Consider the following 288,358-nt stretch of genomic DNA (forward strand, 5'->3'; position numbering starts at 1 on the left):
GCGTTCACCAGCATTTTGTGTGTGTTGCTTGAATTTCCAGCATCTGCAGATTTCCTCGTGTTTGCAGTACTGTACTTCTAATCAGTGTTGTAAAGCTGCAACATAATAATACAACTTTTATGTTCTACACCCCAATCTCTGATGGAAATCATGCACTGTGACTTCTGCACCACCATCTCTATCTGTGCTGCTATCTTCAGGAAACTAGAGATTGAATCCTAAGGTCCCTTTGTTCATCAACATTCCTTAGCACCCTACCATTTACTGCAAAAGATGACATTTTGTGAGTGGAGTGGAGGTAGACATAAGTGTTGTCTTCATTGAAGGATAGGAAACAGTTCAGCGCCTGCTGTACGGGTCGGAGGACTGCAAAGATACAGTTGAAGTAATTGTATTTGGAGGGTGAAAGGCACTTAGGAGGGTGTCCATGATAGAATAACTGAGATGGGGTGGAGTGCAGCAATTACCGAGGTGGTTTTTTTTGTGAAATTGGTGAACTTTTAAGCAACACACAAAGTGCTGGAGGAACTCAGTTGGCCAGGCAGCATCTATGGAGAGGAGTAACCAGTTGAGGATTCAGGCTGATACCCTTCATCAAGACTGGAAAGAAAGAGGTGGGTGAGGGATGGGAGGTGATAGGTGGAAGTGGTAAGTGGATGAAAAATAAGGAATCTAATAGGAAAGGATAGTGGGCCATGGGGGGGGGAAAAGGAGGAGAGGAACCAGATGGGCAGGAGAAGAGAAGGGGTGAGAGGGGAACCAGAATGGGGAATAGAAAAAGAAGGGAGAGGGGAAGAAATTACCAGAAGTTAGAGCAGATTTTCACACACATGCATGAAACTCTTGCGTTGGTGATATTTTAAGTTGTTCCTTTCACTGGACCCTTCTGTTAACAGACCTAGGACTAACAAAAACCTTTAGCAAATGCCCCAGTGTTCCAAAGAAAAATGTCAGCCTGTCTGCATTCCCTTCTTTGCTTCTGTCAAAACTAGGTCCAGAGTGTCACTTCCTATTAAATACAGGATTTTTAAAAGGCAATATGATGGCAGAAAAGTGGCTACTTTCCCTAGAGCAAAAAATGATGCACTCCAGATGAATCCTTGTCTGTCAACCTTTCAGGAATCTGATGCAAATCACTCTGTTTAACAACCAAGTGAAACACAGTGAGACAGGCTGTGTAATGAGGCTCCAGCTGTATAGTCTGTGTTCCCTCTAATTCCACCTGTCAACAGTTCTGACTGCCACTTCCTCCTGCATGGAGTCCCTGTGTCAACATCTCGCTATCTGGGATGTAACTGTGATACCAGTTAATGGGTTGCAGCTCTTAACAGCAGCTGTTTAATACACAATTGAAATTCATTTGTTATTTTAAATGTTAGAAGCTACTGAGAGGCTTTCATTTAAACATTATACTTTGATTTTTATATTCCCATGATAACTGCAGTTTCCAAACCAGTTGATTTAATCCAGAACATTTTATTTTTATAAAAAATGATGCAACTCACTACTTTCAAGTCTCAGAACACCATTGTTTTGCTACTTTCTGATACCTACAATTCTCCAGTCCAGGCATCATCCTAGTGAAGCTCTTCTGTATTCTCTCCAGCATAACCATGTCCTTCCTATTGTGTTGTGATCAGCACTGCACACAATATTCATATTTTGTAAAGCTGCAGTGTAATGATCCAACTTTCACATTCTCTTTGTCTTCTGATGTCTTGTTTCAGTATTGTATGCTCTTCATAAAAAGAATACTCCTATGTAAGTCTGGGGTGAATGTTACTTATTCTTGGAGAAAGGACTTGCATCCCAGCCTGAATTTCTTTTCATTCAATGCCCACATCTTTTCACTGGCTTTCCAAAGCAATCTATTGACAGATTTCAACTTATTCAGAACATTGCTGCTAGACTTTTAACTAAAACTAGAACAAGGGAACATATCACTCTCATCCTAGCTACTCTGCATTGGCTTCCTCTGTATTTCAGAATTGATTTTAAAGTGCTCTTGCCTGTTTTTAAAGTTCAATGGTCTGGGACCGGAGTCCATCATAGAATCGCTTGCTTGATAATCAGAATCAGGTTTATTATCACTGGCATGTGACGTGAAATTTGTTAACTTAGCAGCAGCAGTTCAATGCAATACATAATATGGACAAAAACACAAAATATAATAAAACTAAATAAGTAAATGAATTATAAGATACATATATTGAATAGCTTAAAATAGTGCAAAAACAGAAATACTATATATTTTTCAAAAAGTGAGGTAGTGTCCAAGGGTTCAATGTCCATTTAGGAATTGGAGGGCAGAGGGGAAGAAGCTGTTCCTGAATCACTGAGTGTGTGCCTTCAGGCTTCTGTACCTCCTACCTGATGGTAACAGTGAGAAAAAGCCATGTCCTGGGTGCTGGAAGTCCTTAATAATGGTCACTGCCTTTCTGAGACACCACTCCTTGAAAATGTCCCGGGTACTTTGTAGGCTAGTGCCCAAGATCGAGCTGACTAGATCTACAACCCTCTGCAGCTCCTTTTGATCCTGTGCAGTAACCCCCCCCCCATACCAGACAGTGATGCAGCCTGTCAGAATGCTCTCTATGGTACATCTATAGAAGTTTTTGAGTGTATTTGTTGACATACAAAATCCCTTCAAACTCCTAATGAAGTATAGCCGCTGTCTTTATAACTGCATCGATATGTTGGGACCAGGTTAGGTCCTCAGAGATTTTGACACCCAAGAACTTGAAACTGCTCACTCTCTCCACTTCTGATCCCTCTATGAGGATTAGTGTTCCTCCTTCTTACCCTTCCTGAAGTCCACAATCAGATCTTTCGTCTTATTGACGTTGAGTGCCAGGTTGTTGCTGCGGCACCATTCCACTAGTAGGCATATCTCACTCCTGTACGCCTTCTCGTCACCACCTGAGATTCCACCAACAATGGTTGTATCATCAGCAAAGCGTGGGTTTCGATTTGTAGGAAGTAATGTCTTGCAAACACTGCCAGCGTTGTGCATCCGATGTCGCCTCCAACCTCGTTTGAAATTGTCTCTTCGCCTTTGAAATAGCCCTCTGCAAATCATACCTGGTTTTCTGGTACAGGCCTGGGTCACCAGACTTGAGTACCACAGACCAAGCCTTGAGATGACATACCTCCTGGTTCATCCACAGTTTTTGGTTTGAGAATGTACAGTAAGTCTTTGTAGGCACACACTCATCCACACAGGTTTTAATGACGTTGGTAACAACTGCAGCATTCTCGTTCAGGTTCGAAGATGAATCCCTGAATACAGTCCAGTCCACCGATTAAAGCAGTCCTGTACGCGCTCCCGTGCTTCCCTTGTCCATACCTTCTTGGTCCTCACTACTGGTGCAGCAGTCTTCAGTCTCTGCGTATACTCAGGGAGTAGAAGTACAGCCAGGTGATCAGACTTCCTGAAGTGAGGGTGTGGAATAGCACGGTAGGCATTCTTGATGGTAGTGTAGCAATAGTCCAGTGTGCATCCTCTAGTATTGCAAGTGATTTGTTGATGGTATAACAACATGAGAGATTTCTGCCTTGCCGCCAGATTTGATTTAGAATTACAGAATCTGTCAACAGTTCTTTACATCCTTTCGTACCCTTATGGCATATTTTCTGCTCTTCTGTAAGTATATTGTGGTTATCTGAGTGATTAGTTGGAAGATGCATGTTATAATTTTATAGTTTATTAACAAGCAGTAGGATGATATTTTGATGGGTCATTTGTGATTTCTGCTTTTGGTAAGAGATGTTTTACATTCTGTCAAAAATCCAGGCACATTTTCAGGATTTTAAGGAAATTGTTGATATATTACTAGGTACTGTCATTTGCACTTCCCTGTATTAGAAACAACACAAGAATTGGCCATCTGACCCTTTGAGTCTGCTCTGGTCTTCATCAAGATCATGGCTGATCATCTGCTTGTAAGGTCAGAATAATTGTGATGAGAGGAGCTAGGTTGCTCTCCTCCCCCCCCCCCCCCCCTTTCTGGTTCAGTGATACATCGGCAAATTTGTTGGCAGCTCAATACCTTGTGGTTGGATCCCAGGCAGCAGTGACAAATAGAATTGGTCCGGACCATTTCACCCGATCGCTGACTCAGAATCAAGAAATTCTGCTGTTAGTGGTCAGGCAGCACTCTGTGCTTAATTCATGAAATCATGAACAACCATTTGGGCAAAGGTGTGAAAGAAACTTTGAGGTTGTAAATAAGGAAACATCATGGAGAGGAGAAGAAACAGCAAAGGAAAACATTGAACCCCTAGAGAAGAGATTGATAAAGTGCTGGTGTAACAAGCTGCTCAGTGTGTTGTGTTATTAGTTTTTTGTAAGTGTGAGTTCTTGCTTGAATAACATCCTTGATGTATTTCATGCAACATTCTCCTATGCGTATGAGGCTGGTGAGAATACTGAAACCTGTTTTGCTAAACTGCTGAAGTTTAATTCAGCATTCATTAAAGGGCTTCAACAAAATAACAAAAATAAATTCAGGAGTAGGCCATTTGGTCTAACTAGCCTATTTGGCCATTCAATATGATCACTGCTGATCAGCCGCAAGCCGCTTCAATGTCTTGAATTGCAAAAAGTTATCTACAGTACTTCCTCTTAAATACCACCCAATGATCCAGCCTCTGCAATCCCCTAGGATGGAGAACTCCATAAATTTGCCACTCTTTGCAAGAAAAGCTTCATATCTATCTCAGTTTAAATGATTGCCCCCCCCCCCGCCCTCCAAATGACCTGTTCCGGGTTCTCCTAAATGTGGAATGTTCTAGGTATCCATTCTGTCATATCCATGAGGATCTAATGTATATTTCTATTACATCATCTCTCATTCCTGAAGTCCAATCTGCGTGGGTTGCTTCTAAAACAGTCTAAAGTGTCTCCAGGTGATTGTTACCTTTAAATTTCCATAGTTACTAATACAGACCACCAACACTGTTCTTAACTACTCCCTCTAAGTCACTTCCTCTGTAATTTCCAATCTCTGCAACATTAGAAGGCAGAGAAAAGGCCTTGAGCCTTGTGTGCAACAGGAACTCAGAGCTGCTGTTTAATAGGACAAGCAAGTGTTGCCATGGGTCATGCGTTGGGAATCTTTGGCCTTGAATGTCAAACAGCAGTTGTTGTAGGATGAAATGCTTGAATAACTTTACAATACCCTATAGAAACTTGAAATCTTACCTGAGTGTATTGAGTTTTCTTTATGAAAAGGCAGTCCCTCGGTATAACAGAGCAGTATTGTTCTTTCACTAACTACCTGAATCAGAGCAACAGCTGGATGATGATCTTTGGACCTAGTTAGCCGTGTGGATTGTGTTTTAATGATGTTTGAAAGGCTTTAGCTGAGTTCACAATTATGTTAGCAGCTGGTAAGGAAGACTGTACTGTGAAGTGTTTGAATGCAATGAAGTTGATGCCTTCCACTGTCTCAGAAGGTTGTGTGGAATCTGACAGAATGTTGAGTGAAACCACATGCCTGTGACTTGTTTTGAGAACAGCTTTAACTGGTATGGTGACAAGTGTTCTGCTGCAGTCTGAGTAACCATAAGTGGTAAATTGCAGGGCTGGAATGAGGTGCAGTGTATAAAACCTAACATTTCACCATCAGGTCTGAGATCCCAGGATCCAATTTAACATGAAGAATTTGAACTCCATAGAAAATACAGGAATAGAACTGTTCTAATAATTCTGTACTGTTTACAACCTCCCCTTGATTTGTATCCTAATTCTATGTTCCTGCCCTGTTCCTAAAATACTATATCCATCTTTCCTTCCATCACCTGTTCTGAAACCCTCATGTGGCTCTGGTTATCACTAACCTTGACACATTTGACATTCTCACATTCCTTGGTGTAAACTAACTTCTTTCATGAAGGTTCCGGCTAATGTGAAGGTCACTTGTTCTAGTAAGTTATTTTCCAAATATTCAATGGCTTCCTTTTGCCATAATATCTTGCCACAATTCAAAGGAAGTTGTCCAATCCAACAATTTTTCAAAATTGTTTCCTGCCAGAGTTTCTCCTTCAGCTGCAAGTCCTGGACTGTTGGTTTGGCTATTGGTCCAATCCTTGTCCGACTCTAAACTGAGCCGCAGCTACTGAACTTATTACAGCCGCATGTTCTCCTTGTGTCTTTGTCTCTGGGTGCATCCATTTTGCTCTTCCCTCATTCTCAGAAGTCATGGACCATACTGTATAGAAACAGTCCTTTGGTCCACTTTGTCCACAATGACAATCAATTGCCCACTTACACTCATCCCATTGTATTCTCCCCAATTCACCTCAACTTGTTTCCCTCTCCAACTGCAACCTCCCCACTGCCCCCACAAGGCTTTACCACTCATCTATACACTAGTAGCAATTTACCAAACGGTAGGTAGGTAGGTAACTGACTTACCAACCCTCTTTTTTTTTTTAGAATGTTGGAGGAAACTCACAGATCATAGGGAGAGCCTGCAAACTCCACATGGTGCAGAAGGCATGGATGATCCCAGGTTGCTGGAGCTGTGAGTCAACAGCTCTATTAGCTGTGCCCCTGTGTTGTCTGTTTTTGCTGATATTCTCTTGATCTTGCTGTTCTGCTTTCTGTGTATGCTGCAGAGTTCCCTCGCCTTGTCAGTTTGCCAGTTCTTTGTTTAAGTGTTCCACAGTTCAGTGCTGTTGCCCGAAAGGCTTGTTGCCTCCATTCCTTGGAGCCTTGTTTCTGAAACCCTTGTGATTTTCCAGCAACTGTGTTAATACACTTTCAATGTTTAATCGGATGCCCTGAAGTACAAGTGAGAAGAAATAAACAAGGCAGTATTTAAAATCTCCCCTTTAAAGTTTTCATCCAAAATAAAACAGGAATTTGCTCCTTGCCTTAATGTGCGTCTCTCAACTATAACAACAGCACTGTGAGATGAGGGAGAGTGCTAGATACAAATGTGGCCAAGATCAAGTTTCCTGAGCTCCAGGAGGGAACTTATTATTGTTGAAATTTTAGAGTAGGTTACTGCTTTTGAGCAGTGAATTAAATAACTTGTCTTTTGTTAGTGAATTCAATGCCAATCATACAGCACTGAAATAGGTCCTTTAGCCCATTTGAGTCCACGTTGACCATCAAACATTAAATGCAATACTAATTCCTATTTCATCCTCCCCGTATTCCTGTCGACCAGCACGAGGGTCTTTTTAAAGTAACCAATTATCCTACCAACCTGCATATATTTGGTATGTGGGAGTAACCAGAGTACCCGGGAAAGCCCTAGAGATCACAGTGAGAACATGCTGACTCCATATGGGTATGGAGATTGAACCCAGGTCATTGGAGCCAAGAAGCAGCAGCTGTGGCATGTCTTCTGAATCTAGATCCATTTTGTATGGGATGATACTGGATTTACATCAGTGACTGTGAATACCAACAGTGCTGGGCAAGAAGTTATTGACTTTGAAGGAGCCGATGGAAAAGGTTATAATCCTCACTGACCAGGCCATTGTTTAGGCCCAAGGACAATGAAATGCAACATCCTGCAACTTAAAATGGAAAATTAGGAAGTTATACACAAATAGCAAATCAAACTTGATAAATATCACCTCAGTGATTTGGAACTTTCATAAGCACAAGAGATTCCACAGATGCTGGAAATTTTCAGCAATATACACAAAATGTTTGAGGAACTTGGCAAGCCAGACAGCATCTATGGAGGGGAAGAAATAGTTGGTATTTCTGGCTGAGACCTTTCATCAAGACTGGAAAGGAAGGGAGCGGAAGACAGAATAAGAAGGTGCAGGGGTGGGAAAGGAGTACAAATTGGTAGCTCCAGGTGAGTGGGGAGGTGGGGGTAGTAGGAATGGAGTAAGAAGCTGCGGGGGAATAGTTGGAGAAGCTAAAGGGCTGAAGTAGGTATCCAATAAGAGGACAGTGGACCATGGAAGAAAGGGAAGGAGGAGGGAAACCAAAGGAAGGTGATGGGCAGGTGAGAAGAGAAAGGGGTGAGAGGGCAGCTAGAATGGGAAATGAAAACAGAAAAGGTGGGAGGGGGAGAAATTACCACCCACTCACCATCCCCCTCACCTGGTCTCGTCAATCAGTTGCCAATTTGTACTCCATACCCTCCCCCCGACCACCTTATTCTGGCTTCCACCCCTTCCTTCCCTATCCTGATGAAGTCTCAGCCTGAATTGTTGACTGTTTGCTCCTCTATACAGATGCTGCCTGACCTGCTGAGCTCCTGCAGCATTCTGTGTGTTTTGTCACTTCTGGCTGTGAAAGAAGCCCAGATACCTGTTTATCACTCGGTAAACCCTAAATAATATAATAAATGAAGTAATCTCTAAATAAAATAAACACATTCAAGGATTAGTTCCCTGGTATTCATCCTCTAGATTACACCTCTGGCAGAAATATTCCTTTGGCCTATGCTTTTGGAATGAAATCTTCTGTGCTGGATAAAATCCCCGAGATTCGCCCCACAACTGATTCTGAATCTCTGGTACTGCAGGGATGAAGTTTGCAAGGAATGTTCAAGAATATTTCTCTTGCATTGGCAGCATCTGATGCCACAGCAAATCGTGAAATATCTTCAGCATTTACAGCTGCATTAACTTACATCATTATGCAATTCCCTGACTTACTGGGTTCCTTCCACCAATGCTTTCAGTAAAACAGGACTTTTAAAATACAGGGATTGACTTACTCCGGAGGAGATTAAAGGTAGAGATTGGATTCCAAGCCACTGTCTTCCCTCCTGATGATTATACATTTTTCTGAGCTGTGGTAGTTTCACAGGGACCACAGATGTGATACTCAACCAATATTCTTACAACTAAACAATTAAAGGTCAAGAAACACAAGATGGAATCCCAGTGTGAGCCACTGGGGAATTTAAAGTTATTTTAAAACTTGTCACCATGTTGTGTTTAATTAAGAGTAATAGTGTCTGTGCAGTTACCAGCTTGTCCTAAAAACCTGTCTAGTTCACTAATGTTTGTGAAAGTAAGCCTGCTACCTTTAAACCTGTTTAGTCAAACAACAGGAATACTGTCTAGTCAATGTGGGACTTCAGACCCATCACAATTGGTTAACACATCTGCTTTCTGATTTGGCCAGTTTCAGAGCCGTTTAGGGCAGGATGATAAATAGTGGAATATAACAATAAAATGCTGGAAATACTCAACAGATCAGGTAGTATTTGTAGGGAAGGTTTTGGTTAGTGCAATGCTTTGCAGCATCAACGATTGGGGTTCAATTCCTGCCACTGTTTCTAAGAAATTTGTATGTTCTCCCTGTGAACACACGAGTTTCCTCTGGGTTCTCTGGATTCTTCTCACATTCTAAAGATGTATCGATTAGCGTTAGTGTGTGTGCAGCGTGCTATGCTGACATTCGAAGGCTGGTGACACGTGTGTGCTTCCCCTAGCACGTCCTCGAATTGTATTGGTTGTTGATGCAAACGATGTATTTCACTGTATTTTTTGATGTTTCAATGTACACGTGACAAATAAAGCTAATCTCTGCGGCTGATAAACTTTTTCTCACTCCAAAGTGTTAACTGTTTCTCCCCACAAATGCTGCCAGAGCTACTGCGTATTTCTATTGTTTTCTGTGTGTATTTCATATTTTCAGCATCTACAATATTTTGTTTCTTTTTAATAATGTGGAGCCTTTCCTGTGATGCCCTTGTCCCAAGGCTGAATTTTTTTTTTAAAAAGTGGAGCTGCTGGAAAAGACAGTCAAATTTGTCTTCTCTGTGTAACACTGAATTGAAAACAGTTAAAAGTTTTGTCTATGATGGAATTCCTTTCGTCTTTTCCTGTGTAATACACTTTCACACGAACAATAGGATAGCTTAAATAAATGTGCTAAACAAGTTGTGGTAGTAACAACAGCCCCTATGGAAGGTTTTTCAAACAGATCTGATGTTAGCCAAATTTGGTTGGTAATAATCACATTGTTTAGAATGAAAATAAATCAAGATTGAATATGGAAGGAAAAAGCTACAAGCTCCTGGGAATAGATGGGGATGTTTTGTTGAATTTCATTGTTCACCAGTCTAATTCCTGAGGGGATTGTCCTACCACAAGCAGCTACAGTGACTGGATCCTTATTCTTCAGAGTTTAGAAGAAAGAGGAGTTATATGTTTGAACATAAACTTTGTGGCCAATTTATTAGGCACCGTGTGTGTGTGTGTGTTTAGTCTGTGGGCTTCTACTTCTGAAGCCCATCCACTTCAAGATTCAATGTGTTGTGTGTTCAGAGATGCTCTTCTGCACACCACTGTTGTAACATGTGGTTATCTGAGTTACAGTTCCTCTCCTATCAGCTTGTTCATCTAGCCATTCTCCTCTGATCTGTCATTAACAAGACACTTTCTTCTACAGAACTGCCTGCCTTCACTAGACTCTGGATGTTCTTTGTTTCTCGCATCATTCTCTGTAAACTTTAGAGACTGTTGTCTGTGAAAATCCCAGGAGATCAGCTGTTTCTGAGATTCTCAAATCTGGCACCAAGAATCATTCCACGGTCAGTCACTGAGATCGCATTTCTTCCCCATTCTGATGTTTGGTCTGAACAGCAACTGAACCTCTTGGTCATGCCTGCGTGCTTTTTTTTAATGCATTGAGTTGCTGCCACATGATTGGATGATTAGATATTTGCATTAATGAGCAAGTGTACTCAGTGAAGAATAGTTGAGGCCTGGGGCAAATTAACTGTGATCATATTGAATGGTGGGACAGGTGGCCAACTTGTTCCATTTTCTTTTGTTTGACTTTCTGAAATTGGTAGATTGTATCCTAAATTGTACATTACAAGTGAAACTGCCATTGAGACAGTAGATAGGATAATCAATAAGATATGGCAATAAGTATAAAAATTTAGCTCTCCTTCAACTTGATGCAAAAAAGCTTCATAACTCAATTTTAAGAAATTAATAATGACTATTCAATAGAAGTAACCTTTGGTTAGACCTGGTTTGGAATTAAAACATATTTTAATTTTTGCCTATTTAATTCTTGCTCCTCCATCCCTTGAAACCAAGAGACTCTATCTTTGGAAAAATTATTCTGCTGCCAAAAGGCAGGGGTTTCTACGACTTGAGTGGCTGCTGAACATTTCAGGAAGAAAGAATCCCATTCAGCTCTGGGACTGTAAGTTCAGGCTAAATTCCTTTGGAACCAACTCAGATGACTCCACAGATGAACGAGTGCTTTGTAAGAAAATTAAGGCAAGATTTCTCTCCCTCATAAGCAAAGATGCAGTTAATTAGAACACACAACTTTTTAAAAGGAGATAATAAGCTGATTATATTGAATTTCAATTACAAAAATGTATATTTTTGGTTTTCTTCACAACCATTACTTCTTGCCAGTTATCATTTTGCAAGTTTTACCATCTCCTGTGTAAAAAGTCCTTCCTCTGATTGGGGGATTACAGGAGGCGAGGCTGTGAGTGTGGTGGGCCGGTTGTATTTAAATCCAAGCCCATTTTCTAGATTCATCTGGCACCACGTGTTTTGTGGTAAAGGTCATTTGATTGATGTGAGAAGAGTAAATCCTGGATGATTACCCCTTCCCTAATAGGGTTGCTATGGTCAATTTCATTATCACTATTGCAATTACATGTTAGTTGCACACAAAGAAAACTTGTGTTTTGACAGAAGAGGCCGTAGTTTCCTTCAAAGTACAGATTTAAAAAGGTTTTGCTAATAGTGAATGCACTATAACCAAAATACCCCATGTAATGTTCATGTTATAACCAATTTGCCTTGGGGAAATGTTATAGAATATTGAACAGTACAGTGCAGGCCCTGCAGCTCATGATGTTGTGTTGATCTTTTAACCACCTCCTAGACCAATCTAATGCTTCCGTCCCACATAGTCCTCCATTTCCTTTTCATCCATGTGCCATTATAGCAGAGCTACTCGTGTTTGATGTTAATCCCTTCAAATTAGGCAAAATGCTTTTACTTTTGTCCTGTCAACTTTTTTTAACCCACCCCATGCCTCCCTTCCCATACACCTCCCAGGTCTGCTTTGTGCCTTCAATTTGGGACACTCCTGCCAAAGCCAGGTTTCATTCTGCTGATAATGCACTGGAGTCGAGCAACTTGCCTCTCGCAGTAGTTTGGAAAAGTAGGCAAGTAGTCAAAACTAATATGATAGAAAGGTAGAAATGCAGTCATTCAATTCTCTTCCCAACCCCCTGCGTTGATTTACAATTTGTTATATGCATGTATGACAAGGGAATGACATGTGTTCAAGCAAAGGATCTCTTGGGTTGTTTTATTCAAAGGAATGTTCTAATAGACTGCAGAATGCTACAAACCGTTGGGAATTTGCAACAATATTTATTTGGCATTATTTTTCATCACAAAACAAATTTTTTTACAGTTACAGTGGATTTAAATCTCAGTTGTGTGTTTGATCCCAAATGCAAGTTCCACACTTGCAGAGAAACCTTAAACTATACAGGGCAGAGGAACTCATTGATAAAAGGTGACATCGCCTGTGCAGCGCAGAGCCTACTCCAGCCCCAATCATAGACGTGCCTTGGTTGTGTCCAGTACTAACCAATCTATAAACAATTCTATGTAGAGTCGTGGAGAGATACAGCACAGAAACGAGGCCTTTGGCTCACCCAAGCTATGCCGACCCTGAAGACCCCATTTTTACACTAATCTTACCCTAACTTATTCTCCCCAGATTCTACCACTCATCTATACATCAGAGACAATATACAGCGGCCAATAAACTACCAATCTGCAGAGTTTTGGGATGCGAGAGGAAACGGGCAGAACATACATAGAGCCCTGGACATCAGGCTTAAACCCAGCTGCCTGGAGCTGTGAGAGAGCAGCTCTGCTTGCTCCACCACCACGGTGTCCAGTGCTTTAACCTTGCTCTTCTGCCTCAGTCATGGAATGAGATTTTCTCCACACACAGCTGTATAAACATTTGAGTCTATAATAACTGTGTGGTTTGTGCAGAGTGTGTTGTATGGTTGGGTGATTTAATTCCTATAGTTACCTGAGTTTCGGTTCTACCATCCTCCACTGAAAGCTGTCAGGAAGTGATGATAAAAGCCACTTCAGGTACAATGACTGACTGTGGGGGATGTGGTTTGCAGCACCTTAAACATACCGAGGATGCCTCATTCATTGTGACAGCCAGCTGCCCAAGAACAGAAACTGAGTTGCTTCATCGACTCCAAGATTGAACACATGCCCAGAACAGACACAAAAATTAATCATTCATATAGTTTCTAACAATCAGGAGTAATCCTTTTACTTCTAATGAACCTCTTAATCTATTATTTCTTTGCAGCAGTTTAAACCAATACAATATAATTTTAGCTACTTATACATAAAAGCTTCTTCAGTGTTTTTGCAATATTATGTAAGTTTCAACACAACTAACAAACCAGAGCAAGTTTTTAAAAAAGAGCAAGGCATAGAATGTGTTAACTTTTTTTTTACAGATTCCTTTGTGAATGAGTCAGATGGAGGGGAGCTGCACTATGGCTGTGTAACAATGAGACAGTGCTCATAAGAGTATTTTTCTATATTGTTCCTATATTTATCCTTAACTTTTCAAATCCAGGATGGAATTCCTAACAGTCTGACTGGAAGCACAGAGGGACAGATTATATAGATGTAATCTTCATTTGAGCGTTTTGCAGAAGTTTCTCCATTGATTGTGTGTGACCATGAAGAACCTGTGCAGCAATATCATTATTCAGTGTTATTGTTGCATGACATTTTGCAGGTACTGGGCAGGAAGTGATGCAGTCCAGTGGGGGGGGGGGGGGGGGTTGCAGATCAGGTCATTAGGAGCTGTGGTCAGTGTCAAAATTTACACAACAAATAACTTTTCTCCAAGATTGTCATCTAATCAAAGCCAACATTGGGAAAGTTGAGACATATACAGTGTTCAAGAGAAAAAGACCTTTCAATGAAACTCTTAGGCTCTTCCTTCCTCTAACATGCCCCTGATCATCTATCTTCATCAACTAAAGTAGTTCTGGCACTTAACTATTTGGGCAGAATTCCCCTGTGCACCAGCTGATAATACTTGATTTCCTCTTCGGGCCACTCAGAGTGAGGCTGTGATCACTTATAGATTTGTTATATTGCCTCTCTCGTCAAAGGGAGCCACAAGGTAGAGTCATGTATCTGGAGAATGTGATGCACTCCCAACTATTATTTAAGCGGTTAAGATCAAATGACTACTTTCAGTGTTGCTGACTAGCAAAGGCTTGGCCTGCAAAAGGCAACAAGAGGATTCACTAAAGTTTATTCTTGTTAATCTATATACGACAAACTCTTCACAAGCTAAGACAGGAACACGATGCACATGAAGTGTAGGGCCTCCAAGCAAATGGCCAGAAACTGCTACTTGTCCTCATCTGAACTAATGAGCTGCAGGAATGTGTCCTGCAAGTAATTAATAAAGAGAGCCCTACACTCTACTGCATGTCTTCTGCTCGTTTATAGTGAAGACAAACACTTTCCAGCAATTCTTGTACTGCCGCATCAGACAGCTGTATTCTGCCCATTGGACTTACTGTAACATATACAAAAATAACATTCAGAGTCCTATCCAAGAGTAAAAGATCACTTGTTAAAAATTAAATGTTACAATTAATAAACAGGTTATGTTTGAAGGAAGTATGTGAAGTGGCAAAGGAATACAGACCCTGGACATATAGAAACACAGAACCTCTTAATTCACACAAGACCTGCCACTCAACAGAAATATGGACCCTGTGCTGGTGACGACATTAGTAAAGATTTGTGTTTGGGACTGAATGAAGTTGGTGATGCGATTATTCTCATTTCAATTTTGTACTTCAGTCAAGTCTCAAATCATGATATGCAGAATTTTAATTTGGAGATAATGCCAAAAATCACCCACCAAAGTGGATTTAATTCGAAGTCTTTGGGCAGTAGACTTCATACTCAATGAGTGATTGATGTTTCAATAGAGAGCTCTTCCCTGTGAAACACAATCACATCCAATAAATATGCAAAAGGATTCCTGCTCAAATGTCAAAGTTACTTTCTACAAAGCAATGTGGGACTAGTTAGTTAACTAGAAATCCTTTTCCATCAATAAATCTGTCCCTATTGCTCTGTATCACCAACTGGAACCATTGTAACTTAGCTTGGCAGTAATATGCAAGGGACTAGTTAAAAAAACCTACTGATGCACATTCTTAATCATGATTTGTTGGTGGAGGTTGGGAATATTGATTTGAAAAGAAGAAATAGAATAAAATGCACTGACATCACCTCTGAACATTAATCCCTTAAAGAGTGACTAGGTTATATGGTAATTCAGCCCAACTCATGAGTTATGTGGAAAATAAAAATATTTGTCTGTTACAGATTGGAAATTCCAGGAAGAGGGTGGGCAGGGTTCTAAATGGCAAATATTAGAATCTAGATATTTCTTTATAATTCCAATTCTTCATCCTTAATTTCTGATTGATTTAATTTGAAGGGATTTGAATGAATTATGTAAAGAGGTAAGCACATTTTCTTTTTAAACATCTTGGAGAACTGTTGAGATCAGGTGTTTTTACGCATCCAAAGGTAGATTCTATTGATGGAAATTCAACAAAATGTCAGGATCCCGGTTTGATAGGCCATGTGTTTCTTTCAGTAAGGTGTTCTGCTGTTTCCAGTGAAGGAAAGTCTCCAGTATTGGTTGGAATTGCTTCAGTGTAGGAGCGTATGCAGCATTCGTAAAGGCAAGATTTCAAGATATCCGTGCGGTCAGGCACAAGCTGGAAGCACTGATTACTTCTCTTCACTCCGAAAGTCTGCATCTTCCTTCTTCTCCCTTCACTCCAGTAAAATAAGGGAAAACAATATCAATGTATTAATTGAGTGTGGCTCCTAGATTACTATAAGTGAAATATGGACATAGAAACAAGAGAAGCAGCTCCTTAAATTTGCTCTACATTTAATTAGATCACTGTGACTGATCTGCACTTTCATTCCATTTTAATATTTTTAATCTATGCTTTCTTAGCCAACAAAAAAAAACTTGTGGTGAGTACTCATAATTCCCTGGAGAGCTGTGACGTTGAGTTCATTTTCTCTCTATCGTATCCACGCCAGTCTCTGAGCTAACCTCCCCACCTACCAGCTCTGCTGTTCTGAGTTCTTTACATATACAGCCAAGTATATTTTATATATATCAGGGTTTCCCAACTGCTGTCTGTAGTCCCCTCAGTCAATGGTAGGGGTCCATGGCATTAACAAAAAAAGGTTGGAAACCCCTGATATATAGTGACTGTTTCTGTCTCTGCCACTCTTGACTGAAAGAAATACCCTTGTGTTCCTTTTCCTCCAATTTTTACCAATGACTTTCACTCCATCCCTTGTGGGTTCTGGCTCCTCTGCCGGGGGAAGTCGTCTAAACAGGGGAAATATCCTCTCATAATCAAGTCACCCCTCAGCTTTCACTGTTCCAAAGAAAACAAACCCAGTTTATTCAAGCTTTCCCCAGAATGAAGTTTTCCACTTCCAGCATCCTGGAAAATCTCCTCTGCACCCTCTCCAGTACAATCCCATATTTCCTGCAATGTGGTGACCAGAACTGTAGGCAAGATATGGTCTAACCTGTGCTGTATACATCACTTCCAATGTTACACATTCCATATTATACAGCCACTTTACTAAACTGTCTTCCTACTTTTGAAGGACCCTTGGACACAAACTCCAAGATCTCTTTGTTGCTCCATGCCACTCAATATCTTCCATTTCTTCAGAACCATACAGCATGGAAGCAGGTCCTTCAGCCCATCAAGTCTGTGTTGACCCGCAGATATGCATATACACTAAACTCGTTATTTTGTTTCCCGAGTTTACAGGGGCAAGTTAACCTAGCCGTCTACCTGTCTTTGGAATGGGGGAGGAAACCCATTCAGTCACAGGGCATATGTGCAAACTCTGCACAGACAGTATAAGAGCTCAGGATTAAACCCTGGTCCCTCCTTGCTGTGAGGCTGCAGCTGTGCCAATTACATTGCCCCTTGGTGGATGTGTCCTTGCCCGCTGCACTTTCCTCAATGGCACTTTGCTTCACGATTCTCTGGAATAAGTCCCATTCATCACTTCTCTGCTGAAATGAGCAGACCATTTCAATCTCCCTGCAGTGGAAGGCTTTTCTACAGTCAATTTTTGTACCTAGAAACCTCTTCACCATGCCCCTACATTGGCACTTGGATACCAAGGGCAGTAAATGCTGTTTTGCAGCACAGTGTGCGTCCCCTTCTACTAACTCGCACCGTGGAATCAAAACTGGCACAAATTCTGAGGAAAAAACCTAGGGGTAATCAGTTCTTCAGACCAAGCCACGAGGTTGCTAGTCCTACTTTCTAGACACTATATAAACAACAAGATGCCTAAGTATTCCTCTTATTGTCCAGCTACTTCCATCCTTATTGAATAGTCTCCTGATATTCATCTCCATAATTACTTACAGCACAAACATAGGCACTGATACAGTGCAAGTGCGTGCCCCAGTACACCAAAGGAGCAATAATTCAACACACTGGCAGACTGGGCACTTGCATCTGTAAGGTTATGGATCTGAGAAGAGTACACACACCCGTCCACAGCTCTAGATCTAGAGTGGGTTCATATATCTCCTCATTGTTACTGAGCTTGAGCACATAAGCAAGTACATACATCTGCCCAACATTGGAACTAATGTGCATTTAAGTGCCATTGAAGAGTGAAAATACATGTGTGTGTATTGATGCAGAGTGATCATGGTTATCTCCTAGATTGTGAACTCCCACACACTTTTACCAGCGCAGTTCAAAACAATGTTTCACAGGAAGTTGACCAACCTGATAGTTGGGTGGCTTCTTCTCTCCATTGACTCCTTGCAGAAGCACCGTTTCCTCTGGAACCTTCTGGTCATTCTTCGCTTCCACCACAATGTTCTCATGAGCTTCAGGTTGTGTGCTAAGCAAGCCAAACAGTACTTAGTTACTTTACCAGTGGCTGACCAACATCACCAAAGCCAAACTAAGATAACAGCATTGGCCAGAGTCGCAGACATAAAACATTCTGCATGTTTAAGGGCATATACAACCAGAATCAAACCAGGTTTATTATTGCTGACATATGTTGTGAAATCTGTTGTTTTGTGGCAGCAGTACAGAGCAATATATAAAAAATTATAAAAAGTAAATGAATAAATAATGTGGAAAGAGAACAAAATAATGAGGTAGTCTTCACGGACCATTCAGAAATCTGATGGCAGAGGGGAAGGAGCTCAACTATCTGGCCAAATTTGGCTGTGTGCATGGAAAACACATCACTCTAGATTAGCCAGCAATGGTTTATTCAGGATACCTATCAATCCTGCTACACCAAACCCCATATGTACTGCCCTGGGTTTGAGTTTCCATTCATCCCCACAGATATCCTCCTGGGGTAGTCAGCCCGCCTCGAGACCAGAGGCCAGGGACAAGTGGCCCTTTCTCAGATTGAAACCTGGAGCAGATGGCCAATGTCCCAAGGACAGATGGTAACTTTTCTGACTGGAACACATTAGTCACTTGATTCTTCTGAGAAATTGCCTTGAGTCACACGGCATAAGCCATAAACACATTCTGTGCTGTGATTTATGGATTTTGCAGTACCTGGTGCTTCCTGGGTAATTGGGAATTGACTAAATGCAGAATTATACATACAGAGTGAGAGTTGGACATATCCAAACATTCACAAACGTGTATTGTCTTTCATACATCACACACACACACACACACACACACACACACACACACACACACACACACACACACACACACACACACACACACACACACACACACACACACTCTTATTTTCTCCTGGTATGCAGATACACTTATGCATGCACACTAATGATAACAGGAAAGCTCACATGCTTTGTTTGCCTGAGCGGCCACAGGGTATCTTTCCTTTTTTATAGAGAAAATAGAGGACAGCACCCAGGATGGCAATAAGTAGAATGCACACAATGATGACGACGATCACCACTCCGCCACTGCTCTTTGCGTGAGATATATCTAGATCAATAGAAAGAATGGTTAAGGCAATAGAAACAGCTTGAATGGCCTATTTTTCACGTTCCTATCTGTGAATCACATGTACTGCCCAAGGACTGGAGTAGTTACAGTGCGATCCCTGGTCTTTTTTCTGTACTGCCCAGTGTCAGAGATGGAACTCACCAGTTCATCCCTTGCACAGGTAACCCTGTGCCACTGCAGGTTGCTCTGTTGCAAATTAAAACGTACCCACTTCAACAACTAAAGTCTGAAGGCACCCAAAGATGAATATGAAGCTTTTGGGTAGGAATTCATCCCACTGGATTTCTAAGACTGTGAATAATATTCAGAGACTTAGAAAGTCTATCATACACCACAATGTTTCTATGAACTGTGCAGTAAAGAATTTAACCAGGAATTATGAAGTTCAGGATTTTGCTGTTCGGTCTTCTGTGGAGGTGCTTGACATGCAGTAAACATAATAATAAATAAATAAATAAAGGCATCTGTTAGTCTTGCAAGACCATGGATCTGGGCCTGGAAAGTCTTCACTCTCCAGGGCGCAGGCCTGGGCAAGTTTTGTATGGAAGACCAGCAGTTGCCCATGTTGCAAGTCTCCCCTCTCCATGAGGCCAATGTTGTCCAAGGAAAGGGCATTAGGACCCATACAGCTTGGCCAGTGTCGTCACAGAGCACTGTGTGATTAAGTGCCTTGCTCAAGGACACAACACGTTGCCTCGGCTGGGGCTCGAACTCACGCCCTTCAGGTCGCTAATCCAATGCCTTAACCACTTGGCCACGTGCCCACATAGACATGGAGGAAGGCAAAAGAAAGGAAATTATAGGCCAGTTAGCCTAAACTCAGTGGTTGGGAAAGTGTTGAAGTCCATTATTAAGGTTGAGGTTTTGGGGTTCTTGGAAACTAATGATAAAATAAGTCAAAGTCAGCATAGTTTCTGTAAAGGGAAATATTGTCTGACAATTCTGTTCTTCGAGGAAGTAACAAGCAGGGTGGACAAAGGAGAGGCAGTGGATGTCATTTACTTATAGAAGGCCTTTGCTAAGATGCCACACATGAGGCTGGTTAACAAGATAAAATCCTATGGTATTACAGGAAAGAGACTGGCATGGATAGAGGAATGGCTGACAGGCAGGAGGCGGTGAGTGGGAATAAAGGGGTCTTTTCTGGTTGACTGCCGGTGACTAATGGTGTTCTTCAGGGGTCAGTATTGGGACCACTACTTTTCACATTGTTTGTCAGTGATTTAGACAATGGAATTAATGGTTTTGTGGCAACGTTTGTAGATGATACAAAGATAGGTGGAGGGGTGGGTAGTGCTGAGGAAGCAATATGATTGCAGCAGGACTTAGACAAGTTGGAAGAATGGGCAAAAAAGTGGCAGATGGAAAACAGTGCTGGGAGATGCATTTTGGTAAAAAGAACAATAGTGCAAATTATTATCTAAATAGGGAGAAAATTCAAACATCAGAGGTGCAGAGGGACTTAGGATTCCTCGTGCAAGACTTCCAGAAGTTTAATTTACAGGTCGAGTCTGTGGTAAAGAAGGCAAATGCAATGTTGGCACTTACTTCGAGGGAAACAAAATATAAAAACAAGGAGATAATGCTGAGGCTTTATAAGACACTAGTCAGGCTGCACTTGGAGTATTATCAACAGTTTTGGCCCCCATATCTCAGAAAGGATGTGTTGGCATTGGAGAGAGTCCAGAGGAGGTTCACGAGGATGATTCTGGGAATGAAGGGGTTAACATATGAGGAGTGTTTGGCAGCTTCGGGCCTGTACTCACTGGAATTTAGAAGAATGCGAGGGGATCTCATTGAAACCTATTGAATGTAGAAAGCACTAGATAGGGTGGATGTGGAGAGGATGTTTCCTGTGGTGGCGGTATCCAGGACTAGAGGGCACAGCTTCAAAATTGCCGAGTGACCTTTTAGAACAGAGATAAGGAGGATTTTTTTTTAGCTAGAGAGTAGTGAATCTGTGGAGTGCTCTGCCATGGACTGCAGTGGAAGTCAAGTCAATGGGTATAGAGCAGAAGCTGATAGTTTCCTGATTGGTCAAGGCAGCAAGGGATATGGTGAGAAGGCAGGTGTATGGGGTTGAGTGGGATCTGGGATCAGCTATGATGGAATGGCAGAGCAACTCGAGGGGCTGAATGGCCTAATTCTGCTCCTACACCTTTTGGTCTATAAGGGAATGATTTCAGGAAAAAAAAATCTGAAGAATTTAGAAGAATAGCAAGAGAATGCTTTTTGAATTCCTTGGTAGTCTGGGTCATGAGTTTCCTAATTAAAAATAAGCACAGAGCAAAATGCCAACGTTCCATGCATAATCAGATTCCTCCAGCTGAGAATGTCAGCTCTTCTTCCTTTACAGTACTGCTGCACTGAGGTAATCAATTGCTGCACTATTTCTGGCTGAATGAGGCTGTGTCTTCCAACAGCGTGCAATCTGCGACAGCAGTGAATGACGATATCATGAGGAGGAAACGACAAAGGTGTTGATCAATACATTTTTCAAATGAACCAGGAAACACAACATGAGCTGTAGAAAACACGAGTGTAGAGTGAATGTGATCGGTAACACGCACCAGATACAGAAACAGGGTGGCAATCAAGCAACCCTTTCATTATTAGTGTGGCAGCTGATCTGATATACCTGCTGGACCTGCAGGTCAATAAGATTTTGGCCTGAAGCTAAATGACACTGCATTTTTACTGATGCCAAGTGCATTTTACTAGCAGTACGTGTAGATACTATTCAAACATGTCAATGGACATAGCACTGAACTCAAACACGAGAATTAAGAGACTCTGAGGTAGACAAATGGATGAAAGGCAAAAAGAATGAAGTGTTATGGGCTGCATAGGAGGATTGATCTTGGAGTAGGCTGAAAAGGTCAGTACAACATAATGGGTCGAAGGGTCTGCACCATGCTCCCCCTTGCACCATAATTAATATTCATTAGCTTTTCATTGTCATCACAACGGATCCTTAATAAGTTTGTAAACTAGTTTAAAAGGTAGGCATTCACCATAATACAAAGCAAAGTGAGGTATAGTTACTTTTCAAATCATGTCATTTAGCCACAGAGACATTCTGCAAGATATGAAGCCAATCCAATGATCCGGCATTCTCCCTAACTCTCCTGGTCTGTGCATATAATATTAATTGTACTTAGCAAATCACAGATCTTCACCTTCAGTCCCCTGCCCTCCACCTCCAACCTCCCTGGCATCATGCTCCTCATCAGTATGCTGGTGCATAGCTGAGAGTCTTTTTTAGGGAGATTGTCTAAACTTGAAATAAGTTTTTTTTGGCAAAGAGACTGTCACCAAATATGGACATGACCCAAAGATTTCCAGCTGTATATAAATAACTGGATCATTGGAAATGTAGATGTTGCTCATGTGGCCCCATTTCTGAATTACTAAATTATAAGACAATCACACAAAAGAAGGTTCTGGAAATAAACCAGAAAACATTGGAAATACTCAGGTTGTGTACTTTCTTTTTCTTTCTCTGCAGATGCTTCCTGATGTGATTATTTCCAATGCCTTGTTTCTATTTCAAGAAAATCACATTTGCAGGAAATGTGGAATCACAGAATAATACATCATGGAATAAAGCAATTTGGCTCATTGTGCCGCACTGCATCTTTGGAAATGATGGACAATTAAATCCACTCCTTTGGTATCTATCCAAATCTTTTGAATTTTATTAATATATCTGCCGTCACCACCATCCTCTCATAGAAAATAAAACAATACAGCAGAGAAACAGGCCCTTTGGCCCATTATTCCAAATTAAGCATATCCCCGTTTGCCCGTGGTCTTCCATTCCCTGTCTGTGCATGTGCCTCTTAAATATTATTATCGTATCTGCTTCCACCACCTCTCCTGGCACTGCCTTCCCAGCACCTACCACCCTCTGTATAAAAAAACTTGCCCCCTAGATTTCCTTTGAACTTCCCCCTCTTACCCTGCCTTCTGGTGTTTGACGTCTTCCCTCAGAGAACAAGTCTTTGACTATCTACCCTTTCTACAGCTCTCATAATTTCACATTTATTTTATTTAAAGATACAACACAGGACAGGCCCTTCCAGCCCAACAAACTGCACGGCCCAGCTACCCACATGTTTCACCCTAGCCTAACCACAGGACAACTTACAATGACCAATTAATCTCCTAACTGGGACATCTTTGGACTGTGCTCACGGGATGGTGGAATTGAACTTCAAACTCCAAGATCCTGAGCTGTGATAGCATTGGGCTAACCACTACGCTACCATGGCACCCATATGGTTTTCAGGCAATATGTTCCAACTAGTAACTTCTGGTTAGGTAGGAGAAATATTCAATTGATTCAATATGGAAATAAAAATAACTGCAGCACTGGTATCTCAAATAAATATTATTAAAAAACTCAGCAGGTCAGGTAATCAGAATTAGAATCAGGGTTATTATCATTGATATAAGTCATGAAATTTGTTATTTTGCAGTAGCAGTGCATTGCATACATAAATACTGTAAATTGCAATAAGAAATAAGAAATCTGTGGAAAGAGATTTCCACAGATGCTGTTTGACCTGCTGACATTTTCCAACTTTTTCTGCCTTTACTTCCTCGTGTCATCTCTGGTCCTTTTGACAATTGCTTAATTCTGCATTATTCACCATCTATCAGTTCTTTGGCCACTGCAGTTTCTACTACTTTCACTGTCAAAATCATTCACGTATTTGAATCTCTGTTAGCCTGCTTTGTTTCATAAAGAACCTACACTTATCAGAGTCAAGACTGTATGAACTGATCTCACGTAACTAATTCTTACCAATAGTCGAAGGTCCAGTCGTGGAAACTGCCACTGAGGCTGCAAAGTAAGAGAGAGTCATCAGGAGAAAGCATTGTGAATAGAAACAGTTCCCGCTCTACATTGTCATTCGTGTGCTACCTGCTTTAAAATGTGAGTGTGGCTTTTGGCAGGAACAGAATAGGATGTGTTGCAATGCTTCTATGATTGCACAGTGTCCCTACAAAAGTTGCCTAGGCTTATACACAAAGTACAGCCATAAGGCTATGGTGAGTGGCAATTCCTGGAACTGTATCCTATCATGGCTAGAACATTAAGGAGAGGAAGGCAAAAAAACTGCACAGGGTACTTTTGGGAGGAGGGCTTCGCTTAGTGTTAGCTCTTCAATCTACTTTCGGACAGCGAGTTATCATATCCTCACCTCCTTGCACGGTGAAGTTGTGAGCCTTGCTGCCATGTACATTGACACCACTGCACGTCAATGTCAGCTGCTCCACTGTGAGTGGAAGAATCAGTTCACTAACAACGTAGTTCTTTTGACGATGATTCTTTAATGTCTATGCAAAGAGAAACAAAAACACAAACTTATAATACAAACCAAAATGAGAAACAGTGATAGCAAAGAAAACAAATTGGTGTCCAATATTTAAGTTTCCTTTTCAAAGTTGTTAATGAATCTATATTGTCAGAAGCCACTGTTTGAAATATGTTTGACAATGACAAATGAAAAGTAACATCATTTCTACATAGTACTGTTGTTGTAACGGTTTACGATCTAAATACTGATGTGTACACCAGGTCTGTGAGGATTTTCAAAATATAGCATCCAGTGGCATGTGTTCTCACAACTGTCTAGCTGGTGTCAAGCCAGTGTGAGAAGTTTCTTGTAAAAACATCTCACTGCTCTCAGGTTGTAAAAAAAAATCATTTGCTCCTTCATTTGGTAGTGAAGATAATCATGTTTTTTTTATTACGGTGGGGTTTAAGGGATCGATAGGCAGCACTACATATGGTGTGCCGGTGAGTCTTTTGGCGTGTGCCATAGGTTCGCCACTCCTAGATAAACCTTAGTAGTCAGACATAAATCCCTTCCCCACTGCACCAGAGGTATACTTGTTCAAGGCTTGTTCATTCTTCGACAAGCTTTGATTTATATTAATTCACTGTCTTTTCCAGGTAATTGTATGAAGTGGACTTGTTCACTATTTACATACCGGCTTCTTTTCTGCATTACATGTAACCCTTGGCAATGGATAACCTTTGAACACACATGTCAGGTTCACATGGGGTCCATTTCTCTGGAACACCTTCTTGGTGCAGTTCACTCGAGGTGGCCCTGCAAAAAGAAATATTCAGGGTTCACTCCTTGGGCTGCTGAACCAACACGCCAAATGTTATACAACCTTGTATTTACTCCCCACGTCCTTCATGTTGAAAGACATTTTCTTAGCACCAGCATCTTACAGCACCTAAGCCATTCTATACGTGCAAGGGTAAATAGAAGCAGTCTAGTAGGATCTGAACCGGAGTTATCCGGCCAAGTTTGGGTTGTCTGGGCTGTATTCGATCTCATTCCTTTCCAGCAGGAAAAGGGACCATAATAAGAAGAGCTCTAGGATGTGTTGGGTATTAAATTGAGAGTGAAGAATATCAGAATTTTAAAGGAAGGGGTATGGATCCTATCAGAGTCAAGCAGAATGTATTAGAATGTGTTCATAGGGTCCTACAGCACAGAAACAGGCCCTTCACCCCTCCATCTCCATGCTGTCCATTGTACTCCATTTACCAGCATTTGCTTTGCAGCCTTCTAAGCCTTGGCAATTTAAGTCTGGGCCTAGTTACTTCCCTCATGTGGTGACGGCATATGCCTCCACCACCTCCAGACTGCAGCCACTCTCTGCGTGAAAAAAAACTCCCCCTCAGATTCCCTCCAAACTTCCCACCTCTCAACTTAACTCTGTAGAATGATTTTGCAGGCAGGATGTTCATACCTTTCACCACAATGCTGATGGTTTTTTGCCGGTTTAGGCTCGGAACGCCTGGGATAGTGGCTTTGCAGCTGTAGTTTCCAGCATCGTCAAATGTAACCACCGGCAGGCTGAGCAGATTTCCAGAGCTAACTGTTGTCTTCTGAAACAGTACGATAATGTAACAGAATAATTCAGAAATTCTGCAAAGTTAGGAACTTTAAATATTTAAGGATTGTAATGTCCAGATGTGACAAGTATCATGGCAATAATAAATGGGATTAAAATTTCATACATTTACCGGGATTTAACAGCCTATATTCTGGGATTTATAGAACCTTCTTCAGTGGGTGTAGTTCACTGGATTGTAGAATAGTTGCCCTGGTTTATAAAGTGAGAAATGTATGCCGACACTTGGGGTCGTAGAGAGCGATGGAAAAGGAATCGTGCATGATATCAGAGCAAGGGAATTTGCTGAACTCTTATTGTGGACAGATAGAAAATCAAGTTGTGATTCTGAGGAATCAGAATGGATTTAATTTAAGCAAATTACATTTGACAAGTCTGTCAAGCTTGCAGCTTCAGTATGCTGGGTGGATAACAGTAGATAAAATAAATTCCTGTTCAGAATGTGGGCTCCTGGAATAGCCTGATATTTTAGCATGTACTGAGGGGTGAATATTAGAAAGTAATCAAGGTGTAGCAGGGTATAAATAAATGGGCCATTTTCAGAATGGCAATGCCTAATCACTGTGAATTAACTGTTTGTGTATGTTTGCAAGGGAGAGAGAAGAGGGAGAGTATGAAACTCCCACAACATGTGACACCACCCCTCTGCATCTTCGATTCTCTCCCTCTTCCGTCATTCACATTTTCTGACCTCCTCCTCCCACCTCTTCCCACAGACTCACTTTAGCCTTGCCCACCTCTGTTCACATCTCTACCTCCTAACTCTGTCCATTCTCCAGCTTTGCCACATTGATCTACACCATCCCAAAACACATTTCCAGAATCAGTAGCTTATGAGTGTATTTAACTACTCCCTAAATTGTTACATCAAACACTAAAAGAGACAAGAATTAGTATAGACATATAAATGGTATAAATGGCTCTAAATTCTTGGCAACATTGGAATTAACAATGAGTATGGTTCCCCACATCATTTTTGAGGCTTCATTCATACCTTATGTTTTGTCCAGACCACAGATGCCTGTTGGGATGCCTCCATTTCACAAGATATATTTATATTTCTGTCACCGTCTGTGAAAATGTATGGAGCTTTTGGTTTCAATACCATGGGATCCAGATCTGTTTGAAAGCAGCACAAGAAGGAGAGAAGGTCTCTGTCTATTTTTTTGTGATTAAACTGTAGGCATCTCTTAATTGACAGGTGAAGCAGGAATCTCATATTTCATTATACAACCAGCGTGTTTGACTCTAATTCACCAAACAGAATAGGTATCCTTGGTACATTCTCGATGCTGGGGTGGCTAGTGCCCACGATGGAGATGGCTGAGTTTGTAATCCTCTGCAGCTTTATCCAATCCTATGCAGTGCCCGCCACCCCCCCAGACAGTAATGCAAACAAGTTAGAAGGCTCTCCACAGTACACCTGTAGACATTTGCTTGTATCTTTGGTGATACACCAAATCTCCTCAAACTGTAAATGCATCAATATGCTGGGCCCAGGTTAGATCCTCAGAGATGTTGACACCTGGGAACTTAAAACTGCTCACCCTTTCCACTGCTAATCCCTCGATGAGGACTGGTGTGTGTTCACTCAACTTCCCCTTTCCTGAAGCCCACAATCCATTCTTTGGTCTTACTGGTGTTGAGTACAAGGTTGTTGCTGTGACACCACTCAACCAGCTGATCTATCTGTCTCCTCCTCATCACCATCTGAAATTCTGCCAACAACAGTTGTGTTGTCAGCAAATTTTTAGATGGTGTTTGAGAGAAAGGGAGAATACATTGGCTTTAGGAGGTTGGGTATGAGTGTATCACTTGATTAGGAATGCTCTTGGGGAGGGGGGGAATAGGGAGGGCAAAGGGAGGCTATGAGATAGACCTAGCAGGTAAGGTTAAGGAAAATCCCAAGAGGTTCTATAGCTAAAGGATGTTTAGGGAGATAGAAGCTCTCCTTATTATCAGCAGGGTTGCTTGTATCTCAAGCCACAGGAGACAATTCATATTACCAGGGAGGAGATATTTGCAGCATTACAGCACAATCAGGTGACTTAATCCTCAGGGCTTGACTGAGTGTATACTTGGACTTTGTGGCAGGGGAGAGTCTTGTGGAGACATTTGCTTCATCATTAGCCACTGGTGAACTTACCAAGGAATGGAAAGTGCTAATGCTGGTCCATTGTTTATGAAGTGTAGCAAGGACAAACCAGGGAACTGTAGACCAGTCAACCCGACATCTGTAGTAGGGAAGTTACTGGAGAGAATTCTATGAGGCAGGATCTACCAGCATTTGGATAGATAGTCTTATTATAAGGAGTCAGCATAGTTTTGTGGATGGGGCGGCATGTTAGTGTAGTGATTAGTGCAATCGCTTTACAGCAGCAGCAGTCACTGAATGGGGATCAATTCCCACCACTGTCTGTAAGGAGTTTGTACATTCTCACCGTGACTGCATAGGTTTCTTTCAGGTGCTCTGGTTTCCTCCCACATTCCAAAAACATAGGAAGTAGAGGGTGGTGATTGATGGTTGTCTCTCAGAATGGAGGCTGGTGACCAGTAGTCTGCTACACAGGTCGGTGCTGGAACCCTTGTTATTCATTATTTATATAAACGTACAAGCCTTGATCAGCAAGTTTGTGGATGATCAAAATTAGGAGCTGTTGTTGATCGTGAAGAAGGTTATGGTAGATTTCAGGGGGATCTTAATCAGTTAGGGAAGTAACTGAGGAGTGGCAATACAGGTAAGTGTGAGCTGATGCATTTTGGAAAGTCAAAGCAGTAATTGACTTATGCTATGAAAGGTAGGGTACTGGGAGTGAATGGAACAGAGGAACATACGAGTTCAGTTGCTTAGTTTATTGAAAGCAGCATCACAGGTAGACAGGGTGATGAAAAATGCTGGTATTCATCAATCAGGGTGTTGTGTGTAGGAGATGGGACAAGTCATTGGTGAAACCACACTTGGAGTACTGTGTACAGTTTTGGTCACCCTGTTAAAGGAAGGATGTGGCTAAACTGCAAAAGAGTGTAGGAAAGATTTACAAGGATGTTGCCAGGACAAGAGGGCCTGATTTATAGGGAGAGTTTGGACAGGCTACATTTTACTTCTTGATACACAAGAAGATGAAGGGCGACCTTATGGGAATGTCAAAAAATTATGAGAGCATGGAGAAGATGAATGATAACAGTCTTTTCCATGGGTTAGGGGAATCCAAAGCTGGGGGAATAGATTTAGTGTGAGAGGGGAAAGATTTATAAGGGTCCTAAGAGGCAACTTTTTTCATGCAGAGGGTGGTGAGTATATGGAATGAACTGCTTGAGAAAGTGGTTGAGGCAGGTACAACAGTATCACTTAAGAAGCACTTGGACAGGTTATGGGCCAAATGCAGGAAATTGAAGCACCGTGATCAGCACGGGCTTGGGCCATAGAGCCTATATTCCAGTTGTATTGCTCTCTGATTCAATGATTCTAATTGCATCAGCAAGGTAGATTTTCACTGTCCCAGCACACGCTACACCCTCCACTGCTCCCATCCACTCCAAAGGCTCAAAAAGATTCAAAGGTTAATTTATTATTTAAGTACGTATGCAGTATACAACTCTGAGAGTTGTCTTCTCCAGATAGCCACAAACAAAGAAAACCATAGGAGCCATTCAAAGGAAAACATCAGACCCCAACCCCTTCCTGCACAAATGGCAACATGATCATCAGAACTCCCTACACAAAAAAAAATGCACAATGGCAACAAGAGCAGCAAGCCCTTTCCCCATGCTGAAAAACAAATTGTGCAAACTACAAGAACATCAAACCCCAAACCCTCTTCCCCCCCCCCCCCACACTTCGAATCCATTTGGAAAGACTTGTTACTATAACACAGACACACCAATGGAACTGGATTACAGTTCAGAGTTTTTGGGTGAGAATGTGGTGGAAAAGAGGAGTGAAAGTATATACCTACAATTCACTATTAGCGTCCTGTTGCTAGTGATTTCTTCTGTTGTCTCAAGGTCCAGGACCCTGCAGCCATAAACACCACTGTCATTCCGGGTCAGTCCTGTAAACATTATTGTGCTGTGCATGATGGTTATCCAAGGAGGTTGATTTTGAATGTCCTCAATCTTTCCATCCTGTTTATCAGAAAGGAAGTCAAGTTCATGTTAATAAAATTCATTCCATCTAATTAGCCTGAGAATGCTTAAATGTTTAAAGGCATTGCAGTGTCAGGAACACAGGCCTGACCATTCATTTGGGATGTTGTCCATTGAAATCATTTCTATAGGATCTGCCTCTTACCCTGTGAGGAACTCGTGTGTCAGACTGTGGGCTGCTGGCAATGGGTCGAACATAAGAGGAAGTGAACACTAATGCATGACGATTATTAAATTTTATTTAACCTCAGCCTCAATAGGTACTATTGATGCAAGGCTTCGAACAGCCTGGGCAGTTCAGCATTAGGGTAGCAGCTAATTAGCCAGTCGTGTAACCCAGAGCGTGAGGGTAATAGCCGTCTCCTTGAGCTCTAAACTCGATACATCCATAAGTGTTGCACTAGTGATTCTTTAGTCTCTTTGAAGAGAGGCCGAGAAAGCGCCAGGTTAAACTAGACTGGATACAAATCATTAGAATAATTTATTTTTAGTGTGAGTATGATTGCAATCATTTAGGCCAATCAGCATCACTTGTACAAAATAATGAATATACCCTAGTTATCTACACCAGTGATTTATCTTGCTAGACAAGCTATACTAATTTCAGTCTTGTAACAGTCTCCCAGCCTTTGCTGATTATGTTTATTTGCATTGTTTATGTTATTTCTCTGTCCTAAAGGATTAGTGATACACAGTATGTGAGCAGCACGGTAGTGTAATGCTATTACAGTGCTAGCGACCCGGGTTCAACTCCCACCGCTGTCTTAAGGAGTTTCATAAACACCAGAAAATCTGCAGATGCTGCAAATCCAAAGCGACACACACAAAAAGCTGAGGAACTCAGCATTTTCTTTACGGAGCTTGTACGTTCTCCCTGTGACAGCGTGGGTTTCCCCCGGGTGCTCCAGTTTCTCCCACAGTTCAAAGACGCACCAGTTAGCGGGTTAATTGGTCACATGGGTATAATTGGGTGGTGCGGATTCATTGGGCCGGAATAAGTCTCTGTTACCCTGCTGTATCTCTAAATGTGTGGAATTTATTAACTGTTGCAGTCTTGAGAGGGAAATCACCTCCATTTTAATTGGCCACTGTCTGAATACCTTTTGAGCCCTGAGTGGTCACAATGACTCATTTGAAATTAATGTTTAATTCAATTTTTTACATCAAAGAAATGCTCAAAAGGCCGTGAAAGTGGAACCTGTGGAACAGTGGTTGGTGCTGCTGCCACCCAGCTCCAGGGTCGCAGGTTCAGTCCTGACCTTGGGTACTGTCTGTGAGGAACCTGTCCATTCTCCTTGTGCCTGCATATGTTTCTGCTGGATGCTCCAGCCAATCCCACATCTAAAAGATGAATTGACTTCTGTAAATTCAAAAAGTGGCAAAAGCAGGAGGGAAAATAAGCAAAAGATGGAATAGGAATGATGGGATTGTTCTATTGGGGGCTGAGTGGCTACCTTCTACATTGTAATAGATACTACGTAAATGTAGCAGGAGTTACAGCTAGCCTGTATACAGATTGTAGGAATATTGAAATTTATTTATTGATTTCAAGGTACAGGTCCTTTGTGCCCAATGAGCCACGCCACCCAGCAACCCACACATTTAACCCTCGCCTGATCACAGGACGATTTACAATGACCACTTAACCTAACTGGTACATCTTTGGACTGTGGGAGGAAACCCATGTGCTCACGGGAAAAATGTACTAACTCCTTACAGAGGACGGCAGAATTGAACTCTGAACTCCAATGCCCCGAGCTGTAATAGTGTTGTGCTAATCGCTACGTCACCATGATATTCTGACGAATGAATAGACAATGACTTTAGCTGATTAATAGACAGCAATGTAAAAGGACTTTCCTGTGATCTTTGGCTGCTGAAATTCTCTACCTGGGGTCTGACATGAGGAAACATGACATTATTAGCAACCATACAGACTCGATCATGTCTTCAAGGAAGGAAGTAGGGACGTGAATATGTATTCTCTAGAAACAAACCATTCTGTTGAGCTCCTGAGCTGTTCTATTTGCAGATTAAGAGTAACAGACACATTTCTGCTCTCATGATGCTCCTCACCTGCTCTCTGAAAAAGGTATAGTCAACGCTAGTTGAGCCATCGGCTTGGCACTCCACGGTCACGTTGTCCATCTCTCTCACCACACTGGGGCGAATCAGTAATTTCACATTCTCTGTTGGATCTAGTGAGGAACAAAAGGAAATAGGGACTAGAATACTGTAATAAAATTACTGATACTGAGCATTATGACGTAACAAATAAATTTGACTTGTAAGGAAGGCATTCATTTCACTGGAATATGTTTCATTTATCCTCTGGAACGTCTGCCATCTCCAAAGAGATCCTATCATTAAACATATATTTACCTCCCCCCTCCCCCTACTTTCTGCAGGAATCACTCCCTCGGCAATTTCCTTGTCCGCTCATCCCTCCCCACTAACCTCCCTCTAGATACTTACCCCTGCAGTACTACACCTGCCCTTACACCTCCTCCCTCACCTCCATTCAGGGCCCCAGACAGTCCTTCCAGGTGAGGCGACATTTCACCTGTGAGTCTGCTGGGGTTGTCTGTTGCGTCCGGTGCTCCCGATGTGGCCTCTTACGCTGGTGAGTCCCATCATAAATTGGGGGATTGCTCCATTGAGCACCTCCGCTCCATCCACCAAAAGCGGAACTTCCCAAACATTTTAATTCCCATTCCTATTCTCATTCCGACATTTCGGTCCACAGCCATCTCTTGTGCCAAGATGAGGCCACCCTCAGGATGGAGGAGCAACATCTTATATTTCATCTGGGTACCCCACAACCTTGATGGCATGAATATCGATTTCTCCTTCCAGTGAAAAAAATTCTCCCCCCCCCGATTCCCCCACCCTGACCTCTCACCTCTTCTCACCTGCCTATCACTCACCCCCTTTCCCTTTCTCCTATGGTCCACTCTCGTCTCCTATCAGATTCCTTCCTCTCCAGCCCTTAACCTTTCCCACCCACCTGGCTTCACCTGTCACCTTCCAGCCAGACTCCTCCCCCTCCCCCCACCTTTTTATTCTGATATCAGTCCTGAAGAAGGGTCTTGGTCCAAAATGCCGACGGTTTATTCATTTCCACAGATGCTGCCTGACCTGCTGAGTTCCTCCAGCATTTTGTGTGTGTTGCTGTCTCATTTATTCAGTTGTTCCAGTTGCATCAGAAATGATTACTAACAACTCATTAGTGACCAGCTGACATAAAGCACCTCACACGTTATATCAACCTGTCAAGCTTCAGGGAATGGCACTCAGGGAATTGTGCTAATATTATTTTGTGACTGTATGTACTGCGTGTGACTATATGGACTGTGTTTTGCACCTTGGCCCCAGAGGAACAATGTTTCACTTAGCCGTATACATGTGTATGGTTGAATGACAATAAACTGAACTTGAATTTGAAAAATAATGCATTACTTAGTACTTCCTCCTCTGGGCTGTATTTAGGACACTTTGGAACATAGTTTCAAGTATTATCTGTGGAACGTTCTGATTTATCATTGGGAAACTTAAAATCAGGATTCACAGAGGCACATAATTCTTCTCTGATGATTCAGTAGCTCCTCCAATGGCCATAAAATTCAGCCTATTTTTGCACATTAACTTCTTTATATGACATTGAATTTAGTGTACAGTCACGTAGAAAGAAATTTAGATGTGAAGTGATTTGAATTAAGTACCTAGAATGTAGACCAAACAGAAACAGCACAATACTGCTTTCTGCCACAAGATGGAGGCCACTTAAGAAAATTCATCAATGACCTGAGACTTAACCTGTGCCATGTCACTACATTGTGCTTCAGCCCTAACGATACTCACTGACGCTGAGTTTCTGGACAGCAGAGAGACCTCATAAGCTGTGGCAGATGAAGCCATATGAAGTGCAATCAGTCACTAAACAGAAACCTTGATCAAAATAACAGAAACCTTGATTGCAAAATAATTCATGTCCTCTGCCTTGGAAACAGAAAAGAAACTTGCCAGACGTGACGGCAATTAGAGACCTTGGCCACGGGCTCTACTGGGAGGCAGATAAACCTCTGAACCTCTGAGCCAGGCTTGCCCGTGTAGGAACCAAGCAGCACAGACCATCGAATGAGAGGGTCCCAGTGCCATATTGCTTACCATTCAGCCAGGCCATGCCGACCACTCGAAGGTGTGAACAGAAAATTAGTCGGCCAACAGGAAATGGAGAGAGGTGTAAATGTATCTTGGCAAGTTGTTATGAAGTGTAACGTGCTGAGCTGCTACTTTTCATGGCATGTCTACCCTGTGTTTGTATACCAATGACAACAAACTTGAACTTGAGAGTGTGAGTGGTTTCCACAGAAATCAGTGGCAAGGCCTCAGCACTCTTCAGTTTCTCTGAAGCTGTAAAGCTCAGTTCAAAGTTGAAAATAAATCCACTATCACAGTCCATACGTATACGTCACGATATACTGCACTGCCTTCTACATGACGTTTCCATTTTACCTGTGTAAATATATGGGACGTGATCTGTCTGGATGGCATGCCGAACAAAATCTTTTCACTGTATGTGGCAAGTATCAATTTATGTATATGATTTGGATGAAAGTACTGAAAGAACACAAAGGTAGTTAGGAAAATAAATTCTGAAAGGACAGAAAGAGGCTTCAAAAGGTATGGGAATAATGAATGCACTAAGATCCGGCAAATAGAATATATTGTTGAAAATTATGGAATTGTCCATTTAGACAGGAAAGATTAAGAAGCATTTAATCTAAATGGTGAGAGATTGCAGAGTTCAGCTATCTGGAGGGATCTGAACCTACTAGTGCATGGGTTCGTCATTATGTGCCATGGACATGGGCAGTCATGGTCTTTCCTTGACCATGATTGTTCTTCACAAGCTTTTCTACAGAATTGATTTGTTATTGTCTTCTTCTGGGCAGTGTCGTTACAAGATGGGTGACCCCAGCCATTATCAATATACTTCAGAGATTGTCTGCCTGGCATCAGTGGTCACATAACCAGGGCTTGTGATATACACCAGCTGCTCATACGACCATCCACTGCCTGCTACCATGGCTTCATGTGACCCTGATCAGTAAGTGCTACACCTTGCCCAAGGGTGACCTGCAGGCGAGCAGAGGGAATGAGCGCCTTACACCTCCTTTGGTAGAGACATCTCCCCACCCCACCACCCAGATGGGGGTATATGGATACAGCAAATAAATTTCAGAAAGCTAACAGAATATTATTGTTTATTGCTTGGGAAAATGAATATGCAAGTAGTGAGGTTACACTTCAGTTCTATAATGAAATAAAATCTGGTATATGGTCTCTTTATTTAATAAAGGATGAAAATATGATGCAAGTAGTTTACCAGACTAATAAACGAGTTGTATTTGTATCTCCTTAGATAAGATACAAATACTTAAAAAACAAGATCCTCAGGAGCTGATATGGAGAAGATGTTTTCTCTTGACGTAGAATTTAGAAGTTGGAATCCCAATTTTAAAATTGACGTCACCTCCAGATCCGCTTGATACTTTTTCTCTTAAAGGGTTATGAGTCTCTGGAAACCCTCTTCCTCAAAAGGCAGTCTTCCAATTTATAAGGGAAAGGTAGATAGCTATCTGATTGATTCCTATGTATCTCTAGTAATTTTCAACTCTTTGTTGAAAGAATCTATGACATCACAAAGAAAGTGCACCAGTGTCTTTACAAAATTTGTGAGAGTATTTGGTGACATACCAAATCTCCTCAACTTCCTAACAAAGTACAGGGGCTACTTTTCATGGCAAAGTACAAAGTATGCCTTCTTCATAAATGCATCAATATGTTGGACCCAGGTTAGATCCCTGTGGTGTTGAAGCTGCTCACCCTTTCCACTGCTGACTCCGTGATGAGGTCCAGTGTGTGCTTTGCTGACCTCTGACCTCCCCATTGTGACGTTCTTTGGTCTTGCTGACATTGAGTGTGGGTCCCTGCGACACTGTGCTGTTTTGTACTTGTCATTGTGCTGTTAGTATTTATTACGACTGTGTGCACTAATCTTTCGTAAGAGTGCAGGTTGAGGTATGCAGGGATCTCACATAGAGTAGGAGTGAAGGTCGAGGGTACAATGACCATTAGATGGTGGAGCATGCTTGAGGGGCTGAGTAGCCTACTCTTGCTCCTATTGCGTTCCGATCTATTCTTACTTTCTTCTTCTTACTTTTTAATTTATGTTATTTTTTGTATTTTTTTTTCTCACGGTAACACATCGAAGCTGCACCCTCTCTAACATGCTGGTAGAGAGAGTTTTATTTGGTTTTTTTTTTAGCGTTGGAAATGGTTACATCCCGACACGCAGGACAGAAGCAAGGTTGCATTGTGTATTTCACGGACCAGCTAATGCTGGCCGGTTTAGCGAGCAGAGCGGCGGACACCCCTGCTGAAATCCGGAGGAAAACACACAGAGGATGCAGAGGGGGATCACAAAGCCGAGGAAAGAGGACCGGGTCGAGACAACAGAGACTTTTGGAGAAGAGGAGTTCGGTACCGGAAGTGCACTGAGAGCGGTAAGCGTAAAGGAGTTGGGTGCTTACTGATCTGGTTAACAACAGATGGTGCAATCTGGGGCATATTACGATCGAGGAACGTGTTTGCAGACTGGATATTGAACTTTTTACTGTTGGACTTCGGCCACATTCCACCGTGATACAACACTTGGCGGCACGGGAGGTCGTTCCTGCCTGTGGCCATCGAACCTGCAGCTCCTCCCGTGGAGGGTCAGACACCCTGAGCCAATAGACTGGTCCTGGATTTATTTTCCGTCTGGCATAGTTTGCATTTTGTTGTTTGATTGTTGGGGGTTTTTGTATTGCTGTATTTACGCTCTATTCTTGGTTGGTGCGGCTGTAATGAAACCAAATTTCCCTCGGGATTAATAAAGTATATCTATCTAACTATCTATTTGTGTACTCTTAGTGCTTACAGCTATGGCTTTGTGAGACAGGTAAAGGCAATATCACACTAACTCCAGGTTTAGATCTTCCCTGTGATGCTCATCAATACTCACATAAGATTGAGAATTTGATCTTTTTGGACTCCATCATCTTGTCCACTCCGTATGGCATCCTGTAGCTCACCTCACAGTAAAACATAGAATCTTTGTCCTCTTTTTTAGGCAGGTAATGAAGTTTGCTACTGATCGTGTTAAGGCCGTTGGCTTCTTGTGTTGACTGAACTATCGCGAACATCTCTGAAGAAAAAGATACATTGAGAGAGAGATCAGGTTAAACTCACCATAATCAGAATCAGGTTTAATATCACCGGCATATGTCGTGAAATTCGTTAGTGAAATACAAATACAGAGAAAAAAACTGAATTACAGTAAGTATATATACAGTGCCTATAAAAAGTATTCAACCTCCCCCCCAAGAAGTTTTCATGTTTTATTGTTTTGATTTTCCTAATTGCAACCATGACCGAGTGTCAACAAGTGGTTTAGACTGGAAGTGCTAAAAGACACCAGAAAATCCCTGTTTTCTAACGGTGAGCACTGAAATTTGTAATGTGCTTGAAAAAGAAACCTCATAAACGTGGGTCAATTAACTACTTTTCAAATATTCATTTATCTTAAGTAAGTGGAAACTCTGCTGCTACCAAGACAGGATAGGATTTGCTTGAGACTCATTCATCTATTCTGGCCACATATTTGACAGTATCCAAAATAAGAAGACCAACCAGCTGATACTTTGTTTAAATAAATGATCTGTTTCTTCAGTTGCTTCTCACCTGTGAACTAGTTATCTCCAGACATGCATGCGCCTTGTTCAAACCTTTGCAGTAGCATGGAACCCCCACGTGCACAACTGCACACACCTGGTTCTGTTTCAAACCCCCAAAGGTGATTGTAGATTTAGCAAGTCAATGCAGCTTATATGGAGAATAGATACAGTTCTCCACTATTTGCAGGTCGCATGTCCCAGAGATGGTTGTGGAAGGAAAGGGGATGAGAAGAGACATAAACTGTTACGTACTTTCCTTTGTTTCAGCTGTGAGATGCAGAGGAGTGCGGTCTTTGTACCAGGTGATATTAGGAGCAGGGTAACCATTCCTTGTGACACAACTGGCGACCTAATAGAGAAACAGATATTCCATAATAAATAGAAAAAAAGATTAGACTGTTTAGAAAATTACCAATATGCACAAAATGCCCTTAAATTTCCAGATGCTTTGAAATGAGCATAATTGCATGCTCTCTCTAGCTTTCTACCACAAACTTTACGTAGATAAAAGAACAATCTTCTGGGTTTGCATATAGGCACAAAGGATTGAACTTCAGTCGGCAAGTAGCCGAAACAACAATCAAACCAAGTTAATAGACAGCAGCTTCAATTTTATTACACTTTAATGCACATTGCAGACTTCTGCATTGGACCAGAAGTCACTACAAAGTACTGTGAGAGCAGCTGAGAGGATCATAGGTGTCTCCCTACCATTCATCGGGGACATTTATCAGGAGCGCTGTGTACGCAGGGCCTTTAGTATTATTGGGGATCCCACCCATCCACCAGCACCCTCCTTGACTTTCTACCATCAGGCAGGAGACTCCGATGCATAAAAAATGCACAGTCAGGATGGGAAAACAGTTTCTTCCCTCAGGCCATTAGGCTTCTGAACTTCCTGCCGCATCGCGTTCAAAGTGTCACTGGTTAATCTGTTGTCTCATTTGACAGTATACATGTACTATATATAGTTAAATGACAATAAACTTGACTTAAGTATTTCACCCATTTTGTTTTCAATAATATGACGGCCTGCTACCTACTTGTGACACATAACTTGACTAAACTATATTCTTTAAAACAGATACTCAAAATTTGTGGGATTAGGATTATAGGAACAGGTACTCAGCTACTTAGCTCCTTACAGTATTGACATTCAATGATACCATTGCTGATTTGTGATAAATATATGTCAGTTAATGACAAAACTCAAGACTCTGTGGAAAGAAAGGTCTCTCTTTATAATGGTACTGAAAGAGAACCCGTACTGAAGTTTGCTTTTAAGCTCAAAGGGATGTGAATATCTCTGAAATTACTTTGCACAATAAAAATGTCTAAATATAAACACAACTAAATGCCAGCTGTTAGCCTTCCATACCTCCTCTGGTCTTGAGGCCGATACTGATATGGTTTTTTCAATTTTTTTTATCTCAGGCACGTCTGGTGCACCTGCCAAAAGAATCAGTAAATGTTGGTTACACAGAAGCAAACATTACAGCTAAATACAGCTGTATCAACCTTAATGCAGCTATAAAAAATGAGGCTTTGCTCTTGAAAACCAAAGCAAAAATTGCAGCAGCTGAAAATCTGAAGGAAAAAACAGAAAATGCTGCAATCAGTAAGCAGGTCGGGCAGCATCTACACGAAGAGGAGAACAGTTAACGTTTCAGGGCATTGGACCTGAAATGTTAACTTTGCTCTCCTTTTCACAGATGCTGCCCGACCTGCTAAGTATTTCCAACAATCTTTGTTTTCATGAAAGCTTATATATGAACTGCTTACAACCAACCAGCCACAAGAAAGCAGTTGTAAAGTCTGTAGAGGTTTCCCCCAGGTTGCAGCAGGCTCCTGATCCTGAGATGGGCAATCAACGTCAGGGGGTGCGCAAAAAGAACCACCTTTCAGTCAGGGCCACGGTCAAAATTTAAAAGGCAGAGCTTTGCGGCAGTTTCCTTGAGTTGAGGAGCAACCAATCAGCAAGAGGCAGTGTGTAAAAAGAGTTACCTTTCAGTTAGGGCCGCAATCAAGATTTAAAAGGCAGAGCTTTGCGGCAGTTTCCTTGAGTTGAGGAGCAACCAATCAGCAAGAGGCAGTGTGTAAAAAGAGTTACCTTTCAGTTAGGGCCACAATCAAGATTTAAAAGGCAGAGCTTTGCGGCAGTTTTCTCTGAGTTGGACAATCAACGTCGGGGTGCGTTAAGAGAGCTACATTTCAGTCAGGGCGGCGATCAAGATTTAAAAGGCAGAGCTTTGCGGCAGTTTTCTCTGAGTTGAGGAGCGACCGATCAGCAAGAGGCAGTACGTTAAAAGAGCTACCTTCCAGTCAGGAATGCAAACAAAATTTAAAAGGCAGAGCTCGCAGCAGTTTTCTCTGAGTTGGACAATCAACGTCAGGGGGTGCGTTAAAAGAGCTACCTTTCAATCAGGGCTGTGATCAAGATTTAAAAGGCAGAGTTTTGCGGAAGTCGCTCTGAGTTGAGGAGGAACCAATCAGGAAGAGGAAATCATTAGAAAGGCAAATAAAAATGACATAAGTGCAAGCAGAGCAGCCATTGTGGTGAGTGTTGGTGGCTTGGCCCATCAGGCTTAGGTGAGATCAGGCTTTGCTGAGGTAAAAATATCTGGCAACACACACTAAATGCTGAATGCAGCAGGCCAGGCAGCATCTATAGGAAGAGGTACAGTCGATGTTTGGGCTGAGACCCTTCGTCAGGACTAACTGAAAGAAGAGATAGAAAGAGATTTAAAAGTGGGAGGGGGAGGGGGAGGGGGAGGGGGAGGGGGAGATCCGAAAAGATAGGAAAAGACAGGAGGGGGAGGGATGGAGCTAAGAGCTGGAAAGTTGATGGGCAAAAGGGATATGAGGCTGGAGAAGGGAGAGGATCATGGGACGGGAAGCCTAGGGAGAAAGAAAGGGGGAGGGGGGATCCCAGAGGATGGGTAAGGAGTTTTAGTGAGAGGGATAGAGGCGAGATTCTCTGGGTGCAATGGAGACATCCAGATGGTATGTTGCCTCCCTGGTGCCAGGATCAGGGATATCACAGATCGGGTCCATGGCATTCTCAAGGAGCAGCCAGAAGTCCTGGTACATATTGGTACCAATGCCATAGGTAGACAAGGTGAGGAGGTCCTGAAGAGAGATTTTAGGGAACGAGATAGAAAGCTAAGAAGCAAGTCCTCCAGGGTAGTAACCTCTGGATTGCTGCCTGTGCTATGTCCCACTGAGCATGGCTGAGGAACTGGTGCTGGGGGCAGGGGTTCAGATTTATGGATCACTGGGATCTCCTCCGGAGAAGGTAAGACCTATACAAAAAGGACGAGTTACACTTGAACCCGAGGGGGTTCAATATGCATGTGGGCAGGTAGTTGGTTTACAAACAAAGGTAATATGCAGTGAGACTGCTAGCAAGAGAGGCCGATGACAGGACAAAATTGCAGTCAACACCCGTCCTGGAGTTCAAGGCTGGAATCTTGAGAGCTGGGATCAGAGGGGGGAGGGGGGAGGCTGGGGGTGTCAATGGAGAGGGGAGGGTTGGGGTTAGAGGAAGATGGAGCCTCTGAGTACCCAGGAGCTGACGGTGGGATCTGAAGGAGACGGGACTGCAGAGTGGTGGTGGGGGAAGGGGAAACGGGAGTCACAACAGCAGCACATAAAGACCCGGCCTGGAGTTCAAGGCTGGCGTAGCAGTTGGTGGTTGTGCAATCGCTGTGAAGGTGTCCATGGTCGTTGCTGGAGTCCGGGTTTTGAATATGCCCTGAGGTGTTGGAGCCGGTGAGATCAGTGGCAGGGACCGCAATCTGAAGTTCATGCCTGCTAGCGTCGGGGCCGGCAGGCTCTGGAGTCCGTAGATGTAGGATCTTGTGATCTTTGCCTAACATGACAAAGTCAAAAAAACGGCGATTGCAGGCGTGGATCCAACGGAAGATGAAATAACGGGTAGGACCATTACAGACGGCGAAGAAAGTGTCCCGAAGGTGTGGAAGGGTCTGGGATAGGGCACCAAGTACCTCCTCATGGCAGAGAGAGTCGCCTTCAGAGCTTGACGGGAGAAGCGGCGAGAGGCAGAGTCAATAAAATGTGAGTACCTGGGATCCTCAGAAGGTCCAAATTGAGAGGCTTGGAAACGAATCCTAAAGCCAACTGGAGTAAGTTGGCGACGGAGGCACGTTCCAAGAAAGGATATATGGCTGTGATAGCGAGTCTGAGTCAAAATGTGGTCGAAAAGTTGAAGAGCCGAAGAAATCATAGATGGGGAGCAGTGAGAAATGGTTTCACTGAACTCCCGTCGAAGAGAAGATTTAAACTTCTTCAGTGTAGGCATCACTGGAAGGGGCTTCGCAGTAGTGAATTTTAAAACACAAACCTGAGGAAATCTGCAGATGCTGGAAATTCAAGCAACACACACAAAATGCTGGTGGAACGCAGCAGGCCAGACAGCATCTATAGGAAGAGGTACAGTCGATGTTTTGGGCCGAGACCCTTCATCAGGACAAACTGAAAGAAGAGATAGTAAGAAATTTGAAAATGGGAGGGGGAGGAGGAGATCCGAAATGATAGGCAAAGACAGGAGGGGGAGGGATGGAGCCAAGAGCTGGACAGTTGATTGGTAAAAGGGATACAAGCCACCCCACTAGTAATAGGGTTCCCCTTGTCCTCACCTATCACCCCACCAGCCTCTGAGTCCAACATATAGTTCTCCATAACTTCCACCACCTCCAATGGGATCCCACCACTAAGCACATCTTTCCCTCCCCCTCTCTCTGCTTTCCACAGGGATCGCTCCCTACACGACTCCCTTGTCCATTCGTTCCATTCGTCCCCCCCATCCCTTCCCACCAATCTCCCTCCTGGCACTTATCCTTGTAAGTGGAACAAGTGCTACACGTGCCCTTACACTTCCTCCCTCACTACCATTCAGGGCCCCAGACAGTCCTTCCAGGTGAGGCGACACTTCACCTGTGAGTCGGCTGGGATGATATACTGCGTCCGGTGCTCCTGATGTGGCCTTCTATATATTGGCGAGACCCAACGCTGACTGGGAGACCGCTTTGCTGAACACCTACGCTCTGTCCGCCAGAGAAAGCAGGATCTCCCAGTGGCCACACATTTTAATTCCACATCCCATTCCCATTCTGACATGTCTATCCACGGCCTCCTCTACTGTCAAGATGAAGCCACACTCAGGTTGGAGGAACAACACCTTATATTCCGTCTGGGTAGCCTCCAACCTGATGACATGAACACTGACTTCTCTAACTTCTATTAATGCCCCTTTAATCCTTCCTTTCTTACCCCACCCCTTATTTATTTATTTATTTTCTCCCTCTGTCCCTCTCACTATAACTCTTTGCCTACTCTCCATCTTCCTCTGGGCTCCCTTTCTTTCTTTCTCCCAAGGTCTCCTGTCCCATGATCCTCTCATATCCCTTTTGCCAATCACCTGTCCAGCACTTAGCTCCATCCCTCCCCATCCTGTCTTCTCCTATCTTCTCCTATCATTTTGGATCTCCCCCTCCCCCTCCCACTTTCAAATCTCTTACTAACTCTTCCTTCAGTTAGTCCTGACGAAGGGTCTCAGCCCGAAACGTCGACTGTACCTCTTCCTGGAGATGCTGCCTGGCCTGCTGCGTTCACCAGCAACTTTTATGTGTGTTGCTTGAATTTCCAGCACCTGCAGAATTCCTGTTGTTTGTGTTTTTAAAAATGTCTGGTAAGTTTCTGTCTTCCTGTTCTAATTTCTTCATCCTTATCTGTTAGGGCATTGTAGTTTAGTGAGAATGGGCTGCTGAGCCAGTGTTCTCTACTCTGTGTGGCATGAGGGAACTTTGGGAGACCTCCATTCTCCCAGATAAACACATCTGTACCAGGTGCACTGAGCTGTAGCTCCTGAGAGACCATATTAAGGAACTGGAGCTGCAGCTCAATGACTTTTGACTCGTACAGCAGAATGAGGAGGTGATAGACAGGAGCTACAGGGAGGTAGTTATCCCCAGGTTGCAGGAGACAGGTAACAGGGAGACTGTCAGGAGAAGGAGGGGAAGTACACAGCCAGTGCAGAGTATACCTGTGGCAGTTCCCCTCAATAATAAGTATACAACTTCAGATACTGTTGAGGGGGCGACCTACTGGGGGGAGCCACAGTGACCGGGTCTCTGGCACTGAGTCAGGAGCTGTGGCGCAGGAGAGAAGAGAGGTGAAGAGGAATGCAGTGTTGACAGGAGATTCCATAGTCAGAGGAACAGAGGCGAGATTCTCTGGGCGCGATAGAGACATCCAGATGGTATGTTGCCTCCCTGGTGCCAGGATCAGGGATATCACAGATCGGGTCCATGGCATTCTCAAGGAGCAGCCAGAAGTCCTGGTACATATTGGTACCAATGCCATAGGTAGACAAGGTGAGGAGGTCCTGAAGAGAGATTTTAGGGAGCGAGGTAGAAAGCTGAGAAGCAAGTCCTCCAGGGTAGCAACCTCTGGATTGCTGCCTGTGCTATGTCCCACTGAGCATGGCTGAGGAACTGGTGCTGGGGGCAGGGGTTCAGATTTATGGATCACTGGGATCTCCTCCGGAGAAGGTAAGACCTATACAAAAAGGACGAGTTACACTTGAACCCGAGGGGGTTCAATATGCATGTGGGCAGGTAGTTGGTTTACAAACAAAGGTAATATGCAGTGAGACTGCTAGCAAGAGAGGCCGATGACAGGACAAAATTGCAGTCAACAGGATGAGTTGCAACGTAAAAGGCAGACAAAATCAAAAGGTGAATACGGGACTGAAGGTGTTATATTTGAATGCGTACAGTACACAGAAGAAGGTAGATGAACTTGCAGCACAGTTACAGATCGGCAGGTATGATGTTGTAGGCATCACTGAATCGTGGCTGAAAGAAGATTATAGTTGGGAGCTTAAAGTCCAAGGATACACACTATATCGAAAGGATAGGCAGTAAGACAGAGGAAGTGGTGCAGCTCTGTTGGTAAGAAATGAAATTTAAGTCATTAGAAAGAGGTGACATAGGGTCAGAAGGTGTTGAATTATTGTGGATAGAGCTGCAAAGGTAAAATGACCCTCCAACCTGATGGCATGAACATTGACTTCTCTAACTTCTGTTAATGCCCCTCCTCCCCCTCGTACCCCATCCCTTATTTATTTTATTTTCTCCCTCTATAACTGCCGTATACAGACCCCAAAACAGTAGTAAGCATGCCCAAAAGACAACATTACAATTAGTCATGGGGAATTTCAGTATACAGGTAGATTGGGAAAATCAGGCTGGTGCTGGATCCCAAGAGGGGGATTTTCTAGAATATCTACAAGATGGCTTTTTAGAGCAGCTCATGGTTGAGACCACTAGGGAATCTGCTCTTCTGGACTGGGTGATGTGCAATGAACCAGAATTCATAAAAGACTTTAAGGTAAAAGAACCCTTAGGGGAAAGTGACCATAATAAGACTGAATTCATCCTAAAATTTGAGAAGGAGTAGCTAAAGTCAGATGTATCAGTATTACAGTGGAGTAAAGGGAATTCCAGAGGCATGAGAGAGGAGTTTGCCAGAACTGATTGGAAAAGAATACTGGCGGGGAAGATGGCAGACCAGCAATGGCTGGAATTTCTGGAAGCAAGTCAGAAGGCACAGTATATACACATCCCAAAAAGGAAGAAGTACTCTAAAGGCAAGATGACACAACTGTGGCTAACAAGAGAAACCAAAAGAGAGGGCATATAATATAGCAAAAATTACTGGGAACAGAGGATTGGAAAGCTCTTAAAAATCAACAGAAGGCAACTAAAAAGGTCATTAAGAAGGTAAACATTGAAAACGAAAGTAAGCTAGCCAATAATATTAAACAGGATACCAAAAGTTTCTTCAGGTACATAAAGGGTAAAAGTGAGTCAAAAATGGATATTGAACCGTTGGAAAACGATGCCGGGGAACAAGGAAATGGCGGATGAACTGAATAAGTATTTTACATCAGTCTTCACTGTGGAAGACACTAGCAGTGTGGTGGAAGTTCCAGGTGTCAGGGGTCATGAAGTAAGTTAAGCTATCATTACTGGGGAGAAGGTTCTTGGGACACTGAAAGGTCTGAAGGTAGATAAGTCACCTGGACCAGATGGTGTACACCCAGGGTTCTGAAAGAGGTGGCTGAATAGATTGTGGAGGCATTAGTAATGATCTTTCGAGAGTCACTAGATTCTGGAATGGTTCTGGAAGATTGGAAAATTGCAAACGTCACTCCACTCTTCAAGAAAGGAGAGAAGCAGAAGAAAAGAAATTATAGACCAGTTAGTCTGACTACACTGGTTGGGAAGATGTTGAAGTCGTTTGTTAAGGATGTGGTTTCAGAGAACTTGGAGGTACAGGATATACATAATAGGCCATAGTCAACATGAAAGCACAGAAAATCTTGCCTGACAAATCTGTTGGAATTCTTTGAAGAAATAACAAGCAGGATAGACAAAGGAGAATTGGTTGATGTTATGTACTTGGATTTTCAGAAGGCCTTTGACAAGCTGCCACACATGAGGCTGTTTAACAGGCTCCAAGCCCATCGTATTACAGGAAAGATTCTAGCATGGATAAAGCAGTGGCTGGTTGGCAGGAGGCAGACTGGGAATAAAGGGAGCTTTTTCTGACTGGTTGCCAGAGACTAGTGGTGTTCCACAGGGATCTGTGTTGGGACTGATTCCTTTTACGTTGTATGTCAATGATTTGGATGATGGAATTGATGGATTTGTAGATGATATGAAGATAGGTGGAGGGGCAGGTTACTTTGAGGAAATAGAGAGGCTAAGAAGAACTTAGGCAGATTAGGAGACTGGGCAAAGAAGTGGCAAACAGAATACATTGTTGGGAAGTGTATGGTCATGCACTTTGGTAGAAGAAATGAAAGGGTTGACTATTTTCTAAGTGGAGAGAAAATTCAAATCACTGATGTGCAAAGGGGCTTGGGAGTCCTTGTGCAGGATTCCTTAAAGGTTAATTTGCAGGTTGAGTCTGTGAGGAAGGCAAGTGAGATGTTAGCAATCATTTCAAGAGGATTAGAATATAAAAACAAGGATGTAATGTTGAGATTTTATAAGGCACCGGTGAGGCCTCACTTGGAGTATTGTAAGCAGTTTTGGGCCCCTTATCTTAGAAAGGATTTGCTGAAACAGGAGAGGGTTCAAAGGGGGTTCACAAAAATGATTCCAGGATTGAATGGCTTGGACGAATGAGGGGTGACCTCACTAAAACTTATCGAGTGGTGAAAGGCCCTGATAGAGTGGATGTGGAGAGGATGTTCCCTATGGTGGGAGAGTCCAAGACCAGAGGACACAGCCTCAGAATTGAGTGGTGTCCTTTTAGAATGGAAATGAGGAGGAATTTCTTTAGCCAGAGAGTGGTGAAGCTGTGGAATTTGTTGCTACAAGCAGCTGTGGAGGCTTTATGTATATTTAAGGCAGAAGTTGATAGATTCGTGATTAGTCAGGGCATGGAGGGACACTGGAAGAAGGCAGGAGATCAGGGCTGAGAGGAGCAGCCATGATGAAATGGCAGAGCAGACTTGATAGGCCAAATGATCTAATTCTGCTCCTATGTTTTATGGTCTTATGATCTAAAACCATTCATAACCTGAGCAGCTCACAAGTTGAAAATGTAGCTATGAACCAAATTCCCACATAGCAGTTGGTATCTGCACAGACCGATTGTCCCATAGGGAATAGATCATCTGGGGAAAGCATTTTAAATCTCGGTTTGCAGTTTCTTTTATAAAGTTTATAACAACAAAATTTGCCTGAGCCAATCTTGGGTTAATAATGATATTTATTTAAAAGATTTTACTGTACACAAGGTGTTTGTAAAAGGACCCTGCCGCTGTCCTACAGGCTGTGTCTCAAGTGAGGATCTGTAAAATGGATATCAGTGTGTCAAATAGAATATATTCTTGTTAGGTTTAATGGGACAAAATTCCAGTTAGTGTCAAGAACAGTTGCCTGCAGCCCCACAGAAGATGGTAAATCCATAAGACCTGAAGAAATGGAAGCAGAATTAGGCCACTCAGCCCATTGACCTGCTCCACCACTCCATCATAGCTGATTTATTATCCCTCTCAACCCCATTCTTCTGCCTTCTCCCCGTAAACTTTAACATACTTACGAATTAAAGAACCAGTCAACCTCTGTTTTAAATATACCCAATGACTTGGCCTCCACAGCCAACTATGGCAATTAATTTCATAGATTGATTCACCCCCTCATCTCCGTTCTAAAGGGACTTCATGTATTCTGAGGCTGTGCACTCTGCACCGATACTCACCCGCTATAGGAAACATCCTCTCCATATCCACTCTATCTAGGCCCTTCAATATTTGATAAGTTTCAGTGAGATTCCCACTCATTCTTCTAAACTCCAGCGAGTACAGGCCCAAAGCCATCAAACCTTCCTTGTATGTTAACACTTTCATCCCAGGATTATTCTTGTGAACCTCCTCTGGACCCTCTCCAATGCCAACGCATCCTTTCTTAGATAAGGAGCTGAAAACTGCTCGTAATACTCTAACCACAGTCTGACCAGCGCCTTCTAAAGCCTTGGCATTACATCCTTGCTTTCATATTCTAGTCCTCTCAAAATGAATGCTAACATTGCATTTGACTGTGTTACCACTGACTCAACTACCAAGTTAACCTTTAGGGAATCCTGCACAAGGACTCCCAAGTCCCTTTGCACTTCCAATTTCTGAACCCGCTTCTCATTTCCTTCCAAATGCTGGTTCGTATGTAAGGACTATACATAGAAACATAAAAACATAGAAAACCTACAGCACAATACAGGCCCATCGGCCCACAAAGCTGTGCCGAACATGTCCTTACCTTAGAAATTACCTAGGGTTACCCATAGCCCTCTATTTTTCTGAGCTCCATGTACCTGTCGAGGAGACTCTTAAAAGATCGTTTTGTATCCGCCTCCACCACCGTCACCGGCAGCCCATTCCATGCACTCACCACTCTCTGAGTAAAAAAACTTACCCCTGACATCTCCTCTGTACCTACTTCCAAGCACCTTAAAACTGTGCCCTCTCGTGCTAGCCATTTCAGCCCTGGGAAAAAGCCTCTGACTCTCCACACGAACAATACCTCTTATCATCTTATACATCTGTATGTAAGTGTTCATGACATTGGGAGGATTTGTACTTAAAAAAGAACTGGAAAAAACACCAAGGATAAAAACGTTAAGCATGCAATTGTTAATGTCTCAAAGAATAGCGGTATCTTCACATTGTGTTCAGTACAAAACTGCTTTGTATTAAAAAGGTGCATGTCTTCATAGACAAAGCCTGGTAAGGATTTTGTAAGCAAGAATAGTGGAAGCAGTGTCAACACAAGAGAAGTTAGATGAATATCTGAAAGGACAAAAATTCAGGTCAATCATAAAATAGTAAGAACATGAGTGGTTCAAAGCCTGTACAAGTATGATGGGCCAAACGATCTCTTATGTGATGTATTATCCTATGCGGATGCTTTATAAGGCTTTGGTTAGACTGTACTTGGAGTATTGTGAACAATTTTGTACCCCATATTTAAGAAACAATGTGCTGGCACATGAGAATGATTCTGGGGATAAAAGGATTAACATATGAGGAGCGTTTGATGGCTCTGGGCCTGTACTAGCTGGAGTTTAAAAGAATGAGGCCGGATCTTTATGATACCTACCAAACATTGAAAGGCCTTGATAGAGTGGGCGTGGAGAGAATATTTCCAATAGTGGGAGAGTCTAAGACCAGAGGGCACAAACTCAGAAGAGAGGGGCGTGCATTTAGTACAGAGATGAGAAGGAATGTCTTTAGCCAGAGTGTGGTAAATCTGTGGAATTCTTTACCACAGACAGCTGTGGCGGTCAAGTCATTGGGTATATTGAAAGCAGAGGTTGATAGGTTCTTGATTAGTAAGGGTATCAGAGGTTATGGGAGAAGACAGAAGAATTGGGATAATAAATCAGCCATGATTGAATATCAGATAAGACTTGACGGGCCGTATGGCCAATGCTGCTCCCATGTCTTATGGTGTTATGGTGCTAACAAACTCACCATAGACGTTGAGCTTTGTTACATTTTCTCCACTGCCTGCAGGACCTGCACTAACTTGGCAGAGGAACTCCCGTTCATCCTCAACCCTGACAGGATTAATGGTCAGGGTGTAGTTCTCGTCTACTCTGATTCGATCAGTGTAGTCGGTCTGAGGGTCAGTAACCTTGTTATCCATGTCTTGAAAATAGATTCGTTTGCGCTGATTCTTCACCACCTGAAAGTACACAGAAGGTTGGGATTTTGAAAGAAGTTGGTTGCAATTATTTTCCCCAAGCTGTCAACAACTCCACCCATTAACTCGCCCCACATCAGCCACTCTCTCCACAGCCCCTCTGCACCCTTCATCCCACACTGCACTGCCACGTTATGCTTACACTTCACACTTCATACCAGTACTGACACACTGTTTTCATATGCCTGGCTGCTGACTAGAGCAGTTCCTTTTGCCAGGGGTCACTTTATCAGTTTTGAGCAGTGGCCAATTAGCGATCTGAAGTGCGACAATACATAGCTCACTTGGATTCACAGATTGAGTGCATAAGGCATCGATTTGTGGTAGCTCGGTGTTTTGAGAAGTGGCCAGTCAGAGATCCAAAGTGTCAGAAGGTGCAGCTCACTCATGTTTGCTGATCAAGTACATAAGGCATTGATTTGCGGCAGGTTCATCTTTTGAGCAGTGGCCCAATCAGCGACCCGAAGTGCGAGAAGACGTAGCTCACTGGCGTTTGCCGACTGAGTACGTAAGGCATCGATTCGCGGCAGTTTGGTGTTTCGAGCAGTGGCTGGTCAGGGATGCGATGCATGAGAAGCCATAGCTCACTCAGAGCCACCGAATGAGTACATAAGGCATCGATTCGCGGCAGTTCGGTGTTTTGAGCAGCAGCAAATTAGCGACCTGAAGCATGAGACGATGTGACGTAACTCACTCAGGCTTGCTGAATGATTACATAAGGTATCAACTCATGGCAGTTCAGTATTTTGAGCAACGGACAACCAGCGATTGGAAGCGTAAGAAGACGCAGCTTACACATGTACACCAATTGAGTACAGAAGGCATGGATTTGCGACATTTCGGTGTTTTGAGCAGTGACCAAACAGAAATCTGAAGCATGAGATGACTCATCTCACTCATGTTTGCCAATTGAGTACACAAGACATCAATTTGCGGCAGTTTAGAGTTTTCAGCAGTGGTCAGAGATGCAATGTGCAAGATGCAGCTCACTCAGGTTCACCAACTGAGTACATAAGGCATCGATTTGCGGCACTTTGGTGTCTTGAGCAGTGGCCAATCACAGATCGGAAGCATGAGAAGACACAGCTCACTCACGTGCGCCGATTGACTACGCAAGGCATTGATTTGCATTGTTTTGAGCAACGGAAAATCAGCGATCCAGACTGATTGGCAAAAGCAAATTAATACATAGCAGGGGCAAGCATACGGCTATTTTCAGAGCACCCATTGTTAAAAAGGAGGGTGTGAGAATGGGGGTGTTTAAGGCTTTAGCTCTTCAAGGCTTGAGTGAGAGAAGGCAAAAAAAAAGCTGTAGGTAGATCTCTTTCCCGGTTTATTTACTGTTTCCTTCTTTATATTTACTCAGTTAGAACAGTAGGGACACCAGACAGGATAATTGAATACTCCACTTGCGGGAAGTGGGAAGGCAGAGACACCGCCGTGTGTCCGTGACGACCACACCTTCAAGAAGTGCATCCAGCTGCAGCTTCTAACACTCCACGTGAAGGAGCTGGAGCTGGAACTGGATGAACTCTGGATCACTCGGGAAGCTGAGGAGGTGATACATTGGACACAGGGAGAGGCAGATACACTTCAGGTGCAGGACACAGGAGACTGGGTGACAGTCAGAAGGGCGAAAGAAGTTAACAGCCAGTGCAGAGTACCCCTGTATCATCCCCCTCAACAACAGGTATATCGCTTTGGATACCGTTGGAGGGAATGACCTAGCAGAGGAAAGTCACAGCAGTCGGGTCTCTGGCACTGAGACTAGCTCTGTGGCTCAGAAGGGAAGAATTCAAAGATTCAAAATGCATTTATTATCAAGGTACATTACATCCCTGAGGTTTGTTTTCCCAAAACATCAAACCCCCAACGCACAAAATAAAAAATCATATCATGCAAATGGCAAGAAAAACAAAAGGAGTGAAATACACAATACAAAACACCAAATCACAAAGACATGAGAGTCCAGGCATGTTCAGCTCCGCTCACTTCAATCCAATGCCGTGTCTCTCACTATCTGCAGGCTAGTCCCTCCCCATCAAAAACACACATAAAACAGCAACAAAAAAAAAAGCAGCAAATCAGAAACACATCATAATGCGAAGTACAGAGCCCAATCCACAAACTGCGACGATTACACCTTGCCCAAGATTCATGGACTCTGGCACCACCCTCCGGCAGCATCGAGCGAGAGGGAGAGAGAAACCATTCGTACAGTACTTAGGCAAATTTCTCCAGGAGCAGTGAACAAGGGGGAGTGACAGTCCGTTCATACACAGGTAAACGGCGCTAAACACTCCCGCCCCCACCAGCACCACCAGCTTCTGCTCTCGTCCTCGTTGATTTCAATCTTCCTTAAAAAGGGAAGGGGTGGGGGGGAGAGGGGGGAAGAAGAAGAGGTGAGCTCTAGTGATCGGAGATTCATTGATTAGGGGAACAGGAGGTTCTGTGGACAAGAACGAGATTCCTGGATGATATGTTGTCTCCCGGATGCCAGGGACCAGGATATCTCGGGTTGAGTCCTCAGCATTCCTAAATGGGAGGGTGAGCATGTCATGGTCCAATGACATAGGTAGGAAGTGTGAAAAAAGTTCTGCAAAGTGAGTTCATGTAGCTAGATGCTAAGTTAAGGGCAGGACCTCCAAGGTTGTGATCTCAGGGTTGCTACCCATGCCACATGCTAGTGAGGCCAGAACTAGGAAGATTATACAGTTTAACATGTGGCTATGGAGATGGCACAGGAGGAAGGGTGTCAGATTTTTGGATCCAGAAAAGATGGGGCCTGTACTGAAGAGACAGTTTGCCCTGAACTAGAAGGGGACTAATATCCTAGCGGGAAGGTTTGCTAGTGCTACAGCAGGGGGAGGGGGGTTTAAAACTAGAATTGCAGGGGGATGGGAACCAGAATGCCAGAACAGATAGTGGAGAGGTTGTGGAGTGACTAATGTTCTGAACCGCGTATATTTCAATGCAAGAAGTATTGTAGGAAAGGCAGATGAGCTCAGGTCATGGATCAACAACTGGAATTATGATATCGTAGCCATTCGTGAGACCTGCTTGCAGGACTGGCAATTCAATATTCTGAGGTTCCTCTGTTTTAGACGTGACAGAGCAGGAAGGATTAAAGGGGAGGGGTGACGTTACCGGTTAGGAAAAATTTCAAGGCAGTGCTCAGTCAAGACAGACACGAGAATCCGTTTAGTAAGAGTTTATGGGTAGAAATGAGGAATAAGAAAGGTATGACCCTGTCAATGGGGGTATATTATAGACCACCCAATAATCAGTGAGGTTTAGTGGAACAAATTTATAGAGAGATCACAGACTGTTTAAAAAAACATACAATTGTTATAGTAGGTGATTTTAACTTTCCACATATTGACTGGGACTCCCGCACTGTAAAGGGACTAGATGGGATAGAGTTTGTCAAAGGTGTTCAAAAAAGTTTCCTGAATCAGTGTATAGAATTCCCAAAGACAGAATTTGTGATACTTGATCTGCTATTAAGGAATTAGACAGGGCAGGTGATAGAGGTTTGTGTAGGGGAACACTTTGCATCAAGTAATCATAATGCCATTAGTTTCAAAGTAAATATGGAAAATGATAGGTCTGGTCTATGGATTGAGATTCTAAATTGGAGAAAGAACAATTTTGATGGTATCAGAAAGGATCTGGCAAGTGTGGATTGGCAAAGGTGACTTGGTAAGTGGGAGGCCTTCAAAAATGAATTTTTGAGAGGATAAAGCTTGTATGTACCTGTCAGAATAAAAGGTAAAGATAACAGGTTTAGGGAACCTTGGTTTTCAAGAGATATTGAGATACTGGTTCAGAAAAAAAAAATGTTAGTGCATGGCAGTTAGAGACAAATGAGGTACTTAAGGGAGTAGGCAGTCTAAATGGTTCAGCGCTGGTTAGATGGGCCAAAGGGCCTGTTTCTGTACTGTAATTTTCTATGACTCTGTATTTTTCCTGTCAGAGTCACCTTGTGTACAGACACTCCTGTACCTAGCATCACTCTAGGTACATATAAGCTAATCCTATGGATATACAGTCACATTCAACAATTACTCATACATTGGGTTTTATAGGATTGCTTTTATATTTATACTTATTGTGTTTTAGGCTTATTTTTTAAAAATCTGAATGGTATTTGGAGTGACAATCATTTTATCTCCTTTACACTCGTATACTGAAGAAAGACAGACTTGAGTTTTGGTTTTGAATCTCGACTTCCTATTCCAAAACCATGGGTACTGTCAGCATAGCTATGGCCACCTGCAGGATCCAATGAACACTCCACCCCACGCTTACCTCTAGTGCCACAGGGCAGAGGTGCAGAAGACAGCTAGCGACTTTTTCACAAAGTGGAAATGGCTAATACAAGGGGGCATAATTTTAAGGTGATTGGAGGAAAGTATAAGGGGGGATATCTGTGGCATGCATTTTCACACAGATTGGTGGGTGCATGGAATACACTGTCAGGGGTAGTACTAGAGGCAAATACATTAGGGACATCTAGATCTTCTTAGATAGGCATGTGGATGATTGGGGAAAATGGACGGCTATGTGGAGGAAAGGGTTAGATTGATTTTGGAGTAGGTTAAAAGGTCAGCACAAGATCATGGGCTGAAGTACCTGTACTGGTCAATGTTCCACTCCAATGATATACTCCAGGAGTGTATTATTGGATATTTTCAGTCGCTTGCCATTCAAGATGAGGTAGTAAATTGGATTAGACATTGGCTTTGTGGGAGAAACCAGAGAGTGATAGTAAATGGAGGCCTGTGACTACATCTATTTCAACGATCTGGATAATAATGTGGTTAACTGGATCAACAAATCTGTGGATGTCACCATGATTGGGGCTGTAGTGGACATCTACAAGAAGCTTTCAAAGCCTTCAGTTGCAGCATAATAAATAAGCGATTTTTAAAACATTCCTGTAAAATATACCTTTAACACTTTTCCCGTTTACCAATTGATGGATTGAAGTAAATTTTGCAATGTCTCTGAACGTTAAGGAGCTCTCCAGCACAATCAGAAACAAGAACCCAGTCTGTAACAGAGCGGTGGGCCCCACTCTACCATAACCACAGGAACAAGGAGGCCAATCTGCTACAAAGCAGCTGAATGCATTATCTAGGGTCACTCAGTCACACAGGAACAAAGCTACACTATCAGATAATCACTCAGTCACGGATCCTTGAGGCACGGTGCCCATTGCTGTGGGGTCAGTCACTGACAGTGATAAGGAATTAGTAATTCACATGGCAGCAGGACCGTACCATTGTGTAGGCAGTGACACAAGGATGTATGCATCAGCCAGTAATGCCTCCATGATCAAGGCATGTAACCATAGGTCCCATTACTATTAGTGTGGGTAATATTGTGGGACAGTCGGGCACATAATGACAGAATGCTTTCTGATAGGATCAGCTGTCATTGAGCAAGATGGTTCTACTCACAACAAACCACTGAACATATCGTATTGTGTCTGGGGTGGAAATCTCTGGAACACATGGAATGCTGATGGCTTTCTTGATCTCTGCCTCCTCTACAGATGGTGTGACAACGCGAACAGTGGCAATTATCCCTGTGAACAAAAAGCAAAGACGTTAGCTACAACTCTCAACTTGTCTCCCGCTCTGTAAGTGAAGTGTGTCTGTGCTGGGAACGAGTTTCAATACAGGGCATGTACTTCAGAAAGTTTTAAATTTGGAGTTTAAAGTATAATTATTATCAAAATACATATATGGCACCATATGCTACCCTGAGGTTCATTTTCTTGTGGGCATTCATATTAAATAAAAAGAAAATGACAGAATCAATGAAAAGCCGCACATGACAGAAATTGGCAAATGACCAATGTGAAAAGACAAAAAAACTGTGCAAATACAAAAATAAAATAAAATAATAAATAAATAAATAAACAAACAAGCAAGCAAGCAATGGATACTGAGAATGTCAGTTGTAGAGTCCTTAAAATTGAGTCCATAGGTTGTGGAATCAGTTTAGTGATGGGGTGAGTGAAGTTATCCCCTCTGGTTCAAAGGCCTGATGGTTGAAGGGTAATAACCAATTCTTGTTTTTGAATAGCTCGCAGACAGGAAGGGTTGATTCACAGAAAAGGAATATCAAAAAGACTGCAGATGCTGGAATCTGAAATAAAACCAGAAAGTACTGGAAACACTCATCTGGTCGGGCAGTATCTGTGGAAAGAGAAGCGGAGCTGACAATGATTCATATCAGAGATCCTTCATCAGAATAATAGGAATGTGTTGGATAGAAACTGGTCACCTGGTATGGGATAACCAAAAAAATCACAGACACCTCCTGGGCTATTGATACAGGAGTGAATTATTCAGTTCTGTTCAGTTCTTTAATACAAACTGTAGCACACTTGTGCACTGTAAGTCATTGAGTAAATATACTGGGTTTTGTATGGTAGCAATTTTCTTATTAAATAGCAGGAACAGAAACCAACTGCTGTTAGAATGAAGTGATTTAATAGAGCAGCCAGCTCATGTTGGTTTAATAAGGCATCAGTGCCAAACTACTGAGTACACACCACCAGCTACCATTTGATAATCAGGTGTTACAACTCACACTAATTATAAACCACCCCTAATCTCAGCCTCTTCCTCTTCTCACTAAAAACTCAAACTCACTCGAAAGCTGTTCTCCATTCCTTGTGTCACATCGTGTTACTTTGTAACTCCTTCACTCCTCTCATCAATCTCCACACAGGTGGCATGTTACAACTGTGTTATATTTGGTAACTGCACCATACCTTAACAGATAAGCCTGACAAAGCTTCCTCTATCTGTAAACAAACATCGTAATGATGTTAATCACACTAAAACCCATGTAGTTCATTATAATATTTACAATTACACTTTATTTATTTTATTTAGAGATACTACACAGAACAGGCACCTTGGCCCAACGAGCCACAACACCCAGCAACCCACTGATTAACCCTAGCCTAATCACAGGTCAATTTACAATAACCTATTAACCTGTATGCCTTTGGACTGAGGGAGGACCCTCACGTTCCATCCATGGCAATTAAACTCCGAACTCCAACAGTGTTGGTTCGTGCAACGCTATTACAGCTTGGGGCTGTAATCATGAAATGAACATTTCATGATTTTTTAAAATAAATTAATGATCCCTCACGAGGAGGACGTACAGACTCCTTACAGATGGCACCAGAATTAAACTCTGAACTCCAGAAGGCCCCAGGCTGTAATTGCACTGCACCAAATATCATGCTGTCGCAATGATGACATTAATGGACCGCTCCTTACACTCGCTCTGATGTCCTTAGGCATAATTTGAAAAATCACAAAAAGGCAGATGCTGGAAATCTGAAATATATCAGAAATAAATGGCATTTTCTGTTTTTAATTAACAATTTATCCATTTGTTTACTGCTGAGTTCAGCCACTAATTGACACCTCATCTAACCTGGTATCCTACTCAGAGCTGTGGAAGAAAACACAGCCTAAAGGAATGATGTGTGTAGTTCCTGTGTCTCAATCTCCAACAAAGGCTGTTGGCAGCTAGGAGCACAAATCCATCTCTGTAGATTATCTGTGTTTCTCGTTCATAGCTCTAATGGGCCAAATATCTTGTTTTTAATAAGTATGCTGAATTGCTGTGAAGTGCATGTTGGGCAAAAATGGAAGCAGCATTCCCAATACTCAGTGCTGATTTCAGTCCACGAAGAATTATCATTTGGGTACAGAATTTTAAACTCCAATTGCCTTTAATAAAAAAGATGGAGAAAGATAAATAAATTGTAAAATCTCAGACAATGTGGAGAGGAAAATAACATGACAACAACTTTTCCCTCAATGTCAGCAAAAAAAAAGAGCGGACCATTGACTTCAGGAAGGGGTTGGTCCACATGCTCCTGTTTACGTCAATGGTGTTGAGGTCAAAAAGGATGAGAGCTCTGTACATCACCAGTAGCTGCCCTAGTCCAACCACACAGACACCTCACCAAGAAAGCTCACTAATGCCTCTGCTTCCTCAGGAGGCTAAAGAAATTTGACATCACAAGCAGGAGAAAATCTGCAGAAGCCTGAAATCCAAGCAACACACACAAAATGCTGGAGGAACTCCGCAGGCCAGGCAGCATCTGTGGAAAAGAGTACAGTTGACGTTTCGGGCGAGACCTTTCATCCTGACGGCCTGGCCCGCTGAGTTCCTCCAGCATTTGGTGTGTCATACAGAATTTGGCATGTCCCCTTTGACCTTCACCAATTTTTATTGTTGCACCAAGACAACATCCTACAGGGAGAGATAACAACCTGGTATGGCAAATGTTCTGTACATGACTGAAAGAAATGACAAGAACGTTATGAACACAGCTCAGCACATCACGGAAACCCGCCTCCCTTCCATGGACTCAATGTAAACTTCTTGCTGCATCAGTAAACAGCATAATCAAAGACCCCACCCACTCCAGGCACTCTCTCTTCTCCCTTCTTCCATCGGGCAGAAGATGCAAAATGCCTGAAAGCACCAGGCTCAAGGACAGCCTCTACCCCACTGTCATCAGACTCTTAAATGGATCTCTTGTATGATAGGATAGACTCTTGACCTCACAATCTACCTCTCACACCTTATTGTCTATCAGCATTTCACTTTCTTTGTAGCTGTCACACTTTATTCTGCATTCTGTTATTGTTTTACCTTGTACTACCTCAATGCACTGTGTAATGATTTGATCTGTATGAACAGACAAGCTTTTCACTGTATCTTGGTACATGTGGTAATAATAAAGCAGTTCCAATTCCAGATAACAACACCTGCAGACAGAAGCAGACTGATCACTCCATGCTGACGTATGCCACAAGGTCAGGCTGACAACAACATTAGCAGACAACTGGCATTAGTACTGACAGGCTCTCATGCGGGAGCAGATGACATAGGCTGCAGCAGGAGAACGTAGCACTTAATTTTGAAATAAAAGAAAGAAATTATGTGCATTTATATCTCCATTTAAAGCCTTGGAAATCCCAAAGCAGCTCCAGCTCCTTAAGGAGCTTTGAAGCAACAAAAATCGAGCTGCTGGAGGAATTCAGCAGATCAGGTAGCAGGGAAACGGACAGTCAGTGTTTCAGATCGAGACACTTCATCTGGACCAGACTCCAGCGTCTACAGTCTCTTGTGTCTACAAGGAAATTGATCATTGCTTTTTCGTGAGTCATTTGTGAGGAAACAACTTGTTTCACTGTATGTGATAAATAAATCTGAATCGGAATTACTTTGTTTTCAGCAAGCTCCCAACCACAGGGATACTGGTCCAGTAATCTGTTTTAGTGATGGTAAAGATCTCCACTGTTCTTTTTCAGAATAAGGAAATGGCAGGCTTTAGGTCTGGCTGGGAGCAGCCAGGCATTGGTGTAACACTTCTAATAGTGCAAGTGACCCTCAGTACTGAACACCAGAGAGTGAAATCAACTTGTTTTATTTCTCAAGCAGATAAAGAAGCACGTTAGTCACTCAGTGCTCTCCAATCTTTTAGTTTGTAAATTATTTTAAGTCACTAAACAGATTTAAAGAAAGGAAGGGTTGGACAGAAATGAAAATTTAGAGAAGATTAAATCAATTATCTAGATGGAGTTGGAGTTGGGTTGCTAAGCTAATCACAGATGCACATACGTACATAGATGGACACACACACACACACAACCAATCTGTACTGCTGAATCCAGATGTTAGCAATTAAGGACATTTGGTACCAGTTGTAGGAATGCATGCCTGACTCCCCCTCTCCCAAAGCTGTTCTCCATTTGGGGCTTGACAGGAGTTTCTAAGTGAGTTTCACAGTCTGTCTAGAAAAAAAATTAGTCTTCACATATTTGGCAGTAAGCTCTCAATAGCTGCATTCATGCTGTTTGTCCTCACTGGCTGGCAATCATCTGACCCACTTGCAGCATCAAACTTGTGTAAGTCGGTGTTCAGGTTAAAATTAGGCATTGGCAAAGGGATCTGTTAACCTCTTCACTATCCAAAACCTACAGGATAAAGTTAATGTGTAACCAGTAATGAAACATTCCCCATACAATGAGAAGTCTTTATAATACTGAAACACAAACACGAGAAAATCTGCTAATGCTGGAAGTCCAAAGCAACACACACAAAATGCTGGAGGAACTTAGTAGACCGGGCAGTATCTGTAGAAAAGAGTAAACTGTCAATATTTTGGACCGAGATCCGTAATCAGGACTGGAAAGGAGGGGGAGAAGTCAGAGTAAGAAGGTGGGGGAGGGAAGGAAAAAGTACAAGGTAGTAGGTGATAGGTGGAACCGGGGGAGGGCGAGAGATGAAGTAAAGAGCTGGGAAGTTGATTGGTGAAAGAGATAAAGGGCTGGAGAAGGGGGAATCTGATAGGAGAGGACAGAAGGCCATGGAAGAAAGGGAAGGTGGAGGAGCACCAGAGGGAGGTGATGAGTAGGTAAGGAGATAAGGTGAGAGAGGAAACAGGAATGGGGAATGGTGAAGGGGGAGCGGGGGCAACTACTTAAAGTCCAAGAAATCGCTGCCCCTGCCATCAGGTTGGAGGCTACCCAGACGGAATATAAGATGTTGTTCCTCCAGCCTGAGGGTGGTAGTATTATAAGTAGGCTGTGGGAACATTTTAGTGATGGGGAAAGTGAAGTTGAAAGGTTACCACAATCTATCGATTCACTTTCAAGGACTCTTTATCTCATGTTCTCAATATTTATTATTTATTTATTACTATTATTTCTTTCTTGCAATATATAATATCAAAAACTGTAAATTATAATAAGATATATTATCTAAAAGGAAGAAAATAAACTAATTAAGTAGTGAAAAAAGGGCAAAATTAGTGATGTAGTGTTCATCGTTTGGTTCATTGTTTGTTCAGAAATCTGATGGCAAAGGGGAAGAAGCTGTTCCTGAAACATTGAGTGGGTGCCTTCAGGCTCCTGTACCTCCTTCTTGATGGTAGCAATGAGAAAACAGCATGCCATGGGTGATGGGGATCTTAAAGATGGATGCCACCTTTTTGAGGCATCACCTTTTGAAGGTGTCCTCGGCGCTGGGGAGACTGGTGCCCATGATGGAGCTGAGTATACAACTTTCTGCGGCCTTTTCCGATCTGCATCATTGTTTCAGAACAGACCCATTCACTGAGGTTTTTTTTCCACTGAGGCTGGGTGAGACTAGAACTAGAGGTTATGGGATCAGGGGGAAAGGGGAATATGAGAGGGAACTTCTTCACTCATAGTGTGGCGAGAATATGGAAGAGCTTCCAGCGGAAGTGCGTGTTTGATTTCAACATCTAAGAGAAGTTTAGATAGGTTCCTGGATGGGAGGCGTATGGAGGGTTATGGTCCAGGTGCAAGTCGATGGGACTTGGCAGAATAATAGTTCAACATGGACTAGATGGGCCAAAGGGCCTGTTTCTGTGCTGTAGTACTCTATGACTCTATGACATCCAATTGATAAAAATCAGGAGCAGAACCCAGGCTGGTCAGAAATGTGGAAAGTGGGTCAACAGCTGCGCAAGTTGAATGCAGCTAACTCGCAGACCATACCTTCACTAACTCTCCTGATGGCTCAACACTGTTTCAATGTCAGGCTGGAAGACGAACACCCAGGCTTCACACTCCATGCACATTAGAGTGCACTGTATAATGAAAGCGTTGGAAGGCAGACTCAGCCCCTGAACAATTGGTTCAAGATGCATTCGATGTGGAAGTCTAAGAAATAAGGTGGATGATCTGTTGCACTATTACAGATTGCCAGTATGATATTGTGGCCATCACTGAATCGTGGCTGAAGGGAAGTCAGTGGAAAGATGTGACATAGGATCAGAGGATGTTGAATCCTTGTGGGTTGAGTTAAGAAACTACAAGGGTAAACGGACCCTGATGGCACTTATATGCAGGCTGGGATGTGGACCACAGATTACAATGGGAAATAGAAAAGGCGAGTCAAACGGCAATATTATGGTAGTCAGGGGAGATTTTAACATGCAGGTTAATTGGAAAAATCAGGTTGGTAAAGGATCTCAAGAGAGTGAGTTTGTTGAATGCCTAAGAGATGGCTTTTTAGAGCAGTTTGTCGCTGAGCCTACTAGGGGATCAGCTATACTGGATTGGGTGTTATGTAATGAACCAGAGGCGATTAGGGAGCTTAAGTAAAGGAACCCTTAGGAGCCAGTGATCACAATATGATTGAGTTCAACTTGAAATTTGATAGGGAGAAAGTAAAATCTGACATAACAGTATTTCAGTGGAAATTACTGTGGTATGAAAGGGGAGTAAATTGGAAGGAGCTGCCGGCAGGGATGTCAGCAGAGCAGCATGTGATTCTGGAAAAATATGGAAAGTGCAGGACATGTGTATTCCAAAAGTGAAGAAATACTCAAATAGCAAAATAGTACCACCGTGGCTGACAAGGGAAATCAAAGCTAAAGTAAAAACAAAAGAGAGGGCACATGACAAAACAAGATTAATGGGAAGATAGAGGATTGGGAAGTTTTTAAAAACCTACAGAGAGCAACTAAAAGAATCATGAAATATGAACGCAAACTAGCAAATAATATCAAAGTGGAGCGTAAAAGCTTTTTCAAGTTTGTAAAACAAAAGAGAGATGAAAGTGGATAGAGGACCACTAGAAAATGAGGCAGGAGAAATAATAATGGGGGACAAGGAGATGGCAGATGAATTAAATGAGTATTTTGCATCAGTCTTCACTGTGGAAGACACTAGCAGTGTGCCAGATGTTGTAGTGTGTGAAGGAAGAGAAGTAGGTGCAGTTACTATGACAAGGGAGAAGGTGCTCTAAAAGCTGAAGGACCTAAAAGTACATAAGTCACACGGACCAGATGAACTGCACCCTAGGGTTCTGAAAGAGGTAGTGTTGGAGATTGTGGCAGCATTAGAAATGATCTTTCTAAAATCATTGGACTCTGGCATGGTGCCAGAGGACTAGAAAATTGCAAATGTCACTCCACTCTTTAAGAAAGGAGGAAGACAGCAGGAAGGAAATTATAGACCAGTTAGCCTGACCTCAGTGGTCCGGAAGATGTTAGAGTCAATTCTTAAGGATGAGGTTATGGAGTACTTGGTGACACAGGACAAGATAGGACAATGCCAGCATGGTTTCCTTCAGAGAAAATCCTGCCTGATGAACCTGTTGGAATTCTTTGAGAAGATTACAAGATAGATAAAGGGGATGCTGTATATTTAAACTTTCAGAAGGCCTTTAACAAGGTTCCACACATGAGGCTGTTTACCAAGTTAAGAGCCCATGGTATTACAGGAAAGTTACTAAGATGGTTAGAGCATTGACTGATTGGAAAAAGGCAGTGAGTGGGAATAAAAGGATCCTTGTCTAGTTGGCTGCCAGTGAGTAGTGGTGTTCTGCAGGGGTCAGTGTTGGGACCACTTCTTTTTATGCTGTATATAAATGATTTAGATGATGGAATAGGTGGCTTTGTTGCCCAGTTTGCAGATGATACAAAGATCAGTGGAGATGCAGGTAGTGTTGAGGAAACAGGTAGGATGTAGAAGAATGGGCAAGAAAGCGGCAAATGAAATATAATGTTGGAAAATGCATGGTCATGCACTTTGGTAGTAGAAATAAATGGACTATTTTCTGAACGGGGAGAAAATCCAAAAATCTGAGATGCAAAGGGACTTGAGAGTCCTTGTGCAGAACACCCTAAAGGTTACCTTACAGGTTGAGTCAGTGGTGAGGAAGGCAAATGCAATGTTAGCATTCATTTCAAGAGGTCTAGAATACAAGAGCAGGGATGTGATGCTGAGGCTTTATAAGGCACTGGTGAGGCCTCACCTTGAGTATTGTGAACAGTTTTTGGGCCCCTCATCTTAGAAAAGATGTGCTGACATGGAGAGGGTCCAGAGGAGGTTCACAAGGATGATTCTGGGAATGAAAGGGTTATCATACAAGGAACATTTGATGGTTCTGGGTCTGTACTCACTGGAATTCAGAAGGATGAAGGGGGATCTCATTGAAACCTTTCAAATGTTGAAAGGACTAGACAGAGTAGCTGTGGAAAGGATGTTTCCCATGGTGGGAGAGTCTAGGACAAGAGGGCACAGCCTCAGGACAGAGGGGCATCCATTTAAAACAGAGATGGGAGAAATTTCTTTAGCCAGAATTTGTGGAATTTGTTGCCATGTGCAGTTGTGGAGGCCAGGTTGCTGGGTGTATTTAAGGCAGAGATTGATAGGTTCTTGATTGGACATGGCATCAAAGGTTATGGGGAGAAGGCCGGGAAATGGGGTTAAGGAGGAGGAAAAAGGGATCAGCCATGATTGAACGGCGAAGCAGACTCGATGGGCCAGATGGCCTAATTCTACTCCTATGTCTTATGGTCTTATGGAAGCAAGCTTCATCCAGTACTTCCAATTGGCTGATATGGCAGGTGCTGTAGTCTGTAGTGGGCCTTAATATCTGACCCAGGATCCCAGGCTTTCAGAAGAAACAATCCATCTGGGTATATTTGTTATAAGAGCAGGTTTATTCTCCCATTGCCACCACCTACTCTCTCTTCAAGTTGAAAGGTAGCTGGACCTGCCAAGTCACTCACCAATTGCAAAGGTGGTGACCTTCTGTCTGTCTGTTCTCTCACTGGGCCACTGGCTGAGGAATACCCGGCCCTTTCAACCAGTGGGTGACCTTCACCACTCTGCTATTTCAACAAACTCATGAGAGGGAAATGAGTCAGCAAGGACCTTCTGGCATTAAGATAGTTAGTCCAAATTTCTGTCTGTTTTAGTGGAGATAAAACTGGATAGAATGCTTAAATGTGTTCACTGAGATCATCCAGTATTAGAAGCACAGAAATATTTTTAAAAGATGCTGTGCGTCAGTCTGCATGTAATGTAGGAAAATGTTTCATTTACTGTAGGGGATAATAAAGGCACATAGACATGACTAGGGAGGGGTAGTTTCCAGGGAGTTAATTGGGCATGGGCAAAGAGAGGTGTAGGGGTCTAGCAGAAAACCAGGTCAGCATGGACTAGATGGGCTGAAGGGCCTGTTTCTGTACTGTAGTGCTCTATGACTCTTGACTCAACTCTCACACAAAGTAGAGGCACAGTGCATAAAATGTCCATTTCACCACTAACAGCAAGGCTGAAAATATCCAGCGTGGGTTTATGGGACGAAGGGTTGCGTATACTCCCAGCTTAATGTCACCACTGAGCTGGCATTGTGTTCACTTGTTTGATTAATTGCACCCTGTTGGGACTTAAATCTGCAGATCCAGCAGAAGTGTACACAGAAATATATACTTGACATGTTGTATAATCTGTGTGTTTCTAGCATTGGGCTAACACCACACCAGGGTTCCCAAATACAGTCCTTGTTCATGCTCTTACTGACACGAATCCCATTCAAGGGAGTATTTATAGCCTGTATAGAATTCTAAGAACTATCCTCAAACTTGTGAGAAATAATTCAAAAAAATTTAATATTTCATACCATCAGCTATCAACATCCAGAATCAATTCTGGTAAAGTTAAGCCTGGCAGTCTTCTCTCACCATACTACAGACAAACCCAGCAAAGCAGGGCAGAGCAGAGTAAGCAAGGCTCAAGTGGTCACTGACAGACTGGATTTAGTGATCAGATGCCCGTGTTATTGCTCTGTGACTCAACAGTGATCACAGCAATATACACCGCCTTAAGCTCTGGTGTTTCAATAGTCTCTGTCTCACAGCTTCCATCCTGACCTCTAATGCTGTCTGTGTGGAGTTTGCAGGATCTCCCTGTGACTGTGCGAGATTCCTCCAGGTGCTCTGATCTCCTCCCACATCCCAAAGACATCCTGGTTGGTTAATCAACCAGAACTAGAATCAGGATCAGATTTAATATCACTGGTACATGTTGTGAAATTTGCTGTTTTGCAGCAGCAGTATATTGCAATACAAAGTAATTAAAACATTACAATAAGTAAGCTAGTGTTGAAATTGCGGGGGCCCTGGCAGAAATATTTAAAATGTCGCTGTCTACGGGTGAAGTGCTGGAGGATTGGAGAGTGGCTCATGTTGTTCCGTTGTTTAAAAAAGGATTGAAAAGTAATCCGGGAAATTATAGACCAGTAAGTTTAACATCAGTAGTAGGTAAGTTATTGGAGGGAGTACTAAGAGACAGAATCTACAAGCATTTGGATAGACAGGGGCTTATTAGGGAGAGTCAACATGACTTTGTGCGTGGTAGGTCATGACCAATCTGTTGGAGTTTTTCGAGGAGGTTACCAGGAAAATGGATGAAGGGAAGGCAGTGGATATTGTCTACATGGACTTCAGTAAGGCCTTTGACAAGGTCCCGCATGGGAGGTTAGTTAGGAAAATTCAGTCGCTAGGTATACATGGAGAGGTGGTAAATTGGATTAGACATTGGCTCGATGGAAGAAGCCAGAGAGTGGTGGTAGAGAATTGCTTCTCTGAGTGGAGGCCTGTGACTAGTGGTGTGCCACAGGGATCAGTGCTGGGTCCATTGTTATTTGTCATCTATATCAATGATCTGGATGATAATGTGGTAAATTGGATCAGCAAGTTTGCTGATGATACAAAGATTGGAGGTGTAGTGGACAGTGAGGATAACTGCTGGAGTCAGTTATCAAGGATGTGATAACAGCACATTTGGAAAGCGGTGAAATGATCGGACAAAGTCAGCATGGATTTGTGAAAGGAAAATCATGTCTAACGAATCTCATAGAATTTTTTGAGGATGTAACTAGTAGAGTGGATAGGGGAGAACCAGTGGATGTGGTATATTTGGATTTTCAGAAGGCTTTTGACAAGGTCCCACACAGGAGATTAGTGTGCAAACTTAAAGCACACGGTATTGGGGATAAGGTATTGGTGTGGGTGGAGAGTTGGTTAGCAGACAGGAAGCAAAGAGTGGGAATAAACGGGACCTTTTCAGAATGGCAGGCGGTGACTAGTGGGGTACTGCAAGGCTCAGTGCTGGGACCCCAGTTGTTTACAATATATATTAATGACTTGGATGAGGGAATTAAATGCAGCATCTCCAAGTTTGCGGATGACACGAAGCTGGGTGGCAGTGTTAGCTGTGAGGAGGATGCTAAGAGGATGCAGGGTGACTTGGATAGGTTGGGTGAGTGGGCAAATTCATGGCAGATGCAATTTAATGTGGATAAATGTGAAGTTATCCACTTTGGTGGCAAAAATAGGAAAACAGATTATTATCTGAATGGTGGCCGATTAGGAAAAGGGGAGGTGCAACGAGACCTGGGTGTCATTATACACCAGTCATTGAAAGTGGGCATGCAGGTACAGCAGGCGGTGAAAAAGGCGAATGGTATGCTGGCATTTATAGCGAGAGGATTTGAGTACAGGAGCAGGGAGGTACTACTGCAGTTGTACAAGGCCTTGGTGAGACCACACCTGGAGTATTGTGTGCAGTTTTGGTCCCCTAATCTGAGGAAAGACATCCTTGCCATAGAGGGAGTACAGAGAAGGTTCACCAGATTGATTCCTGGGATGGCAGGGCTTTCATATGAAGAAAGACTGGATGAACTGGGCTTGTACTCGTTGGAATTTAGAAGATTGAGGGGGGATCTGATTGAAACGTATAAGATCCTAAAGGGATTGGACAGGCTAGATGCAGGAAGATTGTTCCCGATGTTGGGGAAGTCCAGAACGAGGGGTCACAGTTTGAGGATAGAGGGGAAGCCTTTTAGGACCGAGATTAGGAAAAACTTCTTCACACAGAGAGTGGTGAATCTGTGGAATTCTCTGCCACAGGAAACAGTTGAGGCCAGTTCATTGGCTATATTTAAGAGGGAGTTAGATATGGCCCTTGTGGCTACGGGGGTCAGGGGGTATGGAGGGAAGGCTGGGGCGGTGTTCTGAGTTGGATGATCAGCCATGATCATAATAAATGGCGGTGCAGGCTCGAAGGGTCGAAGGGCCGAATGGCCTACTCCTGCACCTATTTTCTATGTTTCTATGTTTCTATGTTTTCGGAGCCTGCAGAGGGACTTGGACCAGCTGGAAAAATGGGCTGAAAAATGGCAGATGGAGTTTAATACTGACAAGTGTGAGGTATTGCACGTTGGAAGGACAAACCAACGTAGAACATACAGGGTTAATGGTAAGGCACTGAGGAGTGCAGTGGAACAGAGGGATCTGGGAATACGGATACAAAATTCCCTGAAGGTGTCGTCACAGGTAGATAGGGTCGTAAAGAGAGCTTTTGGTACATTGGCCTTTATTAATCAAAGTATTGAGTATAAGAGCTGGAATGTTATGATGAGGTTGTATAAGGCATTGGTGAGGCCGAATCTGGAGTATTGTGTTCAGTTTTGGTCACCAAATTACAGGAAGGATATAAATAAGGTTGAAAGAGTGCAGAGAAGGTTTACAAGGATGTTGCCGGGACTTGAGAAACTCAGTTACAGAGAAAGGTTGAATAGGTTAGGACTTTATTCCCTGGAGCGTAGAAGAATGAGGGGAGATTTGATAGAGGTATATAAAATTATGATGGGTATAGATAGAGTGAATGCAAGCAGGCTTTTTCCACTGAGGCAAGGGGAGAAAAAAACCAGGGGACATGGGTTAAGGGTGAGGGGGGAAAAGTTTAAGGGGAACATTAGGGGGGGCTTCTTCACACAGAGAGTGGTGGGAGTATGGAATGAGCTGCCAGACGAGGTGGTAAATGTGGGTTCTTTTTTAACATTTAAGAATAAATTGGACAGATACATGGATGGGAGGTGTATGGAGGGATATGGTCCGTGTGCAGGTCAGTGGGACTAGGCAGAAAATGGTTCGGCACAGCCAAGAAGGGCCAAAGGGCCTGTTTCTGTGCTGTAGTTTCTATGGTTCTATGGTTCTATATATGTATTAAAAAATTAAATTAAATAAGTAGTGCAAAAAGAGAGGGAAAATTGAGGTAGTATTCATGGGCTCATTGTCCATTCAGAAATCTGATGGCGGAGGGGAGGAAGCTGTTCCTAAAACATTGAGTGTGTTTTCGGGCTCCTGTATCTCCTCCCTGATGGTAGCAAAGAGAAGAGGACAGGTCCTGGGTGATGAGGTTCCTTAATGATAGATGCTGCCTTCTTGAGGTATCACCTTTTGAGATGTCCTGGATACTGAGGAGGCTAGTGCCCATGATGAGGCTGGCTGAGTTTACAACTCTCTGCAGCTATTTCCGATCCTGTGCAGCGGTCCCTCCATAGCAGACGGTGACGCAAAGTAAATTGCCCCTAGTGTTTAGGTGACCGGTAGAATCTGGAGGAGATGGGGAAGAGTACGTGAGTTCAAATGGGTGTTTGATGGTCAGTAAAGACACAGTGGACAAAGGGCCTATTTCCGTGCAAAATAATTCTATAGAAAAATATTCCAAAACAGAAAGGCAAAAATGCCCAGCACAATCAGAAAATCAGAAGCAGATACTTTGTTCCTCGCAGTGACCCTGAAACTGCGGATCAACAGAAGGGGTCATTGCGAACTTAGTTTAATGATCCCAAACCAGAATCAAACAGGAAATTGGGGTGCCTTGGGAGTGATATTGCTGGCTATTATACATAAGATTAGAACTGTGACTTGTTTTACTAACATAGAAAGTTAGTAAAAATAAGATGTACATTAATTACACTGTAAAGCTGCCTCCCAGATCAGCTGTTGATGCTTTCATTAGGTGTTTGAACCACAGGAGGCCAAGAGAGATCAAGGTTTATGAAAGCACAAACCCTAAGCTGTTCCTAGCAAAATCAGAGGCCCACTGTACCAGTAGCCAGAAGAAGAGGCTGCAGATGCTGGAATCTGAAGCAACAAAAACTAGAGGAACTCAGCATCTGTGGGAGGAAAGGAATTATTGGCGTTTTGTGTCAAAATGATCAGAAATGGTTTGACCTGAAACACTGACAATCCCTTTCCTTCCACTGACACTGCTGTCGGCTGAGTTTCTCCAGCAGAAAGTCTGACACACTACTTGCATACTGACAGCAGGGCCATAGTGAAAATCACGGCAAGGCAGGTGAGCCCCGGGTAACTTTGGGAATGTCACTTATTTGTGGAATCCTATGGGCCTAAAGTAGAAAGAAAAAGTGCTTCTTCCCCCACCCTGCCCCAACAGGGCCAGGAAATTGCTGGAAACATATCCCCTCCCCTTCGAAGATTCAGCTTTATCCATCTAGTTCAAGAGTTGGTGCCCATCTCAGACAAAAGAAAATTTTAGAAGGCAGGGGTGGACAGGATAAAAACTCTTTAAACTAACTCTTTGAAACTGCAGTTAGTGTCAGGGAGAGACCTGTCTAGGATGGTCAGTGGTACTCACTCCGAGGTCTTGGACCTGATTTGGGAGAGATCCAAGCAGCAGGACCCAACGCCAGGGAATTTTGTGCTTCCATTTTGGCCGCAGCCTCCAGTTGCCATGTTGTGCCATTTTCTAGGGTACTGAGCGATGACATCAAAAATCATGGCTAGCCTGGGGATTCTGGGCACGGACACAACAAACTTGGTTGTCTCCATGGAAAAATAGGCATTCTGTATCAATTGTATGGAACAAACAACATTCCTATCAAATATGGAATGTCCTGCATAATACAGGACTGTTGTTAACCTGAAAAGGGCCCTTGATTCCTAAAATTCTCCATGATGTGTCCCCGTATCACCTCAGGGTTTGTTATCCTAACTGCTGCAATGAAATGGTGGAAAGCAATGGTTCTTTTCCTGTTTAGAGCTTGTTATTCAAGAAAACACTAGATATTGGAAAGTATATCTGTGATTTACTCTTTGCCCCCAGTTGGGATTTGTTTCCCTCTGCCCTCTGAAGCAATTTGCCCTCATCACATTCTTAGTTAAAATTCACCCCAGAACATCAGTGCACACTCATCACCGTGAAACATCTCGTCCATGGCAGAAAACTTAAATCACACCCTTCATGACTTGGGGTGGCTAAAAGCCTTTGACAGCGAGTGAAGTGATGTCACTACCATGATGCAGAAAATTATTGTAATAAAACAACTATTTTATTAAAAGTGTTAATGATGTGGGAGAAGGGACCAGATATGGGCATGTGCCTGGTGGTCAGTTGGCAATACTGAGATACAAATATTCATAAAATAATGAAATTATTGCAACTAATTTAATCATTCTCTCAATGAACAGTTTAGGACAGGAGTTAGTACAATATATTCTGAACCTTTCTTCATCATGCTCACCCCTCCTTCTCTGGAAGGGAAATTGTTTTCGGCTGCACATAAACAAGGGCGGATTGTAGTCATGGAGTGTGGACAGCTATTGATATGAATGCATTATTCAGTTAATTAGCACATGAAGTGAACAGTCTGTCAAGCAAGATCTGATCTGCTACTTCCCAGATTTTTTAAAAATCATTTGCCCAAGTGCAAGTTTATTTCCGCAGCTCTTCCTGAGTTCTGTAAGTGTGGTCACAAGCATGCCTGCATCTCGCTCAATGGCTGTTCGTTCTTCTCCCCAGGCAGTGGCCTTCCCTTCCCATCCACCACTGGCTTCCTGCCCCTTCGCGAGCAGGTCCACTGTCTGCTCCAGTGTGACGACGTGAAAGCCACAAGAAAGCAGCATCCCCCATCATCCAGGCTGTGCTCTCTTCTCTCTACTACCATCGGGCAAGCGGTGCAGAAGCCTTAGGTCCCACAACACCAGGCTCAAGAACAGTTATTGCCTTACAATCATCATGCTCCAGAACCAGTGTGGATAACTTCACACACCTCAACACTGAACTGATTCCACAACCTATGGACTCATTTTCAAGGACTCTCCAACTCGTATTCCCAGTATTATTTATTTACATTTTAAAATTTATTATTGGCATGATTTGTCCTCTTTGGCACATTGAATGTTTGTCAGTCTTTGTTATGTGTAGTTTTCCATAAATTCTATTGTATTTCTTTATTTTCCTGTAAAAGCCTGCAAGAAAATAATCTCAAGGTAGTATATGGTAACATATAGTAGATGTACTTTGTTAATAAATTTACTTTGAACTTTGAATTCTTTTTCCTAACCCTGTAAGCCACCTGCATCTACCCCCACAATGCCCTCTCCATCTCCTGTAGCCAGCCTGTCTTCCCCAGTCCTCATCTGTAGGCACTTTTTCTGCCCCCTCCCTCTCCTCTCCTCACCTCTCCTCTCCTCTCCTCTCCTCTGCAGTGTCCACACTCAGACTGTGAGACCAGCTCATTTCTGTGCCGTGACATCACTCAACAGGCTCAAACTCTTCTTTGTCTTGAGCAGGAAGTGGAATATTAGCACTAATCACAAGGCCGTGGTATCCAATCAATCTCTGCTTTGTAAATGCAGCTGCATCTGTTTGATCCTCCTTGAAATCTATTCAGAGTCCCCCTTTCACAATGTTTTAACAGGATGCAGTCGTGCTCATTTCAACACCAGTCTAATGTAGTATTGCTTGCACTGCAGTGTCTTAAGTGTAAGTGGCACCCAATAGCACACTCCCCGAGGATAAGTACACAGAAAAGCAACCCATGTTGACAAGTGTCACATAATATTTTTGCAAGTTACACGACGCTTGTATCCAGCAGCCTTGATATCTCACTTTGGGAGTGAGGCCATCATACTAATCAGGAAGGATAATAACTTTCCAACATTAGTGGGCATGTGCTTTAATGAGAGTTTGCACAAACCTGGGTTGTTTTCTCTGGAACAGCGTGGGTGACGTGGGGAGACCTGTTAGAGGTTTATAAGATTATGAGAGGCATAGAGTAGACAGACAGTATCTTTTTGCTGGGGCTGGCATGCCTGCTACTAGAGGGCATGCACCTGAGGTGAGAGCGGGCAAGTTCAAAGGAAATGTTCAGGGCAAGATTTTTTACGTGAAGAGTGGTGGACTTAAAGATGATACAGGTGTTCAAGAAGTTTTTAAATAGGCACATGAATGTGCAGGAAATGGAAGGATAGGTTGAGGGGATTAGTTGGGCACTTGATTCCTATTTTAATAAACTTGTGACAACCTTGTTGGCTATTCCTGTGCTGTACTCCTCTATCTTCTATGGTCTATGACAGTTTCTGGCTTCTACCTCTTGAAATGACCCACAGGTGTTTCATTACATTTTCCTTTAAATTTACAATTATAAAACAGCAGATTTGAAAATGAAAATAATTAAGGTGCAAAGGATAGAGGCAAAGTGAGGGGAAATATTATTTCCTCTTGAGTTGTTGATCCTCACTGGGGCAGCTTTAGCTCCATTGCAGTTGTGTTATCAAGGAGCTTAATATCCACGTGTTTTTCCCGAGGCCATAATCGTACAAGATGCTCCTTCGCTAAGGTGAAGCTTCACTCAGCTTAACAAAGAGGGCAATGTAAGTTCCTTTATTGCAATCCAGTTAAGTGAGAGAGAGAGATGTGCTACTGATTCCAGGTAGAATGTTAGGAGTTCACCTACAGTGAATGCATTGTAAAACCAAGGTTACGCAAATCACAGTAGACAAGACAGCATATGTTTAGAGACCAACCTTCAAGCCACCATCAATGGTTTCATTGAAGCATAGGAGAGAGGGTTAGCCTTACACTTAATGCCCACAGGACAAAGGTCCTCTACAAACCCATCCCTGTAACATCACATTGCCATCTGGCAAAAATGATTCATGGTGAGATCCTGGAAAACATGAAAAGTTTCCCATGTTTCAGGACCCGTTTCTAAGTGAAGGTGGACATTAGTGATAAGATTCACCATTGCCTCCAATGCATCAATACAGCCTTTAATTGTTTGCGAAAAAGGGTATTTGAACGTCAAGGCTTTGGACCTGGCACAAAACACCTGGCTCGGTATCCTGCAGTAGAAGTCTTACGGCATGGGAAATGGCCAATGCTGTCTCTGCAAGATGTTCTACATTTACTGTTAGGGCAAGTGAACTTCTCCGTACTGGTAAAGACAAGCTGGCCCTTATACTGGGCAGACACTCAGTTCTGACAACAGGTTACCAGACAGAGGGAAAGACTCAAGAGAAATGCAATTCTTCACTAATTCCCAGAACCTCTGGCCCATGATGGCTCAAAGTGAAAAAGCAGCATTTGGTGTAGTATTGAGAACTGGATTGGATGCATTGGGAGCACACAGAGAACCCTCAGAAACAGTGGGCCTCACAGACTGCCAACCCACTTGCCCTTTCTGCAGGCAAGATGGCAGTTTCCATTTTGACCTCATCAGTCACCTCAAGATTCACCAAAGTTGGCTGGAAGTCAACCTCAATTCAGATGGACTGCCTAAGGAATGCAATGAGTGTTTATCCTCTGAACCGTGTAGTAATAACTGTTTTGCATGCAACACCTTCAACATTGACATCTGTATCTTCAGAGACATTATCAAGGCTAATGTTGACTTTCCCAATGATTATGCCTGTTCAAGTCCCTGGATAACTGCTTGTTTTCCTTTTGCAAATTGCAGTTACAAACTTTGAACCACTGCCCTCATTGGAATCAGAACAATGAGAACAATACAGAGATCAAACCTAGGAAACATAGAACACGGAAACATGGAAAACCTACAGTACAATACAGGCCCTTCAGGCCACAATGCTGTGCCGAACATGTCCTTACCTTAGAAATTACCTAGGCTTAACCATAGCCCTCTATTTTTCTAAGCTCCATGTACCTATCATATCCGCCTCCACCATCGTCACTGGCTGCCCATTCCACGCACTCACCACTCTCTGTGTAAAAAACTTACCCCGACATCTCCTCTGTACCTACTCCCAAGCACTTTAAAACTGTGTCCTCTCGTGCTAGCAATTTCAGCCCTGAGAAAAAGCCTCTGATTATCCACACGATCAATGCCTGTCATCATCTTGTACACCTCTATCAGATCATCTCTCATCCTCCGTCGCTCCAAGGAGAAAAGGCCGAGTTCACTCAACCTATTCTCATAAGGCATGCTCCCCAATCCAGGCAATATGCTTGTGAATCTCCTCTGCACCCTTTCTATGGTTTCCATATCCTTCCTGTAGTGAGGCGACCAGAACTGAGCACAGTATTCCAAGTGGGGTCTGACCAGGGTCCTATATAGCTGTTACATTACCTCTCGGCTCTTAAACTCAATCCCACAATTGATGAAGGCCAATACACTGTATGCCTTCTTAACCACAGAGTCAACCTGCACAGCAGCTTTGAGTGTCCTATAGATTTGGACCCTAAGATCCCTCTGATCCTCCACACTGTCAAGAGTCTCACCATTAATACTATATTCTGCCATCATATTTGACCTACCAAAATGAACCACTTCACACTTATCTGGGTTGAACTCCATCTGCCACTTCTCAGCCCAGTTTTGCATCCTATCGATGTCCCGCTGTAACCTGTGACAGCCCTCCACTCTATCCACAACACCCCCAACCTTTGCGTCATCAGCAAATTTACTAACCCATCCCTCCACTTCCTCATCCAGGTCAGTTATAAAAATCACGAAGAGAAGGGGTTCCAGAACAGATCCCTGAGGCACACCACTGGTGACCAACCGCCACGCAGAATATGACCCGTCTACAACCACTCTTTGCCTTCTGTGGGCAAACCTGTTCTGGATCCTCCCTACTTCCTCAATAAGCCTTGCATGGAGTACTTTATCAAATGCCTTACTGAAACCCATATACATTACACCTACTGCTCTACCTTCAGCAATGTGTTTAGTCACATCCTCAAAAAATTCAATCAGGCTCGTAAGGCACAACCTGCCTTTGACAAAGCTATGCTGACTATTCCTAATCATCTTATGCCTCTGCAAATGTTCATAAATCCTGCCTCTCTTCTCCATCAACTTACCAACCACTGAAGTAACACTCCATTGTTTCTCACAACTTTATAATAAGCACTTGGTCAGGTCCCAGGGATTTCTGCAACTTTATACACTTCAAGACCACCACCACTTCTTCTATGTTGACATGTTTCAGGACAACATCGTTCTCTTCCCTGTACCCACTTGCTTCTGTGACCTTCTCCACAGTAAATAGAGACAAGAGATATTCATTTAGGATCTTGACCATTGCCCATGGTTCCATGCATATTCAGCCATACCGATCAGTCATTGATGTGGAGAAAGGTAATGTTTTTGAGTGTGATTGGCTGTCTTATAACAAAGAGACACTTAAAGACTCTTAATTACTAAAAGTCAGCTACTGATTAGCTGGAAGTCACCTTTGAATCATGACTTGTGGGTTCAAGTCCCACACTAAACCATAAGACATTGGAGCAGAATTAGGCCATTTGGCTTATCGAGGAGATGCTGGAGACAGTGTGACACAGCGGGTGTCTGTACTGGAATGGGGGCTGGCCGCTCTCCTCAGTGCAGCCCCAGTGTTTGCTCATTAGAGGGCAAGTTGGATAATATCCCATGCACCATCAGTCTACAGAACATGACACTCAGGGACTTGCGGCTGTATTGTTTTGTGACCGTATGTTCAAAGCTATCATAACTATATGTGCTATACATGCTGTGTGCTGTGTGTGACTGTTGGTACTAAGTTTTGCAACTTGGCCACGGAGTAACAGTGTTTCATTTGGCTGTATTCATGTGTGTGGTTGAATGACAATTGAACTTGAGTCTGCTCTGCTCAAGAGTTGATTTTGAACCACAATGCCTGGTCAGAGGTGGGTGGTGCAGGGTGAGTGGACCAGGAATTAGAGGCCCGCTAGGACCTGGTAGTGGTGTAAACATTAGAGTTGCAGTGCTCTAATAGAAGTGTTACTGTTTGATCAAAGGTTTTGTCACAATGATTTGAATGGAATGAAGAAGTGACCTACATTGGTATCGGTTTATTATTGGCACATGTACCAATACAGTAAAAAGCTTGTCCTGAATACTGTTTATACAGATCAGATCATTTCACAGTGCATTGAGCTAGAGTAAGGTAAAACACGAACAATGCAGAATAATGTGTAAAAGCTACTGAAAGAGTGCAGTGCAGGTCTGTCACCAAAGACACTCGCAAATTTCTACAGATGTACCGTGGAGAGCATTCTAACTGGCTGCATCGCCGTCTGGTATGGGGTGGGGGACGGCTACTGCACAGTTGTAAACTCTGCCAGCTCCATCATGGGCACTAGCCTCTGTAGCTTATCCAGGACATCCTCAAGGAGCGATGCCTGAAAAAGGCAATGTCCATCATTAAGGACTCCCACCACCCAGGACATGCCCCGTTCTCATTGCTACCATCAGGAAGGAGGTACAGGAGCCTGAAGACACACACTCAGCAATTCGGGAACAGCTTCTTCCCCTCTGGCATCAGATCTCTAAATGGACATTGAACCCATGGACACTACCTCACTACTTCTTTATTATTATGTGTCACATTGTACTGCTACTGCTAAAAGACAACAAATTTCACGACATATGCTGGTGATATTAAACCTGATTCTGATTCCGAACAATCAAATACAAGATCATAGCGAGGTAGATTGCGAGACCAAGAGTCCACCTTATCGTACAAGAGGTCCATTCGAGAGTGTGATAACAGTGAGATAGAACCAATCTTCACACTCTCCTCAGTGAATGGAAGCGATGACAAAACGCGAAATATGGAGAAGTGTCAGACACAATTTATATCTGAGAGAAGTTTTACTGAGAAGCAGATTATCTGGCCATGTTTTCAGAAATTTGCAGAGCACAAGTTTGGCCACTTCATTTGCTACAGTTCAACAGGAACAACACTTCAGAAGTACTTCAGTCTGTAAAGTATTTTGGGATATCCTGAAAACAGTGAAAAAAAGCTATACTGCTTCTGACATTTTAGCAGAATACAATGTAAATGGATAAGAATACAATTCCACTGCGGTGTGTTTTGAAGTCATGCAGAGAAATCTGGGGTCTATTCTGCAGGACTGCGTAATGACCAGTATACAAACATTGTTCTGGAGCCTGTTACCTGCTTTTGGCATCACATGACCCATTCATTCCTGAACGGAGAGGAGACTCAAGAGCAGAGGAAGGAATATAAGTAGGGAAAAGCCTGGTCTACTAATCTCTTGACTAAAAACAGCTCAGGAAGGAATCAATGAAACACTAAACTGGCCTGACCTCACCAGTTTAAAATATCAGCAGGAAACGGGGCCTCTGACTCTTGCCCTCTGCTTGTAAAATAATGAGAGCACTAATGAAAGGCTTATTATTTACTCTCAATCTGTTATAAGTATCTCAGCCAATTGGCAAAGACATAAAGATGTTAAAACCCTCACATTTAATGTGAAGAAGAATGATCATTTACAATTCACTTGGATCTGTAAACTCTTACGACCCCTTTTTCTACCCCATCTGAAGTTAAACAATAAGAATTTAGACAAAAATAATTCAGGTGCGCTTAATATAGCCAGAGATTACTGCAGTCTAAATGATACAATTGAAGTCAGAAGTTTATATACACCTTAGCCAAATACATTTAAACTCAGTTTTTCACAATTCCTGACATTTAATCCTAGAAAACATTCCCTGTCTTAGGTCAGTTAAGATCACTACTTTATTTTAAGAATGTGAAATGTCAGAATAATAGTAGAGAGAATGATTTATTTCAGCTTTTATTTCTTTCATCACTTTCCCAGTGGGTCAGAAGTTTACATACACTTTGTTAGTATTTGGTAGCATTGCCTTTAAATTGTTTAACTTGGGTCAAACGTTTTGGGTAGCCTTCCACGAGCTTCTCACAGTAAGTTGCTGGAATTTTGTTCCATTCCTCCAGACAGAACTGGTGTAACTGAGTCAGGTTTGTAGGCCTCCTTGCTCGCACACGCTTTTTCAGTTCTGCCCACAAATTTTCTATCGGATTGAGGTCAGAAAATGATGTCAAGTCTGGTTCATCCTTGGGAGCAATTTCCAAACGCCCGAAGGTACATCTGTGCAAACAACAGTACGCAAGTATAAACACCATGAGACCACGCAGCTGTCATACTGCTCAGGAAGGAGATGCGTTCGGTCTCCTAGAGATGAACGTACTTTGGCGCGAAAAGTGCAAATCAACCCCAGAACAACAGCAAAGGACCTTGTGAAGATGCTGGAGGAAACAGGTAGACAAGTATCTATATCCACAGTAAAACGAGTCCTATATCAATAGACAATAGACAATAAGTGCAGGAGTAGGCCATTCAGCCCTTCAAGCCAACATCGCCATTCACTGTGATCATGGCTGATCATCCACTATCAGTATCCAGTTCCTGCCTTATCCCCATAACCTTTGATTCCGCTATCTTTAAGAGCTCTATCCATCTCTTTTTTGAAAGCATCCAGAGACTTGGCCTCCACAGCCTTCTGGGGCAGAGCATTCCATACATCCACCACTCGCTGGGTGAAAAAGTTTTTCCTCAACTCCGTTCTAAATGGCCTACCCCTAATTCTTAAACTGTGGCCTCTGGTTCTGGACTCACCCATCAGCAGGAACATGCTTCCTGCCTGCAGTGTGTCCAATCCCTTAATAATCTTATATGTTTCAATAAGATCCCCTCTCAGCCTTCTAAATTCCAGAGTATACAAGCCCAGTCGCTCCAATCTTTCGACATATGACAGTCCCGTCATCCCGGGAATTAACCTTATGAACCTACACTGCACTCCCTCAATAGCAAGAATGTCCTTCCTCAAATTTGGAGACCAAAACTACACACAGTACTCCAGGTATGGTCTCACCAGGGCCCTGTACAGCTGCAGAAGGACCTCTTTGCTCTTATACTCAATTCTCCTTGTTATGAAGGCCAGCATGCCATTAGTTGCCATATCGGCATAACCTGAAAGGCTGTTCAGCAAGGAAGAAGCCACTGCTCCAAAACCACCTTAAAAAAGCCAGACTACAGTTTGCAAGTGCACATAGGGACAAAGATCTTACTTTTTGGAGAAATGTCCTCTGGTCTGATGAAACAAAAATTGAACTGTTTGACCATAATGACCATCATTATGTTTGGCGGGAAAAGGGTTAGGCTTGCAAGCTGAAGAACACCATCCCAACCGTGAAGCATGGGGGTGCCAGCATCATGTTGTAGGGGTGCTTTGCTGCAGGAGGGACTGGTGCACTTCACAAAATAGATGGCATCATAAGAAAGGAAAATTATGCGGATATATTGATGCACCATCTCAAAACAACAGCCAGGAAGTTAAAGCTCGGTCGCAAATGGGTCTTCCAAATGGACAATGACCCCAAGCGTAACTCCAAAGTTGCGGCAAAATTGCTTAAGGGCAACAAAGTCAAGGTACTGGAGTGGCCATCACAAAGCCCTGACCTCAATCCAATAGAAAATTTGTGGGCAGAACTGAAAAAGCGTGTGCAAGCAAGGAGGCCTAAGTTATACCAGTTCTGTCTGGAGGAATGGAACAAAATTCCAGCAACTTATTGTGAGAAGCTTGTGGAAGGCTACCCAAAACGTTTGACCCAAGTTAAACAACTTATAGGCAATGCTACCAAATACTAGCAAAGTGTATGTAAACTTCTGACCCACTGGGAAAGTGATGAAAGAAATAAAAGCTGAAATAAATCATTCCCTCTACTATTATTCTGATATTTCACATTCTTAAAATAAAGTAGTGATCCTAACTGACCAAAGAAAGGGAATGTTTTCTAGGATTAAGTGTCAGGGATTGTGAAAAACTGAGTTTAAATGTATTTGGCTAAGCTGTATGTAACCTTCTGACTTCAACTGCACATCAACCGATGGAGTTTGAACTTATTCGGAAGCTGGGAATGTTTATCATCTATGTTTATTTCTAGTGCCCTTTACAAAGACAGGAATCAATTTACGTGCAGTTTTAGAAGTTGCACTTTGCCTACAGGGAATGACCTTGGAGAGATTGGGACTGGGAATTGTGAGGTACTTACATTAGTGTTTTTAAACTCTATAATGTATTGTTATCAATGATTCGGTGTTAAATACATTGCTTAACCATTTATACTGACTAAATTCAACAATTCAAGATCACCACTACAGCAACCCTTCTTTCTCTCACAGCAGCCATCAGTTATTCCCATTTACATCTTCTCTAGGCCCATCTGTTGTTTTGTGATCCCATTTCTATCCTCCAACTCCTTTTGTCATTTAACTTCTTCAGGCCCTCTTTTGTTCTTTCCACCTCCACCACCCCCCACCCATCCTGCCTTTGTTCTTGTTTAAAACTGACCATGTCTCCTGCATTTTCCAGACTCGTGAAACGTTAAAACCTTTTCCCCTTGTTCTTCAAATTCAACACTGGTTGAGCCCCCAAGTTGGAGCATTCTTTCATTAATTCTATTATGGTTATTATTCTCTTATGAATTTATTGAGTATGCCCGCAAGAAAATGAATCTCAGGGTAGTATTTGGTGACATATATGTACTTTGATAATAAAGTTTACTTTAAACACGACTTCCAATATGACTTGCTTAGTATTTTCAGTATTTTCATTTCAATGGTTTTGAAAGATCTACAAGAGGCACTTTCAAAATGGAAATCCCTTTAATATTCTAACTGCATGTTATTGCGGTGACTGAGAGGAGAAGACAGCACCCAGTTACCGTCCACAATAAAAACTTTTAAACTTGTTTTAAGTGATTGTTCGTTTCCCTCTATTCATGCTGGCTGACCTGCTGAGATCCCCCAGCTTTTAGTATGTTGCTTTAAATGGCTTTTAGTCACACTGACCGTATTTCAACAGTGTTCTAGGAAAGTGTTACCTTATCAAGCTATTTTCTCACAATATATTTATTTCCAGTTCATTAATCGCCCCTTGGGTTTGGGCCAGGGCTCATCTATAATAATTAGCCGTACTGTGGTCAGAAGGAAAAGTGAAGGATAACTGTAAATTCATCCTCCTCTGACAATCATCACTTAACAAAGTAGTGTTGCAGGTCAAACTCTTCTCTTGCCTAGAGCAGAGACGCAAATCAGCAACAATTCAGAATCAGAATCAGGTTTACTATCACTGACCTATGTCATGAAACTTGCTCTGCAGCAGCAGTACAGGGCAATACATAATTTCTATGAATTACAATAAGGAAATATGGGCATAAATAAATAGTGCATAGTAGTGAGGTAGTGTTCATGGGTTCAGAAATCTGATGGCGCAGGGAAAGGAACTGTTCCAGTTACCCCAGCAGCATGCACTGTGACGAGACAGCAACAGAGGATAATGAGAGACCGACAAAGGTTCAAGTTGGAAGCCCTCGTAAAGATCACTGAACCTGTTACACTGGGACATTTCTGATTCTCCTGCTTCAAAAGCCATGGAGACAAGAGAATGGTAAAATGCAGAAGAGTATGCTGTAGCGAAAGGTAGCCATGGGGATCTCCTGTACAGATACAGGTTGAGCGACTCTTATCTGAAATGTTTGGGGCTGGAAGTGTTTGGATTTTGGAATATATAATGAGATCGCTTGAGAATGCCATCATTTCACATTCTGAATTTATGAGCTACCGGAAAGCAGTCTGTGTCTTACACTCGTTCATCACACATGTGTACTTAACAGTAAAAATTATTACAAACCATTAATATAATGAAAATAGAATATGTGCAGGGTAACAACAGCAGCATTGGAGGAATACCTGAATCAGCTGTTCAACAGTAACAAGCAACAGCAGCCTCTCGGTCTCCACCTATGATGCCATGTTTTCAATAAAAGGTTACGGTACACTGTATTTGTATTTTACTTTTTTAGTTTTATGTAAGGAATAAAACAATCAGCATTGTAGATTTATTCTGGTGTTAAGATTTTCATCAGTGACGATCTTGGCAAACTCATCAATGATTTCTCTGTAGCTTCGTGATCAGCAGACACTTCATCTTTAAACTTTTTAAAATCTTTAAAAATTTAATGCCATGCCTGTTCTTAAATTTCTGCAACCAGCCTTCACAATTACAGTACCTTCAATCTTCAGTTCGTTGTGATAGACCCTTTGCTTGTTTCATGATCAGCATATATTCACTCTGATGCTGACAAATCCACTCTTTCAATACACTATTGAGATCTTCATTTTTCATGTTATGCAGTGTTTTTCTATTTTTCATTAACTTCTGTTCATTCCATATGCGGGGTCACATTTCAGAACTGCCTGGGAACCTTTGCAGCACCTTGTGGAATTTTCCAGTTGACATCATGTCAGCACTCAAAAATTTGTATTTCAGAGGTTTTCAGATTTTGAAATTTCAGAAAAGGGGTACTCAACCAGTGGTAATTAATTAGTACAGAGACTCTCCTCCTAAGGCAAGCTCTCAGGCTCAAGGATGACTTACTTCAACTCCAGAGCCCAGACTCTGCACAGGTTTAGAAGATATCGAGCCCCTTCCACTGTTGATGCTGAGCTTCTGTGCAAAGCAGAGGCATGGATTTGAGATGCTCAATGCCATTCCAAATGGACCTTCTCTATTTTGTGTAGACACAAGCCTGGGATTCCCAGTAGTTTGTTGGGATGTTACAAACAGGCTTCCTGAAGATGCCTGAAGTCTCCTCTGCCTGTTGGGGAATGAGGCCTAGGGCAGGGTTGGGTTTGTGGAGCCAGGAGATCTACTTCTCTTCCTTTTTTCTATGTTCATCTGTCTGTCCCTGAATCCATAGCATACTAAACAGTAGAAACTACACTTGCCCAGGAGACCATGAGCTCTGTGGTCTCGACTTCCAAATATTCTGTTCGTCAGACAGTCAAAGCTAAGAATGTCCCTGATTCCACCCCACAGCACACCATTCAGTCCAGTCTCACTGCCAGCCCATACCAATGGGTCTAGAGAACACTATTCTTGAGTGTGCCTGGATTTACTCAGTGACGTAAGAGATTTTGCAGATGCCGGAAATCTTGAGCAACAGACACAAAATGCGAGAGGAACTCGGCAAGCCGGACATCATCTAAGGAGGGAAATATTGAAGGGTCTTGCTCCGGAACGTTAACTGGCTGACCTGCTGAGTTCCTACAGCATTTTGTATGGGTTTATGTGGTTGCTTGATTCATTCAGAGAAAACCTTCTCTAAGCTTGAGTCAGACAAGTCTGGTCTCATGTTGCTGAGAAGTGCCCAGATAGTGTTCGTGTAAAGCAAGTGTTGGATTGCATCAGGGACACGTGCCATATTGATATAGAGACTCAGATGACCGTATAATGGCTTCATGTAAATACAGTAATGCTGTGACCAGCACCAAGATTAGGCTAAGTACATGAGAAGTTCCTGTGTTAGCACCATGAGAAGCACAGGACACACACACACACACACACACACACACACACACACACACACACACAGCGCTAGTACCACTACAGGAAACAATATCTTGGCCCCACTATAGGAAGGATGTTGAGACTTTGGAGAGGGTGCACAAGAGGTTCACCAGGATGATGCCTACTTTAGAGGGTATATGCTATTGCGAAAGGCTGGACAAACTTGGGTTGTTTTGTCTGGAGCATTGGAGGCTGAGGGGAGACCTGACAGAGGTTTACAAGGTTATGAGAGGCATAGATAGAGTGGACAGAGAGTATCTGTTTTCCAGGGTTGATAATGTCTAATACCAGAGGGCATGCATTGAAGGTGAGAGGGGGGATGTGAGGGGTAAGTTTTTTACTCAGAGAGTGGTGGATGTCTGGAATGCACTGCCTGGTGTGGTGGTAGAGGCAAATACATTGGAGGCTTTTAAGAGACATTTGGATAGGCACATAGATGTGAGGAAGATGGAGGGATATGGACATTGTGTAGGCAAAAGGGATTAGTGTTTGGGTGTTTTGCTTTTTAGCTGGTTCAGCACAAAATTGTTGGATGAATGGCCTGTTTCTGTGCTGTCAGTAAAAGACTGGGGCAGAGATTCACAGCAAGTTATAGCGAAAGTCACAGTTCAATCTTCATCACTACAATTGGATGTGGACTGACTTTCAAAACCGTTAGTGAGTCTAGAGCAGGAATCTTAAATTTAATTTTAAAAAGCTTTCTGTCTGATAATACCCTGAACATTAAACAATGCTCCAGAGACAAATCCTTTAACAAAAGGGCTTAGTTCTGCTGTTCGGGGATCCAAGAGACAATCCCAACATCTGCTACTTAGCAGCTGTGATACCCAAAGAATGTTAAACCATGCCTTGGAAATTTAAAACTGCACTTTGTGCTTTCACCTTCTGAACCTCCCCCACCTACATTCATTAAATGAACTTTGTTTAGTTTTATCAGGGACTTTACAACAATAAGTGTCTTTTGCCAGGTCATATCATGAAGGACACTAATTTATCAGCAGTGAGGGTGGTCTTGGTTTTGAGTTGACAATAGATGTAGGTCTTGTTGATGTCACCATTTACACTCTGTGAATAAAAATAAAGATTCCCTTGAAGTGAACATTTGAGGGTATGTGAACAGTCTGAGATAGGACTGATCTGAGAATGTGGGGACCAAGAGATGGCTGCAAACTTGATGAAATATCATCCTCCCTGAGAGGAGAATTCAGTAATCTGGAGCTTTCTGGAGAGAGAATCGCAAGGACGAGGAGTTAGGGTTCAAGAATCAGATTTAGTTCGAAGCCTCCCAGTGCTTTTCCTTTGAGAGATCCTTTGGCGTTAATGTGGAGAGGATTCCGTAGTAGTCAGCCCTGCAGTCAATGAGGAGGTAACGTACACAAAATTCTGGAGGAACTCAGCAAGTCTGCATCTATGGAGAGGAATAAACAGTTAACATCTGGGTTGAGGACTGGAAAGAAGGGGGCTGAACGTCTGACTGCACGTGCTTACAACCCAGTCTGTTAAAATTGAGCATACGCTGCAGAACAGAATTGGAGTTGTGCAGGGACATCTGAGCACAGGAACAGGAGAAACTAGGGAAGGTCAATGTCATGGAGTCTTTGAAAATAAAGATTACATTCTTAAAGCTGATGCTTTACTGGGCTGAGAGCAGATGGTAAATAAGGAAGCACTGGTAAATTAGGTGTGAATTGGGATCCAGACAACAGAGATTTGTACCAGTTTATCTAAAATAACAGGACAGATGCATTGGAATATATTTGAATCTGTTCTGATACATTGTGAGAGGTGTTTAAGTGAACTTGGCCTTATCAACTAAGTTAACAAATTGGGCTGTATGTCAAATATATTTTTCAGTACATAATTACCAGTAGAATATTAGAGCCATTGCCCACTGCAAGACACTTTCCATACATATTAATTGTTCAATTTACCCACTGCCTCAAGCAGCTAATATGATAGATTTCCTTGTCAGCTGGTGCTGTCCGGTATAACTTACACTCAAATTCCTGGGGCTGTTCAACACCAAACCTCTTTCAAATCCCAAACACCAGGGGGTTTAAGGCCTGCCTCTGCACACACCTGCCTCCAATAAATACTCCACTTGACGGACATACTGTCTGCTTCCATAGCAACCACTATCTAAAATCTGTGCAAAATCAAAGCTCTTACTCGATTGCTGAGCAATCCAGAGACACAGGTGGCAGGTGTGATCTGGAGGACAGGGAGAACAGAAACAAGTGTGCCAGCTACAAATGTAAATGTCAATTGATCCAGCTTCTGTTCCTCATTTGTAACTTGTCATTTGGAATCTATTTGGACAATTTGATTTTCCTGTTCCTCTTTTTAGCTGCAGGTCTGGAATCCTTGAGATTTCCAGTGGGTAGAGTCGGCATTCTGGGCCCAGGCTGCCTCCCGTGTCCTGATGTCAAGTCTCGGCCTGAAACATCAACTGTTTGTTCCCATGTTACCAACCATTTCCCATAGACAGTGGTAAAGACCGCTGAGCATTACACCCCATGCTTCTATCTCTCCTTTCACTCCCAGATCTTTCTTTGCTCCTGCAAGGAGATGGTACCATTTCCGCTTGATGTGGCAAGGAGTAAGAGCCTGGGGACTCGCTTAGCCACGAGGATCGGTTAAATTCCAGAAGTGTGGTACTGCCAGTAAAAATAGCGGCTTGACCCAAAATGGCTTCTCCAGTGCTAAACCAGCACATTCCTGGCCAGGTGCCAAGGAGCGCATTCCCTTTAGGATTCCAAACATCCAAATTTACAGCAGAGAAGCTGATTGACTGGAGCAGATTTGGATATCCTTTGAGAACAGAGGGAATTCAGAGAACCTCCTTCACCAAATGTCGAGTCCAACTGTGTCACGCAGAAGTAGGGCTGCAGAGAGTTTTAAGGGATCTGCGCAGTCACGTTAGGACATGCAGCAACCCAAAAAAAGAAACCTCTGAAAAACATCAAAGGCAACAGTTCAGGACACGACGGTAGCGTAGCAGTTAGTGCGACGCTATTACAGCTCGGGGCATTCCAGAGTTCAGAGTTCAATTGTGTCGCCGTTCTGTAAGGAGTCTCAAAATGTCCTCCCCATGGTATGCGTGGGTTTTCTGTGGGTCCTCCAGTTTCTTCCCACAGTCCAAAGACGTACTGGGTAGGTTAGTTGGTCTTTGTAAATTGCCCCGTGATTAGGTTAATGGGGTATGTTGGGAGTTGCAGGGGCCAGCTCTGCACTGTGCACCAAGTAAATAAATAAATTGACTTAAAATAAACATATCTACTTCTGCTTATCTCACAGGGTCCATACCAGTGCTGGTGAAGCTTCGGAGGGGGTGTAGATGAGATTTACCGGAATGTTGCCCTGGGTTAGAGAGCATGATTTGTGAGGAAAGGCTGAACGAGCTAGGGCTTTTCTCTCTGGAATGAAGGAGAATTAGAGGTGATTTGTTAAGATGATAAGAGGCACCGATAGAGTGGAGAGCCAGTAACTTTTTCCCAGGGCAGAAATAGCTAATATGAGAGGGCATAATCTGAAGGTGACTGAAGGAAAGAATGGGGGAGATGTAAGAGGTACGTTTATTTTTTTTTACATATTGAGTGGTGGATGCAAGGAATGCTCTTTCGGGGTGGTGGTAGAGGCAGATACATGAGGGAGATTTAAGAGACTCTTAAATAGGCACATAGATGAAAGAAAATGGAGGACTATGTGGGAGGAAAGTGTTAATCATGGAGTAAGTTAAAAGGTCGGCACAACATTGTGGGATGAAGGGCCTGTACTGTTCTATGAATAATCTAGATAAAAGGACAAAGTGTGTCAACATGCAAGTTTACTGATGCATAAAACTAGGTGGGATATTGAGTTGACCAAGGGACATAATAGGTTAAGCGAGCAGGCAAGGAGGTGGTAACTGGAATACAACATGAAAAATAATGTAAGCCCAAACACGAGGAATTCTGCAGATGCTGGAAATTCAAGCAACACACATCAAAGTTGCTGGTGAACGCAGCAGGTCAGGCAGCATCTCTAGGAAGAGGTACAGTCGACGTTTCGGGCTGAGACCCTTCGTCAGGACTAACTGAAGGAAGAGTTAGTAAGAGATTTGCGAGGGAGAGGGGGAGGGGGAGATCCAAAATGATAGGAGAAGACAGGAGGGGGAGGGATGGAGCCAAGAGCTGGGCAGTTGATTGTCAAAAGGGATATGAGAGGATCATGGGACAGGAGGCCCAGGGAGAAGGAAGAGGAGGAGTGGGGGAAACCCAGAGGATGGGCAAGGGGTATAGTGAGAGGGACAGAAGGAGAAAAAGGAAAGAGAGAGAGAAAGAATGTGTGTATATAAATAAATAACGGATGGGGTACAAGGGGGAGGTGGGGCATTAGCGGAAGTTTGAGAAGTCAATGTTCATGCCATCAGGTTGGAGGCTACCCAGACGGAATATAAGGTGTTGTTCCTCCAACCTGAGTGTGGCTTCATCTTTACAGTAGAGGAGGCCGTGGATAGACATATCAGAATGGGAATGGGATGTGGAATTACAATGTGTGGCCACTGGGAGATCCTGCTTTCTCTGGCAGACAGAGCGTACGTGTTCAGCAAAATGATCTCCCAGTCTGCGTCGGGTCTCGCCAATATATAGAAGGCCACATCGGGAGCACCGGACGCAGTAAATCACCCCAGCCGACTCGCAGGTGAAGTGTCGCCTCACCTAACGTAAGCCCATTCATTTCAAAAAGAAAACTAAGACAGGTTGGTAAGAAAATGGTAAATGTTGGTTCAGAGAAGGATCTGTGTCTGCAGGTTCATAAAACACAAAGTTAACATACAATCAGTAAAGGCAGTTACTTGAGTCTTTATTGCAGACTTACAGGACCAGAGATGCCCTGATATAATTGTATGAGGTTCTAGTCAAAGTCAAAGTAAAATCTAATGTTATCATAAACTACCTGGAGATTCATTTCCTTGCAGACATTTACAGGAAAGTAAAGAAATAGAACAGGACTTACAGTCAGACCACACCTAAAGCACAGTGAGAAATTTTGGGCTCCATATCCAAGGAACCCTCAGAAGGAGTTCAGTTTGAGTTCACTAGGTTGATCCCTGGAATGAGTGGGTTGTCTTATTGAGAAGGATCGGGCAGGATCTGGGGCTGTCCTGAGGCTGTTGGCAAGCCTGCAGCTGGGTCAATGAGACTGAACGAGTGGCAAGACATACCACCCTGTGAGCCAGATGAAATGCATCATGGATTGACCTCACCAGTTTTTTTCCCTGAAATAAATATCCTTTCCTCGAACTCTGAACCGTGACTGACAAGCACATTATACGCACAGCTGGCTCTGCTTTTCACATTAATGCTACATTTAACAGTTTTCATGAAACATTTCTCATGCGTAGGCAGAGAGGCAGCCTGCAGTTGGTACTGGGAGAGAACAGGAGTCAATTTCTTCGCTGGATGATAATATGCGGGCAGCACAGTTAGCACAATTCTGCTGCTGTCTGTAAGGAGTTTGTACATTCTCCTAATAACTGTGTGGGTTTCCTCCGGGTGCTCCAATCCAAAGATGTACAGGGTAGTGGGGTAATTGGTCACATGGGTGTAATTGGGCAGCAGGGTCTGTTACCAGGGTCTCCTCTCTAAATATCTCCACATAAAGAAAGAAAGATGCACAAAAGAGTTAAAGTTTAAGATGACACCTATCTACTATCAGGTTGGTTGTTTTCTCAACTCAACACTGCACACTTCAGTCCTGATGAAGGGTCTCGGCCCGAAACGTCGACTGTTTACTCTTTTCCATGGATGTTGCCTGACCTGCTGAGTTCCTCCAGCATTTTGTGCATGTTGCTTTGGATTTCCAGCATCTGCAGATTCTCTCATGTGCTCTTTCAAGTAAATGAGCACATCTCAATGTCCACAAGCTGACCTTTTTTTTTAACAAGATCTTGTTCCATGAAGAGGCGGTTCTTCAGGTGAGCAGACTAAACAATGCTGCACGATCTGCCTCCTGCAACAGCTGCAGCTCTTGTGTTTTCTGGAGTATCCCCATTTCATCACATCGCTTTACAGGCAGCGTAGATGATTCGTTCCTCTTGCCGAATTTCAGAATTTCCACACCAATGTCAATTTTGTCATCAAGAACATAGCCCAATTTTAGCAGATTAATTTATTCAGACAAATCTAACTATCTAATAATAAGCAACCAATTTGCAGACACATACAGAATAATTGGAACATATTAGTCCATCTTAGAAAGTCTAAACGCAACATCAGAATCCATTTATATTTCAACATTAACTGGCATTTTCAGAATGTATTCCTATAACTGTAAAGATGTACAATTCTATACCTTGTAAAAATTCTCCTAGTGATCGGGCTCTACAAGGGGAATTCAAGCTAGATTTCTGAAATGTACACATGCACGTACTTCTTTTACATACTCTAGAAACTTAATGTAGCGAAGACGTTTAAGGGTTGGCAAGGTTGCGGGAAAGGAATCTTTTTGAATTGGGCTGCCAAAATAGCCAAGATCCGATAGAAATAGAGAACTTCCTACATGGCACCACTCCTCTCAGTGCAGACATTACAGAGAGCTAATGTGCTTCTTTTGAAGCCACAAGTTTATATTAGAGGTCGATCACACTGTTGCAAAATCAGTACAGGCACTAAGCCACAGGTACCCAACCTGACTCCTCGGTTAGTGGTATAGGACCACGACATAAAAAAGATTGGGAACCCTTGTACCAGGTGAAGGCTGATGGTACGACCACTTGTATTAGTTTCCAAGAAAATATTAACGTATCAGGTTCAAAGTAAAAATTCTAAATGCAGGCAGCATCAATGAAGAGAAATGCCCTTTCATCATAATTATCTTGATGAAACGTCCGCACACTGGAGAAACTTCGGAAAATTATTCATTTTCACTCTCTAAAGGAGCCTCAGGACTCGCAGCACCAGGTTCAAGAAGTTACTACCCCCCAAACATCAGGCTCTTGAACAAAGGGGATAACTACACTCATTTAAGGACTCTTTCTTCTCTCGTTATTTCATGCTTGTTATTTATTGCTATTTTTTAAATATGTATTGGCATAGATTGTTGACCATTGATCCTGTTTACAGTTACTGTTCTATAGATTTGCTAAGTATGCCTGCAGAAAAAGAATCTCAGGGTTGAATGTGGTGACACGCATGTACTCCGATAATAAATTTTACTTTGAACTTTGACTAAGAATGTCTCCATTCTGCCATCCCCACCCCACTACCAAAACCCAGAATGAGCCTGAGATCTTGTTTCTTCCTGGGAACTCACACAGTCTGAGATCACAAATAACACAAGTTGTCCGGGGGAACCAAAACTTCTCAATGCAATGTGTTCACGAACAGAAAAGATTCATCATTTCTGGAATTCATAGAGTTAAACAGGTCCTTCAGCACAACTTGTCCCAATGAGCTAATTCCATTTCTCTGCGTTTGGCCCATCTAAACATATCCTATTTATGTACCTGTCCAAATGTTTTTGTAAATGTTTTAATGGGACCTGCCTCTACCACTTCCTCTAGCAGCTTATAACAGATACCCAGCATCTACTGTGAAGAACCTGTCCCTCAGATCTCTTGAAATCTTACCCCCTCACATTAAATCTATGCCTCCAGTTTTAGCCTCCCCTACTCTAAGAAAAAGGCTGGCACTCTCTAACCTATCAATATCTCTCATAATTCTATAAGCCCTCTGTATCCCTCAGCTTCCCTCACTCCAGAGAGAAGAGTCCCAGTCTATCCAGTCTTTTAACACAAGCCCTCCAATGCCAGCAGCATACTGGTGAATCTCTGTAAATCTTGAAGGCTGGAAGTTTCAGGGCCAAGCCTTGTAGTAAGATACCTGCTCAGCAGCCTGTCAGAGCGTTGCCTGTATGGTGATCAGCGAGAAACTCATTTAATCCACCCACTTTTTGGCATGAATTTAACTATGGGGAGCTGCTGATCATAAACACAAGAGATTCTGCAGATGTTGGAAATTCAGAACAACACACACAAAATGCTGGAGAAACTCAGCAGATTCGGCAGCATCTGTGGAAATGAATAAACATTTGAGGTTTTGGGCCAAGAACCTTCTTCAGGACTGGATAGGAAGGGGAAAGACACCAGAATAAAAAGGTGGGTGGGGGATCGGAAGCAGGCAAGCTGGAAGGTGACAGGTGAAGCCAGGTGGGTGGGAAGGACAAAGTGCTGGAGAAAAAGGAATCTGATAGGAGAGGAGAGTGGACCATAGGAGAAAGGGAAGGGAAGGTGGAGGAGCACCAGGGGGAGGTGATAGGCAGGCGAGGTGAAAAAAAAACACCAGAAGGAGAGATCGATGTTCATGCCATCAGGTTGGTGGCTACCCAGACAGAATATGAGTGGCCTCATCATGGTGAAGGAGGAGGCCATGGACCGACATGTTGGAACGGGAAAGGGGAAGGGAATTAAAGTGTTTGGCCACTGGGAAGTTCTGCTTTTGGCAGATGGAGCAGAGGTGCTCGACAAAGTGGTCCCCCAAGTAGCTGTCTGTACAATGATGTGAACTTAAGATAAAACTGGATGACATAAATATTGAAGGGATTAGTTCAGAAATGACATCCTGGGCAGAAGACAGCCAAAATCAAGTTTATTGTCATATGCACAAGTACACATAAAAACATAGATTATTCAGATTTTTTTGCAAGAAAGAATACAAGTGGAATGGAAAGAAAAAACATGTTTTGCAGTGCAAAGTGGTTAAAGTTGTTAAAGCTAGGCTGAAGTAGCGATTAGTGTAAAGCAGGCTGGTTCCAGAACTGAATAGTTGAAGGAAAGTAGTTTTCACAATCATTACAGATCATCAGGATTTCTGAACAGTTGGACTTCAATGACTGTGTTGCGGAGCTTTTCCAGAAGTCGTATTGCAAAATATTATAACAAAATCCGAAAATGATTGAAAAGCAAACATTTATATCCATATCCTCTAGTCCACAGTGCAAAACCAGATTAATAAACAAGAGATAAGTTGTAGGAATTTATCTTCAAAGTAACTCAGCATATTTTCAACTAAGAACTGTGGTCACTGAATACAATATAGTAAACAATCTGAGAATGCAGATAAATTACACATCTTGGATGCCAAGGAACTAACTATTCTGGAGCTCTTACTGTGTGAAACCCGTCTCCTGGTGCTTTGTAACCCAATTCCTTTCCCACCTCCCACCAATTTCTTCATTCTTATTAGTAGCATCTCGGGGGGGGGGGGGGTGGTGGCGGGGGTGAACGGGCATCAACAGGCTCATTCCCAGGAGCTCATGCAAAGCTAACTTGGAGCCACAAGTAACAGAAGTCATCTTCCACTCTTGCAATGCAGCTCTTCAAAGGGGTTTGGATAGCAATGAATAATGCAGCACTGTCCTTGTTGCATTGTCTTTGTGGTGCTACATGAAAAACAATAGCAAAACCTTGTGAGACTAGACAGACCTGAACAGAAATGAAAGACGGAGAAAAATACATCAGAAAGGACATTAAAAGAATGTAACCGTGGCTCAGTTGGCAGCATTGATGCTTCCAATTTAGAGGGTAACGTATACTAATTTCCATTCTAAAAACATTAGGGCAGAAATCTGGTGGGAGTGGTGCAAATGAACACAAATTGGAGATCTTATCTATCAAAAGAAATGTTAAACCGAGTTAAATTCAGGCTTTTAAAAATAAGCCCTGGAGAATCCTGTGGTACTATTTCAAGGAAGAACATATGAATTGTCAACATTTATCCCTCAATGGTATCCCTGAAACAGATTATCTGGTCATTCTCACAATGCTCAGAAAGGACCATGATACATAAACTTGTTGTCCTGTCTCCTACATTAAAACAATCACTTCACTTCAAAAGTACTTTAAAAGCTGAAAGATGTTCTGGGATTTCCCAAATAATTGTAAAAGGTGCTACTTTAATGCAAGTCTTTGCTGTCAAACAGAAAGTATGCAAGTGTTCTAGTCCCAGATGAAAACAGACAGTGCTGAAAAGGTCAAACAGCATCTATTTCTTTTGTTTATTTAAAGATAAAAGATTGACCTTTGTCATCACATGTAGATCAAAACTTCAACACATACAGTCAACTACATCATTTGCGTGAATGACCAGCACAGCCTACAAGTGTTGCCATGCTTCAGGCACCAACTCACTCACCCTAATCTGCACATCTTTGAGATATGAGAGGAAACCAGGGCACCCAGAGGAAACACGTGCAGGCATGAGGAGAACATGCAAACTCCTTACAGACAGTGGCGGAATTGAATCTGGGTTGCTGGCGTTGATATAACGTTATGCTAACCGCAACAGTGAGAATAGCAGGGTTAACGATTCAGGTCTAATGGATGATCATTGACTGAATAGACAATAGGCAATAGCTGCAGGAGTAGGCCATTCGGCCCTTTGAGCCAGCACCGCCATTCACTGTGATCATGGCTGATCATCCACAATCAGTATCCAGTTCCTGCCCTATCCCCATAACCTTTGATTCCGCTATCTTTAAGAGCTCTATCCATCTCTTTTTTGAAAACATCCAGAGACTTGGCCTCCACTGCCTTCTGGGGCAGAGCATTCCACATATCCACCACTCTCTGGGTGAAAAAGTTTTTCCTCAACTCCGTTCTAAATGGCCTACCCCTTATTCTTAAACTGTGGCCTCTGGTTCTGGCCTCACCCATCAGCGGGAACATGCTTCCTGCCTCCAGCATGTCCAATCCCTTAATAATTTTATATGTTTCAATCAGATCCCCTCTCATCCTTCTAAATTCCAGTGTATACTGGACCATGAATTCTGTATCTATCTCCACAGACGGTCTCAACAAACTAATTAGACTGAAGGCAAGGAACGTGGTTGTTTTTGATCATAATCTCACTGAGAAGAAACAATCTGGACAACTGCATCCACATGTCCCTCCCTCCTACTGAGTGCAATTGAAAAGCAAAGTTCTGGATGATCTCGGGAATAAAAAGATTAGTGTATGAGGAGTGTTTAATGGTGCTGGGTCTGTACTTGCTGAACTTTAGAAGAATGAAGGGAGTATCTCACTGAAACCTATTGAACATTGAAAGACCTAGATAGACAGGACGTGGAGAGGATGGTTCTTTCGTGGGTCAGTCTAGGACAAAATGCACAGCCTCAGCATGGAAGGATGTCCCTTTAGAACAGAGATGAGGAGGAACTTCTTCAGTCAGAGGGTGGAGAATCTGTGGAATTCATTGCCATGTATGGCTATGGAGGCCAATTTATTTGGTATATTTAAAGCAGAGGTTGACAGGTTCTTGATTAGTAAGGGCATCAAAAGTTACAGGGAGAAGACAAGAGAACGGGGTTGAGAGGGATAATAAATCAGCCATGATGGAATAGCAGTGCAGACACGATGGGTCAAAAGGCCTAATTCTGCTCCTATGTTTTATGGGCTTATGCTGAATATATTTCTTCAACTTGCATCTCGATATATTAAAATCATGTCAACATCTTTCCCTCATCTCTTTCCAGACACCTCAAAGCCATTGAACTCATCACTTACCTCAATTTTGACGTCCATATCTATACACATAGAGTCAACAAGACAGCTCATCCAAAAGAAAACAAAATTTACAATAAAAGTGCCAAACCTAGGTGCACAGATAGCTAAACCTGAATCAAAGAAAAATATCAACATATGGTTCCAATTAGACATGAAAATGTTATTGATTACTTCTCTTGCTCCTTGCCAAAACTCTGTAAACTTCACAGACGGTCAGAGTTTAATCCAGACAAATTTTCCATTCAGGTAGTAGCTTGGTTTTATGGTACAAGTTAAAAAGTAAACATTGATTCTCAATGTAGGATTTGAGCACATGATGTAAGCTGAAATAAATAACATTGAGGTAATGAAATATTATCAGGTAAGTAGTTTTTCCTTCATGATCTTGGATCCAAGAGGCTAAGTAGAACAATATCAGCTAATGTTTCAGGTCAAGTCCCTTCATCAGGACTGATGTAGGGTCTCAACCCAGAATGTCAACTGTCCATTTCCCTCCATAAACGCTGACTGACCAGCTGAGTTGATCCACCTTCTTTGTTGCTCAATAAAAACATTTCCTTTCTCTTCAGTCCCATGGAATAGAAATTGAGCAGATCAAGATTCATCATTTTGTTCCCAAAGACCTGAATTCCAAAGGTCATTCCACGAGGAATCTATAATGCATGATCTCACTAATATTTATTTATTATTGGTTCCTTTTTGTACTTGCAAAGTTGCCTTTTGCAGATTGGTTGTTTGTCAGTCTTTGTGTGTAGTTTTTCATTGATGCTTTTGTGTTTCTTTGTACCTACCATGAACGCCCACACGAAAATGAATTACATGATGATATATACGTACTTTGATAATAAATTTACTTTGACCTTTTTCAAATCCCTCATGAAAACTAGGAGAAGCAAATCTCTTCAAAAGACTGAAGTCTTCATCCATCCAGAACTCAGGAGCTAAATGAAACAAAGTCTCTAACTGTTCCACTGTCCTGAGAATGAATGCATTTACAGTCATTATTGCAGACCTAAGTAACTCAAATGTGTAAATCAAGGTGGGAGCTATATGGCTTAATGAAACAACGATAAAACACTGTTTGAAAAATTCAAGAATGCTTCTTCCTAATGTCATCGGAAAATTTATATCTGAATTGCTGATCCTGGGCAATAAATATAAAGCAGATGGCCCAAAGGCACCAGTGATTCATTTCATGAAAGAATGCACAATAGGCTTCACACCAGGAATACCTTGAGCAGCTGTGACATCCTCAACACAATACACAGGATGTCTGCTTGTTCTGCAACTCTTTCCTTAATGGGAGTGATATCAGGTCTTGGGTTATTTTAGTAACACAGTGCATTTAATTTTCAACTGATCTCACTTCATGCACCATCATTATCAATTTAAAATTTTCGTAACAGAACCAGATGGTCCCCAGTTCCTGCACTGTTGAGACAGCTGACTTGAGCTGAGTCACCAACTGGGCCACCACAAATGATTTTAACACCCTTAAGTGCATTAAGGAGAAACAACAGCTATTGTTCCCATAGCTAATTTCTTTTAAGTCTGGGCATCAGGTGACAACTGGAACAAACTCAATGATGCCTCCACCAAATATCCTTGAAAAGGTCAGTTTCACAAAGATTGAAATAGCCTTGTATGACAATTTAACTGTGTTCTAAAATGTTATGCGAAAAGCCTGAATAACAAGCTTTCATATAAAGTTATAATCTAAATTAACTTTGAAAAAGTGTCTAAAACTTAAATAACAATAGCAACACAGCCATAATTTATTGCCGAGTGATCAAAGAGCTGGCAACACAGAAGGACAATGACTTGCTGTTACAAATCATCCTCCCAGATCTGTCTTAAGAGCAATAAGAATAGAGTTCAGAAGTAACAGCTTCAAAAAAAATCTTTTTCAACCCCTCTACAAATAACCGGGAAGAGGATTTACTAAAGTTATTGTCACATGTGGGGAAGAGTCTGAATTTACAATAACAAACATAATTTATATCGCAGATTAAATTTTGCAGATTCCTGAGAGCACTTTCCAGGACATTATCAAACACACTGGGCACTGAGCCACAGTAGATAGTTGGACAAATATCCAAAAGCTTGTTCAAATGGGCTGGTTTTCAAAAAGTACCCCAAAGAAGGGAAATAATTAGTATGATGCTCATAGATGAAGTGCAAGAGTTATGATTTTATGTTGCTCTTACTACAATTTTGCATCCATCCATTACAATCACAGTTTTCCACGCAATGGTAGGAATACTGTAATAGATAATGTCTGTACAAGAAGCTGATGAGACCGAATTTGGAACACTGTTTGCAGTTCTGGTCTACCTACAGGAAAGATATCAATAAGATTGAAAGGGTGCAGAGGAAGTTTACAAGGATGTTGCTGGGTCTTGAAGACTGGAGTTCTAGGGAAAGATTGAATAGGTTAGTTTATTCCCTAGAGTGTAGGAGAACGATAGGAGATCTTTCAGACATACATAAAATTATGAGGGGTATGGATAGGGAAAATAATACAAGCTGGCTTTTTACCCCTGGGGTTGGGTAAGACTACAATTAGAGGTCATAGATTAAGGGTGAAAGGTGAAATATTTAAGGGGAAGCCGAGGGGGATTGTCTTTGCTCAAAGAGTCATGCGAGTGTGGAGCAAGCTGCTAGCAGAAGTGGTGAATGTGGGTTCAATTGTAAAATTTAAGTTTGGACAGATACATGGATGAGAGCAGAATGAAGAGCTGAGGTCCGGGTACAGGTAGATGGGATTAGACAGAAAAACAAGTTGGCACAGAGTGGATGGGCCACTGGGCCTGGTTCTGTGCTGTGGTACTCTATGACATTTGGACTTTTAAATTCATAGATTTCAGCTGAAGCAGTATTAAAAGTAAACAACCGAAGTACCAAGCACAAATTACTTAGAACATGCCAATATTATTTGGTTATATTTACTCATTAGTCTAAAGCAAACCAAGATCAAACAGGTTAAATAACCATATCTGATCATTCATTCTTTGACTCAACTTGGTCCAATCTCAGCTCCTCTCAGTAACACACTATTCTTTATTACCAGGTGACATATGATCCCACGTATAGAGGAGTTTTGGATTGGAACTCGAGATTTTGGTCACTGAGGACGTGGCCAGCAGTGGCAGAGTGAATAAACGCAGAGTGCCAGAGTGGAAAAGTGCAGATATCTCAGAAGGTTGCTCAGGTTAAGGAAATTACTCAAACAGGAAGGGGAGAGGCCCTGAAGGAATTTGAAAACAAGGATGAGAATTTATGAATTATGGAATTGCTTAACTGGAATATGTTGAGGTGGGTGAATGTGGAGATGAATAAGACACTGTAATTCTGGACACTTAACCTGTGGAATATTCGAATGAGCACATTTACTACAGCAATATTTAGAGTGGGCCTCAGTGACACCTATACAACCAGGACAGAATGGGGCAGATTAGATGTGGGAAAGACGTTCCTGATGGTGAGGAAGTCCAGAATTAGGGGTCACAGCTTAAGGATACAAGGTGAGCCAGTGAGGGCCGAGGTATAGTCCTCACTGGGTCTTCACCCACAGAGCCATGAACCCGTGGAATTCTCCATCTCAAAATGCAGTTCAAGAAATCATTAAATTCATCCAAAAAGGAATTAGATATTGAACAGGTAACTAAGGAAATCAAGCAACATGGGTAGAGAGTATGAACAGGGATTCATGCTGAATTTGCATGCATTATCGTCTTGGGTGATGCAGCAGAACTGATGGGGTGAATGGCCTACTCCTGCTCCTGTTTAAGCTTTAATTTAATCAAAAACCAGATTTACAATTCAATGTTCACTATCAGGCTTTACATCTTGCAGCAAGACTCACTGGTTTCCAATCAGAATTAACAATCACCACAGTTGTGATCCCAGACTAAGCCTTAATGCTCTGACTGAAGTCAATTCAGGATAAACCAAGGGCTGAAGTTGCCACCTTTTTAGTCTGTGAGGCTCAAAGTTGCCAGGTCATTAACAGTGTGACCAAAGTGTTCTTTAGGTCAGAACTGAAGCTCACATAAGGGTTGTCTCAACCCTTGTGATCATGATTAATCTTGCAGGTACCAAGCAGTCTGTGCCAGGGCTGTTAACACTGTTAAAACCACGTATGGGAGTCTGCAGGCTGAGCACATTCCCGTAAGAGGTACAGGGCAAAATCTGTCCACATCTGCTGGAGGCTTAGAATTGTTAACAGGCACAAGCCCTGGCAACTTCAACTCCTTGAAAATAATATGGATTTGTTCAGGAAGGAGCACTGTCTCATCATTTGTGTTATTTGGGAGATTTACTCAAAAGCCAAGCAATGAAAAAGTGAACGAGTAGCCAAACACTCCAATGGCCCATTAGCTGGGCAACACTTAGTGCTGCTGGCAGCTCTCAGCTACAGGACAATCGTAATACAACAGTGTACCGCAGTCAAAACCCGGATGTTTGCTTCTGATATTCTGAAAAAACAGATTCTAACTAGGTTGCCTGAACAGAAATGACTAAGATCTAATAGGTGTGCTAAAAATGCAATTAAGAAGCTAATGGAACTTTGGTGATTGGAATACTGAAAATGTGGAAGATTCACTCCAGCTTTTCAGAGACCTAGTTAAATGAGAGCATTCAGTTCTGGGCAATGCACATTAGGAAGATGCATCACTGGCTTTAGACAAATGGATACGAAAGATTTAGACTAAAGGGATAGGTTCTTGATTGGTCAGAGCATGAAGGGATATGGGGAGAAGGCAGGAGATTGGGGCTGAGAGAGAAAATAGATCAGCCATGATGAAATGGTGGAGCAGACTCAATGGGACAAATGGCCTAATTCTGCTCCTATATCTTATGGTCTCATGGGCTACGGCCCAAGCATGGGAAAATGGGACCAGCTTAGATGGGCATCTTGATCAGCAGGAACAAATTGGGCTGAAGGGCCTCCTTCTGTGCTGTGTGACTTTGTGCGTCTATGTGCAGATTCCCAGGTATGATGCCAGGGCTAAAAGGGTTCAGGGAGTGAGTCCACCTGCAGTCTGTGTTTGATGCAACTCTACATGTCCAACAGCCCTTGTGAATTTGCTCAGCATAAGGATGGAGAAACTGGCTTGAATTTCCTAAGGTGCTCTTCCCTCGAACAAAGGACCCAGACATTGAGTCTCAAATGAACTTCATTTGGAGGTGCACACAAGTGCTGCCTGTGGTAGAATAGACCTTCACGTTTCTTAAACACAAAATAATCTGCAGATGCTGGGGTCGAAGCAACACTCACAACACGCTGGAGGAACTCAGCAGGTCGGGCAGCATCCGTGGAAAAGATCGGTCGACGTTTCGGGCCGGCCGAAGGGTGCTGTCCAACCTGCTGAGTTCCTCCAGCGTGTTGTGAGTGTTGCCTTCACATCTCTTCCTCTGGTTGCACATTGTGAAGTGACTGTCACAGCACTGGGGCAGAGAGATGCCTGGGTGTGTCGGGTGGGCTGGAGTAAGTATAGGGATCCGGGACAAATCCGGGAAAAGAGCATTGGAGTATCCTGAAGAGAACTACCTTCAGGGGAATAAGGTAGTAGCAGCAGGTGAAGGGTTGGAAGTACATCAGGTGTAGCTGTGGTGGGGGTGTCAATATCACAAATGGAAAGCAAAGTACTTCGACATCCCAACCTAATAAAATCAGTGCTTTGGGCTGCCTATCTCAGGTCAAGTTGGTTCGGTTTCCATTTATCAGTGCCCGAAGAAGTCCTCCAATTGAGGTTCACATACATGAAGGAGACTGCACCATACACAGTCCTCAAAAATACAGGAAAGAATTTTGTATACAAAGAATCAGAATCGGAACATATGTCGTGAAGTGTGTTGTTTTGTGGCAGCAGTACTGTGCAGACACTGAAAAAAATCACTTCAAGTTACAATAAAATATAAAATAAATAAATAATGCAAAAGAGGAATAGTGAGGTAATGTTCATGAATTTGTGGACCGTTCACACATCTGATGGCGCAAGGGACTAAGTTGATCCTAAAACATTGAGTGCTTGTCTTCAGGCTCCTGTACCTCCTCCCTGATGGTAGTATTGCGAAGAAGGCATGTCCCAGATGGTGAGGGTCTTTAGTGATGGACGCCACCTTCTTGAGGCACCGCTGTTCGAAAATCTCCTCGATGGTGGAGAGGGTGTGCCCATGATGGAACTGGCTGAGTTGACAACACTCTGCAGCCTCTTTTGATCCTGTGCAATGCAGCCTTCATACCAGGCTAGGATGCAACCAAACAGAATGCTCCGCATACTGCAATTGTAGAAATTTATTAGAGTCTTTGGTGGCATATCAAACCTCCTCAAACCCTTAATGATATATAGCTGCTGAGGTGTCTTCAAGATGTGCAAATGCTTGGCGTCACTGGAGACCTGTTGTATGTCTGAGCATCATATGGATGTGGGACCGAAGTCAAATCTCTGGGAATGCTCTCTTGTGCATATCCTTTAAGGACCCGTTACACAAGGTGATCACATTCTGTGTAAAAGTTCACAAAAACCTTGTACCATGCAGGAAACTTTTGAGCCCAATGTTCATGTTGACTTCAGTTTAAGGAGTGAACTAAGTGAGGAATTAAGGTGACTAAAGGATTTGGTAGGGGAAAAGAGAGTAGGGTAAGGAGGTATTAGTCTTAGCCAATGCAAAAAACTATTTCCTCAGGCAAAGGAATTTGCAAATCTGTAATTATTTTCCCATAAAACTGAAAGGTTCAATGTCAACTGATCTCAATTTGAAAACTTCAATTGATTTTGCTTAGGTTGAGAGGTTATTATTCAGATGTAGATTAGATTAAATGACAAAACAGGCCAGAGAGCTTGAACAAACAAGGCCTGTTCCTGCACTCCTCAGTAAGGAACATAGTTTGATTTTGGTTCTGAGTCACACTATGACAAAATATCACTGCAATCTGGCCTGACACATAATTACGGTTATTTGAGGGTTTACTACACACCACGCTATCAACTAACAGCTCTTGCCTTTAAAGAAGGAGCGTGCAGATTATGGGGAAAGTTAAAGATGCTTTACTAGACAATGAGTCCATACAAATAAGGCTCTTAGTGACATATTTCTCATCAGCAACAAAATCCCACAAAAAGGAACTAAAACAAAAGCCTTTCAAAAAAGCAGTAATCTAGGCTGATCAGATGTTGCAGCCCCAGTAGCTCTGTTATTTACATAATAATGTCATCATGATACAGTAGATAATTATCAGGCAGTAGCCCCACTGTACCTTGCTGCCTTGCAGGGATCTCATTCACTTATGGAGTTTAACCCCACTGTGACTAAGATGCAATGGAGCTTTACAGCCTGTCTTCAAACCATCTGCTCTGAAGCCAAAATACTGTCAGCTGCAGAACAGACAAATCTCCCAACTGCGCCAGCAGCCCTGCCAGAAAGCTGTTACATAAGGCAGTGTTTACTTGAGGGAAGTGAGTGGGGTGGAGGGGGGGGGGTTGGTGTGTGGTGGCTATGGTGAGGGAGTTCATTTGAACCTTACCCAACCTTCTGCAATATAATGATCACGTCGGTTGTCAGAATCAACTTCCTATGTGACTACAGAATTAATCTAGATGTATCCCTCTTCCAGAAACATGTGGAAAGTCAAGAGAATAACAGCAGGCAAACAGAACAATGGTCTAATTTTTAACAGGAAGAACCCTTTAAGCTCCAATGTGGAACTAGACAAGGAGCCCTCTGCTTTTTGATTTGGTATTAGAACCCTCAGCAATTGCTTTTCAAGAGTCTAAAGAGATTACTGGTATTTTAAGGAGAGGTATTATCCATAAAGTGTCACTCTATGCTGATGACTTGTTGCTTTTTATATCTAACGTTACAACCTCTCTACCATTTGTGTTCTGTTTACTGACTAATTTTAGTCAGTTCTCAGGATGTAAATTAAATTTACATAACAGTGAACTGTTTCCTTTAAACAATTTAATACCAACTGATATTAAACTTCCTTTTAAAATTTTAAGAAAACAATTTACATATTTAGGAGTAACAATTACTAAGAATTATAAAGATTTATTTAAGGAAAATTATTTTACTTTAATGAATTATGTTAAAAAAACTTTCTAATTGGTTGCCTCTCTCTTTATCACTGATTGGCCGAATTAACTCTATTAAAATGAATATCTTACCTAAATTTATATACTTTTTTCAAGCTGTGCCTGCTTTTATTCCTAAATCTTTTTTTGACTCTTTGGATTCAATTCTTTCTTCCTGTATATGGAAGAATAAAAAACCTCGAATAAATAAAGCTCACCTTCAAAAAACCAAACAGAACGGAGGAATTGCCTTACCCAGTTTTAGGTTATATTAATGGGCAGTTAATATACGAAATATTACATTCTGGATATATTACATTAACCATGAGAATTGCCTTATATGGGTTTCTTTGGAAGTCAACTCTGTTATGAAATTTTCCGTTATCTCTTTACTTGGATCCTCGCTTCCTTTATCTTTAAATAAACTGACAACGTGGTGGTCAAACATACTTAGAGGATTTGGTTACAGTTTAGAAAACATTTTGGTTTATTGAGATTCTCCCTCTCAAGTCCCATCTTTTCTAATTGTTTTTTTTAAACCATCTTTAATTGACTTATCTTTTAAAGAATGGGATAGATTGGGTATTAAACGATTTCAGGATTTGTTTGATGGAGGGAATCTCTCTTCTTCCGTGCAACTTTCAATGAAATTTAACCTTTCCAATACCTACTTTTTTCGATACTTACAGATTAGAGATTTCCTACAAGTCCAGATAAGAATATAATAGATACAATTTTTAATCTGAAACCCTTTGACAACTGTTCAATACCTTACATTTATGGTCTGCTGTTGGGACTGAAAAAGGCCTCTTTAGATAAAATTAAAGGAGATTGGGGAAAAAGGATTTACAGATTTTCATATCTGAAGAGAGCTGGAAGATTATTTTAAAATTGATTAATTCTTCATCATTATGTGCTCGTCATTCTTTATTACAATTCAAAGTGGTACAGAGAGTTCATATGTCTAAAGACAAGCTCTCTCGTTTCTACGCAGATATTTCCCCTCACTGTGATAGATGTACTAATGGAGTGACCACACTAATTCATATGTTTTGGACGTGTCCAAGCCTTGAAAAATTTTGGAAAGATGTATTTCAAACATTTTCTGTACTTTTCAATGTTAGTTTTAAGCCCAATCCTTTGACTGCTATGTTTGGTATTGTCGAGGATAGTGCAACAAAATTGAAGCCATCTAATTTCTGGGTATTGGCCTTTATGTCTCTTATGGCCAGGAGGGCGATCTTGCTCAAGTGGAAGGAGGCTGCCCCGTCCACTCATGTTCAATGGCTATCTGGTGTTACGTTATGGCTTGATCTAGAGAAGATTCGTTGTTCAATTTCTGATTCTAAGCACGATTTTCTAATGTTATGGGGACCCTTTCTGAGTTATTTTCATAATCTTTGAACTGTAGTATGGATCTGAGCCATTATTATTATTATATTATTATATGGTAAGGAATTTCTTTTTTTTCTTCTCTTTTCTTTTACCAACCAGCTCATTTTGGTAGTGAGGGTAGATTCTTTTTAATAAAATACAGTTATTTTATTTTATTTCATTTCATAATTCAACTTTTTTTCTACATGATTGATTTGGAATATGGGATACTGTGATCATATTACTGTGATTTAAATGTAATGTAATTCATATTACTTGTATCATTATGAATTTTGTATTTGTATTTATGCAATTTATATAATATTAATAAAAATATTGAAAGGAAGAACAGCTCCCTTGGCAGATCCTGTGAAAATAACCTTGAGTTTTTGCAATAAATATAACCTTGTAATTGACTGAAAGAATTGCTTTTCCTTACACCGTCCCCTAATTTCTCTGTGACAGCACTCTTGCCGAGACTCACATTCACACTATTATTCTAAGCTCAGGCCATTCTCCAGGCAATTCTCTAAGTTTCACTCCATTTGATTTTCATCCTTCCAAATCGGAGATCTTTGCTCCCTTAAAACACAGAACTCGGATCAGAAACTCAGGAAAGAAGAAGTGCATCCCGCCAATCCATGATCTGGACTCCAAAAGGTCATTGGATAAAATACCAAAAGAAAGCCGTGCTCAGGATTTTAACAAAACACTGACAAACTGTACATGTCCCACCTTCCCCCTTGTTTCCTTGTCTCCTATGTATGGTGATGCAGCTTGGTGATTTCTATATGAAAAGTAACAGTGTTCATTAAGTCACAACCTTGTGTTGCTCACCCCAGTCATGGGTTGTAATCATTCTTTCCAAACAGCACAACTTTGCAGAGAGCAAGTGAGTTGCTTCACTTACTAAATTACGACAGTGACTCTTTCAAAACATTCTCCACTACCTGAAATTGTGAAAAGCGCAGGGTAAATCCAAGCTTTTCCTGCGAGTTGGGGAATGGATCATTTGGTTTATACCACTAACTTTATTCCCAAACTGCAAGATGCTGCTTGTTTCTGTGAAAACTGTAGAACTTGGATTATAGAGGAGATAAATTATTTCTGCTTTTCTTCAGGAGTTACATTTCCAAGTAAAATTTGTGATGGAGGACAACTGGCATAAGAAGTCTGGAGTCACCAATGCAGGCACCCTCCCAGCCATAAAACCATAAGACATTAGGCCATTGGGCCCATCGAGTCTGCTCTACCATTTCATCATGGCTGATCCATTTTCCTCTCAGCCCTGATCTCCTGCCTTCTCCCTGTAACCCTTAATGCCCTGACCATTCAAGAATCTATCAACCTCTGCCTTAAGTATACCCAATGACCTGGCCTCCACAGCCGCCTGTGACAACGAATTCCACGGATTCACCACTCTCTGGCTAAAGAAATTCCTCCTGAACTCTGTTCTAAAAGGACGTCCCTCTATTTGAGGCTGTGTCCTCTGGTCTTAGTCTCCCCTACTATGGGAAACATCCTCTCCACATCCATTCTATCAAGGCCATTCAGCATTCAATGGGTTTCAATGAGATCACCCCCTCTTTCTTCTGAATTCCAGTGAGACCTGTACAAATATCACTTAAATCAGAATGTTACCATTACAGAAAACATGTACAGTGGCATTTAAACAAGGACAGGGATACCTGGGAAAATGTTCCATCCTGGTGATCTAAACAAGTAAGGGCAGCACAGTAGTGTAACACTTAGTACAGCACTTTAGAGCGTCAGTGATCACTGACTGGGGTTCTATTCCCGCTGCTGTAAGTAATGGGTAAGGGGTTTATACATTCACCCTGTGACCGTGTCGGGTTCTTCCAGGTGCTCTGGTTTCCTCCCACATTCAGAATTAGGACTAGTGAGTCCTGGGTGTGCTATGCCGGCGAGTCGTGGGTGTGCTATGCCAGCGGGTTGTGGGTGTGCTATGCCAGGGAGTCGTGGGTGTGCTATGCCGGCGGGTCATGGGTGTGCTATGCCGGCGGGTCGTGGGTGTGCTATGCCAGTGAGTCGTGGGTGTGCTATGCCAGTGAGTCGTGGGTGTGCTATGCCAGTGAGTCGTGGGTGTGCTATTCTGGTGCTTGAATTGTTGCAACACTTGCGGGCTGCCCCCAGCACAATCCTCGAAAAGTGTTGGTTGCTGCACAAACGGCGCATTTCACTGCATGTTTCAATGTACATGTGACAAATAAAGCTCTCCCTCTTTATCTCTGCCAGCAGGACGATGAAATGGAAGCCAAAATGGCAGGATTGCACCCTGATAAGTGTGTTGCTGGGCTTACAACTGATCTAATTCTGTGATTGTGGTAAACCATGTATACCTGTCTGGACACGTCTGGACGCGCCCCTCTGCTGTCTGCTCCTGTGGCTCCTCCCACAGACCCCTGAATAAAGGCGATTGTGTCACTGCTCCTCCCTCAGTCCAGGACAGATACTCAGCATGGACGTTGGTCCATTTACTGTTAATAAAAGCCTTTCAGTATTTACTCTACTTCCAGTCTTTTGGAGTAATTGATGGTGCATCAGTGATAAGCCATACCCCGTAGGACTTAATTAATTAAAAGAACTAACTACCTCCCAGGGTAATGAAACAGCCACCCTACACACTTCGATTGTTACCCTCTCTGCTAATCATTGCAAGATTTCATTCATTTATGTGCCAGATAAGATGCTGTGCTCCCTTCCTCGCTCTGGGTTTGGTTACAAACAACGTTCCAGCAATACTGAATTAAATCCTTACATCATTGAACAGATAAGTGAGGCAGCTAAGTCCGAGTAACTCCTGAGGCAAAGCCCTGTGGAGTGCTACCCCAGACATTGAGTCTGTTGAGCTTTCCTGGGACAAAGCCCCTTCTCTGTCCTGGTGTGGAGCAGCAGACGTACAACAGCCGCCGTTTTTTACCATCTGAGTGGATGATATTACACCTCAACCCCAGGCAGCTAGAAGCTAACCACTGGACCAACAGCGGGATCTGAAACATGATATTTTGTTTTTAACCCTGACATGTCTCTGAAGTGAAGTGGTATTTCTCTAACTATTTATTTTGCCATTTTCTGTTTTTCCCCTTCTGCTCTCTCTTTAAACTAAAAAAAATGACTCAAACTGAAAGTGGGGACTGTCACCTAGGCAGGCTTTTAAGGGGTGTCGAGCAAACAATTGAGTGACTGAATTATCTATGGATAGTATCTCACAATATAACCATTCCCTAACAAAAATCACCTTCTGGGTTGCAACTGAAACGGGAACTCTGCTCATTTTCACATGAGACATAGGAGCAGTATCAGGCCATTTGGCCCTTTGAGTCCTTCTCAAGTCCCAATCTCCTTCCTTCACCCCGTAACCTTTGATGACCCAAATAATCAAGAACCTATCAGCTTCCACTTAAAATACACCCAATGACCTGGCCTCCACAGCTGCCTGTGGCAATAATTCCACAGATTCACAACCCTCTGGCTAAAGAAATTCCTCCATGTTTTCCTTGTTTTCGCCTTGACTGCCTGACTGTAACTAATATTTTGACCTTAAATTAACAAGAAAGCACTTAAATATTACATTTATCAAGACTTCCTGCAAAGGGGAAAGGTCTTGGAGATGATTTTTTTTTCCACTCAAAGGTGGTGGCAATCTGCAAAGCCCTGGCTGAGGGTGTGATTGAGGCTCAGAATCTCACAACATGAAAGCAGCATTTAGACAAGCATCCGAATTGCCGTGTATACCAGATTGCAGATGAAATGCTAATAAATGGGATTAGTATAGGTGGTGCTCAATGATCTGTGTGGACATGGTGGGCCATGGTGGGCAGTAAGGGCCATAAGGCCATAACTGCTACGTGACTCTAAAGTTCAAAGTTCAAAGTAAATTTTTATTATCGAAGTACATAAATGTCACCATACACGATCATTGTGCGAAAGATACCTTTGGGTTTTTGGTACCTCACAATAAAGAATTACAGCTAATAAAGGAATAATTGAAAGCAATAGTACAGAGAGCATTTAAAGAATAGTTTGATCTGGGAAGCAGTGGGAGTGAACAGATTCGTTCAAAATAATGCTTTCTTGATAAAACAAAGCAAAGGTCTGATTGGGTGATTTTCCAAATACTTCATTACATGACCTTTCTAATCCAAGTGACTAAACTCGAATAGCTTTTATTCTGAAGATAATTTTTTTAAAAGAGAAAACAAGAGCAATCAAATAAATTTTAAATGTACAGGTTTTTTCCAGATTCTTTTAGTAATATTGTATCTTGGAAATTGATCAATAATTCTTGAAGTCTCCAGAATTGCCCTGGAAAGATAGTTGAGAGGCAGCAGGCATAGATGGGCAAAGAACATTGAGGGAAGGAATGAATATAACGGCAGGTCATATATTGGTAAAGTATTTTGTAGGAAAGCAAAAACACAATCTTACTACCACTAATTCAAGTGAATAACAGATGAGATGTATAGTCCTGCCTTCTCTCTTCAATCCTTCTCACACACACTGAGGTCAATGCGTGTACTGTGATCGGAAATCCTAAACCATCATGCTTCATCCACCAAGAAACAAGATCAACAACTTGTACCAAGATAGCTATTTCAACACATTACAATAGGGTTGGAAAATGCTCCTGAACAATGTAAGGAAATACTTGTGTAGATAACCAAAACGTCTTTAAACGAGCAGAGTTTAAAAGGAGAATAGATAGTTGGAACTGGTTTTATCAAAACATTCTAATATTGAGGTTTTGAGAAGTGGAAAGATCATTAATTAACTGAAGAGCACTGATATCTTCTCACAAACAAGAGAAAATCTGCAGATGCTGGAAATCCAAGCAACGCACACAATATACTGGAAGAGCATTTTGTGTGTGCAGCACAGATGTCTTGGAAGGTTGTATAGCTGAAGGAAATTATAGTCAGATAGGATTTAATCTTGGAGGAATCTGAAAACAGGAATGAGAATTTTTAGACTCTGATGCTGGGAATGTAGATTCGAAAATTCTCATCCTTTGTTCAAATTCCCTCATGGCTTCATTGGCCTCTTGGGCATTCTCAGTTATGATCATTGACAACCGTGCCCTCACTTAACCAAGCTCCCTAGATCTTTCCTCACACCAACCAGCCTTTATTCCTTGTCTTAGCGCTTTGAGGCCTTTTATTAGGTTAATGGAATTATATAAATAGGAGTTAATATTGCTGACTTGTATTTTACTGTTTCACAAACTGAAGAGTCACAACCTGAAACATCGACTGTTTACTCCCATCCACAGATGCTGCCTGACTTGCTGAGTTCTTCCAGCACTTTATGTGTGTTGCTTTGAAATGCATTGGTTATTTTCAACTTCACCCTTTAACATCATTCAAGTAAATTGTATGTGAACCATTTATCCTTCGAATGAGCAGCACCTCACGCATGCCTACTTCACATTTCATCTACCGTGACTGCCACATTTCAGACCTCATACTTCAGCAGAAGCTCACAAGCTGAGCAATGCCAAATTATGCTGGTTCTTTCATGATTGCGCCTGTTCAAAGATTCTTTCAAAAAAAATGACTACTTCAAGATCAGCCGAATATTTGGAGGTCCCTTATGCATTGTTTGCATCTGACAAGGTAGCTGAACACTTTGTTCTTCAGCTTCTGATTCTACTTGCGTTCTTGCCGTTAAAATGATTGATTCCTCTCACTAAGTTCCCCTTTTTGGAAAAAGGCCAAGAATACATCAGCTGTGGAATCACAAGGTCCAAGAGTCCTTCAATCGTGGCACAATACTGAAAAACAACCAAGTGCTGTGGCTTCACTAAATTGTTGATGAGCTCAAATGTAGTTCACCACACTTTCCTTTTAAGTATAAGCCATCAGAGCCATGACATAAATTTATGGTCGATAGATTCTTGATAAGCAAGGGTGAATGATTACAAGGAACAGACTAGAATGCAGATTTGAGAACTCATTGAATGCTAGAACGGGCTTGAGGGACTGATTCGCCTTTTCCTGTCCTTAATTGGTACATTGGCAACCCCAGTGAAACCAGTTGTTAAAGGTCAGATCCCTTCAAATGGGTGGAACTCACATGCATCTTGATGGGTCATTGCTTTGGATGGCAGGAAGTCAAAGCCTGGTCAAAGGCAAGCTTCACTTCCTTAAAGTGAGGAGACTATTATGTTTTTTAAAAAATGAGACAGCTATTGAGACGTTAGTGCTAAACAGTCACTCCAATGGTTAGGGATATAGGGGATGATCCTTCTTGAAAAAGCAGGCAAATAAAGTCGTTTAATGTATCTTGATACACATGGCAATAATGAGCCAGAGGACAAGTATGCTTTACTATGCGCAGGGAGATTCTGGAGCAAAGCTGGAAGAAGGTAGCTGAGAATGTCAAAGCAGAAAATTCATCCTCAAACAGATTCAGCAACCACTCCATGTCCAAAAGGAAATGCTCATATGTGGACCAGGAGCTGAAGTAAGTGGTACTTCTTATGCACTAATTTTCACAGCAATATTACCTGAGTTTATAAAGGTGGAACAAATATGGGACATTTTTTTTACTTTTTAAATTAGTAAGATTTATGAAGTACTTTTAAAGATTCAGAATACAATGTATATTCCTGATGTAGGACATCTTGGGTAAAGTTTTATTTTATTGGTCTTCTCCCATCCTAAACCACAGTTATGATTTTTCTGGTTCTATAGCAGAGTAACAAATCCCACAAGGTACCCCACCTATTTACTTGTTTTCATCCCTGGAAAACCCTCATGCCAGAAAACAGGAATAATTCCCAATTCCATTAATGTTCTCATGACACATCATCTCCTGTGTTGAAACCCATCCTGCTGACAGGCAGCTCAATGAATTATTAAAAGACGGTTTTGCAAGAACAATGTTCATAGCCCGAAGAAAGGCATGTCTTCAACCACTCAGACTTAACCTTTAAGAAGTTGATTTATTTTCGCTCATTGTCTTTGTTGCCAGCAATATTTGCATGCCACTGTTTTTCCACAAGTTATGCTTACCTTGGGATCACAGTCTGTGATTTTCTGGTATGTATAGCTGCTGGGTGAAGTATCATGAAATGGAAATAACTCCTTTCTGTCAGAGTGGTGACAGATTGCAGGTAGGTTGTCCAAGTACACACAGTCTTTCTATTCCTTTTAGTTTCCCTCAGAGCTACTATGATAACATGAGATGGTGCAGTTTCTACCCCTGGAACTAAGGGACAAATCTTCATTGTTGGAACACTGCTCTCTCTCAGAAACATCGGCCTTCACGCACTGCTGAAATTTCCTCAGCTGATCCTCACTGCGCAGGTGGGAATTCTGAAAGTCAGTATTCCAAAGCCCTGTACATTAATTTCATCTATGTTATGGCTTGTAGAAGGTTGTTCAGCATACAGTTTGACAGTCTTGAGTAAATGTGACCTCCATCCAGTGATTCATGGTGGCAGCCCACAAAAGCCATGTGGGGAAGGTGCAATCTAAAGGTTATCAATTGCCATGTTTGTGGGGGGGGGGGTGCAGGGGCAAGTGCAAAGGTAGACGAGTAGCCCCGCTGAAAAGGAAGGAAATATTTCCACTCTTTTGGTAATGAAAACATTCTCAGTTCCATTTAGTGAGCAACCTGAGCAGTGAGGGGACAAATCCGAAGCATCATGTCCCATTAAAGACTACTGGGAATGGAGAATTAGCAAAACACGGCTAGCCTTTTTGAAAACCAAATATGGGGTTCTAGTTCTGGATTGTGTTCAGATGTAAAATCTTTAAAATTTTCACAGCCCATGAGCAAAATGCACCCAGTTTTAGGAATTAAAATTCGCCTCTCAGTTTGCTGTTCATTTTCAATTTCATCACTTCGTACATCAAACAGCTGATGTTGGAAGATGTGTATAATCAAAGAGTCAGCTTCACAGCATTAATTGTGGGTGTTTGGGAATCTCTGTACCCAGAAGCTTTTAAGTGACGTGTGAAAAGGTATCTGAAATATTATCACGCGTGTGAATGACAGAAAGACAGGATGAACTAGAATTCTTCTGCCTTCGACTTCTGAGGTGGACAATTTGTTCATCTGCAATTCATTGGTATGTCTTTTTAGCCAATAGGAATTGTACCTGTGTTTTTAAAAATTCTTAGTCTTTTAGAAATCATTTGCAATTTTTGAAAAACTTTTATAAGATAGAAATCCTATGAGTTTTAGATATGTTTTAAGGATTTGGTCTGGATTTAAACATGTATCACTAAAAATAAATGAAATGTGTTTAACCTATTTTGTCAGCTGGAAGTAACTCCTCCTTGGTAGGGAGGTGGGGGGGGGACCCACTGCTTAAATAGTGGGCTTTGGCAGCTAAAACACGCCATGGAGAATAAACAGGGAAGTAAACTCATCTTTGAAAAGTAGGTGGCTACAGTATAAACTCCCCTTAGTGAGGGTACTCGTAGTTATCTATATCCAATAGGGCTTAACATCTTTGCTTGAGTTTAGACCTTTGCAGTTAGCAAATCCAATACCATCACAAAGTCATTCGGTATATTTAAAGCAGAGATTGATAGGTCCTTGATTAGTAAGGGTGTCAAAGGTTACTGAGAGAAGGCCGGAAAACAGGACTGAGAGGGAAAATAAATCAACCATGATGGAATATCAGAGCAGACTCAATGGGCCAACTGGCCTAATTCTGCTCTTATGTCTTATGGTCTAATTACCAATTAATCTTCCTTGCAGGCTTGAGTGGTTCAGCTTGCATGGAGATTTCCAAACACGTTTTAGTTTAATTATAATCTGACTTATAATCGGACATTGATATAGCAGCAAGGAGAAAGAGGTCGTGTGTGTGTGTGTGTGTGTGTGTGTGTGTGTGTGTGTGTGTGTGTGTGTGTGTGTGTGAGAGAGAGAGGGGGGGAGAGAGAGAGAGATATGTCATGACGTCCATGGGCACTTCCATTCTTATGATAAATCCTCAGCTGTGCCTCTGTTCTTGCTGTAGCAAGAGCACTAGGACAATGGCACTTCATATGCAAAAGGAAGTCACCAGGTTAGCCATGGCAATTGATTTCACATTTCTAAAGAAAACCCTCAAACAACTATTAGAAGCAATAACTCGTTTGCTGTCTAACATAGAAATGAGAGATAATCAGAAGAAATTTAAAATGAGAAATTGTATTCATTGGATTCAAAATGGTCACAATATAGAGGCCAGAAAATGATTGAATAAAAAGACCAGAGTAAAAAACTGATTTTGCTGCTTACTGTCAGCACCTTTTAAGTGTTCACTTGCTTGGATGAGTGCAGCTTCTACAACACTCGAGAAGCTTTAGGACATAGCAGCCTGCTTGTTGGGTATCCCGTCCACAACATTCCCTCACTCCCCCTCTGATGCACAGTTTGTGCCATTTACATGATGCACTGCAGCAACTCACCAAGTCTCCTTGGACAACACCTTCCAAACCTATGACTCTACCAGTTAGAAGGACAAGGGCAGAAAAAGCATGGGGATGTTGTCTTCCAACCACACACTATCCTGATTTGGAAGTATATCGTTCTTTCACCATCCCTGCGTCAAAATCTTGGTACCCTTGTGGGGGTACTTACATCTCAAGGACTGCAGCAGTTCAGGAAGGCAGCTCGCCACCACCTCTTTCTCAAGGGCAATTATGAATTGGCAACTAAATGCTGGCTCAATGAACAATAAAAAAGTTACAATTTATAAACTAAAATAAAACAACTTTTGGGGCAACTTGCCATTTGCTTTTTAATGCCCAGCCAACCAAAATGTGTGAAAACACACAAGACGACTCAGCAAGAACCAAACTCAGCTGACTTGGACAAAATGTTTGATTGCATGAGTAAGGAGGAATCAATCTGTGTCTCAGTCTTACCCCTGAGACAGAAAGGTGTAAGTGCACAGTCATGCTCCAGACACTTGAACCTAAAACTTAAGCTGACAATCCAGATGGAGGGATTCATTGCTGGAAATTCCAACTTTAATGAAGCAGGGTACTGTTTCAAATGAGTGCAGGTGAGTTTCCTGGTGTCCCAGCCAATATTTATTCCTCAATCAAGATCAGTAAAAAAACAGATCTGGTCATTTTCACATCAATATTTATGGGAATGTCCTGTTACAAATTAACTACTACACTTTCTATACTGCAAGGCAAATGACATTTTAAAGGTAATTTACTGACCTAAACTGTGATCATGAAAGCTACTAAATGAATGCAAATCTCTTTATCATACATCAATACACGATAAACCGATATTTGAGGATCATCTGATCTTGAAGAAATTAGGCAGTACTCACGATGGAAATAATAATGAGAAAGCACTAATTACATTTAGCAATTATAGATATGAACTTATACAACTCCTAGGAAATGCCAGGATTCCTCAAATGGTTATTTTCCAAATCAGTCCAATCACAAGATGGATTCAGATGAGAGATACTGTCCAGCTTCAATAGCCATTAAGAATGAAACAAGTCTCCAGTTGCCCCATAAGTTTTTCAAGAATTTTTTCTCCTTTTTGCTTAAAGATCTACTCTCTACACTGATCATTCTTTTAAGCGAAGAATTTTCCCAACAGCAGTCCTTAATTTTATCATTTACATATTGTATCAAGGCTTAGTAATCTCACTGTTATGCTTTAAGTTGTGTTTTGTTGGTATTTTTATATCACATCTCCACCAGCTCTCATCGAAGCTAAAAGATGCTCATCCTTCTCCAACCTCACAACCTGTAGAGCTTACATCCACCTGATGCGCAGTGAAATCTTACTAGAAATGATATTGATCACACCTCTTCCAGCAGCAAGGCTGATGAACTGCCACTGTAAGTCTTGGGGGAAGCATTAATAATTCAAGTAATAGTTCTGGTAAATTAATAAGCACATGAACAAGATGATCAAAATCTGCAAGTATTCCTCGAAGGAGCAGCTGCTTTCTTAATGGAGTTATATATCTAGTGCTAAGCTGGGTGGTCAGTTGGAGCAGAACTAAAAAAATAAGTATTACTTACACAAGAGGTTCTGTAGATGCTGGAAATCCAGAGCAACATACACAAAACGCTGAAGGAACTCAGCAGGTCAGGCAGCATCCATGGAAGGAAATAAACAGTTGACGTTTTGGGCCGAGAAGGGTCTCAGCCTGAAATGTCAATTGTCTATTACTCTCCAGTATTTTGAATATGTATTACCAACTTAGTAGATTCCAGGTTGGTTTTCATCCCTATTCCTTTCTAAATCAAATCATTAATATGTTGTAAAATAATATACATTCCAATCCCATTCCCTTTTTTGACTTTCACTCTTTACCTGCTTCTAATAAAGACAAAATTATTAACTTGTCTGGGCACGATAGCTTCATGAATATCAACCAAGGCACAATTCTTCATGTAAAATTCTGAACGTTGAATGTTGTCAGCGATTTTACAAGTTATCATGATCTGTCCACATCTGAGGACCATATCTGAGCATTTCCTATCCTTCAATTGCAAGAAACCTTGTAAGCTTCCACCTTTTCTTATGGCTGCCATTGCCTATTTCCTCTTCCTCCCTACTGTACAATACTTTAACATGTCTTCCTGCAGATGAGTAATGCTATAAATCAAACACCATGAATACAGAGAAAACAAAAAGGAGGAGTAAAACAATATTGCTCAGATGTGAGACGGGTTGGATATAGGATATCCTGGGGATAATACTTATCCAAAAACAGTGGCCAAGACAATACTACATTGTCGGGTGCTCTGGCATTCTCATCTTAGGGCAGCACCAGTTTGCTGAAAGATCAGATACACTGGTACCAACCATGTACTGTAGTTTCTTGGTAAAAAAGGCAGAGACAGTAAAAGATTTCAGAAAGACAAGTCTGAGCCAAAGAGCAGCAGATGCAACTCATTGTGTAAAAGTGCAAGGTAATGCAACTAATTGGCAATGATTTATTAATTTACAAAAGAAATGAATTCCAATAAAACATTTCATCATGAAAAAGTTAAATGGAGAAGGATAGATGCATCATGGAATTTGGTCCAATAAAGAGAGACTTAATGATTATCTTTGCCATATGTGCATCAAAACATTTGAAATATACAGTGAAATGCATCGTTTGTGTCAAATCAAATCAGCAAGACATAACAGAGCCAACAGAGCATGCTCACAACTCACTGACTCTAACCATGTCTTTTTGGAATGTGGGAGGAAACAGGAACACTGAGAGGAGCCTACGCAGTCACGGCGAGAATTATAAACTCCTTACAGACAGCAGCTGGAATTGAACACCCGCTAGTGATCGCTGGCACTGTAAACCGATGCGCTAACCACTATGCCACTCTGCCAGTGTATTCCTATGCATTGTAGTATAAACTTGTATGTCAAGGAGTGGGGAGACCATGAAGGGTGTCGATGCACAGGATAACCTGCACCATTCTATAAAATTGCAAGGGCAATAGACTAGCCAGAGAAAAAACACAACTGCTTACAGGGATAAGAATACTGTGTGCACTTCCAGCAGACCAACAAAGTAAGGACATCATCATCATCATCAGATGCCATGCCCAGTTTGAGCTTTGACTGCCATGGCCCACACACTCCTGTTTTGGGTCAAGTGGATCAATTCATTGGTATTCATTTCCAGTTCTCTGGCTGCTGTCTCCATCATCATTTGTCTTTGTCTTCCTCTTGCTTTCTCCCCTTCAATCTTTCCCATAATTACTGCGCATTCTAACTCCTCTTTCCTAATCACATGTCCAATGAAGTTACGTTGCCTTTTCATGATCTCATACATTATTTCTCTTTTTGTGTTTGCTCTGTTCATGACATCCTCGTTAGATATTCGTTTCGTCCATGATATTCTTTGCATCTTCCTCAAAAACCACATCTCTGCTGCTTCAATTTGTTTCCTCATGTTACTAGATATTGTCCAACAATCTGAGCCATATAACATAACTGGATAAACGTAACATTTCAGTACTCTGAGGTGGGTTGTCATGCCTAGTTTAGTATTGGTCAGTATACTCTTCATTCTCGTAAAGGTGTCTTTTGCCATCCCTATTCTTCTTTTGATGTCCATATCGCACCTGCCATCTGATGTCACCCAGCTTCCTAAGTAGCAAAAGTTCCGTACTTGTTTTATGTCTTCCCCGTTTATTCTCAGCCTGCAGATAGGATTCTCCTTCTTTTTGGATATCACCATACATTGTCTTTTTGCAATTGATAGATAGACCCATTTTTGCACTTTCTTCAACAACTATATCAATTAAGTTTTGTAGTTCTTCCTCCGTACTTGCAATTAACACAGTGTCAGTGTATCTAGATTCGAAAGACCTCCGCCTACTGGGAACAAACTGCTGCTGTAAGAATAGATTGGGAAGTGAGTCAGTTTACGAAAACCAAGAGAGGTGTTGGACAAGGGTGTGTTTTCTCCCCTGATTTATTTAATGTGTACAGTGAAACAATATTACAAAGGACATTTGAACAATAAAAATCACACTGTGTATGTACACCAGAATGGTACCAGAGATGGAAAACTAAAGGTACAAGCAGTAATGAGTAATGGAATAAGTTGAAAGGAGGAAGGCAGGCAAAGAAGAAATTGAGTAGAGGATTTTAACATTACAAGGGATTTCTGTAACTATTACTGCAGATTTTTTTTTAAAACCATAAATTGGTTTTAATCAGAGGAATATTGAAAGTGCAGTTTCATTGAAGTGTGAAGGTGAGGTGGATAGAAAGTACTGGTAGAGTTTTCCTCTTCAATCCTCCAGTGATGAGCTCAACAGAAGTAAGCTAAAAAGCCAGCAGATAACTGACAGATTAAGGATGGTGGAAAGAGCCTCACCTGAAGCATTATTCCATAAATATACCTTATCATAATAATCTACTGATTTGATTACAAAGTACTCCACGCAAATGAGAAGTAACTGATTATATAAGAGGCACATTTGTATTAAGAGTCAAACATTCATGTTACAAGGTATATTTTTATGTTTCATATATAACAGGGGTCCCCAACCTTTTTTGCACTGCGGACCGGTTTAGTATTGACAATATTCTTGCGGACCGGCCGACCGGGAGGGGTGGGGGGGGTGTTCAAGTAGGGTTAAACTCACCTCCACATGTCTTTTACAGTTAGGGTTGCCAACTTTCTCACTCCCAAATAAGGGACAAAAGTAGCAGTCAAATCCTGGGACACTTGTGTTTACCCCAGGAAAGACTACAATGACCATGAAGCCTTGCGCGGGCACCTGTGTGCGCATGCGTGACGTGCGCATGCGCGTACATGCCGATTCCCCCCCCACAAATCGGTTTTGCTTTCATCTTTCCGACTATACTATATATACATTATTTCTACTTTATATAGGCTGTGTATTTATCATAACATTCCTGCTTGTACTATATGTTAGTGTTATTTATTTTCCATTTTATATGATCTTGGTATAATTTGTTAGGTTATTTTTTGGGTCTGGGAACGCTCAAAAATTTTTCCCATATAAATTAATGGTAATTGCTTCTTCGCTTCACACCATTTCGGCACGAAAGGTTTCATAGGAACACTCTACCTTAGCGGGGGAAATACGGGACAAGGGTGGTACCGTATGGGACAAACCAATTTAGCTCGATATACGGGATGTCCCGGCAAATACGGGACAGTTGGCAACCCTATGTTCAAGCTTAACAGTGCGTGACAGGGAATGAGGAAAGGTACAGCTGACTCATATCGTTTCCTCGCGGCCCGGTAGCACATGCTTTGCGGCCCGGTACCGGTCCGCGGCCAGGTGGTCGGGGATTGCTGATATATAACAATGCATATCACTCTGTATTGGCTCATTAAAATAAAATAACTTGGCTCCTAAAGCTGTTAAACCTAAACTGGGTCATAATTTACAATCGACAGTCTTTCCAACAAATGGTCTTCAACTTGAGACCTTAGTAACACACACAAAAGGCTGGAGGATATCAGCAGGTCAGGCAGCATCCATGAAGAAGAAAACACAGTTGACGTTTCGGGCCGAGACTCCTCACCAGGACCTGAAACCTCAAATTGTTTCTCTTCCATCAGATGTGGCCAGACCTGCTGAGTATTTCCACCATTTTATTTTAGATTTCCAGCATTTGCAGTTTTGTTTGGGTTTTCAGATTCTCTGACTTGTCTTTACATGAAAAGGGTGAAAATGTTTCTATTTAGTCCTGTAGATGTCTGATGGTACTGTACAAATTTAAGCAGCAACTGCTTTTGAACTGTCAAAAATTAAAATGGAAGGATTTCTGGGCTGTTAACAGAACACAAACGCTTCACTTACGGTTGAAGGAAAAACATCATAACTTTTATGATACTAAATACTCCTAGTTCTATGGATCATATCAAGAAGCAGGTATAGAGGAAGACAGAGGGGGCCAATGTTCAAATTATCCAACACTAGTCAGACCACACTTATGATCTCTTAAGGTAAAAAGTGACAACTATGATTCAGAAGAACCTCAGATATGACCTACCAATCAAGTTGTTGGCTTCAGAAGAAACTTGGGCACAATCTCCAAAGTATCAGTGTGGAACAGTGTGACACAGAAAGTGCAGGTGCCCCACGGTTTGATCCTGACTTCAGGTGTTGTTTCTGGAGTTTGTATGTGCTCACTGTGACCTCTGGGATTCCTGCAGTTTCCACCCACATTTCAAAGACATGCTGGTTAGAGGATAATCGGTTACTCGAAATTACCCCTGGTGTAACTGTGTGGGGGAAAATCAAGATGGACTGAATGGGCACGAGAGAGAATGAGTTACAAGACTTGAAATACAAAGATTAGATTGCCCCAAGAATCGATGACCCAAATGGCGATCTTCTATGTAAGAAGGTATTGGAGTATTTTCTGGCATCAGGTACTGGATGAACAAAGATTCACTCAACCGTAAGGGGTTTCTTCTTTTATGTTACTGCTAAGGCTAATAAAATGGCTTCTTTGTTATGTTATAATAAAATGGCTTCTCTGTACTGTTAACTACTGAGACAGTGGTTCTCTATAGCAGCATGTTTGTGTTATAATTATTGATAACGCGAATTGTATTCATTTGCTAACCAATTGGGATAGATGTTATTCTTTCTTGTGTGTCTGTAAGATATTGTTTTCGCGGGCTTTGGGCAGAAGGCGCGATGGAGACAGAGAGAGGAGACACGATGCTGTAAGCTGGGCGAGGATCGGATCCAACGGGGAGCCCGAGGCCCAGGGCTTTACGGGAGGAGAACTGAAGAGGAAGGACGTGCTGGACATGCTCTGGTTGACCACCATGGTTGGTCCCAGGCAGCGGGTCGAGGGGGACAGAGGGGATCGAATGGTGGAAAGAAGACTCTGTTAATTGAGCTCCAACTGTTGTGCACGAAGTGGTTGAACTTTGATAAGTTTGGCGCCTTTTACTTTCCCTTTTATATTTTATCTCTGATTACATAGTTTCAGCAAGATCTATAAAGTCTAATCATTTAATCACATTTGGTATACTGTGTGTTATTTGGCGTGGTGGGGTACATCACACAGCATCCACCCAAACTTGATTACCCAGGTTGGTGGGGCCAGAGGCTACTCCCTCTAGCTGAAAGCGAGCTGAGCGGGTCTGAGACTTAACAGGGGGCTACACAACTTTTGTGATGATGAAAACTATTGTTTTCAATCCCTGCCATAAGCTCCAGTCACTAGTCCCTGCACTTCTGTCCATTGACTATCTGAGGCGAAAATAGGTGCTACATTTTCATGAAGACTTCACCGACGTACAAGGTTTTATAGCCTTTCCTACCAACACTGCGTGGATAGTAGAGGGATTGGTAGAAAAAGACCATAAAACCTTGTGCGCTTGTGATATCCTGCAGCTCCTGTGATAAGAATCCGCTCCGAAACTCCCGAACTCTGCTGTGGAACTGGCAACAAATGAAAGGCAACAGAAGGCAAAAAAGGTAAACAGAATCATGTCTGGAACGTGCTGGGTTACAGATGGACATATGTGCACATTTAGCAAGATACTAGTTGGCAAAGCAACAACATCCCCAATGAGAAACTATAAACGATAACAGGCGTATTTCAAACTCAGCTCTGCAATGAAACACTATAAAAGGGAAATTTTTGATTCCTTTTTAAAATTAGTTGAGAATTTGAAAATCACTTCAAACCAAATGAATGAAGTCATACTAAACTCTTGAACTGGGCATTATACAAAAATCCTTTTAGTTGTAACTACAAGCCTTATTCAGCTTACAGCATAAGGTTTTCCTTCTGTGAACTCTTCATAACGTGGACAGCTCGCAAGTTGGAAATGCAGCCTCAAACTGGCTTTGCAGGCAATAGAAGACACCTGCAGCCCCAGTCCCGCAGCAGCCGGCAAATCCATCCCATCAGTCTCCCAAATTCTCATTCATATGTACAGCCCGTACTTAAGTCAGGTGCTCATAACCTGGAGAGGATGTTTATGAATGTCAGTGGAAAGAAAATGTAAGATTTCAGAAGGAAAGTAGCCTTTTATTAGAAGTTAAGGTACTGATACGTATTATTACATGAGATAACTTGAGGGTGCATATGCCAGTGATATGTGTATAGCATCCAATTGGAAGCTCTATATTTAACTTTGCCTTTACAATACTGCAGCAGGGGTATTATACTTTTAATGCACTTCAGAACTGCATGCCCATTCACCCTTCTCAAGCTCCACAGGATTAACTGAGAAGTTTTTTAAAAACTATTTTGGCCTCAGTTTCCTCTCATCTGATATGAATGGTAATTCCTCTCCAATGAAGCTGGTGACTTAAACTGATTACATGAAGCAATCAATTACAGGCACGTTTAAGTTATTGAAGAGTAATTCTGATGCAATGACTTCCCACTCAGTACACTCATCAGCTATATCCCAAGGCCAAATCCTCAAGTACAGCTGACCCAGCAAATGGGATCTCTGCAGATTAAAACAGTTGCCAATACCAAAATTATGGATGTTCTAATTTCATAACAGAGCAACTGTCAGATAAAATTATACTACAATGGAATTGTTTTTATCTCACCCTATAGTATTAAATTTAAAGTGGAACAGTACCCAGCTCAGACGTGAAGGACTGATTGGCTCAGTCTTTGCCAAATGGGGTCAGTGTGAGGCATGCTAAGTCAGCCTGCCTCAAGGATATGGCTAATACACAATACTGTGAATTATGTGAGTACAAGAGAGGGCAAGTGGTAAATGGAACTGAGTTCAGCTGCATTCCATAACGAGCACAATGAATCCCTTTTCTCAATAACAAGCTCAAAGCAGAAGCTGCTGTTTGAAAGTTGCTGCTTTGCTCTCCCCTCTGTTTCGAAATCAGAAAAATATCTGGAAAACACTCAATGGTTTATGAAGAAACTCTCTGACATGCGTTAAACATATTAAGCCATGGCATCAAAAACAGATCACAATTGTCAGCCCAACATTTTAATGGTAATTTAAAGCTTTATTTATTCCATTTTGTTTCATTGCTGAATCAGCCTTTGATAATGAAACCAGGCCGTTGCATCAATATTTCGGTTTACTGGCACTTTAGTAGAATCCATGGCTAAAATGTGTACCAATGCAACGATGAAGGCAAGAAATACTCTCGTGCCATCTTAGAAAACAAGCAGAACTTCTTTGTCAAGCATCCTAAAGGCAGCGCAAGCAGTTTATTTTGAAACAACACACCTGTCCCTTTCTTGGTAACGTTGCAGATGCGGGAAATCTGAAATTTGTTTCTAATTTCAAATTTCTAACAACTGTTTTCTGCACACTGTGAATTGGTTCTCTCTAAATGCTCTCATTCGTTACCTGTTTACAAATCGGCTATAGTTAATTAGCAAGCTTAGGCATGATCAAAAGTTGAGGTTCCCTACCAGCCGTCCCACAATCTCTTTGACCCACTACTGTCAGGAAGGAGATACTGAAGAAACAGGACTAGGACTGGCAAACTGGGTAGCAGCTTCTTCCCTCAGGCTGTGAGACTAATGAATACTCCGCCAACACTGAGGTCTCATTATTAGGACAGTGAGCTGTTTACTGCTTACCTGCGCTGCGCACTACATGCATTTTGAATTATATTTGATAAATTTACTAATGGTAATTTTTTGGTTTATATGCTGTGTTTGATATATGTTTTGTGGGTGCCCTGTGGCCCAGAGGAAAGTTGTTTCATTTGGTCGTATATATGTACAGTCAAGTTGACTATAAACTTTAAGTTGAACAATTGTGACACTGGGACAATCGTAGGTTTCACTCTATCCTGGACATTCCACTCCGCCCTTGTCTGCAACTTTTAACAGGCTTGCATTCAGGATTTTCCAATTAAATCAGATTCTCTCTCCGTAGATGCTACCTTTCCTTCTGAGTAACTCCAGCATTTTCTAGTTTTATATAAATCGATGTTCTAGAGTCATGTTCTTTCTATTGCTAATAGGAATATTAGCAGTAGAATAATTGATCAACACAAATTAATCTGTGTGAGGTGCTTTATCCTGGATCTGCCCAAACTCTCTGGTTTGTGTTGCCGATTCGCCCACACTAACCTTTCCTGGAACAAACACCTGTCCTAGCTGACCGTCAAAGGTGTCCAGTGAGGCAGAGCAGACGCCAGAATTAGAACATATATTAGTACAACACAGAAACAGGCCCTTTAGCTCACAATACTTTCACATGGTTTATATCACTGTATTCCCTGCATGTTGACACTCACAACACGCTGGAGGAACTCAGCAGGTTGCCCGACCTGCCGAGTTCCTCCAGCGTGTTGTGAGTGTTGCTTTGACCCCAGCACCTGCAGATTATTTTGTGTTTACGATTCCCTGCATGTTCACGTGCCTTACATTTTGCTATGTATCTGCTTCAACCACCCTCTCTGCTTGTGTTGCCTCTTTCAGGGAGGCATTGATTTGAACCTCAAGATGCCAAAAGTGTCAGATTATGAGTAGTTGCTTCTAATCTCTGATAGAATTTATTATCTAACCCAGGGGTTCCCAACCTGGGGTCCACGGACTCCTCAGTTAATTAACGGTAACAGTCCACGGCATATAAAAAAGTTTGGAACCCCTGATCTAACCATTGTCTGATTGTTTTGGAAAAGGTTATGATTTATTCGAGAAGATTTAATCTGTGCAAAGAGATTTCAATAATTTGAAAAAAGAATGTAAGCAAGGAGAAAAACATTCAATTGAAATACCGTAAATTGCCAGCAAACAATAAAACAAAATAATTGAAGTAATCCACTTCAATTTCCTCACAGAATCAGTGACTCACTCAGATGAATAAATTGGTGCTCTTACACCTGCCAGCCCTGGCTTCAAGCTGAGGGGCCAGATGTGAAGTGCACCTCCCACTCCGCATCACACTCCTACCTTGTACTGATAGCTAATGTCAACTTGCAGTCTCAGATTTTTGTCCATGTTCAACCAAACACAAAGATCTGAGGCTGGATGTTCTTTTGCATTTGGTGTGAGAGTAGGCACCAAACAGCAATGTCAACAGTGTGTGAAGGTGCATTCCTATGCTTGAGCTCGACAAATTGATGTTCATGACATTCTGACTCACTAATTCTTTAATACCATTTTATTTTACACTTTGTAAAGTCTAGCATGCTTTAAATTCAGTGACAACATTTTGCTAAATTCGCTTCACTGAATGAAAGGAAGTACAAAGCACTGAATCCTCTTTAACACTGAAAAGCTGGAACAATCAGCGGCTCTCTGTGTGGTCTAAAAACACATTTAAAACATCCTGTCAAAAAGCATTTCATCAAATTAAACTGGAATCTTAATTAACTGCTTCTAAAATCAACAAACTGCTGCTAAACCCAGGACAAAGGAGGAGAGTAGCGAGCTAGTTTGCAGTTTCCTGGTTTTAAAACCGCATTGCCTTCCTGCCTGTTATTAGCAATGTCCAACAGGACATCGCATAGCTTTTCACTTAAAATTAAAATAAAAACAAGACAGCTTTTAATAGTCTGTGGATATCCAAACGTTGGCTTTCATTCATCTTCTCAGACCCACCCCATCCATCAACTCTCAATTTTGCAGCTTCATTCCTAGCTGAAACTTAAAACCACTTCCAAGTGTTCCTCTCCCTGCCACTCTCTACCCTCTCTCCCTCCTTACCACTCTTTACACTCTCTCCCTCCCTACCACTCTCTACACTCCCTCTCTCCAACTCTCTACACTCCCTCTCTCCAACTCTCTACCCTCTCTCCCTCCTTACCACTTGTTACACTCCCTCTCTCCAACTCTCTACCCTCTCTCCCTCCTTACCACTTGTTACACTCCCTCTCTCCAACTCTCTACACTCCTCCCTACCACTCTCTACCCTCTCTCCCTCCTTACCACTCTTTACACTCCCTCTCTCCAACTCTCTACCCTCTCTCCCTCCTTACCACTCTCTACACTCTCTCCCTCCCTACCACTCTCTACACTCCCTCTCTCCAACTGTCTACCCTCTCTCCCTCCCTACCACTCTCTACACTCCCTCTCTCCAACTCTCTACACTCCCTCTCTCCAACTCTCTACCCTCTCTCCCTCCTTACCACTCTTTACACTCTCTCCCTCCCTACCACTCTCTACACTCCTTCTCTCCAACTCTCTACACTCCCTCTCCAACTCTCTACCCTCTCTCCCTCCTTACCACTCTTTACACTCTCTCCCTCCCTACCACTCTCTACACTCTCTCTCTCCAACTCTCTACACTCCCTCTCTCCAACTCTCTACACCCTCTCTCCAACTCTCTACCCTCTCTCCCTCCTTACCACTCCTTACACTCTCTCCCTCCCTACCACTCTCTACACTCCCTCTCTCCAACTCTCTACACTCTCTCCCTCCTTACCACTCGTTACACTCTCTCCCTCCCTACCACTCTCTACACTCCCTCTCTCCAACTCTCTACACTCTCTTCTTTACACACCGATCTCCATCTCTCTCACATTTATTTACAATATCTGACACTGTAGAGCCTTGAACAGCGAAGAAAGTTAAGAGTAACGCATTCAAAATGCTGGAGCAACTCCGCAGGTCAGACACACCTACGGAAATGAGTAAAATTAAGTATGCGTCCACTTGAGGGACAATAAACGGATCTCTAACAAGAGCACTAAAAGCCTACCATTTCCATTCATAACTGTCAAATCAAATCTTTCATCAATTCCCTGATTACTAGAACCCTAAAAAAGTCTGTGAAATATGAAATGGATGGAAAGATACACAGTTCACACTGCATCACTGTTTAAAACCATGCAGTTTTGATTATTACTGCCTAATGCTTTCAACAGAGATTACAGAGGCAAATCGACTCAATGACTAAGTATCATATGGGATGGGGTCAGCAATTCACCCATTGGGTCCACGAATTTAAACCGAACTGAGTATCTACTTTAATGCATGATCTCAACTGATTTGCAAAATGTCAGATTTTGTAACCATGATCAGTCAGTTTAGACACTGGCGGTGTAATGAGTAATCAGAGTGGTCAGCTGAGCCCATTCCAGAATAGAAGCTTGAATTTAAATATCACTGGAAACAAGACAGTTTATTCTCTGGTCACTGACTGTTGTTCTGTACTCCCAGAATGAGTGGAATGAGTGGCAGGGATGGAGAGAAGCAACCACAAATCAGAAGCCATATATACAGTGCCTGTGAAAAGTATTCACACCCCTGTTGGAAGTTTTCATGTTTTATTGTGTTACAACATTGAATCACAGTGGATTTAATTTGGCTTTTGTTTTTGATGCTGATCAACAGAAAAAGACTTTTGTGTCAAAGTGAAAACAGGTCTCTGCAAAGTGATCTAAGTTAATTACAAATATAAAAGAAAATAATTGATTGCATAAGTATTCACCCCCTTTAATATAACACACTAAATTATCACTGGTGCAGCCAATTGGTTTTAGAAGTCACACAATTAGTTAAATGGGTATCTGTTTTTGAAGACTTGTATGCAGTCAAGGTGTTTCAATTGCCTGTAGTAAAACTACACCAGTATCTGGAAGGTTCAACTGCTGGTGAATCAGTATCCTGGCAAAAACTGCACCATGAAGACAAAAGAACACTCCAAGCAACCCCAGGAAAAGGTTATTGAAAAGCACAAGTCAGGAGATGGATACAAGAAAATTTCCAAGTCACTGAATATCCCTTGGACAGTTAAGTCAATCATCAAGAAATGGAAAGAATATGGCACAGCTGTGAATCTGCCTAGAGCAGGCTGTCCTCAAAAACTGAGTGACCGTGCAAGGGAACTAGTGATGGAGGCCACCAAGAGACCTATAACAACTCTGGAGGAGTTACACGTTTCAGTGGCTGAGATGGGAGAGGCTGCACAGACAACAACCGCTGCCCGGGTGCTTCACGGTTTTATGAAAGAGTGGCAAAGAGAAAGCCACTGTTGGGGGAGAAAAACACATGAAATATCGGCTAGAGTTTGCTAGAAGGTATGTGGGAGACTCTGAAGTCAGCTGGAAGAAGTTTCTATGGTTTGATGAAACCAAAATTGAACTTTTTAGCCATCAGACTAAATGCTATGTTTGGTGTAAGCCAAACACCACACATCTTGCCTTGAAACATGGTGGTGGCTGGATCATGCTGTGGGGATGCTTCACTGTAGCAGGCCCTGGAAGGCTTGTGAAGGCAGAGGATAAAATGAATGCATGAAAATGCAGGGAAATCCTGGAGGAAAACCTGATACAGTCTGCAAGAGAACTGTGACTTGGGAGAAGATTATCCTTGACCCCAAGCATAAAGCCAAAGCTACACAAGAATGGCTTAAAAACAACAAAGTTAATGTCCTGGAGTGGCCAAGTCAGAGTCCAGACCTCAATCCAATTGAGAATTTGTGGCTGGACTTGAAAAAGGCTGTTCACTCATGATCCCCATGCAATCTGACATTTTGTGTTTAATAATTGTAATAAATTTAGACCAATTGGTAGAAATTTGTTTTCACTTTGACATGTAAGAGTCTTTTCTGTTGATCGGTGTCAAAAAAGCTAAATTAAATCCGCTGTGATTCAATGCTGTAAAGCAATAAAACATGAAAACTTCCAAGGGATGGGTGAATACTTTTTATAGGCACTGTGCATTAAAAACAGCAAAGCACCATACTCAACCTTGCAATACAAAAAAAATTACAGCACATCCATCGCATGGCACCATCTCTTGTGTATTTTTTCATTTGAAATGTGCTTTAAATTATTCTTTGTGTAAATAAATCCCTTCTGATACCAGCTCTAAATAAAAGCATTAAAAAATAGGACCAGAGATCGGCATTTGATCTTTCTAACCTGCTCTACACTAGATCATGGCTGATCCAGCATGGCCACAACATCGCCTGCCTATTCTCTTGCCATTGGCTCCTATTCCCTCCTAGCTTAAATACTCATCCACCACGGTCTTAAATATATCCCATAACTCACCTGCCACAGGTCTCTAGGGTAAAGGGTTCCAGAGAATTCCTACTCATTACCTTTTTAAATGTGCAGCTCCGTATTTTGAAACTCTGCCCCACTGGGTCCAGATAACCCCACTAAGTTTATTCTTTATATTCTATCTACTCCCTGAATAATTATTAACCAGAGGCTATTCTTTCAGCAGCCACCCAATCAACCAGAAGAATGCCATCCCATCCTTCTATATTCCAATGAGCATTGACATAACCTGTTCAACCTTCCTTCATATGTCAAGCCCTTAATCCCAGGAATCGCTCTAATGAAGCTTCACTGCCTTCCTAGTATATTCTTCCTTTAACATGGAAACCAAATCTGTATGTAGTCCATGTGCTGTCTCTCTCCCCGTAGCACATTTCAAATCTCTGTCAACATGAACTCCTGAACACGATCTGATTTTGTTCTCTAGGATACAAAGGATATTTCAATACATCAAAATATTTGGGCAAGGACTTTTTCACCTAAACAATAACAAAAGATGCTGTCCTACATTTGAAAAACTAGCCTTTTTCCTTATAGAAGTGTAACTAACTAGAAAGCTACAATTGGGGTCTCAGAGTTCATCTCTTGCTTTCTATGGTAAATACTAACAATTTAATCTTAAATAATGTAGGGCACAATAAAAGAGCTTACAGAGGATATAAACATTAAAAAATAGGACCTATGTAGTTGATGCTGATAAAGGAACTGAAAAATTGGAAACGGAATTTAATCCAGAGAGTTGAGAAGCACAACAAGACAAAGGCACAAACAATAACTGAGTGGACACTGAGTGTTCTGCTCTGAAGGAACAAAGAACTTTGGAGAGTGTGACGCTGATCCTTGGATCACAAAATGGTGACATCAGGCAGCTCCATTTATAAGGCCCAGGTTCCCTTAAGTAATTTTTAAACTACTTTTGAAACCTGCCACTTTCAACAAATATGCACTGATCTCTTTTTTTCTTTTACACTTTTCAGAATTGTGTCTATAGTGCTACTTCTTCCTCTTCCAACCAGAATACAACATTCTGTATTTTCCAGAAATATATTTCATCTGCCACAACCATCAAATTCTACTGGATCATCTGTACAGTATGTGAACTACAAAGGATTTATGTAATATAGGGAGAGTGCAGAACATTGAGGGCAAATTTGGTTCTGCCATAAACTCACTGAATGGTCTATTCCTATTTCTGTTTCCCTTGCCAAATCATGTCACTTCCTCAATGTACCCAGTCCAACTTATAACCCATTTTCAAACTTTATCCTTCTAAGAAACAGAGACCCAGATGACACAATGTTGTTGTGAAGTGTGACACATGCTCTTTGAACTAGGACTCCCTCAAACTCACAACACGACAAGTTAGATGTGATTTTTAAAATAATTTGTAACATTGCTACTGGTAATTCATTTCTGTGTTTTTAAAAATAAATCTTAGGCCTAATTATAGCTTGAACATTGACGGATCCTCCGTTGAGATCGTTAAGAGCACCAAATTTCTTGGTGTTCACCTGGTGGAGAATCTCACCTGGTCCCTCAACACCAGCTCAATAGCAAAGAAAGCCCAGCAGCGTCTCTACTTCCTGCGAAGGCTGAGAAAAGTCCACCTCCCACCCCCCATCCTCACCACATTCTACAGAGGTTGTATTGAGAGCATCCTGAGCAGCTGCATCACTGCCTGGTTCAGAAATCGCACCATCTCGGATCACACAACCCTGCAGCGGATAGTGAGGTCAGTTGAGAAGATCATCGGGGTCTCTCTTCCCGCCATCACAGACATTTACACCACACACTGCATCCGCAAAGCTATCAGTATTGTGAAGGACCCCACGCACCCCTCACACAAACTCTTCTCCCTCCTGCCATCTGGCAAAAGGTACCGAAGCATTTGGGCTCTCACGACCAGACTATGTAACAGTTTCTTCCCTCAAGCCATCAGACTCCTCAATACTCAGAGTCTAGACTGACATCTGCATCATTTATTATTATATTGTAGTTTGTCCTCTACTGTGCCTATTGTCTTGTTTATTAATTATTGTACTGCCCTGCACTGTTTTGTGCACTTTATGTAGTCCTGTGCAGGTCTGTAGTCTAGTGCAGTTTTTATGTTGTTTTACATAGTCTAGTGTAGCCTTGTGCTGTCTCACACAGTCTGGTGTAGTTTTGTGTTGTTTCATGTAGCACCATGGTCCTGGAGGAACATTGTTTCATTTTTACTGTGTACTGTACCAGCAGTTATGGTCAAAACTTGACTTGACTTGACTTGATTGTCACCATGTGTATTTTGGTAGGAAGAAGAAAGAGGTCACATGTAGCTTGGATTGTAAGAATAATGTTGTATTAGAGATGCATAGGATCTTGGTTATGGATACACAAATTACAAAATGGTAAATCAAAACTGTGGTTTATATCTGGATGAAAAGCATGTTGTAAGGACCTGGTTTGAAGTAACAGTAGCTTGAAATCATAAGTGTGTTTTTGGTTCTTTGTGCAGAAAATGAGGGAGAAAATAAATAATTGGAACTCAGCATAGATCTACGCTCCAAACAAGTAGAGCAAACAATTACAGATTATTGCTACAACTCGGGTAAAAATTAATCATATGATTTAATTCTTCACCAAGGAACTGAGCTTAAAGTCAGACTCATCCTTTAACAGCCAATGCCAAATATGTTAGTTCCTCAATTTTGGTTTCTATACTATAACAAAAGATAATAGCAGCATTTTAAAAATGATAAACTATGAGAGAGGGACTGAACAATCAAAACACATTGTGATTTATGTTAGTCTCCATCATAGCCAAATCATAACACAAAAGCAGCAACCATTCTGGCAGGGCGATAGACATTTTTGGTATGCCTTTGTTGTCAAAGAGAATGGCCAAAAGCCAATACTTTACTCAGTCCCTGAAGCATCTTTACAATCTTGTTGGATACTGTCAGATCCAAAACCCAACAACTTCTCCATAGCAGGTCAAGAAACGTTTGTGCTTTGACATAATGAGTTTTTAAGAAGAGTTTCAGCAACACTGTGACTTCAATAATATTTACACCAGCCTAACCAAAGGTACAATATCCACAAGGACACAGGATGCCAAACTTCACCTGATTTTGATATGGTTCATGACGATTTTCATTGGAGCTTGGCACTGCCCGTAATAATTATTACATGAAACATTACAGCACAGTACAGGCCCTTCAGTCCACAATGTTGTGCTGAACTTTTAACCTACTCTAAGATCAATCTAACCCTTCCCTCCTACATGGCCCTCCATTTTCCTATCATTCATGTGCCTAAACATGGCTAATGTGTCTGCCTCTACCACCACTCCTGGCAGAGCATTTCATACAGCCACCACTCAATGCAAAAATTTACTTCTGCTATGCTCCCATACTTTCCTCCAAACATATTAAAATGATACCCCTCTTATTAGCCTACAAAGAAGTCTCTGGCTATTCACTCGATCTCTCTTATCATCTTGTACACCTCTATCAAGACATCTCTCATCTTCCTTCCGCTCCAAAGAGAAAGGCACTAGCTCGCTCAACCTGTCCCCATAAGACATGCTCACTATAACGTAACATGTGCCTTGCAGTGACGCAAAGGAAAGGAGAAAGGTGTGGCAAAGAATGCGAAAGTAGGCATGAATGGCCACCAAATTTAGTTTCCACTGGCATTTGCCTTGTGTTACAATATTTCTGTTCATGGTCAATTTCTATTTATATTGGGATTAAATGAAAATGCAAGAATAGAACAAATGGGTATCAACATTCAAAAAAACTTATTCTGTACTGAGAGTATTTCTCAGAACTGGCTCCCAGACAGTTTCTTTTTTTATTATGGAAAGCAACTCAGGGACATGTCATGGCAATGATGGGAATACAGCAGATAAGAGTTTGCTCAAAACTACAAATTACTTTTAATAAAATGGATTAAAAATAATGGAAATATAATTTGAGTTTGTTTGTCAGCCAGTTTGATGGCTTGAAATGTCAGAATCAGAATCAAAATTACATTTAATATCACAGGCATATGTCGTGAAATTTGTTGTTGCTGTGACAGCAGTACATAATAGAGAAAAAAACGTGAATTACCGTATGCGTATATATTTCTAAAATAGTTAAATTACATAAGTAGTGTAAAGAAGTAGTGAGGTAATGATCATGGGTTCAATGTCCATTTAGAAATCAGATGGCAGAGGGTTTGTGCAGGAGGCTTCTGTACCTCCTTCCTGATGGTAACAATGAGGAGAGGGCTCGTCCTGAGTGATGGGGGTCCTTAATGATGGATGCCACCTTTTTGAGGCATCGGTCCTTGAAGATGTCCCGGATACTCTAGAGGCTAGTGTCCATGATGGAGCTGAGTTTACAAGTCACTTTAATGCGAGAAGTATTAAGAACAAGGGTGATGAACTTAAGAACATGGATCAGTACATGGAACTGCAATGTTGTGGCCATTATAGAGATTTAGCTGTCACAAGGGCAGGAATGGCTGCTGGATGCTCTGGGGATTAGGTGTTTCAAGGGGACAGGGAGGGAGGTAAAAGTGGTGGGGGATTGACGTTGCTAATCAGGGATACTGTCACATCTGCAGAAAGGGAGGATGTCATGGAGGGCTTGTCAACTGAGTCAGCATGGGTGGAAGTCAGAAACGAGAAAGGAGCAACCACTCCATTGGTAGTGTTCTATAGTCCCACAATAGTAACAGAGACACTGAAAAGTAAATTGGGAGACAGATTTTGCAAGGTGCAAAAAAAAAAAAAAAATAGCAGGGTTGTTGTCATGGGGGAACTTCAACTTCCCTAATGTTGAGTGCATCTCCTTGGTGCAAAGTTTGGATGGGGCAAAAGTTGTTGGGTGCATCCAGGAAGGATTCGACAATAAGAGAGGCCATACTGTATCTGGCGCTTGGCAATGGACCAGGTCAAGTGACAGATCTTTCAGTGGGATAGCATTTTAGAGACAGTGATCACAACTTCCTGACCTTTACTGTAGCCTGGGATAGGGATAGAAGCAGACAGTATGGGAAAGTACTTCATTGGGGGAGGGCATATTATGATTTGATTAGGCAAGAACTTGGAAGAGTATACTGGGAACAGATGTACTCAGGGATATGTGCAACAGAAATAAGGAGGTAGTTCAGGGAGCACTTGCATGAAGTTCTGGATAGGCTTTTCCTGTTGAGGCAGGGAAAGGATGGTAGGGTGAAGTGACAATGGGGAGAAGGAAGCATACTTAAGATTTAGGAAGCAAGGATTAAACAGGGCTCTTGACAGTTATAAGGTAGCCAGGAAGGGGCTTAAAAAGGGGCCTATGAGAGCAAGAAGGTGACATGAGAAGACATTGGCAAGTAGATTTAATGAAAACTCCAAGGCATTTTGCACGTTTGTGAAGAACAGAAGGATGACTAGAGTGAGGGTAGGACACACGTACCTGGAGTCAGAGGAAGTATGGCATGTCCTTAATGAGCGCTTTGCTACGGTAGTCACCAGTGAGAGTGATTTAATGAATGTGAGGACTGCATAGAACGGACTAATATGCCGAGACATGTCGGCGTTAAGAGTGAGGATGTACTGAAACATTAGGATAGATAAGTCCCCAGGGCCGAATGGAATAATTATTTATTTAGAGATACAGTGTGGAAAAGGCCCTTCCAGCCCTTTGAACTGCATCACCCAGTGACAACTCTGATTAAACCCAAACCTAATCGTGGGACAATTTACAATGAATAATCAGCCTACCTGCTAAGTCTTTGGACCGTCGAAGGAAACCGGAGCACCCGGAGAAAGCCTATGCATTCCACTGTGCAGAGACTCCTTACAGAGGACGCTAGGATTCAACTTTGAATTCTGACACCCTGAGCTAACCGCTACGCTACCATGGCATTTGGTATCCATCCGATTGTTCGGCTGGAGGGCGGTCACATAATTTGTCCCAGGTTACTATGGGAACCAAAGGAACAGATTGCTGTACTGATTTTTCATCCTTACTGGCCACAGGAGTATCTGAAGATCAGAGGTGGCAAATGCTATTCCTTTGCTGAAGAAAGGTAATGGTGATAATCTTGGGAATTATAGGCTAGTGAGTCTTAAATTGGTAGTGCACAAACTATTGAAGAGGATTCTTAGAGACAGGATATGCAAATATTTGGAGAAGCATAGTCTGATTAGGGATAATCAGCATGGCTTGACCTTTGGGACAGGTCATGCCACATGAACCTGATTGAAATCTTCAAGGAAATGACAAAACAAATTGATGAAGGTAGAGCAGCAGATGTGGTGTCCATGGATTTAGTAAGGCATTCAAAAAGTCAGGAGGCATGGGATCCAGGGAAAGCTCACTGTATGGATTCAGAGTTGGCTTATCCACGGAAGGCAGAAGGTGATAGTAAATGGAGAGTATTCTGCCTGGAGATCAGTGACTAGTGGTGTTCCTCAGGGATCAGTTCTGGGACCTCTGCTCTTTGTGATTTGTATAAATGAGGAAGAGGAAGGGTGGGTTAGTAAGTTTTCAGATGACACAAAGGTTGGTGGTGTTGTGGATCGTGTAGAGGGTTGTTGTAGGTTACAACGGGACATTGATAGGATGCAGAGCTGGGCTAAGAAGTGGTAGTTGGTGTTTACTCCAGAAAAGTGTGAAATGATACATTTTGGAAGGTCGAATTTGAAGGCAGAGTACAAGTTAATGACAGGATTCTTAGCAGTGCGGAGGAACATAGGGATCTTGAGATCCACATCCATAGATTCCTCAAAGTTGGAAGTTGAGAGCGTAGTTAAGAAAGTTTATGTGTATTGGCTGTAATTAGTTGGAGGATTGAGTTCAAGAGCCAGGAGGTAATGTTGCTGCTCTTTAAAACTCTGGTTAGATCACGCTTGGAGTGTTGTGTTCAGTTCTGATCTCCTCATTATAGGAAGGATCTGGAAGCTTTAGAGAGTGTGCACAGCAGATTTACCAGGATGCTGCGTGGATTAGAGGGCATGTTTTATGAGGACAGGTTGAACAAGTTAGGGCTTTTCTCTTTGGAACAAAGGAGGATGAGAAGTGACTTGATAGACGTGTATAAGAGACGAGGCACGGATAGAGTGAACAGCCAGTGCCTGTACTGCACTGCATTGTTCTATGTAACTGACATCAAAGGTTTGCTTGAAAACTTTCTATGACTCCAGAAATGACTCATGTTACATTTTGCATGTATACAAAGGATTATCCACACTTGCTCCAAGAGTTTGCAATGTGCTTTATTTAGACTTTTCTTTGAAAATAGATTTCAAGGGAGATTAAAGAGCGAAATACTCTTTCACCTCCAGCACCTGGCCTTCCGTCTTGCCCAGACAGATGCAATGAACATGTCGCTCATGGCTCTGTATGGATTTAGCCTGAGACATTCTCCACCCAGTTCTTCGTAGGCACTGATCCAGTAGCAATTTACAATGGTGGGTGTTACATGGAATTTTGCCAGGTAAAATGGAGAATACTTTAGTTCTTGAGGCTAAAAACATATCATGTAACATACATTTAAACTAACACATTCAATTGCTAAGATGTATTAGTGTATAAATATTCTTGCCATTCATCTAGGGTCATGGTCCAATGACTAGAAGTTCAAAGTTCAAAGTAAACTTTATTTTCAGAGTACATACATGTCACCATATACAACCCTGAGATTTATCTTCCTGTGGGCAGACTCAGCAAATCTATAGAATAGTATTGATAACAGGATCAATGAAAGATCAACCAGAGTGCAGAAGATAACAAACTGTGCAAATGCAAATATAAATAAATAGCAATGAATAATGAGAACTTGAAATAATAAGATAAGGAAGTCCTTAAAGTGAGATTATTGGTTGAGGGAACGTCTCAACAAATGAGTGTAATTATCCCCTTTTGTTCAAGAACATTGATGCTCGAGGGGTAGTCACTGTTCTAGAACCAGGTGGTGCGAGTCCTGAGGCTCTTGTACCTGCCACCTGATGGCAGCAGCAAAAACAGAGCATGACATGGGTGGTGGGGATCTCTGATGATGGATGCTGCTTTCCTATGACAGTGTTTCATGTAGATGTGCTCAATGGTTGAGAGGGCTTTACCTGTGATGTACTGGGCCGAATCTGCTACCATTTGTAGGATTTGCCATTCAAAGGCATTGGTGTTTCCATACCAGGCTATGACATGGCCAATCAATACATTCTCCACTACACATCGAGAGAAGCTTGTCAAAGTTTTTGATGCCATGCTGAATCACCAGAGACTCCTAAGGAAGTAGAGGTGCTTTATATGATGGGTCCAGGACAGGTCCTCTGAGATAGTAACACCGAGGAATTTAAAGTTACTGACCCTCTCCACCTCTGATCCTTCTATGAGGACTGGTTCATGGACCTCTGGTTTCCCTCTCCTGAAGTCTACAATCAGTTCCTTGGTCTTGCTAACACTGAGTGAGAATTTGTTGTTATTACACCACTCAGCCAAATTTCCAATCTCCCTCCTGCGCTGATTCATCAACCCCTTTGATGACAGTGGTGTCATCAGCAAACTTGTATATGGTGTTGGAGCTGTACTTAGCCACACAGTCATAGATGTAAAGGGAGTTGAGCAGGGGGCTAAGCACGCAGCTTTGTGGTCACCTGTGCTGATGGAGATTGTGGAGGAGATGTTTTTGCCAATCTGAACTGATTGGGGTCCACAAGTGGGGAAATCCAGGATCCAATTGCACAAGGATGTATTGAGGCCCAGGTCGTGGAGTTTGCTGATTAGCTTTGAGGGGATGATGGTGTTAAGTGTTGAGTTGTAATCGATAAAGAGCATCATGATATACGCATCTTTGCAGTTCAGAAGAGCCAATGAGATGGCATCAGCTGTGGACCTGTTGCTCCGGTAGGCAAATTGGAGCGGATCCAAGTCGTTTCTCAGGCAGGAGCTGATACATTTCAACACCAGCCTTTCAAAACACTTCATCACCGTGGATGTAAGTGTCACTGGGCGATAGTCGTTGTGGCAGGTTACTAAGTTCTTCTTGGGCACCGGTATGACTGAAGACCAAGAAGCAGGTGGGTACTACACACTGCTGGAGTGAGAGGTTGGAGATATCAGTGAACAACACATGCTGTCAAAATTCTGCCAAACAGTTATGTGGCTTTGCCATCCATACTGCCAAGATGATAAGTGAGTAGAGATACGTTCAATGAGAAGGGACATTTTCATACAGCTTCCCAAAGGGATAAAAAGATGAATATAATCATGAGCTTGTACTGAGCACCAAAGGTATTGAGATTCATATAATTTCAATTTCTGGAGTCCAACAGTAAATGATTTGTACTGAATGACAATACTGACAATAGTAATCAGGCTTGATTTCTGGTGCTATCATGCAAATTCATTTGGTTTGCATTTATTCTATAACTAATGAGACTTGTAAAACACACAAAATGCTGGAGGAACTCAGCAGGTCAAGCAGCATCTATGGAAAAAAGTATAGTTGATATTTTGGGCCAAAACCCTTTGGCAGGACTGGAGATAAAAGATGAGGAGTAGATTTAAAAGGTGGGTGGAGGGGAGAGAGAAATGCCAGGTGATGGGTGAAACTTGGAGGGAGAGGGATGAAGTAAAAAGCTGGGAGGTTGATTGATGAAAGAGACAGAAGGACATGGAAGAAAGAAAAAGGGGGGAGGAGCACCAGAGGGAGGCGATGGGCAGGCAAAGAGATAAGGTGAGAGTGGGAAAAGGGGATGGGAAATGGTGAAGGGGGGGGTTGTGGTGGGAGACCTGACTGGAAGTTTGAGAAATCGATGTTCATGTCATCAGGTTGGAGGCTACCCAAACGGAATATAAGGTGTTCCTCCAACTTAAGTGTGGCCTCATCACGACGTGGAGGAGACAATGGATGGATATATCAGAATGGGAATGGGAAGTGGAATTGAAATGGGTGGCCACTGGGAGACCCCGCTTGTTCTGGCGGACGGAGCAGAGATGCTCAGCGAAACAGTCTCCCAATCTACGTCGGGTCTCACTGATATACAAGAGGCCACACCAGGAGCACTGAACACAGTATATGATCCCAACAGACTCAGACTCACAGGTGAAGTGTTGCCTCACCTGGAAGGACTGTTTGAGGCCCTGAATGGTAGTGAGGGAAGAGGTGTAGGGGCAGGTGTAGCACTTGTTCCGCTTGCAAGGGTAAGTGCCAGGAGGGAGATCAGTGGGAAGCGATGAATGGACAAGGGAGCCGCATAGGAAAGCAGAAAGTGGGGGGGGGGGAGTGGGGGGTAAGAAAGATGTGTTTGCTGGTGGGATCCCATTGGAGGTGGCAGAAGTTTCGGAGAATTATGTGCTGGTCACGGAGGCTGGTGGGGTGGTAGATGAGGACAAGAGGAATCCTCCCTAGTAGGGTGGCATGAGTATGGGGTAAGAGCAAATGTGTGTGAAATGGAAGAGAAGTGGGTGGGGGCAGTGTTGATGGTGGAGGAAGGGAAGTCCCTTTCTTTGAAAAAGGAGGACATCTCCTTCATTCTAGAATGAAAAGCCTCATCCTGAGAGCAGATGCAGCGGAGACAGAGGAATTGAGAGTAGGGGATGGCATTTTTACACGTAACAGGGTGGAACGAGGTATAGTCCAGGTAGCTGCGAGAGTCCGTGGGTTTGTAATAGATATTGGTGGGTAAGTGGTCCCTGGAGTTAGAGACAGTGAGGTCGTGGAATGGTAGGGAGGTGTTGAAAATGGAGGAGGTGAATTTGAGGGCAGGGTGGAATTGGAGGCAAAGTGGATGAAATCGACAAATTCAACACACAAGAAGCAACACCAATGCAGCCGTCAGTGTAGCGTAGGAAAAGTGCGGGACAATCACCAATGTAGGCTTGGAACATAGACCATTCCACGTAGCCAACAAACAGGCAGGCATAGCTGGGACCCATATGAGTGCCCATGGCTACACCTTTTGTCTGAAGGAGGTGGGAGGAGCCAAAGGAGAAATTATTTAGAGCGAGGACAAGTTCCGCTAGACAGAAGAGAGTGGTGGTGGAGGGGAACTGGTTGGGCCTGTTGTCCAGAAAGAAACGGAGAGCTTTGAGGCCTTCCTGGTGGGGGATGGAGATGAACAGGGACTGGACATCCGTAGCGAAAATAAGATGATGGGGGCCAGGAAACCTGAAATCCTTGAAAAGATCAAGAGCATGTGAGGTGTCACAGGTGTAGGTAGGGAGGGACTGAACCAGGGGGATAAAACAGAGCCGAAGTATGCTGATATGAGTTAGGGCTCATGAGTTTTGGGCTGAGCTCTTCACCAGGACTGGAAAGGAAGGGGGAAGATGCCAGGAGTAAAAAGTGGGGGAAGGGAAGGAGGCTGGCTGGAAGGTAAGAGGAGAAGTCGTGGGTTGGGAGAGATAAAGGGCTGAAGAGGAAGGAATCTGATAGGAGAGGAGAAAGGGAGGGAGGAGAGAACTGGGGGGGGGGGGAGTGATTGGCAGGTGAGAAGAGGCAAACGGCCAGAGTGGGGAACAGAAGAAGAGAGGAGGAGGAGAGGAGGAGGGAAAATTTTTTACTGGTAGGAAAAATCAATATTCATGCCAGCAGGTTAGAGGCTAACCGGACAGAATATAAGATATTGCCCTTCCACCCTGAGGGTGGCCTCATTGTAACACAAGATAAGGCCATGAATAAAAGTGAGACTTGCATTCAGCAAGGTATAAATTCAGTCATGTGGCAGTGTTTTTTTACATAAATTGCTATCGAGCTTACTTACTCGCAAATGGCAACCAACAGCCTTCATCCCACATTCGGGGATAGCAAGGTGTCCATGCAGAGGATGTAGGGGTGTCAGGGGTGACATCAGTTTCTGTGTATCTGCAAGCTCCTTTTGAAACTAAACCATGGATATGTCATTAGCACAAGGTGTGAACCAGGCAAAGTTAGCCTTAACAGCAAGGACACTCCTATACCTGCACTATTTAAAAAGAACCACTAGTCAGTTAGAAGAGATTCACATTCAGATTGATCGTCAAATAATTGTGGAACTCATGTCCAGAGTTAGGAAGAGCGTGCAGTCAGAAACATAAAATGCAAGAAGCAATACTTTAGTGATGGTACAACTGTAGAACCAGTAGCAAGAGAAGAGGGTTGAAATACACCACCCAAGGAGCCTTAGGAAAGAGATGGCTGGGAGCCTGGAGATAAAGAAAGTTCATGGGAATCCTATCCCATTCTCCTACATCCAGCCCCAAGAAAAAATGCAGTTGGAAAACAGATTTATTTAACAGTGACAAACACATCTCACATTCTGCAGATCCATATGCCTGCCAGGACTCCTCTCCTTGTAAAGATGAAGGTCATTGTCATTCCAACTATTTAACCACTGGACTAGGTCTGAATCAGCCTGACATGAAGATATGCTCTAAACAACATTCTAAAACAGAATACACAGGGAAGTCAGACTAATCCCGGACTGTTGCTGTGTCGTCATGGTGGAGTGGAGGGGAATGGAAATTGGGTGAGTGATCAAAACTGGCTTAGAACCAAAAGAAGTCACACCCTTGAGTGCTGGCAACCCTTTGCTGAGTGATAAAAGTACTAATCTTTTGATGACTTTGAGCATATGTCTAGAAAACAATTTCAACGTATGCTTCTTTATAAGAATTTAAAGCATTCTTTCATTGGGTGAAGATACAGCCATATCCTCAAGCTTTTTAAAAATATATTTTGTTTCTAAATATATCTTCTTACAAACTGAAAACTTCCATTTTTAATCGCTTCCTCCAAATGAACATTGTCATAGGAGTGATACAAGTAGCATTTTGAGCATTTTCCCAGTGGTTCATGTCAGCTACACTAGATAATCCAAAACTTTCCAACATTCTCCTTCTGTGGTAATTTAGTATTCATACCAGTTATGCTTTTGTTGTCAAATTGTTGTACCTTGATTTTCTCTTACCCAGAGATTCATTACAATTACATTTTCTCCTTCTTTGCTTCTTCTTGTTCTCCTGTACTCCACACAAATCTACAGCCAAAGGTATTGAACAGTTTACAACAATTTGCACAGAAACTAGTCCTTGATGTGGTTCACAGTTCCAACCTTCATCATGTCAGCTGTGCCCCACCCACCACCTTCTCAGGAGAGCTAGGATGGCCAGTCAATGCTGGTCTGGTCAGCAGTGCCCAGATCTAGAAACATGAGCATTGTGCCCAATTATCTCAGTCTGTGTGGTTGTGCCTCGCTGACCTGCTTTCAAACCATTTATTAGTGTGTAAGCTCTGAGCAGGACTTGTTCACTACTTTGGCAGTCCAGTCCCAAATGTTGGTTTACATCAAAGCGGTTGCTGCAACAGAGGAGTTTTACCAGGATGCTGCCTGGTTTGGGGGACATGTGCTATGAGGACAGGTTTGACGGGCTGAAGTGGATTTCGAGAGCAGCGGAGGCTGAGAGGAGATCTGATAGAAGTTTACAATATGAGGCATATAGACAGCCGGTGTCATTTTCCCAGGACTGAGATGTCTAATACCAGAGGGCATCTAAGAAAGGTGAGGGGGAAAAAGTTCAAAGAAGATGTGTTTTTACACAGAGAGTGGTGGGTGTCTGGAATGCGCTGCCTGGGGTGGTGGAGGCAGACAGCATAAATGTTTAAAGTTCTTTCAGATAGGCAAACAGAGAAGGCAGGGGATGAGGGTATTATTAATGTGGGGGGAAGAAGGATTAGATAAATTGGGAATTATTGTTTTAATTAGTTTGGCATAACATCGTGGGCTAAAGGACCTGTCCTGTTCTGCTCTGAAGGCGTTTAAAGGAGGGACAATCATGCATAGCCTAATGGTTAAGCAGTTAAGCACGAGACTTATATAAGAAGTACCATCTTGTACTTGATTTGGCACAAACTGGGATCATTCTCAGAGCCAATGCTGCATTGGTCTGGGTGAGGTAGTTGTCCAGTTCTCAGAAACCTAAAACATGACCCCTGGTGGAAAGAGCGAGCAACGCTTATCACCATCCGGGGAGAGGCTAGAGGCTAACAGGCTGGCTCACCTCACTGAATTGGGGGCGGTGGGGGGGGAACTATTGTTTGAAGCCTGAATCAAAGGCGGCCACTTTGGGACCATATCAAGACGACTGAAGAGATTGTTATGCCGTTCAGAAAAATGCTTTGATTCAAAAATGGAGAAAAATGACTAGTTGCCCTGTGGCACTGAAAATGGGCACATTGGTAATAATTTTAGAAATGAAGAAATGTCTCTTGAACTAAGATTAGAAAGTTTCATGGACTAAGTACACAATGGAAATGATATCTGAACCGAGTAGTACAACTAACCCAAGAATTAGTAGAGGGGACATTAGAACAAGTAGCATTCAAACTTAAATACAGAAGAATAAATTAGGAAAGAGCGAATTGCTAGTAAAGTTTAAAAATAAAGTCTCAGAGAGATGGAAAACAGTCTTAATCTGCATGCATTACTCTAACATGTATGAGCTAATGAATGCCCACAGAGTTTAGGTTCTGGGGTGGGGCTGAATGACATTCAGCATTCTGGTAAAGACTAACTCTGCAGTACATAATCCCAAATTAGTTGAACCCTTACCATTAATAGAAAGGGAAATTAATAGATTATAAAACTTTTGTTTAATCACTGAGCAGTATGAAATCCCATATAATCTAACAAAACCATTCTCACTCTAGGGAGTGGCTACCAGCAGATTTAAGACTCCCTACACTCCAAAGCTCAGAGATCTGTCTGTAAGAAAACAATCAACGCCTAGGTCCTGAAATAAGATAGGTATAAACAACAACAACAATTAGTAAAGATACTATAGATTTTTAAACTCGGTTCCTTAGGCTGCTTTACATCCACAGATAATTTATCTGAGCATCTGATCCACAGTTTCCTCCACTTTATCACAAGCTGAGTTGAGTGAAATATGTTTGAGAATTTATTAACAGATTTTAAACATTTTGAATTTACATGCACACATTTAGCACCGGGATAATTCCTAAATAATCTTGGTGGAAGTTATAGGTAAAACATATAAAGTTTCTCAGGTGAATATTCCAATTATACTGCCTGGCGGCAATTTTATAAAACATTTTGCGGACTCCAGAAACTCCCGAAATATAATGGTTTCTGCCCGTTTGCTGTTTTTCTTCATTAGATATCTTAAAGCTTTGACTCTTTCTCACATTTCCTTGCCTCCAGCACGTTTTCGAGGACCCCCAGAGTTCTTATCTCGGTCAGTAGAGTTCCCTGCCTCGCCACTCACGTCCTGCAGAATCACGGCTCCACTTTTCTCGCAGGGATCTTCCTCAGAAGACGCGGGTTGCCGCACACCTCGGATTCCGCATTTTTAAAAAACCGCGGTACTGTGCGGAGAAGTTGCAGCACCCGTCTGCAGCGCCGATCCTGCAGGAATTTTGATGCTGGATGTCCCGAGATTTAGGCAACGCTCCCGGGACAGTAGCCCCTTTCCTAGGACTATTCCCATCTCCTATATCAGTGCAAGCTCGAACTATAGGTTCCCATCAACATTTACCATTGCAAATCTAAATATCAAAACAAATCAAGCACAAAATTCACTCTGTGCAAACTACCAATATTTTCCTTACAAAATTCCACAAATTCTTGCAATTCTTTTTCTACTGATCTCAATGGTTTGAGCCCGTTTCTATGCCATGTACAAACAGTGCGGATCCGCTATCATGAGACACCTGGAACTAGGGAGGGTTCTCCGCTCCCGCAGCGGAGCCTGAGGCGGGCTGGCCCCTCTCTCGGCATCTCTTACCTGGGATTGGAAGGATGAACGTCAGCAGGGTCAGGCAGAAGCTGCCGCTAACTGATGCTCGCCCCGGTTTGACCGCTGAAGACATGTTTCCACCTAGAGCTTAGGAAGAAGAATGAGAGATTGAGAGAGGCAGCGGCTCAGGAGTGAGGCGAGGCATTGGAAAACAGCCAAGCCCCACCCACTGGAACGAGCCTCCGCAAATATATCCAGCAAAAACTGTGTTTCTGGTGTAACAGAAATACATTTGCCGCAGAATGATATAGTAATTTGCATTATTATAACATCCATAACATAGTAAAACATTCCAGGGTGTAACTAAAATTTAACACCGTACCACCTAAAACGAGAACACTAAGCAACACTGCGAATGCTTGAAATGTGAAATATAAACAGAGAGTGCTGAAAATAATCTTCGGGCCCCATTCACCGAGAGAGAAACAGTTCACATTTGAGGTCGATAACTTTTCTTGGAACGGAAAAATATTACAGATAAAACAGGTTTTTAGGCAAGAGACAGGAAAGGGTGGGAAGCATTGAAGAGAGTGGTGTTGAACTTTTATTGTGGAGTGGCAAAGATTTGGTCACAGTGAGTTTTATTGGGTCAAATCTTGTTTGTTGGGGTTGGCAGTTCTCATGTTCAGTTGTTTAAACTTCAGAACGGGACGCTGCTGCATTCCCGCTCAGAGGTCTCGGAGTTGCTGAGTGACAGGTTGCATAGTCTGCCGTGGAATCGCCACTCAGATCCTATCCTAGGTTACAGCTGGCAGAGGAGGCGAGACCCTTTGACTTTATTGTGGATTTGAGGCTGGGGGATAGGAGGCAAAGATTTTGAAGTTTTTCTTTTTTAACCGACAACTTGTAAATTAGAAGCAAAATGAAAAATTTGAATGTGGCGTCTATTTCAATAATCATAACTTTGTGCACCTTTCGCCTCAGAACACTGCAGTTCGAGGCGTCAATGATTTAACTTCCTTAGCAGCGAGAAACAATCAACGGAACGGCATTGTCCCGAGCACGGAGCTCATGGCTAACTCTACAGAACCATCAATGGAAATTCGATTAAGTCCAGTCCCATCTAGGTTTCTTTTTACAAACAAGAAAAGATCTGCAGCTGCTGGAAATTCGAACAACACCCACAAAATGCTGGAGGAACTCAGCAGGCCAGGCAGTATCTCTGGAAAAGAGAACAGTCAACGTTTCGGCCCGAAATACCGACTGTGCTATTTTCCATAGAGGCTGCCTGGCCTGCTGAGTTCCTCCAGCATTTTGTGTGTGTTGTTTAGGTTTCTTTTTAATATTTTGGCCCAAGCAGGCCAAGACTGATTGTTGTTTTCTAGCTAGTGGCTTACTATTTGTAACCCTAAAGAAAACCCACCTCCATGGGCCTTGATGTTTACTTCAGTCATTAAACTAAATGGGCCCAATTAACAGTAAGAATTCACATACATGGTTATGTATTCATTAATATAATCAATAAAAAATGGAAAAAGATATGATAATCTTACCCTATTCCTTCCAACGTTTTCCACTAGTTTAACAAGCTTCTATGGTTATCCATTTAAGTGATTATCCATTTAAAGTAAATGTATTTTCAAAGTACTTACATGTCCCTATATACTATATTCATTTTCTTGCAGGCATTCACAGTAGAACAGAGAAATAGAATAGAATCAATGAAAAACTACACAACATGCGAGAAGAAGACAACCTGTGCAAATAAAGAAAGAAAGAAAGAAAGAAATAATACTGAGAACATGAGTTACAGAGTCCTTGAAAGTGAGTCCATAGGTTGTGGAATCATTTCTGAGTTCAGGCAAGTGAAGCTATCCAAACCGGTTCAGGACCCTGATGGCAGAGGGGTAATAACTGTCCCTGAAGCTGGTGGTGTGTTATCTAAGGCTCCTGTATCTCCCTCCCGACAGCAGCAGCGAGAAGGGAGCACGGCCTGGATGGTGCTGAATGATGGGATGGGGTTTGCCTGTGACGGACTGGGCTGCACCCATCACCTTTTTTTTAGGCTTCTCCATTTCTGGGCATTGGTGTTTCCATACCAGGCTGTGATGCAACCAGCCAGGATACTCTTCCGCTGTGTATCTATAAAAGTTTGTCAAAGTTTTAGATGACATGCTGAATCTGTGCAAGCTTCTAAGAAAGTAGCGGAATTGTAGTGCCTACTTTGTAATGACTCTTATGTGCTGGTCACAGGACACATCCTCTGAAATGATAACACTGATTCTCTCCATCTTTGATTCCCTGAATGAGGACTTTTTTTTCTTCCTGTAGTCAACAAATCAGCTTTTTAGTTTTGCTGACATTGAGTGAGAGGTTGTTGATTGTACTGATGGAGATTGTGGAGGAGATGTTGTTGCCAATCCATACTGACTGGGGTCTGCAAGTGAGAAGATTAAGGATTCCATTGCACAAAGAAGTATCAAGGCCTATGTCTTGGAGCTTAGTGATTAGATTTGATGGGATAATGGTATTAAATGCTGAGCTGAAGTCAATAAAGAGCATCCTGATGTATACATCTTCATTGTCTAGATGTTCCAGAGCTGAGTGAAGAGCCAATGAAATAGCATCTGCTCTAACTCCAAAGTGAAAAAAGTCATCAGCTATCCTCACTGCAACTCTGACTGGCCAATGTCACCTGGCTCCCTTCCCTATTGACTCTATCTACCTTTCTGTGGATAGGCCAACAACCAATGAATACAATAACCCCAATAGGCAGTAATTGTACCTTTCAATGTATTTTGTCCTGTTCCGAGTACCTCCACTGACTGCAAGGACAACTCGCTTGCCACTTTAAGATCGTCTTTCTCAGTACGACTTCTATCTTCTTTGTTGAAGAAGTTAAAAGAAAGGTCAAACCACAACACCTTGCTAGATGCTGGAGAAAGTCAGGCAGATTCTGTGGAGGAAAACTGGCATTTGGGGTTGACACCTTTCTTCTGGACTCTAAGTCTTATTTTGATGATGAACTAAGCCATCCAGATTCACCAATGAGTTTGCCACTTCACAGCATGACCACCTCTGCCTCCATTCTTCTGGATGGCAGGTTATCAACAATAAATGTTTTTGTTGCCATTTACAAATACTGGATGGTTCGTTTGTTTCTCCATTTGTCTGACTAATGTTTGCCTTGCAGTACCATCCTTTTATCACAGAATAACTACTCCCATCTATCCCACCTCGGGCTCTCCCTTTGTTTTTCATGGATGCCTCTGTGCTGATTGAAAATATCAAGGCAAATGCACATGGCATACAATTTCTTAGATTGTTATTTCTACTAATAATGAGATAATTGGCAGTCACATCCATATATAGCCATATAAATAATTGTTAACCATACCTATCAATAACAGGACAAGATAATAATTGGCCAATATTATTGATAATCTTGGAACTTTTCAAACTGGACATATGCTTGCACACATTTTTCCAAATGGGGAAAATACCATAAGGAAATTTATTTTAATTGTCTTCAAAAAGTAAGTTTATCACGGTACATATATGTCACCATATACTGCCCTGAGATTCAGATTCTTGCAGGCATTCTCGGTAGAACAAATAAATACAATGGAATCAATGAAAAGCTACACACAATGACTGACAAGCAACCAATGTGCAGAAGATGACAAACTGTGCAAATAAAAATAAACAAATAATAAATAAATAATGCCGAGAACATGAGAAATTGAGTCCATAAGTTGTGCAATCAGTTCAGTGTTGAGGAGAGTGAAGTTATCCATGCTCAGGAGCCTGATGGTTGAAGGCTAAAAACTGTTCCAGATCTTGGTGGTGTTGGACCTCAGGCTCTGGTACCTCCTTCCCAATGGCAGCAGCAAGAAGAGAGCATGTCCTGGATGGTGGGGGTCCTTAGTTAGGTGTTCTTTCCAACAGAAATAATTTCACTCTGAACTAATTGCTATTTGAAATACAGACCCCACTACATTATCTTATTGAGATCTCATTGCTTCCTCACAAAATTGAATCTGATACATTCACAGTAGGATTAATATGCTGCATTATTCTGAGAAATCATATATCAATTATGATAGCCAACTATTGATTCTACAGCATTATTACAGGCAGTCAGATGTATATGAAGTGAGATCATCTTGAAGTTCAGAAAACAATGAAAATAACTGTGTTCATATAAGATTGCTCATAGCAGAAGAAAATCCAATTTCATTTAAATCACTCTCCAATGAAATTGTCACTATTCAAATATGCACTTGGGCATTGGAATTGCTGAAATTTGATCTGGGAATACACAAGAGGCACAAAAATAAATAGCGAATCAGAGCTCTGCCTAAAATTAACCTGACTAAGTTTAATCTCTCAACGAATACAACTCAAAAGTCATATATCTGATTGTTATCAGCATTTGTAGCACCTGGTGAGGAATAAACTTTCGGCCATTTTCGACATTGCAAGTGTTCAGCAATTCATGATGAAGCTACTTTACCAAAAAACTGAGTTTGAATTGCACATTACACCATGAAACCACCAGATTGTAGTAAAAATCCTGCTTCCCTGATGTAGTATTAATGAACATAAACACTGAGCTACAAAGCATTATTAGGGCAGACAACAAAGTTTGAGAAAGAAGTAGGACAGGTACTGATTGCGGAGAAATCAGGAGAAAGCTCGTGAAGATGAGAAAACAGGGAGGGGCAAGATTATGGAATGGCAAGGGAAACTTTATGGAGTGATTTGAAAACAAGGACAAGAATTTTAAAATTGAAGGCTTGTTGCTCTGGTAGCTAATATGGATTAGGTGATGACATTTTATGGAAGTTAAAATATAAATCTTCCAAAAAGGTTCATGACTCATGGAATTCTTGTAAATGACCACCAGTCTTCCCATCACACTTTAGATGTCACACTTCAGTTTAGCCACCGATTAATTGTGAGAATCTTCGTGTGCTTAAGAAGTTAAAGTCATGGGTCACTACCCCAGCAATTACATCTGAAATGCTTACAATTTCTGAACACTTATTGAACAATCCATGCGTGAGGACTCAGTAATGAATTCAGTAATTTCAGATAACTGGCCCTTTCAGTGAACTCAGCTCTTTTCCCTCCACATCTGCTACCTGACCTATTGGATATTTCCAGCATTCTCTTTTATTTCACATTTTCAGAATTTGTTGTGTTTTGTATCTCAGTTTCAGTATTGTTTGCTTGTCTTTCCCCTCTGTCCTCCTCCTCTTTACATCTCTTCCAGATAGGTCAGCTACAATCAATAAGTGTTCACCAAACTCTTTCAGCAGGAACAACAATCTTTTGTGTCATTCACGTAGACATGGAGAGCTTCTAAGTTAACTCCACTCTGCCACCTTATCCCAATGTATCCTGATTTCTTTGGTGTCCAACCATTTCTGCCATCCTCTCAACAACCACAGCACCCTGGGTGGGAACACCAAAGACTGACAGTTTTCAGACTGAAAAGTAATTATCCAACCTTTAACCTAAATAACTCAGAAAGGGCATGGGATAATTGCAGAGGAATCATCCCTAGTTCTAGACTCATAGCCTCTGGGGCATCTACCTTGTTAAACCCGCCACTAATCATCCAGTAATGCAGTTAGTCACCACTAACACTGTTTTATTTATTTTAACTTCATTTATCTGACACAAGCACAATACTTCACTTTACTTCTATTATGATGTTGTCAAAATAAAAACAAAACTTTCAGATTTCATGGGGGCAAATAATGTTGATTATGTTGTTCCAGCTAAATCTAACAGTGAATGGATCTTTAGCAGTAAAACATCGTCACCCACTTACTGGGGCAGTTGCAGATGACCATGTGATATGACCCAGTCACATCTCCATTGGTTCGCCTTGTTGCCAAGACTTTGGCTATTCCTTCTGCCCCTTTATTCTTCCACCAACACTACTACAGCACTGTGCAAAAGACTTAGGCACAGATATGTAGCTAGAGTGCCTAAGAGTTTCGCACAGTACTGTATTTGTCAACGTGGAGCAGAGAGCAAGTTTGTAAATCTGGCAAGACCAAGGGATGTTGGGAATGGCAAGGGTGGTGCGCCAGGGGCAGGGGGAGAGGCAGGTGGCAGAAAAGGAGTGCCAGTGGCAGGGGGTGGTGTGGATGCAGACACACCCTGCCCTGAGACACCAGGCAAGGTCATTGATTCCAAACAATTGGTTTATTGATCATTACAGAATGTCTCTCTGGTGCTTCCCAATCCTTCCCCTTTCCCTTCCTCTTTTCCCAACCATGATTCCCCTCTCCCTGCCCCCTTCCCCACTCTCAATCCACAATAGAGACCCCTAACAGAATCAGGTTTATCATCGCTCACATATCTCACGAAATTTGTGTTTTTTTTTTGCAGCAGTACCAGTCCAATACCTACATAAAATTACTATGGTACTGTGCAAAAGTCAAAAGGCATCCTCACTATATGTATCTGTACCCAAGACTTTTACACAGTACTGTATATTGGAAATGTAGCATGAGATTTTACCAGTAGTTTTAACATCTGCTGGATGTCCCAATAAAATAAATCACAAGCGGTTAAAGTCTGTTTTTGGTTATAATGTATGCAAGCACTACAACTAATTTGTATGCTACATGATACTACAACAGTAAAGATAACTTTTTTTTTTATGGTGTTGGTTAAGAAAGTAGAAGTAGATTGCCAGGCCTTTCTTCTGCACAGATACTGCTGCTGCCCAGGTTGGGACCCAGCCAGATTTGAACTTGGGACCATCTGCCTCGAAGCCCAGTGCTGATGCCACTACACCACCAGCCGGCCCAAGCATTTAATAAATGTCCTTGATATTTAGTGTAATTTTCACAACTGGTCAAGAGGTGCACACAGCCAGGTCAGTCTGAACTTTCACTGATACACTGACCTCATTAGCGCTGCACCCACAGAGCTAACATCATTGTGAAGGACCCTACGCACCCCTCACACAAACTCTTCTCCCTCCTACATCTGGCAAAAGGTACCGAAGCATTCGGGCTCTCACGACCAGACTGTGCAACAGTTTCTTCCCCCAAACCATCAGACTCCTCAATACTCAGAGTCTAGACTGACATCTACATCATTTATTATTATATTGTAGTTTGTCCTCTACTGTGCCTATTGTCTTGTTTATTAATTATTGTACTGCCCTGCACTGTTTTGTGCACTTTATGTAGTCCTGTGTAGGTCTGTAGTCTAGTGCAGTTTTTATGTTGTTTTACATAGTCTAGTGTAGCCTTGTGCTGTCTCACATAGTCTGGTGTAGTTTTGTGTTGTTTCATGTAGCACCAGGGTCCTGGAGGAACATTGTTTCATTTTTACTGTGTACTGTACCTGCAGCTTATGGTCGAAATGACAATAAACTTAACCTAAGTGTCACCATGTGTATTTTGGTAGGAAGAAGAAAGAGGTCACATGGAGCTTGGACTGTAAGAATAATGTTGTATTAGAGATGCATAGGATCTTGGTTATGGATACATAAATTACAAAATGGTAAATCAAAACTGTGGTTTATATCTGGATGAAAAGCATTGATCAGGTGTACCACTTGCCCCAACATCAGCCTCTCCACACCGACATGTAGAGTGATTAACTTCCAGATTTGCAGTAGGTTTCTGGCTCACAGGTTCCCAGTAAAGCAGTGGGAGAGTCAGAGTTCCACACCAGGGTCCCAGCACAGCAACACTGTCAGCACCAACTCTCATGTATTCTGGTCCCTCTTAGCACTGTGTGTTGGTTCCTGGGAATGCATCCTGGGCACCAAATGAGTTATTGGACAGCAATACAAATAAAAACTTGGTGAGTTGATTCCTTAAAGGAATCAACAGGTTTGAATTAAATCCCCCCAAAAAAAGAGAAATGGAATGAGGGCCTTTGAAATCCAGCTTCATTGTTTTATGTTAAATGCAATCAAGAAAGGACAGTTGAAAGCAAGAATCTTGGACCAGGTTACTTGTGCTTGAGGGTGTTACCAGACAAGCAAATTATGTACAAAGTTTAATCTGTGTCTACACTGCTGGTGAGTAGTCTTTCAAGTAGAAATACAAGTGCACATTGTGCAAAGCGTCATCAGTTGAAGCAAAATCACAGCTGGTGTGTGCTCAGGTTTCTAATTTGTGCCGTTGGCAGAACTGATTGGCAACATTAAGAAAACACACCAGTCGCAGCTTACTGCAACTTTTAAACAGATCAGTGAAATGGAACAATAATCTAAAATTGTTTTGCACAATTGGCATGGTGCATCCTCTTCATTGAGTTTTCATTGAAGCCTGACGCACCCAGAGCAGAGGAATATTCCATAAATGACCATGCACACATGAACCTACTGAGAAGGTCTTAGATAACAGTCAGTAAAACACACTCAACTCATTCCATTTCCTTCTTGGTCCATGAGTCCTGAAGCAAATCGTCTCCTTCAATGCAATACAAACTGAAAACAAAAATCAGGGAAGTTTCTTATCTTTGAACCTGCGTCCAAGTGACTGTCAGATGGGTTCTGACAACAAGATGAATACTTTTGTACTACGTATTCAATAGCTTCATTGTACAGGCTAATGCAATTAATCACTTACTCTCTATCAGAATACATGTACAACTTTGTTCTCTTAAAAGTGGTATCTTCAGTCTCCTTGGACCCTGTTCTGTCCAATAACCAAATCATATTCAAATTTCCATTAAGTGTAAACATTACTTCTATATCTTCTGAGTTCTGCAATGTGAGCTGATAGTTGCAAGATTGAAATTCCTACTGTCTGGTCAGGTTGAAGAACGGAAAAGGAAAAGGCACTAGGGTAACTTTGCGGTGAATCGATGTTGCACAACCTCCAAGGCAAATATAATTTGCTTTAGATAAGGTATCCTTCTTTACTGGAGGTAATGCAAGTATTGGAGGCAATGCAAGCCATTCTTGAACTACAGTATCCATATTCTCAGGGTAAGACCTCTAGATATTCATTGTTGAAGTGAAAAAATGAATACTGACTTATCATTGGCATACAGTATGACATGAAATTGCAATGAGATCTATCCCAAACTGGTTTCTCCTGTCTATGTCAATGTGCTGCTGGAAATAGTCCTAATGCAAGAAGTACATAAAGATAGCTGATGATCACAAGAATGAGAAATGTAGAGGGAGAAGAATGTAGAGGGTGCGGGGGGGGGGGAAGAGGAGAGAAGGGAGGGAGAGAGAGGGGGTGGGGGGAGGGGGGGGAGAAGGGGGAGGGGGGGGAGAAGGGGGAGGGGGGAGAAGGGGGAGGGGGGGGAGAAGGGGGAGGGGGGGGAAGGGGGAGGGGGGAGAAGGGGGAGGGGGGAGAAGGGGGAGGGGGGAGAAGAGGGAGGGGGGAGAAGAGGGAGGGGGGAGAAGAGGGAGGGGGGAAGTGGGGGAAAAAGTGCAACCAGGTGGCCAGATCTTTCATCTTCTGTGTGTGCCAGGATCCCTACAATTCTGTCAACACAAAACACAAGAAAGAACATGAGAAGTAATCAGTGCAAGGAAAAATCATCTAAAGAGAGAAACGAAAGAAAGGAAGCTAGGTAACAAGTTGGGGAGGACAGGAGAGTCAAAAGAAACACACACAGCAAGTTAGAGAAGTGGGTCCAATGATGACAGTCTCCTTAGCTCGTAAGGTGCCCAAAGGGGCAATTTTTCCCCATGTGAATCCATGCTTTGGTCTCAGTACCACAAATATCCAGGTTTAATGAACTAAGATCATTTCCACTTAACAAACAAGCCACATAGCATTGAGAGAATGTTGTGGTATATCATTTCCGAGTCTCGAACAAACTACAATTAGGCACAGTTGTAGACAATTTACGATCAATATGCAAGATTGTTTTGTGCTTCAGACATTAAATTCGGACACGATGAACAACCACCAAGTCCAACTTCAAATATTCAGCAGCCTTTCAACTTTTATAACAAAGGACCTTGTCAGTATGGCAAAAGATACTCAGTCACAAGTTAGGATAGGTTCTCACATTATTTATAATCATCAATAGCTCTATATTTAAACTTCTTATCACAAATTAATTAATTGTTTTTGCAGTACTGCAAAACATAGCTGAATAAATTTCAGAATATTTTAAAAACATTAATATGAATTATGAAGTTATCAAATTTTCACCATGTTTGAAACTGAAGAACAGTGCCACCTTATTCTGTTGCCTTTATTATAACTTTTTGGTTCTATTTAAGCATCTTTTTTCAATTTATTTTTGACACTTCTTTACTCTCTGATCATCTGCCAAAAGTGAAGACATGATCTTGCTGATATTCCTTTGTGTTCCTGACTCTCTTATTAATTGGGGAACCACACAATACTATAATTGTCTGTTACTCATATAGAATTACAATGAGTGATTAATTGAATGACATGGATTAGTTTTAATCACGTTTTGTCTCAATTGTAGTTGGCTTCAATTCACATACAGATTTAGATAAATTAAATCAATAGGAAGGGTGTGATGCATATCCAAGGCCTCTGCTGAAATTATGCACGAAAAGCCTTGGATGGAGACAGGGTTAGTTATGAAGTCCCCTTTGGTAAAATAGCCTCAGAATCAGGGCTCACAGATGGGTTAAAATATTAAATTCTTCCAAATATGCTTTACAACCATTTTTCAGTCATTTCCTCTGCACAACCCCCAACCCCTACCCCCATCTTTGTAAATCCCTTACAACAGGAATTCTGCAGATGCTGAAAATTCAAGCAACACACATCAAAGTTGCTGGTGAACGCAGCAGGCCAGGCAGCATCTCTAGGAAGAGGTACAGTCGACGTTTCAGGCCGAGACCCTTTGTCAGGACTAACTGAAAGAGCTAGTAAGAGATTTGAAAGTGGGAGGGGGAAGGGGAGATCCAAAATGATAGGAGAAGACAGGAGGGGGAGGGATGGAGCCAAGAGCTGGACAGGTGATTGGCAAAGGGGATATGAGAGGATCATGGGATAGGAGGCCCAGGGAGAAAGACAAGGGGGGGGGGGAACCCAGAGGATAGGCAAGGGGTATAGTCAGAGGGACAGAGGGAGAAAAAGGAGAGTGAGAGAAAGAATGTGTGTATAAAAATAAATAACAGATGGGGTACAAGGGGGAGGTGGGGCATTAGCGGAAGTTCGCTCTGTCCGCCAGAGAAAGCAGGATCTCCCAGTGGCCACACATTTTAATTCCCCTTCCCATTCTGACATGTCTATCCACGGCCTCCTCTACTGTAAAGATGAAGCCACACTCAGGTTGGAGGAACAACACCTCATATTCCGTCTGGGTAGCCTCCAACCTGATGGAATGAACATTGACTTCTCAAACTTCTGCTAATGCCCCACCTCCCCCTCGTACCCCATCCGGTAATTTTGGAAATACTCAGTGGGTCAGGCAGCATCTGTGGAAAGGAAAACAGAATTAATGTTTTGGGTGAGAGATCCTTCATCAGATCTTCATCATTTCTCTTCTTTTTTTAAAAAAGTATTCCAATGAATTCAATCTTTCATAATGGGCAAAATTTTCCAGTTTGGTATCAATTTATTACATCATTTTTGAATCTTCACAGTATCTTTTATGTTCTCTTTTATAATGTAGGGATCAGAACTGTTCACAGTACTCCCTAATGCAATCTAACCTAGGTTCTTTGCAAGTTTAACATAACTTTGAAGGATAGGTCTGGACCATGGGTTGAGAATCCACATTTGGAGAAAGACCAATTTTGATAGTATCAGAAGTAATTTGGCAATTGTGGGTTGGGACAGATTGTTTTCTAGCAAAGGTAACGTTCCTTCTAATTTTTTTTTACAGCTGTGCAGACAAACCATTGTTCAGGGCAGGAAATTTTTTACATGGCTTGAAAACTGCGTGCCACTTTAAATGTTTATTTTGTAATATGCTGATCAAACAAAGACAAAGCACAACTCACAACACAATTAAACAATGTCAGGCAACTGACAGGCACAATGGCAAAAGTAGAATGCTTTAACTAGACGGTGTCGGTGTTCAATGGGCTGGTGGTTTATTAACGATGAGCGACCGAGTTCCATTCTGTTTATTGTTGCAAGTTGTAACAGTGTTGCAACTTGAAACACTGACAATGTAAATATGTACATGCTCTAAAATGTTTCAAAGTTGTGGTATATTATTTATTTATAAAATTGATGAATTATGTTCATTAACACATAATTACAAGGTATTTCACTATTATATTAACATAGTTTTCAAAATTATATTAGCATTATTCCAGAATTATATTAATATTATATAAAAAAAAATTCCAGCTGTGCTGCAACAAAGGCTATGTGTGCGGGAGTATTTCAGTTACCGCGCGGCCACGCTCCTGTGCAGCTTAGAATGAACAATGGACAAAGGTATGCTTGGTAAGTGGGAGGCCTTCAAAAGTGAAATTTTGAGTGTACAGAGTCTGTATGTTCCTGTCAGAATAAAAGGCAAGGATAACAAGTTTAGGGAACCTTAGTTTTTTCAGCCCTTTTCCAACTGGTTTTCCGCTTCTCTGGCAGCTTTTTCCATTTTCAGTTTTGCTTCTTGGTTAGTGTATGGCGCTCGCACCTTGGCGGCTTCTGCTTTAGCTCTTGCGAGGGCAGCCACACTTGTCCACGTCCTACTGCTCTTGGCACTGAGTGCAAGCGGCTTGATGCTTGATCGCGAGCCATCGTACCACTTGTCGAAACACCGAATGATTCTGCCTTTTCACTTGGCTAAGAAAAATTAAAGTGCATGGCAGGTATTGGCAGCTAGGGGAAAAAAAAGAGGTACTTATGGAATACAAGAAATGCAAGAGAACACTCAAGAAGGAAATTATGATGGCTAAAAGAAGGCACAAGTTAGCTCCAGTAAGCAAGGTGAAGGAGAATCCTAAGGACTCCTCAGGGAATCCTAAAAGGATTGGAGAAAAACTAATATTTTTCCATTGGTCAAGAAAGGCTCTATAATTAAGCCAGGAAATTATAGGCCTGTAAGCCACATCAGTTGTGGGAAAGTTATTGGAAGGTATTCTAAGGGACTGGATATACAAGTATAGATTCAGGACAGTCAATGTGACTTTGTGCATGGTAGAGTTTTTTGAGGAAGTTACAAGGAAAGTTGATCAAGGCAGGGCAGTGGATGTTGTTTACATGGACTTCAAGTAAGGCCTTTGACAAGATCCCGCATGGGAGGATGGTCAAGAAGGTTCAGTCGCTTGGCATTCAAGAGGAGGTAGTAAATTGGATTAGATATTGACTTGGTGGGATAAGCCAGAGAGTGGTAGTGGGCGGTGGCCTCTCTGACTGGAGGCCTGTAACTAGTGGAGCGCCACAGGGATCGGTGCTGGGTCCATTGTTGTTTGTCATCTATATCAATAATCTGAATGTTAATGTGGTTAACTGGATCAGGAAAAATATGCGGAAGACCCCAAGACTGAGATGGAGTGGACAACGAGGAAAACTATCAAAGCCTGTAGTTGGAAAAAATGGGCTGAAAAATGGCAGATGGAATTTAATGCAGCCACTTGTGTAGTGTTGCACCTTGGGAGGACCAACCAGGGTAGTCTTACACAGTGAGTGATAGGACACCAGAGAGTGCAGTAGAACAAAGGGATCTGGGAATACAGATCCATAGTTCCTTGAAAGTGCTGTCGCATGTAGATAGGGTGGTAACAAAAGCTTTTGGCCTTCATAATCAAAGTACTGAGTACAGGAGTTCGGATGTCATGTTGAAGATATACACGATGTTGGTGTGGCCTAATTTGGAGTATTATGTGCAGTTTTGGCAACCTACCTACAGGAAAGATGTAAATATATTTGAAAGAGTGTAGAGAATTTTTACAAAGATGTTGCTGGAACTGGAGGATCTGAATTATAAGGAAAGGTTGAATAGGCTATGATATTATTCCTTAGAATGTAGAAGATTGAGGGGAGATTTGATAGAGGTATACAAATTTATGAGGGGTATAGATAAGGTAAATGCAACAGACTTTTTCCACTGAGGTTGGGTGAGACTACAACCAGAGGTCATGAATTAAGGGTGAAAGGTGAAATATTTAAGGAGAACATGAAGGGGAACTTCTTCACTCAAAGTGTGGTGGAATGGCCTGCCAGCACAAGTTGTGAATGCAGGTTTGATTTAAACATCTCAGAAATGTATACGGATACATGAATGGGAGGGGTATGGAGGGCTATGGTCCTGGTGTAGATCAATAGGACTAGGCAGATTAATGGTTAGGCATGGACTAGATGGGCCAAAGAGCCTGTTTCTGTATTCTGGTGTTCTATGACTGTGATATTATTCCATTTACAAATACTTGATTTCAGGAAGTTATCCTTCCTGCTAATTTTATTACATCACCACTTTGTTTGTTAACCATACTCCCATTTTGCTGTTGAGTTGCAATCCTCTACTGCATTAATCGTATCCATCAATTTGTATAATTTCAAAATTTTGAGATTGTGATGATTCCTGTGCAGGAGTTAAATTTAACCTTATGATGTAGTAACTCACTTTCTTCACATTTACCTCACTTTTCCAATACTGAAATGAGCTTCAAATTACAGTGAATCAAATGTGTATATTCTAAGAAACTTTGAAGTCAAAAAGATCAAACCTGTTTATTACAGAAATAAGAAGCAAAGGCAGTCTAAGGTATAAAGTTTGCCTTCATCAGATGGGGAATTGAGTACAAGAGTTGGGGCACTATACAAAGAGATGGCCCCATATCCAAGGAAAGATGTGCTGGCATTGGAGAGTGTTCCGAGGAGTTTTTAGGAGAATGATCCTGGGAATGAAAGTGTTAATGTATGAGGAGCATTTGATAACTATGGGCCTCCAATCACTGGAGTTTAGAAAAATGAGGAGAGATCTCATTGAAACCTACCAAATATTGAAAGACCTGCAGTAGAAAAAGTGGATGTGGAGAGGATATTTCTAATAGTGGGAGAGGTTAGGACAGAGGGCACACTCAGAATAAATGGTCATCCCTTTAAATCAGAAGGAATTTCTTTAACGAGAGAGTGGTGAACTTGTGGAATTCATTGTCACAGATGGGTGTGGAAGTCAAGCCATTGGGTATATTTAAAAAGGGAGTTGAAATGTTCTTACTCACCAAGGGTGTCAAAGGCTACGGGGAAAAGGCAGGAGACTTGGACTGAAAGGGAAAATAAATGAGCAGATTTGATGAGCTGAATGGCTTAATTCTGTTCCTATGTCTTTATGTCTTCTAATGTTACAGAGGTATTGAACATTGGTGAGACCACAGCTGGAATACTGTGTGCATTTCTGGTTGCTATACTATAGGAAGAATGTGACAAAGCAAGGGAGGGTGTAGAAAGGATTCACAAGGATGTTGGAGGGCGGGAGTTCTAAGGAGAGCCTGGATAGGTTTACCCTGGAGTGAAGGAGGCTGCGGAGTGATCTTATAGAGGTTTATAAAGGCACAAGAGACATGGGTAATCATAGTCTTTTCCCAGGGCAGGGGAGTCTAAAACGAAAGAACACAGGTTTAAAGTGAGAGAGGAAAGATTTTTCCACACAGAAGTTGGTGGGTATATGGAATGAGTTACCAGAGGAAGTAGTAGAGGTGGGTACAATTACAATATTTAAAGAATATTTGGATAGGTTCACAGACAGGAAAGGTTTAGAGGGATATGGTTCAAAAGCAAGCACATAGGACTAGCTCAGGAAGGCAATCTGGTCAGCATGGATAAGTTGGGCTGAAGGGCCTGTTTCTGTGCTGTATTACTCTAATGACTTTACAACAATAGTCTTGAGAGCTGGTTAAAACCATTGGTGCAATCTCTTCAAATCCACAAAGAGATATACAGTGTGGGGAATTTTTTTCCAATTTGACCAGAATAACCAGGCTGTATCTCACCCACCCAATGAAACATTATACTGTTAGCAGTCGGTATAGTGGCACCTTGGCATAATTTTGAGCGCATATTGAAAATACAGCTAGCAAAAAAAAACGAATCACTGCTTTAAACAGTGATGGGGACAAAGCCTCATATTTGTGAATCCCTTGAATAAATCAATTATGAACGACTGTCTGTGACAGACTATCAGATCAAAGACATGGCATATGGAATATCAGGATTACTTGCACTACAATGGCTGTTACATGGGACATCTGCTGTCTAAGATTTGTCATATGAATTTCCTCAACATGTACAAGTCTCTTGGGTGAGACCTTGCTAACAGATGAGAGAGCTCAGTGAAAAATATTAAAAAGCTGGAAAGAAAATGTGTCAGATGTTCTTGCCCGAAATCCACACACAGGGATTAGGGAAAAATTAAACTCATAAAGGGACGCATTCAGAAAGTCAGCATGAGAAGGGGAAAGGGAAAGTAAGGGGGGAGGGGTGGAATTCAGGAATGAAACAGAGAAAGAAACTCAAAGCTGCACGAAGTTAATCAAGGAAGCATAGACAAAGATAGAGAGGTGTAGTAATTCAGAACAGACAAGGACAATGATTGAAAGATGCAGATAAAACAAGTGTTTCAGAAACCAAAACAGCATGTTGACACTTCTTGGTACATCTCAATTCAGTCTGTAAAGGTGACCCTGAAAAGCCAGTTGTCTGGCACTTTAATTCTCCAAGCCAGTCGCACTCTGACCTCTGTGTTTGACCGCTTACATTATACCAAAGTCCGATGGTAAACTAAAGAAACCACATCCTCATCTTCCAACTAGGCACGTTACAGTCCTTGAGCATTAACGCTGAATCTGACAATTTCAGACCACCTGCTTTAACAGTTTGTTTTAGAACTGCTGGTTCTGCTGAAAGATCATCAACCTGAAATATTAGCTGCTTCTCTTGTCTCTGAATCTTTTCAGCCTTCTATGTTTTCATTCTAAATTTGCAGTGTTTTCTTTTGCATTGTGCATCTTACAGTTCCAGCTTTCTCCTTTTTTTCTCTCTCTTTCTCTCGCTTTCATTTCTCTCATCCTATTTACATCTCCTCTGGGCAGATCATTTGTGATCAACAAGCCTTCATTATCCTTTCTGAGCCAGCATCACCAACATGTCATTCAGTTTCCTGGTGTCCACCCACCTTATCACAGACACTCTCATTGTTCATTCCGCCCATCCCCCCTGCTCTGCAGTTTAAAGCATGCTTCTTTTCTTAGTTTTCCCAATTTTGATGAAGAGTCATTGACCTGAAATACTACCTCTGCTTCTCTTCCCGCAGATACTGTATGACCGGTTGAGTATTTCTGGCATTTTCCATGTTTATTTCAAAACTGCATGTAGTTGGCAAAGAGTTGCCAAACTTGGATAACTTTCTTTTTCACTTATATGATTGCTTTGATGGTTTGCAGGTCTTGTTCATTGAATTAAAATATATTAATTTTGAAGAACGGAATACCCCATTGCATGAAGCATGAGATTCAACAAGGATTAGATACAACATCTTTCATACAGCAAAACATTCCAGGTGTTCCATGCTACCAATCAAAATTTGATATCGAGCCGGGACCAATAGTCAAAGTCCTGATTAATTAGGTTGCTATTAGGGATCATCTTAAAAGGAGCAACAAGATGTTAATAGGTTCAGGGAGGCAAGTTCAGACCATAGGCTAAATGTGAGAATCCTAGTAACACAATGTACAAAAACCCTGACGCAGACAAAGATTTCAAACATTTCTTCTACACTCTCTTGTCAAAGATTTTTGAGGTGGGATTAAATGAAAATTAAATGACTAGTATATTGCATTTTTACTTGCATGTACATGCTTCAGATACACGGTATAAATTTGGCTGGATTCTTTTCCCATGGGGAGGTTATTGCTGGAGCAGATTACTGCATCGATCAAGACTTTTTCTCAGCTCTGTGCACAAGAAGTTATTTATTTAATCTATTTTTTTTTATTGAGAGATGCAGCGTGGTAACAGACCCTTTCGGCCCAACAACCCATAAGAAATGAGGTGGATGATCTTGTTGCGCTATTACAGATTGTTAGGTATAAGGTGGCCGTCACTGAACCATGGCTGAAGGATAGTTGTCATTGGGAGCTGAATGTCCAAGGTTACACATTGTATCAGAGGGATAGGAAGGCAGGCAGAGGGGGTGGCGTGGCTCTGCTGGTAAAGAATGACATCAAATCAGTAGAAAGATGTGACTTAGGATGGGAAGATATTGAATTCTTGTGGGTTGAGTTAAAATACTGCAAGAGCAACAGGACCCTGATGGCAGTTATATACAGGCCTCCCAACAGTAGCTGGGACGTGGACCACAGATTACAATGGGAAATAGAAAGGGCACATCAAAAGGCCAGTGTTATGATAGTCAGGGGAGATTTCAACATGCAGGTCATTTGGGAAAATCAGGTTGGTAGGAGAGCGAGTTTGTTGGATGCTTATGAGATGGCTTTTCAGAGCAGTTTGTCGTTGAGCCTACTAGGGGATCAGCTATACTGGATTGGGTGTTATGTAATGAACCAGAGGCGATTAGGGAGCTTAAGGTAAAGGAACCCTTAGGAACCAGTGATCACAATATGATTGAGTTCAACATGAAATTTGATAGGGAGAAAGTTTAGTCTGACACAGCAGAATTTCAGTGGATACAGTGGTTACAGGAAATTACAGTGGCATGAGAGAGGAGTTGGCCAAAGTAATTTGGAAAGAGATGCTGGCAGAGCAGCAATGGTGTGAGTTTCTGGGGAAAATGAGGAAGGCACAGGACAGATGTATTCCAAAAACAAAGAAATACTGTACTCAAATGGCAAAGGAGTACAACCATGGCTGACAAGGGAAGTCAAAGCTAATATTAAAGCGAAAGAGAGGGCACACAACAACACAAAAATTAGTGGGAAGACAGAGCATTGGGAAGCTTTAAAAAACCTACAGAGAGCAACTAAAAGGATCATTAGGTGGGAAAAGATTAAATATAAAAGCAAGCTAGCAAACAATATCAAAGCGAATAGTGAAAGCTTTCTCAAGTATGTAAAAAAGTAAAAGTGAGATGAGTGGGCATAGGACTGCTAGAAAATGAGGCCAGAGAAATAATAACAGGAGACAAGGAGATAACAGATGAACTAAATGAGTATTTTGTATCTGTCTTCACTATGGAAGACACTAGCAGTGTGCCAGATGTTGAAGGGTGTGAGGGAAGAGAAGTGAGTGCAGTTACTAATACATGGGAGTAGGCACTCAGAAAGCTGAAAGACCTAGGGTACATAAGTCACACGGACCATATGAACTGCACTCTAGGGTTCTGAAAGAGGTAGCGGTAGCGATTGTGGAAGCATTAGTAATGATCTTTCAAGAATCATTGGACTCTGGCATGGTGCCAGAGGACTGGAAAATTGCAACTGTCACTCCACTCTTCAAGAAAGGAGGAAGGCAGCAGAAAGGAAATTGTAGACCAGTTAGACTGACCTCAGTGGTTGGGAGGATGTTGGAATCAATTGATAAGTACGAGGTTATGGAACACTTGGTGACACAGGACAAAATAGGACAAAGTCAGCATGGTTTCCTTAAGGAAAAATCTTGCCTGATGAACTGTTGGAATTCCTTGAGGAAATTACAAGTAGGATGGATAAAGGGGATGTAGTGGATGTTGTATATTTGGACTTTCAGAAGGCCTTTGACAAGCTGCCACACTAGGCTGCTTCCCAAGTTAAGAGACCGTGGTATTACAGAAAAGTTACTAAGATGGTTAGAGCCTTGACTGATTGGAAAAAGGCAGTGAGTGGGAATAAAAGGATCCTTTTCTGGCTGGCTGCCAGCGAGTAGTGGTGTTCCACAGGGGTCAGTGTTGAGACCATTTCTTTTTATGCTGTATATAAATGATTTAGATGATGAAATAGATGGCTTTGTTGCCAAGTTTGCAGATAATATGAACGTAGTGTTAAGGAAACAGGTAGGCTGCAAAAGAGCTTGGACAGATTAGGAGAATGGGCAAGAAAGTGGCAAATGAACTACAATGTTGGAAAATGCATGGTCATGCACTTTGGTAGTAGAAATAAATGTGCAGACTATTTTCTAAATGGTGAAAATCCAAAAATCTGAGATGCAAAGGGACTTGGGAGTCCTCATGCAGAATACCCTAAAGGTTAACTTTGCAGAACACCCTAAAGGTTAACTTTCAGGTAGAGTTGGTGGTGACAAAGGCAAATGCAATGTTAGCATTCATTTCAACAAGTCAAGAATACAAGGGCAGGGATGTGATGCTGAGGCTTTATAAGGCACTGGTGAGGCCTCGCCTTGAATATTGTGAACAGTTTTGGGCCCCTCATCTTAGAAAAGATGCGCTGGCATTGGAGAGGGTCCAGAGGAGGTTCACAAGGATGTTTCTGGGAATGAAAGGGTTATCATACATTTGATGGTTCTGGGTCCGTACTCACTGGAATTCAGAAGGATGAAGGGGATCTCATTGAAACCTTTTAAATGTTGAAAGGCCTAGACAGAGTAGATATGGAAAGGATGTTTCCCATGGTGGGGAGTCTAGGACAAAAGGGTACTGCCTCAGGATAGAGGTGTATCTCCATTTAAAACAGAGATGCAAAGAAATTTCTTTTGCCAGAGGGTGGTGAATTTGTGGAATTTGTTACCACAGGCAGCTGTGGAGGCCAGGTCTTTGTGTGTATTTAATGCAGAGATTCATAGGTTCTTGATTAGCCATGGCATCAAAGGTTACGGAAGGCCAGGGAGTGGGGTTGAGGAGGAGAAAAAAGGATCAGACATGATTGAATGGTGGAGCAAACTAGATGAGCCAAATGACCTAATTCTACTCCCATGTCTTATGGTCTAAAGAGTCCAATTAACCTACCAATCTGTATAACTTTGGACTGTGAGAAGAAACCGGTGCATCTGGAGAAAGCCCACGTGGTCACAGGGAGAACTTACAGGCAGTAGCAGGATTTGAACCTGGGCCGCTAACCGTGCCGCCCCAAATTGTTACAGTTATTGCTGCTGAGAGGATCGGAAAGCAAGTACTCTTCTAAATGTCGTTAAAAGGCTCCAGCCAGTGAAAGAGGGGCATCACTGAGCAAAAGCTATCTAAACCAGAAGCAACATATATATGGTAGGGAATCATCATCAGGAAGTGGTCCCAGGGTCTCTATTGCACTTGTGAAATTATTACTGCCTGGAGTTAAGGGCAAAAGGGATTGGCAGTTGAGCTCCAGTGAGTAAAACTGTGGCTTATCAGGCTTATCTCAACAAATGTCACAAGATGCAGACAGATACAATGTGTGATATCGAGACAGCTTTAGTAATCTACATCCTCCACCACTACTGCAATCTTTTACTCACATCTTTATCTTTCCTAGTCAATCATCAAACTGTGAATTCATTTATACAAAGCACTGCAAGTACTTAAATGGCATCTGAACTCACAACCAATCGATAAACTCAGCTTGCATAAGTACTTCTATTAATCATCGACAACACTTCATTCAAGGGGACAATGTATTCTCAAACTCTTAAACATTCAAGATGGAAGAAAATTGCTCCTTTCAACAATCTTTCTGGGTTTTGTTAAATTCTGAATAGATTTGTTCACAATTAGTGCTACTGGTGTGAGGAGAAGCAACGAGGACAAATGTGCTGAGCCATACGTGTATCGTTCTAAAGCAAAATACTGCAGACAGTTCTCACTTCTCTGCTACATTGATGACTGTATTGATGAACTAGAAAGTTTCAAAGTTCAAAGTAAATTTTATCACGAAAGTCAGCTCTGAGATTCATTTTCCTGTGCGCATACTCAACAAATCTATAGAATAGTAAATATAACAGGGTCAATGAAAGATCAACCAGAGTGCAGAAGACAACAAACTGTGCAAATGCAAATATAAATAAATAGCAATAAATAACAAGAACATGAGATAACAAGGTCCTTAGAGTGAGATTATTGGCTGTGGGAACACCTTAATGGATGGGCAAATGGGCAATATCCCCTTTTGTTCGAGAATCTGATGGTTTGAATTGAATTGTATTTCTTACATCCTTCACATACATGAGGAGTAAAAATCTTTACGTTACGTCTCTGTCTAAATGTGCAATGTGTAATCCTAGTAATTTATGATCATTTATAATAAATAGAACAGTCAATGTGACATAGAAATACACTCAAATCAGCATGAGTTAATCAGTCTGATGGCCTGGTGGAAGAAGCTGTCCTGGAGCCTGTTGGTCCTGGCTTTTATGCTGCAGTACCATTTCCCGGATGGCAGCAGCTGGAATAGATTGTGGTTGGGGTGACTCGAGTCCCCAATGATCCTTTGGGCCCTTTTTTCACACCTGTCTTTGTAAATAAGATTATGAGATATAGGAGCAGAAGTAGGCCATTTGGCCCATTGAGCCTGCTTTGCCATTCAATCATGGGTTGATCCAATTCTTCAGTCATCCCCACTCCCCTGCCTTCTCCTCTTATCCTTTGATGTCCTGGCTAATCAAGAACCTATCTATCTCTGCCTTAAATGCACCCAATGACTTGGCCTCCACAGCCGCTCGTGGCAACAAATTCCACAGATTTACCACCCTCTGACTAAAGTAATTTCTCCTCACCTCTGTTCTAAATGGATGTCCTTCAATCCTGAAGTTGTGCCCCCTTGTCCTAGACTCCCCTACCATGGGAAATAACTTTGCCATATCTAATCTGTTCAGGCCTTTTATCATTCAGAATGTTTCTATGAGATCCCCCCTCATTCTCCTGAACCCAGGGAATACAGCCCAAGAGCTGCCAGATGTTCCTCATACAGTAACCCTTTCATTCCTGGAATCATTCTTATGAATCTTCTCTGAACCCTCTCCAATATCAGTATATCCTTTCTAAAATAAGGAGCCCATAACTGCACACAATACTCCAAGTGTGGTCTCACAAGTGCCTTATAGAGCCTCAACATCAGATCCCTGCTCTTATATTCTATACCTCTGGAAATGAATACCAACATTGCATTTGCCTTCTTCACAACTGACTCAACCTGGAGGTTAACCTTTAGGGTATCTTGCACAAGGACTCCCACGTCCCTTTGCATCTCTGCATTTTGAATTCTCTCCCCATCTAAATAACAGTCTGCCTATTTATTTCTTCCACCAAAGTGCATGACCATACACTTTCCAACATTGTATTTCATTTGCCACTTCTTTACCCATTCCCCTAAACTATCTAAGTCTCTCTGCAGGCTCTCTGTTTCCTCAACACTACCCGCTCCTCCACCTATCTTTGTATCATCAGCAAATTTAGCCACAAATCCATTAATCCCATAGTCCAAATCATTGACATACATTGTAAAATGCAGTGGTCCCAACACCGACCCCTGTGGAACTTCACTGGTAACCAGCAGCCAGCCAGAATAGGATCCCTTTATTCCCACTCTCTGTTTTCTGCCGATCAGTCAATGCTCCACCCATGCTAGTAACTCCCCTGTAATTCCATGGGCTCTTACCTTGCTAAGCAGCCTCATGTGCAGCACCTTGTCAAAGGCCTTCTGAAAATCCAAGTACAGCACATCTACTACATCTCTTTTGTCTATCCTGCTTGTAATTTCCTCAAAAATTTTTTTTTTCTTTTGCAGTAGGTTAGTCAGGCAGGATTTTCCTTTCAGGATTTTTCTATGCTGGCTTTGGCCTATCTTGTCATGTGCCTCCAGGTATTCCGTAATCTCATCCCTAACAATCGATTCCAACAACTTCCCAACTACTGATGTCAGACTAACAGGTCTATAGTTTCCTTTCTGCTGCCTCACACCCTTCTTAAATAGTGGAGTAACATTTGCAATTTTCCAGTCATCCGGTACAATGCCAGAATCTATCGATCATTGTTAATTCCTCCGCCATCTCTCCAGCTACTTCCTTCAGGACCCGAGGGTGCATTCCATCACATCCAGGAAATTTATCCACCCTCAGACCATTAAGCTCCCTGAGCACCTTCTCAGTCGTAATTTTCACTACACAAACTTCACTTCCCTGACACTCTTGAATGTCCGGTATACTGCAGATGTCTTCCACTGTGAAGACTGATGCAAAATATGCATTCAGTTCCTCTGCCATCTCTGCACCTCTCATTACAATATCTCCAGCTTCATTTTCTATTGGTCCTATATCTACCCTCAACTCTCTTTTACCCTTTATATACTTAAATAAAAAACTTTTAGCATCTTCTTTGATATTAGTCACCAGCTTCCTTTCATAATTCATCTTTTCCTTCCTAATGACCTTCTTAGTTTCCTTCTGCAAGTTTTTAAAAGCTTCCCAATCTTCTATCTTCCCACTGGCTTTGGCTTCCTTGTATACCCTCTTTTTTGCTGTTATTTTGCCTCTGACTTCACTTGTCAGCTGCAGTAGTGTCCTTCTTCCATTCAAAAATTTCTTCTTATTTGGAATATATCTGTCTTGCACTTCCCTCATTTTTCGCAGAAACTCCAGCCATTGCTGCTCTGCTGTCCTCCTGCTAGTGTCTCTTTCCAGTCAACCTTGGCCAGTTCCCCTCTCACACCATTGTAATTTCCTTTTTTCCACTGACATACTGACACATTGGAATTTAGTTTCTCCTTCTCTAATTTCAAAGTGAACTCGATCATATTGTGATCATTGTTTCCTAAGGGTTCCTTAACCTTAAGCTCTCTTATCACCTCTGGATCATTGCACAACACCCAATCCAGCACAGCTAATCCCCCAATTGGGCTCAACAACAAACTGTTTTAAAAAAAACCATCCCTTAGACATTCTACAAATTCTCTCTTCAGGTCCAGTACTGGCCTGGTTTTCCCAATCCACTTTCATGTTAAAATCTCCAACGATTACCATAACATGCCCTTTTGACAAGCCTTTTCTATCTCCTGTTGTAATTTGTATTACACATCCCAGCTGCTGTTTGGAGGCCTGTATACAACTGCCATTAGGGTCCTTTTACCCTTGCCATTTCTTAACTCAACCCGTAGAGACTCTACACCTTCCGATCCTATGTCATTCATTGCTAATGATTTAATATTATTTCTTATACACAGGGCCACACCACCCCCTCTGCCTACTAACCTATCTTTTTGATACACTGTATATCCTTGGATATTCAACTCCCAGTGGCAGCCATCCTTTAGCCAAGTTTCAGAAATGTCCTGAATCATGGGAAGTTCACAAATACAGATGCACTGGGCTGTCCGCACCACTCTTTGCAGAATCCTGTGATTGAGGGAGGTACAGTTCCCGTACCAGGCAGTGATGCAGCCAGTCAGGATGCTCTCAATTGTGCCCCTGTAGCAAGTTCTAAGGATTTGGGGGCCCATACTAAACTTCCTCAACCATCTGACGTGAAAGGCACTGTTGTGTCATTCCCCTGAAATACTAACTCTCTTTCACTCTACCTAAATGCAGTCTTATCTGCTACCCTCCAAATATCCGAACCTGCGCCTCGGTTTTTTTGCACTACCTTACTTTCCCTTTTCTATTTTCTATTTATGGTTTATAATTTAAAGTATTTACTATTGATTTGTACTCCAGGAAGCATGAAGAGCAGAATCAAATATCGCTGTGATGATTGTACGCTCCAGTATCAATTGTTTGGTGACAAGTATACAAGTATTTTTAGTACTTTATATTTCTGTTTTAGATATCTAGCACCTGCAGTTTGTGAAAAAAGCAAAAACAGAAAATGCTGCAGATAATCGGTAGACAAGGCAGTGTCTGTGGAGAGAGAAATAAAGTTAGCACAAGATATTCTGTAGATGCTGGAAATCCAGAGTAACACATACAAACTGCTGGAGGAATTCAGCAAGTCAGGCAGTTTCTTTGGAAATAAATAAACAGTTGATGTTTTGGGCTAAGACCCTTCCGGCCTGAAACATTGACTGCTTATCCATTTCCATAGATGCTGCCTGACCTGCTGAGTTCCTCCAGCAATAAATAGAGTTTACACTTTAGATTGATGCCCACATCAGAACTGTAAGGAAGGGGGAGGGGTGAAGAGATCAAAGGGAATCTTTGACTGGATGCAGACCAAGATAGTCAAGGTAGCTGAAATAGGGATGTTATGCTTCAGTAGTATGGGCATTAGTGAGACCACATCTGGAGTATTCTGCACAGTACTGGCCAGGCACTGTTTAAGGAAGGATGTAGGAAGCAATTTAGGAGAGGTTTACTTTTCGTGAAATTACATGAAATGGGCTGATTTTCTAATGTGGAAAACTTGGTCAGGCTATTCCTCTATTCACTAGAGCTTAGAAGAGTGAAACAAATAAGATTCTGGTGGGTTGTGACAGGGTACAGTAGAGAGGATATCTTCTCTTGTGGGAGAATCTAGAACTCGAGTAAGGGTCACCCATTTAAGACTGAAGTTACGTGAATTTCTTTCTTATTGAGGGTCTTGAATGGTTGGATCATGAAGCTTTCTAGAGACACTCAGCACAATGGAGAATGTGCTTGGATTCTTCACAATTGTCTGACCCATTCTTATAGTTTTACAATTCCAATATTGGAGGATGACTAAATTTAGATACCTAAATACAATTGGTACATGCCATCTAACTATGGAGCTATCCATCTTTAAATAAAGATGAATAAAGATCAAGCTTCTAGTAAGATAATTATATTAGAGTTCCTCAGAAGTGTAGGTTGTTTTAGAATTCAATCTTCAAGGCAGTAAGAAAAATCCAAAAACAGCATCAAGTAGAAGTTACAACAGTTAAGTGTCCATTTTTAGTTTAAATTTATCTTCCAATTCTACAATGTCTACTTGTATATTATAATGCATTATTAATAAGATGCACATTTTTCACAGTATAAATTTCTATTTTAAGTTTGGTACATTTGTAATGGGAGAATATCCTATCTAAACAGCAGATCAAAAGTCACCAAGCAGTGGTGCAAGCCATTTACATCTGACCACATTGATATTCTTTGCAAGGAATGTTGAATTGCATAGACTTTTTTTTATATTCTCCCTTTCCTTGGACAGCTTCATTCTTTTCCTTGGTGCATTTTTTCTTGCCACATATTTCTACTGTGTTGGTTTGAAGGGAAAGATCAGATAAAGAATTCAACCTTAGCAACCAGGCACCATAACCATATTCTAATTAATTGCCCATATGTAAGGCAGATGGGCATCTCTCAGATTCAATGTCTGCTACACGTCAGTGTGTTTGGAAATAGGGAAGATTTAACTCGTTTTATTTTCTTTTACATAGTATGTGGAAGACAAGACGTGCTGTCAGTAGATCATGATCAGCAATATTGTCTGTCGATTCTTTGACACAGCTTTCCAACTTAGCCCAATTTATTTTCTGCTGCTGTTTATCTTCTTCGTTTTCAAGTATTATGCCTGATTCCACTTCTCAGTCATTACAATGTGAATAGTTACCTTGTGAGATGCCCAATTGCAAGTCTATTTTAACCAAGTTTTTGTGTCAACAGCTTTCAAACTTTTGTTAGTCTTCCACACTGATACCAGCTTCTCCAAACAGTTGACTCATAAATAACCAAAGGAAAATAGGAGCTATAGATCACCACAGGATCTGTTCCAATCTGATTATGAATGCAGCTTACCATTTTAATGTACTTTTCTGCGAGAAAGGGCTTAAAGAAATATTATTGATTCCAGCTGAACATTATCCCGAGGAGGAAAAATGAATATTTTTGCTGGATATATCCATGCTGGATATAATGCTTGGAGCAGTAAGAGTTCTGAAGTTAAAACTCCAACAGGTTCTGCTCCTAAGATAACATGGAAGTGCCAGGCCAGATGGGAGGAAAAATAACATTGCTGAAATGAGGTTGAATGAGAATTATAAATAAAGGAACAAGACATATAGAACCAGAATCAGGTTTATTATCAGCGGCATGTGACGTGAAATTTGTTAACTTAGCAGCAGCAGTTCAATACAATACATAATATAGAAGAGAGAAAAAATAATAATAAAAATAAAGTAAATCCATTACAGTATACGTGTATTGAATAGATTTTTTAAAATGTGCAAAAAAACAGAAATACTGCATATTTAAAAAAAAGTGACATAGTGTCCAAGGACACTAACTGTTTAATAAAAACTGTTAAAATGGTCAGGGAAGATCAGGTGCCCAAACTTATGGCTGAGTCATCAATTGCCACTCAATTGTTGGAGTGGTACAGTCAGATTGGAAGCATACTTTGTAGAATGATTGCTGGGCCAACTCACATGGACATGTGGGAGTGCATCTACTCGAGGAATAAAATGCAGTGAAGAGAAAGGAATTAAAGGGAAAATTAACATTGGAAAAATCAGAGGTCTGGAAAGGTTGGACTGCTAAAATAACAGATTGCTCAGTGTTCACTAATCCACTGAAGAAAGATTAAAAGGGATGAGATAATTGTGCAGTGTGCAAGTGATGCTTCATTTGATAAATACCTTTAACAGAAAACAGGAAAATATTTTCCCATTCAAAGTGAACCCTGCATGCTAATGAATGTGGACAAATCTACTTGTAAGAAAATTACAATATTGAGGATCAAAAACTACAGTTGCTGTAAATCTAAAATAGAAACAGAAAATATTGTTAATACTCAGCAAATTAGGCAGTATCTGTGCAAAGAGGAAGAGCTAGTGTTTCAAGTCAAAGCAGCTTCATCACCTTCACAGATGCTGCCCGGCATGCTGAGAATTTCTAGCATTTGTTTTCAGATTAAAATAAGAAAACAATATTTTAAGGTAGTCAAACACATTCTAGTCACTTTCCACAGATTCTGTATAGCCTGCTGAGTGTTTCCTGCATTTTCCCTGTTCATATTAAATAAGAAAATTATATCTTTTAACGTAGCCAAACACATACTTCAATAAACAAGAAGAGGGTATATTAAGTCTTGAAATGCATAGTAGTGATAAGATCTTTAGTCCAATTTACAAATGGTCATTGGTTACCACTGAATATCTGAGATTGGATATCTTTCTCTGACACAGGAGTGTTCTATAAGATAACAGGCAAGCTCTACACTGCAAACTAATTTTTTATGTCCTAGAACCCGATAAGCTCACTTGATGTTAAATCCAAAAAGACCCTGTTTTCCAATCTACAAAAGAAACAGTTTAATTAAAAAATAGATGTAGTTTTGATAAGAGGTTTAAAATAAAACATAAGTCCCCAATTGAGAAAAAAATATAAACATACTGTATGTGAATCTTTTCTCTCTTAATAAATGTGTGATTTAATAAACCAAGCAATACCAAAAGCATTATTGAATTCCCATCGTCAGAAACAACTCTCAAGTTCTCTGGTTATTTGTACGCTAGACAGTTAACAGTTTCCTTTCAGTACATCAGACTTGACATCTTGTAGTCTGCAAATTGTTCAAATACTACTTTATTCCACGTTAACTGTGTAAAAGCACCATTTAAACAGAGTGCATGCTGGACATCATGCAGGCTGGAAGGATTCTTGAATGGGGGTCAGCACTGAATTTGCTTAGTAGAGTCAGGATAATGGTGAACACCGTGTCTTGGGATAGAGGGGAGAAAAATTGGCAAAGGTTTCCCTTCTTGTTATTTAGAACCTGTAATAGAATTTGTACATTCAGAGAGAGCAGTACTGGCCTCATCATGATCCATGCCTCAATGGAATTGGCTGATAACAGTTGCTGTCATGAAGTATTGAGCTCGTTTCCATACTACGGTTTTTCAACAAGAATCAGATTGTCAAGGGAAAAATGGAGGAAAACCTGAATGTATTTAACTAGTCTTTCTGGTTGGAGATACTTATGCAAACATTAGCAAGCATACTGCATTCAAAGACATAATTCCTTCCTTTATCATTATTTGGCTGGAAAATTATCCATAGTTTTGTGATGGGCTTGAAAATTGCTCTTTGGTTAATTACTATGATGAATAGATGTGGAGTGGCTGCTTCTGTGGCTCTTTGATAAGTGTTTCTATCTGATTCCTCCTGTTTGTTACCTTGTCCTTTGCTCTCACATAAATTTCTGGCACTCTCAGGTGGCAGAGACCATTGGCTGCCCCACAGATTTTGCTTATTCAATTAAGATTATTCATTGCAAATTTTTTGTGCTCAGGAAAGAGACTTATTTTTGTATGAGAGAGGCCACTTTGATTTTCCTTCTGAAATTCCCCGTTCTTGCTGCTACAACAAGAACATTGCATTCCGATAACTGGAGATTCCATTAGGTGTCCGAGTAAATCACCTCTTATTTCCTATTTTCATTGGCTGTACTGGAGTGCTTTTCTACTTTGAAACTGTTATTTACGTACAAGGCTTTGCAAAAACATGATTCAATAGCTGATAAATCTGATGTGAAACTGGGCTGTAAATTGTACAAAATTGAAAACTGATGGCTACATAATTAGTTGTTAAATCTTGGTAAAAATTACATAATTTAATAGAAAAAAGGACAAGTTCAAAGAAAATTGTGGCAGTTCCAGAAATCTAAAGGCCCTCCGTTGCTGGGGGGGGGGGGCAGGGGGTCAACCATGGATGTTGTGCCCTAGCAGTCTGGTAAACCAGGGCAACACGATGACCCTGTGATTTCCGTCTCTGAGACTGACATGAGAGCATACTTCAGGAGGGTGAACCCGTGGAAAATTTCCAGCCCAGATGCAGACCTGGCCGAGTACTAAAGACCTATGCTGATTAACTGTCTAGTGTTTTCACTGGTATAGTTAGCCTCTCACTTTGGCAGTCTGAGTTACCCACCTGCTTCAAGCAGGCTTTAATTATACCAGTGGCTAAAAAGAACGTGGTAACCTGTCTCAATGACTATCATCCGGTAACACTTACATCCACTGTGATGAAGTGCTTTGAGAGGTCAGTAACGAAACATATCATTACTGAGAAGTGACTTGGATCCACTTCAATTTGCCTCATGTTACAAAAGGTCAACAGTAGTTGCCATTTCATTGGCTCTTCACTGAATCCTGGAACATCTGGACAACTAAGGTGCATTTATCAAGATGCTCTTCATTGACTACAGCTTGGTATTCAATACTATTGTTCCTCTCTGTGCCTTGTGACGCACTGGCTGGCAATTACCATTTCTTTAGCATGTGTCTGTTTTACAACGCTCAAAGCTCACGCCAACATGTATGGAAAATGTGCAAGGGTCCAGCCCGTTTCAAAGTTCAGTGCAGATGTCACTACACCATCAGCTGACTCAATACCATCAACTAATCAATAAGCTTCAAGTCCTAGTCCTCAATACCTACTTGTGCATCTGGATCCTCAATTTCCTCAATTGCAGACCCCAGTCAGTTCTGATTGGCAGTGACATCTCCTCCACAATCTCCATCAGTATAGGTGCACCACAAGGCTCTGTGCTTAGCCCATGTTCTACTTGCTTTACACTTATGTCTGTGTAAACACAGATCCAATGCCATATTTAAGTCTGCTGACAACACAACTCTCTTTGGCCAAATCAAAGGTGGTGATGAATCAGCGTACAGGAGAGAGATTGAAAATCTGGTTGAATGATACAACAACAACAACAACCTCTTACTCAACGTCAGCAAGACCAAGGAACTGATTCCTGACTTCAGGGGATGAAACCTGTCACGAGCCAGAGACGTTTGACACCAATGGCATTGCATGAGTTGCCTGTCAGCATTGAACTCAACGTAGGACTCCCGCTCTGGATATTTCCTCAGGGTTTACTCCTGAAGCCTTCCTCATGAGTGGGTATAGCTGCAAGGCATATTGCCATGAACATCGACTTCTCTAACTTCCACTAATGCCCCACCTCCCCCTCGTACCCCATCCGTTATTTATTTATATACACACATTCTTTCTCTCTGTCTCCTTTTTCTCACTCTGTCCCTCTCACTATACCCTTTGCCCATCCTCTGAGTTTTTCCCCCCTCCCCCTTTTCTTTCTCCCTGGGCCTCCTGTCCCATGATCCTCTCATATCCCTTTTGCCAATCAACTGTCCAGTTCTTGGCTCCATCCCTCCCCCTCCTGTCTTCTCCCATCATTTTGGATCTCCCCCTCCCCCTCCCACTTTCAAATCTCTTACTAACTCTTCCTTCAGTTAGTCCTGACGAAGGGTCTCAGCCTGAAACGTCGACTGTACCTCTTCCTAGAGATGCTGCCTGGCCTGCTGCATTCACCAGCAACTTTGATGTGTGTTGCTTGAGTTTCCAGCATCTGCAGAATTTCTCGTGAAGGCCAGGAGCTGGGCTTGTTTGTCAAAGGCTATTTGAGACGCACGTCACTGGGAGCACTTGATAGGTAGTGGGAGCTTGTCCCCACTACCTCCCCCAGCTAAAACAACCTTAAAGATCCAGAGGTAGAGCTATTTTGCAACAGTATCTCAACGGTTAATACTATTTTCTGTAATTTTTCTCTCGTGATTAATATCTCTCATCAGAGAATAATGCTACAGTGACAACCAAACACACAACTACTGTATGCCCTGCCCCTTGAGAAATTGTTGATAATCTTATAGAGGTCATTAAAATGAAGACCCATGGGATTTAGATAATTCCATTAATCTTTCCTCCTTTTAGAATTATCTTCATGGTTCAAAGCTTTAGAAAACACGAGAAATGAGATTGCCACAACAGGGAATATCTGTTCACTTGACTGGGACCGGTATCATCCATTGTCACATTTTGTCACCCAGTAAACAAAATGTAAAAGTGAACTGTTTTTACACGCACACTCTAAAGCACATCACAACCAATTAAATACTTCCTGAAGTTTTATTACATCGGGGTCCCACAAAGAGCAGTGAGATACGTAAATGCACAGATTATTTATTTTGGGTTTTGTAGTTTTAGATACTAAAGTTGGCTTTACCCTCCCTGACCCTTCTTCCTGTCCTGAAGGCAATGTATTACTTGTAAATGTAAAAATACATTGGATGGTTCTCTGCTGCCTTGTGATTATTGGACTGAACTTAATATTGGTTTCCTTCAGTTTTTTGGTATGTTATTTCTTGTGGCGTGCGTGTGTGTGCGTGTGCGTGTGTTTCTTTTCTGCAAGTCAGGGATTGTTACTGTGAATGTTTTTGCTGCAGGAAAGGGGCTATTTTGGGGTCTTAGAGTTTTGTTTCTTTCCTTTTTCATGCTGGGGGGGGGCAGACTTGATGTCTGTTCTTTCACCAATACCCATAGTCTTTCTGTATTTAATGGCTATCTGGGAGTAGACAAATCAGAGTTGCATTGTACATGCATACTCTGACAATAAAATGAACCTTTGAAAATCTCTACTTTGTTATTTGTGTAAGCATGGATCGTTCAAATGGGTATTGGCATTGGTTTATTGAATCTCATTTACTGAGATAGAGTGAAAACATTGATTTGTGTGTCATCCAGACGATCATGTCATACATAAGTACATCAAGGAAAAGAGAATGCAGAATATTGTGCTATGGTTATAGAGCAAGTGCAGTGCAGGCAGCCAAATAATATGCAAGGGCCTTGGCAAGGTAAATTGGGAGTTCATCTTTCCATATACATGAGATCCATTTAAGAGTCTAATAACAGTGGGATTGAAGCTGTCCTTGAGTTTGGTCAAATTATTTAGCAATCCTGATGAAAATACAGTTGTGCGCAGTCAGATTATGCATTCTTCACCGATCTAGTCCCTTTGTCAAGATCGACTCTTCAATACTGTTCCTAAACTGATCTTATCTTGATTTGCATCTTGCATAAACATGTATAGTTTGTCCCTACCTCAGTTTTACAAGAATGTTTCAAAATATGACTATCTGACTTACATAGGAGGGCGTAAAGCTTAGTCCTGATGAAGGGTCTTGTCCCGAAACATCAACTGTTTATTCCTCTCCATAGGTGCTGCCTGACCTATTGAGTTCCTCCAGCATTTTGTGTGTTACTCTGGTCTTCCAGCATCTTGTGTTTACAGTCATGTAATGGTTGTGTTACTGGGCTATTTTCCACAAATGGCTGTGGAGGCCAGGTCATTGGGTATAGTTAAAGTGGAGGTTGATAAGTTCTTGAATAGTAAGGGTATTAAAGGTTACAGGGAGAAGACAGGAGAATAGGGCTGAGAGGAAAAATAAATCAGCCATTGTAGAATGCCAGAGCAGACTTGATGGGCTGAATGGCCTGATTCAACTCCTATCTCAATAGTCAATGGTGCATTTCACATATCTAGAGTAAAATTTAGCAGAAACCAATTCCAAATTTAGTGGTTTTAAATTTTCAGATTTAAGGTTTGGAAATAACATGGCAATATAGTATACATTTTAAATTAATTAACCATTTAACAGTGTCAGGAAAATCCTGGATCATGATTACCCTCTTAAGCAAATTGTTCAAGGTGTATACCCCTATCAGTAATTAATATAGCTGGACACTGTCAGTCTTACAACCAACTGATAACAAGATGGTTTGTGTGTGGAGTAAACAGTATAGGCTTGTTATCTTCATTTGCTGGAGTACAAAGGGGAAGAGGTGATATTCACTTAGTAGCTCCCACGGTCAGACCCTATTTGGAGTCTTTGTTTTAGCTCTGGGTTATTCCATATCAGAAAAGATATATTGACTTTATTGGGAAGTCATCTCAGATTCACCAGAATTAATGTGGCATAAAGGAAGCCTTCCTTTACCAGTCAATGTACCGAAGAGCAGGGAAGCCATGTTGGAACAGTATATAACACTAATTATACCTCATTGTGTGTATTGTGTACAGTTCTAGTCAACACTGCACAAGGAAATTGAGAAAATACAGTGTTATGCCACGCACCCGAGCGTGCCAGCCTCTGGTGTTTAGACGCTCCAACTCTCTGGAATATGGATAGTTGGCGCAGCCCCTTTAAAGATTCAGCCTGCCCCATTAATTGGCGGCCATGTTTTAGGGCTAGGATTTTAATATTTAAAGAGCACGTGAACTAAGGTTTGGTGCTCAGTCGTCAGCTCAGTTTTGGATTCTCATCTAGTGTCTAGCTTAGAACGCTGTTTTTGTTTCAGTCTCATATTGTGTCTCGATTCTAGTCTCTGATACTTCAGTACTTGGGTCCTAACCATCCTCACCTTGGTCTCTTGTCACAGAGAGAGTTGTAAAACAATGAGAAAAGTTTAGCTATGAAGAAAACTTAGATGGAGTGGTTTATTTTTTGCAACAGAAGATCAAGGGGAAACTTGAATGAATATAAAATTATAAGAGCCCAACACAGAGCAGATAGAAAAGACCCATCTTCCTCAGCAGGGAGGCCAAAAAACCAGTTCCTTAAATTGGTAGAATTTGATGGAGATGAGGAAAAGCTTTTCCAGCCCAAGCCTGGAATGAATGCCTGGAAGAATTTGAGAGACAAAAACCATCCCCTCATTTAAAAAGTACATGACGCATCATTTTGATCCATAACATTAACACTTTCAATCCCCCTTACCCTCTCCCCCCTCACCCCCAAAGAGCTGCTGCTTGACCTGCTGAGACCTTCCAGCAGATTGTTTACTGTGTCACCTTAAAAAAAATACTTGGGAGCATGTTGAAGAGCCAAGAACTGCCAGTTTTGGTTGGAACACTACAGTAGGGTTATGGTAGCAATAGCGATAGTGCAGGATGCTGCATAAAATAGAGGACTGGAGTTAGAATGAGAGATTAGACAGTCTGGGGTTATTCTCACTGGAATGTAGGAGACTTTTCAGAGGTTTATAAAATTATGAAGGGTGTGTAGAAAGGATGAATAATCTGGATCTTTTTTTCCTTAGGGCAAGAGATTCTAGAACTGGAGAGCAAAGGTTTAAGGTGAGAGGAGAGAAATTTAGGCTTTTCACACAGGGGATAGTGAATATCTAGAACTGCTAGGGGAGGTGGTGGTGGAAACAAATACAATCAGAGCATAAAAAAGGTGTTTCAGTAGGTACTTGTACAGGAAAGGCAAGGGATGATACGGGCCCAAGGCAGGAAATGGGATTAGTGTAAATAGCATCGCAGTTGGCATGGGCGAGGTTGGCTAAAAGGGATCACTTCAGTGCTGTACAATTCTATGATTCTAGAAAGTATTATTTAGAAGGGTGCAGAAAGATTAGAGGGCTATCTTTGTAAAGTGTGTTGAATGTGGCAGAATATTCAGAGGATTATACATGAAGGTAGAGAGTGCAACAGAAAATCATGTTGAAAATTATAAAATGCTGGCTTTGCCACAGCAGGACGATTGTGTCCATTTAGGAAATTACATTTTTGGGAAGGATGTAAACATGCAAGTGATTTATTGAATGAGTTCCAGGGATGAGGCATCTCATTTGTGAATAGGAGGAGGATTTGGAACAGTTCTTCTTGGAGCAGAGGAGGTAATGAAAATTATTAAGGGCATTTAAATTATTAAATTATAAGACATAGTAGGTAAGGTGACACTGTTCCTATTGGCAGAAAGGTTAATAGGATCACATAAAAAATTTACACATCACAAGAACCAGCATCCACCCTATGGACTGTGTCTATACTTCACACAGCCTCAGTAAAGCAGCATAGAAGTATAATAGAAGACTCCACCTAGGCAGGTCAATATACCACCTATCCCCCAAAAAAAATTGCAAAAAATGTTTTATGATCATTTACTGTACTATTCGATGTGGAGACTATATCAAAAGTTGGGCAATTTTGACACATGGGAAAGTCTCCAAAAATGACATCAAAACACAAGATGGCCACCAGCAGAAAAACATCAAAAATCTGACTGATAACCATAAAATTACAAGTTTTTTTAAAACCTGATGTTTTAATGAATGCTCTTTTCACCAATTTTTTTTAAATAACAGTAGTTCCTGGAATTAAAGTTGCATTTATACTGACATCATGACATCATCAATGACATAATCAAGGGACAACTCTGGTATTAAGTACTGATGTCATGACACATAATATGCTACCTTATGGCTTCTCAGATGCAGTCTTGTTCATCATTCTCTTCTGACACTGGCTCATTTGTCATTTTGTCACAGTTGCCATCTTGGCAATGCCCACATGCACTGATGCATTCCAGCCCATGCTTTCTGCAGGTACACTTTAGTGTATTGCACCCTCCCAAACAGTTGCAGTGAATCAATCTGAATAAGTACCTCTGGAGCAGGCCTTTTGTCTGTCATCACTGGAACGAGCTTTTCCCCTTCTACCCTCCATAACCTGGTAGTAAGTCACACTCACAACACGCTGGAGAAACTCAGCAGGTCGGGCAGCACCCGTGGAAAAGATCGGTCGACGTTTTGGGCTGGAACCCTTCGTCAGGACTATGAAGGGTTCCGGCCCGAAACGTCGACCGATCTTTTCCACAGATGCTGCCCGACCTGCTGAGTTCCTCCAGCGTGTTGTGAGTGTTGCTTTGACCCCAGCATCTGCAGATTATTTTGTGTACGACCTGGTAGTAAGTCCGCAGGGAGTGAAATTTACAGGCCAAGGTGGTTGGTGATAGTCTTTCAGGCGTGACGAAAGTCTTAGCTCTCACAACTTTCTTGCAGAGCATATTGTATCTGATGGATGCCAGGGAGTTGTTCTGATTTCCGTTGAACAATGCCACCATTGCCCGACAGCCATTGGTTTCCACAACATCCTGACTTTGCTTTGGTGAACAGAATGCTTTCGAACAGTCTCTGATTCCCTTTTCTTTCTTGATGATTCTTTGGAACCCAGACTTCTTTCCGATCCCAAATACTCTGGTAAAGGCATGGAGAAACAACAGATCATTACAAGCTGCTTCTCCGAGTATCTGCTTAAGGACCTTCATATTATAGGCATTTGATTTCACCTTGTCCAAGCGGAAATAGAGTTCAGTGCAGTTTGTTACCTCTACATGGTAGAGCAAGAGTATGAGGTGATCTGTGTCTTCTCCAACGAGGGTGGTAGATTTGAAAGCAGATATTGTGACTGCTGCTTTTGCGATCTCAACGTCGGCATCTTCTTCAGCTTGAATCACTTCGCAGTCTCTCTGTTGCGAACGTTCCATGATGAGCTGGATAATTACCTGCTTGTTTGCCTCATTCAACAAGTCCTCCTTTTTTCCCCAACAAATTTTGTTGCCCCTGTAATGTTCACCTTGTCCGCATTCAAATTTCTACTTCAATGCTGATGAGTACAGTCCTTTATTCTTGGCCCAACCCCATAACCATCAAACGCTACAGTGGCTCTGGCATAGTGTTTGACAGTGAATGTGGCATAGGCATCTGCAATTGAACTGTAGGTGCATACCTCCGTCCATTTTAAGTGGTGCAAAAGTTTATCTAGAACATCGTGAACTGTCTGTGTGACAGCATTGTCCGACTTGGAGGTGACATAGTTCTTGAGAGAGAGCTTAATATGACTTCTGTTAATGAAGATTGGTCGCGAGTTCTGCAAATGGTCAATTCCTCTTCGATATGTACCAATCATTGTTTAATTCAGTTTAAAATTGTTCACCGTTATTATTTAACAAAGGAGAGGCTATCCAAAATATTTCCTAATATAGATAATTATTGTGATAGGTGCAAAAATGAAGTAGCTACTTTGTCACATATGTTCTGGTCATGTCACTCATTGAAATCTTTTTGGAAATCTTTATTTTCTATTATTTCTAAAGCTTTGAAAGTTAATTTACAACCTAATACATTGACTGTTCTATTTGGAATAGTTCCGCATCACATTCAGAGCATTTCATTTTCAAACCAACATGTAATTGCATTCGTTACGTTGTTGGCAAGAAGAGCTACTTAATTGAAGTGGAAAGATACCTCTGCACCTACACTAACTCAATGGTTTTCCCAAGTAATGTTATGTCTTAGTTTGGAAAAAATTAGAAGTAGAACTTTTGATCCCCGATTTGATTTTGAGAGAAGGTGGAGCTCTTTTGCTAAATATTATCATTTAATTTGAATCAATTTACATGGTTTCCTTCCAATTTTATGTTATATAAGTACGATTTGGTGGTTGTTGTTTTCTTTTTCTATATAAAATTGTAAGACATATTGCTCCAGGAGTTAGTTCCTAATTTGTTTTTCTTTTTTTGATTTATAGTTAGTGGGTTTTTTTTAAGTTAGTTGGGGTTCTCTTTTTTTCCTCCTTTTCCTTTTATAATTTTTTTTTCTTATTAGCATATACAAGTTTTTTTTCTTCATACATACTAATCTGTTGAATTTCTGTATTTTATAGCTGTAGAAGATTATATATTAATAAAAAGATTTAAAAATGACAATGACATAGTTCTTCATCGTTTCTGCCAGTTGTGGCTTATCGGGCTGGCGCAAGATTTTCTTTGTTTCAAACAAAGACATCGGATATGGACAGAGTTCATAGTTCATCACCTTGTCTAGCCGGAGATCACCTGTCTGTGACACAACTAGGAACCTCTGGAATAGCAATGCTGGATCTATGGTACGGTCTTCAGCAACTTTGTCTGCCCTGCTGGATGCTAGTATCTTGACCTTCAAACTCCTTTTGTGCGAATACGAGAAAACAGAGCCCATCTTCCTAACTATGTCATTTCCTATTGCAAACAGGTCACGTACATTGACATCCTCATTTGCATTAACTCCATGATGTTGTGCAATGATTTATCATCTGAAAATGGCGTGAAACAGTCCAGTTTTGCTGCGATTTTTTCCAAGGTCAGCCTCATTTCTACTCACTCTGGAGGTGGACAACTCCTTATGTTGTTCACCTGTTGTGTGACTATTCTCGGTCAGTTCTTGCATGGCAAGGTTGTAAGAGGATGACACAGTGGAAGGTATAGTCCAAACCGCTCTCTGGTGCTCTGACATCCCACTTCCTCACGTTAGGCCCTTGTGGCTTTTTAGTGAGGGCATTAGTGTCTGTTCTATCACAAGATCAGGGCTAAGGCCAGCCCAGTATTGGCTGCTGTGTCTGATTACATGGCACCCAGACTGGAACTTCCGATGAATATAAAAGAAACATGTCATTACCCCTGCCCCAAAAAATTCAGGATTTTCATGATTGAGATTTTTCTTTTGTTTTAACTTTCGAATATGCATGAAGATGGCAGCACTGTAGTTTATGGAGCACTAAAACCTCAAATATGGAGTCAAAGTCAGCGAGAACATTGGTAGGGAAACTTAAATTGATTGAAACAATAAGACATTTGGATTAACAGTGACAATAACTATTAAAATACCATGAATACGTCATGACAGGACGTCATATGACATCATGAAATAATAGTTCATAGTTCTGGCGATAAAATGCGCCCTGCAGGTATTCTCATTCACATTTTACACAATTATGGCACTACCATTGTTAGAAACAGTGAAATATAGCAAAATAAGACAGGTATTTGTCCAATTCTTTTCATTGGCGGCCATTTTTTAAACGTCTGATTTTTTTTTTACTTTCCCGTGCTCTGCTTCTGTCCAACTTTTGATATGTTGTTCAGTATGTCTGAAAGTACAAGAAGTGACCATAAAACTTTTCTTTTGCAATTTTTTGGGGGTAGGGGTATTTTGGTGCTATATTGACAGCATTAACCCCAGACAGTCTCTCTTCTCTCCTCTCCCATTAGGTCAAAACACCAAAAACTGAAAGCCCGTACCAGCAGACTCAGGGATTGATAACAGTGGAATAGAAGCTGACTCTTTAATGGGCCTCTTGTACAATAAGATGGACTCTTGGTCTCACAATGTACCTCATTATGATCTCGCACTTCATTGTTTACCTGTCCTATACTTTTTCGGTAGCTTTTATACCTTATTCTGCATTGTTATTGCTTTACATTGTTCTAGCTCAATGCACTGTGTAATGATTTGATCATTACAGTATGTAAGATAAACTTTCCTCTGTATCTTGATACTTGTGACAATAATAAACCAATACCGAGCAATAGGATTATTGCTAGTGACCTCACCTCTGAGGTCGTTAAAGACCTTTGACACTTATATGATTATTGGAGAAATTCAGTGCTCCCAAGAGGACTGGACAAATTAGCAACCAAATTGGTAATTGGTTTATTATTGTAACATATACCAAGATGCAGTAAAAATTGTTTTGCTTGCCATCCATACAGATCATTTCATTATAGCAGCACATTGAAGTAATATAGGGGAAAATAATAACAGAATGCAGAATAAAGTCTTAATTGCAGAGAAAGTGCAGTGCAGGCAGGCAATAAGGTGCAAAGTGCATAACCAGGTAGATTGTGAGAATCTTACTATCTTAGAGATCCATTCAATAGTCTTATCACGGGAAAAGAAGCTGTCCTTGAGCCTGGTGGCACGTGCTTTCACGTTTTGTATCTTCTGCCTGATGGCAGTGGGGTGAACAGAGCAAGTTCAGGGTGAGTGAGGTCTTTGATTTTACTAAAGCAGTGAGAAGTGTAGACAGAGTAGAAGGAGAGAAGGCTGGTTTCTGTGATGTTCTGAGCTGGGTCCACCATTCTGCAGTTTCTTGCCGTCTCGGGCAAAACAGGTACCATACCAAGCTATGATGCATCTGGATAGAGGCTTTCAATGGTGCATTGACAAAAATTAGCAGGGGTCAAGGGGGACATGCTAAATTTCTTTGGCCTCCTGAAGTAGAGAAGCTGGTGTGCTTTCTTGGCTGTGACTAAGCCAGGCTATCGGTGATGCTCACTCCTAGGAATTTGAAACTTTCACCTCTCTGTACTTCAACACTGCTCAGTATATGTGTGAAGGGGTTGGAAGGCCATTTGTTAGTTTTCTTGGAAATTGAAACCCTGGAACATCTAGGCAGCAAAGATACATACATCAGGATGCTCTTTATCGACTACAGAGCAGTATTCAATACCATCATCCCCTCAAGACTAATGAATAAGCTTCAAGACCTTAGCCTCTTTGTGCAATTGGATCCTCAATTTCCTCACCTGCTGAGCCCAGAGTTTGGATTGGCAAAAGCATCTCCTCCACGACCTCCATCACAACAGATGCACCACAAGGCCGTGTGCTTAGCCCACTCCTCTACTCACTTTATACTTATGCCTGTGTGGCCAAACACAGCTCCAAGGCCACGTTCAAGTTTGCTCACGACACCAATGTCATAGGCTGAATCAAAGGTGGTGATGAATCAGTGTATGAGAGAGATTAAAAATCTGGCTGAATGATGCCACAGCAATCTCTTACTTAATGTCAACAAGATTAATGAGCTGATTATTGATTTCAGGAGGAGGAAACTAAAGGTCCATGAGCCAGTATTCATTCGGAGGATCCGAGGTGGAGAGGTTCAGCAACTTTAAATTCCTTGGTGTTATTATTTCAGAGGACTTGTTCTGGGCCCAGCATGCAAGTATAATTATGAAGAAAGCACAGCAGCACCTATACTTCCTTAGGAGTCAGCGAAGATTCGGCATGACATCTAAAACTTCGACAAATTTCTGTAGATGTGCGGTGCACGGACCCAATCCATCATGCGTAAAGCCCTCCCCACCATTGAACACATCAGCATGAAGCCTTGTCGCAGGAAAGCAGCACCCGTCATCGGAGACCCCCACCACCCAGGTCATGCTCTCCTCTCACTATTGCCATCAGGAAGGCGGTACAGGAGTGTCAGGACCAATTATTACCCTTCAATCATCAGGCCCTTGAACCAAGGGGATAAATTCACTCAACTTCACTTGTCCCATTACTGAACTGTCCCCACAACCAATGGGCTCAATTTCAATGACTCTTCATTTAATGTTCTTGATATTTATTGCTTATTTATTTATTGTTCTTACTTCTTTCTGGTTCCTTAAGGTTGTTTGTAACCGGGGATGGTAATGGGGACAAGCTCCCACTACCTATTAAATGCTCCCAATGATGTGCACCTCAAATAGCCTCTGAAAACCAACTCCTGGCCTTTATGTGAGGGTTAGCTACTAAGCCCGGCGGAACCTGACAGGAGAAGGGGAAAAGGCAGGTTACTGGTGCCTTAAAACCAGTCACTTCGGGCAGATGGGGCTCGTCAGCTGTGGCTGGCAGCTCATCCAGGAGAAGGAAAACTCTGACCTCAAACTCAATGTAGATGCATTGCCACTATACCCACTCATGGGAAAGGCTTCAGGAGTAAACACGGAGGGAAAAATCCAGTGCTGCAGCCCCTAAAATAGTCTTACATTGGATTCAACACTGACTAGCAACTCCTGCAATGCTGCTGGTGCTAAACTGTATCAGTGTTTGCCGTTCTTTTGGGTTCATCCGATACATGGAGAGGGGGAGCCTGCTGCATGGACAACAGCTTGCTCTCCGTATCGTACTGCGCAGGCTTGTGTATCTAGACATCTGGGACACAGTATCCATGGTCAACCCAGAATGACTGAGGCCTCACTAGCTATTTTTTTCTTTTTGTAATTACACAGTTTGTTGTCTTTCGTATGCTGTTTGAACGTCTAAGTTGGTGCGGTCTTTCATTGATTCTATTATGGATTTATTGAGTATGCCTGCAAGACAATGAATCTCAGGGTGGTATGTGGTGACATACATGTACTTTGATAGTAAACTTACTTTGAACTTTGAAATTGTGGTTGCATCCAAACATGGACATATTGAAAAGACTGTTAAACCATAGATTCCTAGCATTTTCCTGAAAAGGTGTATAGCACTTTGATTGTACAGCTGAGCCCAGGGTAACTGGGCTGGAGGTGTATTGAAAGTAGTCATTCTCCTTTTGTCTTATTTCCATCAGTTATGACCTTCATGTGGAAATTCGGAGAACACTTTGTGCCATCTGAAACAACGGCTCCGAGCAGGCAAAAAGAACAAAAAGTAAGGTCATCCGTGTTTCACAGCTCCTCTAGGTGTTTGTGTTTGGGCAGTCTGCCTGCTGCCTTTAAGCAGGCCTCAAAGACAATGAAAACCAGCCAGTGTTGCCATAGCATCAGCACTGGACTTCAGGGTGAAAGGTCTCAAGTTTGAATCCAGGCGGCTCCTTGCACACTTTCCATCTATGCTAGGTTGAGTGTCGAGCTAGCAACTCAAAAAAAGTCAAAGATGCCACACAATGCACCACGAGGTGCGAGAAGGAACAACAAAGACCATGAAGCCAACAGTCAGTCAATCACTCTTCAAACATATGGGCATTTTCTAATATTATAATAATACCACATCATATGTCATCTGCTCTCTGAGTATATTGTTACATTGTGAATATTGAGCAGGTCCAAGTGATTGGTTGCCTTGGAACAGGAACATATTCTCTCTTGCTTCTGCTCTTTTGGTTAAAAACTTTGTAATTTTGCCTTACCACTATCCTCCAGTAACCTAAAGAAAGATACTGATACATGACATTAGAATTGAAAGTTAATGAAACTACTAAATTTAGACACCATTCCTGAAAATCAAGCTAACCCTTGGACAGTTACGGAGAGACAACAAGCTGTGTGATTTAAGTAGGTTACGACACAATCAACCAAATAGCCATACCCAAGCCATTGGATCTCCAGCCAATTAATCAGTCCCAAAAATAGAGACAGCAGAGAGAAAACTTTTACATTATACATTAAGCTGGCTATGCATGATAAACCACTACATATTAAAGTCAATTTCCTCTTATATCTCATTAGACTAAAGTAGACAGGGAGTATCTTTTTCCCTCCCAAAGTGGAAATGTCTAATACTAGAGGGCATGCATTGAAGGTGAGAGGGGGTAGGATCAAAGGGGATGTGAGGGGCAAGTTTTTTTTTATTAAACTCAGAGTGGTAGATGCCTGGTACAGTAGTAGAGGCAAATACATTAGAGGTGTTTAAGAGACATTCAGATAGGCACAAGGATGTGAAGATGGAGGGATATGGACATGGTGTAGGGTAGGAGGGATTAGTGTTTGGGCATTTCCAATTTACTTTTTTAGCTGGTTTGGCACAACATTGTGGTCCAAATGGCCTGGTCCTGTGCTGTACTCTTCATTGCACTCAACAAAGAATCAAACCAAAATACAAAAAGTTGGACCCGTTTCCTTGTTGTATTACTCAACGACTCTGCGGCAAAGCACTGAAATAAGAATGAAGATACAGGATGCATCCAATAATGAAATAATTGAACATTGCCTCGATTTTACTCAGCACCTGGAGCAAAAGGAAAGATGAATCCTTAATAGAACTAAGACTATTAATAAATAATTGCAGTTTTGCATATCTGAAGGCCTCATTTTTCAGAAATCAATTTTTCCTGTGGAACGTGGAACTCCAGCCTGAGGAAATGATTTCTATGTGAAACAGTTAACTCTGTAAAAGTACACAAAATCATGTAAAGCTGTGAAACTATTCAAAGCTGAGCTAAAAACTGTGTCAGCTTAACACCCTGATATAGTGGTGCCAAGGTAACAATCTCTCCCTCAATGTCCAAAAAACAAAAGAGCTGATACCAACACACATCAAAGTTGCTGGTGAACGCAGCAGGCCAGACAGCATCTCTAGGAAGAGGTACAGTCGAGACCCTTCGCCAGGACTAACTGAAGGAAGAGCTGATTGGAGATTACAGGAGGAACAGAGACAGGCTCGCCCCAATCAACATCAAATGGGACTGTAGTTGAAAGGGTGAGTAGTTTCAAGTTCCTCGGTATACATATTACCGAAGATCTCACCTGGACTGTGCACACTGGCTGTGTGGCAAAAAAAAAAGCACAACAGCATCTCTTCCACCTCAAGTGACTGAAGAAGTTCAGCATGAGCCCCCAGATCCTCAAGACCTTCTACAGGGGCACCATTGAGAGCATACAGACTGGCTGTATCACCGCCTGGTATGGGAACTGCACCGACCCTGATCGCTAGGCACTGCAGAAAGTGGTACGGACAGCCCAGCGCATCTGTGGATGTGAACTTCCCTCCATTGAGGACTTTTACAGCAGCAGGTGCAGAGAGAAGGCCTGGAAGATCATCAGGGACACAAGTCACCTCAACCATAAACTGCTTCAGCTGCTTCCGTCTGGCAAATAGTACTGCAACATTAAAGCCAGGACCACCAGGCTACAGAACAGCTTCTTTCTACAAGCCATTAGACCTTTAAATTCATGTCTGTACATTGCAACAGAGTCATAACGCGAAGATTTTTACTCTCACATCGTGGGACAGATGTAAGATTTAAATAAATTAATTAAAATAAATTGAGCAAAATATATGTAGTGAAGCACGAGACAAAAGGCAGGACAGGGAAGTTACAGACGACATGGATGTTGTGGGCTTTGTCACAAGCAGCTGAGAAAGGAACACCCTGCAGATGGGAAAAATGTGTGGAATCTGCACTGGAAAACCATTTCAATGCATGGTGAAGAGTACTTTAAAAGTTCATGGTGGGGGGGGGGTGAGATGACTTGAGCAGGTCCAGAAACTCTTGGAGAATTGTTGCAATAACTCTGCACTAAACTTGGTAGCTTTACAATACAGTAGATGATTGTTTCAATACACGCAATGTCCTTAGCCAAAGTCACTCACAGATGCAAATGCAGGTGCTTTTCACAAAATAGGGAGAGGCCAAATAGCATCTAGCCCTAGAGGAGAGAAAGCAGCCAGTTGTACATCCACAAAGTGTGTTCCAGTGGCTTTGAAGCAGAAACATAAAGACTGGACAATTATTTTGGATGTTTAGTTCATTTTCCATTTTTATTATTATAGAAGGGGTATGATGTATATGGCTCATTAACAATTGGTTATACTGTACAACCTTTTAAAAATGGAACTGCTGTCTCAGTATCTTCTGCTACTGATTCAATATGGCTACTTGCATAGTTACTGGTACAAAAACACCAATGCCTTTGAGTGGAAAGTCCAAAAAAGGTAGTGGATTCAGCCTACTACATCATGGGCAAAACCCTCCCAACCATTAAGCACATCTACATGAAATGCTGCCGTAGAAAGCCAGCATCTATCAAAGATCCTCGCCACCCAGGCCGTGCTATTTTCTCGCTGCTGCCATCAGGTAGAAGGTACAAGAGCCTCAGGACTCTCACCACCAGGTTCAAGAACAGTTACTACCCCTCAACCATCAGGCTCTTGAACAAAAGGGGATAACTACACTCATTTAAGGACTCTTAACTTTGTTATTTCATGCTCATTATTTATTGCTTTTTATTTATTATCTGTATTTGCACAGTGTTTGCAGTTTACAGTTCATGTTTAGTTACTGTTCTATAGATTTGTCAAGTATGCTCGCAGAAAAAGAATCTCAGGGTTGAATACAGTGACATATATGTACTCTGATAATACATTTTACCTTGAACTTTTGAGGAGTAGGAATGCAAGTAAAAAATGTGCTGTCCTCTCATTATTTGATAAAGCATTTTTGTTAGCTTAATTTATTAGCTACCCACCTATATCTTTGATGGAGATACTGACATACGCAAGCTACGTTTTCACCCATTTGCAAGAAGTAATATCTCTGCTTGCAGGTGCCTTTTAGTTATACAATAGACATTCATTCTGGTCAGATTCAGCTCACGTCAGTTGATGTATTGTTTATCACTCCTACAGTTTTCATTTTGTATTTCTCCACGGCATCATGGGCACATATACATTGCTGCTATTTTTATTTTAAATGATCAGTCATACAATTGTCAGCCCTCCAGTTTTTGTCTGGAGGCTATGAGAATTCCCACGCTGTCTCTGATCTCCACACAACCTCTGAATTCCTTGAAATTCCCAACTGGAAACAATCCACTGCAGTTTTTAAACCAGAAACTAACTTTCAGAGTGTTGTTCCAAGCACTAGGCTCTCTATCTCTCATTTTTGTATCTGAAGCTTCCATTTCCTCTTTTCTCTCTCATCACTGATTTCCCTCCTTGAGCAATGAAGACAATATTCCAAGAGGAAGAGCACTAACAAACCTGATACAGTATCCCAAACCTAGAAAGGTAGGTTTTTAAAATCAAAAATCTGTTGAAACTCTGACCAGGTAACAGAGTTAGGCTGAGTGGGATTTACCAGTTAGTGGAGTGCTATCGCAGCAACAACCTTGCTCTCAACGTCAGCAAGACCAGAGAGCTGATTGTGGGCTTCAGGAAAGGCAAAATGAGGGAACACAAACCAATCCTCACAGAGGTATCAGAAGCGGAGAGAGTGGGAAATTTCAAGTTCCTGGGTGTCAATATCGCTGAGGATTTAACCTGGATGTAACATATCGATGCAGCTACAAAGAAGGCACGACAGCAGCTATGTTTAATTAGGAGTTTGAGGAGATTTGGTTTGTCAACTAAAACACTCAGACTTCTATAGATATACCGTGGAGAGCACTCTGACCGGCTGCATCACTGTCTGGTATGGGGAGGGGGGTGGGGTGCTACTGCACAGGATCAAAATCAGTTGCAGAAACTTGTAAAATTAGTCAGCTCCATGGTAGATACTAGCCTCCATAGTATACTTTATCCAAGACGTCTTCAAGGAGTGTTGTTTTAGGAAGGTGGCGTCCATTATTAAGGATCCCCATCACCCAGGACATGCCCTTTTCTCACTGTTACCATCAGGTAGCAGGTACAGAAGCCTGAAGGCACACACTCAGCGATTCAGGAACAGCTTCTTCCCCTCAGCCACCCAATTTCTAAATGGACATTGAACCCATGAATACCACCCCACTACTTTTTTTAAGAATTGTGTTATTTTGTACTACTTATTTTAACTGTTTAATAAACATATAAACATATTAACACACTTAATGCAACTCAGTCTTTTCTGTATATTTATTTATCATATATTTCATAGTACTGCTGCCATAAAGTTAACAAATTTCACGACATATGCCAGTGATATTAAATCTTATTCTGGTTCTTACAGTTAATAGATGAACCATTGAACTTGATTGATAAGGCCACTTGTGATATTTTTCTTTAAAAAAGGTGGATGAGCCAAACTTTGTTCCCAGCTTCAGGCAGCATGGGTCTGAGATGTTCCGATATTCTACTTTCCATTCCCTTTCCACATGGATTCCCCAGAAAGTGATTCAGTACAATTACAACTTAATTGCTATTGTGAAATCTCAGGAAGCTTAGTACAATGAAGACAGCAGAAAAAAGGCCCCAACCATTCAGGTCTCTGGATCAGAGCAAATTTACAGGAAAATGAGGCATTACAATACTAACATTGAAATATGCTTTTCTTCACACATATTGTATAAATTGAGTTGAATAGCTTCTATAACCTTGCTGCTCCTGGGAAACGCTGTCTCATTCTGTCCTGCAGAGCTGATGTATGGTTAGAATGACAATAAAGTTTTTTGAATCTTTGAATCTTGAATCTAATACTGGGAAATTCAATCAAATATAAAATGATACAATAAACCCTTTGGGGTTAGCAATCAGGAAATTAGATTGTGATCACTGTTCCTTTTAAGCTGCGTGGATGCACAGCCATGCAATAACTGAAAGGCTCCCATGCATATAGCCTTTGTTGCCACACAGCTGGAATTGGATGCAGCTAGCAAAAGTTTACAAAATGTGAAAGATTTGTTGTACTGTATTTCATTATACCCTCTTCAATTTTCATTGTAAATATTGATAGTATGCATATTACAAAAACACTTAAAGTGCAACACAAAAATTTCCATGTAAAAATAACCTGCTCAGAGCAATGGTTGGTCCGTGCAGCTGTAAAAAATATTAGAAATGTGTTTTCATGAATATAAAAATGTATATTCATTAATGTATTTATGTTAAATGAGCAGAAGATCCAAGGTTGTAAGGTTCACTACGGTCACTCATGAAGTTACAGCAGTGCCAAAGTTCTATTCTGACACACACATTTTGAGTTCATGATGTGTCAACTGAATCTTCCACAATCCTATTAAATTTGGAGTTCTTCCGCCAGAGTCAAAGCAAGATAGTGGGGGGGTTCTACCTTCTAAATTTGGACTGTAAATCCTGGCAAGTCATAATTGATTTAAACTTCATTTCCTGACACCAGATTTGACAATTTTACATAAATTGTAGTGTTTGCTTTGATTTTGTGCCTAAAAGGCAGTTAAATAATGCCATCCAGCATTTTCCTCTATGGCAAACCCACTCCAGGGCAGGCCAATACCATGCTAAAGAAAGTTGCAAAGGTCAACATTTGTGAGAAATCATTAGATTTAATTCAGTATGTGCCATTTTTACCATGAAATCTGAAATATCTCACTACGAATGTCCTGACAGATAGTAGTGAGAGGGAGTAAGAGTAAGAGATGATAAAATGGAACTTAAAAACAATGAGCTTACTTAATCTCAAAGATGTAAAAAATGGGCACACTTCCCTTATAACCAAGACAAGTGTTACTACAAGACGATGCAGCCCTTTTAAGAATGCCCATCTCCATTCTCCACCCATATAGTCTACATTGGGAAGATTTAGTGTACTGAGTTCATATTGGTATATTCTTGTACAGAGGACTTTCAGCCTTAAATTCAGTTACCAGGGAGAACTGGACAAGCCCTAATGATGTTTAGGAGAGATTTACTTTGGCTCATAGAGAGGAATGATTAGTTTCACTATATATGGAAGTAAAGCAGTCTACCTACTAAACAAGGCTGACTTTCCTGGTATGCTAGACGTCAGGACAAACAGTACTTTAACCCCTTGAATTCTACAGCATTATCAGTTTTACCAAACTGAAGCAGAAATTACATGCCAAGCAGATCAGATTACACTACAGGAACAGTCATTACTCTACAACCATCAGGCTCCTGAACCGGTGTGGATAACTTCTTGATTCTGCAACTTACAATCTCACTTTCAAGAACTCTTTTACAACTCAAGTTCTTAGTAGTATTTTTTAATTATACAGTTTGTCAGTCTTTATGTATGGTTTTATGAAGATTCTATTGTATTTATTTTTCCTGTAAGTGCCTGCAAGAAAAATGAATCTCATTGTAGTATATGATAACATACATGTACTTTGCTAATGAATTTACTTTGAACTTTAAACTGATTACTACTGGGAGAGGAGAAATGTATAGTTTTCCCAATGCCACACACCCCCGCCCCCCCCCCCCCCCCCCACCAGCTCTCTATGCTGTAAAGCAGAAGTCCTGGATTCATTTGCAGTTTTTCCTCTGTAGATGTCAATGTTCTGAATTGTGCCAACAGTAAATGTGGTTGGTGAACTGAAATGTTTTAAATCTGCAATTAGCTCAGAGATTGAAATTCAGGCCGAGGAGGATGATGGCCTTTTATGGAAACAACAAAGCAACCAGATTTTATGGACTGTGTCTTTACTCAGTTGTACTGTTTAACAGCTTGGAAGGGAAACAGGTGGACCCAGTGTGTTCAGATAAACAAAGAGTGAGATAACAGTGAATTTAGTTATCTGTTCCTTTGGTAAGACTAAACCAAATGAATCACTCTACTCAGTGCTCAGCCATAGTGATTGCACTATTTGAGGGGCTGCGAGAGGGGGATAACTTTTAATTGCTAGGTAAATGGAATGTTAGCATTCATTTTAAAGAGGACTGGAATACGAAAGATGTAATGCTGAGGCTTTATAAGGCATTGGCCAGGCTGCACTTTAAATACTGTTTGGACCCCTAATCTAAGAAAGGATGTGCTGGCATTGGAGACGGTCCAGAGGAGGTTCACAAGAATGATCCCAGTAATGAAAGGGTTAACATGTGAGGAGCGGTTGATGGCTCTGGGCATGTACTTGCTGCAGGTTAGAAGAATGGGGGTGGGGGGGGGGGGGTGGAGAATCTTATTGAAACCTACCGAATATTGAAAGGCCTAGATAGAGTGGATATGGAGAGGATGCTTTCTACAGTGGGGTGTCTAGGACCAGAGGGCACAGCCTCAGAACAGAACAGGGGTCCCCAACCACGGACTGCTTGCTCAATAGTATTGGTCCATTACACAAAAAGGATTGGAAACCCCTGGAACAGAAGGATGTCCCCTTACAACAGAGCTGAGGAGGAATTTCTCAAGTCAGAGGGTGGTGAATCTGTGGAGCTCATTGCCACAGATGGCTGTGGTGCCAAGTCACTGGGTATATTTAAATTGGAGGTTAATAAGTTCTTGATTAGTACGGGTGCCAAAGGTTACGGGGAGAAGGTAGGAGAATGGGGTTGAGTGGGATAATAAATCAGCCATGATGGAATGGTGAAGCAGACTTGATAAGTTGAATGGCTTATTTTTGCTCCTGTCTTTTGGTCTTATGGACTTGGGATATTGATGAACAAACTTCCCTGCCAGTTCAAGATATCTGCAAATTTATGACTGCTTCCATCAAAGAGTGCAATAAATAGTTCTCCCTGCACTGTTAAAATACAGGTTCATTTCATGAAGGAGAACAGCTAATGATATGGCATGCAGACACAAAGAGCTCAAAACGGTAGAAAATTCCGAGGGCAGGTAGGTAGGCAGGTAGGGTAGGTTCTGGTAAGTTTTTTGTTCAGATTGTCTAGCGCAGAGAGAATGCCAGGCAGGATGTTGGAATGCTCCTCTTGCAGGATGTGGGAAGTCAGGGAGCCCTCCAGTGTCCCTGACAACGACACCTGCAAGAAGTGCATCCAGCTGCAGCTCCTGACAAACTGCGTTAGGAAACTGGAGCAGGAGCTGGATGACCTGCGGATCATTCGGGAGAATGAGGAGATAATAGATAGTAGCTACAGGGAGGTAGTTACGCCAAAGGAGCAGAGCACAGGAAATTGGGTCACTGTCAGGCAAGGGAAGAGGAAAGGGCAGGCAGAGCAGGGTTCCCCTCTGGCCATTCCCCTCAGCAACAAGTATACCGCATTGGATACTGTTGGGGGGGATGACTTACATGGGACTAGCTGCAGTAGCCGGATCTCTGGCACTGAGTCTGGCTCTGCAGTGCAGAAGGGAGTGGGGAGAAAAGAGGAGAGCAGTAGTGATAGGGGACTTGATAGTTAGATGTGCAGATAGAAGGTTCTGTGGTCATGACAGAGAATCCAGGATGGTTTGTTGCCTCCCAGGTGCCAGGGTCAAGAATGTCTCTGATCGATTGTATGACATTCTGAAGTGGGAGGGTGACCAGCCAGATGTCGTGGTGCACATCGGTACCAATGACATAGCAAGGAAGAGTGAAGAGGTCCTGGACAGTGAGTATAGAGAGCTTGGTAGGAAGTTGAAAAGCAGGACCTCGAGGGTTGTAATCTCAGGATTGCTACCTGTGCTAGGTGCCAGTGAGGGTAGGAATAGGATGCTCTGGAGGAGGAACAAGTGGCTGAGGAACTGGTGTAGGGGGCAGGGTTTCAGATTTCAGGATCATTGGGACCTCTTCTGGGGCAGGTGGGACCTGTACAAGAGAGACGGGTTACACTTGAACCACAGGGGGACCAATATCCTTTCAGGGAGGTTTGTTAGTGCTATTGGGGAGGCTTTAAACTAGATTTGCAGGGGGATGGGAACCAGAATGCCAGAGCTGACAGTGTGGCTGGGGTGAAAATAAATGATATTGAAAGTTTAAGCAAATCCACTGATAGAAAGGTTGTGAGTGGTGGTAAAAATCTTCTGAGGTGTATATATTTCAATGCTAGGAGTATTGCGGGGAAGGCGGATGAGTTGAGGGCGTGGATTGACACGTGGATTTATGATGTTGTAGCAATTAGTGAAACTTGGCTACAGGAGGGGCAGGACTGGCAGCTTAATATTCCAGGGTTCCGATGTTTCAGATGTGATCGAGGCAGAGGAATGAAAGGTGGGGGAGTAGCATTGCTTGTTAGGGAAAATATTACAGCAGTGCTCAGGCAGGACAGATTAGAGGGCTTGTCTACTGAGTCCCTTATGGGTGGAGCTGAGAAACAGGAAAGGTATGGCCACATTAGTGGGATTGTATTACAGACCACCCAATAGTCAACGAAACTTGAAAGAGCAAATCTGCAGAGAGATAGCAGGCAACTGCAGGAAACAAAGTTGTGGTGGTAGGGGATTTTAATTTTCCATACATTGATTGGGACTCCCATACTGTTAGGGGTCTAGATGGTTTAGAGTTTGTAAAATGTGTTCAGGAAAGTTTTCTAAATCAGTATATAGAGGGACCAACTAGAGGGGATGCAATATTGGATCTCCTGTTAGGAAACGAATTAGGGCAAGTGACAGAAGTCTGTGTAGGGGAGCACTTTGGTTCCAGTGATCATAACACCATTAGTTTCAATTTGATCATGGACAAGGATAGATCTGGTCCTAGGGTTGAGGTTCTGAACTGGAAGAAGGCCAAATTTGAAGAAATGAGAAAGGATCTAAAAAGCGTGGATTGGGACAGCGTTGTTCTCTGGCAAAGATGTGATTGGTAGGTGGGAAGCCTTCAAAGGGGAAATTTTGAGAGTGCAGAGTTTGTATGTTCCTGTCAGGATTAAAGGCAAATTGAATAGGAATAAGGAACCTTGGTTCTCAAGGGATATTGCAACTCTGATAAAGAAGAAGTGGGAGTTGTATGAAATGTATAGGAAACAAGGGGTAAATCAGGTGCTTGAGGAGTATAAGAAGTGCAAGAAAATACTTAAGAAAGAAATCAGGAGGGCTAAAAGAAGACATGAGGTTGCCTTGGCAGTCAAAGTGAAGGATAATCCAAAGAGCTTTTACAAGTATATTAAGAGCAAAAGGATTGTAAGGGATAAAATTGGTCCTCTTGAAGATCAGAGTGGTCGGCTTTGTGCGGAACCAAAGGAAATGGGGGAGATCTTAAATAGGTTTTTGTGTCTGTATTTACTAAGGAAGCTGGCATGAAATCTATGGAATTGAGGGAATCAAGTAGTGAGACCATGGAAACTGTACAGATTGAAAAGGAGGTGGTGCTTGCTGTCTTGAGGAAAATTAAAGTGGATAAATCCCTGGGACCTGACAGTGTTCCCTCGGACCTTGAAGGAGACTAGTGTTTAAATTGCGGGGGCCCTGGCAGAAATATTTAAAATGTCGCTGTCTACGGGTGAAGTGCTGGAGGATTGGAGAGTGGCTCATGTTGTTCCGTTGTTTAAAAAAGGATCGAAAAGTAATCCGGGAAATTATAGGCCGGTGAGTTTAACATCAGTAGTAGGTAAGTTGTTGGAGGGAGTACTAAGAGACAGAATCTACAAGCATTTGGATAGACAGGGGCTTATTAGGGAGAGTCAACATGGCTTTGTGCGTGGTAGGTCATGTTTGACCAATCTGTTGGAGTTTTTCGAGGAGGTTACCAGGAAAGTGGATGAAGGGAAGGCAGTGGATATTGTCTACATGGACTTCAGTAAGGCCTTTGACAAGGTCCCGCATGGGAGGTTAGTTAGGAAAATTCAGTGGCTAGGTATACATGGAGAGGTGGTAAATTGGATTAGATATTGGCTCGATAGAAGAAGCCAAAGAGTGGTGGTAGAGAATTGCTTCTCCGAGTGGAGGCCTGTGACTAGTGGTGTGCCACAGGGATCAGTGCTGGGTCCATTGTTATTTGTCATCTATATCAATGATCTGGATGATAATGTGGTAAATTGGATCAACAAGTTTGCTGATGATACAAAGATTGGAGGTGTAGTAGACAGTGAGGAAGGTTTTCAGAGCCTGCAGAGGGACTTGGACCAGCTGGAAAAATGGGCTGAAAAATGGCAGATGGAGTTTAATACTGACAAGTGTGAGGTATTGCATGTTGGAAGGACAAACCAAGGTAGAACATACAGGGTTAATGGTAAGGCACTGAGGAGTGCAGTGGAACAGAGGGATCTGGGAATACAGATACAAAATTCCCTATAAGTGTCGTCACAGGTAGATAAGGTCGTAAAGAGAGCTTTTGGTACATTGGCCTTTATTAATCAAAGTATTGAGTATAAGAGCTGGAATGTTATGATGAGGTTGTATAAGGCATTGGTGAGGCCGAATCTGGAGTATTGTGTTCAGTTTTGGTCACCAAATTACAGGAAGGATATAAGTAAGGTTGAAAGAGTGCAGAGAAGGTTTACAAGGATGTTGCCGGGACTTGAGAAACTCAGTTACAGAGAAACGTTGAATAGGTTAGGACTTTATTCCCTGGAGCGTAGAAGAATGAGGGGAGACTTGAGAGAGGTATATAAAATTATGATGGGTATAGATAGAGTGAATGCAAGCAGGCTTTTTCCACTGAGGCAAGGGGAGAAAAAAACCAGAGGACATGGGTTAAGGGTGAGGGGGGAAAAGTTTAAAGGGAACATTAGGGGGGGCTTCTTCACACAGAGAGTGGTGGGAGTTTGGAATGAGCTGCCAGACGAGGTGGTAAATGCAGGTTCTTTTTTAACATTTAAGAATAAATTGGACAGATACATGGATGGGAGGTGTATGGAGGGATATGGTCCGTGTGCAGGTCAGTGGGACTAGGCAGAAAATAGTTCAGCACAGCCAAGAAGGGCCAAAGGGCCTGTTTCTGTGCTGTAGTTTCTATGGTTCTATGGCTGAGGGAAAATAATGTCCCCAGGGTTGGTAACCTGTGGGATTTGGGGAATCTTTATGTACCAATGAACCACTGGAGAACTGCTTTTGAGAAAAGGTCCCATCAGTGGGTTAAAATATCAAAGCATGACAAGAAAATAGGAATAACTCAAAAAAAAAAGGGTTACAGGTTGAAATGTTTTTGTGAGAACTTGCATCATTATAGGTTCTTAAAATTTTAAAAATTACTGTAAATGGATACAAGAATACCAGTGTATCTCTTTAGACTCATTTTGCATAATTGCAATCATGACCTAACAGCTGTGAGGATTGTTCTGGTTAAAGAGAGGGAAGCCCCTGTGACTGGTGGGAAATACTTGCCTGCTCCAACTAAACCACATGGGGAAAACTTGACATTTCAATGCTGGGTGGGGGGGGGGGTGGTGGAAGAAGAAGAACTAATAATGGAGTACTGGGATATGGCAGGGAACTAAATTTTCATCTGTATTCCTAAGAATCCACCCTTCTCAATATACGCATCCCAATTCTATTGTTAAAGAGTACTTAAGTGATCATAAATAAGCACATTTTTTCTGTGTTAATTTTAGAAAATCAAAGTATAAAATCCCTAAAATTGCAACATTTCCTTATTAAGAGAAATTTTCCTGAAGACAGAACAGAAATAATTCAATCAAAAATCATTTCCTAATAGGGGTACAAGCTAGCATGTTCACACTGGCACTGCAAGCTGCTATTTTATGAAGCAAAAATCTGCAATGCGTAACATTACACTGGTTGACATGGATTTAAATGGGTACAAAACAGATCCGCATCACAAAAGACTCAGACCCTGTGATATCAGAAAAGTTTGTTTGGCAACCTGCTGTTGTCAGCCATCTAGATTTATGGCAAAGTCTCCAAGAACTGACAATGGCTCTGCTGAAAGCAAAAGCATACAAAAAATGTATTTGGAGTAAAACAAAATTGTGGCTTTCTTGTTTCCTTTGAACAGTTTCTTTTTCTGGTTATAAAACTGTTAAAAATGTGAAGAAAGGCTGTGTGAGAGCTGGATCTGGAAGTCACATTTTAGAATTGGAAGATCATGCGATGAGAAGAACTACATCCTGTTGAAGTTGTTGAACCTATGTGGTATATTCTTTTTTTCCCAGGATCTGGGCATTACTGACAAGGCCACTTTTATTGCCCATCAATATCGAGAAGGCAACGTGCTTCCCAAGGTTGTGGGAACAGTTCAGTGATTCACTTCTGGTGAAAGTAATCCCCCAGTGTATTTGGGTAGGGAATCCCAGAATTTTGAAGGATTTGCATTGTATTTCCAATTCAAAGTGTTGCATGACTTGGAGAGGAACCTTCAAGTGGAGGTGGTGGTGTTAGCACGAGTTTATATCTCCTCATGATTGATTGGTACTGGAGGTTATGAGGGGTTGGGACATGCTGGTTGATAATGGGAACACTGCATCCACTGTAAAGCAAATTTATAATCAAAGTACATACATGTCACCTTATGCAACCCTGAGATTTTTTTTCTTGCGGGCATTACACAGCAAATCCGAGTAATACCATAGAATCAATGAAAGACCACACCCAACAGGATGGACAAACAGCCAATGTGTGAAAGACAACAAACTATGCAAATACAAAAGAAAAAAAAGACAAATAACCAATAAGTATTGAGAACATGAAATAAAGAGTCTTTGAAAGTGAGTCCATAGGTTGTGGGAACAGTTCAGTGATGGGAAGTAGAGGCAGTGATGTGCTTTCTTCGTAATGGCACTTACGTGTTGGGCCCAGGACAGATCCTCTGAAATGGTAACAACAAGGAATTTAAAGTTTCTAATCCTCTCCACCTCTGATCCCCTGATGAGGACTGGCTCTTGGGCCTCTGGTTTCCTCCTGAAGTCAGTAATCAGCTTCTTGGTCTTGCTGACATTGAGTGAGAGGTTGTTGTTGTGGCACCGCTCAGCCACTATGCACCAGTGATGGAGAAAATGAATGTTTTAGGTAGTTGATGAGCTGCCAGTGAAGCATCTTTCTTTGTCCTGGATGATGCTGGGTTTCCTTAGAGTTTCTGGACCAGAACTCATGCAGGCAATGAGTTCAGCTCCACAATGAGCACCTCTTCATAGCTATCGTAAGCCACCCTTTATCTCCTTCACCTGTCCTTGCTCTTAGAATGGTGTCGCTTAATCACTATGTTCAATTTATTTTTATTCTTCTATCCTTTCTAGCCTTGCTACACTTCTACGTTGTCTGACTTGTTCCCACCTATGTTTCCTGAATTTGAAATATTAACTTAACATCACCAGCTTGACCTTGAGATTAGGAAAGCAATGTCTGAGCAAACAGTTCTGATCATGGATCTACAACTGGAACATTAGTTTGTATGCATCTTTGCGACTGATGCCAGAATCTTTTCAGCATTTTCTGTTTTAGTTTTGGATTTGCACTTTCTTGCTTTTGTAGATGTTCTGGCTTACTATCAGGTATATTCAGATGACAAGAGGTGAATTAGATGGTATGTTGTGGCACGACATGTTAAAATGGTTCGAAGGCTGATTCTGATTAAAGATTTTAAACCAGTTGAATATATGGGGTAACTGCACCTAGTAGTGTGTTCACTCCAGCAGTATTTTTCCTTAATCATCCTTGGTTCTTTTACCTCTTCACATGAGGAGACATTGTTTTAAAAATCAATGTCAGTTTATTAGAAACAGCAGAGTTCCTAGAAATGCCTTATTTAAAACACCTGCAGCAAACCAGCAAATTATTGACCTTTCATTGCTATTTTACTACTCATTACTTCTTTAGATCTTTATTCCTCTATTTACCTTAGTGAAGAGGGGCTGGGAACTTCATTGAAGCTCTCTGTGATTGTAAGTACAGTAGAAACTAAGCACATAACACATTTCAAATGGGATTTTAACTATCTTAGTCAGAAACATCATCCAACATTGGGGAAGAAACCCCAAAATAAATTAGCTATGATAAATTTTCCATTTTATTAATGTTACAGTGTTTCAATCAAGTTACATTTCCTGAGGCCGAATTCATTGTGCATTGAGTGCCAAACACATTTACTTATGGGGAATAATCCAAGGTGGGGGGGGGGGGGAAAGAGGCAGAGATGTTTGACTTTGAGTTCTGTTTAATCTATTCTTTAGTTCAGCCACCGATTTTGACCAAGGAATTCCAAGTGGTTTGAGAAGCCTCAGATAATAGGCCTTGTTATGATGGAAATGGACCTGCTGGTAGAATGCAAGCTGGAACATCAATAGCTTTTCAATGGGCTTCAGGTAAATAGGGCCAGGTTAAGGTTTAGGAGAACTGAGGTTGTCAGGGATGACAGGGTAAGGGCAAATACTTCCTTTCAAAATGACATCAAGAGGAGAACCCTGCAGATGAATTAATTACTTTCTCACTTGAGCCTGGATTTCTAGACATGTAAGTTCAGAATGCACCCACTGCTGTCGCAGCCTTGGCAACACAAGTCTAAGATGAAGCACCAAACAGGCATTTTTATATACAGGAAGAGATGTGATGTATTTCAGGTATAAGGCATACTTAATGCCTTTGCACAATATGTGAAAAACATTTGGCACCCAGGAACAACCACGGTGTCTCAGTGCAACATTACATGAGCACCAACAAAGGGTAATCCCTTTATTTACCTCTTATCCTTCTGGTAACTCTACAATATTATTGTTGACCACCACCAGCTCCACTCCTTAGAACTATAACAGAAGCCTCAACTCCAACCAATCTCACCCTCACCTTTCCTATGCTCACTGCCTTTCACCTCATCACCACCACAAGTTCTTTGCCAATGATCAGCCTTGATCTTTTCTGAATCTTGCCTGTAATTTCTGTTTCTCATTCCTCCCTCCACCCTGGGCCCACCTTCACTCATGAGCAATATATTCCAGACCCTTTCCTTCCTCCGAAACCCCTGCCATTTCTGATAAACCACATGGCCGCCTGAAGGTGACACCATTTTGAGCAGTGTCACTCATTTGAGTCCTGTGAACACTACACTTCTTCCCCGAAGCTGTTCCTCCCGTCTCCACTCCTCACACCATAAACTTGGCAAGAGAGCCTTTCTGAATGCTGGATGCTTGGATGGCCAGTAACAGCTTTCCTGGCAATGAACCAGAAGCATTCTGAGTATCTTGAAGCACATAATGCATTCTGTAGTCTTTGCCAGGCTGTAAGAGCCAGCTTTCATTACTGGTGGATATCAAGCAAAAGACCGGAGTCATTTTGACAGTTGAGGTTCCTTCAGCTTCAGTATTGAACTTCAGCTCAGAGGCAGCTGTCAGTAGGGTAGGGCAAGGATGGAAATCCTCGTAGGTGGGGGGGGGCATGGTAAAACAAAGCAGGGTTGATGAATCAGAGGCAACTATATTCTTGCTATTCTCAAAAATCACTTCTAAATTTAGCCCCACTGTCTGTTACAGCATGGACTCTAGCAAATTTCTACAGATGTATTGTTGAGAGCATTCTGATTGGCTGCATCACTGTCAATCATGGAGGCACTAACGAATGGGATTGGAAGAGACTGCAGAGGGTGGTAGACTCTCAGTCAACTCCATCATAGGCACTAGCCTCCCCATCATTGAGGACATCTTCAGTGGGCAACAGCTCAAGAAGGCAGCATCCATTATTAAGGGCCTTCACCATCCAGGACACGCCTTCTTCTCATTGCTATGGAGGTGGTGCAAGAGCCTGAGAAATGCACTCAACATTTTATAAACAACAATCTTCATCTCCACCATCAGATCTCTGAATAGACCATGTACCCATGAACACTACCTCAAGTCTTCATCTCTTTTTGCACTATTTTTACATTTCTTATTTTCACTTGTTTTTTTTAAAATGTATTGTGCTGTACTGCTGCCGCAAAACAACAAGTTTCATGACACATGTTAATGATAATAAACCTGATTCTGATTCTGGAGAAGCCTGAAGTTGTCTTTACTTAATCCAATTACAGGATGACAGCATCACTGGCAAGACCATTCCCTGCCCATTCCTAGAAGTTGAACTATAGTCTATTCCTGAATGTTGTCTAGATCTGACTACTTCCTGTTATTTAAAAAAAATTAAATTGAACTTTGAGATCATCAGCGAATATCCTGACTTATAATGGGAGATAGGACTTTGAGGATGGTTGGGTCTGGGATACTGCCTTGAGGATCTCTGTAGCACTACCCTAGGCTGAGGTGATTAACCATCAGTCGTACTTTTGTGACATATTGCACCAGATAGCGGAGATATTTCCCTTTGATTTATATTGACTTCAGTTTTACCATGACTCCTTGACTCTATATTGAAGTAAACACGATGTTTTTGTCAGGAGCAGACAGTGCAGCCTTATAACGGGCCCAACATGCAATTATGTCTGATACCAAGTGATTTGAATAAGATTCAAATTGAGCACCAAAGAAGAAATTATTGGTGGAAAAAATGCCACTTAACAGCATTATTTATAACTTCTTCCCAAATGTTGTTGACTGGGATAATTTGGGCAATAATTAGACAGACTAGAGTTATCATGTCTGTGTTGTAGCTAACTAGAAGCTGGCTAGAGTCATTTGTAGTTCGAGACCTAATTAGAATCTCTGGTTAGCTTGATCGGCACCCGATACCAATGTTCATGACACACATTCACACATCTGAGACCAGAAAGTTAACCTGGGGGTCAATGCACATTCTCTGTATTCAAAGTGGAGTGTTTGTACTAAGAGGAAGCATCCAGTTAAAAATTTGGACAAAGCCATGGATTGATTCTTGGAGAATTCCTAGAGGTAATAGGAAGGGATAAGGAAGAGAAGTTTTCTCTTGGCTCAGTTGGATACAAGAATCGAACCAGGAGAGGTCAGCCCCCCTCAGCTGATCAACTGGGGCATTGGAGGAAGGTTGTGTCAATTATGTCAAAGAGAGATCACATGTTCAATTGAGGGGCTTATTTTAGTTCTCCTTCTCCCAAACTGTCTATGCATTAGCTCTGAAATGGATTCTGGCCATCACCATGGCACTGATCAAAACTGATTGTACATTTAACAAATTACTTAAAATAAACTTCCTATGGTGCTCACTCAGAGTTTACACAAGTTAAGGATGAAAGGGGAATTTTTTAAAGGGAACCTGAAGGGGAACTTCATTCAGAGGGTCCCGTGAGTGTGGAATGAGCTACCAGTGGAAGTGGTGGGTGTGGATTCAACTGTGACATTTAAGGGAGGTTTGGATTAGTACACAAGTGGGAGAGCTATGGTCCAGGTGCTAGTCAATGAGACTAGGTAGAATAACAGCAACACACACAAAATGCTGGAGGAAGTCAGCAGGCCAGGCAGCATCTAGGAAAAGAGTACAGTCGACGTTTCAGGACAAAGGGTCGACTGTACTCTTTTCTTAGACGCTGCCTGGCCTGCTGAGTTCCTCCAGCATTTTGTAGGTGTTGCTCGGATTTCCAGCATCTGCAGATTTTCTCTTGTTTGTAGGCAGAATATCAGTTCAACACAGACTTGATGGGCCAAAGGGCCTGTTTCTGTGTTGTAGTGCTCTGTGAGCCTATGACTCTAGATCTGACTGGACATACTGTAGCTTCAAAAGTATTAGCTATTTCAAGTTATTAGCTATTGAATCAGGAAAGGCAAGTACAGTGGTACACTCACCTTTATCCAAATCACATCATCACTCCTCAAACAATTATAGCCATTCCTCTTTCTCTTCAATTCCTTCCCTTGCTATCCAGGCAGAGACCACTAGCATTCAGCTTCATCCTTACACAAGATCAGCCAACTGCCCTGATTACAATCAGGAAATGGTCTCCACAGAACCATTTCAGTCCCCTCATTAATCTGATTCCTGAGTCTTTCTTCTGTCCTGGGCTCCTCTGTACAGTATCAAAAGAGGGGTCCTGAAAGGATGGAAGTGGAGAGGATGCATATCCTGGAATTAAGAGTTACCATGTGAAAATAAAGAAGACAAGGATGAGATTTTTTTTTTCCTCTCAGAGGCCCATGAGTCTTTTCCTCAATGGTTGGTGCAAGCAAAGCTTTTAAATATGTTTGGCAGAGAAAGAAAGATATCTGATAAGCAAAGAGGTGAAAGATTACCATGGTCATACAGGAATGAGGAGTTGAGATGATAACCAGGTTCGTTGTAATCTGTTAAACAGGGTTGGAGGACCAAGAGGCTCATAATTTATACAGGTATGTCTTTGCAGAACAAAAGGGACAGACAGAAAACAATCCACAATTCTCCATACTTCACCTGCAGAGGGGAACCTAGAGAAAGCAAAAGGGACAACAGAAACTTTCTGCATACCACAAAAACACATACAGTAGCATAAATATCCACTCATGTGGCCTTGGAGTCAGCAATAAGTATAAAACAATGAGTATTTTCACAATGTTAACTTCAAGTAGTATTACCTAGATGGTCCTACCTTGTGTATATAATTTCCTTCAGGACTCGCAGAAATTACAGTAGAGAAACTATGATAAATATTTCAAAGAGGCTCTACTTTCTCTAGGTTGTATCTCACATAGATTGAATCCTTTTGCAGTTGTACAATATGGCACAGACCACTCTTTCTCAGCACCACACTAGCAAGCCCAGCTGCCACAAATTGAATCTGTTAAAGCACCTGACACACACCTGCAACATTCCCAAAGGCATGTCAATTAATTGGAATTGGAACCAGTTTGTGCTGAGATACAGTGAAAAGCCTGCCTTGCATACTGTTCTATATGGATCAAATCATTACACAGTGCATTGAGGTGAGACAAGTTTAAACATTAACAGAATGCAGATAAAGTGTAACAACTACAGAGTAACTGCAGTGCAGGTGGACCATAAGGTGCAAGATCGTAACGAGGTAGGTTGTCAAGTGACGAGCCCACCTTGTTGTACTAGAGAACCATTACAGGGAGAAGGCCGGGGAGTGGGACTGAGGAGAGGAAAAAAGGGTCAGCTATGATTGAATGGCGGAGCAGATTTGATGGGCCAAATGCCCTAATTCTGTTCCTATGTCTTCTGGTCTTATTATTTCAACAGGGTAGAACAAGTCGTCTAATGACCATGCAACTACCCCTGAGGAACAAACGCAATGTCATGCTGATCAGCGCCTATGGCCTGATGATGTCCAACCCAGAGGAAGCCAAAGACAAGTTCTATGGAGAGCTTAATTCCATGTTTGTGGCTGTACCAAGGTCGGCAAGCTCCTTGACCTTGGAGATTTCAATACTCAATTGGGAAGAGACCGCAATACCTGGGATGGAGTCCAAGGGCACTATGGGATAGGCAAATGCAACAGCAACAGCCTGCTTCTGCTGAAAACCTGTGTCACGCACGATCTGGTAACCACCAACACAGTTTTCCACCTGCCAAACTGTAACAAGACCTCTAGGATGCATTCTCGCTCTAAGCACTAGCATCCTGATTGACTACATCATCACCAGGAGATATGACGGACGCAACGTCAGAGTGACCAAAGCCTTGTGTGGCGCAGACTGCTGGACAGACCACCGTCCAATTGTTTCCAAACTTAACATCCACATCCAACCCAAACGACGCCCACATGTAAGGGAATTTGCCAAGAAACTCAACGTCAGCAAGCTGAAGTCAGGTATGACTGCATTCCGCCTGGTTCATAGCTTCCAGTTACAGTTCACCAATGTTCATCTTGGAGGAGATGTTGAAAAGGGCTGGGCTGCTTTCAGGGATCATGCTCACTCTGCTTCCTTCGAGGCGCTTAGTCATACAACAAGGAAGAACTAAAACTGGTTTGACGAGAATGACGAGCAGATAATAGCTCTCCTGCAGGAGATGCTCAGGCTACATAAAGCCTATCAGAATGATCCTTCCTGCATCTCCAAGAAGTCAGCATTTGCCAATACATGCAGAATAGTTCAAGCCAAACTCAGAAAGATGCGAGACTTGGATATGCGAAAAGGCTGACAAAATTCAGGGCTACGCCAATAGACATGACTCGCAGAGATTCCTTGATGCTATCAAAACACTGTTTGGCCCCCAGTCTTCTGGGATCTTGCCGCCCCTAAGCGCAGATGGCACCACACTCATCACTGAACAGGCCAAGGTTTTGGACGGATGGGCAGAGCATTTTGAATCTGTGCTGAACAGACCAGCCTCCATAAACAGGGAACCAATTGATTATCTCAATCAAGTAGACATCAACCATGAGATGGACTCTCTTCCCCAAGAAGAGGAAGTTGAGAAAGCAATTGGCCAGCTGTCAAGCGACAAGGCTCCTGAAGCAGATGCTATACCAGCAGAGGTCTACAAAACAGGTGGTCCACTCATTACCAGCAAACTGATACAGCTCATCCAGTCCTTCTGGGAGAAGGGTCAGATTTCACAAAAAATGAAAGATCATTTGTTGTACAAGAGGAAGGGAAACCGCCAAGCATGTGACAACCATAGAGGCATCTCTTTGCTCTCAATAGCTGGGAAAATCTTAGCCAGAGTCCTGCTAGACAGGCTAAATGTTCATCTGGAACAAGGTCATCTCCCGGAAAGTCAGCGCGGCTTCAAGAAAGGAAGAGAAACTATCGACATGATCTTTGCTGCGAGATAACTCCAGGGAAAGTGCCAGGAGCAGAACAGACAGCTTGACACCACCTTTGTTGATTTTACCAAAGGCCTTTGACACTGTGAGCCGAGAGGGATTATGGAAGATAATGGCAAAGTTTGGTTGCAGATTCATCACCATGGTCAAGCTGTTTCATAACGGGATGTCAGTTCATGTGCTCGATGGTGATGGCTGTTCTATTGCTTTCTCAGTCACAAATGGGGTCAAGCAGGGATGTGTGCTGGCACCTACCCTCTTCAGCATGACAATCAGTGTGATGCTGACTGAAGCATCCCAGGGCAGCGATCCTCGAATCCACATCAAATCCGGGATGGATGGCAAGCTGTTCAACCTGCGCAGGCCCAAAGCTGTTACTAAGGTCAAAGAGGCGGTGCTGAGAGACTTCCTACTCACTGTCGACTGCATTCTCAATGCAAGCTCTGAGTCTGACATGCAGGATATCATCGACAAATCTTCCACTGCATGTGACAACCTCAGTGAACACTCCAGCCAGCTGATCAGCACAGGCCTTTAATACTTGGCCAGGTAACCTGTCTGAGCCAAATGCTTTCCATGAGTTCACCCTCCTGAAGGTTGCTGTCACGTCGGCCTCAGAGACTGAAATCACAAGATCATCACGGGCTGTGGGAGTTTGTGATGGTTCCTCCATATCCTGATGGTCAAAGCGAGTGTAGAAGGCATCAAACTTATCTGGAAGCGAAGCCCTGTTGTTGCCTACTGCATTTTACTTTATAATTCAAGCTTTGCCACAAATGTTGAGCATCCTTCACTGATTCAAATTTAGTTCGGAATTGCCACTTCACCTGTGAGATGGCTTTGTGGAGATTGCACCTGGATCTCTTGTAACTTTCTTGGTCACCATACTCGAATGCCTCTGATCTGGCACTCAGCAAATTATGCATCTCATGGTTCATCCAGGGCTTCTGATTGGGGAAGACTCTAAATGATTACTCATCTACAACTATTTTTATAAAGTCATTCCAACATGTTGGTCTATGGCCTCTTCTTGTGCCACAATAAGGCCACCTCCAGAGTGGAAGAGCAACACCTTATATTCCATCTGGGTAGCCTCCAACCTGATGACGTAAATATTGATTTCTCCTTCCAGTAAAATAAGTGTCCTTCCCTCTTTCCCCTTCTTCTATTCCCCACTCTGACCTCTTACCTCTTCTCACCTCCTTCCCTTTCTCCCATGGGATGGTCCACTCCCTTCTCCTATCAGATTCCTTCGTCTCCAGCCCTTGACCTTTCTTACCCAGCTGACTTCACCTATCACCTTCCAGCTGTCCTCCTTCCCCTCTCTCCACTTATTCGGGTGTCTTCTCCCTTCCTTTCCAGTCCTGAAGAAGAGTCGTGGCCCAAAGCTTCGACTGTTTATTCATTTCCATAGATGCTGCCTGATCTGCTAAGTTCCTCCAGCATTGTCTGTGTGTTGTCTTAATGAAGTCCATGGCAACCGTGATGAATTCATTCAGATCCACAGATGAGTCCTTGAGCACGGCCCTGACACACAGACCTGAAGCAATCCTGCAGCCGCTACTCTGCCTCCTGCAACCATTTCTTTGTTGTCCTAATCTCTGGAGCTTTGCTCTTTAGCCTTAGCCTGTATGCGGGTAGGAGAAGGGCAGCCAAATGATCCGGTTTACTGAAATGTGGTCTGGCCTTGGAACGGTAGGCATTTCTTATCTTAGTATAACAGTGGTCTAATGTGTTGGGAACTCTGGTGCTACAGGTTATATGCTGATGGTAATTAGGCAGGGATTTCTCCAAACAAGCCTCATTGAAGTCTCTGACTAAGATTTGAACTGTATCAGGATGGACTGTTTCTTGTTTGGAGACGGCATCATGCAGTTTCTCAAGTGCTTGATTATAGTCGGCCACTGGTGGTATGTTAACTCCAGTGAGAGTCATGGATGCAAACTCCTTAGGTAAGTAAAACAGTTGGGCTGAACTTGGTCTCTCAGTCACCTCATGTGTGGGTGTCTGTGATATACCAGGAATCGCAGTCATAACCTGTTGCTATCCCATCCTTATCAGTAACCCTGAAAATTCACAGAGGTCCATTCACAGTGGCTGATATACCATGTGTAACATCTACATAGCTGATGACATCAGCTTGCCAAGGGCAATTAGAAAGGCTGTGACCTCAACTACCCCAGCTCAGGGGTATTCCAGATGTTCTCAGAACCATGATAATCTTCACATTTGGTTGTTCACATAAATGATGAATAGTTCATTCACCTGTGCTGATCCCTCTGAGACCCTAACTCATAATAATTTGCTGAATGACCCAGTATTCCTATTTTCTTTTCTCTCCTTTATCCATCAATGCATATTATTCTCTGATCCTATGAACTGCTCCTTCAACAGTTAATCAAATGTCTTTTGAAGTTCTTTTTCATTCATTCCACAGGATGGTGGCAAATTTTCTATGAGAAGCTGATGAAACCCTGCTTCCTTAAACCTTGTGGAAGAAGTACTCCTACAGCAGAGTTGCATAAGGAGTTTGAATATGCGGATCTATTCTGATGTGGATGGATCAGTGATATCTTCTCAGGTCAGTACATAGAACAGTTCAGCAGAGTACAGGCTCTATGGTGCATGAATTGTGCCAATCTTTTAATTTACTCTAAGATCAATCTAACACTTCTCTCCCACGTAGCCTTCCATTTTTCTTTCATCTATATGCCTATATGAAAGTCTTTTAAATGTCCCATAAGACATAGAAGCAGAAATAGGCCATTCAGCCCATTGCGTCTGTTCCTTATTTCATCATGGCTGATCCATTTTCCTCTCAACCCCATTTTCCTGCCTTCTCCTTGTAACCTTTCACGTACTGACTAACCAAGAACTGATCAACCTCCACCAATGACCTGGCTTCCACAGCCGCCTGTGGCAACAAATTTCACAGAATCACCACCCTCTGGCTAAAGAAATTCCTCCTCATCTCCATTCTAAATGGATATTCCTCTATTCTGAGGCTGTGCCCTCTGGTCCTAGACTCCCCCATTATAGGAAACATCCTCTCCACATGCACTCTATCTGGGCTTTTCAACATTCAATAGGTTTCAATGAGATCCTCCCCTCATTCTTCTAACTTCCAACGAGTACAGGCCCAGAGCCATCAAACGCACCTCATACGATAACCCTTTAATTCCTAGAATCATTCTCGTGAACCTCCTCTGAACCCTCTCCAACGGTAGGACATCCTTTCTTTGATAAAGGGCCCAAAACCGCTAATAATTCTCCAAGTGTAGTCTGACCAATAAACCCTCAGCATTACATCCTTGCTGTTATATTCCAGTCTTCTCAAAATGAATGCTAAAATTACATTTGCCTTCTTCACCACAGACTCAACCTGCAAGTTAACCTTTAGAGAATCCTGCAAGAGGACTCCCAAGTCCCTTTGCACCTTGGATTTTTGAATTTTCTCCCCATTTAAGAAATAGTCTACACCTTTATTCCTTCTACCAAAATGCATGACCATACACTTCCCAACACTGTATTCCATCTGCCATTTCTTTGCCCATTCTCTTAATCTGTCTAAGTCCTTCTGCAGACTCCCTGCTTCCTTAACACTACAGTGCCCTGCAAAAGTATTCAGTCTCCAACCCTTTGTTTTCATAAGTGAGTATTACAACCAGGGATTTTGATCAGTTTAACCGAGAATTTTTATTTGTGAATCATATTATCCTTTTTTTCACAGTAGAACCCAAAATAAAAACGGGGAGAATTGTGAAGCATGAAAAACTGAAATGTCAGCAGTTCAAAAGTACTCATCCCCCTTTGCTCAGTGTTAGTTGAACCACCTCTTGCAGCTATATCAGCCAGTAGTGTTTTTTTTTGGATAAGTCTCTATTAGCTTTGCACAACATGATGCAACAAGATTTGCCCATTCCTCCTTGTAAAATTGCTCAAACTGTGCTAGGTTAGTCGGGGAACGGCGGTGGACAGCAATCTTGAGGTCTTGCCAGAGATGCTACTTGGAAGGCAACCCTCAGATGCTGATATTCATATGCTCATGGGTTTGGGAGGCAATGCAGAAGTACTGTAACTAATAAATGCAATATTCCATAATGATGGTATACATTGCTCCACAGTACACCAGTGGAGGAGGTGAATGTTTAGAGTGATAAATAGAATGCCAATTGGACAATCTGCTTTCTACTGGCTGGTCGTGAACTTCTTGACTGTGTCTGGAGAGGCACCAGAGAGAGGTATTTGATCATGCATATAAGCAGGTAACATTCACCCCACTCAAGTGGCAGGCAGAGATCATTACCAATTACAGAAAATCTAACAATATCCTCTTGATATTCAAAGGGAGTTTTTATTGTTCAGTCCTTTCATAAAGATCCCTGAGGTCATTTTAATCAGAAATGTAACTGGTCCAGCCACATAAATATTGTGATTAGAGGGGGAAATCAAAGGCTGCAAAAGGTCCTTCAGGAAGTGACTCAACTTCCGAGTCCCTCAGGGCTTTCCATTATCAGAAGTGCATTGGAATATTTTTCACATCCCTAAACAAGTACAGCTTCTACAACCATCAAGATGTTAGACACAAGGAAAAGGCAGCTCACTTAAGTGGAATCTCATTCATCACCCAAACATTCTCACTCTACATCAACAGTATAATACATTATTGATACAAACTTCCAGTACCACATTAATTAATTAGTTGTACATACACCAGCTCCTGTGGTGGAACCTGAAGACTTATTTCTAGAATATTAATCCAGGGCTTTGTATGGTCATCCAGTGACTTAAGAACAAGGCTCTTTTTTGTCTTTGTTGTTCCTTACTGTGCCTTATGGCACATCGGGTAGCAACCTTGCTATTTCCTTAGCATTTGCCTTCTTTTTTACGAGGCCGAGTTGCTAGCTCAACACTCAACCCAGCATGGATGGAAAGTGTGCAGCCAGCCGGATTTAAACCTGGGACACTCGCCGCCAAGTCCGGTACTGATGCTACTGCACCAACGGCTTTATCTCTGGAAAAGAGTAAACAGTCGACGTTTCAGGCCAAGACCCTTCATCAGGACCTGAAGAAGGGTCTTGGCCTGAAACGTTGATAGTTCACTCTTTTCCATAGATGCTGCCTGACCTCCCGAGTTCCTCCAGCATTTGGTGTGTGTTGCTTGAATTTCCAGCATCTGCATATTTTCTTGTCTCTTTTATCTTTATCTACTCTGCTAGTCCCTTCTTTAAAAACCTCTTTTCAATTTGCCAAAAGCATGAAGTCATATTGAGACTGCTGCAAAGATGGACTGAATGGAAGGAAGTGACAAGCCTGTGATAGACTGAACAGTGGACTGACCATGCCCTGCAGGTTGAGTTGGTCAAGAGCAAAGCTGTTGCCATACCACGCTGATATGCAACCTATCGGAATACTTACAGAATCAGAATCCGGTACTATTATCATATGTCATGAAATTTGTTATTTTTATGCAGCAGTACAGTGCAATACATTAAAAAATTACTATTAACTGCCATAAAAAAGTGAAGTAAATAAGTAGAGTAAAAGAGGAATAGCAAGGTAGTGTTCATGGGTCAATGGAGCATTTAAAAATCTGGTAGGGGAGGGGAAGAAGCTGCTACTAAAACTTTGAGTATGCACCTTCAGTCTGTAGAAGTTTGAGAGAATCCTTATGATCATGTTAAATCTTCTCAGTAACTAAGAAAGTGAAAACACAGATCTTCTTTCTTGATGACTGCAACAGCGCGAGGTTGAGGTTGGAAATAATTTGGATGCCAAGGAATTTGAAGTTGACCATCTCGCCAGTGGTTCTGTTGACGAAGACATGCTTATGTCAATCACCAACCACCCCCCACCCAACTTCCTTCGACCAACAACCATCTCTTTCATCTTGCTGATGTTAAGTACAATGTGACACCATTACACAAGGTTTATAATCTCCTTCTTGTGTTCCATCTCACTATTGTTGTCGATCTGTTAATAAGAGATATCATTAGCAAACCTAAAGATCAAGTTGTCACTGCACCTAACCACAGTGTTATGGGTACACAGGGAGCAGTGCACTGTGCAAACAACCCTGATGAGCACCAAAGTCAAAGTCGAGTTTATTTTCATGTGCACAAATACATTAATGCACAGGTGCAACAAGCAACAAAGAATATCAATGATCTGGATGACAGAATTGATGATTTGTGTCCAAGTTTACAGGTGATACAGGTGGAAGGGCAGGCAGTGTTGGGGAAGCAAGAAATCTGCGAAGGACTTGGACAGATTAGAAGAATGCACAAAGAAGTGGCAGACTATTTTCTAAACAGGGAGCAAGTTCAGAAAGCAGAGGTTTTAGTGCAAGATTTCCTAACAGTTAACTTACAGGTTGAGTCAGTGGTAAGGAAGGCAAATGCAATGTTAGCATTCATTTCACGAGAACTAGAATATAAGAGCAAATGTGTAATGTTAAGGCTTTAGAAGGCATTGGCTATACCACATTTGGAGTATTTTGAGCAGTTTTGGGCCCCATATCTATGAAAGGATGCACTGGGAATGGAGGGAGTCCAAGAGAAGGTTTACAAGAATGATCCCAGGAATGAACAAGTTAATGTGTGAGCAGTGTTTGATGGCTCTAGGCCTGTATTCACTGGAAGTTAGAAGAATGACAGGGAATCTCATTGAAACCTACGAATACTGAAAAGCCTACATAGAGTGGACATGGAGAAGTTGCTTCCATTAGTGGGAGAGTCTAGGACCAGGGGACATTCCTTTCCAACAGAGATGAGGAGAAATTTTTAGCCAGAGTGGTGAATCTGTGGAATTCATTGCACAGATGGTGGTGGAGGCCATTTAAAGTGGTGGTTGATAGGTTCTGATTAGTAAGGGTGTCAAAGGTTACGGGGAGAAGAAACAAGAACGGTATTGAGGGGGATAATAAATCAGCCATGACTGAATAGTGGTGCAAGCTCAGTGCAGCAAGAATTGAACCCTAATTGCTGGCACTGTAAAGCAATGTGCTAACCACTACTACTATGCTGTACAGGTAGTCAATGAATAGCATTCTGACATACAGTAGATATTCTTATTCTCAAGGTGATCCAGCAGTGAATGTAGTGCAAGAGAGATGGGGTCCTCTGTAGACATTTTAATCTGTGCGCAAATTTCTACTGTTTCACCCTTTTGGCCCCACATTTGGCTGTGCTACAATTCTTTTTATAGATTTGCAGAAACAAGAACATTGTTGGAAAAACATTATAAGATACTTCAAGACCCCATATCAGGAAAAATATAAAGATACAAACGTGACGTGTTGGAGAAGGTGCGGCTCCAAGGAGGCAAATCATTTTCATATTTTCTGGAATTGCCCTAAATTAAGTCTATATTGGGAAGGTATTCATTGAACATTAGTTAAGGTACTTAGGTCCCAGATACCTCTGAACTTTGAGACGCTCTATTTGGGGCATGTATTGTTTCTTGAACAGAAGGAAGATATAAAGTTGCTGCAGGCCCTCTTAGCGGCAAGTAAGAAATCAATCACTAGAAAGTGGCTAAATCCAATACCACCTACATTAGAAGATTGGCACGAAATTATCTTGGAAATATTCAAAATGGAAAAGTTGACTTACTCCCTGAGAATTCAAAAAGAAAAATTTTATCAAATCTGGAATAAATGGATTGAATATATAACCCCAATGCGAGCAGACTTTAGATGACTCTCCTAATGATTTATACTGCTCTTCTCATCAACACAGTAATATTGCTAACGTAAGCACCCCTAGTCTAAGTGTCTTTTTTTTTGTTTTCTTTTGGAAAATAGAGAATTAACACAAGTAAAGGGAAAGATTTGGGAAAGGGATAAAAAATGATAAAATTAAGTAAATAAGTACATAGGGATTGGATAATTATGTCTGGGGGCAGGAGCAAGCATGAACAAATTAGGATATAAACACCTACAATGGTTGTTACATAGGCTTACATACAACATTTTGGACCGTAGAAATGGTCCAGAAGAGATATATGGAAACTATTATTACTATTTTTCTTAACAACTAATACCATTACTTAGATTAGAATTACCACAGTACATAATTATCTATTTAAGTGTCTAATTTCCTTTTATATCATCTCAATGTGTACTGAAGAATGTATAAATAATTATAGTTTTATACATATAAAAAAATGGAAAAGGTTATATATGTGAAAAAAGTACATGATATTTGTGAATTCCTTATCCAAATAAAAATAAAATTAAAAAAAAGATTTGCAGAAACAATTACAATCCTCTAGTATATTCCACCTAATCGTAATTCTGTTAAATTGTAAAAAAATGTATGAAGGTAGCGTCAGACTTATCACAGACTGCTCATGCTCATCAGCCATTTTTTGTTGTTCCTCTCCACGCCTTGTGGCACATCAGGTGACAATCTTGCCATTTCTTTAGCATTTGACTGTTTTATTTAACCCAACTCTCAATCCGGCATGGATGGAAAGTGTGCAGGGAGACAGCCAGATTTGAACCCAGGACTACTCGCCACAAGGTCTGGTGCAAATACCACTACACCACTGGCCAGCTACAAGCTCATCAGCCATACTCACCATCAATTACAAGCACTTTCGAAATACAGGAAGAAATCTCTCATTCTTTGAAACAAAATTTAGAGAAAAAAATGTAAAATTGACTCCTAAGAGCTCTCTATCAGGCAATTGGACTGTATACAAATTCATTTAGATGGAGTACTCTACACCACAATCATTTGAGTGAAAATACTGTGATTGATTTTCCTTCTCAGCATCCCATTGTACAAATTGTTCGCCGGAGTAATTAAATTACATACCTGCATCACCTTTTTCCAATTTTAATACTAAAATTCTAATTAGGCCACTTCTTTTCCAATAGGATCAAGCTCAATTATCTTGACCTTTATTCAAAATTTTGGTTCACAAGTTTTGCTGAGGCTAGCTGGTGGGTATGCAAATTCAGAATGGAATCACCTTGATTTTCTTCAAAGCTAATTTAATGCACCAAACTGGGATCGTTGCATAAGTCTGCACTAACGGTTCATAAATTGTGAACAGTATTGCTCAGATCTTCTATTGTGCCTTGTCTACAGTGAAAATTTCCTGCAGCCAGCATGTTTTAATAAGATGTCAACAATGCACAATCACATTGTCAAGCGCATTTCCGGTGGGGATTGCTGGATATACACAACCACCACATGACTGCATTTCCTACATTTGATTGTGGGTGGATTGACTTCCAAGGGAAATCCAGGCATTCCAAAGTGCACAATTAAAAAGAAGTCACCAAGTCCTGATTGATTATAACTAGCAGGATGTACATGCTTAGACCTTACGTGTGTCAACACGGATATGGCTGTTAACTTGCTATTTGGGACACTGCTGCATTGTTTCAGTTATTCCTCAGATACTGTAACAATGCACATCACTCAGTATTGGCTCATTAAAATAAAATAACTTGGCTCCTAAAGCTGTTAAACCTAAACTGGGTCATAATTTACAATCGACAGTCTTTCCAACAAATGGTTTTCAACTTGAGACCTTAGTAACACACACAAAAGGCTGGAGGATATCAGCAGGTCAGGCAGCATCCATGAAGAAGAAAACACAGTTGACGTTTCGGGCCGAGACTCCTCACCAGGACCTGAAACCTCAAATTGTTTCTCTTCCATCAGATGTGGCCAGACCTGCTGAGTATTTCCACCATTTTATTTTAGATTTCCAGCATTTGCAGTTTTGTTTGGGTTTTCAGATTCTCTGACTTGTCTTTACATGAAAAGGGTGAAAATGTTTCTATTTAGTCCTGTAGATGTCTGATGGTACTTTACAAATTTAAGCAGCAACTGCTTTTGAACTGTCAAAAATTAAAATGGAAGGATTTCTGGGCTGTTAACAGAACACAAACGCTTCACTTACGGTTGAAGGAAAAACATCATAACTTTTATGATATTAAATACTCCTAGTTCTATGGATCATATCAAGAAGCAGGTATAGAGGAAGACAGAGGGGGCCAATGTTCAAATTATCCAACACTAGTCAGACCACACTTATGATCTCTTAAGGTAAAAAGTGACAACTATGATTCAGAAGAACCTCAGATATGACCTACCAATCAAGTTGTTGGCTCCAGAAGAAACTTGGGCACAATCTCCAAAGTATCAGTGTGGAACAGTGTGACACAGAAAGTGCAGGTGCCCCACGGTTTGATCCTGACTTCAGGTGTTGTTTCTGGAGTTTGTATGTGCTCACTGTGACCTCTGGGATTCCTGCAGTTTCCACCCACATTTCAAAGACATGCTGGTTAGAGGATAATCGGTTACTCGAAATTACCCCTGGTGTAACTGTGTGGGGGCAGGGGGATCAAGATGGACTGAATGGGCACGAGAGAGAATGAGTTTTGCATGCCACTGTATGTGTCATAGTACCTATTTTTGCCTCGCGTTGTCATAGAGTTATGCAACACAGAAACAGGATCTTTGATCCATTATATCTATACTGTCCATTGGCCCCATTGGCATTTACCCACATTAAGTCCATAGCCTTTTATGGCTTGGCGAATCAAGTACTTGTCAAGCTACTTGATAAATGTGAGGACATCTCAGAATCGGAATCAGGTTTAATTTTACTGGCATCTGCGTCCACCAATTCCACAGGCTCGTCATGGGAAAAGAATCCCCCTCTAATCCTCCTACCTTGGTGCTCTTGTAGTAGATGCCCTCAAGATGGGAAAATGACTTTAACTACCTACTCTTTCTATCCACCTTTATTATCTTACGTAGCTCCATCAGCCTCTTCTGCTCTAAGGAGAACAAACACAGCCTATTCAATCTCTCGCTGTAACTAAATTCCTTTAATCTGGGCAACACCTTGTTGAGTCTCTTCTACACTCTCTCCAGTGTAATCTCATCCCTTCTATAGTCTGCTGACCCGAAATGCACACCTACTTCAAGTGTGGCCTAAGTTGTAAAATTGCGATATAACATCTCGATCCTTACGCTTTAAGTCACAGCCAATAAAGGCTAGCATGAGTCGAGGACCAGAGGGCACAGCCTCAGAACAGAAGGATGTCCATTTAGACCAGGGATAAGGAGGAATTTCTTTAGCCAGAGGGTAGTGAAACTGTTGAATTCTTTGCCATAGATGGTTGTGGAGGCCAAGTCATTGGGTATATTTATTGGAAGTTGATAGGTTCATCAAAGGTTATGGAGAGAAGGCAGGAGAACGGGGTTGAGAGGGATAATAAATCAGCCATTGTGGAGCAATCTTGATGGGCTGAATGGCCTAATTCTGTTCCTATGCCTTATGGTCTTATGGACACATGATTTCTTCAACACTTTATCCAGCTGCCATGCCACTTCCATGGTTAAACCACCACACCTGCCTTTCATATTACAAGCAACACCACACCCAGCTCCCAAAAAGCGACAAGCCAGCAGTTGTGGTACTATTGCTAACTGGTGTTGACTTAATTGGTGGCCTAGTTTCTGCAAGAACAAATAGGTCTGCAGTTGTGATTCCTTTGGAAGAAAGTCAGCTCGTATAAATCGTAGCAAAATCAGCAGCAGAAGGTTTGTTATCACATTGACCCAAGTTCCACTTTAGTCCAATTGGACATAGGCTCTTCATATACAGAAGTGTATTGTGCTGTTCTCATGATTGGAAAGAACAAAAATAACAGATGAGGAAACAAGTGATTATTTCAAAAGAATGAGGTTAAAAAAATACTTGCTCATCATGAGATTTTTTTACCCTTTGAAGCCCTACAAGGGCACAGCAAAATCATTCAGTCACTGGACAAGAAATGCATCAGATTTAAAGAGCAAATATCAGCAGTTATCCATGCAGTGATTCAATAAAGATTTTGAATACAGTAAATGGAGATTCAAAGATTGATGAACTAAAAGTAATTTATAAAATTACAAGGAGTAAAAGTATTAATCAAAGAAATCCTTCAAATGATTTTGGCACTGAACTTGGCAGGAAGTGTGACACTAAATTTAACTCAACCAACACATTCCCAAATTTAGCAGATTAAATGGTAGGGGAAGACTTGAGTTAGTGTACATGATTGTTCCTTTTCTTTCCAGTTTCTTTTTATAAATACTATTATAACTGATAATATAAAATTTATAGGCAAGCTTGCAAATTAATGGCAATGTGTCACAAGGGAGAGGGAAGTCTGTTTATCATACTTTCCTACACTGGCAACTTTAAACATTGTTCCCCCCCCCCCCCATTTCTTTTAAAGTGGCAGATGAACCACTATTATTTTGAAAACATTGCCACCTTTTTTCTTACATTCCTTTACTCTTGTTCCATTCTGGAACCCAATTAACGACCACAATTTCAGTAATTCTCTGATCTACACTCTGTAATACTCAGACCCTGGAAGCATAGAAGCCCTATATTACTTCTAAGTTTAAGCAGATTGGCCCAAACTCTCTGGAGTTTAGAAGGATGAGGGGTGATCTTCTTGAAACCTGCAAATTTTTTGAGGGGCTTGGGAGGACAGATATATGAGGATGATATTTCCTCTGGCTGAGGTATCTGGAACTAGGAGTCACTTTCTTCAGAATAGGAGCAGTTATTCAGGACTGAAGTGAGATTTTTCACTCAGAGGGTATTGAATCTTTGGAATCCTCTATCTGGGGGGACCGTGGAGTTCCAATTGTTTGATATATTGTTTGTTAAAAAAAAAATTAAGCAACATGGAGTTAGTATATGAAAGTGGTTGTGCAGTAAAAGATCATCCATGGACTTGAACAATGGGCAGTATGACCTTTTCCTGCTTTGATTTCTGATGTTTTCAAAGCAATAAATTTAGAAACATGATGAAAGCAGTGGTTCTGTATTCATGGGGAAATGAGAGCGTATAGGCAAAGTTATCTATAGACTGAAGACCACACCAAAGCAGAGTTGTAGGAGCCCAATCAGATATGAAATTAGTAGGAGGCTGTGAAACAGCAATCTGATTCCTTTTGAAACATGGGATATCAATTTAAATGAGCTGTATAGTTCAACTGCTCCATGTCATGAAGTGGTAAAAGGTAGCGTAATCATATGCTCTGTACCTAACTCTGAAGACTGCATATGTCCCCCACACATAACCACACCCACAACTCCATCCCACTCCCACATCCAATCCGCTCTAGCCTATCATGTGGAACATAATGAAATTTAATATTTATCGCATCAATCATATGTAATGCCCTGGTTCACATGGTTCATATTTTTCTCTGTTGTGCTTTTCTGTTCTCTGTGTAAGCTGCTTGTTTGGGTTACTGTTGAAGATAAGAGATAGGAGAAATGTGTGCCATCCAATCAGGATGAATGGATTCAGGGGAGGTTTCTCTGGTGGGGGACACTAAGGCTGGGCTTGGGGCTTTTGAGAGGGGAGAAGAGAGAAGACGCCGGAGAGAAGAGGTCGGAGGAGTGGGCCCAGAGTCGGGCCGTGATTCGATGAAACCTGGGGAGGGTGAAGGAGGATTGGCGAAGGGGAAACCGTGAGCTCCAACTTGTGCACATTAGGCTGTTTCATTTAAAATGGGCCCTTCTCTTCACTTGCTTTTTCTTCACTAACCCTTTAGTCAAATTAAGAATTATAAAGCTAAATCTTTGAATTGTATGCGGTGTGCTGTCCGTTATTTCGTGGTACAAATCACGCAGCATCCACACAATCAGGGGGATTTGGGGGTCTTGCACTTCAATCTCCTATGCTTGGCGGGGCCGGAGGGTGCCTCCCCTAGACTTGCGCAGCCAACGGAACCAGAGTGTTACACATATATAACTTTTGACAAGGAATGTTATTTGTCTTAAAAAAGATTTTTAAAGATTTGTCACATGTGCATCGAAACATTGAAACGTACAGTGAAATGCATCACGTGTGTCAGATCAAATCAGCAATGATTGTGCTGGGGGCGGCCCGCATGTGTCGACCTGCTTCCGGTGCCAATATAGCATGCCCACAACTCACTGATCCTAACCACACGTCCTTGGAATGTGGGAGGAAACCGGAGCACCTGGAGGAAACCCATGCGGTTACAGGGAGAACGTACACACTCCTTACAGAATGAATCAAACCCCATTCTTACAGCTGATGTGCTGTAAAGCATTGCACCAACTGCAATGCTACCATTTTAAGTGTAAAAGTAATTTGACCTCTGTCAAAGCTAATGGCTTGAAGGAATTTTCTTCAAATTCCTGGCAAGCTATTGGCTGAGAGAAAATAACAACGTAAAATTATTTAATTCCTTTTGGTGATGTAACATCCTTAAGAGGAACCTTATTACATTTCACATGAGACAAGTAAGAGCAGATTAGTCAGAGTTATCTGGTAAAGTTTAAAGTAGGAAAGGGAATTAGTGAGGGAATTTAAGGAGGCTATTTGAGAGGTGAGGGAAATTGAGGGACAGAAACATGACTGTCAATGATTAAAGTCAGAAATGTTGATGAGGCCAGAGTTAGAGAAGTTTTGACATGTATTGTAGGGCTATCTGGCACGATGAAAGTGCAGAGAGAAGGAAGGGCAAGTGGAGATTTGAAAATAAGGATGGTAATTTAACTAATAGCCACTTTAGGTCAATAGTAACCCCCTCACCTGGTTTCACCTATCACCTGCCAGCTTGTACTCCTTCCCCTCCCCCCACCTTCTTTATTCTGGCTTCTTCCCCCTTCCTTTCCAATCTTGATGAAGGGTCTCGGCCCGATATGTTGACTGTTTAATCCTTTCCATAGATGCTGCCTGACTTGCTGAGTACCGCCAGCATTTTGAATGTGTTATTTAAGTCAACAGTAACAGATGGATGAACAGAACTTTGTACATTAACCTATGGGCCGCTGAGATTCAAGCGACCTTAAGTTTACAGTGGGTAGAAGGGCAAGGCTGACTACAAGTGTATCAGCTCCAGAGATAATAAAGTCTTTGCAAGAGTTTTATCAGCAAATAGTTAAACTCAAGTTGATTAGGCCCCAGGATTGGATGAATTCTAAAATAATCGATCAGATGCACTGTTACATATCTTAATAATTGATCAGAAACAGATACAGAGTTGGAATGGGAGCAGATAACTGGCATTCTATTTAAAAAAAAGACAGGGAAATAAGTAAAATGATAGATTTGGAAAGACTTCTAAATTACTGCTAAACAAAGTAAATTGTCAACCAAACAAAAATGTGCGATGTGAATACTCAAGAAGGAAAATCTTGCTAGACCAACTTCATTGAACTCTTTGATGAGGTATGAATGATTAGAGAAGGATAAAAGCATTATGACTGGAAGAATGGCCACAGGGGAACACTGCATGGACTGCTTACTCCCCTCACTTCTCCTGGTGGTCACCTGTCCACTATCTGCAGCCTGTACTCTGGGTGCAACCACCTCGGCAAAAGTCTCATCTCTGAGATTTTCAGCCTCCCCGATGGTCCTGAGTACATCAGCTCCAGCTCCAGACTTTTTAGAATTCCTTATTCAAAATAGCAGATCTTCTGGAGAGAATCTCTTTCTGCTTGCTTCACACAGCATTTTACATTTCTTTTTAAATGCCAAGACAATATTAAATGATTAACTACAGTTTCAATGTTTATAACCTTAACACTTGAATGTAGACAGGCAACCTTGCAGAATAACATACAGTATTTATAATGGTAATACTCCTTTGACTATTCAGTACTGGTAGCCAGTCAAAGAGCTTCTTAAAGTACAAACCCCAGACACCCAAAATACTCCTCTGTTATTAGTGTTGAGGGATGTTCCCATTATATACAACTAGCCAGAATTTTCTTTGACAAAACAGACCTGTTCCAAATTGCATATGAACTGACAAAGATATGCCTTTAACAATGTGTTCATACAGGAGATGGCCACTTATGCTTTCCTGCTCTCATCCTGAAGTTTTCAATGACTTCCAATTAACAGAAGCAATTCATCTAATAGCTTCACCTGCATGGTTTCAATGGTACAAAATCAGATCATCCCACACCTAATGATTGGTTTCAATTGCCTTAAAGTATCAGTTGAAGTTAAATTGTGAACAGGATCTATTTCTTGAACCTGGTTCTCATTTTAATAACTCCAGAATAATCCCCAAGATAATGTATCCAGACTTTCATCCGTTCTACAGTGTTCAAAGATCAAAGTAAATATATTATCAAAGGGTGGTTATGTTACCAAATACTACATTGAGATTCATTTTCTTGCAGACATTTATAGAAAAAACAAAATACTGTCGAATTTTGTTTAAAGCTATACAGAAATAAAGACCAATGTGCAAGAGACACACCGTGCAAATAAAAAATATTACTAAAAGCACAAGTTGTAAAGAGCCCTTGAAAATGAGTCTGTAGATCATAGAATCAGTTCAAAATAGTGGTGAATGAAATTGCTGAAGCTGGTTCAGGAGCCTGATGGCTGCAGGGTAATAATGGAGGGTGATCTAAGGCTTTGGTACCTCATGCCTAAAGGTAGTGAGAAGAGGGCATGACCTGGATGGTGGGGGTCTTATCAAAAATGTTGCTTTCCTGTGACAGTGCTCCACGTAAATGTGGGGAGGGCTTCGTCTGTGATGGACTGGCCTGTATCGACCGTAGCCATTAATTAGTAGGGTAGAACATGTTAATTAATGGAAATGTGGCAGAATAGATGTCTGACTGTTGAAAAGGGTCATAAATGAGTAACTCTTTGGCATAGCAAGCTGCACATCCAAGACCAGGAAGGAGGAGAGCAAGAGAATTAGGGATTTGAAACAATGGAAGAGAGAGGGGTGAAGAGACAGGGGAGGGATAGAGGAAGGAGAGAAAGATGTGAGGTGGGAACCAGGTAAAGGCGAGAAACAGTACAGAGGACGAGGAGTTAAAATGGAGAGGAAAAGCTGAAACTCCCTCCAAAGTTCCCAAAGTTACTGTAACTTGCCACCAACAGCCCTGCAATGGACATCTCTTTATTAGAGCCATTGCAGGGCACGGAGAATAAAAGACCTTGGGGCATGAGTCAAAGGCATGTCCAAGCTAGTACGTAGAGCTGAGGTGCATCAGTGTGCCAAGTTGGGTTTATTGCTATATGCCACAAGTACAGTGAGGTACAGTACAATGAAAAGCTTATTTGTAATAGAATCACAGGGATGTAGATACAGACAAATTGCATATAAAATTACACATGGTCATCATGGGGTGTGGTGATATCATGTGTAAGAACGTGATTGGACAGAGTCGGGAGCATGCGCAGAAGTGACAGAATGATGGAGAAGCTTGTATGTTAAGACGTGGCTACTGTTTGCTGTTAAATAAAAGTTCTAGTTATGTTCTTCCAGAATATGTGTCTTTATGAGTAACCCACGGTCCGTATAAAGAATTCAACATGGTGTCAGAAGTTGGTCTGGAAGAATAATTCGTTTTGCTAACAAGGGAGAAGTGAAGATAATCGAAAAAAAAGCCCAAACCTTTTCGTTGTTTGCTAACAGCTTTAAGAATGGAAGTTTTGCAACCTCCGAAAACACTTCAGCTGACTGGGAACATAGCTGAAAACTGGAAAAGATTTAAACAACGTTTTGAAATTTATTTATCGGCAATCGGAGCAGATAATAAAATGGAGGAAACGAAAGCTGCAATTCTACTCCACGTGATTGGGGATGACGCAATTGAGGTATATAACCATTTTACTTTTGAGAATGGAGATAATTTGAATCTAAAAGCGATAATGGACAAATTTGACGCATTTTGTATTCCGAAGTACAATGTGACGTGTGAAAGGTACAAATTATTTACCTGTCGGCAGAGAGCTGGTCAAACGATTGATCAATTTGTTACAGAATTAAGAAACCACAGTAAAACATGTGAGTTTGCAGAGCTGACGGACTCTCTTATTAAGGACAGAATTGTTTGTGGCATTCCGGATAATGCTCTGAGAGAAAGACGCTTAAGAGAACCAGAACGTAAATTTGGGAAAAGCTTTGATTCTCTGCAAAGCTTCAGAAACCGTAAAGTTGCAGGCTAAAGAGCTTTTTATTGAGACTGCAGAGTACACGCTGTGAATAACTGCGAACATTCTGTATTAGAAAAATAATGAAACAGCAACGAAACCGACAGAGAACAAAACGTCATCTGAAAGAAAAAACTTTGTGATCGCTGTGGGCAGGAGCACCGACCTAAAAAGTGTCTAGCGTATAGAAAAATGTGCAACAACTGTGCTAAGAGTAATCATTTTTCATGCTGTTGCAGAAGTAGAAAGGAAATAAAACATGTAAATGCAGTGCTTGAAAATGAACGTGAGGAGTTTTATATAGATGTGCTTTGTGAAAACAAATGGAGTAAGAATGATTGGCCATTGCAAGTGAACCAAAACATTATTCTGTTTAAATTGAATACTGGAGCACAAGTAAATGTTCTTGCAGAATCAGAGTTTAATGCATTAAAGCCAAGACCAAAGTTACATCAGACAAATATAAAAGTGACTGGGTATTCAGGTGCAGACATTCCAGTTAAAGGAACATGTGTGGCGAAAGTATCACACAAAAATATTGTGCACACGCTGTCATTTGTGGTGGTGCCGAAGAATGTACAGTCAATACTGGGCTTATTTGCCTGTGAGAGACTGAATTTGGTGAAAAGAGTTTTAGTCTTGGATAGTGACACGGAGTCAGAATACAGTGACTTGATGAAAGGGTATGAGGACTTGTTCAAAGGGCTTGGTTGTCTTCCAGGAGAGCACACGATTAAAATTGACAACACAGTGCCACCCGTAGTACATCCATGTAGAAAAGTGCCTTTTGCATTACGTCATCAACTGAAAACAGAGCTTGACAGAATGGAACGGTTAGGAGTCATACAAACAATTGATGGACCGACTGAATGGGTCAATTCGCTTGTCATGGTTGATAAGAAAAAATGGAAAACTGAGGATTTACTTAGATTCAAGAGTCTTGAATCGAGCCATTAAAAGAGAGCATTTCAAATTGCCTACTCGTGAAGAAATTATGTCACAGTTTGCTAATGCAAAGTGCTTTAGTAAATTAGATGCATCCTCTGGATTCTGGCAACTTAAACTAGATGAACTGAGTTCAAAGTTGTGTATCTTTAACACTCCTTTTGCCAGATATTGTTTCCTTCGGTTTCCGTTTGGAATTGCATCAGCTCCTGAGGTGTACCATAAAACCATTCACATGCGATATGAGCACATTGAGGGTGTGGATACTTCCATGGATGATATTATTGTTTGGGGATCATCTAAACAAGAGCACGATGCCAGACTTAGACAAGTCTTAGAGGCAACACACAAGGCAAACCTGAAGTTGAATAAAGACAAATGTCAGCTAGGAGTGACTGAACTTACCTTTGTGGGTGATATCAGCAGCAATGAGGGTGTGCGTCCTGATCCATTGACGGTTTCTGCTATTGAGAACATGCCAAGAAAACAATGTAAAAAGGATGTTCAAATGTTCATGGGAATGGTCAACTACATGGGAAATTCATACCCAATCTTTCGGAACAGCTTGCTCCATTGAGGCAGCTAACAGAAAAGAAAAACGAATAGAGCTGGAATCATGAACAGAAGGCATGGCAAAACCTCAAGAAAGTGCTCACCAAAGAACCTGTGTTGAAATTCTATGATGCTGAGAGACCCATCAAAATCTCATGTGATGCATCTCAAGCAGGCTTCAGGGCAGTATTACTCCAGAAACATGAGCAGGAATGGCTACCATTGGCATTTGCGTCTCGTTCATTATCTGATCCAGAAACAAGGTATGACCAAATTGAAAAAGAATTGCTCAGCATTATGTTTGCTTGTGAGGGATTTCATCAGTTTGTGTCAGGGTAATCTGTTGATGTTGAAACTGATCATAAGCCTCTGATTGCATTGTTTCACAAACCTTTAAGTGACTGTCCTTTGTGAATTCAGCGAATGATGATCAAATTGCAAAGATATGCATTGAATGTGTCATACACACCTGGAAAATTCATGAACACAGCTGACACACTTTCCAGAGCTGTGGATCCAACAACAAAAGACAGTCACAGGAACGCTGTTGATGTTCAGATATTTGTTGATATGGTCATAGAAACTGTACTTGTTGCTCCCAAAAAGTTGGAACTGCTGCGTCTGGAGACAGAGAAGGACAAAATTCTCAGTCAGGTTATACAATTGGTGATGGATGGATGGCCAGATAATAGGCATGACTATACCTCAGAAGTACAAGAATATTGGAACCACAGATCAGAACTGTCTGTTGTGGATGGGATATTGTACAAAGGTAGCAGAATTGTAATTCCTAAAAGTCTCCAAAAAGAAATGCTTGGGAAAATTCATGACGGCCACCTAGGTATTGAAAAGCGTAAGAGAAAGGCGCGGGAAGTGATGTTTCGGCCCAGGATGAATCAAGAAATTGCAGAATTGGTGTCTTCTTGTCAAATATGCTTTAAATACCAACCTAGCAACCCTAAGGAGCCACTGCATCCACATCCTAGTCCTCAGAGACCTTATCAGAAAGTAGGCGTTGATCTTTTTGTAACTGACAACAAAGCTTATCTATTAATAACAGATTACTACTCATTGTATCCTGAAGTGTGTGGTTTGAGCAGAACAACAGCAGAGAACATAATTACATGCATGAAATCAGTTTTTTCCAGACATGGTGTACCTGATGAAGTTTTCACAGACAATGGTCCACAGTTCAATGGTGAATATATGAGACATTTTGCTCATGAATGGGGCTTTGTTCATACAACATCTGGTCTATTTTTCCCTCAGTCTAATGGATTGGTTGAGAAGTCAGCAGGAATTATCAAGAAACTGACACACAAAGCAAAAGATAGTGGAGGTGATTTTTATAAAGCTTTGTTAGCCTATCGAAGTACCCCACTTGAATGTGGATTTTCACCTGCTCAGTTCTAGATGGGATACTGTTTGAGATCCAATCTGCCAATAGATGAGAGCCTTCTGAGAACAAAGGGAGGTGAACAAGTGAAAAGATAGAAAGATGAACATAAAGCAAAGCAGAAAACATACTTTGACAGATGTTCTCATCCATTACCTGAACTGCAGCAAGGAGATGAAGTAAGGATACAAGACAAGATGAACACATGGACACAGAAAGCTACAGCACTTGAAGAAGTACAACCCAGATCATACATGGTCCAAAGAGAAGAAGGAACAGTGTTAAGAAGAAATTGTAAAGACCTTAAGAAAGAGCCAACTTCAGAGTTTCAGTTAACTGATGCAGACCAGACGAAACAAGGAAATAACAACGAAACACAAGAACTGTGTGAACCACTTAGAAGGTCTACTCGTGTTCGTAAATAGAACATAGAACATAGAATAGTACAGCACAGTACAGGCCCTTCGGCCCACAATGTTGTGCCGACCCTCAAACCCTGCCTCCCATATAAGCCCCCACCTTAGATTCCTCCATATACCTGTCTAGTAGTCTCTTAAACTTCACTAGTGTATCTGCCTCCACCACTGACTCAGGGAGTGCGTTCCACACACCAACCACTCTCTGAGTAAAAAACCTTCCTCTAATTTCCCCCTTGAACTTCCCACTCCTTACCTTAAAGCCATGTCCTCTTGTATTGAGCAGTGGTGCCCTGGGGAAGAGGCGCTGGCTATCCACTCTATCTATTCCTCTTATTGTCTTGTACACCTCTATCATGTCTTCTCTCATCCTCCTTCTCTCCAAAGAGTAAAGCCCTAGCTCCCTTAATCTCTGTTCATAATGCATACTTTCTAAACCAGGCAGCATCCTGGTAAATCTCCTCTGTACCCTTTCCAATGCTTCCACATCCTTCCTATAGTGAGGTGACCAGAACTGGACACAGTACTCCAAGTGTGGCCTAATCAGAGTTTTATAGAGCTGCATCATTACATCACGACTCTTAAACTCTATCCCTCGACTTATGAAAGCTAACACCCCATAAGCTTTCTTAACTACCCTATCCACCTGTGGGGCAACTTTCAGGGATCTGTGGACATGTACCCCGAGATCCCTCTGCTCCTCCACACTACCAAGTATCCTGCCATTTACTTTGTACTCTGCCTTGGAGTTTGTCCTTCCAAAGTGTACCAACTCACACTTCTCTGGGTTGAGCTCCATCTGCCACTTCTCAGCCCACTTCTGCATCCTATCAATGTCTCTCTGCAATCTTTGACAATCCTCTACACTATCTACAACACCACCAACCTTTGTGTCGTCTGCAAACTTGCCAACCCACCCTTCTACCCCCACATCCAGGTCGTTAATAAAAATCACGAAAAGTAGAGGTCCCAGAACAGATCCTTGTGGGACACCACTAGTCACAATCCTCCAATCTGAATGTACTCCCTCCACCACCACCCTCTGCCTTCTGCAGGCAAGCCAATTTTGAATCCACCTGGCCAAACCTCCCTGGATCCCATGCCTTCTAACTTTCTGAATAAGCCTACCGTGTGGAACCACCAAAGAGACTGATAGAGACATGTTAAATTATTTATTTGTTCTGATCAATGTTGCTAATTGTTTTTTCTTTTTAAGGAAAATGTGGTGATATCACGTGTCACGTGTAAGAACATGATTGAACAGAGTCGGGAGCATGCGCAGAAATGACAGAATGATCGAGAAGCTTGTATGTTAAGACGTGGTTGCTGTTTGCTGTTAATTAAAAGTTCTAGTTATGTTCTTCCAGAATACGTGACTTTATGAGTAACCCACAGTACATATAAAGAACACAACAATGGTGGCAGAAGGGGTAAGTAGAGAAGAGAGGCAGTTATTGGGTCACTCAAGAGGTTACAGATGGAATCGGATGCATGTCAACTCTGGCAGGGTTTGCGGCCCATTACTTCCTACAAAGCGTAGCCTAACATTATGAACGGCAGTGATGTTTCACTCCCAGATGAGCTCAACGCCTCTTATGCTCACTTTGAAAGGGAGAGTAAAACGACAGCTATGAGGATCCCTGCAGCATTTGGGGACCCTGTGACCTCTGTCTCGAAGGCCAGCATCAGAACATCTTTCAAGAGGGTGAACCCATGCAAAGCGACAGGCCCTGATTGTGTACCAGGTAGGGCTCTGAAAACCTGTGCCAACCAGCTGACGGGTGCGTTCAAAGACATTTTCAGTTTCTCATTGCAACAATTGGAAATTCCCACCTGCTTCAAGAGGGCAACATTCATACCGGTGCCCAAGAAGAACAGGGTGAGCTGCCTTCATGACTATTGTCCAATAGCACTTAAATCTATGGTGATGAAGTGCATTGAGAGGTTGGTTATGACTAGAGATATATCAGCTAGTTGAGTGGTATCGCAGCAACAACCTGGCACTCAATGTCAGTAAGACCAAAGAACTGATTGTGGACCTCAGGAAGGGTAAGACGAGGGAACTCACACCAGTCTTCATTGAGGGATCAGAAGTGGAAGAGGGAACAATTTCAAGTTCCTGGGTGTCAGCATCTCTGAGGATATATCTGGGGCCCAACATGTCGATGCAGCTACAAAGAAGGCTCAGCAACAGCTATATTTCATTAGGAGTTTGAGGAGATTTGGTATGTCACCAAAAACAGTTGCAAATTTCTACAGATGTACCATGGAGAGCATTCTAACTGGCTGCATCACCGTCTGGTATGGGGGGTGGGTTGGGGGCTACTGCACAGGATCAAAAGAAGCCGCAGAAAATTGTGAACTCATTCAGCTCCATCATGGGCACGAGCCTCCCCAGCATCCAGGACATCTTCAAGGAGCGATGCCTCAGAAAGGGAGCATCCATCATTAAGGACCCTCATCACCCAGATCACGCCTTGTTCTCATCGTTACCATTGGGAAGGCAGTACCGGAGCTTGAAGGCGGCACAGGAGCCTGAAGACACACACTCAACAATTCAGGAACAGCTTCTTCCCCTCTGCCGTCCGATTTCTGAATGGACAGTGAACCCGTGAACAGTACCTCACTACTTTTTTTGCACTACTTCTTTAATTTAACTATTTAGTAATATATATTTATTATAATTCACAGTTTTGTTTCTATTATTATCTATTGAATTATATTGCTGTCGCAAAGACAACAAATTTCACGACATAGGCGGGTGATATTAAACCAGATTCTGATTCTCTAGCTTATTGTCAAATGTACACGTTCGGTGAGGTAGGGGTGCAATTAAAAACGTGCTCCAGCTGCTATACTTCACACAACGGGCCTTATGGTATGTGCCTGTGATGGTACTGCAAGTAAGTTTTTCATTGCACCCGTGGATAAGTTGCACTTCTACACACATGACAATAAATTCGACTTCGACTTTGCAACACACAAAATGTCGGAGAAACTCCGCAGGACAGGCAGCAACTCTGGAGGTAAATAAACAATACTTGTCCCGCGGAGTTAAGTAATATTGATGATGACGATAGTGAAATCAAGACCAAGCTAAATATGAAATCAATCTTTAGCTTGCTGCATTGCGAAGGGCTTTAAACGGGCCGGTGCCTGAGCTGCTCTCGGCGCTCGTCTGTGCTGCCTCGCCGCTCATCTCTTCGATCGGTTGCTTCGGGCTGCGTGTTTATGTTTGAATCGTGCTTGACGGTTGTGGCGGGGGCGGGTCTTTGGGGCTGCAGCGGTGGCTTTCTGGTCCACGCCATGGCCAGTCTCATTGTCGGCTTGGTCCGAGCCCTCGACTTGCTCTACTTCCTGCTGGACCTCAACTTCTGGCTAGTGTCCACGGTGGTGGCGGTGGTGTCGGCCCTGGTGCACCTGGCCCTCTCCATCCCCGCGGCTGCCGCCTATGTGCTCAGCCTCTGTTCCAACCTGCTTTGCCTATTGGCACTGGAGGCAGCCGAGCTGTGCCGCGGCGGCCTGCAGCTCGCCTTCAACCTGGTGTGCAGTCTACTGAGGGCGGTATGTGGCCTGGCCGAGAGTCTGAAGATGGTGGGGCACCTGATGTCCTACCTGAGCGTGCGGGGACGTGAGGAGCTGCAGCGGGGCCTCACCACTGCCTTCTGCTCCGGACACCTCTTCCTCAAGCAACTGTGGGATGCCGTGGGGATCCTGGCCAGCCTGGTAGCCTACTTGGTCAACACCATCATCAACATGTTCCTCATTGGGACACAGAACCTTTTGTCGGTAGTCGCAGTGCTGGGCGACCCTTTGGTGAAGGCTGCAGAGGCTCTTGCTTCCATCCTGACCTACCTATCCAGCAGCGTGGTGGGCAACGTGATCCTGCTCTGGACCCCTTGCCAGTTTGTGATTGAAGTGCTCATCTCTGTCTCCAGCGTCCTGGCGGACTTGTTTCTCTTAAATCTCTACGGCTTGGCAATCACTTTTATTGTCATTTCCAGCACAATGATCTACGCAAACCCAGAGATCGTGTTGAGGATTGTTAATCAAGTGAGTCTTCATTTAAATACTGCTCCAAATCTTAACCGGGTAAGGAGAGAGATCTTGCATTTCTGCACACTAGTAGTGACTAATGCACAGCTAATGGTAAATTCGGAGACCTGGCGGCGAGTGTACAGTCAACAGCTGCAGAGACTTAACCCAGGCTATGTGAATTTCTGGCCACTTGACCAAATAAGATGGATTCAGGTTTTTCCTGATAGGAACTCAGAGGACCAAACAGCTGTAGTACAACAACCAGTCAATATGCTGGAAGAAACAGAATCAAGCCGTGACCAAGGAGAGAACATTGCTGAAGAGCAACAGGTGGTTGTGCCTGAGACTCGTGCTAGTGGTCCAGAAACTGGAGATCAGCCTTTGCGACCAGAAGGCACCAGAGACAAGAATGACAATGTCCCTGCAGAGAATGACCTCTGGATGCTCTTGAGGGAGCAAGAAGAACGAAAGAAATGTGTCATCTGTCAGGACCAAGCAAAATCTGTGTTGTTGCTTCCATGCAGACACCTGTGTCTCTGTCAAGGCTGCACGGGTATCCTCTTGCAGCAGCCCGCCTATCAACACAATTGCCCTCTTTGCCGACAAATGATTTTACAAACTGTAGATGTATATTTCTGATCAACTGTTTGAAATAGCTTGGACAGGAAAAAGCCAGTGTAGCAGATTATTTTTTTAAAAAATCATGATAGATAAAAATATTTTGTTGTGGGTGGTCCAATGATGGTTTGGCAATCTGAGATTCAAGTTTCTATGCAGATCCTTAGCCATTGGTGTCAGAATGTAGATTTTTTTTCCATCCATGACTAATCTAAGTACTGCTATTCAAGAATGTTACATTAGTAATTTACTTCTATAAGGCATTGGGAAACCAAACTCACTGCTTCCTTTAATTATTTAAAAAAAAGAAATAGCCAACTTTTTAATAGGTTGTTTTTTCTGTCAGATGTGAATTTTTTTAATTAATGGTGAACTGCACAGGGGAGAGCCCAATAATCCTGCATTTCTGAGCTTCCTATAGGGTCCACCTATGTATAATTTTCTTATGTTTTTTTCAAAAAATGTGAATTATTTTGAGATAATGGACACTTATTTGTTTGCTGTTGTAATTAAAACTCATCAAAGATGGAATGGGGTTGCTGCAGATACATATTTGAGGCACTGGGTATGGATCTGCATCATTTCAGATCCATTTTTTTTGTTCAAACAATTTTTGTCTTGGAATGAGAACTTGAGATGGAATTGGAGATCTTGATGGTGAAACGTATCATGCATTAAATGATAAAGACATTGGTTAAACGAATAACAATCTTTCAAGTACCAAACGTTTACCACTGCAGAATATGGCTGAATAATGCATGCTTTCTGTTGCACAAGTATGACTTTTCAAAGTGACGTTCTTCATCTGCAGTAATATAAGTGGCAACAGTCGTGGTTTCTAACAGCACAAGTGTCTATTCCAGGATGAATAGCTAAAGTAATTTCTTTCTCATCTGGTGGATGGGAAGCCAGACAAGAGATGATTAATGCTCTAGCAACTATGTTTGGAGATCTTTGATGGCAAATGATGTTTGAGGTGTTCTTGTTTGTGCTAGGGACCCAAATTTTGCATGTGGTTCAGATTGGAAACACTTAGTGTAGATTTACTCTGTCAAGTACCATGCATTGGGTTTGCTTTCTGCAGATTATGGAATTTAAAGAGATGGATGAAACTTTTTGGGGATAACAGGTATTAGTAAGAAGAGAAGACAACAGCACATTATTTTTTTTAATGTCTTTTTAATGTGAATTTGGTGATAACAAGCACTTGGATTGTCTTAAACACATTGCAGAAGTATTGGGCATTTCATCTTCGATATGCTGTTCCACTCTCCAACCTTTTTTATATAATGTAGATGGAGATTTTGAACTTTGAATTCAAACCTTACCCCAAATTTGAGCACAAAAAGACCCAGCTTAGGGGTTATCAGGCAATGTCTGAGGAAAAAAATTATGCTTGAGTTAATCATCTTTCATTGGAGCTAAGGGGGGGGGGGGAATGAATAAGGTGAATTAAGGGGAAGAAAGAACACATTTAAAATCTGATAGTGGAAGGTGAGACAAATTAAATGATATAAAGATGGTGGTCAATCTTTAAAACTGGCAGAAAGGGTTGATGGCCACCAAAAAGCCCAGTAAGTTTTAACTCCCCTATTTCCTTACAACATCGGAAGACATTTTATTTTAGTCCATTGAGTCTTTGCCAGCCTTCTGAGCAATCGTACTTCCCTTCCATAATTTTCTCTGTAACTTATTTTCTACACATTCCCATCAAGTCCTATGTTTCTATCACTCACCTGTGTACTTGGGGTAACATATTCTGCAATTAACCTACCAGCTATACATCTTTGGAAGGAAATCACCATGGCTGGAGGAATCCCATGCACTGACAGAGAGAACATGTAGACTCCACACAGATGGCATCAGAGGCCCGGGTTGTTGGAACTGTGAAACAGCAGCAGTACCAGCTATATTATCGTGCTGCTCTTTATTTCCCTTGGCCTCAAGAGTAGACTCCAGCCTAGATGTCCTGTTGTTTTTTTTGTACTGAGTGGAGAACAAATGTGAAGAAATATATTTCCCACTACCCCTGCCCCCCACTTTCAATGAAGTGTAATGAAATCACTTCCAGCCATAGAGTTTTGAGGATTTTCTCCTAGTCCTTTCTTGTTGAATTATTTCTGCCCCCATTCACAAGCCAAGATGTGAATCTGGTCAGGAGTCACAGAAACATAGAAAATAGGTGCAGGAGTAGGCCATTCGGCCCTTTGACCCTGCACTGCCATTCAGTATGATCATGGCTGATCATCCAATTCAGAACCCTGTACCAGCCTTCTCTCCATATCCCCGGATCCCTTAAGCCACAAGGGCCATATCTAACTCCTTCTTAAACTGGCCTCAACTGTTTCCTGTGGCAGAGAATTCCACAGATTCACCACTCTCTGTGTGAAGAAGTTTTTCCTCATCTCGGTCCTAAAAGGCTTCCCCTTTATCCTCAAACTGTGACCCCTCATTCTGGACTTCCCCAACATCAGGAACAACCTTCCTGCATCTAGCCTGTCCAATCCCTTTAGAATTTTAGACCAACAATGTTAATTAATTGAGTATGACCTGGAGATGCTCGAAGCAGCACACCCAGCTACTCTCTCTTACTGAGCTGTTCCTACGCCCTGCACCCCCTATTAAAACAGGCACAATGGAATTAAGCCCCTACTCTGTAATCTGTTCATGTTTACAATGAATTTAGATCATTTTGACAAGCAGAATCTTAATTATTGCAGGTTTTGGGTTTCTATGCTATTTTCCTGGGACCTTGGAATGTAGTTGTTAATAGCAGTAAAGATTAGCTAAAATTCTTTAAGGTTCGTGTAACCGACTCAGTAAATAACTCAGTATTTTCTGACCCATGTCTAGGACTTAAAGGCTGTTTTATTTTTCCCATGGTTTTCCCAATAAAGATGTTGAGGCAGGAAATAAGTCATGCTAATTGAGGGCTTTTGATAATGAGGTACAGCATTGCAATTAACTTCAATGGTGATTATGGGAACATATGGTAACTCTCCCCCTCCCACTTTTGATAGCATCCAGTAGTTCTTTCTGAAGGTTGGATATTTGTGAACATTGGGTGAAAAAGTATTGAATGGGTCTGGACTTGAAGGATTTCTTTCCCCCTTTGTGGGCTGAGTGACTTCTTTTTAAATTGGGTGGTATATCCGTCAAGTGAGCCATTGGATATAGAGAACACTATATACTGCAGTTAATGATAGCTTGCTGTTTACTTCAGAAATACAAAATGAGTTAACAGAAATGTTCATTTGGTCAAAGATCTTCAAAGCAGCAACAGGGGTGCAAGAAGCATTCTGATATTTCTTTAATTTAGTTGCTGAATAGGTTGGCTAAAACTTGGTAACCATCATGTCATAATGCAATCAGTAGAAAATCAATCAGTGCATGGAGGCTGAATTTTTTTATATAAATAATGTTGGTTTTTTTTTTGTAAATTTGTGTTTTCTTTAATGAGTATTGTTTGTATGATCCGTAAAACGGACAGCTGCTAAGATCAGCTTCACTGGCTGCACTATGTTTAATTCAGTGAGCTGAATATGTAATTGTTTAAAATAAATCTATTTTTTATTGTTAGAGTCTAAAAACACGACAACACAGAAACAGTGCCTTCAGCCCATCTAATCCGTGCCAAACCATTAATCTGCCTACTCCCATTGACATGTACCTGGACCATCTCTCACCCATGGACTTAACCAAATTTCTCTTGAATGTTGAAATTGACCCCAGATCCACCACTTGTGCTGGCAGCTCGTTCCACACTCTCGCCACCCTCTGAGTAAAGAAATTCCCCCTCAGCTGTCCTTAAGCATTTCACCTTTCACACTTAACCCATGACCTCTAGTTCTAGTTTTACCCAACCTCAGTCAAAAAAGTCGGCTTGCGCTTGCCCTATCTATACTGCTCAGAATTTTGTATACTTCTATCAACTTTCCCCTCATTCTACACTCCAGGGAATAAAATCATTATCTATTCAACCTTTCCCTATTCCTCAAGTCCTGGCAACATACTCAAAATTTTTTTTCTGCACTCAAACTTATTTACATCTTTCCTGTAGGTAGGTGATCAAAACTTTACACAATACTCCAAATTGGGCCTCACCAACATCTTGTACAATTTCAACATAACATCCCAATGCTTGTCCTCAATACATTGATTTATGAAGGCCAATATACCAAAGGGTTTCTATTTAGCCCTATCTACCTGTGACACCACTTTCAACAAATTATGGACCTGTGCTGCCCTACCACTCACTGTGTAAGACCTACCTTAGTTGGTCCACACCAAAGTACAACACTTCACACTTGTCTGCATTAAATTTCATCCGAAGCGACTGAACCTTCTTGACTAACCTCCCATGCGGGACTTTATCAAAGGCCTTACTAATGTCCATGTAGACAACATCCACTGCCTTGCCTTCATCTTTCCTGGTAACTTCCTTGAAAAATTCTGATTAGCTAGATACGACTTGACATGCACAAAGTCATATTGACTATCCTAATCAGTCCTTGTCCATCCAAATACTTGTATATCTGATCCCTTGGGATACCTTTCAATAACTTGCCCACTACTGACGTCAGGCTCACTATCTTGTATTAATCCATCCTGGATTATTTTTAAAGCCTTTCTTAAACAATGGAACAACATTAGCTATCCTCCAATCCTCCGCACCTCACCCATGGCTAGGGGTGTTGTAAGTATTTCTGCCAGGGCCCCTGCAATTTCAGCAACCTCCTCCCAAAGCAAACTTGCTAGGCCCTGAGGATTTAGATACACAATTTGCCTCTAGACAGCAAACCCTTCCTACTCTGAAATCTGTATGGGGTCCATGCCCTCCATGCTACATATCCTCACATCAATAGACTATGTGTCTGTCTCCCAAATAAATACAGATGTAAAAAATTCATTAAAACCTCTTTCCTACCCCACCCCCCATCTCTTTTGGCTCCATGCAGATGTTACTTCTCTGAGCTTCCAGAGAACCAATTTTTCTCTTGCTATTCTATTGCTCTTATAATATTTGTAGAAGCCCTTTAGGATTCTCCTTCATCTTGCCTGCTAGAGCAACCTCATGTCTTCTTTTAGCCCTCCCGATTTTCTTCTTAAGTATTCTCTTGCATTTCTTTTACTCCATAAGTACTTCATTTGTTCCTGCCTGTGCAACTCCTGTTTCTTAACCAGGGCCTCAATATCTTCTGAAAACCAAGGTTCCCTAAACACGTTATTCTTACCTTTTATTGTGACAGAAGTGTGTAAACTCCGTACTCTCAAAATTTCGCTGTTGAAGGCCTTCCCCTTACCAAGTACACTTTGCTAGAAAACAACCTGTCCCAATCCATACTTGCCAGACCCTTTCTGATACCATCAAAATTGGCCTTTCTCCAATTTAGAATCTCAACCCGAGAACCAGACCTGTCTTTTTCCATAATTACCTTGAAACTAATTGCATTATGATCCTAGATACAAAGACTTCCTCTATGCAAACTTCTGTTACCTGCCCCATCTCATCCTGTAATAGGAGATGTAGTATCACACTCTCTAGTTGGGACCTCTGTACTGATGAAGGAAACTTTCCTGAACACACTTGACACTCTTTCCCATCCAGCCCTTTTACCGTATAGGGGTCCCAGTCAATATGTGGAAAACTGTAATCACCTACTATAATAACCTTATGTTTCTAGCAACAGTGCAATCTCTCTACAAATTTGTTCCTCTAAATCCTGTGGACTGTTGGGTGATCTGTAATGTAGCCCCATTAACATGGTCATACCTTTCATGTTCCTTAGTTTCACCCATAAAGCCTCACTAGATGAGTACTTCAATCTGTCCTGACTGAGTACTGCCGTGACATTTTCCCTGACTAGTAATGCCACCCCCTTCCTTTTGTCACTCCCGCTCTATCACATCTAAAGCAATGGAACCCTGGAACATTGAGCTGCCAATCATAGAGTCATAGAAAAGGACAGCTCAGAAATGGGCCCTTTGGCCTATGCAGTCTGTGGCTGAATCATTTAAGCTGCCTACTCCTATCGTCATGCACCTGAACCTTAGCCATCCATAGCCCTACTATCCATGTACCTATACAAATGGTTCCAAGGTTGTCAAGCCGAGGAGTGGTAGTGGGGACAAGCTCCCACTACCTAAAAGTGCTCCTCACGACATGCGCCTCAAATAGCCTCTGACAACCAAGGCCAACTCCTGGCCTTCTCGTGTGGCTTAGCCTCTGAGCCCAGTGGAACTGTTTCTACTGACAGGAGAAGGGGCGAAGGCAGGTCCTGGTGCCTTAAAACCAGTGCTTCGGATAGATGGAGCTCGTCAGCCTGGGAAGGCAGTCCATCTAAGAGAGGGAAAACTCTGATTTCAAACCACCGCTGCCTTGCGGCCATACCCACTGATGGGAAAGGCTTCGGGAGTAAGCCCTGAGGACAAATCCGGAGCTGGAGCCCCTAAGGCAGTCTGATGTTGCCTTCAACCTTGTTCTGGCAACTCCTGCGACGACACTGGTGCCAAGCTGTATCGGCCCTTGGACAACATCAGTGTTGTGGAGAGGGGAGACTTGCTGCATGGGCAACTGCCGGTCTTCCATGCAACTTTGCCCAGGCCTACGCCCTGGAGAGGACACTCCAGCGTTGCCTCACCACGACGGCACAACAGGGAGACTGAAGCTAGACCTTCCAGGCGCAGATCCATGGTCTCGCGAGACTAACGGATGCCACCACCATACAAATTCTCTTAAATGTTGAAATCGAGCTTGCATCCACCACTTACGCTGGCAGCTCATTCCAAATTCTCACCACCCTCTGAGTGAAGACGTTTTCCCTCATGTTCCTCTAAAATATTTAATCTTTCACACTTAACCTATGACCTGTGTTTGTAGTCCCACCCTACCTCAGTGAAAAAGCCTGCTTGCATTTACCCATCTATACTCATAATTTTGTATACCTCTATCAAATCTCCCCTTAGTCTTCTACTTTCCAAGGAATAAAGTCCAAACCTATTCAATCTTTCCTTATAACTCAGATCCTCCAGTCCTGGCAACATCCTTGTAAATTTTCTGTGAGCCTTTCAACCTTATTTACATCTTTCCTGCAGGTAGGTGACTAAAACTCCTTACAATACTCCAAACTAAGCCTCACTAACGTCTTGTACAACTTCAACGTAACATCCCATTTCCTCTGCTCGGTACTTTGATTTATGAAGGCCAATGTGCCAAAAACTTTCTTTATGACCCTATCTACCTGTGCTGCCACTTTCAATGAATGGTGTACCTGTATTCCCAGATCCATTTATTCTAATGCGCTCCTCAGTGTCCTACCATTTACTGTGTAAGATCTACCCTGACTGGTCCTACAACACCTTGCACTTGTCTGCATTAACTTCCATCTGCTGTTTTTCAGTCCATTTTTCAAGCTGGTCCAGATCCCATTGCAAGCTCTGATAGTCTTCCTCGCTACACCCATAAAATACTGGAGGAACTCAGCAGGCCAAGCAGCATCTATAGAAAAAAAAAAGTACAGTTGGCATTTTGGGCCAAAACCCTTCGGCAGGCTGCCTGAGTTCCTCCAGCATTTTGTGTGTGTTGCTCGGATTTCCAGCATCTACAGATTTTCTCTTGTTTGTAGTTTTCCTCGCTGTTCACTACACCCCCAATCTTGGTGTCATCTACAAATTTGCTGACCCAGTTACCAAATTATGATTTAATCATTGATATTGATGACAAACAGCAATGGACCCAGCACTGATCCCTGCAGCATTCCACTAGTAAGAGGCCTCCAGTCAGAAAGGCAACTATTTATTACCACTCTCTGGCTTCTCCCACGAAGCCAATGTCTAATCCAATTTACCACTTCATCTTGAATGCCAGGTGAATGAACCTTCCTGACCAACCTCCCAAGTGGAACCTCATCAAAAGCCTAGCAAAAGTCCATGTAGATAACACTAACTGCTTTGCCTTCATCAACTTTCCTGGTAACTTCCTCAAAAAAACTATAAGATTGGTTAGACACAACCTACCATACATAAAGTCATGCTGACTATCCCTAATCAGTCCCTGTCTATCCAAACACTTGTCTATACAGTCCCGTAGAATACTTTCCAATAACTTCCCCACTACTGATGTCAGGCTCACAGGCCTATAATTCCCTGGTTTATCTTTAGAAGCTTTCTTAAACAGCAAAATAACATTAGCTATCCTCCAATTCTCCAGCACCTCACCTGCGGCTTAGGATGATTTAAATATCTCTGCTAGGGCCCCTGTAATTTCTGCACTTGCCTCCCACAGGGTCCAAAGGAACATCTTGTCAGGCCCTGGAGATTTATCCACCCTAATTTGCATCAAGACAGCAAATACCTCCTCCTCTGTAATCTGTGTAGGGTCCATGACTTTGCTGCTGCTTTGCCTCACATCTGCAGACTCTATGTCCATCTCCCGAGTAAACACAGAAGCAAAAAGGCTCCATGCATAGATTACCATTCTGATCTTCCAGGGAACCAATTTTGTCCCTTGCAATCCTTTTGCTCTTAACGCATCTGTGGAATCCCTTAGGATTCTTCTTCACGTCTGCTAAGGCAACCTCATGCCCTTTAGCTCTCCTGAAGTGTTCTCTTGCATTTATTATACTCCAGAAGTACCTCATTTGTTTCTACCTGCCTATATCTGCTATGCACCTTTTTCTTTCTTAACTTGGACCTCAATATATCTTGAAAACCAAGATTCCCTCAACCTGTTATCTTTACCTTTTATTCCTACAGGCACATACAAGATTTGTATTCTCAAAATTTCACTTTTGAAGGCCTCCCACTTACCAAGTACACCTTCCCAATCCACACTTGCCAGGTCATTTCTGATACTATCAAAATTGGCATTTCTGCACTTAGAATCTCAACCGGCAGATCAGACCAATCTTTTTCAATACTTACTTTGAAACTAATGGTACTATATCATTAGATGCAAAGTATTCCCCATACACAAACTTCGATCACTTGCCCTGTCTCATTCCTTACTAAATCAAGTATCGCACACTCTCTCGTTGGGACCTGTATGTACTGATTAAGGGAACTTTCCTGAACACATGTGACAAACTCTATCCTCTCTAAAAAGGATCCAGTGCTTTCCCAGTGTTTCTGATGAATAAACTCTTCTTGGGCTTCCAGCCGGGTTAAGGTGTCAATTATAACTGACATTTCGAAGACAAACTCTGCCATCTTCATCAGGGGTCCTATCGTATCTAGGATAGGACTATCACTTTTGGGTGTTCTGTAATATAGCTCCATTAACACGGTCATACCATTCTTATTCCTCAGTCCCACCCTTAAAGCCTCACTCACTGAGTTCTCTAGTCTGTCCTGACACAGCACTGCCAAGACATCTTCCCTGACTAGTAAAACGACTCCTCCCTCTTTAATCCCTCCTTCTCTGTCACATCTAAACAATGGAACCCCAGAATACTGAGCAGCCAATCCTGCCACTCCTGAAACCAAGTCTCACTAATGGCTACAATATCATAATTCCATGCCCTGAGCTCATCTGCTTTTCTTTCAATAATCCTTGTATTGAAGTATACACAGCTCAGAACATTAGGCACACCATGCTCAACCTTTTGATTCCTGACTTTGAGGTCTTGGCAACATATGACCATATAACAATTACAGCACGGAAACAGGCCATCTCAGCCCTTCTAGTCCGTGCCGAACTCTTACTCTCACCTAGTCCCACCGACCTGCACTCAGCCCATAACCCTCCATTCCTTTCCTGTCCATATAGCTGTCCAATTTAACTTTAAATGACAACATCGAACCTGCCTCAACCACTTCTGCTGGAAGCTCATTCCACACAGCTACCACTCTCTGAGTAAAGAAGTTTCCCCTCATGTTACCCCTAAACTTCCTCCCTTTAACTCTCAACTTATGTCCTCTTGTTTGAATCTTCCCCACTCTCAATGGCAACATGTCTTCACAACCTCTCCACTATCTGCTCTGAAGCTCTGGTTCCCATCCCCTTGCAACTCTAGTTTAAACCCCCACCCTCCACCCCTGTGTAACACTAGCAAACCTTCCCGCTAGGATATTGGTCCCCTTCTAGTTCAGGGCAAACTGTCTCTTCAGTACAGGTCCCATCTTTCCTGGAAGACAGCCCTATGATCCAAAAATCTGACACCCTCCCTCCTGTACCATCTCCATAGCCACATGTTAAACTTTATGATCTTCCTAGTTCAGACCTCACTAGCATGTGTAGCAATCCTGAGATCCCAACCTTGGAGGTCCTGTCTTCTAACTTAGCACCTAACTCCCTGAACTCACTTTGCAGAACCTTGTCACTCTTCCTTCCTATGTCATTGATACCTGCATGGACCACGACCTCTGGCTGCTCACCCTCCCACTTAAGAATGTTGAGGACTCGATCAGAGATGTCCCAGATCCTGGTATCCAGGAATCTTGTTTCCATTCATAGAACTTCCTTTCTGTTCCCCTAACCAATGAATCCCCTATCACTACAGCTAGTTTCTTTTCCACCTTCCCTCCTGAGCCACAGAGCCAGACTCAGTGCCAGAGACCCAACCACTGTGACTTTCCTCTGCTAGGTCATTCCCCCCAATAGTATCCAAAGCAAGATACCTGTTGTTGAGGAGAATGGCCACAGGGTACTCTGCACTGGCTGCCTATCCCCTTTCACCCTCCCAATGTTCACTCAGTTACCTGTGTCCTGCACCTTGGGTGTAACTATCTCCTTGTATGTCCTGTCTATCAGCCCTTCAGCCTTCTGAATGATCTGGAGTTCATCCAGTTCCAACTCCAACTCCTCAACACAGTCTGTTAGAAGCTGTAGCTGGATGCACTTCTTGCAGGTGAAGTTGTCAGGAACACTGAAGGTCTCCTTCATTTCCCACACCCTGCAAGAGGAATATTCCGGTATCCTGTCTGGCATCCCCACGGTTCCAAATGTGCAATAAGAAGTAAAGGAAGGACAAAAGAAAATCTACCTATGGCCTAGCCTCTCCTCATGAACATTTTGATGAAACAAAGCCTCAACTCCCCACTATACGTTGCAGAGCCTTCCTGTCTCTTGCAGTACAGTTTGCATACTGTGCAGTGATGTAGGATGTTAGGATGCTCTCTACCGCGCATCTATAGAATGTCGTGAGTATTGATGGGCATAGTCCAGCTCTCTTCAGCCTCCTCAACGTAGGTGAGGTTTTTTGATTGTGAAGGGTTGATCTGGGACCTTGAGAGATTGTGTGAGATGTGCATTCCCAGTAGTTTCAAAGTTCAAAGTAAATTTATTATCAAATTACATGTATGTCACCATATGCAACTGTGAGATTCATTTCCTTGTGGGCATACTCAGTAAATCCATAATAGAATAATAATTATAACAGAATCAATTGAAGATCACACCATTGGGGTGCTCAACCAGTCTGCAAAAGACAATAAACTGTGTAAATACAAAAAGAAAATAAATAAGGTAAATAATCAATAAATCTCGAGAACATGGGGTGAAGAGTCCTTGAAAGTGAGTCCATAGGTTGTGGGAACATTTCAGTGATGGGGCAAGAGAAGTTGAGTGAAATTATCATCTTTGGTTCAAGAGCCTGATAGTTGAGGAGTATAATTGTTCCTGAACCTGGTGATGTGGGTCCCGAAGCTCCTGTACCACCTTCCTGATGGTGGCAGTGAGAAGAGAGATGGTCTGGGTGGTGGGGGTCCCTGATGATGGATGCTGCTTTCCTGCAACAGTGCTCCATGTAGATGTGCTCACTGGTTGGGAAGGCTTTACCCGTGATGGATTGGTCTGTGACCACTACTTTTTGTAGGATTTTCCTTTGAAGGGCATTGGTGTTTCCATACCAGGCTGTGATGCAGCCAGTCAATATACTCTCCATCACACATCGAGAGAATTTTAGCAAAGTCATGCCCGGATCTTCACAAACTCCTCAGGAAGCAGAGGTGCTGCTGTGCTTTCTTTGCATTGGCTCTTGTGTGCTGGGTCCAGGACGGTTTCCACTGCTGTGCCGCCATATAAGGAGGAGAATGAGTGGTTCAAGCAGTTGATCTTAATGAAGCTTTCAATTCTGACATAAGGTAGCATAGTAGAAAAGAGCAGTGCCACGTAATCTATTAAATGATTAAACAGAAATAAAATCAAATTATTAAATTAGATTTGGATCTTATCTGCTCCAAGTAAAAGAAATGGTAAATTGACGAGGGTTGACTTTCTCATATCATAACTTTAATCAATAGATGAGGCAGGAAACCCTATCATGGTCTATTCTATTAAGACCAGAAGGCATGGAAGCAGAAATAGCCTATTTGGCCCATCGAGTCCACTCTGCTTTCTGATCACAGCTGATTTCTTATTCCCAGTCAACCCCATTCTCCTGCTTTCTCCCCATAACCTTTGACTCCCTTACTGATCAAGGAACTATCAACCTCTGCTTTAAATATACCTAATGACTTGGTTTCTACAGCTGTGTGTGGCAATGAATTCCACAGATTCACCAAACTCTGGCTAAAGAAGTTCCTCATCATCTCCATTTTAAAGGACGTCCTTTAATTCTGAGGTTGTGTCCTCTGATTCTGGAAACATCCTCTCCACACCCATTCTATCCAGACTGCTCAGAAACAGATTACTTAATCCAGAAAGCTTACTGATTTTCTTTCAGCTGTAGGAGGGAAATAACAATAAAATTTGTTTTTCCCCTAATACTTCTATGAATTACCTCAGTGCCTCATCACATGCAACATGATATGGATGCTCTTGTCAAATGTGGCATAACCTTTACTCTGCAGGCTGTGCCTACTGGAAGGTCCTTTTTTGTGCTGGAAGGTGGCAATTTATAAGCCAAAATGGTAAGTCATGGACACTAACCAACAGGGGAGCAAGATGTAGTATAGGATGTAGGCCCTAGTAGGCCTATCCATAGGTGAGTGACCAGTTAGGCCATTTCAAAGGTCAGTTAAAAGTCAAGTGTTAAACCTTCTGCTAGTTTAAGGGTTCCCGACCTTTCCTTATGCCTTAGACCCCTATCATTAACTGTGGACCCCAGGCTGGGAGCCCCTGTGCTCGGCTAAGCAGCATTTGTGAGAGGAATGGAATTGCTGTGCTTGTGGTTAGTAGGGTTTTGATCCAAAACATTGTCAATTTCTTTCATTTTACAGATTCTGCTTGACTCACTGAGTTCCTACAGCAAATTGTTTGTTGCTCCAGATTAAAGCATTTACAGTCTCTTCTCTCATTGTCTCACCATCCATAAAATTTGCTGACGATACAACCATTGTTGGTAGAATCTCAGGTGGTGATGAGAGGGCATACAGGAGTGAGATATGCCAACTAGTGGAGTGGTGTCACAGCAACTACCTGGCACTCAACGTCAGTAAGACGAAAGAGCTGATTGTGGACTTCAGGAAGGGGAAGACGAAGGAACACATACGAATCCTCATAGAGGGATCAGAAGTGGAGAGAGTGAGCAGTTTCAAGTTCCTGGGAGTCAAGATTTCTGAGGATCTAACCTGGTCCCAACATATCGATGTAGTTATAAAGAAGGCTATACCTTATTATGAGTTTGAAGAGATTTGGCATGTCAACAAATACACTCAAAAACTTCTATAGATGTACTGTGGAGAGCATTCTGACAGGCTGCATCACTGTCTGGTATGGGGGGGGGGGTTACTGCACAGGACTGAAAGAAGCTGCAGAAGGTTGTAAATCTAGTCAGCTCCATCTTGGATACTAGCCTACAAAGTACCCAGGACATCTTTAGGGAGCGGTGTCTCAGAAGGGCAGCGTCCATTATTAAGGACCTCCAGTGCCCTTTTCTCACTGTTACCAGCAGGTAGGAGGTACAGAAGCCTGAAGGCACACACTCAGTGATTCAGGAACCGCTTCCTCCCCTCTGCCATCTGATTCCTAAATGGACATTGAACCCTTGGACACTACCTCACTTTTTTTAATATACAGTATTTTTGTTTTTTTTGCACAATTTTTAGATAGATATACTTTATTGATCCTGAGGGAAATTGGGTTAATCTATTCAATATATGTATACTGTAATTTATTTACTTTTTTTTTCTCTTCTATATTATGTATTGCATTGAACTGCTGCTGCTAAATTAACAAATTTCATGTCACATGCCAGTGATAATAAACCTGATTCTGATTCTGATTCCAAGAGTCAACCACATTGGTGGGCATATAGTTGCACATAATCATAGATATGTTTGTAGATTTCCTACATTTGCAAGACAATAGTTTCAGGATGTGCCTGACCTCTATTCAATATTCATTACTCTAATAATCTATGTGACTGATATTGCTACTCAAACAATAAAGTCTGATTTATTGCTCTATTTACAGTACTAAGATCCCTGGCCCAGTACATAGGGAATAATTCAGTAAGGATGTGAATCACTAACTCCTCTCCACCAACTTCTATGGACAATTAATTTATTGTATCTACAAAGTTATACCCAAGCCAAATAATTGTGCTGGAGAATTATCCTTGTTTTTTGCAATCGAGTTTGAATAATGAAACTATTATTCGGTGAAAATCATATTACTATATAAGTGAAAATTGTCAGCAGTTGATATTTTAAAACATCTTTTTCAATAATTTGCTCCTTTCTTATGAAAATGCATGAGTGCTGTCTGTTCTCTAGTATCTTGGTCATGTGGCCTTTTTACATTGGGATCTTGAGGTAGTTCAAGCAACAGAGCATCTCTTATCTTTTGATTGGTTGGGTATTTGTTCAGAAGAGAGTCATAACTGTACAACACCAAAAAGAAGATTGTTTGCCTAACTTGTCATACAGACCATGATGCTTATTTATGCTAATCCCCTTGCCTAAATCAGGCCCCTATCCGCTAACGCCTTTGTTATCCAAGTACCTGGGCAGAAGCATTTTTGTCTCCTACTTCTGTGTCAGCTTGTTCCATGATATCACCAGTCTCTGTGTGGAAAGACTCCCTCCTCAATCTCCTTAATATTTTTCATTAGAGTCCCCAGCCTTGGGGAAAAGACTATCTACCCTACCTGTCCACCTCATAATTTGATAAATCACCCTCTATCCTTCTATGTTCCAGTGAGAATAAGCCAACAGATCATATTAAACCTCTGCAGCCCTACCACATCTAATCACGAATATCCCTATCCTTAACAATTAGAGAGGTTAGCACATGTATGCTAAGTACAAACTGAAAGCCTTGTCATCCATGTACAGTCACAAGTGCAGAACAAATGATACATCTCAGCCTTATCCTGGGACCTCAAACATGAGCCAGTTCTATTTGCTTCATATTTCCGGAAACAGCAATGAAACATCCTTCTATGTCTGAGTGTGACGGAATTCCTGAGTCTCCACCTAGGACTTGCATGGCTGACAGTTGTGAAAACCGAGAGAAAGCTATTGACACGATGAAGGAAGCCCTGAACACCACCAGAGATAGAGGACCTTCATTGCTGCTCTAAACGGCAGCAGCGTAACAGGCAGTAAACGAATAAGTCAGTAAAGGCTGATTTATACTTGTGCGTACCAATTTACGCCGTAGCCTACGCAAGTGGGCTACGCCATTGTGAGCCTTTATACTTGTGCGTTGGTGTGCCTGCATCACTGTGCAATTCACGCATGTCACACATGCGCACACACCTGCCCATGCAAGGCTTCATGGTCATGGTAGTCTTTCTCGCGGTAAACAAGTTTAAAGTGAGCATCTTTTTTCGTAAAAGTGAAATGTGTCCTCCATAATTTCGGAGGTCTGTAAAGCTTTATGGAAAGCATTGCAGCCAGAGTTCCTTCCCTGCCCTTCAGTTGCCCAATGGGAAGCTATTGCAGCGTAGGAGGAAATGCGATGCTACCAAGCGGACCATTCACAGCTGTTGCGGGTCTGCGTTGCCGCGACGTGTAGTTACATTTTGGGAGAAGTGCTCGTCAGGCTACGGCATAGGGTTCGCGGCTACGCCGTACCTATGGCGTCAATTTGACGCACAAGTATAAATCAGCCTTTAGACGGTAAGCAGGTACACCTTGTTCACTAAGAGCAGGACAAATTCATTGTGGCTAACTACTAGATAGCAGGAGTTCCTCAGGGTAGTATACTGTTAACGCTTATCAAAGTGCCAGAAGTTGTCAACAGTGCAACATTTACTCACTAATAACTCTCTCAGTGACGTCCAATTTGACTTTAACTTGAACTGCTTGGTTTCAGGCTTCACACAGGAACATTCAAGACCCTAACATGGACTAAACAGCAGATTTTGAGAGATGAGGTGGGAATACCTTCCCTTGACAGCAAGGTAGCATTTGGTTTTGTGTGGTATCACAGGGCAGTGGAATAATCCAATATAGAGGTAAAAAGATTGGTAAAACCAAAGTTGTTAGGCATCAAGGGGGAAGCACTCCAGTGGTTGGCTGTGCCTCACATAAAGGTAGATGGTTATAGTTATGGGAGGTTAATCATCCAAGTTATTACTTCATCGCCTGTGTTACTCGGGGTACTATTGTAGGCCTAATCAAAGGCTTCCTGTCATTTACACATCACAAGTCAACTGATTGATGGAATTCTCTCTATTTGTCTGGATGAGTGCAGCTCCAACAACACTCCAGAAATGCTACACCATCCAAGAAAAAGCTGCCAAATGACCAGCACCCCATCCACCATTTTTAACGTTCAGAGTCACAAGAGCAGCGGTCTGTACCAACAGCAAAATGCACCACAGTTACTTACCCAGGCTACTGCAACAACACCTTAGGCAATTTACTTTCAACTTTGAACTTTGCAAGCCCTAGATTTCTACCAGCAAGCAGGGCAAAGTTGACAGCTGCATGAGATAGCTGCTACCTATAGGAAATACTCAGCAGGCCAGGCAGCAGCTGCAATGAGGAAAATACTCAAAAGACCAAAGCTCTATGGAAAAGAGTATATAGTTGATGTTTCGGGCCTGCTGAACTATCCAGCATTTTGTAAGTCTTACTTTGATTCCAGCATCTGCAGATTTTCTCTTGCTTGATACTCAAAGACCCTTCTTTTCGAATTGGGAATGAGAAAACAATTTAGATTTGAGTTGCAGGTAAAGTGGTAGCTGAGACCATCTGATTGGGATGACCTCTGGAAAAGGGCGCCATGATAATACAGCAGTTAGCACGACGCTATTACAGCTCACGGCGCTGTGGTTAGGAGTTAAATTCCGACGTCATTTGTCAGGATTTTGTACGTTCCTCCCTGAGAACGCATGAGATTCCTCCGGGTGCTCCGATTTCCCCATATATTCCAAAGACATACTGGTTATTAGATTAACTGGTCATTGCAAACTGTCCCGTGATTAGGCTTGGGTTAAAATGGGTGTGTTGCTGGGCAACTCAGCTCATTAGGCTGGAAGGGCCTGTTCAACTCTGTTTCTCTAAATTAAAAAAATGATGGATAGTTTGAACAGACCCCTGTTTCTGGATGGATCCAAATTGCAAAAAGTGAAATAGAATTGTTGGAGTTGAAATCCACACAGGATGAAATCCAGTCATTGGACAATGGGTTATGGGGGGGGGGGGGCAACTAGGGAGAGAAAACTCAAACCAAAATAATCTGCAGTTTCCATCACCCTTGCAGTTTTTAGATCTTTATTTCCCCATGCTTGTGCTATCCCAGTGTATTGTCCACCACAAAAAAGATGGAGTATCCCAGAATTCCACTGGTGTATCTATGCAAATAATGCCCTAAAAGGTTTTCAATTTCTTATCTGGACTGCTTGTTTAAGAATCTGGGTAAAAAAATACAGGACAAACTTATAAATAAAAAGGCATTATGGATTATTCTGCCACAAGAAATGAAATATTTCACTGATAATTTTATTTTCTCACCCTTCTTCTCTTGTGATTGAGTTATTTGCACGGAAACTGCACTATCCTTAAAACAATGCAATGTTGAGGCTTTATGAGGCACTGGCGAGGCCTCACTTGGAGTATTGTGAGCATTCTGGGCCCGTTATCTAAGAAACGATGTTCTGACATTGGAGAGGGGTCAAAGGAGGTTCACAAGAATTATTCTGGGAATGTTAAGCTTATCATATGAGGAGTGTTTGATGGCTGTGTGCCTGTACTTGCTGGAATTAAGAAGGATGGGGGGGACCTCACTGAAACCTATCGAATGCCTCAGAATAGAGGAATGTCCATTTAGAACAATGATGAGAAGGAATTTGTTCACCAAGAGAGTGGTGAATCTGGAATTTGTTACCACAGCTGGTTGTGGAGGCCAAGTATTTGAGTGTATTTAAGGCAGAGCTTGATAGATTCTTGATTAATCAGGGCAAATGGGATACAGGGAGAAAGCAGGAGATTGGGGCTGAAAGGGAAATGGATCAGACATGTTGAAATGGCAGAGTAGACTCAATGGGCCAAATAGCCTAATTCTGCTCCTTATGGTCTTGTACCAAGCATTCTATTAAGCTCGAGTCCCTGAATCCACATCACCAGCTCTTGACCCAGTGAAAGTAACCTGGATTTTCCAGGTCACAGCTCTAGTTACTGCTCTCTCTGTTTGAGTGTAATTTTGCAAATCAAGTTATCCACTCAGTGAGAGGTGGCTATTGTAAATTATTTTTGTTGTAATATAACCAGAAGCAGAACTGTGTTAAGGTTACATTTTAATGCATTGGGTTCTAGTGGGGATTGTTCTTTTGTCTGTTGGGAAACTGCACCCTGTACAATTGAATGCAGGCTTAGTCTAGTTCAGAGATTGTTTGAAAAGGAAGTATTGGTTTAATATTGTCACCAATATACAGTGAAAAGCTTGTATTGCATACTGTTGATAGAAATCAAACCATTATGCTGTGTATTGATCTAGAATAAGGTAAAAACATAATGCAGAATAGAGTGTAAAAGCTGTTGAAAGAATGCAGTGCAGATAAACAATAAAGAGCAAGATCACAACAAGGTAGATTGTGAGACCAAGAGCCCATCTTGTCATACAAGAGTAGGATAGAAACTGTCCTTGAGCCTCGTGTACGTGCTTTCAATCTTTAATATCTTCTGCCTGATGGGGGGCGGGAGAAGAGAGAATGTCTGGGGTGAGTGGGGACTTTGGTTACGATGGGCAACAAGAAGTATAGACAGAGTCCATAGTCGGGAGCCTGGTTCCTGCTATGTGCTGAGCTCTGTCCACAACTCTTTGCGGTTCCTTACATTTTCATGCAGAGCTTATGCCCTACTGAGCCATTATGCATTCAGACAGAATACTTTCTGTGGTGCATCGATTAACAATTGGTAAGAGTCAATAGAGAACAATGTACAAGATATAAACACGAGATTCTGCAGATGCTGGAAATCCAGAGCAACACACAGAAACTGTCTTCATCCTCAACAATTTTTCCTTCAGCTCCTCCCACTTTCTCCAAACTCAAAAGGTAGCCATTGTCCCCAGCTCTGTCTTCCTTTTTTTTGGCTACGTGGAACAGTCCATGTTCCGAGCATTCCCTGGTAATGCTCCCCAGCTCTTCCTCTGTTACATTGACAACTGCATTGCTGTTGCTTCATGCACCCAGTAACTTTGCCGCCAACTTCCACTCTGTCCTTAAATTCACTTGGTCTATTTCTGACACCTCTCTCCCCTTTCTTAACCTCTCTGTCTCCGTCTCTGGAGACAAACTGCCTATTGACATCTGTTATAAACCTACTGATTCCCACGGCTACCTTGGCTATACTTCTCCCCACCCTGGCTCTTGTAAATCTCCCTTAAATCGGCATTGATCTGCTTAATGTGAGCCCCAGCCACAATGGTAACACAATTTATTCAGCCAGGCTGGTTTCTGTTTTAATGTAATTTTGTTCACGCTCACTTTCATTCCTGATTGCAATTCAATTGTGTCTCTGTCTGCTGTTTCCATTGATACAGTGATTTTTTTTTTAAACTGCTCTTTTAAATGTGAGTTGTGCTTCAGTTAGGGGTTTAGGTTGGGAGCTGTTTTTGAAAGCTTTTTTGCTGGTTTCTGTTTTAATGTAATTTTGTTCACGCTCACTTTCATTCCTGATTGCAATTCAATTGTGTCTCTGTCTGCTGTTTCCATTGATACAGTGATTTTTTTTTTAAACTGCTCTTTTAAATGTGAGTTGTGCTTCAGTTAGGGGTTTAGGTTGGGAGCTGTTTTTGAAAGCTTTTTTGTAAGATTCCACAAACTAAGTGATCTCTCTGCATCATTCAGCTGATCACTGAACTGACAATGTTCAGACAATCTCTTCAATTCAGCCATGTAAGCTGAAATGGACTCCCCTTCCTTTTGATTCAGCTTATGAAACGTAAAACATTTTCCAATCAACAATGGTTTTGGTTCTAAATACACCTGCATTGCTTTCACATTGGCTGGGGAGATATAAAGACTGAAATGAGATATACCACTGCTTACTATCATGTTTGATGTCATGTTATACTGCATTTCCAGCAAGATTCGGCACAATAATACTGAATTTGAGCTTAATGGTGCAAGGGACCATCTGACAAGCAATGAGAGGAGTATGGGACTATTCTGCTTTGGGATCTTGCTGTATTCCATAAATCATTCGGCAGAGGTTGCTGTTAGATACTTTACGATGATCAAGCAGAATAGGTTGAATAAATAGTCGCTGTTTCCACTGAGTCCCTCATAAAGAGTTTCAGCCTGAAACACTGACAGTTTATTCCTCTCCATTGCTGCTGCCTCACCTGCTGAGTCCCTCCAGCATTTTGTGTGTGTTGCTCTGTATTTCCAGCACCTGCAGAATCTCTTGTGGTTTTGAGAAGAGTTTGAATAACATGTACCGGAGGATACCACCTATAAAGAAAGTTAATTCAGATGAACTAAATTGGTAATTTGGTTTATTATTGTCATATCTACCGAAGTAAAGTGAAAACTTGAATAAGTAGTGCAAAAATAGAAATAAAAAAGTAGTGAGGTAGTGTTCATAGGTTCAATGACCATTCAGACATCGGAGTCAGAGGGGAAGAAGCTGTTCCTGAATTGTTGAGTGTGTGTCTTCAGGATTCTGTTCCTGATGGTAGCAATGAGAACGAGGCCTGACCTGGGCGATGGGAGTCCTTTATGATGGATTTTGCCTTTTTGAAACATTGCTCTTTAAAGATGTCCTGAATACTATGGAGGCTAGTGCCTATGATGGAGCTGACTAAGTTCACAGCTCTCTGCAACTTATTTCGATCCTGTGGAGTAGCCCCCCCCCCCAGCCTCCCCCCACACCACATGGTGATGCAGCCAGTTAGAATGTTCTCCACGGTACACTGTACCAATTTTGCAAGTGACATACCAAATCTCCTCAAACTCCTAATGAAGTATAACTCCTGTCATACTTTCTTTGTAGCTGCTTGATATGTTGGGTCCAGGGTAGGTCCTCAGAGATATTGACACCCAGGAACTTGAAATTGCTCACTCTTTCCACTTCTGATCCCTCTATGAGGACTGGTGTGTGTTCTCTCATCTTACCCTTTCTGAAGTCCACAATCAGTTCTTTCGTCTTCCTGACATTGAGTGCCAGGTGGTTGCTGCGACACCTCTCAACTAGACAGATCTTGCTCCTGCATTAAACTGATGAATTTCCTTTGCGTCTTCCACTATTTTCTGGAATGGAGTGGTGGAGTTTTATTTCATCATGAATCTCTGAAGATCCTGTTCGAGAAGGCAAATAACATCCACTGTGATAACTGTGAAGTACACTGTAAATACAGTATGAGAGAAAAATAAATAACTTCCATTCCCATCTAAACAACTCATAGTACATAAGTGAAGAACTAAGTCATCAGTGATTTGGAGTAGCAGAGGGCAACAAACAGATTTGTCAATATTTGGTATACTTTAACCATTGTCTCATTCGTTGACAGGTTTAGTAATGTAATCCTTGATTCTTTATTTCTCGCCATAGATGCTGCTTGACTTGCTGCGTTCATCCAGCATTTGTTTGTATTAACTCCCTTGGTTCATGAATAAGACCCACCCTTTGATCGCCGTACTGCAAATTGTCCCCTTCATATTATAAATATTATTATGATTCATACTCCTCTGCTTGTCTCCTTTGTTCTTCTTAAACCCCTCAAAATACTATCCTTTGTGTAAACATCTTCCATGCATCATCACCCATTGTTCATTGTTATCTGCCAATGTCATTATTTCCTAAACTAACTCCTTCTTCGATGGATTTTAAAGCTGCTGCTTTTCACTTTCCCTCCTGCTGCAGCCTAGGTTTTCAAGCAAGCTCACATTCAGCATCACCTGAAACAATTTCTAGGTGAGTTTGTCTTCAGCTGTACAAAATACTGTATGTTTCAGTTTTTAATCAGAAAGAAATGCAGATTCTATACATGAGAATAGGGAATGCTAGAAATACTGAGCAGATTAGACAGAATTTGTGCTCTTGGACACAAACTTTTAGGTCTCTTATTTCAATTTTTAAATTGTAATTTGATACTGAAAATACTTGGCAGATTATTTTCAAAAGATGTGTGAGTTAAACAATTCTGGATCCCTGACCCTTTGCTTCAGTGAAACTTTTAGAATCGCAATAATTTGTGCAAATGTTTAGACTTTTATGATTAGTTTTGTAAATTGTTTGTGGAAAAAGGCTTGACATCTGACATAATTTGTGTTACCATGGGAGATCAAGGGATCAATGCCTTATTTTTTAAAACTTGCTGATGTCTATTTCCTGTCCGTGAAAACATTTTCCTGTGTCACCATCTTTGCTTATGCTAATGGATGCCAATATAAAGATATAACATGAATTTCTGATGTGAACAATTGCCCATAATATTTTGATGAACCAATCAATTAAATGCTTTATTAAAAATAACTCTTTTGTTAAAGTTTAAATGCAACATTTACATATTTATCAATAATATGAATCTATCTACCCTTTTCATTGTTTCTGTTGTATAATCATTTAATTAAACTTCTAGCATCAGTACCTCATTCACTTTCCCTCAAAACCTGAAATGCTATTGAATATTTTCCCTCCTAGCAGTTCGGAAGCAATTTCCATTCCCTCTTTTGGATCATTATATTGTGTGATATGTGAAATTGCCAAAAACAGTTGAAGTGTTGCCAGTGAAGGATCTTTGAGGATGGTTAGAGATTGAGTGGCAATGGCTTTTTTTATAGTCATATAGCATTTATTTAAATTTATTAATAAGTATTTGAAATACATAATTATTCAATTACAGATTATTGTATTGGTTTCTTTGATGTAAGTTTTCAGAAAAATCAGTTAAACTGTCTGTGTAACAAGTTTCAAGGTTTAAAGATTGGATTGGATGATCCATTGTTTGGTATGTTTGTTCTAGGTGCACAACGCCCCTACGTGCACAGTTCCTTCCCACCTTGCTGTCCTTGCAGAAGATCCAGTGAAGTTCAGCAATTGGATCATTAGCAAATTCTCCACAGTGGCACCTTTGTCGAGTGCTGGAGACATGATTGGACTTCACATGCATCTGAGACATGATTTGACTTCCTTCTTCTGTCCCCTGTTGCTGCTCCTAACTCTCTTGTTTGGAAGGTGCAGACAAATATGCTGGCTGCTTGCCTTGCTGGATGCACAATGCACTCAAAATACTAACAGCAAGTACAGTTCAAACTGATTAAAAATGCATGTGGAGTCAGATTTTAATGTGATTACTTTCTTTCCTTCCAAACAAACAAAAGAAAAAGTGGCTCATTGAGGCATTAAGTCTCCCCCGCAGGAAATTCTGGCTTTGCTTCCCCACCGTCCAAGGATGACTCAGAAATCAGAGGTCATGGAATCACGTGACATGGAAACGAGTCCAAGCTGGCCATTCAGCACCCATTTACAGAAGAACGTTCATTCTCCCCATATTTCCATCATTCCACCCCCCCTCCAGATTCTGCAACCCACCTCAAGCTGGAGGCAGTTTACATTCACCATTTAACCTACCATTTAGGATGTGGAGGAAACGCATGCATTCTCAGAGACAATATGCCATCTGCATTCGAAAGGCATCGGAAGTGAGGATTGAGCCTGGATCTCTGAAGCTGTAAGGCAGCCGCTCTATTAGCTGCACCACTGTGCTGCCATCTCGTAGTGCCTGGATCACCAGGAGTGGAGGACCAAGGCAAAAGCTAACAGATTCAAACTTCACGTGCTCAGTAGTAAAGCGAGAGAGCGGCATCTAGGGTGGGTGGGAATTGCAGTCATTAGAATGGCAATTTGCACATGCCTAGACTGAGCACTCCAATTTCCCACCCAAAACTTCATTAGGTGCATGCTGCGTGAACGTTTAAGTGGATTGGGTCAGTCTTTCACCAGGCCATCAGATTTATCAATACACATTGATCTGGTTGCATATCTGACTGTACATACATGTATACAAAACAATTGTGCATAAAATCATAGTGTTTGGGCAATATCCTCCCACGTTTTCCCTCTTTATTGCTTGTACATTGCAACGGAGACACAACATAAAGATTTTTACTCCCTCATGTTGTGAGATGGATGTAAGAAATAAAATTTTAATTCTAATTCTAATCTTTTTGTCTGTCTGGACCTGTACAAAACCCACCAAGTTCCTCCTTCAGGCAGAAAACTTGCATGCTTCAGTGAGGGTTGAGATAAAGTATGTTTACATTTAGTATAATTGGAACTGAGGATGATAAATTTCCCTCACAATCTGATAGGTGATGTTTTGAGCAGAGTATATTTATTTCTATATTTGTATGAATTGTCTTAGAGTAACTGTTTCAATTGTTGCTTTCATGTTTTGTCATTCCAGTAAGGACTATAAAAAGTTAGAGCTCCAGGAAAAAAAATGTAATTTTTGTCTTGTTTGGGATAAATCACATTGCTTATCAAACTGAGCCCTTTAAGTACAAAGTGGGAGACAGATGACTCCTTGTATGCCTCACTTTCAAAGTATGTGGGGAATGTTTTGCAGTCTGTATTCCAGGCACCTCTTAGCTCATGTTAATGGCTGGATCAAAGGGAAAGTGGTGCAAGATGATTTGTAAATGTAATCAATGAAAGTTGATCTCCGGTGCTACAGCCAACAATTTATTAACACTAGACAAACGTGTTTTTCTGGTTTGTGCTGCTCTCCTCATTATTTTGTATGTTTACATATTTTGTTTTTTTTCCTTTGCAATTTTCATGAAGAATCTAATCCCGTCCCCCAACACATGGCAAATGACTTCATATTTAAAGGTAAGTGAAGAGAGCATAATCCAGGATGACACTCCATTGGAGCTCTACTACATACCAGATGAGATGTTAATCTCTGTTGTCTCGGTCATAAACAGCCCCACCTCAGTGAAGAGAATATGTATAACCTGGTCAATATTTACCCCTCAACATAAATAGAAAGCAGTTCACTTGCTTATTATTACAAGGTGCTTTGCAGAAGATCAGTATGCACAAACTGGATAAAGGTGGCACTTCTAAAGTACTTCATTGATTTGAGACGTCCTAAGATTAGGAAATGTTCTGTAACATGGAAGTTCTCTCCAACTATAGAGCAAAAGAAATCTGTCCTTTAATTTCCTGCAAATGCCAAGGTGAAGCTGTACCAGAGCTGTGTTCTGTCCACGCTCTTGTACGTGTCAAAATGCTGGCATGTGACAAAGAACAACCTTGCCAAGCTGTTGTCATTCCACAAAATGAGCCTCTGGAAGATCCTCTGTATTTTCTGGTCAAGAAAGACCTCCAACCACACCCTACTTCTTCAGTGCCGTTAAGAGAACATGGCCACAATCATCACGAGCAAACATTGGAGATGGATTGGGCACGTAATGAGAAGGGAAGCCAACTCCACCATCAAGACAGCACTTCATTGGACCCCCTGAAGGGCAGAGGAAATGCGGGAGACCAAAGACAACTTGGCACCATACTAGAGAGGCAGAAATGAGGACCCTGAACCACACTGGAGCACAATAGAGAAGATGGCCAACGATAGACAGAGCTGGAGGACCTTCATTGCTGCTCTAAATACCAGTAGCATAACAGGAATTTGATGATGATTTATTTACTCTGGGGCATGTCACAGGCACTTCTCCATACCTTGCCCTCTTTATGTACAAGCTTAAATAATGGGAGTTAACTCTTCAATTCAAATGAGAAATAGTTGGCTGAACTTCACTGCTGATTTACTTGAAGGTAGTCATGTTTAAAGTTTAGTTAAAGTCTTGCAGATGATTAATTTGAGCTTATTAGTTTGAAAAGACAATGCATATTTGTGCAGCTTGATGTTCTTCAAATCAACAGTGCCAAAATGTGACTTATTTATTTGCAATACCACTGTACCAGCCTTCAATAAATCCTTGGATCTGCTGCCAGGCCGTGATATGGGTATAAGCTACACACTGGTATCTGGCACAAGCAAAAGAAAGTCTGCAAATGCTGGAAATCCAAGCAACACACACACACACACACACACACACACACACACACACACACACACACACACACACACACACAAAATACTGGAGAAGCTCAGCACGTCAGGTAGCATCTGTGAAAAAGAGTCAACAGTCAACGTTTCGGGCCAAGACCCTTCATCAGGACAGGAGGAAAAAAAAATGAGGAGTTGGAGTTAGAAGGTGGGAGGGAGGGGAGGAAGAAACACAAGGTGATAGGTGAAACTGGAATGGGGAGGGGTGAAGTAAAAGGAAGTTGGTGAAAGAGGTACAGGGCTGGAGAAGGGGGAATCTGATCAGAGAGGACAGAAAGAAAAGGGGGAGTATCATCAGAGGGAGGTGATGGGCAGGTAAAGAAATAAAGTGTGAGAGGGAAAAGGGAATGGTGAAGGGGGAGGGGGTGAGGCATTTCCAGAAGTTTGAGAAATCCATGTTCATGCCATCAGGCTCGAGGCTACCCAGACGGAATATAATGTTTTGTTCCTCCAACCTGAGTGTGGCCTCATCACAACAGTAGAGGCGGCTGTGGACTGACATGTCAGAATGGGAATGGAAAGTGGAATAAAAATGGGTGGCCGCTGGGGGATCCCACTTTCTCGGCGAACCGGTCCCACAATCTACGGTGGGTCTCACTGATATACAGGAGGCCACACTAGGAGCACCGGATATAGTAGATGACCCCAACAGACTCACAGGTGAAGTGTCACCTCACCTGGAAGGACTAATAGGGGGCCCTGAATGGTAGTGAGGGAGGAGGCGTAGGAGCAGGTGCAGCACTTGTTCTGCTTGCAAGGATAAGTGTCAGGAGGGAGATCAGTGGGGAGGGATGAATGGACAAGGGAGTCGTGTAGGGAGTGATCCCTGTGGAAATCAGAAAGTGGGGGGGGGCGGGGAGATGCACCTGGTGATGGGATTCTGTTGGAAATGGCGAAAGTTACAGAGAATTATGTGCTGGATGCAGAGGCTGGTGGGGTGGTAGGTGAGGACAAGAGGAACCCTATCCCTGGTAGGGTAGTGGGAGGATGGAGTGAGGGCAGAAGTGCGTGAGATGGAAGAGATGCGGTTGAGGGCAGCGGTGATGGTGGAGGAAGGGAAACCCCTTTCTTTAAAGAAGGCGGGTATCTCCTTCATTCTGGAATGAAAAGCCTCATCCTGAGAGCAGATGTGGCAGAGACAAAGGAATTGAGAGAAAGGGATGCCGATCTTACAAGTAACAGGGTGGGAAGAGGTATAGCTCAGGAGGCTGTGAGAGTCCATGGGTTTATCTGACATTTATCTTTCCCTAGAGCAGGGGTTCCCACCCTAGGGTCCACGGACCCCCTGCTTAATGGTATTGGTCCATGGCATAAAAAAGGTTGGGAACTCCTGCCCAAAAGGGAAATACCATGCTACTCATATAATATAATAAATGTCCCTGTGTGGTAAGTGTCATAGTGGCAACAATATGAAAGAAATTAACAGCTTATGCATTCTGTATTTTGAAGCAAAATGTTTCTATTTTTGAAGCTATTTCATCTAATGTTTTTCTCAGTTCCAATTTTTTTTCTGGATGGTATCCACAGCTTTGTGCGATCTGCTGTTAGGAATTTGCCCAGGGTGTTTTAAGCTGTTATCGAGACTCATGACAAGATGGAACAGGGGTTTTGACTGTTTGGTTACTCTGAAAGGATGCTGCCACATCAAAGCGTCATCTGACGTCAAAGACCACCATCCAGGCCATGCCCTCTTCTCGCTGCTGCCATCGGGAAGGAGGTACAGGAGGTTTAGGTCCCACACCACCAGGTTCAGGAACAGTTATTATCCTAAACCCATCAGGCTCCTGAACCAGTGTGGATAACTTCACTCACCTTAACACTGAACTGATTCCACAACCTATGGACTCATTCTTAATGACTGTACATCTCTTGTTCTCTGTATTACTTATTTATTTGTTTGTTTATTTTTTTGCACATTGTTTGTCAGTTTTTGTGCGTAGTTTTTTCATTATATTGTGTTTCTTTGCTCTACTGTAAATGCCTACAAGAAAATTAATCTCAGTAGTATATGGTGACTTTTGTGTACTTTGATAATTTATTTTGCACTTTGGACTTTGGTTGGCTTCCACTTTGCACCACCCATCCACACTACAATAGATTTCATATTTGAGAAGTAGTGGATGCTAACCCAGTCCACCTCTTTTGCATATGTATGTCCTGCCCAATGATTTGATAGGTAAGTACATCTCCTGACTTATAATCGACTCAATTTCAGAGTTCAGGCCCTAGTTCTATACTGAATTTAGTGTAATGACCACTGATAAAAGCACACCTAGCTATGGTTTTGCATGAACATATAATCTACATACTGTATATGAGAAAGATCGTCAATTGGCCAATACAGTCAAGAGTGACCAATGCAGAAGTGATGGGGAGAAAAACTGAAAAGTGAAATCAGAATGATTTCCATTTTCTTGTGCATGGTCCTAAAGGAATACTCAAATTGGAAAGTTGGGTTATCTCAGTCTTTTCTGATGTATCCTTTCTAAGAATAATTGTACACTTTAAATAGAGAATCAAAGGAGAAAATGCTGTATTTCCCAATAATTTCACTAAAAAGTTTGCAGAGGAAATATAAGGCTGACACTGAGAAGATGCAAGGGAGGTAATGACTTCTGAGGCCTAGTGGGAGAATTGGTACCCGTGGAACTGCAGCTTCAATCAGGATATATCACGATATCCAAGTCAATGTCTACTGCTGATGTTGCAATTCTTGTTTTCCATTTATCAATAAAGTTAATTGCGTGTAACAATTGTTGAAAGAAAATTCACAGCAGTGTTTACTAAGAAATATCCCCATGAATTAGAATGTGAAAAGACATCCTGGAGGAAAAATATGGGTAATAAATAAAACCTGTCATCGGATTATGTGGCTAAGCAGCAAGTAAAGCCAGCTATTGCTTCATTTTGACTTTGAATAAATATTTATGAGGGCATAGAGAAAGTAGAAAGTCTGAAACCAGAGGGTATAGGTTTAAAGTGAGAGGGAAAAGATTTAAAGGGGAGCTAATGGGCAAGCGTTTCCACACACAGGGTGGCGGGTATGTGGAATAAGTGCAAGAGAGCTGGTTGAGGCAGGTACAATTACAATGTTTAAAACATTTGGACGGGTACATGGAAAGGAAAAGTCCATAGAAATGTGAGCCAGATGCAGGCTTGTGGGATTATTTTAGACATCTTTGTTGGCATGGATGAGGTGAGAGGAACAGCCTGTTTCTGAGCTGTGTAGCTGTGAATCTATGATATTCAGAGACATTCTTATTCTTTGCACCTTCAGATTCCAACAGCTCAAGTCAATGGCACAAATATTGTCCTAATTTAGTTTAAAATTCCAAATTTCCAAGTGTCTACACAATGTCTAACATTGGAAAGATATAATACCAGGTTAGCAAAGACCTGCACTTCTGTCCAATACTGCAGCTGGGAGGTGGGAAAAGGCAAATGTCTGGTTGATATGAATGCCTTTGGAACTTTAAAACTGTGTTCATGGTGGTACACACTTATGGAACATATTGTGCTGGGCTCCACTCTTTGTGAGGATGTCAGCACGTGCAGAGTAAATATTTATTCAATGTATTTTAATGTTAATCACCATGCTGGTTTGATACAGCCTGTAATTCTAAAGCTCAACATTGGAGTCTATGTTCTGTCTTATCTCCGCATAATTGAATCCGTGCTTAGTGGCAGAAAGGTCCTCCACTAGTGCTAAATAAAGGGGATATCAGTTTCTTACAGCTTAGTTGTTTCTTGTTTTCTTTTGGCCATTGCTATGGTTATGCAAATGTTTGCCGTTTTCCATAATTGTTTCAAACTGCAGAAATGTACAGGATGTGAAGAAGGTATGAAGGCAGGCAGATGCAGAAAGATAGATTACTTGACTTAAAACTTCTGCATAAGCAACTTGCCATGTTCCAAAGTGAAAGTTTACAGGCAAAGTGAAACAGTGGTGATGACGTTATCTGTTTCTCTCCTCTCACTCCATTTTGTCCAGGACTGAGCATGTTTCCCTAATCTCTATCGTCCACTGCATTATCCTTTACATTCAATGGAATAAAATTGGGATTCAAGATTGTTTAATGTCATTTTCAGTACACAAGTGTAAAGGAGAATGAAATAATTGTTACTCTGGATTTGATGCAGCACAAGAAAAAACACACTAAGATAAAGAACACAATATTAAGAAAAGCACAATAAATGTAAATCCATAAGATAGCTTATATACATTGATTGTATGCCCATAAAGTGATGCTAGGCACAGGAGTGTCTGTACTTAAGGTGACTCTGACTGAAGATGGTATAGTGGTGGTGTAATGGAGTGGGTTAGTAGGTAGAGATGTTGATCAGTCTTACTGCTTGGGAAAATTAACTGTTTTTGAGTCTGGTGGTTTTGGCATGGCTGCTATGTAGCCTCCTCCCTGATGTGAGTGGGACAAACAGTCCATGAGCAGGGTGGGTGGGATCCTTCATGATTTTGCTGGCCTTTTTCTGAGACCTGTATGCATGTCCTTGATGGTGGGTAGGCTGGTACCAGTGATGCATTGGGCAGTTTGACTACCTGTTGTAGAGCCTTCCTATCCACTGCAGTGCAGTGAGGTAGCATGTTAAGATGCTTTCCACTACACATCTATAGAATGACGTGAGTATTGATGGGCATAGTCCAGCTCTCTTCAGCCTCCCCAGAAAGTTGAGGTGTTGGTGAGCTTTTTTGATTGTGTTGGAGGTGTTCTGGGACCATGAGAGGTTGTGCAAGATGTGCACTCCCAGGGGTTTGAAACTACTCACAGTTTCCACTGCTGTGTCGGTGATGTAAAGAGGGGTGTGAATGGTGTGAACTGTATTGAAGTCAATAACCATCTCCTTTGTCTTGTTAAAATTGAGGAAGAAGTTATTTACCTGACACAAAGACTTAAGCTCTTCCACCTCCTCTCTGTAGGCCATCTCATCATTGTTGGCAATGAGCCACAACACCAAAATCCAAAATGGTTCCACCACCAAACACTTAATCTCCTCTCCATTGAGCATTTTGACAGGATTGCTCCCTTCCTGACTGGTCTCCTCTTCTGTGCCTGAATACTGCTCCCATCATGTAGCGTTTTCCCATGTATCACCTTTCACGTCTTCCTTTCCTTATCCAGAGACAGACAGTCTTCCCAAGCGAAGCGTTGATTCATTTGCATTTCTTCCAGTTAGTGTACTGCACTCGGGGCTCCAGTTGGAGAATCCAAATGTAGATTGGGTGAACACTAGCATTCATTGGTGACTGAACTTTTGGTCACCTGCCATTTAATTCACCATCCCACTCTCACTCTGATCTTTCTGTCTGTGGCCCCCTGCACTGTTATAATGAGACCCAATGCGAGATTATGTAGAGTAACACCCCATTTTCCATCTGGGCCTGTTGTAGTCTGCAGGACTCTTCTCTTTAAGAATTAAGGAAAGGTCCATGGATGAGAGAACTATGAAGGGCTATCATCCAGAGACAGGTAGGTGGGACTTGGCCAAAGGACAGGCCGGCACGGACTGTCGGTGTTGGGACCGCTTCTTTTTATGATGTATATAAATGATTTAAATGATGAAATAGATGACTTTGTTGCCAAGTTTGCTGATGATACAAAGATTGGTGGAGGGGCAGATAGTGTTGAGGAAACAGGGAGGATGCCAAAGGACTTAGACAGATTTGGAGAATGGGCAAGAAAGTGGCAAATGAAATACAGCGTTGGAAAATGCATGGTAGTAGAAATAAATGTGTGGACTATTTTCTAAACGGGGAGAAAATCCAAAAATCTGAGATGCAAAGGGACTTGGGAGTCCTCGTGCAGAACACCCTAAAGGTTAACTTGTAGGTCGAGTCGGTGAGGAAGGCAAATGCCATGTTAGCATTCATTTCAAGATGCCTAGAATACAAGAGCAAGGATATGATGCTGAGGCTTTATAAGGCACTGGTGAGGCCTCACCTTGAGTATTGTGAACAGTTTTGGGCCCCTCATCTTAGGGAAGATGTGCTGGCATTGGAGAGGGTCCAGAGGAGGTTCACAAGGATGATTCCAGGAATGAAAGGGTTATCATACGAGGAACATTTGATGGATCTAGGTCTGTACTCGCTAGAATTCAGAAGGATGAGGGGGGATCTCATTGAAACCTTTCAAATGTTGAAAGGCCTAGACAGAGTAGATGTGGAAAGGATGTTTCCCATGGTGGGAGAGTCTAGGACAAGAGGGCACAGCCTCAGGATAAAGGGGCATCTATTTAAAACAGGGATGCAGAGAAATTTCTTTAGCAAAGGGTGGTGAATTTGTGGAATTTGTTACCACATGCAGCTGTGGAGGCCAGGTTGTTGGGTGTATTTAAGGCAGAGATGGTAGGTTCTTGATTGGATATGGCATTGAAGGTTATAGGGAGAAGGCCAGGAACTGGGGTTGAGGAGAAGAAAGAAAAAGGATCAGCCATGATTGAATGGTGGATCAGACTCGATGGGCCAGATGGCCTAATTCTGCTCCTATGTCTTATGGTCTTAAGTCATAAGCTGCAGTGCTCTATGACTCAAGATTGTATTCTCCAAATTCAGATAACTCGCTCTTTTTTTTTCTCTTTGTATAAGAACTGATGATTCCCTTCTTTTATTGTCTGGCCTGACAAGTATTTTCAACAGTCTTACCATTGCCAACACACCATACACAGGAAGAAGCTTAGTCTCAATCTTACCTGCTCCTTAATTGTCACATTCAATCATTCTGCCTCAACTCATCAGAGAAATTACTTTTGTTACCCCCATCCCCTGCCCCACCTACACTAACGTGTTTCTCTCTTTCCCATTTCTGATGCAGATACCAGACCCGAAACATTAGCTGCTTCTCTTTCCACTGGTGGTGCCTGAGTTGCTGAGTGTTTCCAGCATGTTCTGTTTTTATTATATATCTGAGCAAAGACCTTCCATTTGTGAATGTTGAGTCATTTTCTAATCTATTCTTGAAATTTTAGCAGAGGGTCATTCCACCCTTCAGATCTGTTTGCATTCAGTTAGATTATATATGATCTGTACCCAAACTCGCCTTGTTCTATATACTGAGCAACACACACACAAAATGCTGGAGGAACACAACAGGTCAGGCAGCACCCATGGAAATGAGTAAACATATGGCGTTTTGGGCCGAGACCCTTCATCAGGACTGAAAACAAAGGGGAAAGATGATAGAATAAAAAGGTGGGGGAAAGAGGAGGAGGGTAGCTAGAAGGTGATAGGTGAAGTCAGGTGGACAGGTAAAGGGCTGGAGAGGAAGGAATCTGATAGGAGAGGAGAGTGGACCGTAGGGGAAAGGTGATAGGCAAGTGAGAAGAAGTAAGGGGCCAGAGTGGGGAATAGAAGAAGAGGGGAGGGGAAAGAAAGGAATTTTTTTTTCCGGAAGGAGAAATCGATATTCATGCCATCAGGTTGGAAGCTATCCAGACATAATATAAGGTGTTGCTCCTCCACCCTGAGGGTGGCCTCATCGTGGCACAAGAGGAGGCCATGGACTGACATGTCAAAATGGGAATGGGAATTGGAATTAAAATATTTGGTCACCAGGCAGTTCCACTTTGGCGGTTGGAGCAGAAGTGCTCAATGAAACAGTCCCTAATTTACGACAAGTCTCACCAATGCAGAGAAGGCCACATCGGGAACACCAGATAAAGCAGATGACCCCAGCAGATTTGCAGGTGACGTGATGAGGCCCTGAATAGATGTGAGGGAGGAGGTGACTGAGCAGGTATAGTACTTTGGCCACTTGCAGGGATAATTGCTGGGAGAGGGATTAGTGGGGAGGGATGAATGGACAAGGGAATCATGGAGGGAGAGATCGTTGGGGAAAGTGGGGGGGGTGGTAGGTAAAGATGCATTTGGTGGTAGGATTTCTTTGGAAATGGTGGAAGTTGCGGAGGATGATGTGTTGGATACGGAGGCTCATGGGGTGCCAGGTAAGGACAAGAAGAACTCTTATCAGTGTTAAAGCGGCGGGAACTGGCATTTGGGAAATGGAGGAGATACAGGTGGAGGCAGCATCGATGGTGGAGAAAGGGAAACCTGCTTTTTGAAGAAGGAGGACATCTCTGATGCCCTGGAAAGGAAAGTCACATTCTGGGAACAGATACTCCTGTTACATACCTAGAATCACACCAGGCAATGTATTCATTACTGATCTACCAATGGAACTGCAGTATGACCCACTTCTTGAGTTTGATGGACCAGTGGATGTTCACGAGAATGATTCTGGGAATGAAAGGGTAAACATATAAGGAGCTTTGTTGGCTCTAGGCCTATACTTGCTAGAGTTTAGAGATTGAGTGGAATAGGAAAGGATGATTTCTCTAGTGGATGAGTCTAGGACCAGAGTGCAGAGCCTCAGAATAGAAGAAGGGTGACCCTTTACAGCAGAGATGATGTAGAATTTCTTTAGTGAAATGGCAGTGAATCCATGGCCACAGACGGCTGTGGGGGCCAGGTCATAGGTTCTTGATTAGTCAGTGTGTCAAAGGTTACAGGGAGAATGGGGTTGAGAGGGATAATAAATCAGTCATGATTGAATAGTGGAGCAGATCTGATGGACTGAGTGGCCTGAATCTGCTCCTATTGTCTTATGATCTTATGGTCTAAATAATTGCTTCTTGGGCTGCCCTTCAATATGATTTATTTGCTATTAACCAGAACGGACAGCCTTTACAAAATGCAGAAATTTACACATCTGTGTGTCAATGCTCGCCGATTGTTACAGTGACACCGCAGGCAGGCTGTCAGGTTGATTTGCGACACTCTCCCAGCTGTCCTCTGAGGATGAGCTAAGTCTCCTCATTCATTTCCCTCTCTTCTATTGATGTAATATTATCATGGAAACTGTCCAGACTGAGGTGAGTGCAGTCTCATTATCTCAGACCTGAAACACTTACAGACGAATCAATTCTCTGAAATTATTGAGCAACAATTTCTTGCCGTTTTCAATTCTTGATGACAACAATCTTTTTCAAACAAATTTCCTTGTTTTGATTTTCTGCTTTATTTTGAAGTTGCATTCTGTTATGAATGATAATTCACATGTTTTATTGTACAGTGACTGTTACTCACATTTTACCATTGTCTCCCAAACTCACACACATTCATTGTGTGTTGTTCTTTTTTTCTTAATTTTTCACACTCTCCACACATTGCTTTTTCCCCTATGGGTCTCTTCTTGCATTCTTCTGAACATCAAACATTCAGCTATCAAGATAAATTAGTTGCTCTTTGTCTGTGGAATGATTTTTCTCAGCGGATGAGCCAGAACTCAGCTTGAAACCACCAAAATGCATTACTGAATCATCTTCAATCTGGATTCAGTAGTGAAGAAACCTGAGTCATCCTACAAATTAACAAGAGATAACGTACAGACAAGGAGGGTAATTATGTAAAGACGAAGTTGCTTTGACATCATTAGACATTTTATTATGCAGATTTTAGCTAGTTTAATTTTAAGATCTGTGCACTCTGGGACCAAGGGTGCAGTGTGCTGTCTGTTCATTTAGACACAAATAAACCGTAATGGACAAATTCAAATTAAAGCACAAAATACAGATCCCAGAGTACAGAGGGGGAGTTTTCAAAAAATAATTTGATTGTGGACCTTTTCTGATTAAACAGCCTTTAAAGAGCCAGTTTCTCTTTAAATGGGACTATGCCAAGTTCTGGAAAAGGGTTTTGTCTGATGCTGCTTTGCTCGGTAGGCAGGGAGTGAAAAACACTGTACCCTTCCAGACAGACTCCAGGGATTTCCAGACACGACTGAGTTTTATTCTGTATTTGCCTTGAAAGGATGTGCGTCCCATTTTGTAGAAGGCATTTATTTTTACATCTAATCCATGTTGTATCATATCAGAAAGTAAACACTGGATTTGAAAAGTAGAACATAGCACTATTAACCCACTCCACTGTATAATGCAATGGAACACAATATTTTATTAAACAGTGTTTTGTGGTCTTTTTTTCTGGTTAAATACAGTTATTCAGTTGTGTGTTTAAAAAAAAACACAAAGGGAGTACTTCTTGAAATTATATCATTGTCAATGACAATCTTGAACAATTCATAATTTCAAGATGAATGGATAAGAGTTCAGATTAATTTACATTATTAATGTTGATTTTACAGATTATTTTTCCTTTTCTGTGTGATAATGTTGTGTTCACCATGATGAGGAAGTCATTGCCATCCAGTATATACACAGCTTCAGAATAACTTTAACTTAGTCATATTTGTAAGGGATGAAGGTGCCCACTGACCAAATGAGCATTCTCTTCCCATCCCTGATTGGCCTTGAGCTACAGACACAAAGTGCTGGAGGAACTCGGTGGCACAGGCAGTGTAAATGTCCTGCTGAGTTCCTACAGTATTTTGTAAACACAATGGATACTGCAGATGCTGGAAATCTTCAGCAACACACACAAAATGCTGGAGGAACTCAGCAAGTCTATGGCTCAGCAAGGCAGCATCTATGGAGAGGAGTAAACAGTCCAAGTTTCAGGCTGAGATCCTTCATCAGGTCTGGAAATCCAAGGGGCAGAAGCTAGAATAGGAAAGTGGGTTGAGGGGAAGGGCTTTTTTTCCATTCCCCATTCTGGTTCAGCTCTCATTTCTTCTCCTCATCTGCCCATCACCTCCCTCTGGTGCCCCTCCTCCTTCCCTTTCTTCCATGGTCCACTGTCCTCTCCTACCAGATTCCTTCTTTTTAAGCCCCTTACCTCTTCCACCTATCACCTCCCAGTTTCTGACTTCATTCCCCCCCTCCGCCACACACTCACCTTCCCCCTCACCTGGTCTCACCACCACCTGCCAGCTTGTACACCTTCACCCTACCTTCTATGTGTATGCCCAGTGGGTCAAAATCATGGAATGCCCTGTTAGCAATGAAACCTTTACATGACGATAGTGAGTTCAGAGGAAAGTGCATCACTACTATCTCAACTATGGGTTTACTCCATCTGCTCTGGGTTTTGGATTTATGGACTCAATTTGGTTCTGAATGCTGTTGCTTGCTTTATTGTTTGCATTATTTTTTCCTCTCTCTCTGCGCATTGTTCTCTTTTTAAAAAAAAAAAATTGGGTTCTTTCAATTTTCTTGCTTTGTGGCTGCCTGAAAGCAGATGAATCTCAAGATTGTATAATTTATACATACTTTGATAAGAAATGTGCCAGCTGGTGGCGTGGTGGCACCAGTGCTGGACTACGGAGCAAAGGCTCCCGAGTTCAAATCCAGCCGGCCCCCTTGCACGCTTTCCATCTGTGCTGGGTTAAGCGTTGAGCTAGCAACTCAGCCTCGTAAAAATAAGAAAGCCTGCTGGAAAAAAACGCTGTCATGACGGCATCCCGATGACTCCACTCAGAGTTAAGGGCTTTCTTCTTCTTCTTCTTCTTGATAAGAAATGTATTTTGAACTTTGAAATGTAGATGTAAATTAATGCTGACTTTGCAAGTAACATGGATACTTCAAACATGTACTGTATAATACTTATAAGCTTCTCATCTCCAGAAATAAAATTCCTTACTTTCAACTTCAACTGTGCACTTTATGACATGGGATATTTGATAATTTCACCACTCTTCTCTCTATCTTCCAGTCTTGGTACCACTTAGACATTTATTTGAAAGAGAATGAAACTGAAGTTGATGAAATTCTGAAATAAAATCAGAAACACTCCCCAGGTCAGGCAGCATCTGTAGAAAGAAAACGTTTTGGGCCAAAGTCTGATGAAATTGCTTTTCTTGTATGTGTCTTCTCCACATCAACTAGCCTGATTTAATCAATAACTTTCCTTCCCTCTCCTAACAGTCTGGCAGGGGTTAATATTTTGGTGCGCTGTTTCAAGTTTTATAATCTGAATACTCACTTTCACATTTAAACAGGGCCCTCCACTGTCTGCCCAACCAAGGAGATTTAGATTTGTGACCCTGGTGTGAAGAATCAATTATCCATTAGTAACAGGAACAGTTTAGCATGACTCACAGTATTGGAAGGAATCTTACTTTAGGAAATACATTCTCTGGCACAGCTCTCTGACGTTGGGTGGATATCCATTTCAGGATTAACTTGCATTTCCTAAAACAATAACGACCGACAGAGAGTTTATTACATTTTAGTCTTTCCAGAACTTAAAAACAATTCAACTAACATGAAAAAAATAAGATCCCTAGAGTCATATGGCATAATCTTGGTCTCTTTGACTATAATATATATATCATGAACTAGCAGCTGTCTATTTCTGTCATATTACAGTGTGTTGGAGCGCCAATGTACATTGTAAAGGAGGGTAGCATAAGACTGTAATTGGCTGATCTCTGTGGACTACCTTCCCCCACCATGTTCCATGGTGGGCTTGATAAATTTGCCAATGACTGCATTGTTGGATGAATGAGTGGTGATGAGTCAGCATGCACTTGAATGAGATAGGACACCTGGTTGAGTACTGCAGTAACAACATTTCATTCAACATCAGTGAAACGAAAGAGCTGGTTGCTGACTTCAGAAGGGGAAGGTATGCCAGTCTACATTGGGGGATCAGCGGAGGAGAGAGTCAGCAACGTTAAATTCTCAGCATTCCTTCTTCCTTTTCTTCCATGGCCCACTGTCGTCTCCTATCAGATTTCTTCTTCTTCAGCCCCTTACCTCTTCCACCTATCACCACCCAGCTTTTTACTTCATTCCACTTCCCCCTCATCTGGTCTCACCTATCACCTGTCAGTTTGTGCTCCTCCCTCTATCCCCACTTCCTTATTTTGGCTTCTGCCCCTTTCCTTTCCAGTCTTGATGAGGGGTCTCGGAGCAAAACGTTGCCTTCTTATCCCCCTCCACAGATGCTGCCAGACCTACTGATTTCCTCAGCATTAACACATAAGTAGACCTGTCATGGGCCCAGCATGGTGATGCAATCACAAGGAAGGCTCACAAACCTCTTTACTTTCTTAGGGAGGTTAATGGCATACTGTTGAAAGTAGCCTGACTGGTTGCATTATAGTATGGTATGGCAATTTAAATGTGCTGGAACGTAAGAAGCTACAGAGAGTGGTGCAAAACATCATGCAATGTCTCTTCACACCATTGGTAGTATCTAAAGAGGCAACATCCATCACCAAGGCTCCCCCACTAGCTGGGTCATACCACCACACAGAAGCCTGAATTCCACATCACCAAGTTCAAGGACAGTTACTTCCTTTCAAAATTTGGCTCTTGAACCAACCAGCACAACCATAATAACCAAAGCTTAGTGACACTATGACCACTTTGATCACTTTGCACTGAAATGGGTTTAGTTTTTTGTTTGTTTTAGTTGTGTTCTCTATTAATAAAAATTGTGTACAATACGTTTCATTTGTGTTTTTTCTTGTCACTGCTGCTTATATATGACACTGTGTTCCTGTGATGCTGTTGCAAGTAAGTTTTACATTGCACCTGTGCATACATGCCCTTGTGCATAGGACAATAAGCTTGACTATTATTTTGATGTCATTTTGGCCAGGAGGTGAATAATGTCCAATGGAGGAAGGAAGGAATACAGTAAGCTATTTATGCAATTAAATGTTAGTGTCATCCTGTTTCTTAACAGTGTGGATTGCACTTGAGAAAATAATTTACAGAGCAATGGGGAAAGTGCATAATGGGATTCACAGGAACCCTCCCCTAAATGATGAATAGACTTCTTTCTGGGGCATAATAACTCTGTGATTCTGTAATACAATCTGTCAGCATTGTTTCAAACTTTCGATTGACCCAGGTTCAGAAACATTTTGGAGCACTGAGCTTCAATTTCTATTAACCTGGCATCACCCCTGCTTGATGCGCCTAATGGAAACTTCATGCACCCTGATCTTGGTCTCACACAGAAAGGAAAGGAGAAAACATCAGAAGTCAGGTCTTGGAATGCTGTACCTCCTGTATCCTGGTACATGGCTGTAAAAATTATGGCCTCCACTTTAATGGACTGTGAAAAATATATCAAAAACTACAGAATCCTTGGTTCCCTTGCGATAAAGGCACTGGTGTGGCATTGAGATGATTACAGCTAAAGCGGTGCTTTTGGGAACATGTACCATTTTGCAGGGGAATTTGGATACAAATAACCCCCCCCCCCCCCCGCACACTGCCCACCCTCCTATGTGAACTTGAACAATGAGAACCAGTCTCCAGGAATGTTGGTACATGAGATTGTGGTGTGCCACAGGTGTTAGCTGGAACGTAGGAAGCTGCTTAGGTAATTATTGGGTCGATCTGGAGTATCTAGTTTGCAGGATATTCTAGCACCTGAAGCAGGGATGGTTAAGTCATGTAGGGCCCTGGTAAACCTCTTAATTTAAACAGGTTTGGGAGGCAGGATCTGATACTGGTCATGGTTCCTTCCATACTCCATTACAGTAGGTGGTGGTAATGCTCCTTCCTGATAGGTGTGAGCCCCCATTAGCACAAAAGAAGAAGAGCACCAGCCCATTACACAGTTGTCTCAGCAGAACTTATGAACAGGCTTTGCTTTCAACTTTTCTCCATTCTCCTGACCATCTAAAGGCAATGAAAGGCAGGGTTATAATTCTCTTAAGTGTTGAAGGTTTCTGGATTCTTCACTCATGTGTCCATTTATATTTCATGAGTCATCTCAACGTTCCTGAAATTGTTATCACTAAAAACCTGACCACCACATAACTTGGGTCAGGAGATTTGCCACTGGGCACAGTGGATGTCTCAAGCATGCCTCATACTCTTCACTGGACTCAACATCACTTGTCCATTCAGCAGGCTCCATGTATATACAGAATGAGATGCATTTCAGGGAAAGGATTTGTTGTTGATCCCAGTGTATGAATATTGTTTAAATATGTACTTTCATTTCCTCTCCCCAAAATTAAAGTTTCTTGATCATTCACTCTCTAGTCACTCACAACATAATTCCTCAACCTCATACCTGGATACCTTGGGAGAACACAGAGAGTCTTTCAGGACAAGTTGCACTTTAGGAGTTGGAGTGCTTCCTGGACAAGTTCATATTCTGATTGTGTGGTGGTAAATGAAGTTATCTGAAAACAAACAAAAAGCAAAATGGGGACATGAAAGTAAAAGCAAAAAAAAACTCCATCTCCCCTGAAAAACTTTGATCTATCTAATCTCTCACGGACACTCTTATCAGTTCAGAATCAGAAGCAGATTTATCATCAATGACATATTGTCATGAAATGTGTTTTTGTGGCAGCAGTACAGTACAAAAGAGTAGCGAGGTTGTGTTCATGGACCGTTTAGAAATCTGATGGTGGTGGAGGAGAAATTGTTCCCAAAATGTTGTGTATGTCTAGTCTCCCTAATGGTGCATGTCGCGGATAGTGAGGGTCCTTAAACAACGATCAGAGATTACATCTGATTGGCTTGGAGCAGGATTTGCCAAACAGGAGAATAGTCACAATCTGTTCCTATCAAGTTCAGCTGTTCCTCTGCCAGTAATCAGAGTCCCGCTGTTTCCCCGAGGTGTCAATACCCACACCTCTCCACAGGCCCAGCAGGCAGCCGGCCTGATTAGTGCAGTGATCGGCTCCCGTATTCACGGCGAACTCGTTAGGCGGGCACAGCTGCTCAATATTGGAGCGGCCAGATCAAAGGTCTTTCGCAAGTGAAGATGTGGGAGTTGTCTGAAACTATCCGTCACAGAGGAGTGTCACCGCATTCTGCGGGATATGAAAGCGGAGCGGACCTGCTGGTCGTACTACACGGGACAGAGCAAATCAACGACAAGATTCCCCTCCCCCCAGAAGAGATCTAAACGAAATTTAACCCCACCAGGCCGCTGCCCTTGACAATTAATTTTGTATAATTTATGCAAATTAACAAGGGGGGTTATCTATCATGTGCCTAGGAGCCGCCTGGTGCACTGCTAATTAATGGCACCTAAGGCGATGTTGACAGGGGAGATGGAGAGGTTTGGTGTGTGAGATGGATGTTACTCGAGAAACGGGAAAGTGCTGATAGTCCTGGCCCAAATGCGAGAGAGCTCCTCAACGACGGATCGGCTGGCAAGCGCGGCACACGTGGCCTCGCTGTTCACTGACTGAAACATTGGCGAACACAGTTTAGTTACACCGCCAGATTCCCCAGACCAGGCAGTACAGGCACAGGAGGCTCCGGCAACCCAGTGTGAGTAATCATTAATGCCAAACGGTATTATGCAAACAGCAGTGGATCAGATTCTGTCAAACATTATTAAATTGTTAAAAAAAACAAACTGCTGGATGAATTCACGGGCTAGGCAGCAACTGTGGAGAGAAATGAACCTCCCAGGTTAAGGGTTCTGACCCGCAGTGCTCCTCCAGCAGTCTGATTTTTATCGTTCTATATTTGTAGTCTCTTGTGCCTGGCTGTCCCCTGGACTGTTGTCATTCTTCAAAAAAATGATCTCGATGCATAAAAACATGCTGCAAAGACGATCAGTACATTTTTCTTTACATTCATTGTGTCATTAAACTAATACTTTGGCTATAAGTGGCAATAGTGCTTCCAATGTGAGCTATACACCCATGCTTGGTTGTGATTCTATTGTCTTTTAGAAACAAAGATGAATATTAATGCATCAGTAATGGTTCTGCCTTGCAGAATTCGCATGATCAGTTTGTTTAATACCTGGGATCATATTATTATTTGGCCCATACAGGCCTGTAGTCCAAGTTGATGGTCCATTACTAGCTGGCATATTTAACATAAATCTAAACAACAGACTTCCATCTGTATCTCTCACCTTGTCCACCAGCTTCATAAGCTATTAGTATCCTTAAATCTTTCAGCATGTTTAACCAATGAGCCCAATATTCAAAGTTCCCATCCAAACCACATTGCAATATGAGCTCTGATGCATGACAAACAAGCAAATGTGTCATCTCAAACAGTTTTGTCATGGTGTTGTAACAAATATACACAACCAGCAATGAAATAATTGAGAACATGCCTTGTATTTAAATAAAAATCAGCTTCTGTCTTCTCATCCTGTATTGCCAAAATCTGGTCCTTTTAATTTATTTTGCAATATGATGATAAAATTGAACCTCAAATATTGGCATCAGGTGGAGTAAAACAACATGTAAATAGACCTTTTTGTCCAACTTGTCTATTTCAATCATCTTGCTGACCAAAGTTAGTCCCATTTGGTCAATATCCCTCTCTCAACATCCCTGTCCAAATGTCTGTCACCACTTCCTCTGGCAGCTTGTCCTACATACCCACCACACTCAGAGTGGGGGGAAATGCTCCACCACAAGTCCTCTTTAAACCTTTCTCCTCTCACCTGAAATCTATGCCCTCTAGTTTTAGACTCCCCTACCTAGGGGTGGTGGGGGGGAGAAGACTATGGCCATTCACCCATTCACTCACCTATATAGATAATGATTTGTATAGTTAAAGGAAGTGCTGTTAGGAGATGGCAGGAAGTTACTGAGAAGATGAAGGTAGCAAACGGGAGTTGAAATTGGTATTGTTGTATGGAAGAAGGCAAATGAAAGGTTTCTGGGAAATGGAAAAATAAGTGGCCGATTGAGGATTGTGGTGGCTTATCGTCCAGAGATGAAGGCAGTAGACAGGATTTAAATAAAAGAAGAAAGAAGAGTTCAAAGTTTTGTTGAGTTTTGAATGTGGACCTGTTTCTGATATCAATATGAGTACACTAACTAAGGATTTGAAAAAAGCATCAGGAGGTATTATGGGTACAGAACCTTTAAGCGATGGGACACTCTTAGTGTTTTGTAAAGACAGTAAGCAATGTGAGAAAGCTTTGGGGTTAAAAGTTGTGAGAGGAAGGGAAGTGACACCAAAGAATAATATTGAACAACAGTGACTTTGGGAAGTAATCTTTGGAGTGCCTCTAGATGTGTCCATGGACCATATTAAAAATAATTTAGTTGAAGGAAAACCTGTGTATGCTAAATGTTTAAAAGGGTTCTGTGGTAGAGTAAGAACAGATCGCATATTGGTGTCGATTAAACTTGATGCAAAAAGTTGCCAGATAGGGTATTGGAAACCCTAAACAATGTAGCTACCTGGGCTAGGGTGGCCTCCAAGGCCAGGAAGTCCAGATGCATAGTGATCAAAAAGGGCAAGGTTACTAGCAAGTTCAGTTGTCAAGTACAGGGAGAAGTCATTCCATCCATAGAGGACAACCCAGTCAAGTTTCTGGGTAAGTGGTTTAATGCAGCAATGACAGTGCCAATTTCACTGACACTGTAAAGCAGACTGAAGAATGGCTGAAGAAGATCAACAAAACCAGACTCCCTGGTAAATTTAAGACATGGCTGTACCAACATGGTCTTCTACCAAGGCTGCTCTGGCTTTTCACTGTGTACAAGTTCCCCACGACCACTGTAGAAAGCATCGAGAGGAAAGTCAACAAGCACCTGCGCAGGTGACTAGGGATATCCCCCCAAGTTTTTCTTCAGTGGGGCTCTACATAAGATCAGGCCAGCTACAGCTCCTGTTGTCATCTGTAGTGGAGGAGTGCAAGGTGGCAAAGTGTAGAGTTGTGTTAACACTGAGGGGCTCTGATGACAAGCTAATAAACCAAGCAGGAGTCACAACAAGATCAGGCCGAAAGTAGGCTGCCAACTTGACCGTAGACCAGGCAGTGAGCTCCCTGCAATTGAGGGACATCATTGGCTGGGACAACAAGGTCTCAGCTCAGCACACTTCCAGCAATGGGGGAGTGTATGTGCAAGGGGTAGGTGTGACATGGTCCAGGCAGAGGTATGGAACTGCAAGGATGAAAGGTGGGTATCGAAGCCAGTGGAGTTGGGGTAACAGAGTGCATGGACGAAATGGGATCTTCCCAAGTGCAAGATCACTGGGGGAGAGCTTTGGAGACTGGAGCCCTTCTGTAATTTCACTCCTCCTGTGGTTCGTGTATGACACTCTCCCTACACCATCACAGCTGCACACATGGGGGCTGAGAGAGGACCCTAACTGCAAGCTTGTGGTCAGCGGGGTTCACTGGGACACATACTGTCAGCTTTAACACAAGGGCGGTATAGGTGGTGCCATGACAAGGTCCTGCTGCCCCTTGCTGACACACTGAAGTGGGAGAGAGACCAGCTGGCAGAGAGGCAGACAGGGCAGTCACTTTCATCAAGGAGAGGGCCATGCCAGTCATATCAAAGAGGCCTAAATCCAATCTGCTGCAAACTGCCAAACCATGAGGGTTGATGTGGGGAGGAAACTGCAATACCTGGAGGTGGTGCAAACCACACTTCAACCAGACACCTTACTGTGGTCCACTGAAGACAAGAAGATCATCCTGGTGGGGCTCGCATTACCCTGGGAGGACGGATGTGAGGAGGCTCACAAGAAGAAGACTCTGAAGTACCAGTCCTTAGTCCAGGAATGCACGGACAAAGGATGGTAGATGTGTCTATTCCCCATGGAGATCGGGTGTAAAGTGTTCCCGGTGAGGTTGGCATGGAGGTTTCTGTCTGCGCTGGGCCTTGATGAAAAGAGCAAGAACCAAGCAGCTGGCGGGATGGGGGAGGAAGCAGAAAGAGCCTATTGCTGGGTATGGAGCAGGTGAGAGGAGTTGAGCTGGAAATCAGGAGCAGATGGACAGTGACTTGACCACCACTGGTGACCGACCAACTGGAGAGTGTAATGGTTAAGGGTTGAAACACTCTATGAAGATTGGGCACCACCTGACGACATCTGCTCCTGGCCAAAGGCTATGGTTACCTCATCAGATAACTGAAGAGAGCCCCCCAGTGTGTGATGCAAGGTTATGAGTTATATGGTTTGAGTTTATGTGCCACCCCCCTCTGAGTTGTTTTCAATACCAGAAGTTGGGTCATGCAGCAGCTGTGAGTAGCAGTGTTGTCGATGTGCTAGAGAACGTACTTGTGGAGAAGGTATTAGGCCAAAATGTATTGTGAGGGGAGCATAGCTCTGCTTATGTAGGGTGTCCTTTATATAAGAAAGCTGTGGAAGTGCAGTGTGTTTTTGTGGAAATGGGCAGAGGCTCTTCAGAAAGTACAGGGAGAGAGTGTCAATGGGACGTATTAATATCCAGAATACAGATAGTTTAGAGACAATGTAAGGTGCATGATTGTATAACAAAGGATTCTTTGTTGATAAACTGAAGTTTCTCACTTTTATGGCAGATGTGGCAAGTTGTACAGCACAAACTAAAGTAGGACAGAAACAAATTTAAATTATATTAAAACCTACAGGAAAGACATCTGGAGATAAAAGACTTAACTCTAGAAGTTATTAATGATGCCTTATAAGGAGTAAATAGTGTTCAGACTTCAAAGGAAGGTTGTTAATTGTTTTTCTAATCTCACAGTGGAATGCTAGAAACCTGTTAGCTAATGATCAAGAGTTTAGGAAATTTATTGAAGACTTGCCAAATAAACCCGATGTTATATGTGTACAGGAAACCTGGTTGAAATTGTGTCTATTTTATATGATACAAGATTATATTGATTTAAGATGCAATCAGAAAATGGGCAATGGAGAAGGCTACTGTTATCAAAAATGGGATAGCACACAGTTTTGTAGATTTGGGGTTGTTTGAGTCAACTGGTTGAATTTGGGGAAAGAATAGTAAAGTACAGATAATTTTTGTAACCCTTGTGAAAAGTTAATATCCGTTGGAAATTATGGGTGAAATGGAGGGAAAAATAAGTTTATATGGCATGGGGATTTTAATGCTTATGTGGGATTGTAGTGACACAAATGTGAGTGGGATTCTGGTGGAAAACATTCTGGAAGAAAAGTGTTTGAATCATGGCAGGAGTACAAGGATAAATCTATTTAACAACAGTGTTTCTGCTATAGACCTCGCGCTGGTATCTGAGGTTATAGCAAATGTGTGTAACTGAGAAGTGTATATTGATACAACAATGCAGAGTGACCATTTCCCCATTATCTGTACAATGGGAATCAATGTGCATCAGAGGAAAGGTTCTCGTATCCCCAGGTGGACTTTGAAAAAGGCAAAGTGGGATGTATTTGATGATTTGTGTGCAAGTAAATTTCCTGGTTTTGGAGGCTATCGATTTGAATAATATTACCTTGTGCTCTGTCACTCAACTCAATAGGGAGATGATAAAAGGAGAGATGTTCCCTAGTGGACAGATGAATGTAAAAGAGCTGTGAAGGAGTGGAATAAAGCTTTTAGTAAAGTTGGGCAGTGTTACTCCTGTTATCTTTCATACAATAATAGAGCTCAAGCATAGTTACAAAAGTAGTGAGAAGGGCAAAGAAAATGTTTTGGAGAATGTACTGTGACAGCATTGGGAAAGAGATCCAGTTAGGGGAAGCTTGGGGTATGATACAGAAAATGGTAGTTTAAAAACTTGATTCATTGCTGATTTTGTATGGTGGGGAGAAGGTTGTAGTTACTGACTCTGGAAAAGGTAAAATTATTAGCAAAAATATATCAGTGTACATTCTGTAGTTCAGCCAATTTAAGTAAAGAAAAAAGACCTTATAGGGAGGCGGTTTTCTGAAGAGCATTAGGCTTATTGATATTATTTGAGCTTTTTGGGGTGGGGTGGGGAATTTAGTGGGTATACTTCCTGTCTCTTTGGTCCACCCTCCAACGCAGTAGGTGGCGATAATACACCTTATGTTGGACTGCCAACCATCATTAAACTTTACAAGAAGATGTTCAGCTGTTGTTCCAACCAAACATCAGAATGGGGAAGAAATGTGATCTAAGTGACTTTGACCGTGTCAGACAGGCTGGCTTGAATATCTCAAACTGCTGATCTGGGATTTTCAAGCACAACTGTCTCTGGAATTTGCCGAGATTGGTGAGAGAAACAGAAAAAAAAATCCAGTGAGCGGCAGTTCCGTGGGCGAAAATACCTTGTTAATGAGAGAGGTCAGAGGAAAATGGACAGGCTGGCTCAAGCTGACAGGAAGGTGACAGTAATTCAAATAACCAGGTGTTACAACAGTGGTGTGCAGAAGAGCATCTCTGGATGTACAACACATCAAGCCTGAAGTGGATTGGTAACCGAAGCAGAAGACCACAGGAACACAGGAGGTACATAATAAAGTGGCCACTGGGTGTAGATCATTGTACATAATGAACTGTGGTTCCCAGAGGCACATGTTTCACGGATCCAATTTGATTTTTTTTCCAAATAGAGATGAACAAATTACAGCATGTCATAAAGGCATCTGCTGATGTGTTCATTAAGATGTGTAATTTGGGCTAAACGTGGTAAAATGCTGAATAATTAATCACCGCCCCATGGGGATTGTTAGGGCATACTCCTTGATGTGGTATCAGGAAGGTAATGGCAGTCTGCTCAATTAAAATTGTGATCAACTGAATATTAGCGAGACTGTAGGAGACACAAACGACAATGAAGTTGCATTATCTGCTCATTATCTCATTGTTTACCTGAGGTTACTGTGGAAAAATTGATTTTTTTTTACATTGGAAGAGTAAGTACAATGTAATCTGTGTCTAATTGGCCATAGAATGCTGAGGTTGTGAAAAGTGCCTCGCTAAATGTTTGTCTTTCACTTCCGTCCATATATACTTCAGTAATAGTCTTGTTCCTCTTCAATAGTTTATTGGTTATTCTAGAACTGCAACATGCCGAGGATGGTTTCATACACTATTATGTTTTTCAGTGTGATAAATTGGTCGGCTGCATTTACAGAGTAGGTGAGGGCTGTCTTTGGATAACTGGACAAGTGTACATAATGAAGAGGAATTCTGCACACAAAGAACAAATTTAAATTAATCACTCAATTAAAACAGTGGATGATGGAGCTGGGTCAATAGTGTAGAGTGCATTTGACTGTTCAGATTCCATGAGTGATTTCAGCGAGACCCATCAGCTTTGACAATGATGGGTCTTTGCGATTATATCAATGCACGTGGAGCCATTAAGGATTCAAAGTTCATTTATTATCAAAGTATGTATGTGATATACAACTAAGGTTTGCCTTTCCGTGGGCAGCCATGAAATAAAGAAACACAGTGGAATCTGTTGAAAGAAAACATCAAACCCCCAACACCTGGGGGGGATAAAAGAGCAAATCACACAAATGGTAAAAAAAAGAGTGAATAACACACAGAGTTTTTAACATCAAACCACAGAGTCCTTGAAAAGGTTTAGGAATGTTCAGTTCAATTTTAGCACTGTTTTGTTTGTTCACTAGAAGCCACAGAGCCAGCCTGTGTCAAAGCGCCTGGATCAAAATCGTGCAAGGTAGCAATTTTTAAAAAAAAGAGTAACGAGAAACACACGTAACGTGAACTGCAGAGTCCTCTTAAAAACTAATTCAATCCACGAGCCGTGCCGATCAAACCTTACCCAAGACCCAAGACTTCTGCACCTTCCGTCAGCAGCAGCGAAAGGGAGAGGGAGACTGGTCAAACACAGGCTGAAGGCATGGAACGCCCGCTCGCCTTCTGCGCTCCTTGTAGATTTCAATCTTGCTCAAGGCTTTGATCAGTAAATAATGGAGGTGATCATGGGTTTGCGCTCTGCCATTCGGTTGCACACTCCATTCTCAACCTTGCCAAATTCCCTCAGAGACTTCAAAAATGCCAGATTGCTCAGTCTGCCCAAAAACACATTATTAAAATGAGAAGAAGTAGTTTTGTGAACTGCTTGCAGCACATTGCCATTGGTTGCTGACACCATCTTGCCAGAAGTGACAGCCATCAGCTCTCAATTACAGCACTTTATTTTACAAAATTGGGGGAAATGGAATGAAAACAGCCTAAACTGCATCCCCAGCAAGAAGGGATTTAGTGCTCAACCCTTCTATAAATATTTTTATGCATGTAATGTGAGGTTTTTCCTACCCCATGTGATGCATTGTCCACACTGTGGTCCCTCTCCATTACACTGAACAATGTTATATAGAAATAGTCGTGTATTTAGCAGACCCGATCCCTATAATTATGAACTGTCTAAGCTATGAAGATCGCAAGATATCCTGCAGAAATCCAGAGTAACACACAAAATGAAGGAGGAACTCCGTAGATCAGGCAGCATCTTTGGAGATGAATAAACAGTCAATGTTTTGGGCCGAGACACTTGCCTTCCCATCATCCTCAACAGGGGTGCTCCCCAGGGCTGTGTGCTGAACCCACTGCTGTACACCCTGCTCAGACATGACCGCACGGTCAAAACCTTGCCAATCACCTTGACAAGTTTGCTGATGACACGACAGTGGTGGGGCTCATCACCAACAATGATGAGACGGCCTATAGAGCAGAGGTATAAGAGCTCGAGGCCTGGCGCCAGGAAAATAACCTCTTCCTCAATGTCAGTTTGACAAAGGAGATTGTTATCGACTTCAGGAGAACTCGCACCATTCACCCCCCCACCCCCCACCCCCCCCACCAGCTTTTTGCATCAGTGACACAGCAGTGGAAACTATGAGCTGTTTCAAACTCCTGGGAATGCACACCTCACACAACCTCTCATGGTCCCAGAACAAATCCTATGAATCAGGAAAGCTCATCAATACGTCTACTTTCTGAGGAGGCTGAAGAGAGCTGGACTTTGTGCATCTACACTCGCGTCATTCTACAGATGTGCAGTGGAGAGCAGCCTAACAAGCTTCGTCACTGCATGGTACATACGGAAACTGTACTGCGGTGGTCAGGAAGGCTGACTAGGTCAGGAAGGTGGTCAGGATGGGTAGTCAAACTGCCCAACGCATCACCGGCACCAGCCTACCCACCGTCAAAAACCTAGATAC

At 42.0% G+C, this 288,358-nt stretch overlaps 2 protein-coding genes across 3 annotated transcripts; one reads left to right on the top strand and one right to left on the bottom strand.

Annotated features, from left to right (window-relative positions):
- Nucleotides 1–12,303: 12,303 nt before the first annotated feature.
- Nucleotides 12,304–145,754, bottom strand: LOC140184940 (cell surface glycoprotein MUC18-like). Of its 2 annotated transcripts, none has more exons than XM_072238175.1 (16): nucleotides 145,625–145,754; nucleotides 55,731–55,858; nucleotides 50,034–50,247; nucleotides 39,345–39,415; nucleotides 38,219–38,315; nucleotides 37,255–37,437; nucleotides 32,262–32,383; nucleotides 29,996–30,164; nucleotides 27,034–27,158; nucleotides 25,875–26,013; nucleotides 25,098–25,219; nucleotides 24,305–24,440; nucleotides 23,905–23,943; nucleotides 18,929–19,073; nucleotides 17,865–17,982; nucleotides 12,304–15,844 (listed from the first exon to the last, which is right to left on the bottom strand). In XM_072238175.1, exons 1-16 carry the CDS (start codon nucleotides 145,707–145,709, stop codon nucleotides 15,812–15,814), a joined length of 1,926 nt encoding a protein of 641 aa, XP_072094276.1. In that variant the 5' UTR covers nucleotides 145,710–145,754; the 3' UTR covers nucleotides 12,304–15,811. The 2 variants fall into 2 exon arrangements, with proteins under 2 accessions (XP_072094276.1, XP_072094277.1); XM_072238176.1 differs by having other exon boundaries at nucleotides 12,304–15,849.
- A 90,085-nt stretch (nucleotides 145,755–235,839) lies between these two features.
- rnf26 (ring finger protein 26) lies at nucleotides 235,840–240,636 on the top strand. Its single transcript, XM_072238786.1, has one exon. The coding sequence runs from the start codon at nucleotides 235,858–235,860 to the stop codon at nucleotides 237,226–237,228; it is 1,371 nt and encodes a 456-aa protein (XP_072094887.1). The 5' UTR covers nucleotides 235,840–235,857; the 3' UTR covers nucleotides 237,229–240,636.
- Nucleotides 240,637–288,358: the final 47,722 nt, after the last annotated feature.

The sequence above is a fragment of the Mobula birostris genome, chromosome 20 (assembly GCF_030028105.1).
Source record: "Mobula birostris isolate sMobBir1 chromosome 20, sMobBir1.hap1, whole genome shotgun sequence".
NCBI classification, from domain to species: domain Eukaryota; kingdom Metazoa; phylum Chordata; class Chondrichthyes; order Myliobatiformes; family Myliobatidae; genus Mobula; species Mobula birostris.

Bases quoted from the DNA above. Each gene is read 5' to 3' on its own strand.
- rnf26 (XM_072238786.1), top strand. From the start codon at position 235,858: ATGGCCAGTCTCATTGTCGGCTTGGTCCGAGCCCTCGACTTGCTCTAC.
- LOC140184940 (XM_072238175.1), bottom strand. From the start codon at position 145,709: ATGTCTTCAGCGGTCAAACCGGGGCGAGCATCAGTTAGCGGCAGCTTC. The intron at 30,165-32,261 runs GTGAGGAGCATC...TCTGATAAACAG, and splicing joins ATACCTTTTTCAGAGAGCAG to GATGGAAAGATTGAGGACAT. The intron at 25,220-25,874 runs GTATGAACATCC...TTCTTTTTGCAG, and splicing joins CATCAGCATTGTGGTGAAAG to GGCCACCTCGAGTGAACTGC.